At 37.3% G+C, this 288,358-nt stretch overlaps 1 protein-coding gene across 1 annotated transcript; it reads right to left on the minus strand.

The window, feature by feature from the left end:
- Nucleotides 1-20,016: 20,016 nt before the first annotated feature.
- On the minus strand, nt 20,017-206,393 carry Tmc1 (transmembrane channel like 1). The gene is made up of 20 exons (XM_071600427.1): nt 206,333-206,393; nt 154,199-154,246; nt 148,508-148,670; nt 142,890-143,018; nt 100,154-100,244; nt 98,450-98,531; nt 89,195-89,301; nt 86,703-86,801; nt 69,524-69,666; nt 62,191-62,335; nt 61,329-61,523; nt 58,375-58,554; nt 58,080-58,241; nt 52,183-52,311; nt 43,512-43,579; nt 38,544-38,783; nt 34,831-34,956; nt 31,312-31,390; nt 31,156-31,207; nt 20,017-20,424 (listed from the first exon to the last, which is right to left on the minus strand). Exons 1-20 carry the CDS (start codon nt 206,346-206,348, stop codon nt 20,402-20,404), a joined length of 2,277 nt encoding a protein of 758 aa, XP_071456528.1. The 5' UTR covers nt 206,349-206,393; the 3' UTR covers nt 20,017-20,401.
- Nucleotides 206,394-288,358: the final 81,965 nt, after the last annotated feature.

Raw genomic sequence — 288,358 nt, forward strand, 5'->3', positions numbered from 1 at the left:
ACAAGGTAACATTCCAGCAGGAACATCTGAGGAAAGGAGTCCCCTCAGGAGTGCTTAACTTTTATTTCATCCTCCAATCTGAAACTGAAACCCTTCATCAAATTTACATCTTAAGTTTAACCCTTTAATAAACTGGCCTCTGACTCCACCTGGTGGAGATACATAAACCTGTAGAAATACCTCAACCCAAATGAAGATTCAAGGGAACAGGCATCTTTCATGTTTCAAAAAAGAAAGACACCCGGGATCCAAATAGATGAATTTCTGGAATGTGTTTTACTCACTCAGAAGCACTGCCTAAGAAACAATTTGGGGAAAACATTTGCCTGCTGCCCTGCTACATTCTGCCATGGATTTTAAGAGTCCAAGGAACATGAATGTTCCTTTTTCCTAACCAACTGGTTTCCCGTTAGTTTCTACTGGAAGTAGAATGAGAAGTACTGGCAGGAATTTAGAAGGTAGTACTGGAGAGAAGGTACTTATTTCTTATTCCAGATTTCTATTGACATTTTCTAGCAGCAATGGGCAGCTAGCTTTCCAGTCTTCTTCCAGCATTTTCCGCACCCACAGCAAGGAGTCCCATCACCTGCCAAGCAGGACTTTAGTAATCCCAGCATTTCTTTTAGGTGGAATTTCATTTGTAGTTTCAGAACTGGTCCAGGTAGTCACCTTCTCCATGATTCTGGACTCTTGTGACCCCATCACCTCCATTTACTCCTTTAATTAGAGAGGCTGTTGATGTTCCCAGCAGGTATTTAACATAGAATTACCTAAGTGTCCCCAAACTCCTATATTAGATTCTTCATTTGAAAATTTTAGAATAATTTCTGACCCACTTCCGTCTCAATGCCTGAATATCCTAATTCAGATGAATTTCATAAAATAAAAGAAAATAATTTGGTCAATGAAAATGTTAAATATTCTTTTTAGAAAACCGTAATGAAAACAAAAACAACTGGAAGTGATCCATACACACATATATGTATATATAGGAACTGTAGAAATGACATCATAAATAATGGCAAAAGATTGACATCTTTTCCTACATGGGTGTGTAAGCCTTGTAAATCTACATGATTTAATGTAGTCCATTTAAAAACCCCAATGACTGTTCTTGCAGAAATAAAAAATCTATCCTAAAATGCATGTGAGATCTCAAGAGGACCTGAACAATTAAAACAATTTAAAAACAATTAAAACAAAAAAGTTGAAGTCTCACACTTCCTGATTTTAAAACTTATTAAAAGCTTCAATAATCAATAATGTATAATACTGACATAAAGACATACAGACCAGTGGACTAGAAATAGAAAACCCAAAAATAAACCTTCACATGTATAGTTGAATATTTTCAACAAGGGTGTCAAGATCATTCACAGTAGGAATTTTTTAATAAACTCACATGCGAAACAATGATATTGCATCCCTACCTCACACCATACACAAAAATTAATTCAAAATGAATGAAAGACATAAATGTCAGAGCTAGAACTACAAAACTCTTAGAGAATATATAGAGGGGAAATTGCAAGGTCAAATTTGGCAGTTTCCACTTGCTATTTTCAGACCATAATTGTCTATGGTAACTTGAATCTCAAAAAATAAAACCACAGATAGGGGAATTATTGTATATGTATATCATTAATGTCATTCAGCCTTGATAAGGAAGGACATTCTGTCACATCCTATAACATACTTGAACTTTGAAAATACTGTTCTCAGTGAAATAATCCAATCACACAAAAAATCAAATACTATTGGAAATACTTCTGTGAAGTACCTAGAAGAGTCAAATTCACATGGATTGAAAATATGCTAGGGGGTTCAGGGAGAGAGAATAATGAGTCATTTCAGCTTTCTAAATTGAGCAATGTTCTACATATGGTGGTGATAGTAGTATAATCATGTGAATGTACTTAGTGCCACTGAATTGTACACTTAAAAACGGTTATGATAATAATTTTTATGTTATATGTATCTTATCACAGTGAAATTTTTTATTTGAAAAGTCCAGTAAAATAGTCAATTTATTATTTTAACATTTTATGATAGTTTTAAAAGAAATTTCAATGTAAAATTTGTTACTAGCCCGAAATATGAAGACATAACAATATTTTCCAATGCATATGAATGAAAGCCAGTATTTTTATAATTCCACAAAAATTTGCACTACTCATTTAAAAATAAGAAAAAAAACAACAATTAAATATTTCAAATATAAGAAAAATATAGAGACAGAGAGAGTAAAATTGATCCCTATTCAGAATGAACAAATGTTAACCTTCTGGAAAATTTATTCAGATCTTCTGGTTAATTTTTAAAAGAAATAACATGTCAAATAAGTTGACATTTCACTCCTCTGTGTATTCCCTGTCATTTTTCCCAATAAGCAGCCATCATCTTTGGGTTGTTATGACTCCTTCCCATCTATATTTCTGTTGCTTTGCAGGCCCATATAAATCAATAAAATTGTAATATTGCATTTTAAACTTATACAAATGATTTGTTTATTACTATTTGTATCATTCATAAATTTGCATTTTCCCTTCACTGAAATTTATCTATGTTGACATTCATATTTTTTAGTACCACATCATTTGAAGTATAAGAATATTCCACAATTTATTTATCCATTCTCTATGATTGATTTTTAGAATGTCTCAGTGGTTTCTCTGCTACAATCAATTTTGTTTCAAACAGATTATATCTTTGAAGAAGTATGAAAGTGCTGCTTTAGGAAACATTCCTATAAGAGATTTTTTCTGGACCACGGAATATATCAATTTTCAATTTTGATTTATCATTAACTTTGTCTTCAATGTGATTATAAATATGTGCATTTCCATTAAGAATGCAAATGAGTTAACATTGTCCCACATCATTCCCAATACATGGTAGAGAAAGTAAGTATATTTAAAATCTCAAATTTTGGTGCCAGACTTCCTAGTTTTAAACCCAGTTTTGCCATTGAGTAGTAGATCAATAAACAGTTTTCCCAAATATAAAATGTGGATAATAATAAATCATTCTTGGGTGGTTGTTATAGTTTAGTGAGGAGCACTATATATTTTGCAATTATTTGCATTTCACTAAATAGAAGCACTTGGAAGTTGACATTCTTATTCTGATCAGAGGATGTCAATTGACTGGAGACTGATCTCTATACCCAAAACCCTCAGGTGGTGGACAGTGATTCTAGAACCTCTTCAAGTGTAAGATACATCTTGATTTGAAAGACAATAAAAATGACTTCAAACCAATGTAAAAGAAACTGATATCATTGTCATACTGGCCTAACTAGTTTATAGTCTGTCTTCAAGTGTAAAATGGGTATCTTGATCTTCTTTACCTGTATTTTTCCAAGTTACTAGTAATGTAAATTTTCATAAATTTATTAACCATTTAGGTTTTTTTTCTTCTCTTAAATGAATTATCACATACTCTGCCCATTTTTTATTACTTTTAGTTTTTCACTAATTTATAGAATTGCTTTATACAGTCTGTAAAGTAGAATTTTGTTGATTATATAGCCTGCATACATCTGCCACTGTATAGTTTTATCTTTTAATTTTGTTTTAAAATGTCTTTTAACAGTAGAAAATTTAAATACAATAAGTTTTATTAGTATTTATTTGTTCTTGCTTCTTTAGGAAATATTTGGTCATTCAACTAAAGATACTTGCTTATTTTTAAATTGTCTTTCTCTTGATTTTTTTAACTGGGGTATTTTGATCAGATTGTAGAAAATTCACATGTTCCATTAAATCTCATGCTATGAGAAAGGTGAGGTATAGCAACATACATAGTCAATTTGAAAGTATAAATGCTAATTCATGACCTTAAAAAAATTTATTTTTCAATCCTCGGACCAAAAATGATTCAATAGTTGCAGCAATTTGTTTCCCCACCAATATTACACATGTACATTGCATACATAGTTTTTGGATGGTAATATTATTATGGGCTGAAGGGGAGCAGGGTCTTTAGGAAGATGGCTCTTTTCAGGCCATTAGAAGGAAAGCAAAAGTTTATATGGATCTGGATTTTTTTTAACCCAAAATGTATTCCTTACAATTAATTTAATTAAAAAAAATGCTTCTCACAATTTCTAAACCTAAAACAAAGTTTTATTCTTTCCATGGGGCTTTTCTTCTTTTGTTGTAGAAGATGACATCTCTGATGATCCTATTAGTTACAATGAAACACTGTGAAAAATTCCAGTCATGCCAAACAACATCTCTTAACAACAGGAACAGTTAATTCTTATCGCTGTCCCTTGTAAAGTGTGCATAATTTCTAGACAGCATCAAGTTTCAAAAGGATAAAATTTCATAAAAATACGTGGACTGAAGGTCTCACAACACAACAGGGAGATTTAGGTGTTAAAAAGGACTCCTTATCCTAAGTGATTCACTCAGCTTTGAGTCACTTTGAACTGCTTGGGTCCTGGAACTCCACCAAGACCCAGATAATCAAGAACACAAACTCTGGGCCTTGCCAAATCTGAAGATATTCTTTTAGTTTGAGGTTTAGAAAGATCATTTCCACCTTTAAAAGGCAATAAAAATCAACACTGACAAAATTACTACGATCTTGATAAATGCATAAGAACAAAAATTAAAATCTAGATATGAAATGAAATAAATTAATGTAGTTAATGCTTTCATCACTACTTTGCAACCATTTTAATTTTACCATCATATTTATAATTGGTACAATATTGTGAGTATGTGGGGTTTTTTTATGTTCTTTAATTCATGTAAAGAATTGTAAGAGAATTTCATGTGTTATATTCAGATTTTAACTAAATATTTAGAAGAATAAAAAGCAAATTAGTTCATAATCATTTAAATACTTGAGACAGTTCAACTTCAATACATATGTTGTAATGTATTAGGCTTGTATGTGTTATTGAAAAATATTTAGAGGAATAGTGATTGTTCAGTGCTAAATGAATGCTAAAGAACAAAAAGGGTTTAAGCTTAAGAAATTAAGTTCAATAAAGTGAAAAATGAAGTATGCATTTTCCATCACGGAACTAAAGGATCTATCAACATATACGACTCTCTCTGTAACATGCCAGACACAGATAGAATTATGTATTATGTATTTTTCACTGGAGCTAAGAGAAGGAACTGTCAGAACATTTATGTCTCCATGCACCGAATCTACAGATAATTAACTGCCAAAGACAGGAACCTAGTGGGTCTATGACTTCAGCTATATTAAACTTTTTATTATAGCCATGGATTTTACATTTTATATTTTTACGTTTTACCTATTGTTATATTTTTGAAGCTGATGGGGCATTGCAAATCTGAAAATCCAGTGCAGTCTTGACTGAAATTTTCATGTATTGGATTTTTTAAATGTAAAGATATTTTTAAAGGCTTTCTCTTCTAATTAACCACACACTTATTTAGACTTTATTTTTCTTTGCATGCCAGGCTCTGACACATAGCAAATGTTCAGTAAATATTTTTAAAGGAATTCCTGAGGAGGTAACATTCTGTAAATAATGTTTAAAAATACTGAAAAAGGAGTACAGAAGAGATAAACAGGCAGAGACCACAAATTCATATATTTACGGATCATTTTTCATGATCATTCCTGCTAGTGAATCTTGTAAAGGCAATACGTAGCTGATTTGGTGAGAAACAATGTCTTAAACATTTCTTAGAATAGTCTCACACTCTTCATGGGTCGGGAAAATGCATCCAACTCTGAGTCCTTTCTAGAAACATGGAAAACTCCTCTGGAGTAGGTCAGACTCGATTTATTTCCTCATAAATTTCTGGGTAGTGTCTGCTTCCCAGTCCATTGAGCATCATCCTGATAACTTTATTATCAAAGCTTTTGAATTTGAATTGAGTAATGATATTGACTTGGTGAGAAAATTTAGCCCCCCCCCCCTTTTTAAGAAGTATATGATAATACATTTTTTTTAAATTTACCAATATATCAGGCATATCCCTAAGTTCATACTAGTGTAATGATTAGTCAGGATTTAAAATAAATTTTACTTCTCAACTTTCTGATCACATCCCTTTGAATTCTAGGTTCCATTTTTAAGCTGATGTGCCCTGTGGCTCAAGAGAGGAAGGATGCTTGTCATTAATCAATCATGTCATCATCTTTTGTGCTCCAAATTGCCTTTTGATCTCCTGTTCTACAAAACTGATACCCAACCTCTTCACATGAACCCAAGTGTAACCAGTCCTGCTACCCCTTACTATTGTTGTTTGAAACTCTAAATGCTCTTTCTCCTCAGCATCTATTTTTATGGCTCTTATTCACACATATTCTTGAATGAACCTTGAAATTCAACATTGCCACTGCTAGGGTTTAAATGTGTCCCCCCAAAAGTTCATGTGCAAGTGTTGAGAGGCGGGACATTTAAGAGGTCTTTCCATTCTCATTAATAAATTAATGTCATGGTCATGAACATGAGCTTGTTATCTCAAAGGCGAGATCCTTATAAGGAATGAGTTTAGCCCCTCTCACACCTTGCTGTCTGTTTGATGCTTTCCGCCATGTTATAATGAAGCAAGAAGGCCCTCATCAGATGCAATCCCTGGATCTTGGATTTCCCAGCCTCCACAACCATGAGCCAAATAAATTTCTGTTCTTTGCAAATTACCCAGCCTGTCATAGTCTTGGGAAAATATTATAAAAATATTTAGTCAAGGTATATGCATTTAATATTTTGCTGTAAATATTACACAATTGTGGTAGATTGTTTATGAAGATGACCACAAAGTTCTCCCATGTCCCTCTGCAGAATAACTTTACCATTTCTCACTTTAAGAAGTGGTGCCTATTCATCCCTTGTCCATACTTTGGTTTAATATTTCAACTTCTTTTGACACTTTCCTGGCTTGGTAGCTTGGTAGGTATCCATTAGTAGATGAATAGATAAAGAAAGTATAGTTATGTATACATGATAGAGTTTTATTCTTCCATAACGAAGAACAAAATTATGCTATTTGCAGAAAAATTGATGGAACTTGAGAGCACCTTGTGAAGCAAAATAAGCCAGATTCAGAAAATCAAATGTCATTTTTTTTCTTGTATATGGAAGCTAGAAATTAAAGGGTTGGGGGGAGCAATTCAAGGATGGGATTTCATGAAAATAGGAGGAAGTCCAGTAGATTAGAGGAAGGGGACCAGTGGGAGGGAAATGGGAATGAAAGGGAAAGTTCTGGAGAATGAAACTAAATGAACTGTGTTATGTGTGTATATGAATGTCAAAACAAATCCCACTAATGTATAGTTATAATGCACCAATAAAAAAATTTAAAGAAAAATCCAAAGCTTGGGCTTAAACATGTCATGAAGTTTTTCCTTTCATTTTCTTAGAACTCTGAGATCTCTATCCTGTGAAGAACTCCAGTCTTGGTTTCAGGAGGAGAAATCATGTGGAGTAGAATCAAGAATTCCCTGCACCCCAGCCGTCAAGCAGTTCCAACTGCCAGAGAGAGATGGATTCTATCCTGGACGTTCCTGTGCAGCTTCCAGATGAATACAGCTGCTGGAGGGAATCTAGACAAGGCCAGCAGAACCTCTCAGACAATCCACAGAGTCTTCTGAACTAATAAATCATTATAATGCTAAGACTACATTTTGGTGTGTTTACACAGCAATAACATAAAGTCAACAAAGGTGGCAAAAATAATAATTTGAAAGAAAAATTTCAGTTGATTTAAATTTTCTCAGCATACTTAAAGGGCAATGCAGACTTTAGAAAGAAATGAGAATATTTTTGCATCCCTTGCATTGGAGCTTCTGAGATCCTTCACAAAAGGAGTCAGAGAATGTGAAACATTGTCCCCTTCCTTCTTCTGTAAAAGGACTAGATTGTGAGCTGTCTCCCTACCAGCAGATTTATGAAGTTTGTTTCTGTACCACTGGAGTAACTTTGTTGACATTTAGTTTTATTTCCCTCAGTACTGAACCTAAATCCACTGAAATCTTTCTCCATTTTGTCTATCACTAAATGTTGACTTGTAGAGAAAATCAGAGTTTTCAATTGAATGTAAAAAAAAAAAATCTAACTTCTCCTATTTTGAGAAAAATAAGAGTTCATTGCAAGGAAATTAAAGTTCACAAAATTAATAAGAGGCTTTCATTTGTTTAATCCTCATTGTATAAGTATTGTCTTGGAAAATTAAAATGCTGGGTTTCAGGTAGTGAACAAATAGCTTGCAATGCTCATTTGTCAACTGTGTGAAACGAACTATTAATATCCTCAGGCCAAGAATGTCTGCTATCCCATGCCTTTTCTTGTTGAGAGCCACAGCCAGTCGGGATGGCGCCTGGCATTGCCATTAGGAGTGGTTGAGAGATGACACCAGTGAGCCATTAAGATGATGATAATTAAGTTAAGCTGTGTATAATTGCTGTGACTGGATGATACTGGATTGAAACAGGCTGTGTATTCAGTTGTATATAGACCCCTGCTGTCCAGCAATAGGGCGGCTCCTGCTGCCTCAGGCACTTGCTACTTTTGAGTTCTTTCGGAGTTCCAGTGGAGCCTGGTTGAGGGCGGAGAGAGTTCCCGGGGGAGTGCGTGTGGAGTGCCAGGGAGAGTTCAGGCAATAAAGTAGTTCCTGTTGAACCTACAAGTGCCTCCTGGTGGCTCGGTTATTTTGTGCCCAGCCAGACTGCGGCATTTTCTTATGAGAGAGTTAATTCATTCCTTCTTCCCCTACGATAAACCAAGGATGATAGAAACTTCTCTTGAGGGTGATAAAGGAAGGGCAGAGTGGGAGGGATTCTTCTCTCTCACTGATTTTTTTCCTTTAAAATGTTGATTATACAATAAACACAATGAGATATTACTTAGCATTAAAAGAGGATAAAATTATGGCATTTCAGGTAAATGGATAGAGTTGGTAAATATCATGCTAAGCAAAGTAAGCCAATCCCCAAAACCTAAAAGCTGAATATTCTCTCTGATAAGTGTATGCTGTTCCATAATGGGGGTGGGGGAAGATGGGAAAAATGGAAAAACTGGGAATGGGCAAAGGAGAAGGTGGAGAGGGGAGGGAGCATGGATATAGGAAAGATGGTGGAATGAGATGAACATCATTACCCTAGGTACATGTATGACTGCACATATGGTGTGATGCTACATAGTGTACAACCAGAGAAATGAAAAGTTGTGCTTCAATAGTGTATGATGAATCAAAAATGCATTCTGCTGTCATATATACCTAAGTAAAATAAATAAAATTTTAAAAAGCGTTGATTATACAAATTCTAACAATAACAAAGCAGTGAATGTCATAAAGAAATTAAGAGATGAAGATTCTGACAAGCACCTGTTAACTGGAAGAGTGTAGGTCATGAGGAAGTTGTGAGCTTAGCAAGTGTGAGCTTAGGAGATCTGAAGCAAAGAAAGTTGCCAACAGTTATATGGCCTGTCATTCCAATATCATAGAATAATGGAACCCAACATTTAGTCAGAAAGTGCTGATTCATATGTTAAAGCAATTATTGCTATAAGAATGTTTCATTTTCATGTATAAAAAATAAAAATAAAAACCAAACCACTGGTGATCAAATTACCTCCCAGACACAAGCTAAAGAAACCACTTACTACCATTTCTCTTCTAAAGCACCTCCTTTGTCTCCAACTCTGCATTTGTAAGAGTCTCTACTTCTATCTGTAGTACAGCAATGAAGTTTGAAAATGGAAATGATAAGCATATTTCAAGTCAGTAGAAAGGATATGATCTTTCCCTGTCACACCAAAATCTAGCAATAACAGAATATATATTTTAAGGGATTCAGCCACACTGAAACATAAAATGGAGAACTTAAATGAGAAATTCTAGAAACACAAAAGGTCAATATCCTGGATTTATGAGGAAACTCATATTATGAGAAAAGTATGAGAACGTTCCAGCAGTAAAAGTGGGAACAGTACCCCAGATCTCCTATACTGACATTTCAATGTGGAAATCCTTTCCTCATTATTTATTGGGAAATTCTCGTTTTTCAGAATGTCAAGAAAACCCCTCGAGAAATAAAGCAAAAAGAAAAGGGAAAGCTATTCAATTTGTCTATGAGGATTGAAAACTAAAAATTATCTTAGCAAAAGTTAATAGGAGGTTCACAGGTTGTTTTAGTCAGCTTTTTCACTGCTTCAACTTAAAGACCCAACCAGAAAAACTGTAGAGAAGGAAAAGTTTATTTAAGGGCTCATGGTTTCAAAGATCTTAGTCCATAGAAGGCCGGCTCTATTCCTCAGGTCTCAAGGTGAGGCAGAACATTGTAAGGGTAAAAGAAATTGAAGTTAAAGTGTAAAAGACCGGGCATTGTAAAGTTTCTAAGCTGCAAGGCCTGAGTTAAAATGTAAAGGACCAGGCATTGTAAACCTGCTTCTAAACTGCAAAGCCTGGGTTAAATTCCTGAGGCAGTTAAGACAATGCCCTACTGGCTATTTAGTTGATTTATAGCATTCAAGACCCTGTGCAGCTTGTCACGTAGGCATTGCAGGGCCTGGACCAATCAGTTTGAATGTAACCCCTTCCTTAGGAATGACCTATCACTCCAGCCTGACCTGTTCCAGCCAATGTATGTACTAATCAAGTCTAAGAATTATTGTTTGACTTTCCCGCGGTGTATGATGATTTGTTAAAGGAGACTGTGATGTATGTAAAATCCCCGCCCTCCCAAAAAAAGTGTACTTAAGCAGTGCTCAGCCCCTGCTCGGGGCTCTGGGCTGTTCTCCCTTCTTGAGTGGGCACGGAGCCCCAGCATGCTAGATCAATAAATCCCCTTCTGCCAATTGCATGAGTGGTCACTTGGTGGTCTCTTTCTCCGACGCTTCGCCGGACCCTTACAACATCATGGTGGAAGAGTATGGCGGAGGGAAGCAGCTCACGTGATGATCAGAAAGCAGAGAGAGAGAACAATCTCCACTTGCCAGATAAAATATGTATCTCAAAGCCACGACCCAATTCCCACCTCCTCCAGCCACACCTTCTTACTTCAGTTACTACTCAGTTAATTTTTATCCATGGATTAATTCACTGATTGGGTTAATCCTCTTACAACCCAATCATTTCTCCTCTGAACCTTCTTGCACTGTCTCACATGTGAGCTTCTGGGGACACCTCACCTCCAAACCATAACACAGGTATTTGTTAGATATAGGAAAAGCAGAGCAAGGTTACTAGTCTTATTTTCTCATTATAAATTTTCCTGCTTATCTTTACTATATATAAAGTTGTTTGTGTGTGTGTGTGTGTGTGTGTGTGTGTGTGTGTGCGTGCGCGCACACTCCAGGATTAGGATATATCATATATGTATAAGTCAAGGTTTGTCTTATGAGTGGTAGTCATCAACTAATCCTCAAGCTTTTTAAAAATTGGTGTTTTTATTAGGGCATTAGAGGTTTACATATTGTAGGGTTCATTTTGACATATTCATAAATGCATATAAAATAATCTGCTCCATTTCAATCCCTATTCCCAATTACTACCCCCTTCCCTCCCCAACACCCTCATCCTGATCCTTTTTCTCTACTCTGTTGGTCTTCCTTCTAATTTATTTTTAATACATGTATAATAGTTACACATGAAAGTGTAATTCATTGGGATATATTCAGACATGCACATAGCATAATTTGGTCATTTTCATTCCACACTTCCTATCCCTCCCCTGTACCCCTCCATCCCACTTTCTCTACTCTATTGTTCTACCTTCCATTTTCATGACAGTCCCCCTTTTAAAAAAAAATTCTTTATTTTTTTTCTGGCTTCCACATATGAAAGAAATACCTGCCATTTGACTATCTGAGTCTGGCTTATTTCACTTAGCATGATATTTTCCAGTTCCATTCATTTACAAGCAAATGACATAATTTCATTCTTCATTCTGGCTGAGTAAAATTCCGTTGTGTATGTATGCCACATTTCCTTGATCCACTCAATTATTGAATTCCTTAAAGATTCTTTATTCAAAACATAATTGACAGTAGAATACTAATAATTTCACTAGGCATTTTTTGAAAGCTTAGAAAACTGTCTTAAGAATTATGATATACTTTTATGTATAAGTCTCATGAGTATTAATTCAACAAGATTCATCCTTATCAAATGTCAGCTGTAATAATTCTTAACACACCGAGTTCCAGGGGCCAGATCCTGAACCAAATATCTCACATATTTTAACTCACCACTCATAAAATATTTGTGGCAGGGGGGACTATTGTCTTTCTCCAGGCTTTACAAGGAAGGTCATGCTTTACAGAGGAGGTCACAAAGGATAAAAGACAGTACACAGTAGATCTTCCATCTTGACCTTGGCCTCTGGATTCTATTTATTTCACCATTGCTTTGTGGCACCTGCTTTTGTGCTGTGTGGAAAGTTTCAGCACTGGACCCAGCTCATATAGTGACAAGACTTAGCCTCTGACCTTCAGGAGCTCAAATCCTAGCAGGGCAAATAGATACATAAGTACTGTGATAATAATAATAAGTTATAAATACTCAGTCAAGGCCATGAAACATGTATGCAAAATTTTAGGAAGGCATTGTAGTCTAGCAGATAAGAACACAGACTGGACCCAGCTGGTTCTCAGCTCCAGGCCAACTGTAGAGACTTGTCCATGTCAACCTCTCCCCCTCAAGGGCCTCACCAGTAAAACAAGGATGCTCCTCATGCAAGCTCAGGACTGGTGTGGGCTCTTAATGAGTGGATCTCTGCCAGGTGCTCATAACAATACCTGTGGCAGAGGAAGCCTAATTTAGTGTTATTATGATCACAGAAGAATAGATTATTAACCGTGGCAGAAAAGATTTGGAAAAGTTTATTAAAAAGGCTTTGGATTCACCTGAACCTGGAAACAAAAGTTATTATTTGAAGACAAAATTTTCAAAACAACCTATAGTCTGGGTGCACCCAACAAAGCACTTTCCAGAGACATCAGAAGCAACCAGAAAATAAAACAAGAAGCAAACAAGCAAACCACATCTCAGTACAAGACATGGCATGAAAAGCAATGTATTTGAAAAGTAAAGTCCACCAAAACTCCAAGTGCAGAAGAGGAAAAAACCTACAGAGGACATTGTCTAAGCTGGAGAGGGCTCTCTAGGTACATCAGCCCAATAGAGACAAATCTCTGGTTTCCCTTTGCCTAATGAAAACATATTTTTTGTCTTAGAACATCATAATTTGTTTAGGGCTTATTTATTTTCTGTTTTAAATTGGAAATGTGTATTCCAAACCTACATAATTCCAATAGCTCCAAATTTATTATCTTCTGGCTCTTATATGTCTGCCTGCAGTATAAATCTGTAAAAAGTAAATTAAATTAAGTGTATAAAATAAAAAGAAAATTAAAAATTAGACTGATATTAGGGTTTAAGGGGTATTTATTATTTTTTTTTTGCTACTTGTTTTTATAGTCAGTGCGATGATTCTTAACAAAACAGGCAATATCAGCAGAAAATGACTCAAGATAATAGTTTCTGTATTTGCATTAATTAGTGTTAACTTCATATAAGAGTATTAAAAAAAAAGTTTGAGCTCCACCTTGTGGTAGCATATTTTGAGAGCCACCCTCAACTCCATGGTTTTTTGTACAGGAAAAAAACAAATGTTTTAGGGAGCTAGGAAAGAAATTGCGTTTTTCAAAGGAAAGGATGAGAAAGCCTTGACAAATAGTTTCTGAATGTGCAGAAAAGAGCTATTTATTCAAAGAATTTTAATATCAGAAATATCAGTGTGTATACTGATGACTCTTGGACAGCAGCTTGCCAATAGACTATGTTTATATTAATTTGTACTAATTGTTAACATTAAAGCATTTTAATATGAGCCATAATAATCCAGGTTTCTAGCTTCTCTTTAAAAATCAGAAAACCTTGGAGCACTACATCTAAAATAATTTGCAGGAATCTGGGTATCTGTGGAAGATTTGTTCTAGGACTCCTGTGGATACCAGAAACTGTGGTCCCTTATATAAAATAAGGTAATTTGCATATGAACTATGCACATTCTCCCAGATAATTTAAATCTTCTCTTCTTATAATACCTAATATACTGTAAATGCTGTGTAAATAGTTGCTATACTATAGTGTTTAGTTAATAGTAAGAAAAAAGTCTGCATGTGGTCAGTATAGACACATTGTTAAAAAAAAAAATTATATTTGCAGTGGGTTGAATTTGTAGAAGGAGAATCTAAGGATGTGAAGGGCTGACTGCAGTTGGTGCTCCCTAAGATCCGACATGTGATCAACATTTCGTTATAGCCACACAACACAGCTTCACTTTTTCTGATACTCTCTTGACTATTGTTGGCATCTTAGTTTGTGATCTCAGTTAAAGCAATATGAAGCAAACTGGCTCTCATGTGATTAAAAAAGCCTAGCATGTGGAATAGAGAACTCTTCTGTTTTTTGTCATTTCTTGGCCTGGGTCATCATACTCATTCAATCATGCTGATTTTAATAAAATGTGATTTGTGGAATAGGTATGGATTATATTCTGAAACATTTTTAAAGTGATGTTTGTTTCTCTAAAATAAGCAAATTAGTGTTGATTTCCCAACTGTATGGTGAGTGGTAATTTAGATCCCTTTTTATGAGATCCCTTCCACTCCCCACAGGGTCTGAAGAAATCAAAGTCACTCACAGAAGTGCCTTCTTATCTCAACTCCCTAGTCTCAGTTAAGCTTCTCTGATAACCTTGTAAAGCAGCCCTCCCAGCAACTCTATCATACTGACATTATTTTACCTTTTGTAGTCATTGTCAGTACAGGTTTTAAAAAATTTACTCATGCATTTATTCAGTTTATATGTTTTTGTAATTATTTATTGTTTATATCCTCTCAATGCCAGATTCCAGAGGCCTGACGCTAATTACCCCACAATATTTTTTGAATGTATGGGTAGTGTTACCAACTTACCTGAAGACTGGTTGGCTGTCTAGATTCACACAGGTTATCTTCAGTGAGATCAGAAAGAGAGAATGAGGGAAATCATGGAAATCTAGCTGCTGTGAACAAGATCACTCACAGATGGCTTCCACAGCTCCACCTTGTATTCATCTTTCACCAATACAGCAGGTCACTCCTGAGCTCCAAGCCCATCAGGGCCAATAGAACACTGAGCTCCTAGCCCCCCAGGGCCAATGAGACACATAGATAAGAACCTATGTAGATGAAAATGAGCTGGCTAAGTGTAGACAACATCTACCTCCAAAAGATCTAAAGGTTTTCAAAGAGCATAGCCGTTCTATTAGCCAATTTTCTTTTTTAGTTGCAAATATTTTATTCCTGTTTTTGGTAGAAACAATATGGCACATGGAATAAAGCTGAGGAGAACTAACTTTTTGACTTAGTAAGTTTTTGAGTAGAAACTTCTCCTTTCCAGGATTTTAGCTGAAAATGAACTCTAGAACCCTGAACTCTAGAACCTTCTAAATTCTTGTTCAGGGTGTTTCCTCCTACTGCAACGGACATCATCTAATTTGTGCCTGCTTCCATTCCTTTCTATCTAAAAGAAGCACTGCTATATTCTGTCTTAATGGAAATCAGACGTTCAGAATTTTTCTTTACCTTTGAAGATTAGCCATCCAAAATAACTTTTAAGAATCTTCTGACAAATTGGTGAATATGTTTTCCTGTCTGAAGCAATTTATCATCTTTTAATTCTCTTCCAGTTTATCCTCATCACTCTCTTAAACTTAATGTGTTGACTGTTGCATGATGTCTTTGCTTACAAAGAAAGTTAATTCCGAAGATGGACTGTGGTCTCGCTTCTTCTGGACCTTTTTTTCCTCTGCAATATTCTCTCAGCAATGGCTTTGGTGGTGAGAAAGTAATTGATGAACTTGATCAATTATTCTCAGATGATTTATGGAGAGTGATGATTTTAGATTTTTACAGGGAACATGGATATTCTAATCTCCTTTTATGATGGTATTTTCCCCTTAAAACTTTTGGCAAAATTTCCAAAAGGTCAATCAGAACTCAGTGCTCAAATTACTCTGGACAAGCTGGACATATTTGAATGTCATGATCTACTTGACGTGACCAATTATTAATGTGCTATTTTCTGAATTATTTTAATTCCATTCAAATTTAGTTCATTGCTTTTGCTTCATATATAATGCAAAGTGAGTGATCCACAAGGAATTTGACTACTCTTACGAATGATAGATAAGATGCCATGGTGCACCCCAGGCTTTTTGTTTGAATCACAATAGTAACCTGAAAAACATGGTGTTTATGAACAGCACACACACAAAAAAAAAAGAAAGAAAGAAAGAAAAAGAAAAAGCAGAAACTCTCTGTTTTGTCTAAAGACATAATTTTGGAACTGCTATTTTTATTACCAATCAGAACATAAATGTAGCCTGGCACAGTGACCCATGCCTGTAATCCTAGCAGCTGAGACAGGAGGATCACAGTTCAAAGCCAGCCTCAGCAACAGCGAGGTGCTAAGCAACTCAGTGAAACCCTGTCTCTAAATAAAATACAAAATAGGGCTTGGGATGTGGCTCAGAGGTTGAGTGTCCCTGAGTTCAATCCCTAGTACCCAAATAAATAAATAAATAAAACTATGGCCAAATTTTTCATAAGTCAAATAACATAAGAAAAAAAATGTTAATTTCCCAAATGGCACTTTGGATTGGCTATTGAATGTGAATAGTACTTATCTGACAAAGTATGTGAGATCTGGCTTCCAAAAAAAATGATATCATTTTTCTTAAACTTTCTTAAAAATTGAACAAGTTTCCAAAAGGAGCTTATTATGCAGGTATAAAAATATATGGTATCATGAGAGAAATTGAATGAATTCTAAGGATACTTGCTACAAAATAGGAAATATATTTTAAAGTAATAGAAAGTAATATAATTATATCAGTAAGTTGCCAAAACTGCCTTAAAAATGTGAAGATACTGATTTAGAATTCTGTACCCATAATTCATCATTTTTCACAAAATATTCTTTAAAGGAAACAAGATTTAAAGTTAGTATTTAATCTTGAAATAATCAATGATCAATCTAACCATGCAACAGAAAAAATTTAACAACTTAAACTGTAGTAATATTAAGAAACACTTTATAGACATTTTAAAATGTCCTAAATCACTTTGATGTCATTGGGAAATATTAAATGAAAATGTAAGAAAAAATAGTCATATATTATGATGCAAACTATTTTCTTGAATCTGTATGTGATTATAATATTAACATTATATTAAATATTAAATGAAAATATATGCTAAAACTAGGTATATGTTATGATGTAAACTATTTAATTGAATCTGTATGTATTTATAAGTCTGAAAAACAAATACACCATAGTTTGGCTATTGTGAATTGTGCTGTTATAAACACATGTATGTACATAACACTATACTACTACTACTACTACGGTGACTTTAATTCTTTGGAATAAATACTAAGGAATGGTATAGGGGTGTCAAATGGTGGTTCCATGCCTCGTCTTTTCAGGAAACTCCATGCTAATTTCCATAGTGGCTGTTCTAATTTACAATCCCACCAACAGTATGAAAGTGTTCCTGCTGCAGTCTGGCTGGGCACAAATCACGAGCCACTGAAGCAGAAACAAACTTTATTTCTGAACTCCACCAGCACACTCCACACACGCTCCCCGGGAATGCTCCCGCGAACCACGCACGCGGTGTTCTCTCGGGACACACTACACCAACAGGAAATCCCTCCTCCCGAATTCCCTCTTACCGCACTTCCCCAACCAATGGGAACTCTCCGGGAGTCCCGAGAGAGCTCCAAAGTAGCAGACCTAGGCAGAGAGCAGGGGTCTAATCTCCAATTGAATGCACATCTTAACATAATCATTATCATCTCAATGGCTTGCTGGGGTCACCTTTCAACCAAAAATGCCATGCATCATTCCTACTTGGCTATGGCTCTCAGCAGTTCCTTTTTCTCCACATCCTCACCAGCATTTATTATTGTTTGTATTCTTGAATATGTAGACAATTGAGTTTTATTCATCCATTAAGAATGAGATTATGTCCTTTGCAGAAAAATTAATGGAATGTGAGAATATTATGTTGAGCAAAATAAGCCAAACTTAGGAATTCGATGGTGATATGTTTTCTCTCATATGTAGGAGATAGACAATAAGAGAAAAGAAAGGTGTGGGGGAGGGGCATATCCTGGAAATCCAAGGGAGATCAATAAAGTAGAGAAAAGGGACCACAGGGAGGAAAGGAGGGAGGGAAAGGGGAAATATTGGGAAATGATATTGACCAAATTCTACTGTTATATTGTGTGCATGCATAAATATATAATGATTCCCATCATTATGTATAATTATAATGGGTCAGTAAAAAATATGGGAAAGCTGGGGAAATGCTACATCGTGTACAGCTGGAGAGATGAAGTGTTGGGCTGCAAATGTGTACAATGAATCAAAATGCATTCTGCTGTCATATATACCTAATTAAAATAAATTAATTAATTAATAGAAAAATAAAATATGGAGAAAAAATACCCCAAAATATTAATTAATGTTATTCTGGGTGGTGGAATTGCAAAGTTGTCTTTTGCATTTTTATTCTATTAAAAATTTCCACATTTTTGTAATAAATATGTATCATCATTATAAATTTTTAAATAGCCGTGAGTATTTGTATGAGAACTTTCTAGTGGTGTCTATGAAGGAGGCATGTATTAATATAATATCTAAGTTCCCAGAAGAGGTCAAGTATTTCCTGGGTACATATTTTATTATTATTATTATTCATATCATAGAGTCATCAGACCAGTCCTGGAAAAGGTAGGTGGATAAAGCTAAGTAGCCAAGGTGATCCATTCTAAAAAAATCTTACTATGACTATTCTCTTTTTCTCTCTCTCTTTCTTGTTGTGTGTGTGTGTGTGTGTGTGTGTGTGTGTTTAAGATATGATTAAGTCTCAAAGTCTCTTCCAAAAATTCAAGTGCACATAGGCACTGAGAGCAAAAAACACCTGCCAGTCTCATTCTTAAGTCTCTAATTTTTTTAAAATCCTTGCTTATTTATTCTTTTTTTTATATATTTCTGACCTTGAGACTTGTAGGGATCCAGCAGGATAAGAAAACATAGTTCAGGTTAAAGTTTTGTTACTATAAACCTCTGGTTATCTCTTAACCATGTTCTTCTCAGAAGCTAAAGGAAATAATTCAAAGTATGTGTTAAGTATTGTTTTTTGCATATTTTTGTCAGAATGTTTTTTTATTTCTCTGAGAAAGAATAAAACGTGCAGTCTAAATTTTTGTCTTTTTCTCTGCCTTCTAAAATTTTCCATATGGCTTTGATCATAAAAAAGCAATACAGAAATAAGCCACGACAATCCAATCAATCTAGTGTAAGGTTGTTTCTGACCAGCCATAGACAGTTTTAGATATAACATTCAAAGTTTCAGATCCTTTTCAATGCAGTAATGTGAAAATATTTTGAAAAGCTCTCTGGAGATGGGGAAGGTTAAAATTTCTAAATTTTAAAACAGGAGGGTATTTAGTATTATAATAATTCAAATGATTATCTTCATGGGAAGATTTAAACTTGTCTATCATGTCTGAATGTTTATAACATTAACATTTGTTCTGAAAGTACACGGCCTTTAGGAGATAGATGCTATTAGAGACGGTTTGTCATCTCTCATGATCCTCATGAAGCAGATCAAGAGCAAGGGGTGGCACCCACATTCTAAATTTGGCAACACAGCAAATCAATTTTCTGATCTTATTACCACACATTGCAAAAATGATCCAAGTAGAAATCAACACTAGTTTTATTTACTCATCTGCATTATAACCTAATGAGATAATAAACTCAGTCTATTGATAAATAATTTATTTATTATATTATAGTAACATTTTTGTGCAGATAACAGAAGTTTTTGTTTCAGAATGCAACTGCTGTAAGTTAAATTGATTCAATTTAATTAACAAGCATTTACTCAGTGCCTACCTGTGCACAGCACTATACCAGGCATATAAAAGAGTTAAAAGATACAACCCCTGTTCATAGCTTACAATCTACATAGGAAAGATGATTCCTGCAGACAAGAAATAATAAATAACACACCAATTATATCCAGTAACACACATTACTGTATCACACCCATTTTTAAACTCAATTTGTTAGGAAAACTGTGAGGGAAACTGAGCTGGAGAAAAAGTGGCAGTGCAGGGGAAAAACAAAAGCATAATTTGGAAGACGGTGGAAATCCTTCTTGCTCAGGGAGGATTGACCATGCCTTAACCTATAAGCAAGACCTTGATAATCCATCAGAATAGAACAGGGAATCACCACTGCCCTGTGCTTGTTCTTTGGGCCTTCACACAGCACATTCTTCTTAAGCAGTAAGGTGTAGAGTAGTTCTGGGCCCCCAGGATAGCTCTGGAAATTACTGGCCACCAGCAGCTATAGCTGTTTTAAAGAGAGAGAATGAGATAAATGTAAAAGTTAAACAAAAATTTTGCTTTCAATGTCCTTAATGATTCTGAATGAGGTAACCTGAAATCTGTATCTGCAAAATGTGTTTCACTTTGCTATAATACTTAGCACTTTTATATTCAAAATAGTTCTATATTTCTTATTTTACAAAGCCTTCACAGGTTCTAAAGACAGGAGAATGAACATTTACTTTTTGGGGTAATATTTATTAATTACTGCTTACATAATGAATATTGAAATCTATTCCTTTCAAATTTTTCAGATAAAAGGGTTTCACATTATCCATGAACATTTAGAAGTATTCAGTGAACAGCTGTGCAGATTATTGGAAAATATCAGATAAATACATGCTATAGCATCTTACCATGATTTTAAACAATGAAGGTAATAATAAGCTTTAACTAAAATCAGATCTTATATGTCAGAATTTTCCACTCACCATTTTAAAAGCTAGGTTGATAATGTTAAATTATACAAAAGCCCTGTTCATGTTTCTCCTTGGTCATCTTCTGCAAAGACTTAGATAGTGCTAATCAATTTCCACCAAGGTAGACTCTATCCCAACAGGTAAGCACTATGGATCCTGCCTCTCCAAAACAAGATATTTAAGAATTTTCCCCCCAGGGTGAGAATATGTAAAAACCTACAAGGAAGGAGAGAACTGAAACAATTCAGAAATTTTAGAAACTAACAAGCAGATAAATGAATAATATGTGACTTATCAGTTCAAACATCCTGAAATCCTAAGCCAGCAGAGGGAACAGATGAAAAGCAACATCAATTTCAGTCAAATCTCCAAAGGACATAGGAATTCGCAGCTATGGTAATTCTGGAAGCGAAGAATCAATACAAAGAAAAGACTTTAGCTGTCTGAGAAGCTGTTGGGAGTCCCCGTCTACTGCTCCACTTGGCACAAATGGGTAACTAACTGCCCCCTCTTTATCCTGGCTGAAAACTGGGAGAAAGAATAAAACAGACTGGGCTAGAAGACTACAAAGAGTAACACAGTAGAGACAGGGGACTATGTAAACACTCTTCCATTCTCAGGTGCTATGATTTTGCTAGGCAAATCTTTACCCTCCAGGCAGAAGTTTGGAAGTGACTTTTCTGTCCCAGAGAGGAAAAACTTAAAGACACTGGCAGCAGTTCATCAAAGAGCCCAGATACAGCCCTGCAGTGAAGACCTGTCCTCAAACCCCACCCACAAGCTTAGAGAGTGCAAACCCTGCTTAGCATCCTGAGTGTCAAGGACCACAGACCATCTGAGAAAAAGCTCTAAAGGAGACCAAGAAAAGACAAATCAACTTAGAGAAAACAAAGACCATGAAAGGCAAAGAAACTTTACAATTTTTGATATTCTCATGAAGAGAAAACCAGGCAATGATGCCATTAAACAAGAAAAAGATGCTGCTTAAAACAATTACAGATCAAAAACAACTTGCAGAAATTAAAGTTATGATAACAAAAGTGAAGAAGCAATGAAATACTGAAAATTAAAGTTAAGGAAATATTCAGGAGTAAAGCAAAGAGATGAAGAGAGGATAAGAAAGAAAAGTAAGAGAATGGAAGAACTGGTCCAAGAGGCCCAATGTCCAAAAGATACAAATTCCAAAAAGAGAGAACACAGAAAATGAATGGGAAAAAAAAAATCAACAAACAACTCCAGAAAATTCTATGTAACTAAAGAGTCTGAGTTTCCAGAGTGAAAAGGCTTACTGAGAAGTACACAAGGAATAAAAATGTATCAATGTAAGATATACCATTATGACCTTCAAAACACTGGAGATGAAAAGAGCTTATGACTTTCCACATAGGTAAAGCAGACTATCAAAAATACAAGTCACTCAAGAAAGATTAAGATTCAAAATGGCTTTAGACATCCCAATAGTAATTCTGAGATCTAGAAGGCAATAGAAAGGTCTGAAGGAATATTATTCTAAAGGAAAAATATTTTTAATCTAATGATATGGGTATTTTCTGTACCCAAACTATCAATCAAATGGGAGGGTAAAAGACAGTTTCAGACATGCAAGGTCTCAGAAAAACTGCTTCTCACACTCCCTTACTTGCCCAACACATGTGAACAAACCAAAATAAGGGGAATTGGGGGGAAAACGGAAGCAAGGATGTTCAAAAAAGATAGAGGACTAGAGTTCCTTCCAGGTGGACAATAAAGGGAAATCTCAGGGTGATAGCTATACAGCAGATAGAAAAAGGAACCACTTGAGATTTGAGAAATTCAGAAGATTCTGGAAAAGATTTTTTCAAAGAAATGAAATGGACAAAAAACCTAATGTCTAATATGTCTGAATATATTTAGAACATAATTTCATAAATAAAAGATTTAGAGATTGAATCGCTGATAAATACATAGAAAAATAATAAAGTGTTTAAAAAGAGATAATTGTGAGTCCTGACAAAATTAATAAACATGCACAAATAGCCAGAGTTTACTACATAGCTCAGCCAAGGAACATGTACATGTTTGTATGAAAGTACATTGTCCCAACCAAAATAATAATATAACTAAATGGGCATAATATAGAGAGAGGTTGAGTGTGAAAGGAGCCAAATCCTTATCTCTAGCATAGTTAGTAGTTTTAATTGATAATAAAACTAAGAAATCAAAAAATCACAATGTGCAATTTGGAGACAAATACCTAAAGAACCAACCAAGAGTTGAAAGTGTTTGTCTTTGGGTACTGGGTGTGGGGAGCAGGGAAGAGGACACAACAGTCTAAGAGAGTGAGAAGAGATGCTATTTTTCATAATAAACTTTGTAGAACTATGTAGCTCTAAACTATGTGCACATACAGAACTTCTAAAAAAAATAAAATGTTTTATAAAAAGACTAGTCTAATAATTGTAAGTCACTCTAATCATTCAATTCAGTATCTAAGGATTGACCTTATTCTTCTGCTTGCTGGATAGAAAAATAATTTTTTTTCCAAAAAGATCAACATAAAATAAGACAATAAAATTATGTATTGAAAGTAGGTTGTTTGAGGCCACCTGGCATCCTCTTCCCTTTTCTTAAGCAGATGTATCCTCCCCAATGCATTCCATGTGCTTCAGTGAAAATGACCAAGCCCCATTCCAAGGGCAGGTCCTGATGGGCTTCAGCAACTCTCTGTGCATCTGAAAAATGACCAAGCCCCATTCCAAGGGCAGGTCCTGATGGGCTTCAGCAACTCTCTGTGCATCTGAGAATTCTTAGGTCCTTTCTATAAAATGGCCTAGTATTTGCGCAAAACCTATACATTTACCCAGTATTTGCATCTAACCAACATTTCTAGATTACTCACAGTGCCTAATTCAATGTAAAAGCTGTGGGAATAGTTGTAATACTGTATTGTTTAGGGAATGATGACAGGAAATAATGACCTGTCTTGTACATAATGTTGCATTCAGAGTTGGATACACACGACCCTTTTGGGGTCAAGCTTATAGGAGGAGATACTGGGAAATTTCTGGGAAAGAAGTTCCTTTTCTCTTCCAAGGGACCTACTTGGAAATCCCATTCTCAGTTCCTTTGAAAACTGCAGTCCAAGGACAGGGCCTTCAAAGTGACTGCATCCATTCCTGCTGTCATGGAGGTCAACTAATGTGAAAGAAGCCCAGTGTTGGGAGATTCACAGAGAAATGGGCTCAATCCTAATCACATTCCAAACGTGGGATTAAAAGTAGCCTGAAGAGTGGCCTGCGGAGGGGCAGAGCTGCCAACCACGCCTGCAAGGTAGGCGGGCCTGCGACCCACCGGCAGAACAGGTGCAGCGGCCTGCTGAGAGGCAGAGCTGCCCCCTCCCCCCCCACGCCTGCAAGGTAGGCAGAACTGTGACCACCGACGGAAAAGGCCCAGTGGCCCGAGGAGGGGCAGAGCTGCCAACCACGCCTGCAAGGTAGGCGGGCCTGCGACCCACCTGCAGAACAGGCCCAGCGGCCTGCTGAGGGGAAGAGCCGCCCCCTCCCCCACGCCTGCAAGGTAGGCGGACCTGCGACCCACCGGCAGAACAGGCCCAGCGGCCTGCAGAGGGGCAGTGCCGCTGCCCACGCCTGCAAAGTAGGCAGAAATGCGACCACCGACAGAACAAGCCTAGCGGCCCGCAGAGGGGCAGAGCCGCCGCCCGCGCCTGCAAGGTAGGCGGACCTGCTACTGACTGGAAGAAGAGGCCCAGCAGCCTGCCGGCATGATAGGCACATTGCCCCAATTGGAGGAGGGGCAGAGCCGCCGCCCGCGCCTGCGAGGGAGACTTTGCAACTATACAAGAGCAATATAAATATATAGGGGGAAAATTCAATAGCACAACAGTTTCACCAAGCAGAAAGAAACGCGAACAGTATGAAGAGACAAGGAAAGAAAGGACCGCAAGCAATGCAGGTCAGCTCAACGTTAGAAGAGGTAATATCTGCAGCAGATGGAATGTCAGATAAAGAATTCAGGATATACATGCTTCAGATGATCTGGAGTCTCAAGGAAGACATCAGACAGCAAAATCAGACAATGAAAGATCACTTCAACAATGAATTACATAAACAAATCCAAGAAGCAAAAGATCAACTATACAGGGAGATAGAGGTTATAAAAAACAAACAAACAGAAATCCTAGAAATGCAGGCAGCAATAAATCAACTTAAAAACTCAATTGAGAATACTACCAGCAGAGTAGAACACTTAGAAGATAGAACATCAGACAATGAAGATAAAGTATTTCAACTTGAAAAGAACATAGACAGCTCAGCAAGACTGTTAAGAAACCATGAGCAGAACATCCAAGAAATATGGGATAACATAAAGAGACCAAATTTAAGAGTCATTGGGATACAGGAAGGGATAGAGTTTCAAACCAAAGGAATGAGCAATCTATTCAATGAAATGATACGAGAAAACTTCCCAGACTTGAAGAATGAGACAGAATCCCAAATCCTAGAAGCCTACAGGACGCCGAATGTGCAAAATCATAAGAGAGTCACACCTAGACACATTATAATGAAGATGCCCAACATACAGAATAAGGAGAGAATTTTAAAAGCTACAAGAGAAAGGAAGCAGATTACATTTAGGGGTAAGCCAATCAGGATAACAGCTGATCTTTCAACACAGACTCTGAAAGCTAGAAGATCCTGGAATAACATATTTCAAACACTGAAAGAAAATGGGTTCCAACCAAGAATTGTGTATCCAGCGAAATTAAGCTTGAGGATGGAAGATGAAATTAAAACCTTCCACGATAAACAAAAGTTAAAAGAATTTGCAGCTAGAAAACCATCTCTTCAAAACATCCTCGGCAAAACATTACAGGAAGAGGAAATGGAAAATAATAATGAAAACCAACAGTGGGAGGTAGGACAGTAAAGGGGGGAAAAATAATCAAAGAGGAAAACAAACCATGTTTAGTAACATAAATAAACAAATATGGCTGGAAGAACAACCCATATCTCAATAATAACCCTAAATGTTAATGGCTTAAACTCACCAATTAAGAGACACAGGCTAGTAGAATGGATCACAAAACAAGACCCAACAATATGCTGCCTACAGGAGACACATTTGATAGGAAAAGACATACATAGGCTGAAGGTGAAAGGTTGGGAAAAATCATATCACACATATGGACTTCAGAAACAAGCAGGAGTGTCCATACTCATATCAAATAAAATAGATTTCAAGCCAAAGTTAATCAAAAGGGATAAAGAGGGACACTACATACTGCTCAAGGGAACCATACACCAACAAGACATAACAATCATAAATATATATGCCCCAAACAATGGTGCAGCTATGTTCATCAAACAAACTCTTCTCAAGTTCAAGAGTCTAATAGACCACCATACAATAATCATGGGAGACTTCAACACACCTCTCTCACCACTGGACAGATCTTCCAAACAAAAGTTGAATAAGGAAACTATAGAACTCAATAACACAATTAATAACCTAGACTTAATTGACATATATAGAATATACCACCCAACATCAAGCAGTTACACTTTTTTTCTCAGCAGCACATGGGTCCTTCTCAAAAATAGATTATATATTATGTCACAGGGCAACTCTTAGACAATATAAAGGAGTAGAGATAATACCATGCATCTTATCTGATCATAATGGAATGAAACTGAAAATCAACGATAAAAGAAGGAAGGAAAAATCATGCATCACTTGGAGAATGAACAATAGGTTAGTGAATGATCAATGGGTTATAGAAGACATCAAGGAGGAAATTAAAAATTCTTAGAGATAAATGAAAACACAGACACAACATATCGGAATCTATGGGACATATTGAAAGCAGTTCTAAGAGGAAAATTCATTGCTTGGAGTTCATTCCTTAAAAAAAGGAAAAACCAACAAATAAATGATCTCATACTTCATCTCAAAATCCTAGAAAAAGAAGAGCAAAACAACAGCAAAAGAAGTAGAAGGCAAGAAATAATTAAAATCAGAGCTGAAATTAATGAAATCGAAACAAAAGAAACAATTGAAAAAATTGACAAAACTAAAAGTTGGTTCTTTGAAAAAATAAATAAAATCGACAGACCCTTAGCCATGCTAACGAAGAGAAGAAGAGAGAGAACTCAAATTACTAGCATATGGGATGAAGAAGGCAATATCACAACAGACACTTCAGAAACACAGAAGATAATTAGAAATTATTTTGAATCCTTATACGCCAATAAATTAGAAGATAGTGAAGGCATCGATAAATTTCTTGTCATATGATCTGCCCAGATTGAGTCAGGAGGATATAGACAACCTAAACAGACCAATATCAATTGAGGAAATAGAAGAAACCATCAAAAGACTACCAACTAAGAAAAGTCCAGGACCGGATGGGTATACAGCAGAGTTTTACAAAACCTTTAAAGAAGAACTAATACCAATACTTTTCAAGCTACTTCAGGAAATAGAAAAAGAGGGAGAACTTCCAAATTCATTCTACGAGGCCAACATCACCCTGATTCCTAAACCAGACAAAGACACTTCAAAGAAAGAAAACTACAGACCGATATCTCTAATGAACCTAGATGCAAAAATCCTCAATAAAATTCTGGTGAATCGGATACAAAAACATATCAAAAAAATTGTGCACCATGATCAAGTAGGATTCATCCCTGGGATGCAAGGCTGGTTCAATATACGGAAATCAATAAATGTTATTCACCACATCAATAGACTTAAAAATAAGAACCATGTGATCATCTCAATAGATGTGGAAAAAACATTCGACAAAGTACAGCATCCCTTTATGTTCAAAACTCTAGAAAAACTAGGGATAACAGGAACATACCTCAATATTGTAAAAGCAATCTATGCTAAGCCTCAGTCTAGCATCATTCTGAATGGAGAAAAACTGAAGGCATTCCCTCTAAAATCTGGAACAAGACAGGAATGCCCTCTCTCACCACTTCTGTTCAACATAGTTCTCGAAATATTGGCCAGAGCAATTAGACAGACGAAAGAAATTAAAGGCACAAAAATAGGAAAAGAAGAACTTAAATTATCACTATTTGCAGTGACATGATTCTATACCTAGCAGACCCAAAAGGGTCTACAAAAAAACTATTAGAGCTAATAAATGAATTCAGCAAAGTGGCAGGCTATAAAATCAACATGCATAAATCAAAGGCATTCCTGTATATCAGCAACAAATCCTCTGAAATGGAAATGAGGACAACCACTCCATTCACAATATCCTCAAAAAAAATAAAATACTTGGGAATCAACCTAAGAAAAGAGGTGAAAGACTTATACAATGAAAACTACAGAACCCTAAAGAGAGAAATAGAAGAAGATCTTAGAAGATGGAAAAATATAAAAATATACCCTGTTCATGGATAGGCAGAACTAACATCATCAAAATGGCAATATTACCAAAAGTTCTCTATAGGTTTAATGCAATGCCAATCAAAATCCCAACGGCATTTCTTGTAGAAATAGAGAAAGCAATCATGAAATTCATATGGAAAAATAAAAGACCCAGAATAGCAAAAACAATGCTAAGCAGGAAATGTGAATCAGGTGGTATAGCGATACCAGACTTCAAACTATACTACAGAGCAATAGTAACAAAAACAGCATGGTACTGGTACCAAAACAGGCGGGTGGACCAATGGTACAGAACAGAGGACACAGAAACCAATCCACAAAACTACAACTATCTTATATTTGATAAAGGGGCTAAAAGCATGCAATGGAGGAAGGATAGTATCTTCAACAAATGGTGCTGGGAAAACTGGAAATCCATATGCAACAAAATGAAACTGAATCCCTTTCTCTCGCCATGCACAAAATTTAATTCAAAATGGATCAAGGAGCTTGATATCAAATCAGAGACACGCCGTCTGATAGAAGAAAAAGTTGGCTACAATCTACATACTGTGGGGTCGGGCTCCAAATTCCTCAATAGGACACCCATAGCACAAAAGTTAATAACTAGAATCAACAAATGGGACTTACTCAAACTAAAAAGTTTTTTCTCAGCAAAAGAAACAATAAGAGAGGTAAATAGGGAGCCTACATCCTGGGAACAAATCTTTACTCCTCACACTTCAGATAGAGCCCTAATATCTAGAATATACAAAGAACTCAAAAAATTAGACAATAAGATAACAAATAACCCAATCAACAAATGGGCCAAGGACCTGAACAGACACTTCTCAGAGGGGGACATACAATCAATCAACAAGTACATGAAAAAATGCTCACCATCTCTAGCTGTCAGAGAAATGCAAATCAAAACCACCCTAAGATACCATCTCACTCCAGTAAGATTGGCAGCCATTATGAAGTCAAACAACAAGTGCTGGCGAGGATGTGGGGAAAAGGGTACACTTGTACATTGCTCTGGGACTGCAAATTGGTGCAGCCAATTTGGAAAGCAGTATGGAGATTTCTTGGAAAGCTGGGAATGGAACCACCATTTGACCCAGCTATTCCCCTTCTAGGTCTATTCCCTAAAGACCTAAAAAGAGCATGCTACAGGGACACTGCTACATCGATGTTCATAGCAGCACAATTCACAATAGCAAGACTGTGGAACCAAGCTAGATGCCCTTCAATAGATAAATGGATAAAAAAATGTGGCATTTATACACAATGGAGTATTACTCTGCATTAAAAAATGACAAAATCATAGAATTTGCAGGGAAATGGATGGCATTAGAGCAGATTATGCTAAGTGAAGCTAGCCAATCCCTAAAAAACAAATGCCAAATGTCTTGATATAAGGAGAGTAACTAAGAACAGAGTAGGGATGAAGAGCATGAGAAGAAGATTAACATTAAACAGGGATGAGAGGTGGGAGGGAAAGGGAGAGAGAAGGGAAATTGCATGGAAATGGAAGGAGACCCTCAGGGTTATACAAAATTTCATACAAGAGGAAGTGAGGGGAAAATAATACAAGGGGGAGAAATGAATGACAGTAGAGGGGGTAGAGATAGAAGAGGGGAGGGGAGGGGAGGGGGGATAGTAGAGGATAGGAAAGGCAGCAGAATACAACAGACACTAGTATGGCAATATGTAAATCAATGGATGTGTAACTGATGTGATTCTGCAATTTGTATACGGGGTAAAAATGGGAGTTCATAACCCACTTGAATCAAAGTGTGAAATATGATATATCAAGAACTATGTAATGTTTTGAACAACCAACAATAAAAAATTTAAAAAACAAAATCAAAAAAAAAAAAAGTAGCCTGAAGCCATTCATTCCTCTCCCCTGCTCATTTGTGTGGACTAAAATGTCTCTTTTCTAAATGCAACTAATTGACTTGAGTTTCTTTGAATTATTTACATGGGGGAAAAGTTCTAATAATACAGAATTTTAAAATTAGAAATGAAGGAAAAGTTGAAAAAGACTTTCACTGCATTTATTAGGTGTCCCCCTTTCCATGAGAGACTCATGGTACATCACAAATATTTGCAAATAGGAATCTGCTTTATTCCAACATAGTCAACCCTCAGTATCTGCAGGGGATTCGTTCCAGACACCCCCCACATATACAAAAATGGAAGGATGCTCAAATCCTTTGTATGTAGTATTTGCATATAACCTACATACACCCTGCCTATACTTCAAATCATCTATAGGTTACTTAGCATATCTAATGCCAAGTAAATGCTATGGGAATAATTGTAATGCTGTATTGTTTAGGGAACTCACAAGGAAAAAGTCTGTATATGTTCAATACAGACATAATTTTTTCCCAAGTAGTTTCAACAGACAATTGGTTGAATCTGGAGATGTGGAAGCCTCTCTGTATTTTTAAAATTAAGGAAGGCTTTAAAAGAACATTTAAAGGACTATAAGAGCTATCTGGATATCAATGGTGGTTAGCTCAAAGTAGGATCTTTTGGAGATTTTCCCAAAGTGTCTTTCTATATATAAAAATAGTTAAAATGAACACGAGATATATTTACTCTTTATATATAACTAGAGGGTTGTTTTCATCATATGTCACTCGTAGGTCACTTTTTATTTTATCACTACTGGTAAATTTATATTCCTGAATTTTTCCCACTATTAAAAAACAAACCAAATCCTGGGATGTGATGCATGAGAACAGCTAGAGATGGAAGGTGAGGATGTGGAACAACTGGCTCAGGGCAATATGCCATTCACCATTGAATGCCTCATTTGGAGTAAAAACAAAATGTAAGACTGTCAGTTAAGACAAAATCGCCAGCAAGAACCCATCTCCAACCTGCACGTGCGGCTGCCATCTTCTTGTTTCGCATTTTGTTTTCCAAAGCTTGCTGCACAATACAAAAAAGGAAAGAAGAAAATTACATTTCCTGGTGTTTCTTACTCCTTGATATAAATGAAGACAATATTTTTAATGAAATAAATTGTATCTTACCAGTTTCATCTTCTTTTTTAGTTCCAGATTTGCTGCCTTCTGGCCCTTGGCAGTGGCATTGAGATAATAGATGGTCAAACTAAATTATGAGAAAACAATAAAATTGATGGCCTTTTTAGTTCCTCAAGATGCTTCTTCAATTTTTATTAACTAAATCATAGAATGTCAGCGCTGGAGTGAACATGAAGATATTTGCTACTAGAAATCTTTTATTTTGTGGATAAAAATTGAGGTCCAGAGAGGTAAAGATGTGCACTCAGATTTACACAGTGACTAGGCTGAAGCTGGAAATTTGGGCCCAAAAGCTCCTAATCCACCAGCCAGAACCCTATTCACTATTCCACACTGCCTAATATTAGCCTCTTCCTGGAAATGTATTAAAATCAGTTTACAATAAAATTAAAAACTGTTTAAATTGATAGTAATGATGTCTAAAAAAAATAGAAAATCTACTGAAGCTTAGGGAATATGTCAAATAAAAAGTAAAATGACATCCTGCCTTAAATTCCCTCCTTTGGCCTTTACAACTAAGAGAGAATATCACCCTCAGAGGCATAGTTAATTAACATGGATTTTTTTTTCCACAGAATGAATTATTTTCATTTCTTTCTCCCTCAAAAAGAAAACATTTTATAAAGGAGTGATTCTGGATTTCAAATGACATTTATATTTCTAGAAAGAGCAAATTTCAACCCAACAATTCTGCAAAAATAAATATGCTCATCTTCTCTTAAAACAAAATGAACAAACAACAAAGAAAAAAATGCAGTTAAAAAAAAAAGCTGATATTGCTCTTTGTTGCAAAGAACTGGATATTGAACACATTTCCTCTGCTCATGAACATGCCAGATAATATCCTTTATGAGCCATCTGGTGCTAGCAGCACAATTATTGATATAGTTTAGTTGGGGTTTGTTTATTTCTTATATGATTAACTGGAATTTGACTGAAATTACACACATGAAAGCATCTGAGACAATATCTGGCATGAAATAGGTGCTCAATAAATTGTGTGTGTGTGTGTGTGTGTGTGTGTGTGTGTGTGTGTGAGAGAGAGAGAGAGAGAGAGAGAGAGAGAGAGAGAGAGAGAGACTTAGAACTAAGTTACTGGATTTGAAGGGTGAACTTGAAAATTTCACATATCATTTCCAATTCAGAATTATATATTTATCCATCATTTTTTTCCTGCCTCTGAATGCACATTATGAGTATTCCTAACAAATCACTTCCTGTGCTCCAAGGGAATGACACTGCCCAGAGAAAAGCAACCTGAACTCTGCTCAGATACCCAAACACCATCCAAGTGGATTTAATATGGTCCACTGGGGAAATTTAAAAAGACTGTAACATTCTCTAATTAAAGGTAATAAAAAGCCAAGACAATTGCACAAGGCTTATAAAATAAAGAGACCTCAGGACCTGAAAAAATAAAATCAGTAATAAACTGAAATTTGGGTTTTAAATCAGAACCTCAGAGCTAAAATCAGTGTTTCTGAACATCTTTTTGACTCTCATACATGGGCAGTTTTCATCTGGGCTGTCTGTATCAAGGGTGGGTAAACTAAGGCCTCCAGGTCAAATCTGGCTCCCAGACTGTTTTCTATGGCAATGAACTAACTAACGAATGGTTTGTACATCTTAAGTATTTATACAAGTATTTCTATAAGGTCCTCAATTTTGCCTTGTTCAAAATAGCTGCTATTTGGCCCTTTAAAAGACACATATGCTGCATCTAAACCATGCCTAAAGTGTGCTTCCCTACCTTCTGACAGTTCCAGGGATCCCATGCTCTCCTTGGTGGAGTGAATGAGTGAAGTGGAGGGATTAAAAAGTAGGAGTGAGAAGACATGAGCTTTAAGTTCACTTACTAGTCACTTGATTTGGGGATCTTCCAAATATGGAAATATTTGGAAATATATCTGATAATATGATGAATGAAACCAAAGTCTTAAGTTATTGTGGAAATTCAATGAGTCATCTATGGTTAGTGTCTAGAACAGCAGCAGCATTAATTATCTTTCCATCTCTTAAGACAGTTTTATTAGATCTTCAGATATTGCATTCAAATGATGTTGCTCCTTTGCTTAAAAACAAATCTGTCTCTCAATAAATTAAGAACACTGCAACAAAATCTAACTTTTCTGGTGTGTGTGTTGTGTAAGATTTTATTTATATCAATAAAGGACCTTGACTATCAAAGGCCACAGGATACTTTTTAATGTGCTCTCAGAAGCCACTATATCATGAAAATGTAGAGAAAGAAAATCACTCCAAGGGCCATCTGGTGAAAGATACTGCATTCAGCAGGTCATTTTCTAACAAATCTGTGCCAGAGATTTACTATCACATTCTTAATACCACCTCATGATCAAGGTTCTGTAATATATAAGAGTAATCTGCTTTACTGTTTAATTATCCTTATGGGTTATTAGCTTTCCCTCATAAAAGGCATCATCATGTAATGTAAAGGCATGAGTATAGGATTTACTATAAAAGGGTCTAGTACCATGTTGATCTTTCTCATTTATTCCTGGGTCAGTTTAACTTACACACTGAAGGTGACCCCTGCCGTCACAACCTACCCAGGATGGTGATAACAGGTTCAGCATCCCAGCTTATTTATTTCACATCAGTGTGAGTGTTCTGCCTCAGATATCTCATTTCACCTTTATCTTAAAAAAGAAAAACCCCAAAAATCCAATCCAAGTGTCCTGGAGATGGGGAACGCTTGACCTCCTTGGCTGAAAGCACAGGCAGTTCCAGACTTTCTCTTTCTGGAGGGCAGGGTTTTGAAAGGAAGGGCGCTTTTTTTTTTTGGCTCTTCCATAGCAAGCCCATATTTTTACTTGGATTATATAAGTTTATCTCCTGTGGCCAAGAGTCAGCAGTCAATGAAAGCTACATGGAAATGAAAGTCTCCTACCAAGTTCCCTTTTGGAAATCACTTTTGACTTTAAAGGGGTAGAGGAAAAAGATGTTTCTAAGACCTTTCTCTGATTGTGCTATTATGGACACAGTTTTTAACAGCCCTCTAATAACAAGGACAGGGCGATTTTTAAGACCCCTTGAGCCATTAGCCCTAAAATACAGCCTGTAGGGCCCTCAAGGGGAATATCGACTTAGAGGCTGATCATTTCTGTATATTCACAACCATCTGCTTTATGGAACAAGAGGCGGGGGCTGTGTTGCAGGGGGAAGCTCAATGTGCTGATTAGATTTAGCATTTAGCATTTATGTTTCCCTTGCTTTAGCTGTTTACTGATAATTATTTTTGTTACTTGGGAACAAATCTTATAATCCTGGGGAGGCAAAGACAGATGCAGATGGCTGTGAATTACATCCAACAGGATCAGAATATGGCTCATGAATTTCGGCTTCCACCAACATGTTTTCAGAGCTGAATTTGGTTAGGTTAGCGCAAACCCTTGGGAAAGGGAAGAAGCTGAAAATGGCTGAAACTGAAAAGGAGTCGGGAAACAAATTACAAAGGCTCTTTCTCTGAGAAGGGGAAGCACATACCCCATCACTAGAACAACAGCAATGACCAGTCCAGGGTTGGAAAGCTGTCTCAAAATCTTTGCCATCCAGCTTGGGAAATCATTCTCCAGGGTCTCACCAATGACTTCGAACATCCTGTTTTTGCCACTAGGAGGAAAGAAAGAAAGACGTTTGTGTGAAACAATTGAAGAAATTATGGTTACAGCAAGAAAACTAGAAATATTTCTCAAATATCACCTAGATTTCAGGTTAGGAATCCGATGTTTAGCTCTAGCTCACAAATACTTCAACCTCATCTTGCCAACATGTTAAAAAAGTTACAAGAAATGTTATCCCAACACACACAGACACACACACACACACACACACACACACACACAGAGTCACAGCAGTTAGGAAATTAGCCACAACATGGAAAGAAAAAAATTTAACACTGACAGATTTTGATTGAAATATATTTTGTATGCAGCTCCTAAGTCTGCTCTTCTGCTTGCTGTTCTTGCTAAAGAAGACTCTCTTTGAGCTGAGTGCAGAGAGCACTTAATTTTTAATTAGCTTTGAAAATGAGCACAAGTAATAGTTTAGTGGAATAAAACCACAAATAATCCAATATCTCTTTCCATGCAGTAGCTTCCACCTCATTTACCACCAGACCGCCTTCATCAGAAATGCTAACAGGTAACCCCACTGAAAGTGGCTCCCTTTTCTTCTCAGGGTTTCCTTTGCTGGACAGCCCCTCAAGAATACCAGCTAAGACATATGTAGTTGACAGGAAAATCAGCTGCTATCAACTAGCACAATGAAATCAGGGAGTTTTAACAATATAGAATATTTAAAAGTGCAATAGAATATTAATAATGTCAGGTTAGTTTTTTCTATATATTCATATTGATCCTATAATAAAAACTTTCACTCCTCAAAAAGTATTTTTTTGTATTTCAACAAATTGTATGGATCCTCAGATTAAAGGCTGGTGTAACATTTCAATATGTTTTGTCTTCTTTTTGTTTTCTACTCTAAACATTTTCAACTACTCAATATACACAACCCCCAGTCCCAAATCAGATATTATTTTCTCTGAATTCAACAAATATTGTCATTCAACAAAGTGACTCCAAGTATTTTGTCAGGAGTCATTGGACTATTAAGCGGTTTTTTTTTTTTTTTTGCTTCACATATCATAGATAAGTCACATAAAGTCTAATTGCAAATGAGTGAGACATAATAGCAGTGTCACAGCATAATGTTACTGTTAAAGATCTACATAAACCTGTACATACACTAGTAGGACCTCAGTTATCTTAAGAATTTTTCATAAAAGGAAAACATGAATATAAAATGCCAGAATGTTGAGTCATTATTTCAGGTCTTTGGGTTATGGAACTTGTTTGTTTCAATGTTAAAATGTTTCTACAATTTCCAGGTTCTCTAGGATAAATATATGTCATTACTTTTACAGTAAGATTGAAATACATTTAAAAAGTTGCCAAAACATAAGTGAGGAGGCATGTGATAACCTAAAGGATGACAAATTGTTCAGAATTATTGACACAGCTGTGTGGGGGAAGTGTTGGAAAACAAGATGGAACAATTTGAGGAATTGTCTTGAACATCAAAGAAATCATTTCTAAGCTGGCCAACAACTTAAGGGAAATCTACTCAGTCTATTGAAACAATTTTCTACAAAAATCACCTTCTGTGGTTAGGTCTTACAAAATCAGAATATGCCAGAATATCTCATCAAATTGCTTTGAGGAATGGAAAGAGGAAGATAGCCCTGAAAACTCATCTGTACCGGACAGCAGCTGTTTATCAGGGTAACCACTACATTAGCCTGCCTCACAGTCATGTCTGCCACCTTGTTGCCCACCCAGGAGCTAGATGGGCTCAAGCAGCTTTCACTAAGCAGGGGAGGCAGACACTCCCAACTCAGAGTTCCTAAGGACAGCAAGCCTTGAGGAACACAACAAACCTGTCAAACTGGTAGAGCAAAGAAGCAAAGTAAACTTCTTTTTTTTTTCTCCAAAAGAAGGAAACCAACAGGCAAATAAGCTAAGCAATATAGACATACCCCTTTCCCAGTCCTCTTATGAAAATATTTAATTTTTCTTGACCTCAACATAGTGCTATTTACCAAGCAATTTACCTAAATGTGCTAATCAAGAAAGTCTTGGTCAAAGTCAGATACCCTGCTTCACTGTAAATTCCACACACCCACACTCCTCAACCCCCATCCCCCACACCCTGGCAAAAATCAGAGTAACTCAAGTGTTTGACATAAGGAAAGCTAGAGAGATCAAAGCTTACAGGCTAACATTTTGCAATTGCGCTCTGACTCAATGGTATTTTAAATCTGAATAGACCTGTGTAACCAGCAGTTTTGTTTACATCCTTGGTTTCCTTTATGAAACACTAAGGTCCTTTGTTATATGTTTTACTGAGAAAGATCAACTGCCAATTAAAAACACGTAGCCTTAAAATTTACCCTGATATTAAGTTGTGCAGGTAATTTGCGATTAACTGAAGACTCTGAATATCATTTCTTGAACTTTGTACTCTGAGATTTATTAAGATAAATGTCTCCTTTAAGACTGTAATTTCATATATAGTCTCCAGATGTCACTCTCTGCATTATTTATTTCAGCCCACTTGGAAACACACACACACACACACAGAGAGAGAGAGAGAGAGAGAGAGAGAGAGAGAGAGAGAGAGAGAGAATGGGGCTTGTGGACATCAGTTTCCTGAGTTTAACAGAACACCCACTAGTTTTGATATATTCTTTGGCTTAACATTTTCTTTCTTTTCCAGTAAAGCAATAACTCAGTGTATTATCAGAGTGAAAAATATCTCATTGTACAAAATCTGTGGATGATGAGCATTTTGACTTTAATAAAATAATGTGGGTCTGACAGCATGGAGGGAAATTAAAGTGGCCTTTACAGCATTGTGCTTGTCACTCGTGTTTTTATATTCTCATTTCCTTCCCTTCAAATGCATGCTGGTCAGTAACTCCACATGTAGAAATTCTTGGAGGGACCTGTGGTAGATTCATTTCTAAGAACACTTAAAGAATAAAATCCTATCCTCTAGATCCCAGGAACTTTGCTTTCCAATATATGTCAGAACAATAACTTGGCTCTAGAGGACTGTAGAAAGTATAGCTTTAACTTGGATCAAAGAATCTTCTTGACTCTTGACTGATGACTTACTAATCCTTTTTGCTTACATGTTGAATTCTGAATCATAAATTGTGTGACCCTCATTAACAGTCACTATTGTTGTTCACTGATTCCACCTCTTATATAACATGTGGGCAACCTCCATGCCCCATCCTGGTGTGGGTTGATCCACATGAGAGGAAGCAATGGTGGACTATGTCTGGATATGGTGGTCAAGCATCAGCAAATCTCACATTCAGACTAATCAAACCTTTTCTTAGCTATCCCCTAATATGGAAACAGCTCAGGTACATAGTTTATAATTTACCAGGCAGAGCCTACAGTAACAAAAATAATTTCCCCCTTTATGATTCCTGAATGAGAAAATAAATAGACTTGCCTAAGTCTTTCCAGGTCCCATAATGATGGTGAATATCTAAAGGATATCATTTCTACCAACACAAAATGCCATTGTTTGGGGGGAAAAAAACCTAATTTATAAAATGTGTGACCATTCCCCTTTCTACCCTTGGAAGAATACTATGTCCAAGTCAAATTTCAAAGACCAGAGACCTGAAGGGACCACAATCAAAAGATGGTGGGAGAGATACGATCATGTACAGGACCGGCATGGTGGACAGGAAGAGGATGAGCAAAAGCATGCCCAGGTAGAAATTATTTGATCTGGAAGCTTTGAAAACCCTGGCTTCAGGAACATTGCAGCACATCACGGCCCAGCACTGGAAGTACATAGATGTGTGGAGTCGAAGGATATTGATGCCCGGGAGGCTGGGAGCGAAGAAGGAGCCCATCCTAGAAAGAAAACAGAGCACTGCTTAATTTGGATTCTCCACTCCATAATAAAGTCACACAGCACCTGCTTCTTTTACATCATGCCTCTTTTTATAGGCAAACAATGTACTATCATATTCATCCACACAAAATCTTCTTATAATAAATCAGACTCATCTATTTCCATCTTCTACACACAGTTTGCCACTTCCCCCATCACTGAAGGTATTGTGTATACAATTCTTTCATGGAAATTATGCTATAAACTGCCTATATCTGTTATCATTGATGAATGTAAACTATAAGAGTAAAACATGTATTACAATTGTTTTATTTCTTCTAATTTTAAATAAACTTGATTTCCCCTAATATTCATATCATTAATATATATAAAATATAACTTTTTACAATTGTCCCCTAAAATAACTTATGATATTCAGATAAATTGTAGATTTGTAATTAGCCATGTTTACATGCACCGGTAGCTAACTTTTGCTTAGTGAAAGTGAAAAAAATTAAAATGATTATTTTTCCTTTTTCTGATACCATTTTCTCTTTCTAGCTGTTCTGGTGTTTTAGAGTTGATGAAAAGATGTATTTATATTAAATATTATACTATATTTTCTTGATGATTTATATCTTGATTTATGTGTTTTGGAGATGAAAATTCCACACATCCATTTAAATTTAATTTACCTGCTAACTTTCTTACTGTAGTTTGCTCTAGAAATCCATTGCTTTGTGCATCTGACTTTTAAAAAGTATGGTAAAATACCATTTTAAAAAAGAAACTAGTGAAAGTGAGGTTACTTTTACTTGACAGCTTAGTTGATTGTTTCAACAAAAATATTTCAATTTTCTTTGATGAGAAAATCTATTAACCCAATAAAGTAATATGAATAACAATTTATTAGACCAAAATTAAAAGAAGATACATGTGTACTTGTTTTATACATGTAAGTGGAGCCCTATTTTTTAAACTGTCCCAACTATAATAAAGTCTTCAGCATTTCTGGTTAGGTTTAACATTTTATACTCCCTGAATGCATGGAGTAGTTGTTTAACCAATGTAATATAAATCTGGTATATTATAGACATTTTTCAATTAAGTGAAAAAAAAATAGCTTCTGATATAATTGAACATATGTCAACCCAAAGTTAACTCATTCCTTGAAAAGTGGCTTCTTGCCACAATCTGGATTATCTTGTTGGTAAGATTCCAGATAACAAATCTCAATGATATTTGTCGTAGCAAATGAACCAAATATGTGGGAAGTTATTTTTTTCACAGATGGATAGAATTTAAAATAACCCAATGTACCTTTGTTGTAAAACATCAAGAGAGAAGTTAAAACAAAACAACAAAAGATCAAGTTAGTGATAGTCCTAGCGAATGGGTCAGAACTGCAAAGTTCTAGGCTATATCCATACATGCTGAGAACTGTGATACAATAAAGGATGGAGAATTGTGCTCACCTCATTCTGAAAGTCAGATTTGATCATGTGGCTTGTGCTGACCAACAAAATAAGAATAGAAATGAGATGCTCCCTGCCGAGTGAAAACTTTAACAGCCCTATATGGGATTTGTTCTCTTCTTTCCCTGCTACTGTGACTAGCAATGATCCAGATGGATCTTATTCCATCCATCCATGTCTCTAAGGTGAAGGAGAGGTGTAAGATCAGAGCTATGCCCCACCATACACTGCACAGGTCTTTTTAATAAGATGCTAACATTTGAGGATTGTGTTTCATTGCTGTAAGCCTAATTGAATCTAAAACAAAATTCTGCACATAATTCAAACCCCAGAGTTTCCTAAAACCACATCTTTGTATCTATGTGCAGTATTTGTCTATATGTATCTATACGTACACACATATACATGTGTATTTACAGACAAACAAATTACAAAATAAGTATTACATAGTCATCATGAGCAAATGACTCAAGAGTCATAACCTAGAAAAACAGGTCCCAGCACGATGATGTCTGAATCTTAATGCTCATCCCATCTTTGTTCATGACTCACTAATCAGCTCAGCTCACTAAGTCCCTTACCCAGACCTGATCCCGTCATCTGTCAGTTAAAAATCATTGTAATATCTTATCCTTATAAAATGCCTTTCTTCCAAGAAGATCAAAGCAAATGAAAGCTTCTTTTATTTAGCTCTCATTATTACTCCAGTGACATGTACATGTCAGGTAAATTATTCACATCTGATCAACTGAGAAAAGGAGGGGAGTGGGGGAGAGATGGGAGGGAGAGTACCCAATGGGACAGTGTTAAAGAAATGTCCAAAACTCATCATCTCTCTCATTGTTGTTCTCTGCTACCTGTCTACCTCCTGCCATGATAAAGATATTGTGTGCTTTCATCATTTAAACATCTTTTTGCAAACACTCACAATCTCTATTTTTAAAAAAGTTTACTGATCATCAGCCAAATTATAACAACATGGATTTTACCTATAACTCTTAACTTTCATAACATCTATTTAAGCAACCTTCACAATTCAGCAACCTCTATAGCAGTAATTGAATGTCACAAGCCAATGGAATTGAATACAAACTCCTCACACTTCTTTTATTTCTGTTAAAAATGGCTAAACTCAGATGTCACATCCTCATGGCTCATGAATTAATGGAAGTACAATGTGCGGAGACTCTTGCACAGAGTGAGCCTACCAATCTTACGCTGAGCCCTCCACATCTCCCTGCCACACCACATCCCCACTCTTCACTACCCTCCTGAGAGTAGAGAAGAGTATTTGTGCAAAGTACTGACCTGAAGATGAATGATAGAACAAAAGTTACTTTGCTTCTGGAACTCTGAAAGTGATTATTTTTGTATACTCACAAAACACAATCATTTTCTAAAGTCCTTATCAAGCTAATCATAAGCAAGCTTGACCAATGCCCCAGGAGTGAATATTCAGAAAGCAATAGTACAGTGATAATATAGAAATTTTGATAATGGGTCTGCCCATGAAAAAAACTGGAAAATTTTTTTACATTTTTCATAATTTCAATACAAACAATAGCAGACAAAATAGCTGCAAAATTGTAAGTAAAATAAATTAGGGCAGCAATTACAATAGCTTTTCTGGTGAGAAAATTGAATTTCTAGGCCTATTTGTTATCTAAACTCTGAAAAAACACAACAGGCATGTGGCATATGTTTGCACCAATGGCACCCACTAGGCCAAAGGGATTTATTACTTTGCATGAAAGCCACTGGTAGGATGCAGTGGTTTCTCATTACACCTATAGCTGAATTTGTCATTTTCTCCCATGACAGCAGATTCCTTTCCAGGAAGGAAAAGATCAGAACCCATCAGAGCTGCTCCTCTTACTGTGTCTGTCAATCATTATTCCATAGGTCCCCTTGACCTTCCTCCCTGCTTGGAGAATAAAGGATGACTTCCCCTGTTAAATGACTCTCTGGATATGTGAGCCATACTTGCAAAATTTGGAAAGTGAGGGGACAGGAATTGCATTTTTAAAACATATCTCACAACAGAGAAAGTAATCTCTTAATAGTATTTTTTCATATTGATTCACCTAGAGAGGCACAGGAATTTGACAGACACCATGGCAGGACTCTAGAGCCCATGAAGCCAGTCTTTATGTTACTGAAATGAGATGGTTTTAAGATTTGCAAAGGAGTTCAGTCTCCATCAGCACACGAAGATTTAACAATTTAGGACAGCCACTACGATTGAAGGATTTGAGTAATATATGAAGCTTGTACAAAAAAATGCAACTATCCTGGCACAAGTGATTAGACAATGGTGTGGTTGGGATAACAATATTGTAAATCACACATTCACAGGATAAAGTAGCTCAATTGCAACTGCTTTTGGGTTTTTAGTTAAGAGTGACAGATTTCCAAGACACCTGGTCCCTAGATGAATTGCATGCTGTGATTCAATTTTTAAACTCAAAAATGGTTTCTGCTATATCAACTTATCATAACCTGTCAGAGTTTATAGTGAAAATTCTTCCATTTTATAAAAGATATGACAATCCATTTCATATCAAAACAATTCCAGGGGTTGGGGTTGTAACTCATTTGGTAGAGTGTTTGCCTAGCATATGAGAGGCACTGGGTTTGATACTCAGCACCACATTAAAATAAGGGTATTTTGTGTCCAAAAAATATAATAATATTTAAAAAAAGAGAGAGATGATACTCAAAACAATTCCAATGTGTGACTAGCCCTATAAAGCAAGTTAAAAAATGAAGATCATATTTTTAACTTGACCTTAATAAAACATGTGTTTCTTCTCTATAAACTATTGGGCTCAATAAGATATTATCTTTTAAAAATATCTCTAAGATGTATTTTAAATATATTTAGCAGTGAAAAGAAAATTAAATCAGTTTCTCAAAAAGAACTTATGTTCATTTATTTCATATTTAACTGGTGATGATATGATCATTAATGTTTTTCATTATTAGATCCTGGTGTCAGAGGATATAAAAAAATAATCTTCAAATAAATCTATCAACCAGAATATAGACTCCGATCATCTGATGAAAGAACACTCTGCAAAATAAGAAAATGCCTAGAGAACAAGACTTAAAATATGGAAAAAAAATTAACTATCACAGTATCCACTTTTCAAGGGCAAACGGTAAATTAGAAGCCAAGGATCACAGTCTCTTCTGACTCCAAGCTCCAGTGCTTTCTGCAATCTGACCTTGAAGTTTTTCTATAAGTAATTAGCTGTCTAAAAACCGGCCTACCAGATCATGCCTTGGTTGAAGATCAGAGCCAGGACGTTGCCACTGATGTCAAATTCGGTGTAGGAAGGCTAGAGGAGACACAGGTGTTCATGGGATTAGCATTTCAAATGGTGAAAATCAAACAGCAAGGTTGTGCATAGGCACAACTAAGCTCTCAACTACCTTCCCTCAGTGACAACTACAGAACAATCAGTGGAATACGTAAAATAATAGCAAAGTAACCTTTTTAACACAGTGAGATTGATTTTAAAAGGCTCTCAGCCCTACAAAAGTATGGTCATATGTGCTCTTATACCCTGCTGGTAGAACTCAAAACTGTAGCAAATTTTTAGAAAAATGGTTTTATCACACACATTAAAAGCTTGAAAAATCTGATTTGCTTGGACCCTGTAAGTCTACTTCTGGGAATCTGTCTTATAAATGCTGATAATTTTAACAAGGAATGATGAAACCATTTAAGTGTCCAACATTGCCTGAGTGAACACCATATGTCTGTACTATGATATTTTGATGCAGTTAATTACAATCATTGTAAACAATATTTATACATGAATGAAAACTATGCTGGAATGTTAAACAAAAACATATACTATTATATGTTCATTACTTTTAATAAACTCTATATGAAACTGCAAATAGAGAAGAAACTGGAAAGTAATTAGTGAAATATTAGTAGTTTATAGGAGGATGATGGACTATGATTTTTATTTTCTTTTTTCAGTTTCATGTATCTAACAAATTCTTTAACAAAAATTTGAATTAATTTTACAATTTTTTAAAAAATGCAGAAAAAGAATAAGAAGTTCAAGAATTTACTGAACTCAGTGTATGGTCTTTATATCCTATATAATCCTATCTCTCATCGCAGGGCAGCAGCACCAGGAGGTTCACTGTGTCTAGGAATCACCACCAGGACCAAAGTGGGTACCTCCAGGAGAGTAGCATATCCAAGGACTTCCTGGTGACAGATGAGGCATCCCAGCAGGAAAGTGTCTATCAATGCAGTTAGTGCTAATTAAAAACAGCAATGAAACTATCTCCTATTTAATTTGAGATAGAGAATTAGGAGACTAATTGGTAGCAAGAGAGTAGGAGAGCAGTCAATATAAAGTGAGAGGGCCAAAAAGACCTTCAGAGAGGGGACTGTTACAGAATGAAAGGACTCTAGCAGTGCCCCAGATTCTAAATCTGCAGACGTGCATTAGTCCATACACATCCCTGTGATAACTCCCTCCCTAGCACACGCGCACACCCACATGTGCAAGAGCACACAACCTGAGAGAATATCTGTAATTTTTTCCCAAGAACTCAAGAACATACTGGCAAGAAGAGAAAATAGATCTCTGACTTGGGATCCCAACAAAATTACCCTCAAATTTCAAGTGCTCCTAAAGCCAAACCTCAATTTCATCTACTTCCCCCAAAGGCAGCAGCATTTTTCCTATTCAATTGAAAGGTATAAGTTATCTGCCTTGTAACAGATTTAGGAAATAAATAGCCAGTGTGTCATCATAAGAATGGTTAAGTCTCAGGAGGATTGAAAGTTCAAAGCTAGCCTCAGCAAAAGCCAGGCGCTAAGCAACTCAGTGAGACCCTGTCTCTAAATAAAATACAAAATGGTGATGTGGCTCAGTGGTCAAGTGGCCCTGAGTTCAATCCCTGGTCAAAAAAAAAAAAAAATGGTTAAGTCTCAAAATTAAATGATGATATGATAATAATAGAACAATAAATATTGAATAGGACAAAGATGACCTGGATAATTTCAACATAAATTCAATCAAGATACATGTGAAGTATTTAACCTAGTTAGCTTGTTTCCTAGAAGCATAATGTCTGCAGGATGCAAATGATTTGGTTGATGGTTTTTGTTCTAAAATTAACAATGAAAAGAAACGTTTCCCTTCAAAAATAAAAATGAACTGCTGCTTAACAGGAGAATCAGTCCTTTTGTGGGAGCACTCTGCTTTGGATCATCTATACTCTTCTAGGGTCCTGTGTGACCACACAATACATTTGAAAAATGCTTAATCAAGTGGCCAGTGCCATCTGTAGCCTCAGAGCATTTCTCTGTTTCATCTCAAAATTAAATCTTCAACTTTGTCCTCCTTAGAATGGTGTCATGATACAGCCTGCTTATCTACTGAACATGGGAAGACTCAACTTTTTGAGGGGTTGTTTTCTTTCCTCTCTCACAAACACATAAACCTCTTGAAGGTCATTTCAGATTAAATATTTCATAACAAGTTGACCAAAATGTATTTAGGACACCCTGGGTATCCCTGGCCTCATATTGTTTGTAGCAGAAACAGCTGGAGGAATAAAACCTTGATATCTAAATTGACCTGATGAAGAAAGGATTCAGGGTGGCTCTGTGCTCCAAGTGGTCTTGTGGAACAAGTCTATTACCCGAGTATTAGACTTTGCCCCAGTATTTCCTAGCCAAGTGAGCTGGGCCAGTCACTTTAGGCCTTAGTTTCCATAAAGATAAATTAATAAAATGAACTAGATGGGGATGTTGGCATGCTGTGGTCTATGAACCTAATCTGGACTGCCACCTGTTTTTATAAATAATTTTTATTGTAACACAGCTATATTCATCCATCCATACGTTGTCTGTGCCCACTTTCAATTGAAACAATAGAGTTGATTGGTTGCAACAGAAACCACATAGCTTTCAAAAGGTAAAACACTTCCTTTTTGATTCTTTGCAGAAAGAAAGTTTACCAACCTCGGAACTATGTAATTTCTAAGATCCCTTTCTCATCTAAAATCTGTTATTGATTAAAAATTACAGTTATTAAAAAATTCCTTCTCTGTGAACATATCAGAATTTTAATTTAACACTTTATGTATTAAACACAGAAAACCCAATTCCAAAAATTAAATATACATTAGAAGGCCAAAAAAACCCACATATATACATATAAATTCAATGTTTGAAACATGAAATTATATTTTAAAATATTAAAGCAATACTTCAATAAATATAAATTAATTTATTCAATGGCCTCTAAAATAGAAAAAAAAAAAAAAAAACCTTAAAGATAAATGATGCTGAGGGTGGTGGAACAAGTTTTCTTGAAACCTGAGATAATAAAATGAGAAAAGCATAATGAACTCCCTAATGGCTATTCATCCCTGCCACGATTGTTGGAAGCACAGAAGAACTCATTTAGATTTAGGAGAAGGTCCATCGTAGTCAAGGGATTAGGAATGATTTATTTTTATTTTAGACCTTTGTTTTTGGTGGGATAGTCAGCCATCTCCCCAGAGGGAAGAGATATATGGTGCTTATTGAACTAAAAATCCTGGGGAGTTCCATAGTCCCCCTGAAAGTTTAGTTATTTGGAGCAGATTGCCAACCTATGGATATTGTGAAATGTAATTCAAGATCTCAGAGTGGATTAATTCTGTCTTTGCAATGACCTGCTGACCTTTTTCACACAAATCTCAATTTCCAAAGACAGATCATTCTGCTTGGAGCAGCAGGCTGACCTAGGCTGTGGCTCCAGAGCAGCAGTTCTCAAATGTGGTCTCCAGACCAGAGTCAGCAGTATCACCTGAGAAGTTGAAAGAAAAATTAATTCTTGGGCCCTGCCTAGAGATGCCCAATCAGAAATGCTATATTTTCCTGGTTCATCAGGGACTCTGATGCATGCTTAAATTTGAGAACCGCTAATATAAGACAAATCCTAGCCTCAGCTACTAGGATGATTCTGACTTAGAGTTCTGCACTTCCACCGTAGTTGACAGTAGGATCCTGTTAACTGCATGCAGGTGGGTTCTATCCACGGATTCAAGTGGAACTTCAATAAAAGCCTATCTAGGGTTAAGCATGACAGTGAAAACATGGTGGAGATCTGGTTGATGGTTTTGAAGTTGATCAGACTTGGGTTTAAGGCCTAAACCTACCACTGGCCAGGCTATGTATGTTTGACAAATTATTTAACATTCTCTAAGCCTCAGTTTACTGTAAAGTAGGAATAATAGTACCTACCTTATAGCATTGTTGGTATGTTTCCATGGAATAATATATGTAATGTACTTATAATATTTCTGACACATGTAATACTATTTAATATGACTGGGAATTCACTTGGATGGTCTGTCAATCATATGTCTCTTCTGCATGAATAAACTTGAGCCTCTTCATCTGCTCTTGAGAAAAATCTCCTATATTTTCTATTTATATAAGTTGAGCAAGAATCACCTTAAGCATTCAACTGTGAAAAAGGTGGTAAGTTTATTCAACATGCTGTCATCCCATGCCCTGCATTCTATTCTGTTTCTTCTTGGGTATTCTCTATTTACTTTATTGATAAGTTCTGCAGTTTGTGTCTGTGACAATTTAAATTTTATTGAATTGTTAAGAAAAACATGAAGATTTTACAAGAGGCCTCATCCTGGACTGAATCAGAGCAGTTAAAATTCCTCCTGAGAACAAATCATTGAACTCCCCAAAAGTCAGCAGACTCTTTAGAAACACTGAGAACTACCATGTGCAGAGAAGCCTTGGGAATAGTAACTTGCAGTACATAAGCTAATAATCTACTTCATACAAATAATTTTCCCATCTCAGTTTATCTTCATAGATTTTCTCTGATAATACTTTGGTCATAAATTTTGACTGGAAAAATATATGGGATCATTTTCAACCCCACCTACTCAGATGGAACAGGATATAATCCAATATATTTAATAAAATGTTTTTGTTGAGAAATATACTTTATTGTCCTTACTTATTCTCTGTCTGCATAAACTTATGAACCTCACTTCAATTCAAATAATCAATTTTTTTATTTGTAAAATACAAGCATTATGGATTACTATGTCAAAATTCAGTCCAACTTTAGCATTCTATGGGTCTCTGAATCTAATGGTGAAGTCTGAGAGTTTAATTTTTACAGAGGTTGTTGCAATAAAAGACAGTAGGTTTTTAAAATGGCACTTTAGAAGCAAAAAATTCAACATAAGGAAATGTACAGGAAATACTTTATGTATACCTCCATGATTTACCTATGAAGATATTTATCTATATCAACATAATTAAATGCTATCATAACAATTATTATAACAACAAAACAGACACAGTTCAGCTGACAAATTTAAAAACTGATTAAATATAGTAAGTCCATATGTAGATTATCATACAAAAATTTTAAAAAGTATATTATGGGGGCCTGGGATTGTAGCTCAGTGGTAGAGTGCACACTTAGCATGAGCAAGGCCATGGGTGCCATCTGCAGCACCAAAAAAAGTGGGTAAGATGTTATAAAAGAGTAGTGAATCACATGAGAAAATGATTAATGTTGAGTGCCAAAAGGTAGGTAAACAAATTATCTGTTTCTCTGTATACACACATACATATTACATATACAAGTACATATGTGTGCACATTTTTTAAATCTATAATAATATACTTTAAAATATAGTACTTGTTTTTCTACACATAAATAATATTAATGTTACTTGATTGACATAAATCAAATAATATCATTAGTGTTGAGATTATCTTCTATTTTTATTTTTCTACTTAGTTTTATCACATTTTTCAAATTTTCTGCAATGAACTCACATTATTTTTGGAATTCAGGAAGACAAAGAAACAACAACAACAACAACTATATATATATATATATATATATATATATATATATATATATATATATATATATAGGTTGTGACTGAAATGGCTATATTTTTCTCTTTATTTCTGAAAGGATTCTTGAGTATCTCCTCTGCCCATCTCAGATTCTCCTTCCCTTCATGACAGGTACTTTATGAACCATACCGTCAACTAGTAGACCTAGGAGAACAGCAGAGAAACATTCTCATCAACCTCTTCTCCAAAACAGCCCTAGCTCACACATCTGCACTGCTCACACTTTCCAACTCTGGGGCCTTACACTTGTCTCTCTGCTAGGACTGCTTTTCCTCCATCTCTTGAAATTCTAAGCATACTTTGAGACGCCATTTGAATGCCTCCCCTATAATGTCTTTGTATTTCTACTGAAGCACACCTCCTCTTTCCCCCGTCTCCTTCCCCCTGCTGGCCCCTATCTCTTTCTGTCTCCCCACTGTCTCCAAAATCCCAGGGCGTAGTATTTACCTTTTTATGCCCTTTATTGATATTGAAAGCTTGCAATGTGAAAGAGCAATGGAGTATTAGGGACAAGAGAATGAATATCTACCCTCTGTGGACAGCAAACTCTCAACCCTGCCATTTCTCCCTATGGAGAATATGGATTGAATATTGCCAGGTCTTCCAAAATGTCAAAAAAAAAAAAAAAAGCAAGAAGTACAAAGTCTTTAAGTATTAGCATGTAAAAAGGCAAAAACAACAGGAACACTGAGCAGATCAAACAAAAACCAATATCTGCTATTTGAATCTAGCCTGCAGTCCCAAGTTCACAACATCTCTGTAGGCTACATCTCTACACCTCCATGTTCTCTCATCACCTAGCACAGAAGTTGCCCATAAGTTTGCTCCTGGTAGGCAGTAAACAGAGTGAGCTCTCCTCTTGTGGGGTCAATGACGATAGGATCCATGTCAAAGATACATCATCCAATGTATCTTTAATATTTTAAAACTTGTTTTGATTTTGAGCTTTTCTCCAAAGAGCCTTCCAAAGGTAACATGAGAGAAAATTCTTTCTCTGTGACCTAAAACAGAAACTTGTTTCCTGTACTTTGTACTAACCCAAGAGCACTGTCAGCGCTTAATAAATAATAAATTATAGTCATTTAATTACAGCTTTTATGCATCCAGGTCATGTTATATTGACTTCATATTTGCAGTCAAATTTTCTGCCACTTAAGAAGAAAACAGCAAGGGATAAAAGGCAAATAAAAGCCAGGCAATGGTCTAGGAAAAGAAATAGCAAATTTTATGTCTGCCTCAGAAGAGCTGAATCAGGAAAGGAAAATAGAAATGAACCAATGCCAGCTAAATACCTCATAGCAAGGGCTGGAAAAGCAACACACCAGCATCCTGGATCCATAGCATTACCTCACTATTGCTCACCGAAGAGCATTACCTAACTACTTTTAGACCATCTGAGGAGGTACTTCCACTTGCAATGGATGTGATAGCAATGACCTAATGAAAGGCAGTGTCTCAAAGTCAGATAGCCAGAGGATCTAGCCTGGAGTCTTTGAAAACAGCCTTCAATATAGGCTAGTCCAGAGATTGGAGGGTATGAAATAGAAGGCAGATCAGCTATAAAGAACTCATTCACTGGTGAGCACAGAAGCATCTCTGGCTCCAGAACCCTAATCCAGAATTGACTCCATGAGCACATCCCTGGGAGGAGGCACAGTCTGTCAACAGCTAGGGATGCCCTGGAGGTAGAAGTTCAACAGTCAACCAGTCAGTCACACAAGATGCCTACTGCAGGATTAGCATGGTTCAAATAACAGAGGTCAAGGGTTGTGTCTGATAGTTTTCTTTCAAAAAGAGGAAGACAGATAATAAGCACATTTTTAAAAAGGGAATGCCAAATAGTTGTACAATTTATGAATAAATGAAAGAGCACATTGTAATACAGATTGCCTAATGGGCCACGTTAGAGTGGATGGTCAAAGAAGAGCTCTGAGGAGGTGAACTATTAGCTGAGTCCTTGGTAATAAAAAGAAACCAACTGTGTGAAGCTATAAAGTAACAGTAAGCCTTGAGAGAGAAACAGCAAGAACAAATGCAAGGACCGTCTTGTGTTTGAGCACAAAAAAGGCAGCTGAGGCCTGTGGACTTTACAAAGCAAGAGCAAAAGTGGTAGCAAATGAGCTCAGAAAGAAAAGCAGCAGGTCATATAGGATACTGAAGGCCCTAGAGAGGGATTTGGAATTCATTCAAAGTGCTTACAAAACAACTGGAGGATTTTAAGCGCATGGGTACTACCAATTCCCCAGGTCATATTTCCCAGCATTAATGAAGACAGTTTCATTGGCAAGAGGGACAGTGGAAACCTGGTGCTGTGTTAGGCTACAGAACTACTATGCTATGCTGCTTCCCTTAAACTTGTGGGGGACTTAGTGTTGAGCATAGAGGGAAAGTTGGTAATTGAGTCAGCACTAGTGAGCTCAGATAAACCCATACCATTGTTTCAGGAATAGAAGCTGCCCCTGCAGGATTCCAGCTCCACCTACCAGCACCCTGTGCTGGATGAATCCAGTCTTCTTAAAACTGCCACAGTCCCCTGTTGGTGACTCTGTCAAACTATTACTAGATCATGAGCTTTATGAAGCAAACACCAAATGTACTGAGTTCTTTTAGCCCCCAGTTTACGGCACAGTAACTGGCACCTAATAATGATCCAGTAGTACAGTAGAATGTAAAAAAATAGATAGAATGTGAAGCTGATAGCCATCATGCCCTGCTTCAGGAAACACACCAGCTTTGTTCAAGGAGACAGGGATGACTATGGGCCTAGATTTCCTGAGTTCAACATTTTGACTGCCACGTCATGGTCCATTACGTTAGCTATCTTGTGCTGACTTCATTTCAATATTAGAAACCACGTTACTGAGTCTGATCTCTTCTGAGTTAGGACAGTGTTCACCAGCCTTTATTTATTGATATCTAAAAAGGTGATCTCACCTATCAAACTGTGAAGTGTATGAAAGAAAAAAGTGTAGAAAAGAAAAATCTGAAAAAAATTAGTATCTTACTTACATATCCATATTCCAAATCCCAGCACCAGCAGTAATTGCAAAACCTTACAAAACATGCCCTGAGAAAGTCACCGATGAGAATTGTGACATAAGTCGTCAGAACATCAGAAACGGTGAGTCGCACGAATTCCTGTTGGGACATTATTTGTATTAAAATACTCATTTCAATCTCAGATGATCTTCGTGTTGGCATCAAATTGTCATGTTTCTAGAACATTATTGGTTTGCAGACTGCAATTAATGGTAAAAGAAAAAATAACTTCTAGGTATATCTAGTAAATTAAAAGTGTTTCATCTTTATTTTGATAGTCTAAAAATAATTATTCCTCATCCCCAAATCAATATGTCAAAAGTCTTTTACTAAGATATTTTCATAAGTGTGACACAAGAATAAAAAAACAAAAACAAAAACAGGAGAATATAGACCACAGAGAGATTTAAGACATCTGGCCTTAAAATATTTCAAATGGGCAAAATTGTAGGGTGTGAATTTTATCTTAACAAAGTGCTTTAAAAAGTATCAAAATTCTCTCATAAGAAAAGGGTTTTCAAAATTTATAATACCATGGCTGGAGATGTAGCTCCATGGTAGAGCACTGGCTCTGTATGCACAAGATCCTGAGCTCCTTCCCTAACACTGAAAAAAAAAAAGTACCAAACCAGGTATGTGGTACAAACTCATGTGTTGATTAAAAACATCCTCTGCGTGTTATGGATGCATCTATAAAGGTATATAATATTATTAAAAAATCTGGGGCCAGGCACAGTGGCGCATGCCTGTAATCCCAATCGCAGGAGAATCACGAGTTCAAGTCCAGCCCCAGCAAAAAGCAAGGCACTAAACAACTCAGTGAGACCCTGTCTCTAAGTAAAATACAAAAATAGGGCTGGGGATGTGGCTCAGTGGTCGAGTGCCCCTGAGTTCAATTCCTGGTATCTTCCCCCAAAAAGAAAAATCTGGAAAATTCAAGACTGGTCACTTCAGTAGCATGGGTTTGAATTCATGTGCAAAGTATATGTGCTGTCAGTTAAGAGAGGAAGGTCACTATTTCCTCATACAAAATCACATGACAATAAGCAATAAATTTAATAATAGATACACAATTGTAAATATTCATCACCATAGTTTATTTCTGCTGTTCCCTTGCTGTTTCTTTCCAATAATTTGTGACCTAACACTGAAAACACTGAGTATCATATTTTTGTAAGGATTCTAATCTACTGTGAGAACTTTTTAATTTTTATTTCCAGCTACCTGGTAGTCTCCCTTCTAAAATAACCAGTGAGCTATCTCACAGAGCAAAGGAGCATTTAACCAGTAGCCATTAGGCGAATTTCCAGCCTCATTCTCCAGAGCTGTGCTTCCTAAGCTGCAGGCCGTCATGCATAGCTTCATAGCCCTGCATTGTCCGAGTACCATGTGAAATATTATTATCTACTAGCTTGTTTAGCTTTAGTAATACTTCATTTTTCAAAGATGACTACTACTGTTACAAATACAAGGTATATATTGACTACCATAAATAGAAGCTACTATAATATAAATGTAATAAAAACAAAAATTAGTGAAAACAATATAAATTTGAACATTTGTTAGCATTAATTCTCACCAAAAATAACACCTGTGATGGGGTATGTAAACAGAGTCTGTTTGAGAAAATGATCTTTAACAGGTAAGGATGATACAAGAAAAGAGAGAAAGTATTTCCCCATGGATGTGCTAAAAGCTATCCCTACTAGGCAAGTTTTTGTCATGTTGGGAACCCACCCATCTAGCTCTCCGTATTTTTCTTGTGTTGTTCTTCCCTTTGTCATCTCCACTCCTGTCTCACTGCCTTCTTTCGGACCCTCCATCTCCACACTTTTTCAGGCCACGGGGCCTTTGCATATGACCTTCACTCTAGTCATCACCTTTAAGATACCTCTTGGCTCAGTTTATGTCAATAGCTACACATTAGGGCAGCTCTCTCAAAAAGTTCTCAGATTTCATGCATTTTACCCCTGTAGTGCTTTCTTGTTATTATCTATTTGCAGTTTTTGTGTAATTATTTAAGTTATGGCCTTGAGCCTCTTTACTCCCAATAGCTTATAATTTTCATAAAGGCAGAGAACTGGTCCATATTTTGTTTTCCTTTATATCTCCAGTATCTAGCATAATGCCTGGTATTTAGTGCCTATTCAACAAACATAGGATGAATGAATAAATGAAGAGTGAGTTATAGAAAATTCCTAAAATTATTTTGGGAAATTTTTCCCTTTTCTCTGTGATTATTCTCTTTTCATTCCTCAGGCAACTTTGAGTTCAGATCCTAATAACTAGCATCAATGAAAACTAGGCTATGAGAGATGCTTTCAGTTTGCACTGCCAGGTCATGAAGACTTGTTCAGGTAAGAACATTTCAGAGTGGTCAAGAAGTCCTCCACATCCTCCTAAGCATCCTCATCCCAGGGGCTGAAATTCTACTCTTTCCCAGGAAATGATGCAACTTTTACAAAAAATGCCGGAGGAGGATTCATACCTTATATCATAAATTTTAAGTATCTAATTCACAAACCATAGGAGGAAAAAACTGCTCCAGAGAAAAGAATAATTCCAAAATTGGTGGTCCAGTCCACCTCAATGACACCATTCAATTCCATTTCCTAGCATGCTGATCCAATGGGACACCTGGCCTGGTATTGAGCACCACGCTTCCCACAGAACAACTTCACACCTGTGACATTGAGTTGTTCAGGCACCTTTGACCAATTAATCTAAGGGAATCATTAATAGGAAAAGCCAAAATAATAGGCAAGGATATCACAGAGGGCCACAAATCACAGAGGTTCCAAGCAGGGAACATCTGTCCTGATACTGATTGTTTCTGGAGAATGAGTCCACACTGTGAACAAGGACCCTGACTATGTAGGTTAAATTTGGCTTCCTGGCATTGACTTCCTGCGAGGTTTTGACAAATTACCTTTCTCAGTCACAGTCTCCTCACCTACAAAATGAGAATGATAATACGACATGTATCATAGGTTAATTTAAAAATTCAAGGAGGTAATACTTGTCACATTAGATGTATCCAATAAATGTTAGCCATTGTCATCATTACTTCCAGCTCTTGACTTCTTTCCTTCTCCAAAATGCAGACTTCAGTAAACGTTTTCCAACACATGTCCCCCCAAAAAGCTCCGCTGTCTCTCTATCGAGTGCCATTGGAGATGAGACTAAATGACAACTTGGGAATCACTGCAGACAAATTACCTGTATTTAGAACTAAGAGATCTTTGAATCCCACAGCATCCTTCAGGAGAAACAAAGCAGAGTGCGTTCATGAAGGAGAAAAGGAACTTGCGGAATCTCCTCACAGAACTATCGATGACCCTGTGGGGTACATCCTTGCCATTATGTACCCCCTTTTCCATGTTTTTCATTATTCAGTTGACTAAGCAATAGCAATGTCTCCAGATACGACAGTACAGATAGACATTGATCTCATAAAGGCCAAACACACCAGCCCTCAGTCGTTATGACCAGTGTGTTCCCTTCATTCCTGTGGATTCCACCTACCACATCAGCATTTCTGTTCAGAGCTGGCCCTGCTGGCTCTGCAGACTTTCCTTCATGTGCTTAATGCTCCTTTGGAGAATGGAGGGCAAAAGAGAAAGAGGAAATCCAACTATACAAATGGCAGTAAGGAAAGATGAAAAAGCAAGAAAAATCACTAGACACAAGACTTTTATAGGACAAGACAAGCACCATGGTCCAGGGGCCTCCAAGAAGAAGAACTGAATCGATGGCTTTGCCTTTATTTTAAGTCATTATGTGTGGGACTATTACAGAAATTTCTTCATCAGAAACATAAACATCTCCTAAAGCAATATCCATTTTCTTTCTCCAGAAGTGGCCATTCCAGATCTTATTCTTTATAGTTAATTTTATAAATCTTGTTCACTAGGTGCTTGCCTGGTTGGAGGGTAGGTTTCTTAGCTCTTGTGCCAGCCTGCATTCTAGGATGTATAGAAGGGAACATCTCAAAATCTGAGTTAGTGAAATCTGTACTTCTTAGTTTTTTCATTTCTTGAAACTTGTACTGAAGATTCAGAGGTCAGCTTAGATGTAATAAAACAGACTTGTGTTAGGCATCATGACCATATTTCATGACACAAAGCCTTGAAATATGAAAGCACATGTACCCATGAGCATTCATTTCCAATGACTGCTATAACAAATTGCCACAAACTTCGTGACTTGAAATGGTACAGATTTATTTTCACACAGTTCTAGAAGTCAGAAATCTAAAAGTGCAGATATGGGGAAGAATCTGCTTCCTTGTCCTTTCTAACTCCTAGAGACTGTCCCCATTCCTTGGCCCATGGTTCCTTTCTCTACCTGTAAAGCACATTACTCAACCTCTATTGCCATATCTCAATTTTCTGACTTTGACTTTTTTGTCTTTGAATTTTAAAGACTCTAATGATTTTTACTAGGTTCACTCATCATTCAGAATATTTCTTCCAACCCAATATCCTTAATGTAATCACATCTGTGAAGTCCATCTTGCCACATAAGGTAACAACACATTCACAGGTTGCAGGGACCTAGGATAGGGACAACTTTGGAGGTTATTTATTCTGTCTACCACTCACTGGATTACAAGTATCTCTCTTCTAAATGCTGCCAACTTTTGTTCAATGTTATTTTATTTATCATTTCATATATAATATGTTTTTTAAACATGTGTGAAATGTTCATGGCTGAACACCAAAAATCTAATAACATATAACTAAGAAGCCAGGAATTTATCTCATCCCTGAAACCTTCAAAAGTAAAGTAAAATAAAAATCTTTCCTCAAACCATAATGTGTACTCAATTTTTAATCATATTTCTAGAATTATACACATTGATTTTATTTTTTTTCCACAATTGAAATCATAGTTGATTAGCTTAAGTCCAATGAGCATCATATTGAGGCTGAAGATATCTATTTGTTTAAATTATTTTAGTTTAATAAGATAAATACTAATTTCCCAATTTTCCTTTTATCTTATAAAAAGTAAGTACACTATGAAAATTATTCAAATAATTTCACAAAAAAATACATTATTACTGACCTTGAACTATCATCTGAAGGACATACAGTAATATATTTAAGTTTTTCTCTTCTCAGTGATAAACTGAAGTCCCAAATTAGTTTATGAAATTCACATTAAGGATGTCAATTATAAGAAGATAAAATTATAGGTTTTTAAAATATAGATTAGATCTGTACAGAAATAAGAGCCTCTAAAGTAGATATTCTTAAATGAAAAGTTTGTAAAAGATTTTGTTTGGTCTGATTTGGTTTGGTTTTCCTTATTGCACAGAAATCATGTGAAACATAAGTTCTTTTCTCTGATAAATGACACTGACCTTGGACTGGGGTCATTTATGTAATCATCATGAAAACAAATAGTGTTTCCTTTAAGGCTTATGGAAAAGGTATTTAATAAAAATTGAAGTTACTAAAATTTATATATGATCCCCAAAGAACCTACTTTTGCTTTTTTTATTTATATGGCAAACAAGTAATACTAAATAGAACTTCATTTAAATACTGATTTGAGCCGGTATCTAAAACTTGGTGCTTTATTAGAATGTCAGTAAATAGTAAACTTCTTATATCATTTTAAACTCTCCTTCCTTTCTATGCAACTGTAAAAGGGGCAAACAAGAACTTATCTCAAGGGATAGATGTGAGGGCTACATGGGATAATATACATGAAGTTCAGAGCCAGCACATGAAAAAAGTTCAAGTGATCAGCAATTTTTATTAATAAGCAATGAAAAATAGACTAAACTTATGGAAGAAATATTGACTGTCCTCTTTTTTCAATTGACTGATTGCACGTACTTCTGTTCGTGGGATTACCTGTCCCACCATGGTTTCCCAGCACGGTCCTCGAGGTACATCTGCAGGATGAACAAAAAATGGTGGCCCGGTGGTATTTTCAGAGAGGGATGCGTTGTAGGCCTTGATCATGTTGGCTTCCCACAGGGTGATGTTGGCCTTCACAAGCTTCTCCTCTTCAATCTAGAGAGCAAAGAGATGGAAACAACAACAACAACAACAAAAGATAAGCACCATTTCCAAAGGCATGTCAGGCATTCCTGAGGCTGGGAAATCAAAATGCTGGTGTAAAGGACAATCTAAACACAAGGCTTACCTTGTTGTTAATCTCATCCATTAAGGCAAGAATAAATACATACAGGTTGCCTAAAAGGAGAGCAAAAATGCGTCCCAGGAGCCATTTCAGAGCGATGAGAGGATGGTAGTCTTCCAATTCAGCAAATAAGTCAAACAGTGTTGGACAGAACATCCCCAGGAGGGACATAACCATATTCATCTGCATGGAGACGTGAGGAATGGACCAGGTTAATGGTACTTAATAATCGTTGGTGCTTTCCTCCAGAATTCTGAGAGCTTTTCAGCTCAGTTCCTTGCATCTTTGATAAGACTAAAGAAGATTTCTTCATGCATATCTAGAATTTGATCTCAATAACAAACAAAAAAAATTCAACTTACATTCACAAGATGTACATGTGTGTCAGAGTGGGTGTACCAGTGGTGATGATCTTTCTCCTGGTATGAGGAGGTCTGCAATTTACATCACTCTATACCCAGAGAACACATACTGCTTCTCATGGTAACTGATGCTGCTATAGAGATGCACTTCACTATAAGATTTCCAAAGGAAATGGAAAATGATTTGCTTAAGGATGAGACCCAAACTGAGAATATTAACTTGGAAATCATCAACATTACTGAGCTAATTAGCAAGAATAGATGAATTCCCTGAGATTGGTTAGGGCTACATACTAAATCTTGGGAATGCAAACTTTTGGAACACACAGCATAATTTTATGGAAGCCAAGGCAAGAAAGTTCCAAGAATAAACGACTGACTTACAAAGCCATAACCAAGAGAAGATACAAGAGGGCATGGGAGAAGGAGGATGGGAAGTGAAAGAAAGAGGGAGAGAGACAGGGAGGAGGAGGAGATGGAGGAGGGGAAAGGCATAGAGTGAAAGAGACAGAAAGAGAAAAAAGAGAAATATAAAAAATAGAAAATGTGCCATTCAGAGTATCTCCCTCTTACTGTTTGACACTCTAATGATTACATTAATAGGCTAAATTAAGTCAAAGAAAAGAATTCCAAATATGTACTACTTTCATAATGAGGAAACGCTCATGCTTATCTTTCTGAAATACCTGGCTTATTGTCACCACAAAACATTTCCTCTTTTCCCCTGTGGACTCCATGCTTTAAATGATAATAACTACCAAACTATATTTAGAAAATAATTGCTAATATGTCTTTGTTGTTTTAAGAATGTCTCATAAGTATGATAAAGAAGACACAAAACTCAGCAAGACATAATATAAAATCAGCATGATATAATTTCAGTCTAACATAAACACTTAACAGATCCTGTGCAATCATAAAGTTAAATTTCAATTTTGTCTCAATAGATTTGTAAAGTTATTCATGAATCCCCATTATTCCTTTCATTGGCCTCCAGGACTCAGGGGTTCCCTAAAATGGATTGGATGTCAATGTCAAGCCCCATTTTTTTTTTGTTTGTTTTGTTTTTTGGTGCTGGGGATTGAACCCAGAGGTGCTTTACCACTGAGCTACATCCCAAGCCTTTTATTATTTTTAATTTTGAGATATGGTCTCACTAAGTTGCTTAGGACCTCATTTAGTTGCTGAGGATGGCCTCGAACTTATGATCCTCCTGCCTCAGCCTCCCAAGTCTCTAGGATTATAGGTGTGTGCCGCCATACCTGGCTCAAGCATCTTCTTACAAGAGTGATCATTTTAATGATAATCAACCACTCCTTCTTTAGCATAGTTTGTTTATATAGAATATATGATAAATATGAACCATAAACCAAAGCTGCATGATAATTTTGCTTATATTTACTGTTACAATTATAAGAGAATATTGAAAGCAAACTTACTAAATAAGCTTGGAAGTGTTCCTTTGTTTTAAGTTTAAAAAAAAAAAATTCTACCTAATGACTTCTATTTTCCATGAAATATTTTCCACAAATATTCCTTTTCTCTACTATTACCACTTCTAAAATACCTAGAATGCTTAAATTTGGATCCTTTTTTTTATTAGACTGTTTCATTTGCTATGCAAAATTTTTCTAGGAAATGAATCCCTTTTAAAGGTGTGTGTGTGTGTGTGTGTGTGTGTGTGTGTATATATATATATATATATATATATATTTTTTTTTTTTTTTTTTTTGGTCTGCAAAGTTCTGCAGAAGTTTCAGTGTGGGAAGTCTACACTTCTCTCAATCTAAATCTGCACATACTTTAAAAATACCCAAGTTCAAATTGATGTCACATTGTACACAAGGACATTTTATGGAGGAAACAGGCCCCAGCAACAATTCATGACCAGTGATTTCCCGATTTTAAATATTTACCTCTATCCTCCTTTCTCTACCACTGAGTGGACAGAGACTCTGAAGGCAAACTTGGCAAAAAGCCCAGGCTTTCTCATTTGAGTAGCAGCAGAAGAAAGGCTTCTAGAAGGAAGATGGACAATTGAGCTTCCTGAAAAACTGGGAAGCCCAAACTTGCCCAAAGACAGGGAGGAATTCTGAATGTTTTCAATGAGATAAATGTAGGAACAAGGGCTTTATCATAGCTATTTCAAAAAACTCAGGAAACTGGATCTTTCAGTGGCAGAAGGGGGATCTTTGAAAAAAGCAACATGGGATCATGCAAAGAGCGTTAAACTTGAAAGAAAGACTCCTGGGTGCTTAGCCTGACTCTTCTCCTAACTTTGTGACCATAAAGCCATCACCCAATCTCCTGAGATTTCTCATTCCATCTGTAAAATCTAAAATCTAGTGGTTGAACTATATGCTTTCTAATCTCTTCCTTTTATAATTTTTCACCACATCACAAAACGAAAAATAGCACAAATTTGGAAATATAACTGGGATAGTGTGGGAAATGTGCAATCAGGTTGACTCACTACAAAGGTAAGATGCAGGGACAGGTGAAGAGTGGCCTTATATAATGTTCCCCCACAGAAACAAAGCCCGCAAAATAGCAATTATCAGGTGGTAAGCACATAAAAGACATGCAGAGACGAACTTCATTTTTTTCCCACCACCCAAGGGTGTCAGGATCTTGCTGTGCAAATTCCTGGGATCTCTTCACAGCCCAAAAGATGAGGTATCCGCTTGCACCAAGTGTTAGGAACACGAAGAAGTTAGCAAGAAACCTCAGGAATCTGATCAAGTGGACATTTTCTTCTACTTGGGCTGCTCTTTCTTCTGTTATAGCTTCCTGTATCCAAGCAAAACAAACCAGGAAACAAACAAAAATCTTAGCTATGAAAAGCTTTATGAACCCAGGAATGTAAAAAATAAAAATGTAAACTAAATCTGGAATTCCACAAACCCAGGTCAAGTGATGGCAAATGAAAGGAAGAAGGAAAAACTCTTGCCAACAAACTCTAAAATACTAGGATAGCCTTCATGATTAAAGATTCTTCCAGTACAATTTTTAAAGTTATAAAATAATGCTTTAGAGTCATTTTGAAAATTAAGCTAACTCATGCCTGTAAATATTTAGTGAGCATTGTTCCATTATTTAGACTATCTGAATCTGATTATTGATCTTTTTCATCCAGGTAGCCATTCTTTTATCACTACATTTAAAGAAGAAAACTCCTCTGAGGTGGGAGGATCACTTGAGTCTCCTCCAGGGATAATAATGCTTGTCACGGGTCATAAAATACCTCCTGGTCATACTGCAAACCACATCCACATCCAGTGGGCAGAAACGATGAGTTTATCTTCTTTCTAACCATGGAGATACTTCATTAGCTAGACTGCCTGGAATGCCTCCAATGCTATGCTTATTTTTCCCCCCTACTTTTTTTTTTTTTTTATCTATTTCAATGCTACTTTTAGAAATAGATAAAAACATGCTTCAGGAGTTCTGTCTTTACCCTAAAGTTCATTGTGATGGAATTAAATTTGTTGTCGGCTGTTTCGGGGTTGCCAATCAGGTAGTCCCAGCTGCAGAACATCTTCCAGCTGAAGTTGAAAGTGTTGTCATCGCCACCTCCATCGTCACCAATATTTTTGGTCATCCTGTCAAAACAGGGAGTTTAACCCAGCAGCAGAATAGAAAAAGAAAGGGGGAGGGGAAGGAAGGGCGTGACAAAGCGGCATAGTCACAGTTAAGTCAGAGAGGCAATACCTAAAAGCGCATGTTTTTCAGCAGATTTGTTCTAACAAACCAGAAAATAGAAGCTTTATTTTTTAAATTTTGTTTGCTGAACTTTTTAAACTATTAATTTTATAGACCTTCAAGATTAAAAGTTTACTACACATTGATGATGTTAACAACTAAACAGGTACACAAAGACAAATATTTTGCATTTTTTTTAAATGACACATTAACATCGTGGAATTGTTTCTTAACATTTTGTGGGATAAGGATACTTTTAAGAATCTAATGAGAACCACTGAGTATGCCCCCACACACAGAAAAAAAATATACATATATGTGTAGACTTCCATGTTTTTCCACACCTAATTGGTTCCCAGGCCCTCTGAAGTCAGTGGATGAATTAACCCAGGTCAAGAAACTCTTAGGTAAATTTTAGTTCTCCCTAGAGTCTCCTCCCCAAAAGGGATTATATTCAGTGCATTAAAAACTCTATCCACTCTACAACTGCTGACCAAAAATTAAGATTTTTGTATGCTCTAATCTCAAATGGTACATATATTCTAATCAGTGATGTTTTAAAGTTTTGTTGCTGTCATTTTGTTTGGAGAATTTAAAATGCATTTACTATAAGTTTATTACAGTGGTTGAAGATCTATAGCCCACTCTTCCACACACTCCACTTCCTTTTTTTTCTTATCACTATAAAGAGCAAAATTAAAATTTTATGTGAACTACTAAAAAGCAGTCCCACAATGTTTGGGTTTCCTAAATTTAGTGATATGGAACCAAAAGGAGCATAATGACATAATGCTGACATTGTAGGTTGACGGGCATTTCTAAGGAAAACTAGATTGCCCCACCATTAGCCCCCCTTTCGGGAGGCTTATATATTTTATACAGGCTAACATGTTATGCAAAGTCAAAATATAATTATTCCTTTCACCAGTCCACCACTACACACTTTGCAAATTTTAATGACACATATTTTTCATAGTTATTCTCCTCAAAGTCTCAGTAGGAAGTCAAAGTCTTTACTGTCAGAATTATTCTCTTTCTTTTAGATGAGAAGGCTGAGCTTCAACACCTTGGTCAAATGATCCAGTAGTAAAACCAGAGAGATAGGCCAAGAGGTCTGGTTGGACTTTACTCCAATGTCCAACCCAGGACATCATGAGGAATGAAGAACCATATAAAATGCCTTTTTTTTTTGTAGTTCAAACGAGGTTGAAATGGGATAGTTCTTATGATGTAACCTAGAACCTAGGGGGAAAATTATTTACTTGATTAATATTGCACCATTTATATTCCACACTGTCATTAATCAATGGGCAGGTTCTCTAGGCAAAATTCCACTCAACAGTTAAAGGCTGAATAGTGCTTTATCACTGCAAAGGCTAATAGCTTAAGATGACCTTCAAGCAAGGGAACCCTAGTGGGGTGGGCAAATAGGGAGCATATGACATGAGGAAATGATGAGAAAAAGAACACTAAAAGGGATAAGGGGTGGGGGAGACACCAAAGACTAACTCTCCCCAGTAACCATTTTAATGAGATATGGTCCTGATAGCTATAAAATTCTCCATGCACGGTTCTTGTCTATAGAGTGAAAAATGTACATAATTATGAAAATTTCTTCATTTTCAAAGAGGCTGTAGTTTTGAACTTTTTTTTTATCCATGAAGAACAATCTCAATGCATCATTTTCTTTTCTAGAGGAGCTGGAGAAGGCAATTGCTTGTTTATCTGTTGCCTAAAGTTTCTAAACTGGATTTTTTTTGCCTTGGACCACAAGTCTACAGCTCCATTTATACACAAGGATCATTTGGTTATTTTATGGTACATGGGGAGGCTTTTAATCAAACACATGCCTCCATAAATCCTAAGCCAGCTAGGTCAACTATCATGTAGTCTCTGCTAAAATCAAATCAGGGAGGGTTGAGATGGAGGCAGGAAACAACTTTAGAAGTTCACAGGATGAGATCACTACACACATATACTCAAAAGAAAGTTATTCCAAGGTTGATATGAAAGAGCGTGTATTACATTCTTCAGAAAGAAGAAACCAAGGCAAATATTTGACTGTGAAAGATAATACAAAATTATAAATGGAAGTATATTGACCACACTATTGGTTACTGTTTTGTTTGCCATCTGTTTCCCCAATCAAGCACCATAAAAGCAAGAACTTTAAATCCCCACATGCTAAATAGCTCCCTTAGACTGCCCTTAGCAGATACTCCATAATTAGTTATTAAAGGAGTGAATAAAAATATTCGAATTGTCATTTTGGAAGACAACAGCACTGGAAAGCGCCTCATTAAATAAATGCATATAGCATAAGTACTTGTGCATGGTACTATACACACCATATATGCTTGTCAGGCTATTATAGTTCAGTTCTGTCTTGTCATCTTATCATCATGCTCAGTTTGGACCATATCATCTCATTTCAAAAACTGTTGCCATTCATTGGACACTATGGTCCCTAGCCCATGTTTATAGGAGGAGAATTTTTCATTTTGCATTTCATAATCATAGATGCAGTTCAAAAAGCAGTAATGAGATATGGAACCTGGTGACTGTGAGTCTTTCATACCTCCATGCCTTTCTGCTCTAAGCATTTTTGAAAGAAGGCCAGTGTCATTTGAGGAAGAGGAGACAATCATGAATTGTGGGATCTGCCAGGACATTGTGCCCTGTAAGCCAGCCCCATTTATCCGTCCAAAGCCTACTATGTTCTAAAATTTGTCATTTGAGATATCAGTCATTAGAATTTGCAAAAAAAATATTCTGAGAAATAAAATATTATGCTGGGGTCTATAAGGGCTCTGATGGCTTTTCTCTAAATAGACAAGAGAGGGAGATTCCTTCAATAAAGAGAGGCTTAATTGATGATGAGGATGGAGGGGAGGAAGAAAAAACATATTTGATATTAAGACTCCATATAAAGATGTCAAGAGTCATGCAAAAAGTTTGGGCAGGGTACCAGGCAGGTCACCACTATTGGAATAAGCATGTACAAAAGAAGTGAAAAGAAAGTGGGTGAAGCAATAGAAATCCAGGTGGAAGGGTGTAATGTTGGCCTTGATTCTAATGTGATCTTGGGAGATGTGGGTGTCATATAAGGAGAAGACCTGGTTTTGATAGGTTTAATTATTGTCTTGGTTTTTATAAAATATGGAGGCACATGAGTCATATCAAGGCCATATAACTCCAAAGAAGTTTAATAGTAGACAAGGAAAAAGCTTGTATAGACTTTTAAAATTGAAAAGGACCACCCAAGTCAAGTTAGAAACAGGTCCTTGTTGTCATCAACATAGAAGAATCCTCATCAAAAACCAGGAAAAATAAGACTGGAATTAAAGAGGGGTATTCAAAGCTCAGTTCTGTAAAGTACTGGCTATCTGAGCTCAGTCAAATCATCAACATATGCTGAACCTTACTTTCTCCTTAATATAGGAATAACTAACTAATATCTACTCAACTCACTATTCAAGTTTGATAGTAGGAATAATTTGATCTATATAAAAAGCAGCAAATAGAGAAAGTGGCAAGTTGTAGTGGGTAAAAGATATTTTTTGAATTAGAAAAATCTAGGTTCAAATAGGTCCTAAGGTTGAATGACCTTGGGTATGCCGTTTAGTAGTATCTCTGAGTTTTATTTCATTTTATTTCTGTGAAATGTTATAATAGCACCTTTGTAATATTTAAGGGTCAAAAGCAATATTGATACATTAAGCATTCTTATTTCACATATAAATTATAGTTATTGTTATAGATTCAGAAATATGGGTGAATATATTGCCATTTGCCAAATTTAAAAATTTCATACACACATGTTGGATCCAGTTTATATCTAGGGTTATTATTTATGTAAGATACTCTGCAGGAACAAATTTGAACATCATGTGGAGGTTATACATGACACGATTAAAGTATTTGAGGATATTGTGAGTCTATTCTATGCATATTAATATTTCCAGGCTGTTTTCAAACATAGGGAAAAATATATATCTAACCCTAGGAAACCCTGCAATAGGGAAAGTCCTAGAAAAACCTATTGGGATAAGATAGGCAGCAAAGTGTTTCTCATTAAGACATGCAGTTTCTGAATCATTCAGCTGTTTCTAGTAGTTTATGCTACTGTAAATACAACAAGAAAGTCCAGAAATTTTAGCTTACAGCATCACTTTTAATGGGAACAATTAGGTTTTTGCAACCAAACCACCTTTGCTCTGAGATATTAAACTTCAAACTGATGAGGACAATGTATGAAGGACAACGTATGAAGACTTCTAAACTTCTAATGTGGTTAGGAACATAAACAGAACTGAAAAGAAGGAGGAAGGAAAAGCAGGAGGTGGGAACGGAAGGGAGGGAGGGAGGAAAGAAGAGAGAGAAGGAAGAGGCTTAAAACTAAGGGGATCAACATTCCATTCTCTGGGACTGAGGAGATTAACAGAATCCAAGGCTTTCAGTGCTGAAACTGGAAGAGTGCCAGACCAACAAATTCAATCACCTTATCTTAAAATCTCAAACTATTTTCTTGGACTTCTTTCTCACTTTACCTTCCAATTTCCCTATTAGATAATTAAAAGTATAGGGCTGGGGTTGTGGCTCAGTGGTAGAGTGCTCGCCTAGCACATGTGAAGCCCTGGATTCGATCCTCAGCACCACATAAAAATAAATAAAAGTATTTTTAAAAAGATAATTAAAAGTAGATATATGCCCCATTTTGTAGATGAAGATGCTGAGATTAACAGCATGCAAGATGACAAAGCCCCAAGGTACCCAGCTGATTTTAGAACTCAGATTCCCTTCTATTCAATTTCAGTAATCTATCTCTTAAATCCACTTGTATTCCTTCCAAGAGTGTATTTGATTGGGGTACAATGTAGAGACAGAAAGATAGGATAAAAGGGCTCTATACAATCATTTATGTCTCATCCATTCTTTTTCTACCCAGTATTGTTCCTGGAGCTGGGATGGGAGTCACATTGATTTTTAATTATCTTGCTTCATAGTCCAATGACTGGCAGAGTCTCTTACCAATCAAGTAACAAAAAAACAAAAGATACATGCCAGAAGGGGGAGCTAAAGCCAGGCTGGTTTGGGAGCATAACATGCATAACATTGAAGGGGAAAATGTGGAGTTGGTACCTACCAGCTATCCTAACTGGGACCTTTAAATAAATTTGAAAAATTTTCACCTTCTCTAGAGTTACTTTATCCAACGTAGTCACCAACAGCAACTTGTGGTTACTGAGCACCCAAAATGTGACTAGTGCAATGCATAACAGATAGATTTCAGATTTAGTAACCAAAAACATAATTTATAATAATTTTATGTTGAAATGATGATATTTTTGATATATCAGGTTAAATAAATTATATTATTAAAAATTAAAATTAATTTTACCTTATTTTTTAATATGGCTACTAGAAGTTTTTAAATCATACATCTGACTTGCCTTGTACAATGCTGCTCTGGAGACTTTAAATTTATCTGCAAAAAATTGTTATATTAGACATAAAAATCTATTAATGTTCAAGTGTATGAATATATTGACTACCCGGTTTTGTGGGGGCTATCATGTGGCCTCCTATCATTCAGATTTTGGTTCTTCAGTAAACCTATGAATTATAATTCTAATAAAATGGTTAACATTTGTTGTACACTTTTCACATTCTGGCATGTCTAACTTATTTCATTCTCATGTATATTAAACCTCAATCAGAGATGGAAAACAAGAGAACAAAGTGACTGAGCAATTTGATGATGATCTTATAAACACATATATCGTAGAGCTTGGATTTGAACCTAGGCAGAGTGACCTGAGAGCCCAACTGGGCACACACCCACTAAAAGAAGCTAAGCAATGAAATGTGCAAAGACAGTCTTCCCCAGTGACCGTGGAGACCAAAGAACCGATATGTAAATGATACTCATGAGAACTCAATAATGGAAATGGTACCTCTGACTTTTTAGTCCAAAAAAGCAAGACCATCAGAGGAGCAGAAAATGTCTGAGATTTTTGAAATGTGCTAGTGATATATCAGTTGATCAGATATTTTATATTTGGGGTCTCTGATTATACTTGGACAAGTTGATAAATATCTTAGATATGGGCTTTTTTCAAGTCCTAAAAGAGCTTGAAAAAACTGAATATAATGTTTTTGTTTTGTTTTTTCAGAAGAACCTGTAAGCAAGGCAGGGAAAGGACACAAAGCCTGTCATAAGCTGCTCCATGTCATAAGCACTGCTTAAGATTACCACATACTTTATCCCCCTAGGATCCTCTAGCATTCACCATATTCCTAGGTGAATGAGGCAAAATGTCCATTCACCTTGCTTATAGTCAAATAATGAAGTTTGTTTGAGCTGTTTCAAATCTTCTCAAGCAAGTTCAGAAAATTAGCTAAAGATTGGATTTTTTCTCATAGCCACAAGTAACTGTGCAAAATTTATGCAGTACCCTTAAGTGGTATATTATAAATTTATTTCAGACAGGAGGAAAAAAAATGAACTGCTTTTATTGGTTCCCCAATGAGATTTTTTCCAATGCTCTAATAAATCCTTTTCTCAGACAAAACATGATTATACAGTTGATCATGATGGTCTCGTTGGGGGTTATTCATATCTTCTGTCTTACACAGCTAAAGCTTTTGGATGAGCGATTGTTCTGGCTTTTAAAAATGAACAGAGAACAACAGATTCTGGCTATTGAGCTGATTCTCTGCAAGTTGCAAGCCTTTTTGCATGAAAAAAAAAAATGGTTAGCAGCTCTTTTCCTGTTTTGGCAACATTGATTCCCACCTTGCAGTACAAAAAGGCCCAGTTTAAAAATGTACTTAAACACAAGATAGGTAGGTACTCATAAGTCTGACCCAGTGGGATGGGCAAAGGTTTATGTTTATGTTCATCCTTTTGTTTTGATGATACAATAATCTAACATCACTATTGGTATTAAAACTACATTTCATCTCTTACAGATCCTGCATCCTCTCGACATGAAATGGCAACAAATCATATCTCATTTTCATATTCATTCCCCATTTGATTCCAGAAATCATTATTCACTTCCGAAGAGACAAATGCAACTTACGCCCTGAGGACAACCAGAAAGCTGTATCCGATGCACATAATCCCCACCAGAAAATAGGAGAGCGGCAACCTGAAATTCATCCATCCAATCGTTCGTTTATTGTCGTAATAGCCATAAAAGAGGACGGAATATTGTGCCAAACCCTAAAATCCAACAACAAAGCCTCTTAGATTCTGTGAAGAGCAACTCAAAGGAAAAGATAGGCTTCTAAGAGGAATAACAAAATGACATTAATTTTCAAAGTTGAGTCATGATTCTGACATAAGCCCTGTTGTTTTGTTCCATGGAGTGAACATTTCAGCTGCCACAATAATTGACAGATTCTCGGTTTTCTTGAAATTTCATGACTTCTAAATAGACTAAATTGTTAACCAAATATAGGCTTGCTCAACTGTGGAGCCATTACTGTGAAATGCCCATTGACTTAAACATCAAAACAGACTTCATGGTATCATTAGATTTACAATTTCGAGAGCTTGCTTAATATGTGGTAGTAGGAGCGGGGTGTTCTGAAATATGCTTCCTCAAAATGCTCTGGCAGGTTTTCATTTCCAGTCACCTGAGCCATAATTAGACTGATTCTCCTTAATCACAGCAGCTATATCTCAGCTCCCACTTAGCAAATATGAGGAGCAGGTGAGACAGCATTGGAACCTTCTGCATTATCTTGGATTCATCAAAACTGTACGGCATTCCCTCATAGCAAGCATGCTCATTTGTCGTATGTTCTCTTTTCTAGAATGTATGTGTCGGGGTTGGAATCACCGCCTCCCAAAAATACCCAAAAAGCACCCAAATACCCTCTCTATATGCAGAACATTGGCATATTCTGATGCTGCTTCCTTTATATTTATCTTTCTCACATTTACTGTGCTTTTCCCATCATTGAAGCATTTTTCCACATTATCATATGTCCATTCCCTAGCTCCTCTCCAACTTCTTTCTGACAATCACTTAAAATCACTACACTTTGTGAAAAAAGAAGATAATTACTTACCAATTGGGGAAACTTCTTGAGATCAGGTGAGTTGCCTTTGAACCTTACAGAATTGAATTTGTTGCCTTTAACATTATTTATACCAACAGCATTCATATCAACCTAGTAGTGAGACTTTGAAACCCACTATGAAGAAAGCAGAAGTGGGAAAGAAGGGAAACATGGAGGAGGAAGAGGAGGAAATGCCTCCAATGATGATTTCTAGAGGAAGAATTAAGAATTTAGAAAGTTGCCATAAATAAAGTTTATATAGAGCTCAAGTCAGAGGGGGAATCTGGGGAAAAACGGAAAAGAAACAACTGGTGCTTTCTTTTTTTAAATTTTCTTTTTTTAATTTTTTTTGATTTGTTATACATGACAGTAGAATGCTCTTATATACTTTGATATATAATACATAGGTGGGATATAATTTCTCATTTTTCTGAGTATACATATTGTAGAATCACATTGGTCATACAGTCACATACATACATAAAGTAATAATGTCTGTTTCATTCTACTGCCTTTCTTATCCCCACATCCCATGCCTTCCCCTCCTTTCACTTCCCTCTACCTAATCTAATCGCTATTTTTTTTTGCATTACAATTCTTAAAACACATATATACCACAATTTTTATATCTCTGTTTATATATAAAGTATGTTGACACCCGATTCAAGTCTTCTTACATGTACTATGTATAATGATGTCCATCACATTCCACCATCCTTGCAAATACCCTGCCCCCTTCCTTTCCCTTCCACCCACCTTCCCTATCTAGAATTCATCTATTCCTCCCATGCTCTCCCTCCCAATCCTACTATGAGTCAACCTCCTTATATCAGAGAAAACATTCGGTATTTGTTTTTTTGGGATTGGCTGACTTCACTTAGCATTATCTTCTCCAACACCATCCATTTACCCGTAAATGCCATGATTTTGTTCTTTTTTAATGCTGAATAATATTCCATTATGTATTTATGCCACATTTTTTTTAATCCATTCATCCACTGAAGGGCATCTAGATTGGCTCCACAGTTTAGCTATTGTGAATTGTTCTACTATAAACATTGATGTGGCTGTGTCCCTGTAGTATGCTGTTTTTAAGTCCTTTGGGTATGGTCTGAGGAGAGGAATAGCTGGGTCAAATGGTGGTTCCATACCCAGTTTTCAAAGGAATCTCGATACTGCTTTTCAAATTGGCTGCACCAATTTGCAGTCCCACCAGCCATGTATGAGTGTACCTTTTTCCCCACATCCTCTCCAACACTTATTGTTGTTTGTCTTCATAATAGCTGCCATTCTGACTGAAGTGAGATGATATCTTAGAGTGGTTTTGATTTGCATTTCTCTGATTGCTAGAGATGATGAGCATTTTTACATATATTTATTGATTAATTGTATATCCTCTTCTGAAAAGTGTCTGTTCAGGTTCTTGGCCCATTTGTTGATTGGGTTATTTGTTTTTTCAGTGTTTAGCTTTTTGAGTTCTTTGTATACCCTAGAGATTAGTGCTCTATCTGATGTGTGAGGGGTAAAAATTTGCTCCCAGGATGTAGGCTCTCTACAACTGGTGCTTTCAAAATTTGTAGCAAACTTATTTTTTAGTAACCTAAGAGCTAGCAAGAAATAAAATCTTTAGAAAAATCTCATAGAATCTTGAGAAATTAACAAGAGCTGGGATGGAATTAAAGAGTTATAGGTAAATACTAAAGTGCTGTGCTTCCTTGCACCTGTATCTTCATTTTTCAGTTTAAGAAAAACTAAATCTGTGATGTTTAATTTTGTGTTGTCAACTTGAGTGGGCTATGGGGAGTCCACACAGTTTCTGGGTGTGTCTGTGAGGGTGTTTCTGGGTGAGAGTAGCATTTGAGTAGGTGAACTCAGTAAAGCCGATTGGGAAGGCCCAGAGGAACTGGGCATCATCTAGTCCATTGAGGAACTGAATGGAGCAAAAGGAAGAGGAAGAATTCGCCACTTTTTTTCCTGACTGCTTGGCTGGAACACCTCATCTCACTTCTTCCTGCCCTCAGACTGAGGTTCACATCATCAGTTCTCTGATTCTCAGGTCCTCAGACTTAGACTTAATTACTCCACTGGCTTCCCTGGGCCTCTGGCCTGCAAATACTTATGTGAGTCCATTCCTTGAAATAAATTAATTTTTATATATAAAATCTATTATTTATGTTAATTAATAAGTTATATATGTAACATAAATATTTATATGTAATACATCTAAACTAATTACATATAATGAATCTTCATATAGATTTAGGTCTCCCATTAGTTATATTTCTCTGGAGAATCCTGCTTAATGTTCAATTGAAAAGAATATTTGGGGCCAAACAAGTAGTACAAACCTCAAAATAAGAAACTAAGGAGAGGTACTAGGGAATGAAATTGACCAAATTATGTTGTGTGCATGTACAAATATATAACAATAAATCCCACTATTATATATAATTATAATGCATGAATAGAAAGTAAAAAATAAACCAAATATGTATCGATTGACCAAATGTCCAAAACTAGAAATCTTTATCCTGGGAGGAAATGATCTGGCAGGATTTCTCAGTCCCCCGTCCATATCATCTTTACGGTTCACATTCATTTAGTTAAGGTCTGTGCTGCCCCATGACGATGTTAAATCCAGCCTCCTTCTACCCTCCCAGAATCTTCATGCCGGTTTCTGTCCCAGGGCAACAGTAACACAATCCATTAAGTAAAGACACCAGTCTCTGGTTTAGTCCAAAGGTTATATCCTGAACTGTTTATTTTTTTCCTCATGGGACAACACAGATTATTTTCCATGTCCCTCTGTTTTGCCCAGCAAGTGATCCTTACTCTATTTCTCTGCCACAATCCAGACACTTAGGGATAATGGTTGCAGAAATAACATCAATCAATATGTTTTATTGATAATGCAGAACCTGTCAAACACTTACTTCTTCCCACAGAATCTTCTCTAAAGCCCTATGAAGTTCCTGCTACTAGGGGCAATGATCCCCCACTCCCTGGATGTTTCACTCCGTGTGGAGAGGATCCACAGGTGTAACACTCCAGCTGTTTTCCACTACCCTACGCCAGCTGAAGGACAGGCACTAATCTGAAGGAGAGCACAGGTGACAACAAGGGGAGCCCCCTTCTCCCTCCTGAGAGAGCACGCGCTGTGCTCTACCTCCTCAGGGGAGGCCTGTCCTAGTAGAAAGTTCTGGCTGTGAAGCCTGTCGGTCCAAAAGACATTGCACGTATTTTAATGTCTGCCTTCATGATACAGGGGGCATACTGACCTCCACCTGTCCTACAATTTGTTTTATCTCTGGTTAGGTCACAACATGATTGCAACAGGGAGAAGGTGTTATTTAGCATGATACAACACACACACAAAGATGCAATAGTTACTATCCCCAAATGTACCTGTTTTATACTTAAAGAAACAGAGCCTTAGAGAGGTTAAGTAACTCTTCCAAGTTCATATAGCTTGTAAATGACAGAATCTAAATTTGAACTGGGTCTAATTTGAATCCCATGTATTTAGCCTCTGTGCTATATAGCTCCTCATAGGCTTTCTTTATATCCTAAGACTTGTATCTCCCAGTGACATAACTTCCCAGGGAAAGAAGGACACATGATACCTTACCAACCCAGCATGGACCTTTATCTATACCCTGAATGGTCCCCAGTGGTGGTAGGGCTTCTTGGAAAGGACTCTGGACATCTTTTGAAAAGATTTCAGAGGGCTTCATCTTCACAGCTATAAATATTACAATTTAACATTTTTATAAGATTCATAATTACAACAGTGGGATTAAAAGAAACCCTAAAAATAGCCTGAAAGGGGAATGTGGATGTATAAGGAGCATCTGGTGTGCTGGGTAGGTTAGCACAATAGCTACTGGGCAGCTCATTCATCTGGTATCCGTACCATCTGACATATGTTCAATGGCTTGTGTTCCATAAATATTAGATCACAACCAAAAAGGAGTAAGATCCTGTTTATTCACAAAGCCTTCAGATTGCCTATCTGCACCATATGTAGCCAAGTTTGTAAAGAGGTATTATTAAAGAATATAATTTTTTAAAGCATTATCAAATCCATCTCAGTAGCATATGAAGGGCTGGTTTTAAACATGAATTGAGAGTCCTAGAAGGGGCATGCCCTCCCCTCCCACCCGAGGGCATACCACTCTCTACATGTCTTCCCCATCTTTAGAAACTATAGCAGCAGACATCTGTGAGTGACTAAAATAGCAATGGCTCCTAGCTAGCCAAGTTGCTCTTCATATTCCATGTCAATGTACCCTGTTTTCCCAGTAGAAGCACCCTCCCTTCCAAATCCATGACAGAAACCACAGCCAGAGCCAACTTTAAAATGAGCACAGAAATTCCTGTCCAGTTCTGGGGTTCTATGCTTATATACTGTCTGTCTATTGAGAATAATTTCTGTTCTAATGCTGCAGCTGCTCTAGTCCACAGTTACTGACACATTTCCACAAAAAGAGGGCATTTTGATTACGTAGTCACCAGGAATTAATTCATGTGTCTATTTATCTAAGGAACCTTTATCAAGAACTTACTATTGGCCAAATACTATACATAGATGGAGTGAGAGACTGAATTACAGCGGTTTCCAAAAGAGTTCTGCATGTTACCAATGTTTACAGCAACACAATTCACAATAGCCATGCTATGGAACCTGCCTAGGTGTCCCTCAGTAGAGGAATGGACAAAGAAAATGTGGTATATATACACGATAGAATTCTACTCAGCCAAAAAAAAAAAAAAAAGAACAAAATTGTGCTATTTGGTGGTAAATGGATAGAAGTGAAGGACATCATGCTAAGCGAAATAAGCCAGACTCAGATGGTCAAGGATCAAATATTTTCTTTCTATGCAGAAGATAGAGAGAAATAAGAAATGTTTTTAAAATGGAGTTTCATAATAATAGAAGGGAGAAGGGGAGGAACTTGCAGAATAAAACTGACCAAATTATGCTACGTACATGTATGAATAGAATATATCACAATGAATTCCACTTTTATGTATAACTCCAATGCACCAATTAAAAAAACAAATGAATAGAAGAAAGACCAATAGAGTAGAGAAAGGGGATCAGGGTGTGGGAGGACAGGAGAGAAAAGGGGTCATAATAGGAATTGAAATGAAGCAAATTATTTTATGTGCAGTTATGAATATGCCAAAATAAATCCTAACATTATCCAAAACTATACTGTACCAATAAAAACAAATTTTTAAAGAGTTCTGCATGCAGAATATCCACTTCAGAACTTTTTGTTCCCTGAAATTATAACTCCATCCTTTGGGGTTTCTTGTGATTACAAATAAATTGTCACTTAGATATTTATTTACTGAAAGACAGCACTGTATCCCTAGGATGATGAATGAGTTTCATCATCTTTAACAACTCTGTGATTCATACTGTTAGACCATTGTTTTTTTTTTTTTTTTTTTTAAATCCATGAAGTAAAAACTAGTGGTGAAGAAAGGTATGATTTTTTGAAGCGTGTTCACTGAAGGACTTGAGGGGAGGTGACACTACAGGAGTTGAGTCAGGTACATTTCTACTTTCCTCTGAATTATCATCAGTCATTTTTACCAGCATATTAAAGATTTCACATGTAGGTGAAAGATAAGGATGGTGTCATTTAGTATCTAACAGAAAGGCACCCAGGAGAGAAACAAAGACTGAAGAGGCCAATGATATCTGGCAGGACCTCAACTGATGGCACAAAAAGAACAGCCAGCCTGTCTTCTATGGGCTGCATGTTGAGATCAGGCCATGGCTACCTCCTCTCTCCTCAGCCAGGCCCATCAGGCTTCTGCAGATCCTTTGCTCACCTCTGAGTTTCCTTTTACTACAACCCAGATGCAGAGATATGAAGCACATGCTCTGTATTCTTAAGGAGGAGCAAGTGAGTTACAAAGAGGAAGTTGGGCTGAGCCTCCACAGATCTAGTTTTCAACAGAAGGTATAGAGCTTTGCCAAGGTCTCTGCCCTTCAAAGAGCTGTGACATAGTTTCTTTGGTGCCCATCTGTGTTCTCATGCTCTCATCCCTCTGTCTCCTGCCCAGGCAGGGGACACTGCTGCCATCCAATTTTCCCTCCTGACTGATGCATACATCAGGATTCTTATTCCACATCAGGACTCTTTTTCCCTGTTTTCTTATCTCTCCAACAAATGAACATTTTTATGAGCTAGTACCCTGAGCAGATGTGTGTTAAACACCTAGTGTGCTAGGCATTGTGCTAATAATTTACACATGTAATCTCATTTATTAAAGCCTCATAGGTAGGTATAAATAGTACCATTTTACACACAGTGAGGTGGTTGCTTGTCTAATATCTCACAGGCAGTATGTGACAAGATTCCAACCCAAGTCTGTCTGAATTCCAAGACTGAATTTCTTTCATTAACCTACACTGCATTTTTAGCTCTGCTGGCTTCTGTAAAGAGTAATTCCATTTTGCTTTTGTGTGCTGGCCCACAGCTGATAAGAATGCAAACATGCAGAAAAAAATCTAATCAGGAGGGATAATTTCATTATACTAGGAGATATTTTGTTCGGTAGGCTGTGGTGAGCACCAAAGTTTTGAGGCTAGATGAAAATACAGTTAGAAAATTCATGTGAACATGACACAGGCTTGATTGGCCTTCATGTGTGACAGCAGCAATACAGAGAAGGGATCAGTATCAGATAAATCAATAAGGCTTAGGACTTAGAGAGTGCCTGCCTGGATGTGGGCTCCCGGTGAAAATGGTTTGACAATGCAAATATCCATGTTTCTGGCTGGGGTGACTTTGGTGGGTTAGCTATGCAATTCCCTGAGATCAGAGAAAGAAGCAAGTTTGGGGAAACTTTTGACTGTGCTGAGTTCATTGCCTGTGGGACATTCAAGTGGAGTGAGATGTGTCATGGCATTGGGCACAGGATTTAGAATTTTCACTAGTGAAATGCCACGGCATCTCCACTAGATGAAATACCCCTCAGCCTCCCATGTCCTTCTACTCCCTCCACCCCAGGGTGATGGGGTGATTTCTCTGCTTGCTAAATGGGGAATGAATTAACGGGGCTGACCCAGTTAACAAACATAACTTCTCCCTCTAGAAAACAAGCTGTCCCCAAAGTAAATTGGTCAAATTTGTGGTTTCATATTAGCAAGACCATTTGGCTAAGGGTCCCAGATTAGTTCTCCAGTTTAGCCTGTTAGTAATTAATATGGAATTTTGATGTCCATCTGCCTTTCCTTTTAAACAAATTATACAGAATTCAGATGGGAAATGGTCTTGTTTACCAGGCCTTCTCAGGACTCCGGTAAATTAAACTTCAGTAAACCTATTCCTCCATTATGCCTCTATGTACCTAAAATGTCTGTTATCTTGAGATCTTTATGTTGTATGACAACTGTTTGTATGCATGACCAAGTAGACAATACCACCCCTGTGGGCAGGGAATGTGTTCGTTGTCAGATCCAGGGTCTGATACCTAATTTTTGCTTGTGGAATGCCTGATATTGCTTCTGGTGACCATTATCAACCAACCCTATTAGATTAAGCTATCAAACCATCCATTTCTATTCTCCTGCTTTCTATTCTTTATTTAATGAAAACAATAACATGACAATAATAATCTTACAATTGAAATTAACAAATCAAAACACAAAAAAAGTCTGAGAGACACTAAAGCTAGAAAAATGCTAATTTTTTTCCTACTCATTTGCCTAAAACTCAGTTGCTAACTGAAGCAATCTCAGAGCTATAAAACAGGATACTGTGTGCAATTTATTTCCACATGGAAAAAATGATCTAAAGCAAGGGGTGTCGATCAGTGGTAGAACACTCGCCTAGCAAGCACAAAGCCCTGGATTTAATCTCCAACAACAACCACAACACACACACACACACACACACACATAAACATACACACACAATATTCTTTTGTTTCACAAAATGGAGATGGAAAGCATCATATTAAGGGGTTCTGTTGGTTGATTGACTTCTGAACTTGAAAATCTGCTTTGGTTGTTTAAAATCATGAAGAGACGAGTTTTGTGAATTAACACAGGAAATGAAAGGTGTGTGCTCACTGGGATACAGCCTATACTGGGAACTAACTATTAGCTACTTAAAAATGAGTCTTTGAACAAATAAAATATGTAAAAGGTAGAGAAAACATTGAGGCTACTTGGGGAAAATTGAGTTCAGAAATTTTTAATTCTATATTAAGAGTACAAATTTTATTTCAGATATTTCTAAGTAAATATAATGAATTTCAAGCACAAATTACAAACAAAAGATGTCTACTGAAAGCATGATGCAACAACACAAAATAGAGTTTTTACTCAATTGCTTTCAAATATTTGTAAATCTAAGCAATCTATTTGTCAGAGCAACTGCATTGGATATATGCTTTGGTGCTATGCATTTGAATTACAGAATATAATTGAATAGGCTATGAGATGCTAATCTTACTAAATGACTCAGCCTTTATTAGGTTGTCAGCCAGTATTTAGTTATCAGTAAATCCCTGCCAGCTGAACTTAGCACTTGCAAAAATCTCAGCCTCTCATCTGTACATATTAATAGACTCCTCCTCGGTCTCTTTACATTCATCTTGCCCTTCTTCAATCTTGTCAATCTGTTGATCTTTTCAAAATCCAAGTCTGATAATGTCACTACCCATCCAGTGTCTGCTTAAATTATTTTCAGTTACTCTATGAAAAAAGATTTCATGGTCTAGCTTTTAGAGGCGTCCATAACTTTTGATGCCCTCTTATCTCTCCAATACTATCTATTCCTGCCTTTCCATCACATCTAGTATCACTGGCCTTCATTTGGTTCCTTCAATAAGGTAACCTTCTTTGCCACAGGGCCCTTGTACTTGCTGTCTACTGCCTAGAGTAGTTTTCTTTTCTTTCAGATTAGAACCTCATTCTGACTCTTCAGAACCCCATTCAAATATTATTTTCTCAGAGAATAAATTTTTCAGGTATTCTTCCCCTTCCATTAGGCCCTAAACCATGTCAAGCTCCTGTTATAGTTCTCTTGATGCTGCAAATTTTTCATTCATAGCACTTGGTACAGTTGGAATCCAGATTTCCTTTTGTGATTATTTGAGTATTCCACTAGAGTTTATGCTCCTGAGGGCAGAGACTTTGTTGGACTTTGTTCACCTGTGCTAAATGCCTCAAACCTAGCATGTGCTCAATAAATGTTCACCAAACTAATGAAAAGAAGATTTATTGCATCCAAAGAAAGAATGCTGTCTTCATATTTTAGTATAGCATCTGCACAAAAGGCATCCCAAATATCTTTTTTAAAAAAGCTTATCTTGATTTGTCCAGGTGCAGCTATTACTATTATAATCTGGGGCATGAAAATCAGAATTTATTCTGAAGCAAAGAAATAATTGATCAATCCTAAGAAATCAGCTCCCCAAGTTTAGGATCCCAAAAAAGCTAAAAGTAGACTGAAGGATCTATCTTTTCACAAGTTACCGCTGTGTCATAAAGAAGTTCTGGAGTATTAGGTTAAGAAGTATCTGAAGCAAGAGAAAGAATCTAAGACCCAGAAGAGAGTACAAGATATCTTCTCTTAATCAAACTTAAGGAAACTAATGAAGAAGAGAGAGTCAAACTGGTTGTTCAGGAAGTGAAGCAAATATGAGAGGCACGGATGGACAGCCCCTAGATACTGCCAATCCCAGCACCATTTGCCTGGGAAGTACCCTATTTCCACTCAAGGAAATCCTCAAAGGAATTTCACTGCATCAGTCAACTTTTTATTGCTGTGACCAAAATATCAGACAAGAACAAATTAGAGGAGAAAAAGTTTATCTGGGGCACAGAGATTCAGAGGTTCAGTCCCAGGTCTGTCAACTTCATTGCTCTGGAAATGAGGGCCAGGCAGAATATTATGGAGCAACTGTATGGTGGAAAAATCTGCTCAGTTCATGGCAGCCAGGAAACAGAGAGACCATGAGGAGCCAAGGACAAGATATATAATTCCAAGGGCACAGCCCAGTGACCTATTTCCTCTTCCACTATCCATTTGCCGGTAGGTACTACCCAGTAATTCATTCATATTATCAATCCATCAGTTGGAGTAATCCACTGATGAGGTTATGACTCTCAAAATGTGATCATTTGACTTCCTGCATTAATAAGGGAGCTTTGGGGGGACACCTCATATTCAAACCATAACACTCACTATACATAGAGATGAGAAGATCCTCAACAATTCCTATCTTACAAGCTCTGTTCCTAAGGGAATAGTCAGATCTTTCAGTGGACTTGGAAATTTACAAGACTGTATGTGTCTCCACAAAGCTTGGCAGTCTGGTTTGGTGTCATGTCCCCAAGGGATTAGGTATGATCTAGGAGTTTAGTCTTTGTGGATACAGCCCTGGTCTAGGTGCGAGCAATGACTGTGGAAAAGAGGTCATCATGGCTGGATTTTAAACTTGTTGAAACCAAGTAGCAGCAATGAGAGTAATATTAACAACTCTGATCCAAAATGGAGGAGTCAAGTCTCATTTTCAGGGCCAACAGATCCCTGTATCAGCCATAGAGGTGTGCTTCTAAGAGCTCTTTCCAGGACTGCCTCCAGCTGCCACTCCTTTGATCCACCAGAGTGCATTAAGGTGCATCACACTGGAGTCTTACACAATGCCTGCTGTCACCAGCCAATGATTGAGCATCATGGAAAGTTGATAGAGCTGAGTTATAGTTAACCAATATAAAACTCCTCCAATAGACATACTATAGATTCACCATTACTCTGGTCAAGCCATTTTCAGAGCACTATTGTAATCCGAGACTATTCTTAAAATCCTTCCTTCCCTCTCTTTTTCACTGATGTCAGACCTGCATTACCACCCAGGGCTTGCATCACCTACCCCTGCTTCCTCGCCCCTTTCTCCTTCAAGAACAGTTTCTCCTAAATATCTCCAACATGTAATATGGTTTCTTAGGAAATCTGAAATGAGTCACCCATTTAAAAGGACTACCTGAAAATAAAGATGCATTTAAACTACTGAAATCCTTTTACAATAAAACATGTTATTCTGGATGTAGATCACAGAACTCTCTCTCTCCTAAATGTGGCTAGTATAATGAGAGATGAAGGAACTTAACAGAGATGAGATATATTGCAGAATACACATACTTACTTTGGGAGATCATTATTTAAAAGAACTATTGATACTAGTTAAATAAGAAACTGAACTCCTGTTTATTAATATTCATACTATATCTGACCAAGGTCCTTTGAGGACAAACTTCAAGGATAGAATATGAAAGAATAAATAGGCTTAGGATGATATGTTAAAATAAAACAAACAATTGGACATGAAAGTCATCCAGATTTTAGTTATAATTTCAGTGCTTCCTTTAATTATCTTCACTGTCTTTGGTAAATTAACCAACCTCTTGAAGTCTAATTCCCTCAACTTTAAAAATTTTAATAATAATCCCTATCTTGAAGAGTTATTATGAAGATAAAATTTAATGTAGGTGCCTGCTTAAAACATAATAGGTCATCATTAACTACAATTTTGTACAATTAATATGCACCAATTAAAAAAAAATAGTGGGCATTAACTCTCCTCTCCTGTACCTTCCAGTGTCTCCTCTACTTCCCACATCTATGAATGACTGGTAAAAAAATGAAAGGCAAAGTCAACTCACCATTTATTCATTTATAACATGATCTCAAGCTGAAAAGCTGAATGCATTTGCCTCTATTAGCAACTCATATCTTTATTCATATGATCTCACTGTCTGCTCTCAGCTTAAGCTCCTTCCATATTCTACCTTGTTCCTCCTCTTTCTCCTAATAAGGATTATCATTTATCATTCTCTCTCCATTCTATACACCCAAGTATCTTGCCGACAGAGATTCTGTTCTTATTGACTGCTGTAGTTTAGACCTTGACTCTCCCCCAGAGTCCATGTTTTAAAGGATTAGTCCCCAGAGTAGTACTCGTGGAAGGTTGTGGGACCTTTGGTAGGTGGTATCTAATTGGGAGGTTGGTCCTTAGATTATAGGGGGCATGTCCTTGATGGGAATTGTAGAACTACAGTCTCTTCTTTCTCTTCAGCTTCCTAGCCATAAGGCAAGTAGTTTCTTCCACCACATGTTCCTGTCATTGCATCCAGTACCCCCACCAGAGGCCTAAAGCAACAAATCTGGCCAATCTTGGAATGGATCCTCCAAAACTGTGAGCCAAAATAAACCTTTTCTCTTTATAACTTTATTGTTTCAGGTGTTTCCTTAACGTGACAGAAAACTGACTAACACACTGACTTAAACTTATTCTAATTATGTTAATTTAAATTATACCATTTCAGACAATTTGATTCATAGCATTTATGTTAGATAATCTCTCATTTCTTCTGATTTTAATAAAATACATTTACCTCTTGGATCAGTAAGACTACTTACTAGGTACCTAGTAAAAGGATCCAAAATAAGGTGCATTGCAAATTGTAAATTATTACTTTGATAAGCTATAAGACTGGTGACCTTGCCTGTTCTAAATGGTTCTTGTCTACTATTAATTAAAAAGAATTTGGATGAGTTGTTTTACATTCTTGTAAGTGACAGAGAGATCTGGGATTCCATAGGGCTGGAACGATTCCAAGATTCCCAGATGAAGTTCAGTTCCTCACACCCTTCCTACCTCCACTCAAGTTTTTCTGACCCTTTCTATTCAGTAGGTTCTCCTCTACCACAAGAGGTCATGCTTGCATCTATTTTTTATAGTGTTCTGTAAACACAGACTTATTTTTTTTTCTCCTTCTCTTCACCTACATTTATATAGAATGCCTTGGCTAAGTTGGTACATTAACCTTAGAACAAACCAACTCATGGCTCAATTAGGTTATCTAGCACCACATTTATCTCTGTCTTGGGCTTAAAATATGACTTTTCTTCCGGGTGTCTCTGGGCTTTCTGAAAGTTATAATTGTGAATTTTCAGAAAACTTAAGCATTTTGGGGTGATGGCTTCCTCTAAGGTACCATGATGGATGATATATTGGGTTCATCTTATAGAGTGGGCACCTCTATGAGGTCATTGTTTGGAGGATCAAGTAAGGAAATCGGGCAAGAAGAAATATTGACCCTCTCATTCTATTTGAGAATCTGATTTTGAAATTCCAAATTTATTATAAAAGATGAAAAGGGGATTCAGCTACTTTAATTTCCCCACTTTGAAAGAGAGGAAGCATTACAGTCAGTGTTCCAGGAACAGTCAGTGAGAATACTCTTGAAAATTATAACAGGAAAATTACTGATGGAATATAATACATTGTTTCCGAGAGGTCTCCCTGGTTTTAGAATGCAGATCATAGGATAGAAAATCTCTAAGGGCATTTCCATCTCTAAAATTTTCTTATTTTATGAATCCATAATATAAAATTATGGCCATCTCAGGAGCATCTGGAAGCATATGTAGAGAGATTTTGTTCTAGGCTTCAGAGTCAGACAGAGTAGTAAGAATCCCAGGTCTATTATTTAACGCCTATGAAACTTAGGAGAAAATATCAGTCCCATCAAACCTCAGTCTCTTGATAAATTAGGGATGGGAAGGACTACTTTGCTAGACTGGAATGAGAACTAGATTATAACATAAACAGGATAATATTCCAGCTATGAAGCTACTCTTTCAGCTTCAGACCCAACTTTTTGTCTGATATAAGTGTTTGTTACTCCTGATCTCTTCATTTTTTCCAGGATAAATCAAATTTTTCTTCTGACAAAAAAAAAAAAAGAAAAGAAAAATAGAACATCCATAACATGGATCAAGTTCTTTCCCTGCCAAATTTAGACTAGAATCTTTGTAAAAACCAGAAAAGTCTCTTCAAATTACAAACTCATAAAATTCATGCATTATATAAAATTCCTTACAGCAGCAATAACACCTCTGTAAGAATAACCATATTCAATGAGTTATTTGATAATCATATCACTCCCTATTCCTGAATCCTTCCATGATTTCTCATTAGCATCAGAAGGCATTTATTTATTGTGTATTTAGTTAATATCATAGAAGAGAACTTTTATATCCTTTCCTTATCTACAAATCTAGCCTTGTCTGATACAATCAGCTCAGCTGTTTTCCAATAGCTGTTTGCCTTAAGGCGAGTTATGGCTCTTTTAAAAATGGAATATTTAATATGTGCTGTATGCCCTGTGCTATACACTTTTTCATGCATTATCTTACTTAATGCCCTTTGAGGTAAACACTAGTGTCTTCCCCACTTTACATATGTCAAACTCAGTTCCACATAAAAATACTCATCATAAAGGGGGTTGTGAAGTGAATGGTCTTACTGAGCAATCATGGTTCACCACTAAGTGAAATAAGACAAACAGAAAGACAGCACTTGTTCTCACCACTCAATTGAACTCATGGAAGCTGGAAACTGAGTGGTCCTTACCAGAGGCCGAGGAGGTGGCAGGAATAGGGAGATGATAATCAAATTGTACAAAAACTTCAGTTAGATAAAAGGAATAAGTTTAAGGGTTGTTTTTTAGATTTATTGCATATGTGGTGAATATTGCCAATAACCTAGTACTGTACATTTCAATATCAATAAGAGAATAAATCTCAAATGTTCTCATCCCAAAATTGTCAGATATTCCAAGTGATGGATAGGCTAATTAACTTGATTTAATCACTCCACAATGTATTAAGAAATCATAATATCACTTTGCATCCCATAAATAATACATCTATAAATCTGTCAATATCTAGTAAAAAAGAAAATGCAAATTAAAACAACAAGAGATACCATTAAAATTCCAACAGGATAGGCTATGATAAATAAGACTAACAATACCAACTGTCAAAGATACAGAGAAACTGCAATCCTCATATGCAGCTGTGGAAATAATCAATGGCACAGCCAATCTGGAAAACTGATAAAATTTTAAAATTTAAACATACACTTAGTAATTTCCCTCCTACTTATCTACCAAAAAACTGGGAGCAATGCAAATATCCATCAGTGGTGAATGGATAAACAGAGTGCAAGGTAGCCAGACAATGGGACACTCCTCTGTGATATAAAGGAACAAATAGCTTGCTCTGCTCCCTCAGAAGGTGGGAACCTTTCTTTGGGTTTGCACATTCTGGTACTAATGAACAAACAGATTTTCTTATTTCTTATCTCAAGGCTCTACAAATCCTCCCCTCCTCAGGTTTTCCAGTTGACACATAATCATTAAGGCTCCATTGAGTGAGGATTAGATCAGGGGCTAAAAGAGGATGTAGCAGACCTAATCCCCTCTTTAGGAAGCTCGCATTTTAGGGGGTTATGAGTAGAAATCAAAACATCTGTGAAATGTACATATTAACACTGTAAAAAAGTAGTCTCATTCTCCCCTCCTCCTTTATTCTGTAGTCTACATAAAAATTTTATTCTCATTGGCTATCCTACAAATATTCCCTGAACTATGAATTGCCCAATATCTGCCCTGCAACTTTTCCACCCATATGTTTTCAAACAGATCTAATTTGGTCATAATTTTCTTACCAAAAAAAGAAAGAAAGAAAGTAAGTAAGTCAGTCAGTCAGTCTGGAATTGCATCATTGTCATAGACTTGAATCATAGTCCAAAACCATTTCCAATGGTCAGGAATAAGTCTCTATGATAGTAATTGGGCTTTGTTCATATTTGTACTTAGTATAACAATACTCATCTTAATATCATTTAAAATTATAATTTGGTATTTCTTATTACTTCGTGATTAGCCTTAACTCTTGACTAATATTGAATAGAAGGCTTGTCTAGGAAGTGAAGAGGTTAATATTAAATGAAAAAACTAATTCCCTAAGAATCCAACAAGATTTTCCAATAGGCACATTTGCAAATTCTTCCTTTGTTCTTTTCCAAAGCCAGAGCTAAGAATATTTGCTTCAAGTCTTTGAACTCTGAGCTCACCTTCATTCAGTAGCCTGTATTCCCATTTAATCATATTACCATATTTATCAAACTTATTCACATTTTACAAATACTTTCCCCACATTTTTTCTTTTTTATACAGGAGGTATGGATGTTTCTTTTAAAACATCCTGTCAGTCCTGGTTAAAGAGGCCTTGGAGTTTCAAAAAAATAAATAAATAACATAAGGAAAAATCTGTTTCCCTTCCACCATGGTTGTGTGGAGACACTTACATTGAAGTCGTACAACACACCAAAGTTGGCTGCAGATGCCTCTTCAGCTCTTGGGACTGTTTTCCTAGGTAAACTTCCATATGGCAAACCCCAGAGGTACTACATGGAGAAGCAAAAAAAAAAAAAAAAGCAATTAACAATTGGAAACAGAATCTGAGCCACACATGTGATCACAAATGGTTTTGTTTAAAATCACTCCAAAAACTTTTTCATGGGGACTCTGTGGTTCTCCATGTGGGGTCCCATTTTCTGGGAATGAACTAAATCCAGAGTTAAGAACAAAGGAAGCTCTAAGGAGCCTATAGTGCGAGTTCAGTAGACCAGCAGCAGGGTGGGCAACCACAGCCCCAGGCAGCTTTCTGAGGATCCCCTCCACCACTTCCAAAGTGGTCTAATTTAGAGGAGGTTTGAAAAGTAGTTAAGAAGCCTTTGGGGACACGTAGCATTCAACAAAACTACCCACATCTCCAAATAAGAATGCCCCTTAGGGGTGAGGGTGGAGGAAGGATCTCTCCCTCATGAAGCCTCAAAATAATCAGTTATGTAATTTGAGGGTACCCACCAGGAGGAACACTTGCACCTTGCTTATAGTATCTGTACCATGTCTGATTCAGGGTAGCTGCCTTGAATCTGTGCTACTAAACAAGGAGACAAGCCTGTTAGTGGAGAATAGTCCTGGGGAGCAATCAATCAGGGACAGGGCAAGAAAAGGGTCCTGATGAGAACTGGAAAAAGCACCCTCAGGCCTGCCAAACAGGAATTCCATCTTATGATAAAGGGAATCTTCCCTCCCCTTGAGCTGGGGGCAGAGAAGGGATGTGGTTTGAAGTCTCTGAGTGCAGAACTTGATGGGTAAGGGTAGGAAATTGGACCCTCCTCATTCTCTCTGAACAAACAGCATATCTTTCCCTAAAGCCCTTGGTCTCTTGGGCATCCTGGTTTGAACGGAATAGAAGGTACTTTCTACCTCTACCATTTCCCCCCAAAGTTGAGAGGCACAGAGAACACAGGCAATTAAGGTATCAGGTTTGACCAGGGACACAGAAGTTTGGGACAAAAGGGAACAATTCTCAAGAGAGATGCTGAATGAGGCTGTTGGGTAAAGGCAGCCAAAAAATATAGTCATGTTGCCCAGAGATGCTTAGCCCTGGTCTCTAGTGGTTCTGTAAAATTAACATGCAGCAAGCTCATTCTCTTCCATTCTTAGGCAGAAGTTGCTGATCGCTGCCCAGAATACAGGATGCTTCTCAGCATCTATCACAAACCTATGAAAAAGCATGCAATATTCCCCGGCTCTCAAGGTACATGCCATTGAACACATATTTATCCATCTGTCACAGAGTGGGTGTTGGGTAATTTCATAGAGTTCATATGATCTAGTGACAAATTTTTATTTCCTCTACATGGAAGCAGCATGGTATTGGGAAAAGAGCAACTGCGGTTGATCAGATTCCATTTATACCTGCCTCTGAAACTAAGTAGTGCTATTGTAGGTAGTAATGGAATGGAGGAATTTCAGGTTCCTTAGAGAAGAGCAAAATCAAAGCTAGGATTATTTTGAAATAGATGAAATACACACATTCTATTGCATTGCCTGATTTTCACTTGGGAAACAAACTAAACAGGACTTTTAATTTACATCCACTGTCTTCTATGAGACAGACAGCATTACAAGCTCCAGAATTATCACAGGGATTATAAGACTAGTTCATTAAAATGCAGTCTGGGGACAAAGAAAAAACAGAATCATGGGTCCCAGTTCTAGGACAGATTGATAAATATATATAAATTAATAATTCTGGAACATTAACTAAGTCATCTAACCATTATTTAACTTGGTTCCACGTGTTCTAAGAGAGGGATGAAAAACTCTTCTATAGTTTACCTCCTAAATTTGTTGTGAGCCTCAGTATGTAAAGGAAATGAAAGTGCTTTGCACTATTACAAGCTACATAAAGATGTACTCATCATTGTCGCGAGCCATCCCTAGGCTATGTGTGGACTGTCAAGTATATCGCAACCTAATTGAATAGGAAAATCCCGTGTCTGGTAACTTCCAGTGGACATTTCCTCTGTTTGACTGCCAAGAGACATTGTGAGCCCTATTTAAGCTCTGCCAGGTCCCACACAGCACTGGAGAAGGGGTGATCCACTGTACCTGCACAGCCCCTCTGAGATGGGTGTGACCTGCCAAGATGCCAATCAGCCTGCTGACTACAAGACATCATAAAGCAAGACTCCACCCTTGAAACCTTACCCCTGCCTTTGGTGTAGACTGGATCTATCAGGGGCATCCTTTTCAAGGTTAACCTTGTTACAAATCCTATGGGTATAAGTGAATATCTCAAGAAAGAGAAGGGGAAAAAGAAAAATAAATGAACATAGCAGTTGGTCATTCTATTCACAAAAAGAGAGATAAAAGCTTTTCTAGGAGAACTATCACATAAGAGTCTTTCATTAGTATGTTTTGTAAACTGGAAGTCATATCTCACCTCTGGCAACATGATCAGGCTGAACGTCAGTATAAAAAGAACCATATTTACTCCATACATCCATCTCAAGAAAAGGAAGTAGGAGGCCACTGATGAGCCAAACTGACCTATTTTCAAAGAAAATAAAAATGTTGAATGGGGAGTCAAAACAAAACAAAGCAAATGCTCTTTCTTGTTCAAAATAAATCTGCAAACTGAAACATATTGGCCCTTTCACATTTATAAGCTGTGACATTCTTCTTTCTTCATGATAATCATGATGGACATGCTTCCTGTGGTGTAGACTGGAGGAGGTGTGAACGATGTAATGGTGTAGACTGTGCGTACACCTTCAGGGTCCAGCAGAGGGAAAGCTACCTTTTGCTTAGCAATTGTGATTGGTACCTGCAGGGCTGATTTTACTCCTTCAGTTAATACAGGTAAGTAAGAAAATATATATAAAAATTGGTGAGGACATTTCCTAGCCTGTCATTTGTTATAATTATAGCCTCTATAATCCTTATCGCTTACTCCTCTTCTTTTCAGGCAAACAATGCCCTTCTCAGAAAAAGTTCCCCACATCCCTTATGAGTGGTCATCATGTAGACTATTCTGCATGATTGCCCCTCACTACTGGCAGCAGTAAGCTGAAATTTACTCCATACATCTTTACTAAGTATTTCCTTTCAGGACTTATTGGAAATGTGAAGCACACGGTCATAAACCAAGTGCTGCTTTGAGAACTTCATTTTAGTAAGGTATGGAAGGAGCAAATAGTTTATATATGTGTGTATACACACATAGATGAAGATTATCTGTGTATATAAATATATATAATACTTATAGTCAGCTAAGACCTGCAGAGAGTCCTGCAAGTATTGAGAAGGGATGCTTCAGGTTGTTTTGTGAAGAAAAAGAACAGAGTCAAGAACTGAGGAAGAGACCACAACACAGAGAGCTAGACAAGAACAAAAACAAGAGAGGCAAGAGCTTGGGACAATTAAGGAACAAAACTAAGGCCTGTGTGGCTGGAGTACAATGAATGAAGGAAAACCATGACAGATGGAATTGAAGGGAGGCCAAACCACATTGTGTAGGACCTGCTAAGGCAATATAAAAAGTGAGGATCTCATTTAAAATGTGATGAGAAGTCACTGACAGGTGTTAAGTAGTAGGGCAAGAGGAGTGGGCATAGGCATGATATTTAAAAAAAAAAAAAAAAAAAAAAAACACAGTTGGGGAATAAACTGAAGAACAACAGGCAAGAATATTTTGTCAACTCACACCCACCCAAAACTGAAAAGTAAAGCAGTCTGTCCAATTCTTACTGGGGAAATAAAACAAATAAATAAAATCATCCTCTTAAAGCTGAGAATGAAAGAAGAAACAAGAATAGGAATTTTAAGTCTCAGGTTGAGATGGGATAGGTTTACAAAAGCCAAAATTGTCTTGAGGATCACTTTTAAGGGTTTCTCAAGTTGCTAGCTTTTCCAATCTTTCCAATTACCATTTCCAGACCCAAGAAAAAACCATGAACAGCCTCAGCCACCCCCTCACGCCCCCTTGTCCTGTTTCATTCAGTAAATCCCCTGCAATGACCCACATTTATCTTGATCCCTCTGGTTTTGAAAAATGTCTAGTGGGGCATCATTATCACAGGAGAAGGAAGGTTCGTGTGGTCTAACATTTTAGTCAACTTTTTTGCTGGTGTGACCAAAAGACCTCACAAGAACAATTTTAGAGGAGGAAAAGTTTATTTGGTGCTCATGGTTTCAGAAGTCTCAGTCCACAGATAGCAGCTCCTTTGCTCTGTGCCCAAGGTGAGGCAGAACATCATGAATGATCAGTACATGGCCACCAGGGAGCAGAGAGAGCGCTGCTTACCAGGAACAAAATATATACCCCAAAGGTCCATTCCCAGTGATCTACCTCCTCCAGCCACTCCCTACCTACCTATAGCTATCACCCAATTAATCCATTCAAGTGAATCAATGAATTGATTAGGCTAAGGTTCTCATAATTCAAGCATTTTACCTCTAAACTTTCTTGCATTGTCTCACACATGAACTTTTGAGGAACATCACATAACTGAACTATAACAACTCACATGAATTATACTTCCACATCTGGAACTTAGTTTGTAGGTGCCATTTTACTTTTTCCCATAGTATAGTAGCAGATTTTTTTAGAAACTTACAAAGAGTTTAATCTCTAAATGGACATTTTAGAAGAAACGTATGATTTTGAAGTATGGGTATTTGTTTTTTCTTTAAGCTAAAAAGAGATGTTTCATTCTTTTCACATTATAGAGGGGTATAATATTTGATAAGATTTCTAAGAGTATATAGTTTTGATACACCTCTGCCTCCAGATGCTGCAACCATGTGCACTGGTCCCTCTGCAAAAGTTCTGAAGCAAACCTGACCTTCCTAGGATATCTGATTGTACCTTTGGCTCCTGGTGAATTCATATCATTTCATGGCTGTTAGTTATGTTCTCTGGTAACCACTACCCTAGGACTACTCAGCCAGGCTTACTCCTTATGCCTTTTTGAAAGCTGAGGACTTCCAATCTGTCAATCATTACAGTTAAATTACTAATTTACTGGAGGAGAATCTCCATCTTGTAGCTAGGGCATTTTTCTCTGGAAATATGTAAGATCCTTTGGTACAGAGTTGCAATTACAGGATGTGGATCTTTCATTATTTATTTTATTCCTTCATTATTCCCTTTCCTCCCTCCCTTTATTCCTTCCTCCTCTTCCCTCCATCCTTTCTCTTTTTTTTTCCTTCCTTTTTTTCCTTCCTTCCCTCCATCCTCTTCCTTTTTTTCTGTTCCCTCCTTCCTTTCTTCCTTTGCTCTCTAATTATCACTCTCTCAGAACTCATTACACAATCCCTGGCAAGTGAGTTTCTTTGAGCACATATTTTAAACATACTTAATGCTAAATACAGAAGTAAATGAAGATGTTTCAGGAAATATCCCCTCCTCCAACACACATATTCATTATGGGAAAAAAATACATTTCAGAGTCCAAAGCCTCCAACCATCAGTTTTAGGGATAGAAAATGGCTTCATAACTATTTTGTTTAAAGGTAGATTCTTTACAGAATCCTAAGTGTGAAGAAAATGAATTTCAATAAAACAGATTTCATTAAAACTAGAATGATTTTATGAACAATGCAGACACAAGTCAAAGAGACAATCCAGAAGACAATGCTTCTTCTACATTCAACCAACAAGTGGCCGAGGGATAAGAACAACAACAAGACAAAGATGAGGGAAAATAAATCATGGTTGATGTCAAATTTCATAGGACCTCTTCCCACCTCAACACAAAGGGAAAAAAAAATCTTCCCAATTAATTCACATTTATTCTAGCACTTCTATCCTACCAGAGGTTATTAATAAAAACTGATGTTCCCTAAAAAGAAAAACTTTATATAATGTGGCTGACAGAGCATGAATAAAAAGAATAACCATTTGCACATGCTCAATTCTGAGATAAAAACTGATTTATTCTCGCAAAGAAAAAAAAATGGGTATATAATAGTTTTATCTTGATGGCCAAATAAGTGCACTAAAATCCTTGCCAGCAACCCTTCATTTAATGCCATTGGAACCTGATGAGGTTAAGTATTTTTAATCCTACTATATTGGTCACAAAACAAAAACTTAAACACAGCAGTTAATTGAACCAAGATTTGATTAATAATAATTTACATTTAACAAATCTTTGTTTCAGAAACCTATTTTATCTCATGTATTCACTTATTTAATCATCATCAAGTCCCTATGAAGTGAAAACTATTGTACTCTCATTTTGTACAGACTTGGGCCACTTGGTTGCATAGGTAGTCAACAATGGAGCCAGGGTTCTGAGCTAGATGGTCTTCATCTACAAGTATTTGACTCCACATCTACAAGGGTTTGATCTCTCTTATCACAATATTTTGGCCCCTATAAGTATAACTCTAGTTAAATTATTTTTTAAAATATGATGTTTATAATAAATGTAGAATGTACATTTCTGACAGAAGAGCTACAGCTAATATCCATCAATTAACTAAGGCTATTCTAATTCACAAAAGAAAATGAATTTCTTTGAATGGTGTTCATAAAGGACCAATTTTTTTTCTTTAGCCCAACTGATAAATGCTGCTTTTATAGTAAATTATTAATGTATTAAAAGAGTCTTTGATATGTATTAAAGTGAGAAATAAGTTTATGCATATTCTTGCTCATGAATTTCTTGTTTCCTTGGTAAAAGCTTCACCTCTCCCTCTGGTTATTTATTATTTAGGCAAAGTAATTTGTAGTCTGTCATCATATATAATTTCCTCTTGAACAGATGGGTAATAAGACAAGCAGATAAATATGAGCGTATCTAAATGGGAAAAGACCAATTAATGAGTTAAACATAAATAATATTATGAGTAAAACATAAATATCATTTTCTTAGGCTCGGATATGAAGCACATTTTTTCAAATGAGTCTGGGGTAGAGAACTAAATTTGACAAATTTGATTTGTATTTTCTAGAGTCCTTGGGCCAGTAGAGAAAAACAAAGTTTAAATTCTGTTCTCTGGTTTGTCTATCGGAAGCTATTTCTAGTCTAAGAAATAAATCTGTCATACCGTATTTCTGATGCTGTGATCTACTATTCAAAAAAGGTAGATTTTTATTCTGAGAAAAATTTATAATCTCCAATTTGAAAACATTCAGTTATGATTTTAGTAGTCATGTCAACATCAGGGTGGGTATGGATTATATTTTCATGCAGGTTTGTCAGTAAAATAAGCAAGCAATGTGGTTAATAATGTGGATGGTGGAGGGTAAGCCGGGATTTTAGGCATTGACTCATTTTCAAGGCTGGCTGGTAGCACCCATGGCATTCCTGTGTGATGCAGAACTTCACAGCATCCTCTGTGGCAGGAATTATCAAATCAATGTTTAAGTGAAAAAGAAAAAGTTTAGAGTCAACAAGTGAGTACCTTGTCCATGATTATAAAGAAATCCAGGTCTTACTGCAATCAAGATGGTAACAGCATGAGTTCCAGTCTAATTTGAATTCCTCTCTTGGAATTCAACTACCAGATATGGGTCAGGGGAACTCAGTGAAGGTTGGTCATGTGGGTCTCCATTAAAGTCACATTTAAAAATATTATTTAGAGAGTGAGGGCAGGTGGATTAGAAAGATTGATGGAAGTAGAAGGCAACTTCAAACATGCCACTTCTGAAATCCTTAATCATCTTCACTGTTTATTCACATTTTATGATCTGTCATACATATATTAACATGTATTAACACATTTGATGTGAGATCAGTGAAGGTAGAGTATTTGCTAATCTTTGTCAGTAGCCATAGTATCTAGGAACACCTCAGACATGGTAGGCTTTTCGATAGCATGTGATAAATTATTCAATAATGTCAAACTTATTCTGAAAACTAAAAGAGATTGTTATGATTTTGATGTGGTGTCTCCCAAAAGCTCATGTCTGAAACAATGCAAGAGGGTTTGAAGGAGAAATGATTGGGTTATAGCCTTGGCCTAATCAGTGAATTAATTTCTGATGGGATTAACTGAAGTGGCTGGGTGTAGCTGCAGGAGGTGGGAATTGGGGCATAGCTTTGGGTATATATTTGTATCTAGAGAGTGGAATCATCTTTCTCTGCCTCATGGTCACCTTGATGTAAGCTGCTTTCCTCCGCCACCCTCTCTGTGATGTTCAGTCTTACTTTGAACCCTGAGGAATAGAGTCAGAATTCCATGGACTAAAACCTCTGAAACTGTGAGCCCTCAAATAAAGTTTTCCTCCTCTATAATTGTGCTAGTCGGGTCCTTTAGTCACAGCAATGAAAAAGATGACTAAAACAGAGATATTATATAATACTGACACTTAAAAGGAATTAATAATATTTCTGAAGCTTTTCTATGATTAAAGGTCATTTATTTTTAAAGAAAAACACTTATATTAGTTTACAATTAAATACATGTTTTATAATTAAGGTAGATATTCAATCAACTTTATTCTCAAACTCAAAGAATCTGAGAAGATAATTAAACAGACTTCTATTAGTAAAATTTGTGTTCCGTTTGTATTTTTTCATTAATTTATCACTCAGAAGTATAAAGATATTTTAATGCCTAACTATACATCTAAAACTGATTGTAAACTCAACATCATGGAATACTGGGCTGAAATAGACCTTGTATAATAACTAATCAAACCCCAGATTTTACCTGAAACCCTGAATATAGAAATTGAGGGCCAGAGATGAAAAAGATTGTCCAAAGTATAGCACCAATGGATCAAAAAGTCCTCAACCCCATTTCTTCTAATTTTCCATTCAGTTGAGCTTCAAAGTCCAATCACAGATACACACTTTCCCTAGCTTTGGTAAATACTTTATAAGAGATACTTGGGGGCTCTAGTAACATAATCTTCATTAGATTTTATACTTTCTGACTGATGCAATAGTTCAAAAGCATATGGTCTGCTTATGACTATCACTAATATCTTAGTACATTAGCATCTTACATCATGAAATATATAACGAAATAATTCATTCAAAAGTAAAATCATGAGAAGATGCAAATTAATTCCCCAAATAGGGTAACTATCAAGGAAATCTGTAACTACTTGTCCTGTTATTGACCTGGTAAAATCCTCTCTAGTAACTGGTACAAAACATATTTAAAAAAGAAAAAAAAAGCTTATAAAATTTCCCTCAAAGGAAAAAAAACTGCATAATCTTGAACCTTGACAGACTGTGCCTTCTACCTCTCCTCTGCTACTCACTAATTCCAAGACAGTTATTTAACTGCAGCTATATAATAGGAAAGTTAGTGTGCACACTGATGGCCTAAGGAAGATTAGAAAGAATAATGTTTTAGAATGTCTGACTCATACTGATACTTGGTGGTTCTGGTGATGGTTGACAGAATAGAAAAAAAGGGTTGACTCTTCACATTGGAGGAAAAACATCATGAACAGCAACAAAGTCAACCTAAGCAAATAATAAATTACACATAAAAAGAAAAAAAGTACACATTTTCTTAATTGCTTGTCCGGCTTGACTTTTGCACGTTCCATGGAGGAAAATGGAAGAGAGACGATAATTGAAGGAATTATTGAGTATTTCTCAATGTCTTTTCTACTGACACTCAAGATAGATAATGATCATATGTAACACATTCCTGTGTGCATCTTTGGTCAATAAAATAATCCCATCTGTTTCTATCCCATACCAGATTGGCTCCTGGAACAAATGAGCAGAACTCATTATCAGAATGGGCTGGAATCTGGTTTAGTGTGCTTTAAAACTAAATAATTTTCAAAGTTTGATTTTTTACTATATGTACAAATTATAAATTCCTCAGGATATATCTCATAACTGATTGAAATTCAAACCTATCATTTCATAAATCAGTAGACTAAGGCCTAGAAGGACTAAATACCTAGATCAAAGTTGAACAGCTAATCTGTGGCAAAGCAAGGACCAAATCTGGAGTTCTTGCCACATATATTGATCAGAATATTAACGCTCCAAATGGCCTTCTGTTCCTCAGTGCATCTCTAGGTAACATATTTCAGCTGTAGCATTGAAACCTAAGGATTCCATGACATCTCTCTTCTGATGTGTCTAAAATTTCTTTGTCTACAACCTAGAATGGGAGGCACTTGGGTAATGTGTCTACACTTTTATTCAAAACATTATTATTAAGTGCCAAGTGGAATCCGGGAATGAACAAAACAAAATACCTGCTTTCATGTCTACTGGAGAAAATGGGCATAAAATAAAATGAAATGAAATTATTTTTAGAGGTTAAATTTGGTGTGCTACAAAATATATCTAAAATGCTAGATTTCATAGCCTTTTAGATAGGGACAGTGTTAAGGAGGAAAATAAAGAAAAAAAAGAGGTGGGCCAAAGAATTTGTGAGAGGGGTGCAGTTAGTAAGCTGATGTGTTTTACTCATTATATTTAATAATGAAAATCAGAGAATTGAGAGACAGCCACTTCTAAAATATGTCCAATCATGTGAGAAACAGTCATCAGCTGTGTTATCTCCCTATGGAGCCTCCATTCTAATTAGGTAACACCACATTTAACCAGGAGGAAAATCTGCCTAGAATCTGAAAAAGTATGAAGGAAGATCAGATCCTAGTCAAAATCTTTAGGAACCGGATTACGGCAAGATCGTGTGCAAATTTGTTTCAAATTCATCCATTTTTCTTCACATATATTATTACTTTTAAATGATTTATTATTTGTTGACAACATTGTTTTTTATTTTCCTTATTCTATGCCAAGAAGAGCATTGTACTAAGGAGGTTTTTGACTGGGTACATTCACCTGCCTTCATTGTACATTATGAACATTGTACAAAATGAAAATGTACTATGAATATCCACAGAGCAAATTTCTGAATGGCTATTTTTTATTCTTCTTCACAAGCTTGAAAGTGAGGTTTTTAAGTCTTCTTTACTCTTTTTAAACTTTGCTTATTTTGACCGTTGTCTAACATTCATGAGGATATGTATTTTCCTGTTCACTGCCAAAATAAGACCACTGCCTTGCCTATGATAGGACTCAATGTAGCTATGTACAATACTGATCTCCCTGTCTGAGAAAATGAGTTCACAATGGGGAGGATTTGTCTAATACAGGAATGAAAGTGGGGTCTCTAGTGTTGTCTTTGGTAAGTCAAAGCAAATTGGTATAGGTTAGATCTGGAATATCCCCCAAAGACCTATGTGTTAAAAAATAAAATCAATTAAAAAAAAAAAAAAAAGACTTGGTCCCAAGCCCACAGTGCTGTTAGGAGGTGATGGGATGTTTAGGATGTTGGGCTTAGTAGAAGAAACTAAGGCCATTGGAGGCAGGTCTTAGAAGGGGATGTCAGACCCATCCCCTTCCTGTTTCTCTCTTTGATTCCCAGTTGTCATGAGGTGAACAGCCTCCTCAGCCATGCACTCCCATCATGATGTACTATGTTGCCACAGCCACAAAGTAATAGGGACAAGTGACCCTTGACTGAAAAGTTAGAAAATTTGGGCCAAAATAAACCTTTTCTCCTTTCAAGTTGGTTATCTCAGGTGTTTTTCACATTAACGGAAAGCAGACTAACACAAATCTTCACAGTAATCAAAGGAGTAAGTTATATTTTCGTGTATTTTTCATCTTTCTAAGAGTCTAGAAACTGAGAAAGGTATCAGACTTTTATCTAGGGCAATTTTTTCATCTAATGAGATGTGATGAACACTTACTTTCAATCGCCTTGATTTTATTTTCCCATGGGATACAAGCAGCTTTGAAATTCTCAAAATCACGAAGGAATTTTGCCCATTTCTGAAAAGGGAGTCAAGTACAGTAGTAAAGCCCAGCTCCTTCAATCGTCAAAATGTATATTCCCAGCCCAAATCTTCACAAGACAATGAGTTTGGAAAGCTCTCACATAATACTACTTTTTTGTAAAAATGGATAACAGTAGGTTTCCCCTTTGCTTCCCTGTTTCCCACTATCCCCAGGTCAGTTTAATTTAAAAAAAAAAAAAAATTAAAAACAATATTTGTTGATCTCCAATTTTAGAGAGAGTATACTGACCATTCATAAGATCTGTTTAATTCTACCAACAATAAGAGAGAAGGGACTGAGTTAACCCATAATAAAGTGATTGGCACATGGTGTGTATTTAATTAATATTTATTGCATGAAGGAATTAATGAGATACTAATAAGACACAGTTTCTGCCTTGAAAGGCACTTCCTCTTCTAGAGTAAACTGTATATAAATAGAGATTTCAATACAGGATGGTAAGTTCTATGACATGGGACGTTTCATTCTGATAGAAGCAGAACAGTCAGCTAAATGGAAAGAAATGGTGTCACAGGAAAGGAAGGAAGAAACAAATCAGCTTACTAAAAATCTTCCTTCTATTTTACTCCACAGCATTATCCATGGTCAAGGGACCACTGGGAAGAAACAGAATGGGCAGATCATTTTGTATATGTGTACTTATGCTGGGATAATGTGAACACTAAGCAAGCAAAACAAGCCTAAATAACAGCAGTGTAAGTCTAAAGTTTGAAAGGTTACTCACAACTAGAAACAGCCCAAATGCCCATCTACAATAGAATGAATCAATAAACAAATTGCAGCATCTTCATAAAATAGAACACATCGATAAAAATGAACTAAACTCCCACAGTAACATGAGCCCTGCTCATTATCCTAATCATGCAACAAATTGAAAACAAAAGCAGAAACACTGTAATGACACTTATATAAAAACTATAAAGCAAAATAAATTAATATATTATTTGTGTGTATATATATATAAATATATGAAAATCAAGATATATGAATTTTATTCACAAATGAAATTCATTTAGTTTACAGTTGGTATAACATTTATAAAAGACAGTATGATAATACTTATGAACCTACTTTACTGTGAGTATTGACTATAACTTTACAGAGGAATTCAATTCAGTGCCTGCTGCATAGTAATACAAATAAACATTTATCTTTCCCTTTCTCCAAAATCAATATTTTATCAGTATATAATTTTTTCTTATTTTTTATCCAACGTACATGTTTGATGTTCTTGATACAGAAAAGCTATATGGTCCTGCAATTTGCAGACATTTTTAAAAAAGAAATCTTGATCAGACCTCTTAACTTCCAGAAAATTAAAATGGAAAGTATTTTATACTTGGAGGTGATAAAATATTATAAGTCTTTTGTTATAAATCAGTGTTTCTCAACTTATTTTCTATTTTCACTCCTCTAAGGATACTATTTTAATCCCTTCCACAAATTTTAATACCACAATACACTTGCATGTGCTGTATATATCTATGCATTATACATATAAACTGTAAGATAGTTTTTCACCTTCTTAGAACAGAAGCAACGTTCTCCCCCTTGGGGTCAATATAGCACAAAGCAGACTGAATGAATATTCTTACCTTACTCATCATCATCTTAAAGGCAAACCACTGCTTTCCTTTTCCCTTCCCAAGAGCTCCTTCATTTTCACTCACAAATTTTTTTGCTTCCCTGAGAAAATAAAACAAAACAAGAGGTAGGTAGAAGTGGGTTAAGATTAACAGCATACAGATGGAGGGGACATTGAATTTTCTTGGTCTGCAAGCATATTTAAGACAAATGAATCTAAGCTATATCTTATAACCTAGAGACTCAAAGCAGGCTTAAATTTTTAAATTCTAATAAGAAAGAATAAGATATTTTAGTCTCACTTATTAATCATTTGGAGTCATTGAAAAGCAAGGAATTTATGCTATTAATAAAATCAGAGTACCCTAGCTCTTCTCAATTTTTACCCCATATAAAATTGAAGCTGAAGTTTATATCAGATTCTGGCAGTCTGAATGTTTATTTTAAAGTACTTTCTTTCCTTCTCTCTTAACAATTCTTTGGGGGGGAAAAAAAAGCAAGAGAGAAAGAGAGAGAGAACAAATGGAGAGCTTAGTACTAACTGACATAGAACACACTTACTGACCTGGTATTTAATCCCTTGAAAGCAATTAGTGCTTAAAACAGAAAAATCATACTATAAAGAAAATGGGGTTGAGGGAAAGAAAAGAAACACTTTTGGCCTCACAGTCAGAAGGGCTTTAAATTTAAGTTTTAACATTATTCCTAAGTATTTATATACTCATAGTAATCACATTAGTGCTTATGTATGTGTTTAAAAAAACAAAAATTCATCAAAATGGATAATATGAACATGTTAAATATATTATAATTTTTTAACTTTATTTGGTCATGGTTGCTGGATGAATGTGTGTGTCCCCTGCCAAAAAAAAAAAAAAAAATTGTATGTTGAAGTCTAATGCTCAATGATGGTATATGGAGGTGGAGGCTTTAGGTTGTACAGTCATGTGTTGCTAAACAACAGGGACCAATTCTGAAGGGATACATGCCGAGAAATGCATTGTTAAGCTATTTTGTCATTGTGCAAATATCATGGCATACACTCACAAATTGAGATGATAACGATGTCATTACTCCATATAATATTATGGGACCACCAGTATAGGTCATCTGTCATCAAGTGAAATGCCATCATGAAGTAAATGATTGCAGTTAGGTAACAAGGTTGGGCCCTCATGAATGAGATTGGTGCCCTTATAAGTAGAGGCCAGAGAGATTGCTAGCCCTCTTCCCACCACATGAGGATACAAGACATCAGCTATCTGCAATGTGGAAGAGAGCCCTACCAGACCCCAACCACACTGGCACCCTGACCTTGGGTTTCTAAACTCCATAAGTGTGAGAAATAAATGTTTATTTTTTAAGCCACACAGTCTATGTAATTTGTTCTATCTGATAAAGATAATCATTGTGGTTGCTGTTTGGTTGATTATGAAAATAACTTTACAAAAAGAGACAGCATGGGCTTTTCTTCTCTTCTCAGGAGCCAGACAACACATGACCCATGTGTTCCAGAGGCACCTCTGTCATGATAAGAAAGAAATTTCAAACCTGGTTGTGTGTGGTTCCACAGGTGAAACACTATCATCAGTTGGATGGTCCTGAAATCTGTGCTTTTACAGACAAAACCCTACAACAAATGGCTATAATTAAGTTTCTTCTTAATACACAAAATAAACCTTAAAAGATAAAGGATAAGTGCAGAAGTTTTGTGTAAGATACTTCTAAGTATCCATGATAAACTCGTGACTTTATAATATGCTGTGATCAGAAACCGACTCGCACCCGCTGATTTATCCAATACCAGGCAGGACTGTCTCATTACTAACCTATGGATGTGAGCCCACCCATATTCTGGCATATAAACACAAACACAATGATAAAGAATATCCCCAGCCATCAACCAGAACCCTCAAAGCAGTTCCTTGATAGCAAGGACAATGTCTCACCCTTTTCTGTCTCTCATGACAGTGACCACTGCTTTGACCATAAACGGTGCTTGATAAAAATGTTAACATTCTCAAAAGAAAACAGACTGTGTAAAGTCACCAGAAGAATATAATTTTATTTTCCACATTGAATAATGCTTGAGGGCAAAGTCTGTTTAAATTGCACCCTTCATCATTATTCTTTTCTTAAATTCAGGTACCAGCCTTCTGGAAATGGAGAACAGTTACTAGACAGGCCTTGTCAAACACCCTGATATTTGACATGACCTCTGGGGCTGGGAAGATTAGTTGAAAATAATTTCTAAAACATTCTACACATTAAAAATATTCAATAAAGCCATGTCCAAAATTATAAACTGACTTCTTATAGCCAAGTTTTCAGAATCATACAATGAAGAAAACATATCATGTTTAAACATTTGTTTAGTCAGATTTTTTCATTGCTGTGATCAAAAGACCTGAAAAGAACAATTTTCAATAAGGAAAAGTTTATTTTAAGTTCAAGATTTCAGACATCTTAGTCTACAGACAGCAGGCTCCCATTGCTCTGGGCCCAAAATGAGGCAGGACATCAAGGTGAAAAGGTGGTGGGAGGAGCTCAAGTTATGGTAAACAGGAAGCAGAGAGAGCTCTGTTCACCAAGGACAAATATATGTAAATATATAAATAAATATATATGAAAACACATATATGTATTTTAAATATATACATGTATATATTTATATGTAAATATATACATGCATATAAATATATGTTTATATTTAAATATATAAATATATAAAAACATATATATGTATTTTAAATACATACATGCCCCCAGTGACCTACCTCCCCCAGCCACAGTGTAGCTGTTTACAGTTACCTTCCAATCAAGTGGATTAATGAAATGATATCACTCCAGCTAATCTTATCATTTCACCTCTCAACATTCTTGCATTGTCGCGCACATTAGCTTTTGAAAGACACCACAATCTAAATTAAACAAGCATTAAGCATGTATTACAGAGAAAATAAGACCAGAGGAAGTATGGCATCTAGAAGATACTTTATAAAACGTTGAATTGAAGTGTCTAAAAAGCAAATCAGGTGGCTGGTATTCCAAGCAGCCTCTGCGATCTGTCTCTGTGGACTTGCCCACGTTTTGGGGGCCAGATACACCCATATTCATGAGAGTGCTGCTTTTCAAAAGAAAGCATACTTTCCCAGGACTCAAATAGACCTGAGCAGGTCTGGCACAGGTTTGCTCAGTTACTACATGGGTTTTAACAGCTCAGGATTTTCCAACAAAGAATCAAAAGATCAGACAATTGCTTCCCTGCTATCCAGGGTGCTGACAAGAACAAGGTGAGCTATAGATATGAAAATATTAAAAGAATCATTGCGCAGTCAATTTTTCCGCAACACTTATTTTGAAATCTCAAATTTGTTCTAACATGATGGATATATTACAGAATGAACATAACATGAACTTGAGGCTTCCTTGTGTGTGATTTGATTCATGAGAAACACTAGATGACTGCAGAAAACTGCATCCCACTAAGTCAACCAACATAGGAATGTGAACATCTCATCTCCAGGCCCTGCCTCACTCCCCAAGTAAGCTAGAAAGCAACACTCATTCCCAGCTGGAATTACAATGACCCTCCCTTTACACTTGACAATAACTCACAAGTTGCAACCCTTGTGAAAGCCACTTCCACTAGCAAACTTCTGGTCTTTTCAAAGTAAGCTGCCATATTTATTTTAGTATTTATGTATCCCTTAACTCATGTAAATATTGCTTTTTTTTTCCAGTTCTGGGATTGAACCATTGAGCAACTGTTGAGAGCCACAGCCAAAGGAGCCCCAGCAAACTTCCAGCTGCCAGCAAACTTCCAGCTGCCAGCTGATGCTTGGCTCACAGTGGCCCCAGCAAACTTCTGGCTGCCAACTGATTGGCTCCTCTGTGGTGATGCTCATTGGGCTGTTTCCCCGCCCTTTCACACCATGGAGCTGCTCATTGGGGGACTTTTTTGGCTCCGCCCACGCAACCCAGCCAATCGGCCTCAAGAGCAGGAGGAGTGGGGGAGGTTGAGAGGCTTGTGGCAAGCTGGTGGTGGCAGTTGGTTGGGCTCTGAGGGAATTCCTGAAGAGCTGTGTGGTGTGGTGTGTGTTCTAAAAATAAAGTTCATTTCTTTTGACAAGTGGCTCCTGAATTGTGCCCAGCCAGACTGTAGCATTTGGTGGCCTGCAAGGGGAACAACTGAGGGTAAGTGATAAGGTAAACTGCTCGCCCCTGAGGGCAGGGCGAGAGGATGGGTAGCCATTTTAAGATTCTTCTTTTGTTTTGCTTCACTTTTGTTTTAAGTTGCCTGTCCCTGGAGATGTGTAAGATGGAAAAAAAACCGCTCACATCTGAGGAACAAATAGGGAGAAAGGACGGATGGACATTTCAGGAGGATAGAAAGGCTATAATGATTTTCTGTTGTTCCAATTTTGTTTCACTCTGTTTCAGTTTTGTTTGGCATTATCTTGTTGGGTTGTATTATAGTTATAGTAGAAATATTCAAGTAAAAGAGAAGGTCTCTCGAGCAAGTCAGACAGAGGAAGAAAATTTAGAACAGAAAAAGCCATCAGGGGAAAAGTTATAACAGGAGACTGTTACTAACACTTTTCTATCACCAGAGGGCGTGAGTGTCCAACCAACAGCACCACCTCTACAGGAGACTGCTACTAACACCTTTCTATCACCAGAGGGCATAAGTGTCCAACCAACAGTGCCACCTCTACAGGAGACTGCTACTAACACCTATCTATCACCAGAGGGCATAAGTGTCCAACCAACAACGCCACCTCCATATGCTGGGAGGCCCCCAACCCCCACAGTTGATAGATGGGATCCTGAGACAGGATCTCAAATATTAACAAGCCTTGTATTTGAGCAGGCAAGAGGGCAGTGAATTCACCATGCTTTAAATTACAAAACACTGAATCAGTTTAAGAGGCTGTAACAACCTATGGTCCTCAAGCACCCTTCACTGTAAGCATGGTCGAATCCATTACCAACTTGAACATGACGCCAGCAGATTGGGCTAATATGTGTAAAGCTGTGCTAAATGGAGGACAATACCTGTTATGGAAGGTTGCCAATGAGGAATTTTGCAAGGAGACGGCTAGGCGAAATGCAGCAGCTGGTTATCCTCAGAGAAATCTAGATGTGTTGTTAGGAAAGGGACCTTATGAGGATCAGCAGCAACAAATTGCATATGATCCTGGCGTATACTCACAAATCGCTATAGATGCGGTTAGGGCATGGAAGACTTTACAAGGACATGGAGTTTACAAGGTCAATTATCTAAGGTAATACAAGGAGCTAATGAACCTTACGCTGAATTTGTAGATAGGCTTATTCAAACAGCTACCAGAGTTTTTGTGAATACAGAACAAGCAATGCCATTAATAAAACAAATGGCTTATGAGCAAGCGAATTGTTGGTGCAGAGAAGTCATTAGACCACGGAAACATGAAGATTTAAACACATATATTAAATTATGTAGAGACATTAATGAACAAGGGCAAGTTGTGGCAGCTGCAGTACAACAGATTTTAGCTGCCAGGCCAAAAACATGCTATAATTGTGAACAAACAGGACATTTTAAAAGGAATTGCCCCATAGGAGGAGGGTTTAACAAAACTAGGTATCAAAGGAGTAGAATACCGGGTATTTGCCCACGATGCCGTAGAGGGAGACATTGGGCTAATGAATGCCGTTCTCAAAACATCATAGAGGGTACTCCATTATCAAAATACGAACAAGGACCAGGTGTCTATCCACGATATCGTGGAGAAAGGCATCGGGCTCCATTGCCAAAAAATGGACAGGGGGGCCCAATGCTCTGGGGCCCATGACCACAAATATACGGAGCAAAGGAAGAACACAGCAACCCCATCAGGGTAGTGCCCAGGACACATTGTCCATTAAATCCCTCACTCGACAAACCAGAGGAAGTGCAGGATTGGACATCTGTGCCTCCGCCAGAACAGTACTAACTCCAGAGATGGGAGTTCAAATCATTGCCACAGGGGTAAAAGGACCTCTTCCCAAAGGAACAGTAGGCTTATTATTGGGACGCAGTTCTTCTACTCTAAAAGGACTTATGATAAGTCCTGGGGTAATTGATCCGATTATGAAGGTGAAATAAAAATTGTAGCCAGTTCTCCAAAGGGTATATCAGTAATTTCACCAGGAGATAGAATAGCACAGTTACTAATAATACCCAGCCTACATGACAAATTTTCCAGTTGTACTGTAGAAAGAGGTTCCAGGGGATTAGGCTCCACAGGTGTAGATTGGGCTATGCTTTCTTTAAATTTAGATTCTCGCCCCATGCTAAAACTAAATATTCAAGGACATGAATTTAATGGACTACTGGATACAGGTGCAGACCTTAGCATCATCTCTCATCAAGAATGGCCAAAACATTGGCCATTACAACAAGCCACTCAAATGCTTCGAGGCCTAGGAGTGGTGACTAATCCCCATAGAAGTGCAATGGTATTAGATTGGAAGGATCCTGAAGGATGTGAAGGAACTATAAATCCATATGTATTGGATCATCTTCCCGTAAATTTATGGGGACGAGATGTCCTAGATCAATTAGGACTAACATTAACAAATAACATCAATCCAAATGCACCCACTATTATGGCTAGACAAGGTTTTAGGAAAGGAAAAAGATTAGAAGAACAAAAACAAGTATAGCAGCACCAATACAAATAGATAAAGGAACGGACAGACATGCGTTGGATTTTCAGAAGGGGTCACTGAGACAATCAAAATTACTTGGAAATCAGAAAGACCAGTATGGGTTCCTCAGTGGCCCCTGACTAAAGAAAAGATACAAGCAGCCCATGACCTGGTCAAACAACAATTAGCGGAGGGACATATACAACCTTCCGTATCTCCTTACAATACTCCCATTTTTGTCATCAAAAATAAATCTGGTAAATGGAGATTATTGCAAGATTTAAGAGCCATTAATAATGAGATGGTTATTATGGGACCTGCTTAATCAGGGATTCCTCAATTGTCTGCTTTGCCAAAAACCTGTATGTTTTAGTTATAAATATTAAAGATTGTTTTTTTTCAATTCCAATTCATCCTGAGGATAGTCCACGTTTTGCATTTACTATCCCTGCACTGAATCATGAAGGTCCTGATCAGAGATATGAATGGAAAGTACTCCCTCAAGGGATGGCTAACAGCCCAACTATGTGTCAAATTTATGTTAACAAAGTAATCCAGGCACTTAGAAATCAAAATCCTGAAATACAAATATTTCACTATATGGATGATGTATTATTAGCACACAAAGTTAAAAACACACTGCTAGAATGTTATGCCACACTTACAAACTTATTAAAAAATTATAATCCAGAGATAGCAATAGATAAAGTACAATTAAATTTTCCAATTAATTATTTAGGAGTTCTATTATCCTCAACCATGGTCTGTCCACCAAAAATTCAGATATGAATAGATCAACTCAAATCACTTAACGACTTTCAAAAGTTATTAGGAGACATAAATTGGATAAGGCCTTATCTAGGTATACCAACAGGAGAGTTAGGACCTTTATTTGATATCCTAAAAGGTCCATCAGATCCAAATTCACCCCAAATGTTAACGCCTGAAGCAAGAAAGGCATTAAAAATCATTGAAACATATATGGAAAATATGCATTTGGATAGAATTGATATAAGTTTGCCTTTATTATTTATTGTACTACCAACAAAAAATATTCCTACAGGAGTATTTTGACAAGAAGGTCCATTATTATGGATACATTTATCTTATTCTCCTAACACTATTTTTACTAGGTATCCTGAGGCTGTAGGACAATTAATACGCAAAAGGAATAAAAGCAGCAAAGGGAGTGTTTGGAATTTCTCCCAATAAAATTATTACTCCGTATACTATGGATCAAATTAATGAGTTAGCTAATGAGTTAAATACTTGGGCAATAATCATGTGCAAATCTAATGTTTCATTTGATAACCACTTACCATCTAATCCTTTATTGTCTTTTTGGTCATTGCATCCTGTAATTTTTCCAAGACAAGAAAAACACCTATCATGAATGCTCCAAATATATTCACTGATGGGTCAAATAATGGTACAGTAGCAATAGTTACACCTGATCAAACTTTTACATTTTTAGTACCCAAACAATCAGCTCAAAAGGTAGAGCTTAATGCAGTATTACAAGCTTTTGTGATGTTTAAAGATTCTATATTTAATTTATTTTCTGATAGTCAGTATATAGTTAATGCTATAGTATCCCTGGAAGATGCTGGTAGGATTTCCCCTTCCTCGACTGTTTTCTCTTTGCTTTCCACTATACAAAGTCTAATCTTGAACAGAAAAGATCCATTCTTTATAGGACATATCAGGGCACATACAGGATTGCCTGGAGCCCTTAGTTTGGGCAATGATTTAGCAGATAAAACTAAACATGACATACATATTTTCTCTACACTAGAAGAAGCTACAAATTTTCATAAAAAGTTCCATGTCAATGCTAATACTTTACAAAAGCATTTTAAAATAACTAAGGCACAAGCTAGACAAATAATAAAACAATGTCAAAATTGTGTGACCTTTTTACCACAAGTTAATCTTGGAGTCAATCCTAGAGGACTGATACCTAACCATATTTGGCAGATGGACGTCACACATTTGCCAGAATTTGGAAAATTAAAATATTTGCATGTTACAGTTCATACTTCTTCTGGATTTTTGATGGGCTCCCTTCATGCCGGAGAAAAAACTAAAGATATTATAGCTCATTGCTTACAAAATTTTGCCACTGTGGGCGTTCCAAAACAGTTAAAAACAGATAATGCCCCTGGTTATACTTCTACCTCTTTTAAACAATTTTGCTCATCATTTGGCATTACTCATATAACAGGAATCCCATACGATCCACAGGCACAAGGCATAGTTGAAAGAGCTCATCAAACTATTAAAATGTACTTATTAAAGCAAAAAGAGGGAATTGGGAAGGGGTATATATTCCCCAAAGATAAACTTAAAATAACCCTTTTTACTCTAAACTTTTTAAATTTGGATTCATCAGGGCTTAGTGCTGCAGAAAGGCATATGTGTCCAAAAAATGTACATAAGCCCAAGGTACTTTGGAAGGATATTCTAACAGGACAAAGGAAAGGTCCTGACCCAGTGATTGTCTGGAGTCGGAGGTCTGTTTGTGTGTTTCTATAGGGAAAACAGCAGCTGATTTGGATTCCAGAGAGATTAACTAAAGCGATTTCTACAGACCAAAAAGAAGATGATTTGGCTCAAATCCATAACAGCTGATATCCAGAACTCCAGTTTGGCTATCCTTACATCTGCGACAGAACCAGGATGCTTTTTTCAATATCTATTTTATTATTGCCCTTTCCCACATCATAAAGTTCTATTTTGTTTTTTGAGCTCATACAGACCTAGGTTAATGTTTTGCTGATCAGTTCTATTTTTTGACTATAGAGTTTTTAAACATTGCAATGGAGATTTCACCTGTAAAAAGTTATAAGGCCTTTACTATTATGTTATGTGTTGTATGTATTATATTATGTGTGCACACTTGTGTTTTATGTTGTATGTTTGTATGTACATGTGTCCATATATCATATATGATGAGTGCTCATGAAAAAATGGATCCAAATATATATTTTTTTATTCTTGTGATTTAAATGGTTTAATTTAAATTGGGTAAACAGCGGTTGAGGATTGTTTTAATATGTGAACAAAAAAGGAGGTTAACAGATCTGTTTGTTTACTTTCACATTTCCTTTTCATTATATTTAATAATTCTGTTCAAGAAAATGTAAATTGTTAAGAAAATTGTTTTCTTTTAGTGCCTTCTGGAATGTTACATAATTTTTTCTTTAGCCATTATTGCCAGAATTCCTGTCTTCATCCCAGTGCCGGTGAAGACAAAGATAAAACCAATCTACAGCTTCTGCAATAGCTATCACTGAACTGCTTACAAAACTTGCCTGGACTATGTATCACTTGTATGCATTGTTAACTCACTTGTATGCATTGTGAACTATCTGTTGGTGTGGCGACTTGTGGTAGTGTTGGGGTATTTTTGCTGATAGTGTCATTGGTGGTACAATTTTTCCAAAAGGAGCCATCAATTGGCTTGGTGTATCTTCCTCCCTTCTGCTTGTGATGGTCGTTCAGCTAAAATTTGGGGGCCAACAGAGGTGAGGCAAAGAACCTCACCCCCCCGCTGGTACAAAGACCTATCCACAGGTGGCTATATGCTGGACCAGTAGTCAATGACGGGTAAGATCCAATTGCAATGGTACCAACCTAAGACAGGAGGCTGACGCCTTGAGGTCAGCTTATCCGATGATGGGTAAGGACCATATGTAGTACTGGACAACCTAAGGCAGGCAGGGTCCCTAAGCCACATGCTTGTTGTTTAAACAGAGAGGGGGAGATGTTGAGAGCCACAGCCAAAGGGGCCCCAGCAAACTTCCAGCTGCCAGCAAACTTCCAGCTGCCAGCTGATGATTGGCTCACAGCGACCCTAGCAAACTTCTAGCTGCCAACTGATTGGCTCCTCTGCGGTGATGCTCGTTGGGCTGTTTCCCCGCCCTTTCACACCACGGAGCTGCTCATTGGGGGACTTTTTTTGGCTCCGCCCATGTGACCCAGTCAATCGGCCTCAAGAGCAGGAGGAGTGGGGGAGGTTGAGAGGCTTGTGGGAAGCCGGTGGTGGCAGTTGGGCTCTGAGGGAATTCCTGAAGAGCTGTGTGGTGCGGTGTGTATTCTAAAAATAAAGTTCGTTTCTTTTGACAAGTGGTTCCTGAATTGTGCCCAGCCAGACTGAGGCAAGCAAACCTTTTAATTTTTTTTTTGTTTTGAGATAGTATCACCTTAAGTTCCGAAGGCAGACCTTAAATTTTTGATCTTCCTGCTTCATTCTCCCCAATAACTAGGATTACACCATGCCTGGACTTGCCACTATTTTTAATAAATCCCTATCCTTTTTCCTTAATATATCACTAATGATGTTTCTGAGTATTGTGCCCCATTTCCACTTTTTGTAGAAACCTTGTGGGTTTTATTGCCAAATTTGCAGAACTAACTGTAATTCAATTATTTGGTATAAAGAATTTTGAAATTTATAAAACAAAGTACATATAGGAGTTATTATATCAATCTCTATTATAATGAATGTATATGGGGAGAACAAAAACTCTAGCTAGTAGTAATGACAAAAGTTGTTTTTCAAATGTAATAAAGTTCCCACTTTATGGGCATATCCTCTGCTCTAGATACTTAGCATTTTATACAAAAGACATTCAATTTGGCCTATTAGAGTTCTATCACATTCTGTGCGAATGGCTAGTTAGAAAGCATGACACTTTCCTAAGCAGTTAGAGTTTAAAAACAGCTATTTTACTCCATATAATTATTTTAATTTTGTGAGCTGATAAACATTAAACCAGCAAAACTTAAAAGAGAAAAAAGTCAGGAAATTGAAATCACTAAAAATTCAATTCCAAATTCTTTTAGTAACATTAGGCCCTATTTACATGGCATTAATAAGCTTTTGTCAATTATTTATAGATATAATTTTCCTTTAAACAACATAAAAAGTTTTTATTTTTGTTTGTTTCTTCAATTGCTAGAAGTTTTCTCTGACACTAGATATAGTTTCAAATTTTTCTTTCAATTGCTATCCCATCTTATTATCAGATGTCCTGACTCTGGTTTTCAGATGAAAGTCCAGACTTCACTCTACATCACATCTCAAGTATGATTTTCAATGTCCTTGAGGTAACCACTAAGTCATGCAGGTCGTTAGAACAGAGTTTTCTGTATTTTAACATGTATTTAAGGGACACCATTGGTATTAAGACTTTGGAGTCTCACCTGTGGAGAGGGTGTTCTGCCCAGGACTTCCCAGCTACAGGGCTTCCCCCACTCTGGTGATATATTTTCTTCTCTTTCTCTCTCAGCTATCACTTTTGCTTTTGTTCTTGCTTTTCTATTATTATTAAAATAAATGCTAGCCTGCATAAAGGGAGTGTCTTAATCAGATCTGACTGGCCAACTTCAGCAGCGGCACACATACATAACACTTTAATGTGACACTTTCTTCTTTACCTTGATGCCCCACCCCCTCTTCATTCTCCAAGAGATCCCCTCCACAAGTTTCAAACCAAAAGAGTATCAAATAGCAATCTTAGGTACTCCTTGCTCCTCACTATCCAGCCTTGGGCAAAATGATTGACTTGTTAGAAATCTTGGGATACCTTTAAAATAAAGCCAGGACCAGAAGGTGGGCTGAGAATAATTGTTTAGCAAGAAGAGCTTCTTAACCTCCCAAATCTGATGCTCATGGGATATCAGGAAGCACCCTGACAGTTTGCAAACCCAGAAGAAGGGACACAGGGCTGGACAAGTCAGCGACTCAGTGAGAGAACATGCCTTGACATTATTTTCAGGGCTGACCTTTGCAATGAGCTGGCATAGCTTCAGAATAGAGCAAACTAGTCTCATCCAATCCTGTCCTCCCTAATAATAGATTTCTTAACCAGAATACAACATTTTTCATTGCACAATTGGAAACAAAGCACAAAAACAAAACACATAATATGGAGACAAATACAGACAATATATAATTACACTAATGTGCCCGTGACCACATGCAAGGAAAAAAAAGTCTTAGAAAATAAAAAAGAAAAAAAAAATGTCTTTGTGTTTTTCCTATTGTGAATCCATTTTCCCCCGAGTCTATATTCATCTGGATAACTTAAAGGGACTTCACTACATGGCTAAAATGAAATAGGCTTTTGCCGATAGACTTCGAATATCCATTGGCCCTAAAACATCCAAATGTCTGACTGAAAAATGCATGTCATCCCCTTGAATTGCATTCAACAAAAGCTGCCTGCCAAGACTGTAATCCAGTCTCCAGGTCTCAGAGCTCAAACAAGCCCTGGTACAATATGCACAGCTCTCTGAGCTGTAACCCCAGACCCAGGCATAAATAATTGAGTGAGGTCTATTTAATGACAATAATACCTGGCCTCATAATTCATTTATCAACCCCTTGTGTTGGTAATTAGAATAATAAGGTTTCATGGGCTTTCAAGAATGCTTCACAGTTAGTTAAAGGAGTACACTTTGGCCTAACTTACAAAATAGATAATTTACCCATAACACATGATACAACCCTGATTACACAGAAGAGTTAGGACATGCTATGCTGCTTTTGACACAGTCTCATCCTGGGAAACATGCTCCCCTTTTGAGTTAGGTTAAGCTGACTTTTCTTCCTCTTGTTTTCAGTTTGATAGTACGATGGAGCAAACCAATTTATTGCTCAAGTAATTGAAAGATATTTCAAAACTGGTGTCTAGTAAAACTGTAATCAAATTTGTACTTATGAACACTTCTCAGTAAAGAGATCAGAAGAATGAAAGGGCTTTTTTTCTAGTAAACACTGCCATTTAAAAAATTAACCAACAGTCCAAAGAACGTTGACTTTCCTTGAAATATTTCTGAGTTTCTGAGTAATTAAAAGAGAGTCAAAAAGCCAAGAAGCTTTTTAATGTACAGATTACATTAAGATTGAAGGTAAGAACCACAGGCCTCTTAGATAAATATAACTCCATAATAAGACTAGAATAAGTATTTAAAATCATCCCAGTACTGGAAGCAATAATTCAAAACAAGTGGTATTTTAAAGGGGATACTGGTAGCAGAAGTCCTAATGATTTAGATGCTTAGTTATTTCATCTATAAAATGAAGATGGTAACATAGCTACTTTAAAGAAATAAAATATGCACTGGGTTTACGGCAAATCACAAGAGCACTATAAATAGTAATTATTATTAGCAGCAATTGAACTAATAAGGCTAACTTTGTTCTAATTTACTAATATTTAATACAACATATGGAACAGAAGTGAATTTCAACACTTCTAATTGAATGATATAACATCAGTGAGAAGACTGGATGGTAATCAAATTGTGGTTCCTGACTGCTTCCACCCTGGAATTACTTTGGGATCTTTTAATAGTTCAAAAATCTGTCTTTCCACCCCTAGATTACTTAAATCACAATATCAAGGAGAGCAGCAGCAAAATATTTTCTTAAATTCTACCAGATGATTCTGAAATATAAGTCAGGGGGAAAATGTGGAACTAAGCCAAATTTCGTTTGCTATGACTACTAAGTTTAAGAGCAGTTATTGAAGGGTTGGGCTAAAAACGCACTTTCCAAATGCAGTTGTTTTGATATCCCCTTGGATTGGCAGTACTCTATATATTCTGATGTCTAATAATTTCTCTAAAGGATAACTTCCTGACTGATCATCAGAAAACAAGAAATTAAGTAGTAGCAAAAAAAAAAAAAATGTGCATGTGCATTTCTATAACTTTCTAGTTTGTATCTCTGATTTATTTTCATTTATTTTCTTATAGATGCTACCATTTCACATCTGTCTCTGTCTCCCCCACTACACATACAATTTCATAGCATAATTTCCCCTCCCATATAATCTCTTACCCTTTGTTTCTTTCAGTCCAAAAATAGGTTTATAACTTTTCCTTGAGTAATGGTCACATAGTATAATTCTGTTCTGTACACCATCCAAAAGGTAAACAGAACAGTAATGAATCCACCAATGACATATGGATGTGCATTTGTCTTCTCCTACTCTGCGAATAGGAAGCCTAAATTCCCAGTGCACGTGCATTGCCAGTGTGTTTGCCAAGATTTGGACAGTTTGTTGAGAGCACTGCAATACTAAGGTATTGTCACTCAACCCAATAAAGAGCGTAGGCCCAAAGGGAGCAGGCAGGCAGGCAGGCTAAGATGATTAGTCAGTCATATGATATGGTAAGACTTTTCTTGCAACAGCTAAACTGTTCAGTTTGTCTGCCAGCAATACATTAACATGAAACACTTCTTTCTGATTATGGATAAATTTAAAAAGTATTCTACGGGGCTGGGGTTGTAGCTTAGCAGTGGAGCACTTGTCTTGCACGTGCAAGGCCCTGGGTTCGATCCTCAGAACCAAATAAAAATAAATAAAATAAAGTTATTGTGTCCAACTACAATTACAAAAAATAAATACTTAAAAAATTATTCTGCTAGCTTAAAACTGAAAGTAATTGTGTTTGCTGAATAAAGTGGAAAACAACTTATAGAAAGTTTTTAGTGAGTAAAATTCTTTTTTTTAAATTTCACATAGCAGTCACACCCCACTTTTCGCAAAAAAAAAAGCCATAAAATCTGTGATGATTATGCAGTGAAATACATTGCATTTTAGACTACTACTAAGATCTCTAAAATATTGTCGTCAACAAACATTAGAGTGACCTGTGTACAAAGGGTTCTTAAGGCAATTTTTTTCTTAAGCTCTGATGACACTCATGTTAAAGTCATGTGTTGGTATTGGTGAATAACTAAAGCAAAGCTTGGGCAGATCAAATTTGTATTAAATTCAAAGTTATTACCTACAGAAATAATTCAGACCTGGGATGACTTCTTTGCTTCCTGGGGCCCTAAAACAATGCTAATTTTCACAACTGGCTTAAATGTCAACTAAAAACTCAAACACATATTAGTCATTCCCCATAGGTCAGTCAAGCATCTCAGGGCAATTTTAGATGAATCAAGGGATAAAAAAACAGCTAGGCTTTAGCAATTCAATATATATTTTTAAAAGCATACTAGATCCTCTTTCTACCTGCTGATTAAGTTTTTTTTTCCTAATTCTATTCTCTGCCTGGTTGATTTAAAATTCAATTTATACTTTAAAAACTTTTTTGTATTGTAGTAGTAGAAGAGAGAAGACCATACAGATTTCCCCTGGAGCCAAAAGCTTGTGCTGAGTTTTAAATACCAGTCGCAGCTCAAACTGGCTTTCCTCCACAGAATTTCCTCAGAAATTTTAAGGCTGTACTATTATCAGCAGAGATGACTGAAGGACAGCAGAATATAACACCCCAAAATATGTCACCTAAGTATTACATGATATATTATGCAAAAACATGTCCAAAATGTGCCCAAAATATGGCATACCAGTTATTTTGAGCTGAAGGTAATTAGAAGAAGATATAAGAGAAAAGTTCTCTGCATTCCTATTTGCCTTAAAGCAAAACATACATTTGTAAAGACATTCCTCCTCCTCTCTCTAGCAGGAAAGACACTCTTATTACCCCAGGAAGGGCACTAGAGCAACCTACTCAACAAACTTTACTAACTAGTTCCTGTCTTCCATCATTTCCCCAAGATATTCACCTCTCCACAATTTGACACCCTAGAAAGTCCTTCCGCTTTGTCTTGTCACTGCTCTGAAAAGGTTCTGTTCTTTTGTGAGGATGCTATGCGAGACCAAGTTCTAACCACTCCCTTGAGTTACTCATCTCCGCGTGGTCCTGTGTGTGAGCGTGATACCCTTGGCAATAAACAGTTTTGTTCTCATTATTCTTTGTTAGTCTAACTTACAGGGCCCAAGCCAATGAACCTAAGACAAGGGGAAACGAGGGTTTTTTCCACCCCTACACTTTATACAATCAGATTACTGAAATGAATTCTTTCTCATTACGAGAAGTTATATAATGGTAACTTTATAAATGTCTCATTGAATGTTCTAAGTTCTATGGCAACAATTTTATGATTTTTTTTTGGTCTGTGTTTTAATGAGTCAATTGAGCGTGTGATTAACAACACTACTATCTGAAGATAGGGGTGTATGTGGGCTGTAGAGGACGGGCCATATGCAAAGGCATCCAGGAATTCTCTAGTTTAATAGTACTGCTTTGGTGTTTGAGTAGAAATGAAATTTGAAAAGAATGTGACCTCAAAGCCACTAATGAGTCTTCAAATCAGAAGCCCTAGACTAAGAAGACAAGCTCAATCTAAGGCCTTACTTTATCATCAATGATTTGCAAAATGATAGTGTTTCTTCTCCCATTATAGTGAGAAAATTATTCTTAGAAGTAGGTAGACATGGTACTGAACAAGTAGATTGTTGTCTATAAGGAAGACTGTTAGGGTATGGACATAAGGTGTCTACCCAAAAGCTCCTATGTTAATGCAGGAATGTTCAAAGCTGAAATGATTAGATTATGAGAGCTGTAAACTGATCAGGCCATTCCAGTTGAATTTTCTAACTAGGTGGTAAATGCAGGTGGGGGGGGGGGGCATGACTGGAGGAGGTGGGTCCCTGGGGGCATGCCCTGGAAGGGTTCATCTGACCTACCCTGAGGCCCCTTCCCCTCTCTCTCTTCCTGCTTTCCAGTTGTCATGAGATGCTGGGTAGCTTTCTTCTACATTGCCCTGCTGCCACAATATTCTGCTTTACTCAGGCCCAAGGAATGGACTCAGCCAACCATGGACTGAAACCATGAGCCAAAATAAACTTTTCCTCATGTAACTTGTTCTTGTTGGGTATTTTGGTCACAGCAACAAAAAGCTGACTAACACAGACCCACCTAAAATTCTAGCTCATATGTAAATTTATTTTATTTCTATCATTCTTTTATTCTCCCTTTTACTTAACAACTTTTTCCAAATCTTTACTATTTTATGTTCTTAGCAATATATTAAATATCTGAAGGAAATAAAAGAGACAGCTACATGTTCCTTTCTGCAGCCTAAGCTGTACTTAGAATAAGATATAGGATCATAAAATAGTTACATAAGAGCACAAGACAGGCTTGAAGTGAAAAGAGAGAAGGGAAATGGAAACTTGAGGGTTGTTGAAGACATTGCAGATGATGTTGGTTAGATAGGAATGAAACTAGACTTTATGGGGCTTGTAGGATTGGGGTAGGCAGAGAAAGGCATGCCAGGCATTGGTTTGCAGGAATTTCTCTAACAGAGGACATATTTCCACCATGAGTCATACACACTGTCTGTATCTTAGATATACTAGCATGCAACTTTTTGCAAGACCATGTACATGGCTTGGTAGGCAGAATGTGCAATTTTTCTTGGCTCATATGCATTTTAATCAAACATATCCTAATGAATTCTGACCACTGAAGCAGAATTCCCAGGGTGTTGCCTCTTGAGTGAGAAGAACTATTCTGCTTTTAAAGTTTGGTAAAATGCTCCTCACAATACTTGTGTGTTCATACCTATACCTTTTAAGCATTTCTAAGTATTATGAATTTTTTTTTCAAAAATGTACAGTAATATTTAGGAGTGCTAATTCTGAATTGTTGCAACGGAAAGCCTTCATTTTCTTTTGGTTCTGTGTGTTTTTTCTTTTGATGCATGAGTGGGCAAGAAATTTAAAATAATTTCAAACCATGGTGGTTCAGTCAGCCCTGCAAATAGTCAGGACAACCTGGTAAATGTGATTGTTTGCCACATGACAAACTTAGATCTGGAGGACTGTCCTAAGCACTTGGGAAACAAAACTTAGGTGAGGTTGCCCACAGAACACACTACGTTCCAATGTGAACTAGTCATTCTGCTGAATTGACTTGGAACCTTAATATTTCTCAGTGTCCTTCCAAAGCCTGCCTTCTGGCCAATCCTGACCCCTCTGATCAAGTACTGGTCAAGAAATACAATAACAGCATATGCATTAAATATAAAAGTTAATTCATCCAAGAGTCATGTATCTTTATATAGCTATCTGAATGCCCCATTTAGAGACATTATATTGAAAGTATACAAATATTTCTCTTTTTTACTCTTATCAATATATTTTATGATATCCTAATATAATGTTCTCCAAACATTTATTTTTAGTATTACATTTTAATAAAGCCTAGCTGTTTTTATCCTATAGCAATAATCTTATTTAAGTTCCCCCAAATTGAGCGAGAAGAACTATTCTGCTTTTAAAGTTTGGTAAATGCTCCTCACAATACTTGTGTGTTCATATGTATACCTTTTAAACATTTCTAAGTATTATGAATTTTTTTCAAAATGTACAGTAATATCCCTTGCTATTCTGTTATCATGTATTCTCCAAAATGCCTTGGCACTAGATAAAACAAAGGTTTATCTTTATAATAAGCTCCTTACCTAAGATTTGGAGAACATTTTCTCAACACAGCAATGACACGTTTCTCTTAATTCTTATTCTGTGCTTATCACGTGCATATTAGTGTATTATTGTGTCAAGTATATTTAAAATCATTCCTAGATCATTTTAAGTGATAATTAATGCATTTCCCCTTTAATCATCTTTCAAAAACAACATATTTATAGGTAGTTTGGTAAATATTATGAAAATTATCTATTACTGATATATATCTAAAACATTAGAGTACAAGTTTGATAAATTGCTATTTCTCAAAAATTATTGGGTGGTAGGATTCTGGTGAGATAAGAAAAATGATTTGGTGAGTCTTACCATCTGTAATATAATAATGGATCACTGCAGGAAATAGTGTATGACAAAGTGCAATTACGATGATGATAGTGGACTGGGGGTTGAACTTGTTGGCACAAATGTGTTTAGAATACAAGGGCCTTGGGTTAAATCCCCCTTACCAAAAAATAATAAAATTACTACTACTAATAATGAGATAGTATCCACATCTCTCTGAAAGAAAATTTAGAACTTTCTTATGTTTAGTATTTATTATTATAATACTGTACATTTTAAAAATTCCCTGTTTTTTGATTTTTGGATAAGTGAATGTTTATGGCAGTTAGTAAATAAACTTCATTGCTGAGAATATTGGAAAACATCATTAAATATTAGCATGTTTTAGACCCACTTTTCTAATTCATTAATATCCTTCCACACCCATTTAGCAGAACTTCAGGCTGACTTAACTAGGCCATGTACTCGAGATTTTGATGCTGGTGTAAGAGCAATAAAACCTTCACAGCTTTCTAGAGCAAACAGGAACAGTTATTTTGTGGGCCATCTGCAAAGTCTGCCAAACAAAGCTGAACACAAGAACATCTTCAGATAAATGTGGTAAAATGGCATAGCAGAAACTAGAAGGATTAAATCATGAAACATAAAGGAGGAGAATCCTCAATCAATATATATTTCATAGATGACTTCCTTAACTACTGAAAAAGTTTCCAAAATGTGCAACTTCCAAGGAAAAAGCAATAATTTTTGCATTTATTCCTTTTAGTATTGTTTAAGGAGGAATTTTAAATTATTTAAAATCATTAATAATAATAACTACAATAGGCAGGAGCTCAGGCCCAGCCCCAGATCTGCCCACATTAACCTGCATGGGACCAGGCCCACAGTAGGCCCGGGTCCATCCCTCCACCAGCAGACACCCACTGGAGCTCAGGTTCTGGCACAGAACCACCTCTTTCAACCTGCGTGGGACCCAGGCCCAGGGTAGGTCCAAGTTCATGTACCACCCCCACCCCCCACCCCCGAACCTAGGAGCCTAAGCCTAACCCACTTTCACCTTGGGACACTGCACACATCACCATAACCTTCCCCAGGCAGTAGCCCCTATCTTTTGACAACAGACAGGGCTTAGAAGCAACTGCATCTCAGAGTGGGCATCCTAAATACAGTATAAGGCTCACACTTTTAGACCCATCTCTGTAAAACATTTCATCCATCTTGGGTATCTCCATTATTATCTTGAGTTACCTCAGCTATTGCTGTCACCATCTTTAGTTGCAATAGCATACATTGAGGTACACCAGCAAGGTCTGGAAGCCCAATATCAAGGTGAGGTACAGACAATCTGCATGGGTACTACAAGAATATAGGGTAGAAACTGTAATATCTCAGATCCATACTGCAGGAAAGGAAGACACACAGACAACATGAAAAAACAAGGGAGGAATTGCCCCAAACAAATCAGGACACTACATTAACAGAATCCATGCACAGTGAAGTCGATGAAATGTTAGAGAAAGAGTTCAGAAAGTTCATAATTAAAATAATCTGTGAATTAAAGAATGACCTAATGAGCAAATACAGGCAAAAAAGATCATTCCAACAAAGAAATAAGAGAGCAAATACAGGTAGCAAATGATTACTTCAAGAAAGCAATAGAGACTCTGAAAAATAAGCCAGTTAAAAATCCTTGAAATGAAGTAAACAATAAACCAAATAAAAAACTTAATAGAAAGCATCATCACCAATAGACTAGATAACTTGGAAGAAAGAATGTCAGATAATGAAGACAAAGTATACGATCTGGAAAATAAAGTTGACCACATAGTGAAGATAGTAAGAAACCATGAACAGAACATCCAAGAATTATGGGACAGCATCAAAAGACCAAATCTAAGAGTTATTGGGATAGAGGAAGGCACAGAGTTTCAAACCAAAGAAATGCACAATCTCTTCAATGAGATAATATCAGAAAATTTCCCAAACATGTAGAATGAATTGGAAAACCAATGCAAGAGGCTTACAGGACACCAAATGTACAAAATTAAAACAGATCTACACCAAGCCACATTTTAATGAAAATGCCTAGCATACAGAATAAGGATAGAGTCTTAAAAGCCTCAAGAGGGATGAATCAGATCATATATAAGGGGAGACCAATTTATATCTCAGCAAATTTTTCAACTCAGACCATTAAAGCCAGGAGATTATGGAAAAACATACCAAGCTTTGAAAGAAAATGGATGCCAACCAAGAATCCTATATCCACCAAAACTAAGTTTTAGATTTGATGATGAAATAAGAACCTTCCATGATAAACAAAAGTGAAAAGAATTTACAACTAGAAAGCCTGCACTACAGAACATACTCAGCAAAATATTTCAAGAAGAGGAAATGAAAAACAATGATGAAAATCAGCAGAGGGAGGGATTATGCTAAAGGAAAAACTAATCAGAGAAGAACCCAAGTCAAGTCAACTACCAAAAATAAACAAAAATGGCTGGGAATACAAATCATGTCCCAATAATAACCCTGAATGTTAATTGCCTAAACTCACCAATCAAAAGACATAGACTAGCATATTGGATTAAAAAAATAGACCCAACAATATGCTGCCTCCAAGAGACTCATCTCATAGGAAAAGACATCCACAGACTAAAGGTGAAAGGTTGGGAAAAAACATGTCACTCACATGGATTGTGGAAGCAAGCAGGGTTTTCCATCCTCATATGAAATAAAGTAGACTTCAAGTTAAAGTTAATCAAAAGGGATAAAGAAGGACACTACATACTGCTCAAGGGAATGATACACCAACAAGACTTAACAATTATAAATATATATGTGACAAACAATGGAGCATTTACATTCACCAAACAAACTCTTCTCAAATTCCAGGGTCAAATAGACAACAACATAATACTTTTGAGTGACTTTAACACACCTCTTTCACCACTGGATAGATATTCCAAACAAAAGCTGAACAAAGAAACTATAGAACTCAATAATATAATCAATAACTTAGATTTAACTGACATATACAATATTTCATCCTTCAACAAGCGAATAGATTTTCTTCTCAGCAGCAAATAGATCCTTCTCTAAAAGAGACTGTATATTATACCACAAAGCAACTCTTAGCAAATACAAAAAAGTAGAGATACTACCCTTTCTTCTATTAGATTATAATGGAATGAAAGTAGAAATCAATCTTAAAATAAGAAATAAAAGCTACTCCAACACCTGGAGACTAAATAATATGCTACTGAATGAACAACGGGTTGCAGAAGACATCAAGGATGAGATTAAAAACTTTTTAGAGATGAATGAGAACAAGTACAACATATTGAAATCTCTGGGACACTTTCTAAGAGGAAAGTTCATTGCATGGAGTTTATTCCTTAGAAGAAGAAAAAGTCAACAAATAAATGACTTAACATACATCTCAAAGCCCTAGAAAAGGAAGAACAAATCTACACCAAAAGCAGAAGACAGGAAATAATTAAAATCAGATCTAAAATCAATGAAATTGAAACCAAAAAAATATTAAAAATAATTGACAGGGGCTAGGGATGTGGCTCAAGCAGTAGCGCGCTCGCCTGGCATGCGTGTGGCCTGGGTTTGATCCTCAGCACCACATACAAATAAAGATGTTGTGTCCACCGAAAACTAAAAAATAAACATTAAAATTTCTCTCTCTCTCTCTCTCTCTCTCTCTCTCTCTCTTAAAAAATAATTGACAAAACAAAAAGTTGGCTCTTTGAAAAAATAAATAAAATTGACAGACCCTTAGCCATGCTAATGAAGAGAAAGAAAGAGAAAACTCAAATTACTAACCTACATGATAAAAAAGGAAATATCACAACAGACACTACAGAAATACAGAAGATAATTAGAAATTATTTTGAAAACTTGTACTCCAATAAAATAGAAAATATTGAAGGCATCAACAAATTTCTAAACTATAATTTTCCCAGACTGAATCAGAATGATGTATACAATTTAAACAGATCAATTTCAAGCAACTAAATAGAAGATGCCATCAGAAGCGCACCAAACAAGAAAAGCCCAGGACCAGATGGATACACAGTCAAGTTCTACAAGATCTTTAAAGAAGAACTAATACCAACACTCTCCAATTTATTTCAGGAAATAGAAAAAGAGGGAGCACTTCCAAACTCATTCTGCAAATCTAATATCACCCTAAAAAACCAGGCAAAACCAGGCAAAGACACATGAAAAAACAAAAACAAACAAACAAACAAAAAAAAAAAAAAACAACTTCAGACCAATATCTCTAATGAACATAGATGTAAAAATTCTCAATAAAATTCTGGCAAATCGAATACAAAAATGTATCAAAAAGACAGTACACCAGGATCAAGTGGGGTTCATTGCAGGGATGCAAGGTTGATTCAAGATACGGAAATCAATAAATGTCAATAAATGTAAATCATCACATCAATAGGCTTAAAGATAAAAATTATATGATCATTTCAATAGATGCAGAAAAAGCATTTGACAAAATACAGCACCCATTCATTTTCAAAACACTAGAAAAACTAGGGATAACAGGAACATATCACAACATCATAAAGGCTATCTATGTTAAGCCCCAGGCCAACATCATTCTAAATGGAGAAAAATTCAAAGCATTCCCTCTAAAAACTGGAAAAAGCAGGGATGCCCTCTTTTAACACTTCTATTTAACATAGTTCTTAAAACACTGGCTAGAGCAATTAGACAGATGAAAGAAATTAAAGGGATACTGATAGGTAAAGAAGGACTCAAATTAGAACTGTGTGCTGACAATATGATTCTATACCTAGAAGACCCAAAAAAAAAATTCCACCAGAAAACTTCTAGAACTGGTACATGAGTTCAGCAAAATAGCAGGATACAAAATCAACACCCATTAATCAAAGGCATTTCTGTATTTCAGTGACAAATCCTCTAAAATGGAAATGAGAAAAACTACCTCATTTACAATAGCATCAAAAATAAAATAAAATACTTGAGAATCAACTTAACAAAAAGGTGAAAGACCTCTACAACAAAAACTACAGAACACTAAAGAAAGAAATTAAAGAAGACATTAGAAGATGTAAATATCTACCTTGTTCTTGGATAAGCAGAATTAATATTGTCAAAATGGCCATACTGCCAAAAGCACTATATAGATTTAATGCAATTCCAATCAAAATCCCAATGACATTCCTCATAGAAATAGAAAAATCAGTCTGAAATTCATCTGGAAAAAAAAAGAGACCCAGAATAGCTAAAGCAATCCTTAGCAAGAAGAGTAAAGCAGGTGACATCACTATACCAGAACTTAAATTATACTACAGAGCAATAATAACAAAAACAGCATGGTGTTGGCACCAAAATAGACTTGTAGACCAATAATACAGACTAGAGGACACAGAGACTAACCCACATAATTTCAGTTGTCTTATATTTGACAAAGGTGCCAAAATGTAACGGGGAAAAAAGATAGCCTCTTCAACAAATGGTGCTGGGAAAACTGGAAATCCATAGGCAACAAAATGAAATTAAACCCCTATCTCTCACCATGCACAAAACTCGATTCAAAATAGGTCAAGGACCTAGGAATTAAACCAGAGACACTGTCCATTAGAATAAAAAGTAGGCCCAAATCTCCATCATGTCGGAGTAGGCCCCAACTTCCTTAATAAGACTCCTATAGCACAAGAATTGATATTAAGAATCAATAAGTGAGATGTATTTAAACTAAAAATCTTCTTCTCAGCAAAAGAAACAATCAATGATGTCAATAAAAAGCCTACTAATTGGGAACAAATTATTATCATATTTTTATTCACATCACTGATTGTTTCTTTTGCTGAGAAGAAGATTTTTAGTTTAAATACATCTCACTTATTGATTCTTAATATTAGAGCACTAATCTCTAGAATATATAAAGATCTCAGAAATCTTAACACCAAAAAAACAAATAACCCAATCAATAAATGGTTCAAGGAACTGAACAGACACTTCTCAGAAGAAGATATACAATCAATCAATAAATATACGAAAAAATATTCAACATCTCTAACAATTAGAGAAATGCAAATCAAAACTCTTCTAAAATTTCATCTCACTCCAGTCAGAATGGCAGCTATTAAGAATACAAACAACAATAAGTGTTAGCGAGGATTTGGGGAAACAAGGTACACTCATACATTGCTGGTGAGACTGCAAATTGGTGCAGCCAATATGGAAAGCAGTATGGAGATTCCTTGGAAAACTGGGAATCAAACCACCATTTGACCCAGCTATCCCACTCCTCACCTATACCCAAAGTACTTAAAAACAGCATACTACAGGGACACAGCCACATCAATGTTTATAGCAACACAATTAACAAGAGATAAACTGTGGAACTAACCTATATGCCCTTCAGTAGATGAATGGATAAAGAAAATGTGGTGTATATACACAATGGAATATTATTCAGCATTAAAAGAGAATAAAATCATGGCATTTACAGGTAAATGGATGGAGCTGGAGAATATAATGCTAAGTGAAATTAGCCAATCTCCAAAAAAACAAATGCCAAATGATTTCTCTGATTTAAGGAAGCTGATTCATAATATGCTGTGTTTGGGGGGTGGAGATGGGAGGATTAAATGAACTCTAGATAGGGCAAAGGAGGAAAGGGGAGGGAGAGGAAGGGAGGGAGCAAGGGGTAGGAAAGACGGTGGAATGTGATGGTTCTCATTACTCTAAGTACATGTATGAAGTCACGAAGGCTGTGACTCTACTTTGTGTACAATGAGAGATATAAAAAATTGTGCTCTATGTGTGTAATATAAATTTTAATGCATTCTGTTGTCATATAACAAATTAAAATTTAAAAAAAATTAAATTCCCCAAACTTGCTTTACAATAGGGAAAAATACTAATATTGTTATTGTCCCTTGAACCTCATTCTATTATGCATATAATGCCTACTTGCAGCATCCTCATGTGGCTGAGTGACAGATATCTCACATCCATGTTCTTATAAGGCTACCTTCATGACTTCATCTAAACGTACAGGGAATAAATTTAAATAATATCCCACTTGGAATTAGGGCTGCAACATATCAAAATTCAGGGGCAGGGACAAATACATTCTCTATATTACTCTTTTTTGAGGAAAGTTTAATAACTCCAAAGTGTTTTATTCATTTGTAAAATGTTCATTATAATCTTAAATTTGAAAATAAACCTACTAAGTGTTTCTCTTTCAGTGTTTATAAAATGGATATTTAGATGTTTCACAAAAGAACTGGGAACTGTTTCTCACATACAAGTCTTCCTGTAGTTGATAGTATGTACTGAATATTCAAGAAAGACTTTTTCAAATATTCATAAATAATGATTCTGCTGTTTCATCTGTTCATGGTTAAGATAATTTTAAAAGCTAAAATAAATATGTAAGCTAAATAAAACAAGGCAGATCAAAAAGAATTAACCACAATAATTTGCTAAATACTCACAGCAATATAGCATGTATGAAAGGCTAACTCTTGTAACAGACAATTTCCTGGGACATTGTTCTTGCTTAATAGAAGTATGTAATATGAAGACTGGTTATTAACTGAAAAGACTCATTCCAATGCAATGAGAATAATGAGTCAGATTATTGTGACAGATGAGCTCTAACATGAGTGTTGAGCGATTGTTGACCTCAACCAAGAATTGATTTATCTTGAATAAAATGTTCTCCTATTTAAGGTGAATTAAAAAAAAAAAAAAGTAGAGGAAGAGGAGGAGACAAAAAAAAAATAAGACAAACTCTATGGATGCTAAAAATTTGGGAGAAATTTTTAGAATATAAAATGAAAAAAATATTTTGCCAGGTATTTAGATTAAAAAAAATAGAATAAGAAGTCACTAATACACTTTCAACCTTTATATGGAATCCTGAAGTTACAGAATAATATTTGTCTTTCTTATAGGCAGCTGTAATTCGAGCATTTTATTGTTGATTACAGACTAAATAACGATCAATTCTTACGTTAGTCCCTACTCTCATTTGTTCCTGATTAGTTTCCTTTAGCATAAACTTGGTTAATCAAAGGACACATATCCCAAAGGGATACTGGAGCTGATTCATACTGGCTCTCAAAACCCACTGATCATTAAACTTTCAGGAATTTCTTAAACTACTATTAAACTGCTGGTAGTTTGAAATTGTTCATAATGGAAGGATTTACACCATAGAAATTGGCAAATACTATAAATCAGGGCATTTGAACTAGGACATTCCTTGTCCTGTATTCACTTAGTCATCCAGGCCCTTTAAACATTCCCTTCATGTTCATGGTTCTCATGCCCTGCAAGTTAGTGTCCAGCAACAACAACAACAAAAATCTCCATCAACATTATCATCCCCACACAGGAAACATTAATGCTTACGATACATGGGATGCTATGTTAGGTTTTGAGAAAATTAAGAACAATAAGATACCTTTCACGTTCTGAGAAGCTCAAAATCTCTTCTGAAAGGAAGATTTGTAATTCAAAATATGTAATAAAATGCAGAAAACAAGAGAATCAAATGAATAATAAGAGTCTTTTTGAGTCTTATTTCTATAGGAATTAGCAGAGAAAGGAGCTCTAAGGGCAGTTGAAGGCTCTAAAGCCTGCAAGAAGCACAAGATGTCAAAAAAGTGAAGAGGAGACTGGAAAGAAGACCTAAAATATACCTAGCATTCCTAGAGAATATTAGGACTATTTTATTGGGAAATGTGGTTAAAATGAGTAGTGTGGCACAATAGAAAAAGTAGGAAGTTTTGGATATGTAGTTACCTGGATTTTAATCCTCACGTAAACAGTTTGGGCTGTGTGCAGCCACTTTATCTCTGTCAATCTCAGTTTTCTTGTCTTTAAAAGGGGATTATTTTCTATTTTACATGTTCTTATAAGGAATAAAGGAGTTAATGTGTGAACATCTATTAGTATAAGATCCGATACACAGTAGACACAACACACACACACAGAGATGATTTTATCTCTAAGACCTCATGGTCACCATCATCAATAACTGAGAAGTCAATTTAGAAAGGAAGTTGGAATTCAAGTTTAGGTAAAACTCATAGGCAAGGTCAATTTCATGGGACTGTGACTTATGCTGTTGGGACCATGCACTTAGAAGAGCCCTGTACTCAAACTAAGTCTCTGCCATGGCTATCTTGAAATTGTTAATAATTGAAGTTTTAAATTATTTTTGAAAAGGAGATCCCACATTTACATTTTTCACTAGGTTCTGCAAATTATGCAGCTGTTCCTAAAACAGGATGTGTTAAACATAACTAATAAATAAATAGGTAGCATATGATATACAGATATAATTGATATAATTTGTACAGGTTGGTAACCTGTAACACATACCAAAGAAAGACAAAACACAAAATATGACTAGTAAGAATATTATCATTAGAAAAGGATGGAAGGACAAAGTCATGATCCTGCCTCTTTGGGAATGAATACCTGTCTCCACTAACCTCACCACTCAGTGGACTCATTCCATCTGATTCTATTCTTCTCACATGTGCTCTGTCCAAGAAATACAGATACAACCCATAGCACTATAACAGGTCAACTGACAAGCTATCATTATGGTCAGGTGTACTTTTCCCACGTCATTCCAATACAGCAAGTGCCTATCCTTTGCCCAGGTCATATTCATTCTGTCTGCCCCTCTGGAACCTCAGTCCTTTTAGCAGCATTAACAGCAGGATTGCAGTGACCGGACAAAATGACATTGCCAAACTCAGGATAGAGCATTGAGATTCTGTTGCTTATGGCCCGACTCTAAAGCCACTCTATCTGCATCCTGCTAATTGATCCCTTTCTTTCCTCTCATTTCTCACTGTGTTTTAAATGATCTTCATAAACCATGTGATTCTCGAGCATTTGTAATTTGTTCTTGAAGCTTTTTAGATCTCTGACTTCTGGGAGAGCTTGTCTGTTGATGTACCAGCAAATTGCATCACAGCAATTTTCCACCAGCCAAGTTCAAATCAAAGCTCCATCACTTGTTAGTTATCTGGCAATAAAGAGTTACTTATCCTCTCAGAGATTCAGTTTCCTTATATGTAAAGTCAGAATAATAATATCTTTCTTGAATTAGAATCGAGAGTAATAAGTGGAATTGTGAAAGTAAAATAATAAGTAACATGCATTCAATGATTACTATGTGCCATGCACTATTTTAAGTGCTTTATGTCTATTGACTGATTTAATCCTTTCAGTAACTCTATGGAGTAGTGCTATTTTTATCCTTACATAGAGTGAGGTCATTGAAGTTGAAGAAGCTAAGAAACATGCCCACAGCATACTGCTTAACACTGTGTATGAACTTATTAAGTAGTTGAAAAATTGAATGTTAATGTTACATTTTGATGAACAAAATTCAGATTCATTAACTGTCTACAGATTCTCCCTTCTTTTGGTGAATAAATAAATAAATAAATCCCTGTATCCTAGATAACGTGTTGTGCAAGAACTGAAGACCTACATTTAAGTTGAGCTATTATTTAAAAAAGAACTCAAGACCATTGAAGTATGTGTTAGTGTGTACTCATATTTAAAAGTCCTCTTGAGTGGAATCTTTTATTCCTTCACTATGTCAAATGAAAGAAAGGCCTTCGTGAACTAGCATATAAACCATGATTATTGCTCATGAAAATCTCAAGTTCCAAGAAAGCTAGTGAGGAAGGGGGTAAGGATGGGAGCTGAGAAAATAGTTTCCCCAAAGTTCTCCCAGATGACTCCAGCAGAGGAAATCAACAGTGGTTTGTTCTCACTTTTCTAGAAATATATTAGTTCCCCCTACCAAAAAATAAAACAAAATTAGATTTAAAACAAAAAAAGTACTACCAGATGAACAGAGACAGAATAAGGAGGAATGTTACCTTAATGGCTCACTGACAGTTTCAAGCACCTGTTAAGTGTAAGTGAAGTCCTAAGGGTAAGTTTCTTGGCTTTACTGGGCGTCTCATTAATAAATCACCAGGCATAGTCAGCCAACGGACAACTCCCAGAAACACTGACTCAGGGTGCTACAAGAAATTAAAACAGTCTATATATGTATAAGAGCCAATTTCATGAAAAAGCATAGTTGGAGTACTATACCTTAATCTATGGACCCGTGAAATGTCAGAACTGACTTCTTCCTAAAATCAACATTTCAAAATATCCAACTCAGTGTTGTTTTTTAGTTGCCATGGAAGTACTCCTTTTTTAAATAAATGTTTTATATGGAAGTATTATGGTTTAGATGTGAGGTGTTCCCCCAAAGCTCACATGTGAGAAAATGCAAGAAGCTTCAAGGAAGAGATGACTGGGTTATGAGATCCTTAACCCAATCAGTGTATTAATCACCTGATGGGATTTATTGAGTGGTAACTGAAGGCAGGAGAGGTGGGGGGGGGCCTTTGGGGTATATATTTGTATATGGTAAGTGGAGATCTGCTTTCTGATTATCGTATGAGCTGCTTCCCCTTACCACACTCTTCCACCATGATGTTCTGCATCTCTTTAAGCCCTGAAGAATGGAGCCTACTGTCTATGGACTGAGACCTCTGAACTTCCTCCTCTACAATTGTTCTTTCAGTCATAGCAGCAAAAAAGCTGACTGAAACAGAGTATCTTATATAGAATGTAGACAAGTCTGTTCTGGTGGAAATTGCCATGTGGCCAAGTGGTCCTCCCTCATAACTCTGCCCACCTGGCACTGAACTGATCCTACCAAACCACCTGACTACTGAGGATAACAGGTTGAAAATTATAGGCCATGGAGAAGGAAGATGGCGGCGAGGGGAGTGCATTGCCCCTGTGTGCTGCTTCACTGTGTGGGAGTATGACAAGTCAGGACGGCTAAAGGATATCTTGTTAGGAATTTCCAGCAATAGTGGGGTGCTCCGGAACCTGGAGGAAGGATTTCCATCGCACAAGGATCGGCTACGGGGACTCAAACGCGAGAGGTTTGTTGCACGGAGGGTAACACTGCTTATTCAGCAAATCGCCCTGCGGCTAGAGTCTGCAGCGCGCGCTGGGATAGCGACGCAGGGTTACAGCGCTGCAGTTTCTGCCAGCCGCGCAAGCACCGTACTCAGGGCTAAATTCTGGGTTCGAGACGGGGGAAGGAAGCGGTCCATCTCGGTTCTCCACACCGGTCAGGACACAGAGGAGGCCAGCAGCCACCATGTTGGTAAACTGACGTCACCATCCCTGTTTTCGACTGACCGCAGCTCATTCAGCCATAGAACAGGTAATTTCAGGCTGCAATTCGCCTGCGGCTTGCAGACAGATTGCTAGGTTTCAGCGCCTGGGTGCTTCTTAGAACCTGATCTTATCGGAGCGAACACCAAGCGCGGGGCGGCCGAGTTCCGGCTCCCGGAACCGTCCCAGAACCGCCCTGGCCCAGGGCTGCGGAGCCTGCGGAGGCTGCTTCTTGGACCCTGCTCCTATCAGAGCATACACCAAGCACTAAGCAGCCGAATTCCAGCTCCCGGAACTGAGCCCGCGGGGACTGCTTCTTGGAGCTTACACTTATAGGAGCTTACACCGAGCACGGAGCGGCCGAGTTCCGGCTCCCAGAACTTCCCTGGCCTGGGACTAGGAGCCCGCGGAAACTGCTTCTCAGTCTGGGTCCTGCTGAGGGCCGGTCAGGACTCACCCAGTGCTTTGGTTGCCCGGCAAGGGGAACGAAATGCTGCCATTCGCATAGGATACCAACATGGCAGAGATCTGATGTCAGCAGAAAGCGGCGGAGGAGAGAACTTCATCAATACCAGCGGTGACATAAGCAGTTGGTCTCCTGGTAGGGGGGTTGAGGCACAGTCACCCGAGTCTCCTCAATTTGTCGTCGAGCCAGAGGGGAGGAGCCGGGCCGCCGCCAGCGCCCGGAGCAGGCCCAGTGGCTCACCAGCGTGGTGACCACGTGACCCCAATTGGAGAGGGGGCGGAGCGGAGCCGCCACCCGCACCCGCAAGGTGGGCAGACCCGCGACCCAGTGGTACATGGGCGCGGTAGGAGGGGCAGGGCAGAGCCGCCGTTCGCGCTTGCAAGGTAAACAGACCTGTGACAGCCTGGCGGGTCAGGCCCAGTGGCCTGCCAGTGTGGTACACACGTCACCCCAACTGGAGTAGGGGCAGAGCAGATCCTTCTCCCACGCCCGGATCAGGCCCTGCCGGTGTGGTGGTCACGTGACCCCAATTGGAGTGGGGGCGGAGCGGAACCGCCACCCATGCCCGCAGGGTGAGCAGACCAGTGATCAACCTGCAGATCAGGCCCATGGGTCCGCAGGCGTGGTAGGAGGGGCAGGGCAGATCCGCCGCCCGCGCCTCCAAGGTAGGCAGACCTACAACAGACCGGCGGATCAGGCCCAGGAGCCTGCCGGCGTGGTACAAACACCACCCTAATTGGAGTAGTGGCAGAGCAGAGTCGCCGCCCGTGTCAGGAACAGGCCCAGCGTCCTGCAGGCGGGGTAGTCACGACACCCCAATTGGAGTAGGGGCAGAGCAGAGCCTCCACCCGTGCCTGAAAGGTGGGCAGATCTGCGACCGACCAGCGGGACAGGCCCAGTGGCCTGCCGGTACGACAGACACATCACCCCATTTGGAGTAGGGGCAAAGTAGAGCCGCCGCCCGTGCCTGCAGGGTAGGCAAACCTGCAACCAACCGGCGGATCAGGCCCGGTGGCCTGCTGGCGTGGTACACTCGTCACCCCAATTGGAGTAGGGGCAGAACAGAGCCGCCGCCAGCTCCCAGAAGAGGCCCAGTGACCTGCCGACGTGGTAGCCACGACACCCCAATTGGAAAAAGGAGAGAGCAGAGCCGCCGCCCGCACCTGCAGGAAAGATACGCAAGCAGTATGAAAAGACAAGGAAAGAAAGGACCACAAGCAATGCAGGTCAACGCAACTTTAGAAGAGGTAACACCTGCAGCAGATGGAATGTCAGATAAAGGATTCAGGATATACATGCTTCAGATGATCTGGAGTATCAAGGAAGACATTAAACAGCAAAATCAGACAATGAAAGATCACTTCGACAACGAATTACGCAAACAAATCCAGGAAGCAAAGGATCAACTATACAGGGAGATAGAGGTTATAAAAAACAAACAAACAGAAATCCTAGAAATGCAGGAAGCAATAAACCAACTTAAAAACTCAATGGAGAATACTACCAGCAGAGTAGAACACTTAGAAGATAGAACATCAGACAATGAAGACAAAGTATTTCAACTTGAAAAGAACATAGACAGCTCAGCAAGACTGTTAAGAAACCATGAGCAGAACATCCAAGAAATATGGGATAACATTAAGAGACCAAACTTAAGAGTCATTGGGATACAGGAAGGTACAGAGCTCCAAACCAAAGGAATGAGCAGTCTATTCAATGAAATAATGCAAGAAAACTTCCCAGACTTGAAGAATGAGACAGAATCCCAAATCCTAGAAGCCTACAGGACGCCGAATGTGCAAAAGCATAAGAGATCCACACCTAGACACATTATAATGAAGATGCCCAACATACAGAATAAGGAGAGAATTTTAAAAGCTACAAGAGAAAGGAAGCAGATTACATTTAGGGGTAAGCCAATCAGGATAACAGCTGATCTTTCAACACAGACTCTGAAAGCTAGAAGATCCTGGAATAACATATTTCAAACACTGAAAGAAAATGGGTTCCAACCAAGAATTGTGTATCCAGCGAAATTAAGCTTCAGGATGGAAGAAGAAATTAAAACCTTCCACGATAAACAAAAGTTTAAAGAATTTGCAGCTAGAAAACCATCTCTTCAAAACATCCTCGCCAAAGCATTACAGGAAGAGGAAATGGAAAATAACAATGAAAACCAACAGTGGGAGGTAGGACAGTAAAGGGGGGGGGAATAATCAAAGAGGAAAACAAACCATGTTTAGTAACAGAAATAAACAAATATGGCTGGAAGAACAACCCATATCTCAATAATAACCCTAAATGTTAATGGCTTAAACTCACCAATTAAGAGACACAGGCTAGTAGAATGGATCACAAAACAAGACCCAACAATATGCTGCCTACAGGAGACGCATTTGATAGGAAAAGACATACATAGGCTGAAGGTGAAAGGTTAGGAAAAATCATATCACTCATATGGACTTCGGAAACAAGCAGGAGTGTCCATACTCATATCAAATAAAATAGATTTCAAGCCAAAGTTAATCAAAAGGGATAAAGAGGGACACTACATATTGCTTAAGGGAACCATACACCAACAAGACATAACAATCATAAATATTTATGCCCCAAACAATGGTGCAGCTATGTTCGTCAAACAAACTCTTCTCAAGTTCAAGAGTCTAATAGACCACCATACCATAATCAAGGGAGACTTCAACACACCTCTCTCGCCACTGGACAGATCTTCCAAACAAAAGTTGAATAAGGAAACTATAGAACTCAATAACACTATTAATAACCTAGACCTAATTGACATATATAGAGTATACCACCCAACATCAAGCAGTTACACTTTTTTTCTCAGCAGCACATGGATCCTTCTCAAAAATAGATCATATATTATGTCACAGGGCAACTCTTAGACAATATAAAGGAGTAGAGATAATACCATGCATCTTATCTGATCATAATGGAATGAAACTAAAAATCAACGATAAAAGAAGGAAGGAAAAAGCATACATCACTTGGAGAATGAACAATAGGTTACTGAATGATCAATGGGTTATAGAAGACATCAAGAAGGAAATTAAAAAATTCTTAGAGATAAATGAAAACACAGACACAACATATCGGAATCTATGGGACACATTGAAAGCAGTTCTAAGAGGAAAATTCATTGCTTGGAGTTCATTCCTTAAAAAAAGAAAAAAACAACAAATAAATGATCTCATACTTCATCTCAAAATCCTTGAAAAAGAAGAGCAAAACAACAGCAAAAGAAGTAGAAGGCAAGAAATCATTAAAATCAGAGCTGAAATTAATGAAATCGAAACAAAAGAAACAATTGAAAAAATTGACAAAACTAAAAGTTGTTTCTTTGAAAAAATAAACAAAATCGACAGACCCTTAGCGATGCTAGCGAAGAGAAGAAGAGAGAGAACTCAAATTACTAGCATACAGGATGAAAAAGGCAATATCACAACAGACACTTCAGAAATACAGAAGATAATCAAAAACTATTTTGAATCCTTATACTCCAATAAATTAGAAGATAGTGAAGGCATAGATAAATTTCTTAAGTCATATGATCTGCCCAGATTGAGTCAGGAGGATATAGAAAACCTAAACAGACCAATATCAATTGAGGAAATAGAAGAAACCATAAAAAGACTACCAACTAAGAAAAGCCCAGGTCCGGATGGGTATAGAGCAGAGTTTTACAAAACCTTTAAAAAAGAACTAATACCAATACTTTTCAAGCTACTTCAGGAAATAGAAAAGGAGGGATAACTTCCAAATTCATTCTATGAGGCCAACATCACCCTGATACCTAAACCAGACAAAGACACTTCAAAGAAAGAAAACTACAGACCAATATCTCTAATGAACCTAGATGCAAAAATCCTCAATAAAATTCTGGTGAATCGGATACAAAAACATATCAAAAAAATTGTACACCATGATCAAGTAGGATTCATCCCTGGGATGCAAGGCTGGTTCAATATACGGAAATCAATAAATGTTATTCGCCACATCAATAGACTTAAAAATAAGAACCATATGATCATCTCGATAGATGCGGAAAAAGCATTCGACAAAGTACAGCATCCCTTTATGTTCAAAACTCTAGAAAAACTGGGGATAACAGGAACATACCTCAATATTGTAAAAGCAATCTATGCTAAGCCTCAGGCTAGCATCATTCTGAATGGAGAAAAACTGAAGGCATTCCCTCTAAAATCTGGAACAAGACAGGGATGCCCTCTCTCTCCACTTCTGTTCAACATAGTTCTCGAAACACTGGCCAGAGCAATTAGACAGACGAAAGAAATTAAAGGCATAAAAATAGGAAAAGAAGAACTTAAATTATCACTATTTGCAGATGATATGATTCTATACCTAGCAGACCCAAAAGGCTCTACAAAGAAACTATTAGAGCTAATAAATGAATTCAGCAAAGTGGCAGGATATAAAATCAACATGCATAAATCAAAGGCATTCCTGTATATCAGCGACAAATCCTCTGAAATGGAAATGAGGAAAACCACTCCATTCAAAATATCTTCAAAAAAAAATAAAATACTTGGAATCAACCTAACAAAAGAGGTGAAAGACTTATACAATGAAAACTACAGAACCCTAAAGAGAGAAATAGAAGAAGATCTTAGAAGATGGAAAAATATACCCTGTTCATGGATAGGCAGAACTAACATCATCAAAATGGCGATATTACCAAAAGTTCTCTATAGGTTTAATGCAATGCCAATCAAAATCCCAACGGCATTTCTTGTAGAAATAGAGAAAGCAATCATGAAATTCATATGGAAAAATAAAAGACCCAGAATAGCAAAAACAATGCTAAGCAGGAAGTGTGAATCAGGCGGTATAGCGATACCAGACTTCAAACTATACTACAGAGCAATAGTAACAAAAACAGCATGGTACTGGTACCAAAACAGGCGGGTGGACCAATGGTACAGAATAGAGGACACAGAAACCAATCCACAAAACTACAACTATCTTATATTTGATAAAGGGGCTAAAAGCATGCAATGGAGGAAGGATAGCATCTTCAACAAATGGTGCTGGGAAAACTGGAAATCCATATGCAACAAAATGAAACTGAATCCCTTTCTCTCGCCATGCACAAAAGTGAATTCAAAATGGATCAAGGAGCTTGATATCAAATCAGAGACGCGCCGTCTGATAGAAGAAAAAGTTGGCTACGATCTACATACTGTGGGGTCGGGCTCCAAATTCCTCAATAGGACACGCATAGCACAAAAGTTAATAACTAGAATCAACAAATGGGACTTACTCAAACTAAAAAGTTTTTTCTCAGCAAAAGAAACAATAAGAGAGGTAAATAGGGAGCCTACACCCTGGGAACAAATCTTTACTCCTCACACTTCAGATAGAGCCCTAATATCCAGAGTATACAAAGAACTCAAAAAATTAGACAATAAGAGAACAAACAACCCAATCAACAAATGGGCCAAGGACCTGAACAGACACTTCTCAGAGGAGGACATACAGTCAATCAACAAGTACATGAAAAAATGCTCAACATCTCTAGCTGTCAGAGAAATGCAAATCAAAACCACCCTAAGATACCATCTCACTCCAGTAAGATTGGCAGCCATTAGGAAGTCAAACAACAACAAGTGCTGGCGAGGATGTGGGGCAAAAGGTACACTTGTACATTGCTGGTGGGACTGCAGATTGGTGCAGCCAATTTGGAAAGCAGTATGGAGATTTCTTGGAAAGCTGGGAATGGAGCCACCATTTGACCCAGCTATTCCCCTTCTTGGTCTATTCCCTAAAGACCTAAAAACAGCATGCTACAGGTACACTGCTACATCGATGTTCATAGCAGCACAGTTCACAATAGCAAGACTGTGGAACCAACCTAGATGCCCTTCAATAGACGAATGGATAAAAAAAATGTGGCATTTATACACAATGGAGTATTACTCTGCATTAAAAAATGACAAAATCATAGAATTTACAGGGAAATGGATGGCATTAGAGCAGATTATGCTAAGTGAAGCTAGCCAATCCCTAAAAAACAAATGCCAAATGTCTTCTTTGATATAAGGAGAGTAACTAAGAACATAGTAGGGACGAAGAGCAGGAGAAGAAGATTAACATTTAACAGGGATGAGAGGTGGGAGGGAAAGGGAGAGAGAAGGGAAATTGCATGGTAATGGAAGGAGACCCTCAGGGTTATACAGTGGAGGGGGTAGAGAGAGAGGAGTGGAGGGGAGGGGAGAGGTGGGGAGGGGGGAGGGTGGAGGATGGGAAAGGCAGCGGAGCACAACAGACACTAGTATGGCAATTTGTAAATCAATGGATGTGTAACTGATGTGATTCTGCAATCTGTGTATGGGGTGAAGGTGGGAGTTCATAACCCACTTGAATCAAAGTGTGGAATATGATATGTCAAGAAATTTGTAATGTTTTGAACAACCCACAATAAAAAATTTAAAAAAAAAAGAAAATTATAGGCCATAATATAAACTCTTCACTTTATAAACAAACAAACTGGGGTTCAAAAGGTGAAGTCGGAAGTAGCTCTGAAATCACAATCAATTTTCTTCATTTTCAGGACTAAACCTATTCTACTGTAACAAAATCAGGTGGTTGTTTATTTAGGTTTAGTCATAAGGGCTTTTAATTTACTACACATAATGTTCTGATATAGTTAAAGGTTTTAGGTTTCAGGAGAGTAATAAGTAGACCAGTTATTTTCCACCCAAGTGTTTTATGTCAGCTTTGGTGGCTGCCACCAAGTTAGAGCTGCCACATTTCACAGGTAGGAAAGATCTAGTTATCCTCAAGCCTATGAACAACAACAAAAAAAGCAGAATATACTTAATATTTTCATTGATAGATATGTTTAAGTGAAATAACTAATTTAAAAATTGAAATTGACATTCAGGTAAGTGGAAGCAGAACTACTATTTCCCTTTTTCCCACCCCTGTCAGCACACATCTGATCTGTTTAGTAAATTGCCCAAAGAACAGCAGAATGTTTTCTGTTCTCAGCATGGAAGACAGTGGTTCTAAGTCCTCACCTTTTGCAGTGACTTTTAGAATAAAAAATAAAAATACATATTTGGGGCCAGCACAGCTGCCCCCCTCCACCCAGAGATTCTCATTTACAAGGTTTAAGGCTGCATGTATGTGTGGAACAGTGTAACTACTTACATTAACCATTTTATTACCTTGATCCCTGAGGACATTCCTGTTTATAGTGGTGTCTGTTCTTGAAAAATGTGGAAGCAATTCCTGAATCTCCCATAGCATCCTCAGAATCACAGCTGAAGCTTCCCTGTAGCTTTATTCTATATACCTCCTTGAAACTCTGACCCTATTTAAAATCTATTTTAGAAGTTTCACAAGCGTTTCAGAGTCCAGAAGATAAGTCTTGGAACTAAGATACAGATCCAAACCTGTGATAAAAACCTCTGTTCCAATAATATTGAGCCTGGTGTCTTAGATGTCATGGAATCAGCAGAATCAAACTGGAAGCTAATTCTGAGAATCATAATAATTCTTAGAAAAACTCTCAGGGTAGATTTCTCTGAAAGAAACAAAGGGTGAAGGGAAAGCTAGCTGACCCCCCTCACCACCCCGTGCCTTAGCAACACTGGGAAAGAGGACCAACCCCTCACCTCGCCCCATCTTCCCCCCAAATGCTATGAAATGACTGGAATCCATAAGGGATTCCAATGCTCAAAACAGCATTCAAAAACACACAAAGGAAGACAAGTCCAGTACTTCACACCAACAGCTTGATCACCAATGAGGCTGACACCAAGAGAATCAGGCTGGCTGTGAATATTAGCAACCCTTTGCAGAGGTGGGAAGCCACAAATTAAAAACCACTCCTGGCCATGAGGAAGCATCAGAAGACAGTGAGCCTTGCTGACAGGTGAGCAGCCTCAGTGGTTTTTTCTCTGGGCTTAAATGTGCACTTCCATTCTGCAAACCGATGACTTTGGCTTTGTTGTTGTGACTCACTATCTTGGTAGCATGCCTAGCTTGCTCCCCAGATACCCTCGTGGAAGGCAACAAATTCAAATGCCTACAAGGTCCAATCAACAGAATAAACAAGTGATGTGGACGCCTTGGGAACTCTGCAAACTGAAGAGTGAGTGAATATCTTATTCATAGGGGGTAGTCCTTGCTTAGTCCCAGCTGTTGTAGTAATGTAGTAATGTGGGAACCAATCTTCCACTTGTCGATGAGAAACTGAACTTGTGAGTTTTTCAAATGTAAAATCTCCCACAATTAAAAGTTAGACTAAAAAAGTATGTGGGCCAAATAAAAAATACCTACGTCATTGATTCAGCTGTTGACTTCCATTTTCAACCTCTATTCTAGTGCTAGAGTCTTGTGTTATTCTTCTTTCATGTCAATTTCTATTTATCCATATTTTTAAAAACTCTTTAATTTCTGGACTCCAGCCCAGGACACCAGAACATAGAATCTGCCATAAGATTACCCTGAGGGTATGTTTTGGAAGATCTAAGAGGTCTGGCCCTGGATTCTGCTAAATTATCAAGATGCTCTTTCTTTCCTTTTGTTGGGACCTCAAAATCTGATAATTAATGCAGACTACAACCAACATGTCTCCATGCCCCCAGGTCTGCCTGTGGCTAAGCCTGCTCCTACCTAGCCCTGTGAGATTCCAAACCCTCTCTATCTCTCCTGCCATACTGCAAGTAACAAGGCATCATTAAGTCTATTCTTAGAAGAAATAATAATTATAATTGGGTTTCCCAGCCAGGTGCTGTGTTCTGGAACCATTCTAAATGTTTCATGTGAATTACCCCACTTTATATTTCCTACAACCTTGCAAATGCAATTTCATAAGAAACCTGAGGTCAGAGGAACTACACATCTCATCCAATTTGGCACATCCATTGAGTGGATGTTCTGAGATTAAACTCAACTTTGAAGCCTGTATCTACTCTACTGTCCTACATGGGAGATAAATACAGGAGAGTTGGGGATAGGTATTTCTACAAGGGGAGACACTCTTTGATGTTCTTCCTCAATTTTATGCTTTGAAACCTTAAAATATTATAATTTTACAACTTTATCACTTTGTATACATAGTTACCTGTGACTTTTGCATCATTACTATTTCAGAATATATTTGGGATTTTAGGGGGCATTAATATCTCCAAATATATTTTACGGGGAGTATAGGGCTGCCAAATTTCCATTTTGCCAAGTAAGGATGCTTCTAAACCTATAAATTAGCATCATTATTACTTCATTAAATGAAAATTATTTTAATGTACAAACATACACACATGCATGTGCACACACACACACACACACATACATGACTAGTATATCATGAAACAAAGACTGCTATTAACCACTGCCTTCAATCATGATGGATGTGTATGTGTGCACATGGAGTTCCCAGACAATTGTGCGATGTTGCAAAAGTTTTCCTGGGAGACTATTATTTGGAACTTAAAAAACCTTATTCCACAAAATAAAAGAAAGCTATAATATTATGACTACAAATATTATTATGATTAGATACCAGGACATAGATAGCAGAGGTTAGATCTAGCATATCTTCAAGTTTGTTTCTGTTTTATTTATTTATTTATTTATTTATTTATTTATTTATTTATTTTTTAATTTTTTGCTGTTTTGTATATGAGATAACTGAGACTATGGGAAGTTAAATGATTTCCTTAAATAACACACAAGTTTAAGCAGAGTCAAGGACAGATGTGAATTTTACTGATACCTACTTCAGTTCTTTTATACATCACCAGAGACAATAATAGTATACTATCATTTTAACAGCATTATTAGTGAAATAGACTGGGGAGAGGGTAGTTTTGAAAATTAACCAAAAATGGTTTGTGGAAAAATGATAGAGATGGAAACATAGCTGTCAACATAAACACATTCTCTTCTGCACATCGCATCTCCACCAACTATCCAGGCCAGGGAATATAGTATGATTCTCAAGGGAGAATCTGCTCCCATCCCCCAGAAAGGTAGACTCCTTTGATTTTTGCATGTGAGAAGTTTACGAATCTGTGTGCTCTGAGTATGTTTGCAACCATATCAGCAGTCAATTAAGACTGAAATTGGGTCACTGATGTGTTACCAGGGAATAGCTATTAGCATAACCCTTAATTGGAATCCTATTTACTGTTCTGTTGGCTTAGCATCCTCCCTCTCCTTTCATCAGAGCTGTAACATGAAAAGATCATTTGAGTCCAGGAACCTGCAGAGAAACAAGAGCACACAACTGCACACACTTGTAAAATTCAAATATATTATCTCTTTCAGGGGATGGTAATCAATGTATTAAACTAAGAAAACTTCAAATTAAGGAATAAATGTGGCCACAGACATTAAAAGACTCTAAACAATGAATTTGCTTATAATTGCTCTAAATTTATAATTATTAGCCCAGTCTCTCTTATGATATGGGACATATGTGTGTATGTATGCATGTATATACATATGTACACAAACACATATATATATATAATGTGTGCATATATATTACATATGTATATATGACTATAAGCAATATATAAGTGTCATACATTATATATATATATATATATATATATATATATATATATATATATATATATATATAACAGTATCTATAACATATAGGTAATAAAGAGGGATTTAGGAAAACAATAACAGGGAAAGTGTTTATACATATGAAAAGTAGCAACATACTTGAGAACTTCAATTTTCTTCTCCATCTTCCAAGGTTTGCATTTAACGGTCGCAATTATTTGTCTCTTTTCATCTAACTCTGCCTTCAGTCTTTCCAATTCCTCTGCATCAATTTCCTCTTCTTCTTCCCTATAAAGGAAAGAAAAAAAACATAAGATAGGCTTTGCTTGACTTTTACACTTACAAAGACTAATATCAGATGCTTAGCCTCCCCCACCCCCGCTTTTTTTTAACTCATCTGGAGACAGTGCTAAGACCCATAAGCATTACAACCCACATCTGAACACTGTTGCAGGTGACTGGGATTCTCATGACTTTAAACAATAGTGTTGACATGCTGATGTCCTGAGAATAAACTCTTCTTTTATATCTACAGCTTTGGGTTGTCAGAACTAGAAAAATCTATGGAAAGGATAGATCTATAAGGTTCCTGATCTATAAGGATATTTCCCGCTCCTCTCTGTTCCCTATATACCTTTCCTCCCCAATTTTACATCCGGATTTTAAAACTTTATTTTTCAACAAAAATTTAAAAATTAGAGGTGGAGATGTATTTGAAATGCCTTCAATTTTTTTAAGTTAACCCTGTCTCAAGAAAATGAGGGAAAAATTGCAATAGGGAAGAATAAAAATCTGTCAAAGGCAACCTAATCTGTTAATTAAACTCAAAACCTCAATTGATAAAATTCAACTTTTAAAATATATTTGGTGGAAGCAAATCCTTTGAAGACACTTTCAAAGAAATTTAGTTTCTCACCAAGCAAATGAAATGTTTCTTTTCTGTGTTCTTAGTATTACAAAAACCTCATAGGGTCCAGAAATTGAAGAAAAGAAAATCTAAACATGAGTGACATGATTTCCAATGGAGGAATATAACACTATATTGTAGAAATAAATTTTTTTGGTCATAGATTGTTTCAGTTATGAAGCTACTGTCTCAATGCCAACATAACCTTTTATATTTACTATTGTGATAATGGGGTTGGGACTGTAAATAACATTTTTGCTTTAGCACCTGGCTCAATTTTATACTTAGACAGGAGATACTAAGAAGTGACTCCGTCTTTTCCAGCTGCTTCCTGTGGCTTCCAGGGCTACTTCCTGTCTGTTCCTTGGGTAACACTTCCTCCTCCACTCCAGGAACTGAAGGGGCTTTCCACAGCTGCAGGTAAGTCTAGTATGCCAGTTGTGCCAACTATAGCAGAATCCATTTCACCACCTTTCCCACAGGGACCAGTCCTCTGAGCTTAGGCCCCTCTGCAGAGGTCTTCATCTCCTGGGGGTTAGCACCCTAGGTCCCTCACTATACTTCCAAATTTTCATTTCAGTTTTTCCATTGTTCTTTCATCCCTTGACTGGCTGTTGCTTCCTGTAGTTGCTACCACCATACTCTAGTTCTCTTTTTGCCTTTTCAGTAGGCTAATTAAAAATTATTTTATTTATAACTCCTAACTCTTAAGCTCTCTGTTCAATTAGTTGTTGACATATCTCTCCTCGCTAGACCCAGACTGATAAAAAATTATAGATTATTCAGTGTTACTCAGAGGCACGCTTAGTTGTTCACAAAACTCATGATCAGACAGTGGGAATATGATAAATCTATTTTTAAATTATTAATCATAACACAAGAGGACATAACCATAGTTTTACCGCCCACCCTAGAAAATGACTATGCAATCCTTTCTTTCTTTGCTACCAATCCATAGTTTTTAAATTATTCAATTTTTGTTTATAAAAACAAAAATTTGTATTAACCCTCTAAAATAATACCTCCTATTCATAATTTGTATTTTAAACAATTTAAATAACCAAGCCATAAAATATTTAATATTTTTTTACTACACCTACATTCATAGTTCTTTGTATCTTCCTTGTTTGCCAATTAGAATCATATGTAGGCTGGTTTATCTTAGGAGGGAAAAATATGTTTTAATAAGAATAATTGAAATCATCACCCTATAGATGTATTTACATCAAAATTAAACAGATAAGTGTTTTACTAAAAACAAATAAAACTAGAAAAAAGTAAAATTTCAAGAAACTATCAATAATAGAGTATATTAGAAAAGAAAAAGAGCTTTAACCTTAATAATTTTATTATTTGATATTTTAAGCTCTTAGCTTTCTTACCTTTCCAAAAAAGTTCATGATATTTTCATGTAAACACTTAAAACTTTACATTGCCAAGCTTCCAGTAAGAATCATATATAAAACAGCATCTTATTTAATTCAACATCATCAAAGAATAAGACAATAAGCTATTTAATATGTAGATTTACCACGGTGCCAAATCATATTTCTACATATGCCACTTTTCAGAACCATTTAATAGAAACCTTCTAACATTAATGTTTTATATGCTTAGCCTATCCAAATTCTTATAAATTCTTATTCCTTTAAAAATCATAGGAAGTATCTTTAGTAGCCTCTCTTCTGATTATCCTTGTGAGAATGGTTTTTACTTCTCTAAGACTCCACACCGCTTGTTTTATACTTCTTTGGCATATAAAATTATTTCAAAATAATATGTGTTGAAGTGGCCTCTTTTTGTTGCATTATGAATTTATGGAGCTAGATAAATATTTATTGAATAAATGTATGTGTTTAAAACTTTCTTGGATGATTTTGAGTTATCATCCTGAATCAAAGTGCACTAAAATATAACAATGCCCTGAAAGATTAATATGTGTGGAAAGACATTTATTCCTGTACTAAATGATCCCAGACAGGTATATTTTTAAAAAGTCTTTGTTGTTAAGTGTTGATTGATGTCAGGAGGAGCATGCTGTGCTTCAGGGTACCATGGCTGAAAGATAAGTTACCTTCGAATATGCAAGTAATTAAAATATTACTCTCACCAACATTATAGAGAAACTTCTTCTCTAGGAACCACTCAAAGAAAGGGCTAATCATATGAAGAAGATCTAGCCTACATGTTTCATCTTCTAAAATATAGGGCTAATCTATGCAAGAAAGGCTCTCTATCTTAAGTTTGATTAAACAACCTTTGTTAGGAAAAAGAAGACATAATATGCTAAATTTCTCTCTACTATAAATATATTACTTATTCTCTTAAAACTGGGTCAGGAAAAGTATGTAATATTATTAGAAATACTCCAAAATGTCTAACAAGGCAGTATTTTTTAACTGTCTCTAAAGATAGTTAGTTTCACAACCTTAGTTTTAGTTGGTTTAAAATGTTTTGTCAGTGCAAGAGAAATTCTCTAAGGCATTACTTGAACATTTAAATAAAAAAGACCCTGAATTAATTAACCTAAATAAATGTGCCCTGATTTGCCTACTAATTTTCTTCAAAATATATTTGCTAATAAATTTTATTTAAAAAAAAGATTCTTACCTTTAAAATAAACAATAGAAAATAGACCCTAAAATATTGATCAGAACTATCAGTAATCATAAATAACTGATGATACTATTTGGAATAAATACAGATTGTGGCAATAATAATATAATTTGCAAAATCTATGGAAACAAAGCTCGGCTATGTGGAGGAATGGGAAGATAGGGAGGCAAGGGAGGCACATATGAGTCATTGTGGGCTTTTTAAAATCAAGATAGATAGAGTGGGACTAGCTAAAGAGACATTGGCATAGCAACAAGATTCAGCTGACTCATGTGGCTCTATTTCCTAGAGGTAGAGCATTTGACATGAGGTTCCTAAGCACATTAGAAAAGCTAAGAAATTCCCACCCAGCTTACCTTTTTAGAAGGAATTTTTCATGGGTATAAATAAAAAGGAAAAGCAAATTCTGAAACATAGCTGGAATCATGCATATATTTGTTAATGATGCTTTTTTCAGTGAACTATCACTGTCTGAAAGCATAGACTTTGCTAATATGACATATTTCTGTGTAATAATAGTATTAACAATCGTAATATGAGGAACTTAAAATTGCATTACAATTTATTTTTGCAAGGAGAAAAGCTTCTTGAAAAGAAAATACAAATAAAAGTATCAGATTCAAGTTTAAAGCAAGTGATGTATTAGTACTCAGAGAAGACGTGGTGGAGTTCGGGGAGAAGTAAGGGAAAAAAAGAAGATAGGAGAAGGGACATGTAAAAATTTAAACTACAACAAAGTAGAATTGGGTGGGGTTGCTTTTGTTCTAAAAGCAAAAATGGTCTATTAATGCTAAGCTTCTCTACCACAATTTTTAGACGGTTACATTTCACAGCCATTATTTATGAGGAGTAATATAGTAGAGTTATAATATAAGACACTGGAGTGTCTTGGGAGGATATCTGAGAAAGTTTTTCATCATTTTAAGTCCAAAGCATATCTGAATTCTACTGCCTATTATGATTCACACAGCCCTATTGCCTTTGTGTAGCAACTAGGTTGGCAGGACCCTTTAATCCTTTCCAAGGGATCTGATTTTCTATCATGGAAGTGTTTTATGGGCATACTTTCCCTTCCTACCTGCCAACTGAAAATTTCTAGAAAGACAAGGGTACTAGTCAGCTTTTAATTGCTGTGACAAATAAATAAAAAAAAAAAACAACTTAGAGGAGGAAAGGTTTATTTTGACTCATGATTTCAGAGATTTCAGTTCACCACTCCATTATTTTGGACTGAGGTGCATCAGAACATCATGGTGGAAGGGTGTGGCAAAGGAAAGCTGCTCGGTTCATGGCAGCTATGAAGCACAGAGAGAATGGAGCCAGGTATAAGAATATCCTTCCACAGCATGCCCCCAAGGAACTACATCCTTCAACCATGCCCTACCTGCCTATAGTTCCTTCCAGTCATCCATTTAGTTATCAATGACTTCATCCACTGGTCCAATCACTTCATCCTTCATGATCCAATCACTCCCCCCAAAGCTCCCCCTCTGAATATTGCTACATTGAGGACCATGAGATTTGGGGAACATTCAAAATCCAAACCATAACACCAAGAAAAGTAAATAATTATCTTGAATTTTTTTATAAATAGCTTTAAATATATTACTCTTTACAAAATCAGCATTCACTAAAATGTTGGAATTAAAGATGTTGGGCTATATTAAACAATGAAATGATAACATCAATCCTCTATAACAGAGGCCAACACAATTTCTTTCTGTCAATATCCAAGTTGTTAATATGTTATGCTTTGACTAATACATATAATTCTGTCCCATATTCTTTTCTGCTTTTTTATTATTATTAATTATGCCTTTAAAACTATAAAAAAAACATTCTTAGCTTTTGGACTACATTTAGCTATAGTATGCAACCCCTTCTCTATAAGGTAAAGTTATTTGACTCACTCCTTAGGAGTTTTCTACTTAACTTAGATAACAATGTATACAATTAATGGGATAATTTTCAAATATCTTCTTCATTATAAATTCTAATGACCTATGACAACTTGAATCTTTCATAAAGTAATTTCTCATAGTCCATTTTTAGTATATCTTCATTTTCAAATTTATTTCAATTATTAAAATCTGTTTGATTAAGTGAAATAAAATGGCAGGATCAGTTTAAGCCTATCTTTCTAAAATTAGTTTTAATTACCAGCTTTAAGACCACCTAAAAGGAGTGGTCTTCCTCCAGTGTCAGGTGCTTTTTAATCACTAATGCTTTCAGTTATATATCAGGACTAACTTACGCTCCTCTTTTCAACCTCCTCCTTCTTTCTTTTTCTCTTGCCTTCCTTGTTTCTTCATCCTCTGGTTCAGGTATTGGGTCATCCTCATTGATAACATCTCTGGTCCGTTTCCTCTTTGGTCTCAAACTCTCTCTTCTAGGTAGCTTTTCTTCTTCTTCTTCACCTGAACACACAAATTGATGATTCAATGAGCAATATCAGAAAGTTCTCTTTTTCACAACAAAGTTTATTCTTACTTTTTTATAACTAGTGTCATACATCTGAGACCACAACCCCACAATTAATTGTCTAAATAAATTGTTTAAATAAATTTATCTAAATTTTCATTTCTTTTGTAGGTCTTTTACTCAAATATGTGAATATGGGTCTCAAAATATTATTATTTCTTAGAGTTCCAGTTTTTATTTATTTGGATAACTAGATGACTTTGAGTTTAGTATCATACCACGACTTTTAAAGCCATGTAAATATGAGAGGTTACAAAGCCAACACAAGTGGTTGAGTTATAACTACCATGTGCATATTACTGCCACTGTCTTAGAATAAAGAATAGGACTCACAAGAGAGTGCTACAACTAGAATAATTTTAGAGAAATTCAGTCAGCCCTAGAGATAACTTCCAATTCAGATTATCCATGTCCTTCTACTGGTTTTTTATTTGCTTTGTTTATTTCCAAGATGGGGAGTGGGGGTGGGATCTTACTATGTTGCTCAGATTCCTAGGCTCAAATTCCTAGGCTCAAGTGATCCTCCTGCCTCAAGCTCCCAAATAAATAGATAGGACTACATATGCACACCAACACACCCAGCTTTTCTTCATTTTTGACTCTAAATATTTCTTTCCTCTTTTTTCAAAACACTTCTTGTCCCTTTAAAAATAAATGTGGTAGTATACATATTAACTTAATTCACTGTTAAATTCCATCAAACATTTGAAGAAAAATTAAAGTTAGTTCTTCTGAAATACTTCATTACAGTGAAAAGGAGGGAGCATTTCCAAACAAATAATGTAAGGCTTGCATTACCCTAATGCCAAAGACAAAGATACTGCAATTAAAGAAAACTTCTTGTCTAATATTCCTGGCAAATAAAGATGCAAAAATTATGAACAAAATTCAATAATTTAGTAAAATGGTAATACAGCACAACCAAGTGGGTTTTATCTCTGGGATATGAGAATTGTTGAACATACAAAAATCAAATAATAGATACTCTACATTAACAAAATAAAGGATAAAAATATAGGTCATAGCAATAGATGGAGAAAAAGTATTTAACAAAATTGAATACTTCTATGCAAAAACTTTCAACAAACTAGGAACAGAAGGAATTTACCTCACTATAATGAAGTCTAAGGCCAACAAAATATTCATTTTTGTTTGTTTGCTTGTTTGTTTTTCTAAGATCAGGAGCAAGGCAAAGATGCCCACTCTCAACATAGTACTAAAAGACCTAAACAGAACAATTAGCCTAAAAAAACAGAAGAAAGAAAAAAAATAGTATTCAAATTGGAAAAGAAAAATAAAACATCTGAAATAAAAATTTGCAGAGGACATAAATTTTGTATGTAGAACATCCTGAAGACTCCACAAAAATCTATTATAATAAATAAATAAGCTTGTTAAAAATTTTACAAAACAAAAGTAACACAAAAATTGTTGCCTTTCTATACACTAACTATGAACAAACTGAAAAGAAAATTAATGGAGGAATTACATTTACAATACACGGAAAAGAATAAAATATTTAGGAACAGCTTATGCAATGAGGTTCAACTTATACTTACAATATAAATACTTATTTACTGGAAATTATAAAGTGTGATGAGTCAAGTTAAAGATGGCACAAATAAATGGAAAGATATACCATGTTCATGAATTGAAAAATTTAGTATCATCAAAATATTCATACTATTTAAAGATTCAACACAATCCCAGTCAAAATCTGTCATCATTTTTACAGGAATAGACTGAAATTCCGAAAGTTTATATGAAACTAAAAATGATCCCAAATAGCCAAAACAATTTTGATTAAGAATGACAAAGATGGGAGCATCATACCACCACCTTATTTCAAAGTAAATTACAAATATATATTAATAAAATATACATATAGATCAGTAGAACAGAGCAGACAGTCCCAAAATAAATCTATGTATATTTGAGAAGGTTGTGAGGAATACACAAAGGGGAAATAATAATTTCTTCAACATATAGCATTGGATGCATTGAACATCTCTATATAAAAAAACTGAATATCTATATACAAAAAAACTAAATTAGATGCTTATTTTATATTATACACAAATATCAATTAAAATATATTAAAGATTTAAATGTAAGACATGGAATTGTAGAATTCCAAAAAGAATCATGGGAGAATATAATATTGATTTTTGTAAGGATTTATTGGACATGGCAACAAAAACAAAAATAGATAAATAGGACTTAATCTAATTAAAAGCTTCTGTACATCAAAGGCAACAATCAAAAGAGTGAAAAGGCAACCTCTAGAATGGGAGTAAATATTTGCAAACCATATATCTAATAAGGGATTAATATTTAAAATATGCAAGGACTTCTGTAATGAAATAGTAAAATGAAAATAGGAGTAATAGTCCATTTTTTTAAAATAGCCAAAAGTCTTGAATAGAAGTTTCTCTAAAGAAGAAATACAAATGACCAACTGGTATTAAGAGATGTTCAATATCACTAACTACTAAGAAAGGCAAATCAAAACCACAATGAGATGCTAGCTTACATGTTTTAGGATCCATCAATTATTTATCCAAAAGAATTTAAATCAGGATCTTTTAATTTATTCTAATTAGTTATACAGGACAGTAGAATATATTTTGATACATCATATATAATGGAGCATAATTTCTCATTCTTCTGGTTATACATGATGTAGAATCCCAGGGGGTCTTATAGTTATATATGTACATAGGGATATAATGTCTGATTCATTCTACATCCTTCCTACCCTCATACCCTCTCCCCTCCCTTTACTCCCCTCTACCTAATCTTAAGTAATTCTGTTCTTCCATAGCACATCCTCACTGTTGTGAATTAACATATGCATATCAGAGGAAACATTAAGCCTTTTGTTTGTGGGGATTGGCTTGAAATTAGGATCTTCAAGAGACACTGTCATTCCCATGTTGATTGTAACACTACTCAACAATAGCGAAGATATAGAACCAACCTAAATGATGATCAACAGATAAGTGAAATAAGAAAATGTAGTATATGCATACAATGGAATATTCAGGCTTTAAAATGCAGGAAATTTTACTATATGTAATAATGTGGATGAACTTTGAGGATATTATACCACGTGAAATAAGTCAGTCACAGAACAAACAATGCATGATTACACTGACATGAGGCATCTAAGTTGCTTAAACTCAAAAGCAGAGAAGGGAATGGTGGTTGCCTAGGCACCAAGGAAAAGGGAAGTTATTGTTCAATAGAAATAAATTTGCAATTATCAAAAAAAAAAAAGTTCTTAAGAATCTGCTATAAGTCACAGTGCCTATACAAGTTAGTCATCTGTATCCTTGTGTTACACATCCACAGATTCAACCGATCTCAGATTGAAAATATTCAGAAAAATAACTGCTTTAACTGAATGTGTACAAACTATTTCCTGTTGCTATTCATAAATGACAGAGTATAACAACTAAATGCTCAATTAACAACTTGAGCATCTCAGGATTTTAGCATCCACTGGGATCCTGGAACTAATCCCCAGCAGGTACTGAGCACTATAGTTAGCAATACTGTTTTGTACACTTTTTTGTTAAGAAGATAGATCTCATATTGTGTGCTGTTATAACAATTAAAATTTAAAAAATACTGAAAGCATATTAACCAATTTGACCTTGTATCATTTATAGAAAGTCTACCTAACAACACCAAAACATACATTCAGGGCACACTGAACATCCACCAGAAAAAAATCATATTCTGGCCCATGAATAAGTGTTAGTACATTTAAGGTTGGCACCATATAAGGCATTATTTCAACCACAGTGAGCTAAATTTTAAAGTAGCTGTTAAGAACTTTTTAAAGGGTAACGATAGATAGGTGAGGGAAATGGAATTCGGAAATAAATTGGCTTGAAATCATTAAAAAAAAAAAAAAAAAAAAAAACCTGAACTATTAAACTTGCAATATTTTACCCATGGATGAAACATACATCTGAAGTCAGAATTTGACAAGGATCTGACTCCTATATAAGGAGGCACCTATATTAGGAGGCGTGTGTCAGATCCAGAGAATGGAAGAATTGGAATGTTATTTCCTTCAGAGCCCTTCTTCCACCCTTATTCAGATAACCTTCCCCTGCTCCAACCTGTTACTAAGGTAACCTGTCTCCGGGATGTCCCTCCCTACAGAGAGTTGTTAATTGTGCCCCTATCTGCCCAGATCACTCCAACTTATCATCTGCAGCCCATCTGCTGCTCACCTTTTGTCCATCCCACAGAGCATCTCCTGGGCCTAGTCAAGTACACAGGAAGGAGAGAGATAAAGGGAAGCAGGAAAACAAAGGAAGCCTAGGACCTATAAAAAAGGCAGAACGCCTGCTTCTTGGGATACCAGGATACCAGCTATGGCCCCTTCTCCCTCCCGGGAGAAGTCTATGTTACCCCTTTTTAAATAAACCTTGCTTTAAATGCTTGCCTTGGCGTGCTTCTCTAATGTTATACTTCAACATGTGAGGGAGCAGAACTTGTCACTGGTAACCGTGGGTATCACATCGTTCAATGAATTATTATTTAGAAACAGAAAGTAGTCTTTAATACCTTATCTGGATTACATGTTTTAAATTCTAAAAAGTGAATGTTTTATGTTTACCTACTAAATGCAGACTGGTGTGCAATGCTACCCTTTGGAATGGACTTGGTTCTCTACTAAGGTCATGCTACCAGGATCTATGTGAAATTCTGGGCTCTTTTCATTTAGGAGGCACCTATATAATCAAAACAATTGGCATTGTGAGCATTCACTGGCTGCCTGGCTATGTTCTGGATATTGAACTGATAGTTCCAGTGTCCCCTAATTGAAATCTTTTTTAGAGGCTGCTTTGTTTCTTTCTTTCTTTTTTTTCCCCCCCAAATCAAAGTTTTTGCTCATATAATGGTCAATGGTCTTTCTCATGTTCCTGTCCATGAATGGTCTGGTACCTGAAAAGGGGTCACAATTCATGCTCTTGAGATGAGCCAACACAAAGTAAAACAGAGCAATTTGGAGACAATACCCATGAATTTGGTACCAAAAAAATAAATAAAACATATTCTTTCATTTTAATTGAACCACCTGGTCAGCTCATTCAAAATAGCCAATCTGTTCTATTGGATAGATTCAGTCTTAGAAAAAACCATTTTATAGACAAAGGCATTTCCAGGGAAAAAAGGTGAGTAATAAAAAACCAAAATGTTATGAACTACCATCTAATTGATCATGGTCAAATTATAAACTGGGTAGATGTGGATGTGTACCAATTGAATAAAACCTAGAGTGAGGATCATTCTTCTGGACTTAATCCCTCTTGTGAGACCATCAAAAACCACTCACACACAGGAGTCCTTATATGTGATGATCCAAGCCCACAGGTGACAGCATCACCCCCTGAATTTATTGCTGTCCACAGGACGCATACCAAATGGCCTTATCCCTTCTTACTTGAGCTTTCCTTGGTGTCATCTTCTTTTTCCTCAACTTGGATTTTCACTGTTGAAGAAAGAACAAAAGTATAGCAGTTACTTAAACAGCTGTATGATTATTTGTAAATGGTTCTTAACTTTTATTATTTTCATTGTTAATGTTTTTGTGCAGTTAATAAAAACATTTTAGTTCACTTGTCAAAATGAACATTACCTTATACAGCCCTACATAAAGATTCTATTTCATTGCCTTCAGAGATTTGCAAAACATACCAGCCATGAGCCTATTGGCTCAATACAAAATAACTTCAATGAAAATAAATTCTAAATGAAAATTCTATATTACAATAGGTACATTGGGGTTTACTGAGTCATTTCATTTTATAAGAAATTGAATTGCTAGCAAAGCTATAGGCACATGCCCAAACAAATTAGGTTATTATAACCAAATTAACTACTTAAAAATAGAAAATAATTCATTCCAACCAGTTTCACCAAGCATCAAAAAATCTGTAGAAAAAAAAATGCTTAAAGTCTGATCTTTCCTACTTCAAATATTCCTACAGGTATTACATTGATCCCGCTTAAATTTGCCAGTACATGATTCACCTTGTTAATATGAAAATTGGTGATTTTCTAGTTCAATATAATATAACACTTCTGTTTATTACCCACCCCAAACTTGTACAGTCTGTTTTTTCTGTTTTGCTTCATTTTTACAAAGGAACATATAGGTTTTATAAAAACTTAATGTTTTCACTAATGTATGCATTGGTCACAGTTCTAGTAAGTCACCCAGAGACAGAGCTCTATGACTTGCCTTGGTTAAAAAATGAAAAGTACACCATTCCTTAAAAAACAGAGTCTAAATTGGACACAGTAGTTCACATCTATAATCCCAGCTACTTGGGAGGCTGATGCAGACAGATTAGTTAAGGCTAGCCTGGGCAACTTACTGAGAGCATATCTCAAAATTAAAAATGTTTTTAAGGGTTCTGTGGTAGAGCACCTATGGAGCTATTCCCCAGCCTCAACCCCACCCCACCCCCCACACTTATTATAATGTATTAATTTTACTAATTTTTATATAATGTGAAATGATATAAATCCAAAAAAGCAAAGATGACAATGTTACCATGAGCAGATGAAACAACCCCTGGTTTTATTTCTGCTTTAGCACTGTCAAAGGTTATTATTCAGAAGCTGATAGGCATATGGAAAAGGCAATGCATGCCAAGAGTGTAAATTCCACTCACAAAGCAGATTATTATAAAAGCTTTCAAACAGTATTTTCATAAAAATTTTTAGGATATGCAAAAATGTTATCACTCAACATCAGCCTCAGGATGTGAAAATAAATGTTCTTTTGTTCACAGTGGACATATGCCTTCTGTTGCTAGCGGTAACTGGATCTACCCAGGACAAAGAGTTTTGTCACTACTGAGAATTTGCAGTAATGAAGGCAGACACTTTTAAGAAGATATTCTCCATTCTACAATAGGTCATGCTTTCTTATTTGCAATTAATGCCACCACCAAGCTTCAAAGAATTCCTGAGGAAGGCATTTTAATATCAGATTAGCCTTGGAGCAGAATCTTATCAGTATGTACAATAGAGAAAGAGCTGAGGACAAATAGCAAATGCTAACCCCCAGACTACTCTGCAACACAACTAACCAAAGCATTTAAAAAAACAAATGCACAGTTTATTATGCTGATTTGTAATGATTGATTCATTGAAACATAATTAAATAAATTAGGAAACACTACTAAATGAACAAAAATATAAGGGCATTTTTCAATAGGTTCATATGTTAAATAAAAGAAGCAGAATCAAATGTCCCTAGCCATGGAGATGAGAAAGAACTGTTTTCTCTAATTTCCAAGTGACAGAGAAAGCCAGGCTGGAGTCATGGATCATCTTCTCTGATACAAACAAAATAAAACTTTAAAATTCATAAAAAAGACATCCCTGTGGTGTCATGTAGAAATAACTAAGAAAGAACTGTGATTTCTAAGTGGTACAAGAAGTGTATTGCGGAACAGCCCATGCCCTCTGCTTGAATTGACATTCCAAAGTGATACTGCTCTGGGCGTGATCATCATCGCCATATTCTCACTACTGCCTTCCTTGCCTGATAGCACTCTTTTGTCTGGCCAAGAAAAAGTCATTTTTATGCTCATTGGAATAATAACTGTTTTGTTCTTTATTCAAACCTTCAGCTAAGGCATCATCAGCATCAAGCAATGAATAGCAGCACTGTGACTGGGAGATTTAAGACTCCATTAAAATCCTCAGAACAAGCTTGATTGGAATGGAATAGTATTTTGCCTGAAAAGTAAGTATCAACACTGGTCTGTATTTCCTTCAACTCAAAGCAATGCTGAAGAAACAAGCTAAAAACTTTTTCCAAGGCAAAAGCCTGTGTAAAAGACAAACTCAGCTGCAGATTGTCTTTCCTTTCTTGGACAATTTTTAAGATGGCCTATTGCCATCCCTTCTTTTAGCAATCCCTATTAGCTTATTTCTAATCATATGACCCCCTCATGCTTTGGCTGCTTCCCAAAGCCTATTGATCTTATGGTTTAAAAATAATCCTCTCTCCTGGGATGATGGGAGGTCAGCGAAACCAGAGGAGAGGGAGATCTGTCAAGATGTTGGAGGCAGCAAAGCAAAACTGCACTGAAGGATAATAGGCAGTGGGAGCAAGTGAACCGTTTCACCCAGCTCTCCTACACCCCAGTTTATAACCCAAAGGACTCAATGTTCAATATTTTTAAAACATCCCAGGTTAACAAAAATCAGGCCACTTTCAATTATTTGTACTACCAATACTCCAACTGAGAATTTGAAGGTTAGTAACTAGAAAATATGAATAAAATAAAGGTACTTTTTATCTTAAGATGGTGTGTTACAAAGTAAAATGTCCTCATTCTATAAATAAATTAACAAAATAAAAGTATAAAGAAGTTATAAGACACTTAACACAACAAAACCATAAAATCTCTCCTGTCAGGGCAGGGGAGAGAGAGAGAGAGAGAGAGAGAGAGAGAGAGAGAGAGAGAGGAGAAGGAAAACAGGTCAGTAAAACTATATAAAATATGTGACAATTTTTAAAAAATTTTTCTTTAAAATATGGGATCCTTAAGAATAGACACTATGAAAATTTTATGCTCTCAAAATTCTAAGTCTGTGGATGCCAAGTAACCATCAAATTTCTAATTTTTTTTTATTATAACGTTAATTCTAATAGTGATCCAGATTATGATATGGGGAAAATTGTGTGTGTGTGTGTGTGTGTGTGTGTGTGTGTGTGTGTATGCCAAGAATAGCATTTAGATTCTTTGCTTTTTAAAAAGCTAAACAAAAAAGTAAACCAATCCAAATTTCAAAAGGAATGGATGAAGTTATCCCTAAAGAAGAATGGTCCAACAGTGAACCACTTGAATGCGAGATGGTAACCAAACAATAGTGAGGTATGATATCCCCTTAGGGAATGGCCAAAATTTCTGTTTCCTTCAGTTATCCTAACACTGTTGGTGGATGTGAGGACCAGGACAGAAGACATTGGCTACAAAATGGAATAATAATAATGGGCTGTTATTCTTCCTCCTTCAGGTTAATATTTATGCAAGACCATGAATCTGGCTCACATTAACAAAGCAGCTTCCTTTATTTTTGCTACTTTTAAGTAAGGACCAGAAAATGCCCATGACCTTCATATATAATAATTCTAAGTCTTTCAAATGATGGAATTAAGCAGGATATTTTGGAAGACTTTGAATGAAGAACCATTTAATTATCAATCAAATATTTGAATAAACCTGTAAATTAGTTAAGACACTTAAAAAATTCTCAGGAGTGGGAAACATGGAATGAGATTACACTTAAATATAATCAAAGTGGCTGGGAAAAATACGTAATACAACACAGCTAGGCTGATATTCCCTTTATGTGTGCCAGTAACTTTCTAATCTTTCTTAAGACCAGTTTTAAGAAGACCATGGAGTTCATGTATTCAAGAACACCCTAATGGAAACTTGTTTAATAAATGCCAAGAAAACCAGCCTTATTTTCAAATATTAATATGTCTTAGAGATATGAAATATTTATTTTAAGTTCCTGTGATCTGAAAATTACAAAGAGAATAAAAATTTAGGTTTTTTGTTAAGACTCAACCACCCAATAGAGAGAGGCAGGCAAAAAATATAACTATTATAGTTGTAGTCATTCTTCTGTGATTTTCCTTCTAGATTTCCCTTCATTTTTGATACTCTGAGGCCCCGAAGAAGTCAAGAATAAAAAACAGTTTATGGATGCTTTATTAAAAACACAATGTGAATTATTGTAGTTGCCAAATGGAACAGAATGAAATCTACAGAGAAACACATTTTACAATGAGGTTGCAGACAGAAGATGGCTAACTCTTAGAACACAGAGAAGAAAAAAGAAATTCACTTAAAACAAAGATACCCTTTCTATCTTTTTAGAATGAAAACACACACACACACACACACACACACACACAAGGGGAAATAAGGGATGCACACAGAATTTTCTTGCACTTTTTCTTTTTGCTTATATTGTACAATAAATTATAATTAAACCCAGGCTGAGCAAAGTGAGTAGCTGGTATGCTTCCAAATTCTCCCACCCATAAGCTAGAAGAGCAAATATGAAATGCTGAAGCACAGTTCTTCAAGTGGCGAATTATAGGCTGGAGTATTTGTGAGAAACTGCAATTATATATTTCACGACACCATCTGTCTACAAAAAGAACAAAAAACGTTCTTATTCTATGTGGTTTGGACAGTTGGCTTTAAAAAAAACTATATATATTCAATAAATAAATAGTTATTTACAAAGGCATTTAGGGTTCTCTGAAGTTACAAAGAAGTAAATGGTGAGTCTTTCTTTCTTTGCATTTATATTATTTGGGGGAGGAAACATTTTTTATTTAAGCATGCTATCATAATACATACTCAGAGTGTGTGCTCTCACATTTCAATTTCCACCAAAATGGCCAACCACTGTAAATAAGTGTGGTGGAACCAAAATATAATCCCTCTTGCTGTGTTTTTGTGGCTAAAACCTATTCTAGTAATAGCACACCAAAATAACAACCAGATGAAAATACAAATGTGTATTATAAACCCTTAGTATCCATGCTTTTTTTCTTGGCTTACTCAGAACAAAAAGAAATCTTTCTGTTCTCCATAGCATCCCTGCAATAGTCTAAGTGATGAAGAAGAATGGTTGTCAGGGTCCATGGATAAACAAACAAAATGAAAACACAAAAAAACACTACAGAATTGTGAGGCAGTGAAAGCAACCATTGTTCAGGGGCATAAAGCATCATGGAGAGGCTGGCTAAACTCTGAGGCATTTTTACCCTTCCTCTGCAGAGCTGCTTTGGGTCCCATCAGAGATGGTAATTAATGCTCATTAGCATACATTAGCAAATGTTAATCAGTGTCTTCTAGAGAACAAAAGACAGTGGGGGCAGGGAAAAGTCACAATTAAAGGCTTAGTGGTGAGGGAGGTGTTGCCCCATGGAGATGCAGATGGAAGACACAGGACTGGGATATGTAGTTTCCTGGAATTTGGAAGTTCTGTCTTTCTGACAAATGGTAACAGCTCTGAGAAAGATAAAATAATATAGTTCATTTTTTTCCCTAAAAATAGAAATAAACAGGAAAAGAAAAATCAAGTCCTAAACTGAAATGAATAATTTTTTTTTTCCTGTCCTTTAGTTGTTTGGGGAATCATACTTGGTAGGATTTGCTACCCAACTAGGAGAATTACTGAACACAGTCATCACTTAATAAAAAGGAATCTAAATGCTAGGTGTCCTCATAAATTTATAAGAATTATGACCATCCATCCATCCCAATTTTTTTTCCCACAGACTTAACTTATAATGTTCAGTAAGACTAAATCAGTAAGTAATTTCTAAATGGTCTGTAATGTAATTAAAATAGTTGACATAGAATGTAGTATACATATTAATTTATATCCCAGGGGAAGCTAGTGGCATCTGAGTATTCTACTTAGCATTCCATAATGTTAGAAAGGAGACTGAACCTCTGAAAAACTAGTCAGAAACATTTCAGCCATCTCTATCCCAGCTTAACATCAAATGATTTGATAATTGAAATAATGCCTATTAGAAATAAATTTTATGAATTCAATGTGACCAAAACAGGTAGTTTGGGTAAAAATATTTTTTCTGCCCTATGTCCTTAGCAGAACATATACTAACTTTGACATCCTTTTGGAATAGTAGGTACTCTGGACCTAGGAGTCCCAAACATTAATTGCTTGATTTTGCACATAATGAAGGAATTTGTTTTATAATAAAACTGTTATGATGGAGATATATTATTCCCACTTTCCAGATGGGGAATCAAAAAGCTAGAGAGTGTAAGTGGGTAGATAGCCTTAGTTCACACAGACAGTAAATGACAGATTTTACTTTTGCCTCAAAGTCACCCAAAACCCAGTACCAAGGCCCACTGATTTTATATCTGATAGGGAATATATAGATGTGAGCATTAGGAACATAAGATTGAGGGAATAATTCTACAAACTGGGCTCACTGTGCTGATCCCCAGGTTTTCTTTTTTAAAGAGATTTACCTGCAGCCCTGCCTGGCTTAAGTCAACAGGCTATACATTCCTCAGCAAACAACCTGTTACTGCAAGAGAAATGCAGGCCCCAAATGCCAATAAAAAGAACACAAGCTGCTCTGAAGGGGACTGAGTGGACTTTTGTGACCCTTACACAGACTGTATCCCAGAACTCAGGGAGATAAAGATAATTCCCCCTAACCATAAAATCTGTAGAAACAGGCTCCAATTAGATCCAGTCAGCATGGACCAAAATGACCTAGAGTTGTCATGTGCTATACAAACTTGAAAGTTTGATGTCATTCTGCTGTCAAAAGCCAGGAGTGTTCCCGTATGGAACACTCTGGAAACTCTCTGGAAATGTTAGGGAACAGACAGATGAGGATAGTGAAAACATAAGGTTTAGAGAATAATCCTATCAAGTGGGCCCACTGTGCTGACTGCTACATGCTTTCTTATCCAAGAAGCAACTTACCTATAGCCCTGCCTGGCTTCAGTGAACAAAATATGTCACATTCCTCAGCAAACTACCTGTTTGCTACAGGAGAAAAGCAGGCCCAAAACAATGTTGATAAAAGGGAAGACATTTGTAACCAGATTGTGAAACTCTGCAAGATAAGGATAATTCCTCCTAACCATACAATCTGTAAAAATATACGTTTAAGAATCCATTCAGAACCAGTCAGCATGGGCCAAGATAATCTAGAGTTGCCACAGCACTGAAGACTTGAAAGTCTGATGTCACCCTGATGTCAGTCAAAATTCAAAAGGTAGACCTGGACAGCATCTCTGGGAACTTCTCTGAGATCCCAAATAAAATTGGAATTCAGAAGAGGCACATTGTCCCTCTCCTCTCTGAGAGGGTCCACTCTCGCCCTTGAGAGTGTCCCTTTCCCCTTTCCTATCCCTCCAGTAAACTTATTCCTATTACTCTGAGTGATATGTTTGAAATCTGACTTGGGTGCAAGAAATAGGGTTTGAAGAGGGGGTTTTCATATTGCCTCAGTTTCTCAAATTGCCACAGCTCTGTAACACTGGAATCCCAAATAAAACTGGAAGGCAGGAGGGGTGTGCCTTCCCCCTCTTCTCTGATACTTCCCCCTGTCTCCCTTGAAAGTGTCCCCTTTTCCCTTTCCTGTCCTGTTTTAATAACTCATGACTGTTTCTCTGAGTACTATGTCTGAAATATTTCTGGCATGATTGCACATTGACTATATGCAGTGGGATGCATCCTGGAGAATGGTTTTCCTGGGGCAAGAAGGGATAAGTCAGTGTTCCAAGAAAGAAGAGATGATAACTTGCTTGCAATGTTCACAGTGGCTACTATGAAAAACAGATCAAGAATATTGTTATAAACTGGGTGTTAATTTTATATCCTGCTACTTTGCTGAATTCATTTATGAGTTCTAGAAGCTTTCTGCCAATTCACAATAGCTAAGCTATGGAACCAACCTAGATGCCCTTCAACAGATGAATGGGATTAAGAAAAATGTGGTATTTATATACAATGGAATATTACTCAGCATAAAGAAGAATGAAATTATAGCATATGGCAGTAAATATGTGGAACTGGAGACTATCATGATCAGTGAAATAATCCAATCCCCCCCCAAAATAAAAAGATCTAATATTCTTTCTGATGTGTGGATGATGATGCACAACAAAGGTGGAGGAGGGAAGAATAGAAGTTTATTTGAGCAGACAAAGGGAATGAAAGTAAGGAAGGGAGAATTGGAATAGGAAAAATAGTAGAATGAATCAGACAGAGCTTTCCTATGTAGATATATGAATACATGACCAATGAATTTCCTTATCATGTACAACTGCAAGAATGGTATCCTAATTAGAAGCAGTTATACTCCATATATGTATAATATGTCAAAATACACCCTACTGTTATGTATATCTAAAAAGAACAAATCAAAAACAAAAGTTTAGTAATATAAAAACCAAAAAGGGGGAGAGATTAGAGAAAGATGGTGGAATGGAGGGGTCGCTTCACTGGTAGAACAGTGGCTTGAACCAAGAAAAAAAGGTAGGTGAAAAGTGTTGGGAAAAGGTATAACGGCAGCCACACCCCAAAAACCCCAACATGGCGTCTGAGGAGCTTCTCTTCCTGCCTCTCCCTTTCCTGCTGGCGCCAATATTCAAATCCCGCTGGTGGGAGACCTTAGCCCCAATAAGAACTAACTTCTTGGGCTCCAGAACTGACATCTGAAAGAATTTACCAATAAACGGGTGATCCGTCATTTACCTAAGCCCTGCCACCTCTCCTTAGATCTATATAAGCCCACAGCCTTTTGTAATAAAGTGGAACCTCTTGGTGATTTGCGTCGTGTGGTGTCTTTCATTCATAGCGCAGTGTCTTTCAGTGGTGCCAAAACCCAGGAGACAGTGTGCTCAACAAACCGAGCCCCATCTCTGCCACTGCCATCACCACCAACACATTTTGCCCTCTTCTATCTTTTTGGGCGCTGGCTCCCTGCACTCACCACTGATCAGCACACTCCTGATGCCCAGTAGGGAGGAGGGAACCCACCCCACTAAGACCTTCACTGGCCGCAGTGGATCCTCTGGCGATCCGCTTCCCTTTGGGGCGTGAGGCTTCTGGGTTTACGTGAGAGGCTCCCTAGTTTCTTCCTCCCCCGCTAGAGCTGCGTCCTGCTGGAGCTATGTTCAGCTCAGAGCTGAACTTCCAGCCTGGAGCCACATTCTGCCGGAGCTGGAGCCCCATTCCTTTCATTCCTGACTCTTTTGCTGCATTCAGCTCAGAGCTGAACTTCCGAAAAACTTTCCTGACGTCAGGTTGCCCGCGGTCCCAGCCCTGTTGGCCTTACAGATCGCACTTCACTGGTGATGACCGGGTAGTGCCCTCTGTATTTCCTCGAGACAGTTGGTCATTTTGGGGATGCCCATTTGACCCCCGTTCGCCCTGAGCTTCTGGGAAGCTATTCCGGCCTGGGTTTTCCCTTTGTCTCTCTCTTATTCTTATTCTCTCTCTCTCTCCCTGTGACTATGGGTACCTCTTCGTCTGTACCTGAAGCCTCACCTCTCAAATGTCTAATAAAAAATCTGGCCACACTCTCCCTCACACCAGACATTAAGCCCAAACTTCTGATCAAATTCTGTACCTAAGATTGGCCTACATATCCACTGGATAATGGAAATCATTGGCCTCCAGAAGGCTCGTTAGAACCAAATCTCCTCCGGTACCTTTTTAACTATTGCCAGCGCCTGAAAGGGTAGAAGGAGGTTCCCAGGTCTTCCAGTCCTGCCCTCTGCTCTCTACTCCCAACCTTCCCTCTGTGCCCTTCCCTCCACTCTTTATGTCTGCTCTCCCTCCCAGCAGTACCGCGTTGCATCCCCTTCCTCTCCCTGCTGCAGCTGCCGCCCGTGGCCCTGTCTGCGAACTTCCCCTCCTCTTCCTCCACGGAGACATCCCCCTCCCCTCCCTCTTCTTCCTGTCCACCACCGCTGCCGCCGCCAGTAGCCCTGTCTGCCACTTCCAGTCTGCCTGGCCACCAAACACGTGCACTGCTGCTCCTCCTTCCCGGTGCGGCAGGCGAAACGGGCCGGTAGTGCACCCTCAGGGGCCTGGAGAGGCCTCAGGATCCCACCTCAGCCGGCAGGCGAGCCACCATCCTTCACCTTCATTGTGCCATGGCAGCTTTCCTGCCAGCCCCCGACTCGCACGAGCCTCCCTTTTGCCGCCTGGTTCTAACAGGCAGGCAGGATGGGTCCCACCTGGCTGCAATGGGTGGGATCTCCGGATCCCTCCGAGCCTTCCCCCCCCAACTCTGCTCACCTCTTCTACTGATAAGCCCTTTCCCTCCCCCTACTCATGCCTCTCTTCTCCTGTCAGTGCCCACACCTGGTCCCACTGATCCCTCTTATCAGATAACTCACAGTTCCTTTGTCCTCTCAGGGAAGTAGCTGGTGCTGAAGGGATAGTCTGAGTGCACATCCCATTTTCGCTTCAAGATCCTTCCCAGATTGAAAAACGTCTTGGGTCCTTCTCTGCCGACTCTTCTGATTGTATTAAGGAATTCCGATATCTCTCCCAGACCTATGATCTTACCTGGCACGACGTCTATGTTGTTCTGTCCTCTACTCTGACCCCAGATGAGCGAGCCCGCATTCAGGAGGCTGCTCAAGATCATGCTGACCAAATTCTTTTAACAGATATGACCCTCCCCACAGGTGAAGCAGCTGTTCCCCTAACTGAACCTAACTGGGACTATCAAGATGGCCAACAAAGTCGACGTCACTGTGTTCGCATGGTCCAATATCTTATAGCAGGCATGCAAGCAATTTCTAATAAGGTAGTTAACTTTGATAAACTGAAGGACATTACCCAGAATCCTGATGAAAATCCAACCTTATTTCTCAACCGCTTTACAGAGGCCCTAACGAAACACACTAAGCTAGATCTTGGTCTCCCATCAGGGCTACAGTGTTAGCAACCCATTTCATTACTCAATTGGCCTATGATATCAGAAAAAAAAAAAAAAAAAAACCTCAAATGAGCTAAGGAGGACCCTCAGACCCCTATTTGAGATCTGGTAAAAATGGCTTTAAGAGCAGGTTCCATTGCAGAAAACAAAGGTAACACCCCAAACCCAGGCCTTAGCAGCAGCCCTGAGGCCTACATCTCCAGCAAAAGTTTCAGAGGGGAACCAGCATTCCTCTCCACCAGAGGCTTGCCTCAAATATGGATGTGAAGGTCCCTGGGCTCGCCAATGCCCAAACCCACGGCCTCCTTCCAGGCCATGCCCCACCTGTAAGCAGACAAGACATTGGAAGATTGACTGCCCCATGGCTGGCCCTTCCTCGGCGCCTCTATGCAGGGGTATGACCAGTCAGGCAGTCCCTTCTCCTGAAGTTTTGGGGTTCGCAGAAGACTGAAGAAGCCCAGATTCAAAGACCCCCTCAGCCCTCTCCGAGCCCAGGGTAGTGCTCCAGGCAGCGGGTAAGTCCATTCCTTGTGGACACGGGGGCTACCTATTCTGTCTTGCCTGCCCATTCTAGGCCTCTGTTTCCTTCCCAGGTCTCAGTTATGGGGATTGATGACAAATCCTTTTCCCCAAACAGAACTGTAAAGCTGGCCTGTGCCCTGGAGGGACACCCATTCACCCACCCTTCTGGTCATTCCATCCTGCCCAGTTCCTCTCCTAGGCAGAGATGTTCTCCAATTATTAGGAGCCACCCTCCAATTACACCCCAAGAATACTACCACCCATCTCCTTCGGCCCTTAACTCTTACCCTCTCTAATGACCTGACAGTACCTACTGTGCCATTGCCCCTTGATCTAGTTGATCCCTAGGTCTGAGACATCTCCATCCTGACTGCTTTGCCTTCACATGGGAAGACCTTACATTCTTTAGGTTTCAACAGCTGACATGGACAGGCCTACCCCAAGGCTTCAGGGACAGTCCCTTCCTCTTTGGTCAGGCCTTGACACAGAATTTAACTGTTTGTAATTTGGGGATAGCACTCTCTTACAGTTGGATAGAAGCCTTCCCTACTTCCAGGAAAACTGCTAACACTGTCGCCTCCATCCTCATTGAGCAGATCATTCCTAGGTTTGAACTTCCTGCCTCCATCCAGTCAGACAATGGTCCAGCCTTCACTTCTCAGGTTGTTTAACTCATTTCCAAAGGCCTTAACAGCACTTGGAGGTTCCACATCCCCCACTGACCCCAATCCTCAGGTAAGGTTGAGAGTGCTAATGGCATTCTCAAGGATCATCTCACAAAACTTGCTATTGAACTCAGACTGTCCTGGCCCAATCTTTTGCCATTAGCCCTCACCCAAATTCAGGCAACCCCTAGAGCCCGCTCAGGCCTTAGGCCCTTTGAGCTGTTCTATGGATGCCTTTCTTAATCAACTAAAACTTTCCTGTCACTCCTTCCCCCCTTGTGTCCCACCTGCCCTATCTCATGCTTCTATTCAAACTCCTAAGAGAACACGCAGACCAGTGTCTTCCTGCACCATCTGTTACTTCTGTTCCAGCACAACCAGGAATTAAATCGGACCCTCTTCAACCGGGTGATACAGTCTTACTTCAAGAGCTACATTCTCAGTCATTGAAACCTCGCCAGACAGGACCCCATACAGTCATATTTCCACCTTGCTGAGACCCACCAAACTCAAAGTTTCTCACCAACCCTCTCCTGTTACTAATCATTAATCTCTCTCAAGCTTCTATCCCAACCCACAGATGGCGCTTCTACATCCAAGCAACATGGCAACAGGATGGCACCACCCGCTCTCAGTTTATGGGCCAAGGTGATTGGCATTTCACTGGCTGTAATCGGGCCCTTAATGTTACTGGATTCAACTGGGCCACCTCATCCCACTTATGTTCAGCAATGCTATGCTTCATAGCAGATCAAACCGAGGAATCCTGTTGAAACCATATCACCAGGAGGCCTCCCCACCTGCTGACAACAAGACAACCCCAGAGGAACTTCAAGAGTCACCTCCTAGACCTCCCCTTTACTCCTGGTCTCCACATCCCAACTATCCTCTAAAGCACCTGTCCCGCACAACCACCCATACTCCACCATGATTCCCACTCTTCTAATTGGTATTTTCACTGTCATCACCCTTCTCCGGGGCCATCATCGTCCTCCTCTTAAACTAATGTAGTCAAGCTCACCGACCTGGCTACCTCTTTGAAAAATCCGCCAAACCAAAACCCATTTGCCACCTTCCTTTTAGCCAACTTCCAATCATGGCTGTTGCCTCTTTTAGGGCCCATATGTCTCCTTTTTCTGATGTGTCTGTTCCTGCCCTGCCTGCTTCACTTCCTACAGGGCCAATAACGGATTATCTCTAACCAAACTTTCAATCAGCTTCTACTTAGGCACTATCAGCCTCTGATGACCGATGAACCCCTGACATCGTCAAGAGAACAGCTCACTCAGTGCTGAAGCTCACTACCAGGCACAATGGAATGCAACGGATATCGGACAGCGGGAGACAACGGGCCCAGAGAACCTCTTAATCTGCCATCCTGGATTCTTGAGCCTTTATGTCCTTTTAAGCCCCCTCATGGCATTTGGCCTCTTCTCTATCAGTCCCCCAACATGGAACTTCTGCCCAAAACTGACCTTTGCTTTAATCTTTATCTTCATCCTGTTTTTGTTTGCTCTGATCTTCTTCAGGTGCTGGTGATGCTATGTCAAGGCAATGCTTCCAATATTTCCTGGAGTCTCTGTTATAGGACCAATGGCTGATACTAACAATCTCCTCCATCCAGGAATGGTTCGATGCCATCGATGACTTGTGGCTTCAGGGAACTTTCATAGACTTCACCCCTACTGAAGTAGCTGTCTATAGCCACTGGGCTTTATTTCTGGTTGCCATAATATCCCCTGACCTGCCCCCCTGAACATTCCTCCACTTCCCCTTCTAGGCCCTATGCTGCCCCCACACAGCAGGAAGCAGCCGGATCTGACCAACGACGCCCCAGTCCCTAAGAAAACAAAAAGGGAGGAATGTTGGGAAAAGGTATAATGGCAGCCACACCCCCAAAAACCCCAACATGGCGTCTGAGGAGCTTCTCTTCCTGCCTCTTCCTTTCCCGCCGGCACCAATTCTCCCGTCGGTGCCAATATTCAAATCCCACTGGCGGAAAACTTTAGCCCCAATAAGAACTAACTTCTTGGGCTCCAGAACTGACATCTGGAAGAACTTACCAATAAACGGGTGACCCGTCATTTACCTAAGCCCTGCCACCTCTCCTTAGATCTATATAAGCCCACAGCCTTTTGTAATAAAGTGGAACCTCTCCAGTGATTTGCATCATGTGGTGTCTTTCATTCGTAGTGCGGTGTCTTTCAAAAAGCAACAAGGTGAGTGAATGATCAAGAATTAGGGGGAGACTTTACTGGAACTTAATAATGGACACTCAAAACACATTGGGAACTCAAGAGATCTTGTAAAATAAAATAAGAGAGAAAGATCCCAGCTGCACAGCTGCAATACTGGCTAGAGGCACAAATCAGAACAGTCCCTATGTGAATACAGTAAAGCAATAAAGGAATTAAAGGAACTGCTATTATCAGGAAGACTGAAGCACGTTGTGGTACAGAGAGCCTGGAGATAAGAGACACAGTTCAAAAAAACAAAACCGTAAACTATACTGCACAGCATCTGTGTGTGGGAGGGAAGCCAGCATCTCAGTGGCATGCATGGTATGCATGGAGGACAGTGGAAGGAAACATTCTTCAGTGGCAGCACAGGGGCCAGCAGCTGGGAAAACTGATTACTGGCAGACCCGAATCTGGCCCCAAAAATGAGCCAGGCAAACATAGGTTACATGACAGAGAGGGTGCCTAAGTGACCAGGAGAAAATCAAGTGTAGAGACATGTTTACACAGGGGAATGCTGGTCATGGAAACCCACCTACCTTTCCCTTTCAATCTAGCTGCTTGCAGGATGGGTTGGAAAAATAGTACCTGACCAGGAATGTGAAAGGTTGGAAGTGGGAGAGATTATGTTTGGAGACTGAATCAGACACCAGGAATTATGGGATCCACAGATGAAGTAGTGGGCTACAAACAGGCTCCTACTCCACACATGTGGAACCCAAAGGAGATTCCTCGGGTACAGTCTTCCAATGTGGACTGGCAATTGCTGGACCTTGGAAGTATGCTGACTTAAAATCTCCAAACCAATAAGCACTGAGCAAAGAGACCAAAACATACCTAAACCTACATTCCACCTTCAGGAATTCCAACTCCAGGACTAATCCTTTCACTCTAGCAACCCCAACCATCCTGAGGGTGGTGCTAGCGTAAAACCTCCAGACAACATCATCTAACTGCTGAGAAGGGAAGCTGAGAAACTTTTAAACTCCAATGGAAAAAAAAATGTTAATTTTTTATTGAGATCCTTTTTTTTTTTTCTTCTCTCACATTTCTACCATTATTGTAACCAAGTATTTTTTATTCAGCAGTTTATTGAGGACTGGGATGTCTGAATAGTATATTAGAGTTTTGTTGTGTATTCTTTTATTTTTACTTTTTTCTTTTTTTAAATTTTTACTTTATGTATAATTTTACTCTCACTTGCCTATTTCTCTAGATTCGATCTCTTTTCTCCTACTAATAGCCAACCTCTCTTAATTCTTTTTTCACTCTTCCTGTAACTTTTTACTTCCATCTTCTCTCTTCCTTACTCATAAACATCACATCCTACACTACTTCTGCTCTCTCTTTGTCCACCAATTAAAATTATAAGCCCTTTTGCAAACTTACTATTTATATTATACATAATAATTGAACACATCACTTCTGATTAATGCAACAAAACTGTGGATGTTGTAATAGGAGCTATTTGGTTTAAGGCTGTATATTGTTAGCATTGGGTGCTGTTATTATTTGTCTCCCTTTTGAAGGTGAAGTACTGAAAACCTTCAGGGAAACTATAAGTCTATAGGTAGAAACTGTGCTGTCTCAGATCCCCACTGCTAGATGGGCAGACACACAGACAACATGAAAAAACAAGCACCGCAAACAAACCAAGATGCTCCAATAATAGAATCCACAGACAACACAGTAGAAGATATGTCAGACAAGTTTAGATTGTGCATAGTTAAGTGCATCCACAATGTACCAAAGATGTAAGGAATGAAATTAGAGATAAATTTCAGGAAGTGAAAGATCACTACAATAAAGAGATAGAGATTATGAAAAAAAATCAAGCAGAAATCCTTGAAATGAAGGAATCAATAAACCAAATTAAAAATTCAATGGGAAGTGACAACAACATACTGGAACACTTGAAAGACAAAACCTCAGGCAATGAAGACCAAAATATATAATCTTGAAAATAACATTGAACATCTAGAGAAGATGGTAAAAAGCCATAAACAAAATTTCCAAGAATTATGGGATAACATGAGAAGACCAAATTTAAAATTTATCAGATAGAGCCACTCCCTCCCCCCGCGCCTGCAAGTTAGGCGGACCTGTGACCCACAAGCAGGACAGGCCCAGCATCCCGCGGAGGGGCAGAGCTGCCCCACGCGCCTGCAAGGTAGGCGGACATGCGACCACCAACAGAACAGGCCAGACCTACAACTGACAGACAGAACAGGCCCAGCAGCCTGTGGAAGGGTAGAGCGGCCCCCCCCCCCGCGCCTGCAAGGTAGGCGGACCTGGGACCCACCGGCAGAATAGGCCCAGCAGCCTGTAGAGGGGAGGTGCCACTGCCCGCGCCTGCAAAGTAGGCAGAATTGCGACCACGGACAGAACAAGCCCAGCGGGCCGCAGAGGGGCAGAGCCGCCGCCCGCGCCTGCAAGGTAGGTGGACCTGCTACCGACTGGCAGAACAGGCCCAGCGGCCTGCCGGCATGGTAGGCACATTGCCCCAATTGGAGGAGGGGCAGAGCCGCCGCCCGCGCCTGCAAGGCAGACTTTGCAACTATACAAGAGCAATATAAATATATAGGGGGAAAATTCAATAGCACAACAGTTTCACCAAGCAGAAAGAAACGCGAACAGTATGAAGAGACAAGGAAAGAAAGGACCACAAGCAATGCAGGTCAATTCAACATTAGAAGAGGTAATATCTGCAACAGATGGAATGTCAGATAAAGAATTCAGGATATACATGCTTCAGATGATCTGGAGTCTCAAGGAAGACATCAGACAGCAAAATCAGACAATGAAAGATCACTTCAACAATGAATTACATAAACAAGTCCAAGAAGCAAAAGATCAACTATACAGGGAGATAGAGGTTATAAAAAACAAACAGAAATCCTAGAAATGCAGGAAGCAATAAACCAACTTAAAAACTCAATGGAGAATACTACCAGCAGAGTAGAACACTTAGAAGATAGAACATCAGACAATGAAGACAAAGTATTTCAACTGGAAAAGAACATAGACAGCTCAGCAAGACTGTTAAGAAACCATGAGCAGAACATCCAAGAAATATGGGATAACATAAAGAGACCAAACTTAAGAGTCATTGGGATACAGGAAGGGATAGAGGTTCAAACCAAAGGAATGAGCAATCTATTCAATGAAATAATACGAGAAAACTTCCCAGACTTGAAGAATGAGACAGAATCCCAAATCCTAGAAGCCTACAGGACGCCGAATGTGCAAAATCATAAGAGATCCACACCTAGACACATTATAATGAAGATGCCCAACATACAGAATAAGGAGAGAATTTTAAAAGCTACAAGAGAAAGGAAGCAGATTACATTTAGGGGTAAGCCAATCAGGATAACAGCTGATCTTTCAACACAGACTCTGAAAGCTAGAAGATCCTGGAATAACATATTTCAAACACTGAAAGAAAATGGGTTCCAACCAAGAATTGTGTATCCAGCGAAATTAAGCTTCAGGATGGAAGATGAAATTAAAACCTTCCACGATAAACAAAAGTTAAAAGAATTTGCAGCTAGAAAACCATCTCTTCAAAACATCCTTGGCAAAACATTACAGGAAGAGGAAATGGAAAATAACAATGAAAACCAACAGTGGGAGGTAGGACAGTAAAGGGGGGGGGGAAATAATCAAAGAGGAAAACAAACCATGTTTAGTAACAGAAATAAACAAATATGGCTGGAAGAACAACCCATATCTCAATAACAACCCTAAATGTTAATGGCTTAAACTCACCAATTAAGAGACACAGGCTAGTAGAATGGATCACAAAACAAGACCCAACAATATGCTGCCTACAGGAGACGCATTTGATAGGAAAAGACATACATAGGCTGAAGGTGAAAGGTTGGGAAAAATCATATCACTCATATGGACTTCGGAAACAAGCAGGAGTGTCCATACTCATATCAAATAAAATAGATTTCAAGCCCAAGTTAATCAAAAGGGATAAAGAGGGACACTACATACTGCTCAAGGGAACCATACATCAACAAGACATAACAATCATAAATATATATGCCCCAAACAATGGTGCAGCTATGTTCGTCAAACAAACTCTTCTCAAGTTCAAGAGTCTAATGGACCACCATACAATAATCATGGTAGACTTCAACACACCTCTCTCACCACTGGACAGATCTTCCAAACAAAAGTTGAATAAGGAAACTATAGAACTCAATAACACAATTAATAACCTAGATTTAATTGACATATATAGAATATACTACCCAACATCAAGCAATTACACTTTTTTCTCAGCAGCACATGGATCCTTCTCAAAAATAGATCATATATTATGTCACAGGACAACTCTTAGACAATATAAAGGAGTAGAGATAATACCATGCATCTTATCTGATCATAATGGAATGAAACTGAAAATCAACGATAAAAGAAGGAAGAAAAAATCATGCATCACTTGGAGAATGAACAATAGGTTACTGAATGATCAATGGGTTATAGAAGACATCAAGGAGGAAATTAAAAAATTCTTAGAGATATATGAAAACACAGACACAACATATCGGAATCTATGGGACACATTGAAAGCAGTTCTAAGAGGAAAATTCATTGCTTGGAGTTCATTCCTTTAAAAAAAAAAAAAAAAAACAAATAAATGATCTCATACTTCATCTCAAAATCCTAGAAAAAGAAGAGCAAAACAACAGCAAAAGAAGTAGAAGGCAAGAAATAATTAAAATCAGAGCTGAAATTAATGAAATCGAAACAAAAGAAACAATTGAAAAAATTGACAAAACTAAAAGTTAGTTCTTTGAAAAAATAAATAAATTCGACAGACCCTTAGCCATGCTAACGAAGAGAAAAAGAGAGAGAACTCAAATTACTAGCATACAGGATGAAAAAGGCAATATCACAACAGACACTTCAGAAATACAGAAGATAATTAGAAATTATTTTGAATCCTTATACGCCAATAAATTAGAAGATAGTGAAGGCATCGATAAATTTCTTAAGTCATATGATCTGCCCAGATTGAGTCAGGAGGATATAGACAATCTAAACAGACCAATATCAATTGAGGAAATAGAAGAAACCATCAAAAGACTACCAACTAAGAAAAGCCCAGGTCCGGATGGGTATACAGCAGAGTTTTACAAAACCTTTAAAGAGGAACTAATACCAATACTTTCAAGCTACTTCAGGAAATAGAAAAAGAGGGAGAACTTCCAAATTCATTCTACGAGGCCAACATCACCCTGATTCCTAAACCAGACAAAGACACTTCAAAGAAAGAAAACTTCAGACCAATATCTCTAATGAACCTAGATGCAAAAATCCTCAATAAAATTCTGGCGAATCGGATACAAAAACATATCAAAAAAATTGTGCACCATGATCAAGTAGGATTCATCCCTGGGATGCAAGGCTGGTTCAATATACGGTTATCAATAAATGTTATTCACCAAACCAACAGACTTAAAAATAAGAACCATATGATCATCGCAATAGATGCGGAAAAAGCATTCGACAATGTACAGCATCCGTTTATGTTCAAAACTCTAGAAAAACTAGGGATAACAGGAACATACCTCAATATTGTAAAAGCTATCTATGCTAAGCCTCAGGCTAGCATCATTCTGAATGGAGAAAAACTGAAGGCATTCCCTCTAAAATCTGGAACAAGACAGGGATGCCCTCTCTCACCACTTCTGTTCAACATAGTTCTCGAAACACTGGCCAGAGCAATTAGACAGACGAAAGAAATTAAAGGCACAAAAATAGGAAAAGAAGAACTTAAATTATCAATATTTGCAGGGGACATGATTCTATACCTAGCAGACCCAAAAGGGTCTACAAAGAAACTATTAGAGCTAATAAATGAATTCAGCAAAGTGGCAGGATATAAAATCAACATGCATAAATCAAAGGCATTCCTGTATATCAGTGACAAATCCTCTGAAATGGAAATGAGGACAACCACTCCATTCACAATATCTTCAAAAAAAATAAAATACTTGGGAATCAACCTAACAAAAGAGGTGAAAGACTTATACAATGAAAACTACAGAACCCTAAAGAGAGAAATAGAAAAAGATCTTAGAAGATAGAAAAATATACCCTGTTCATGGATAGGCAGAACTAACATCATCAAAATGGCAATATTACCAAAAGTTCTCTATAGGTTCAATGCAATCCCAATCAAAATCCCAATGGCATTTCTTGTAGAAAAGAGAGAAAGCAATCATTAAATTCATATGGAAAAATAAAAGACCCAGAATAGCCAAAACAATGCTAAGCAGGAAGTGTGAATCAGGCAGTATAGAGATACCAGACTTCAAACTATACTACGAGCAATAGTAACAAAAACAGCATGTTACTGGTACCAAAACAGTCAGGTGGACCAATGGTACAGAATAGAGGACACGGAAACCAATCCACAAAACTACAACTATCTTATATTTGATAAAGGGGCTAAAAGCATGCAATGGAGGAAGGATAGCATCTTCAACAAATGGTGCTGGGAAAACTGGAAATCCATATGCAACAAAATGAAACTGAATCCCTTTCTCTTGCCATGCACAAAAGTTAATTCAAAATGGATCAAGGAGCTTGATATCAAATCAGAGACACGCCGTCTGAGAGAAGAAAAAGTTGGCTACTATCTACATACTGTGGGGTCGGGCTCCAAATTCCTCAATAGGACACCCATAGCACAAAAGTTAATAACTAGAATCAACAAATGCGACTTACTCAAACTAAATAGTTTTTTCTCAGCAAAAGAAACAATAAGATAGGTAAATAAGGAGCCTACATCCTGGGAACAAATCTTTACTCCTCACACTTCAGATAGAGCCCTAATATCTAGAGTATACAAAGAACTCAAAAAATTAGACAATAAGATAACAAATAACCCATTCAACAAATGGGCCAAGGACCTGAACAGACACTTCTCAGAGGAGGACATACAATCAATCAACAAGTATATGAAAAAATGCTCACCATCTCTAGCAGTCAGAGAAATGCAAATCAAAACCACCCTAAGATACCATCTCACTCCAGTAAGATTGGCAGCCATTATGAAGTCAAACAACAACAAGTGCTGGCGAGGATGTGGGGAAAAGGGTACACTTGTACATTGCTGGTGGGACTGCAAATTGGTGCAGCCAATTTGGAAAGCAGTATGGAGATTTCTTGGAAAGCTGGGAATGGAACCACCATTTGACCCAGCTATTCCCCTTCTTGGTCTATTCCCTAAAGATCTAAAAAGAGCATGCTACAGGGACACTGCTACATCGATGTTCATAGCAGCACAATTCACAATAGCAAGACTGTGGAACCAACCTAGATGCCCTTCAATAGACGAATTGATAAAAAAAAAATGTGGCATTTATACACAATGGAGTATTACTCTGCATTAAAAAATGACAAAATCATAGATTTTGCAGGGAAATGGATGGCATTAGAGCAGATTATGCTAAGTGAAGCTAGCCAATCCCTAAAAAAACAAATGCCAAATGTCTTCTTTGATATCAGGAGTGTAACTAAGAACAGAGTAGGGACGAAGAGCATGAGAAGAAGATTAACATTAAACTGGGATGAGAGGTGGGAGGGAAATGGAGAGAGAAGGGAAATTGCATGGAAATGGAAGGAGACCCTCAGGGTTATACAAAATTTCATACAAGAGGAAGTGAGGAGAGAGGGGAAAATAATACAAGGAGGAGAAATGAATGACAGTAGAGGGGGTAGAGAGAGAGAAGAGGGGAGGGGAGGGGAGGGGGGATAGTAGAGGATAGGAAAGGCAGCAGAATACAACAGACACTAGTATGTCAATATGTAAATCAATGGATGTGTAACTGAAGTGATTCTGCAGTTTGTATACGGGGTAAAAATGGGAGTTCATAACCCACTTGAATCAAAGTGTGAAATATGATATATCAAGAACTATGTAATGTTTTGAACAACCAACAATAAAAAAATTTAAAAAAATAAATAAAATAAAATTAAATAAAATTTATCAGAATATATGAAGACATAAAATATAAGCCAAAGAAATTCAGAATCTTTTCAATAAAATAATATCAGAAATTTTCCCAGACCTAAAGAATGAAATGGAAAATCAAATACAAGAGGCTTACTGGACCTCAAATGTACAAAATTACAACAGACCAACACCAAGACACATTATAATGAAAATACCTAACATACAGAATAAGAAAAGAATTTTAAAGGCTATGAGAGAAAAATATCAGTTCATACACAGGGGGGAACCAATATGGATCTCAACTGATTTCTCAACCCAGATCCTCAAAGGTAGGAGGTCTAGAATAATATATACCAAGCACTTAAAGAAAATAGATGCCAACCAAAAATTCTGTATCCAGCAATATTAAGTTTGAATTTTAAGATGAAATAAAAACCTTCCATGATAAACAAAAATTAGAACAATTCACGAGAAAGCCTGCACTACAGAACATTTTGAACAAAAGATTTCATGAAGATGAAATTAAAAAAAAAAAAAAGTACAAACCGGTAAAGAGAGGAACTACACTAAAGGAATCGTAAAACAAAGGAGAAACCAATTCAAATTAAAAACTAGAAATAAACCAAAATGATTGGGAATACAAATCATATCTCAATAATAACCTTGATTGTTAATGGCCTAAAATAATCAATCAGAATACACAAATCAGCAGATTGGATTTTTTTTTTTAAAAAGGCCCCAAAGTATGCTGTCTCCAAGAGACTCACTTCATAGGCAAAGACATCCACATACTAAAGGTGAAAGTATGGAAAAAAACACATCATTCACATGGATCACATAAATAAGCAGGGGTTTATCATATCAGATAAAGTAGACTTCAAGCCAAAGTTAATCAGAAGGGACAAAGAAGGACATTTCATACTGCTTAAGAGAATTATACATCAACAAGACATAATAATCATAAATATTGATGCCCCAAATAATGGATCACCTATGTACATCAAACAGAACCTTCTCAATTTCCAGAATCCAATAGACCACAACAACATAATACTGGCAGACATTAACATACCTCTCTCACTACTGAATAGATCCTCCAAACAAAAACTAAACAAAGAAACTATAAATAATACAATCAATAATTTAGAGTTAACAGACACACATAAAATATTTCATCTATCAATGACAAATATTTTCTTCTCAGCAGCATGTGATCTTTCTCTAAAATAGACCATACCTTGCAGGGCATGATGGAGCATGCCCATAATCCCAGTGGCTTTGGAGGTTAAATCAGGAGGACTGTGAGTTCAAAGCCACCCTCAGCATCTTAGGGAGGCCCTAAAGCAACTCAGTGAGACCCTGTCTCTAAATGAAGTATAAAAAAGGGCTGGCAATGAGGCTCAGTGTTGAGTGCCTTGGATTCACTCTCCAGTACCAAAATAAAATAAGGTTAAATAAAATAGACCATATCTTATGCCACAAAGCAACTCTTAGCAAATAAAAAAAAGAAGAAGGAGGAGAGGAGGAGGAGAGATACCATCCTACATTCTATCAGATCATAATGGAATGAAATTAGAAATCAATGATAAAATATAAAATAGAAGCTATTCTAACACCTAGAGACTAAATAGTACACTATTGAATGACAAATGGATAGAATGAAAAATCATGGATGAAATAAAAAAAAATACTTAGAAATAAAGGAGAATAGTGATTGCACATATCAAATTCTTTGGGTTACTATGAAGGCAATGCTAAGAGGAAAGTTAATTGAATTGAGTTTATTCATTAAAAAATAAAAAGTCAATGAATAAATGTACCAACATTACATCTCAAAGTCTTAGAAAAATAAAAATAAATCAACACCAAAAGCAATAGAAGACAGGAAATAATTAAAATCAGAGCTTAAATCAATGAAATTGAAACAAAAGAAATAATCCAAAAAATTAACAAAAAAAGTTGGTTCTTTGAAAAAAAATAAATAAATTGATAAACCCTTAACCACACTAATGAAGAGAAAGACAGAGAAAACTCAAATTACTAAAATTCATGGTGAAAAATAAAATATTTGGACATTACTAAAATACAGAAGATAATCAGAAACTAATTTGAAAATTTATACTCCAATAGAATAGAAAATCTTAGACATTAGCAAATTTCTAGAGACATATGACCTACCCAAACTGTATCAAGAGGACATACCAAATTTATACAAATCAATTTCAAGCAATGAAATTAAAGATGCCATGCCATCAAAAGCCTAACAACTAAGAAAAGCCCATGACCAGACATATTTCAGCTCAGTTCTACAAGACCTCCAAAGAAGAATTAATACCAATAATACTCAAATTATACTATGAAATAGAAAAGGAGGGTACCCTTCCAAACTCATTCTATGAGGCTAGTATCACCCTGATATATAAGCCAGACAAAGACATATCAAGGAAAGAAAATTTTAGACCAATATCCCTAATGAATATAATTGCAAAAATTCTCAATGAAATTCTGACAAATCACATACAAAAACATATTAAAAGGATTGTGCATCACAATCAAGTGGGACTCATCCCAGGGACACAAGGTTGGTTCAACAAATGGAAATCAATGAATGTAATTCATCACATCAATAGACTTAAAGACAAGAATCATATGATCATCTGAATAGATGCAGAAGAAGCATTATATTTAACAAAAAAGCATTTATATTTAACAAACTACAGCCCCACTTTATGTTCCAAACACTACAAAAACTAAAGATAGCAGGAACATACCTCAATGTTGTAAAAGCTATCTATGCTAAACTCAAGGTCAACATCATTATAAATGGAGAAAAAAAATGAAAGCATTCCCTCTGAGAACTGTAAAAAAACAATGTTGCCCTCTTTCACCATTTTATTGAACATTGTCCTTGAAACTAGCCAGAACAATTCAACAGACAAAATTCAAGGGATACATATAGGAAAAGAAAAACTTAAACTATCCCTATTCGCTGATGACATGATTCTATATTTAGAAGGACCAAAAATTTCCACCAGAAATCTTCTAGAACTAATAAATGAATTTATCAAAGTAGCAGAATATAAAATTAACACCCAGGATTCAATTCATTCCTATACATCAGTGATAAACCTACTGAAAGTGAAATTAGAAAAACTATCCCATTCATAATAGCCTCAAAAAATATTGACAATCAATTTAACCAAAGAAATGAAAACTACAGACCATTAAAGAAATTGAAGAAGACCTTAGAAGATGGAAAGATCTTTCATGTTCTTGGATAGGCAGAATTAAAATTTTCAAAATGGTCATATTACAAAAAAAATTGCACAGATTTAATGTAATTCCTATTAAAATCCCATTGACATTCTTCATAGAAATAGAAAAAGCAATCATGAAATTCATTTGGAAAAATGTGAGGCCTAGCCTAGAATAGCCAAAGCAATGCTCAGCAAGAAAACTGAAGCAGGAGGCATCAAAATCCCAGATCTTAAATTATACTACAGAGCTATAATAACAAAAATGGCATGGTTTTGGCACCAAACCAGACATGTAGACCAATAGTACAGAATAGAATACATAGAGACAAACCTACATAAATACAGTTATCTCATACAAGACAAAGGCGCCATAAACATACACTGGAGAAAAGATAGCCTCTTCAACAAATGGTTCTAGGAAAACTGGAAATCCATATGTAGCAAAATGAAATTGAAATTCCTATCTCTAACCCTGCCCAAAACTCAACTCAAAGTGGATCAAGAACCTAGGCACCAGAACAGAAACTCTATGCCTAATAGAAGAAAACGTAGGTCCAAATCTCCACCATGTTGGCTTAGGAAATGACTTCCTTTAACAAGAATCCTGAAGAGCAAGAAGTAAAAGTAAGAATTAACAAATGGCATGGAATCACACTAAAAAGCTTCTTCTCAGCAAAGCAAATAATCAAAAATATAAAGAGAGAGCCTATAGAATGGCATAAAATCTTTACCATATGTACCTCTCATTGAGCATTAATCTCCAGGATATATAAAGAACCCAAAAAACTTAACATCAACAAAACAAATAAGCCAATCAATAAATGGGCTAAGGAACTGAACAGCAAAACAATAAATATGATCAGTCAACAAATATATGAAAAAATGTTCAACATCACACTAGCAATTAGAGAAATGCGAATTAAAACTACACTGAGATTTCACTCTAGTCAGAATGGCAATTATCTCAAGAACACAACAACAATAAATTTTGGCGAGGATGTGGGGGAAAAGGTCACTCATACACTGCTGGTGGGACTGAAAATTGGTGCAACCACTCTGGAAAGCAGTATGGAGATTTCTTAGAAAACTTGGAATGAAACCACCATTTGACCCAGCTATCCCACTCCTGAGTCTATACCCAAAGGACTTAAAATCAACATACTACAGTGACACAGCCACATCAATGTTTATAGCAGCTCTTTTCACCATAGCTAAACTATGGAAGCAACCTAGATGCTTTTCAATTGATGAATGGATAAAGAAAATATCTATACACATGGAATATTGCTCAGCCTTAAAGAAGAATGAAATTATGGCATTTTCAGGTAAATGGATGGAACTAGAGAATATCATGCTAAGTGAAATAAGCCTATCCCCCAAAATCAAAGGTTGAATGTTTTCTCTGATATGTGGATACTAATTAACAATTGGGGGATGGCTGGAGAAAGAATAGAGGTACTTTGGATTAGACAGAAGGTAGTAAATGGAGAGGAGGGGTATGGGGTTAGAAAGGATAGTAGAATGAATCAGACATTATTACCTATGTGCATATACAACACAACTGTTGTAATTCTACATTATGTACAACCCAAAGAATGTGAAGTTATGAAACATTTATATACGATGTGTCATAGTGCATTCTACTGCCATTACAACAGATTTTTAAATTACAACAGATTTTTAAAAAGAAAAGAATTTTGGTATTCTCAAAGGAGGTATATAAGGGTTTTTCAAGAATCATTTAAATCACCATTAATTGTAAACTGGGATAAGAATCATTAACATTTTTTTTCTTAATGATTATTGCTATTGATAGAATGTTAATATCCTCCCAAATTCACACACTGAAACCTGACTTCCAATATAATGATATCAGAGGTTTGGAAGGTAATTAAGTTATGGAGTGATTAAGTTATGAGCCTTGATGAATGGACTAGTACCCTTATAAAAGAGACTCCAGAGATTTTCCTTACCACTTCCACCATGTAAAGACACAGCAAAAAGATGGCCCTTTACAAATTAAAGAGTAGACTCTCACCAGACACCAAATCTGCCAGTGACTGGATCTTAGCAGTCCATAGAAATATAAGAAATAAATTTATTGTTTATAAACTACTCATACTATGGTATCTTGTTACAGTAACCTGAGCAGATAAAGATAATTTATATTATATTTTGTATAAATAACAAATGTCTTGTGTTAAGTAAAGTCAGAAGGAGAACAGGGAATATAAGATGGTACATGACCACAGATCACACACATGCAGGTAAAGGGGCAAGAAGTGACCATAGGTCTACAGAAATCTAGAGTCAGAAAACAGGTTCAGAAAGAAAATTTTAGGGAAGCAAAGAAAATAGTTATATTTTCTAACTTCTAATGTGCGTAATTACATCTTAAACTCAAGGGGGGAAAAATGAACCCATTAAAAAGACTTCTGTAAATACAAGGAAAAAATGGGGCCATTCATTGGCATATGCTCACCTCTGAATAGCAGGGGCAAAATGAGAGACTTTTGGGTCAAATATGTTGTGAGCTTGAAAATTAAAGAACATTGAACAAATATAATGGATTTTATAAGAAAGATTAAGTAAGAAATTAGTTATAAACAGATTTTTCTTTAGTTGGATGAAGTTGAGAATGTCACACACAAATGTACTAATACATTGATTTTCCCAACAGAGACATATGTAACTAGCACAGACACTATGGGTACTATCATGAGAATAAGGAAAGGAGTTTCTGTGAATGATACTATTCCTGTGATCATTTTGGCTATGGCTGTTAAATATTTTACTTGAAGAGTACAATCAGGGATTTATTTATTTGTTTGTTTGTTTATGGTACTGGGGATTGAACCTAGAGGTGCTTAACTAGTGAACCACATCCCAGATCCTTTTATTTTATTTTATTTTATTTTATTTTTTATTTTGAAACAGAGTCTCAGTAAGTTGCTTAGGCAACTAAATTGCTGAGGTTGGCCTTGAATTTGTGATTCTCCTGCCTCAGCTGCTGAGATTATAGGAGTGCACCACCACACCTGGCACAATCAGGGATTTCTAATTACCTTACTTTTTGAAGCATATGGCAAAACATTACAGGAAGAGGAAATGGAAAATAACAATGAAAGCATATGAAAGTTAAAAGTAATTGAACTGTGTATCCCACAAGAGTCAACCAATTCCTAGGTGAAATTGATAACTCAATAAAAAACATAATATAGTCAATAAGAATGGATGGATATATATATATGAGTATACATATATAAACATATATATATATATATATATATATATATATGTGTGTGTGTGTGTGTGTGTGTGTGTGTGTGTGTGTGATGAATAGTTTTTAACTACTCTCATTTAATTTCATGTTCATAATTAGTTAATTATTCTAGCATTACTTTACTAGTAATAAATATGAGGTTTGTAAAAATTAGTAACCTGCTAAAGCTTACAAAGCAAGAAAGTGGCCAGACTATGGTTGAAACTCATAAGCATGAGTATTGATTCCCAAGACTCATGTTCTTAATATAATTCATGTTTCTTGTAAGGTATAGCATTGTCTTCAATACAGAAATAGTTAAACTCAGATATATATTAAGATTTTTTCTGTGCTTGAAAAGACTGTATAGAGTTCAGTACATTCTACTTCAACTCCTTCAACATGTCAAAGAAATTGGATATACACAGTTCTAGTAATTTGCCAAAGATCATATAACCAATAAATACATAAATAAGATTTCATGCTGGTCTTCTATTTCCATATCCAGTGTTGTTTTCACACCACGCTGCCTCAGTACATTCACTTCTGCAAAAGACGGAACCCTGATTAATTCTGAGAATCTTTGCCTTCAAGATTACTTTGATAGAGTCAGGCAAATCCACTAAAAACAAAATATAAAAAAGAATGTGGCAAATTCCACCAGAGAAATATAGGCAAAAGGCCTACAAGAAAGAGAATGATGGGGGTGGGGAGGGGAAAGTTTCACTAGGAATTTCAGGATATTTCTTTTGGTTACTTTTCAAATATTTTGGAAAACAAAACATATAATATAAATAAACATACATCTCGCTATCTATATCCTTTGTATTAATCCTAATTTCTTCAAAGTCATGGCCATGAAGAACAGAGTCTATTTCCACTACTGAGGAATATGAATAAAAAAGGGTACTTTTCCATCGGGTCTTTAAGATGATTCATGTTGGCAGTTGGCTCTAATAGAAAGAGTCTGTGTTTGAATCAGACAGCTTTGTTTGAGTTTGGGCCTTGCCACAATTTTGTATCATCTTATATTTTGGTAACTTCCTTAGTGAAAGAAAGGAATAACAAGCATCATACAGGGCTGCTGTGAGAACTAAATATAACCACAAATGCATGTAATATGCATAGTAAAGTAGCTGGCATGGAACAAAGTTCGTACTAGTCTACATGTGCTAATCGAATGCCTTAATACATACATGCAAATATTCGGCATTTTTGATCTATAATTCTAGGCAAGGAAGACATATCTACTCTGAGTTGTACCTTAATACCCTGGACTCAACAAGTAGGAAAAATTCATAATATTTAGTCTGAGATGATACTAAATTGGCATTTCACCAAAAGATAAAGAACAGAAATAAAATATTGCTCCAAATTGTCTCCTGGTACTTTTAGCTCCTCTGACACTCATGCCCATGTCTGATGCCAACAAATGTTAAAAGTAGAGGCAGTCACATTCAAATGTTTGCCATCTGAGCCAATGATGAGCTTCACCATTGACATTTTGTTGTTGTTGTTGCTGTTAGCAATTGGAGGAGCAATTGTAGCACAGGCTTAGGCTAAATAGTTAACAAGGGACTAGCAGCCACTGAGTCTTTCAGTGCTACAGAAATTGTAAACTCAGTTCCATATAAAGGAGTAGGTAGGAGTCAGTGCAGTCTGGACTGAGAGATTTGCATGGTCTCCCTCACCCAACCTCAGAATTCCTTTTGTTGGCAGTATTCTAAGACCCAGAGGACAGATCGTCATGACTGTGTAGCAACGGAAAAAGAGGAGGTACTTGACATCCTAAAAGTTGGGACTTGTCCTTGCTGGTATATTCTGTATGTTTATTATTAGTGATTTTTTTGTTTTGTTTTTAGTTGATGGTAATCAATTTTATCCTGATTAAAGGCCAGAAGGTTGAGACTATAAATTGTGACTGTCCCATCCTACAGGGAAGGACAATGGCATAAGATCTAAATCTAGTCTTCTAAGAGCCTGGTAGAAAAGAGGAGAGAAAGCTGATGTTGATGAAGAGAGAACCCTCTAAAGAGCAAATAATGCAAGTTCTCATTAATTTTTAATTTCTATTATTGTTTACCTGGGATGGTGTGTGTCATCCTCAAAGGAAAAGGCTGAGTAAAACACTGTGTTCCTGAGTGCCTCTTTCTGTTCCCAAAATCTAGCCAAGTTAAGGGAATAATGAAAGCCCGCGGGGCCAGAATATCCAAATACATATTATCTTGAAGGACACTAGTTTTCTCTTATGTATGTTGGGAATTAGGACAAGTTCCTGTTATCTGTAGAAAGCTGCTTCCTTGAACATCTGACAGGATGGTTCTCCTTGGGATGATGACCACACAAGGACCAAAGCAAATTCATGCTTATAAAACTCCTCTCTCGGCAGTAGCCAGTGCAGATCAGAGGACCATGGAGAGTGACATGCTCATCCAGGTGGCCACCCCAGGAAAAACCATGTGAGGGATAGGTGGAATTGCTTTCCTGTGAGGCACCAGAGGCACTTCAAGAAGAAGAGATTCACCTCTTCAACCCATCACCACTGGACTTTCCAGCATAGCACCAGAGGCACTATGTGAGACAGAGGTGCGTCTGTCCAGCTTTTCCATAAGCATTTTCAAAAACCCTTCAATCTCATATCCCATATCCAGGTGTCTTTCTTGGCTTCTCAGCAACCTGTCTCACTGTCCTAGGACAACTGGGCTGAGAACAATATAGAGAGAAACACTTTGGTTATTTGGACAAGTCATATCACAATTCTAGCAAGTAAGACCATAGTACACTGTTATGGTTTAGATGTGAGGTGTTCCCCAAAAGCTCACCTGTGAGACAATGCAAGAAAGTTTGGAGGAGAAGTGATTGGATTGTGAGAGTCTTAACCCAATCCATGATTTAATCCCCTGATAAGGATTAATGGAATGGTAACTGAAGTGGTAGGGTGTGGCTGGAGGAGGTGGGGGGGGGACATGCCTTTGAGGTATATGTTTGGTATCTGGCCAATTAGGTCTCTCTCTGGGATTCCTTATCATCATGAGAGCTGCTTTCTTGTGCCAAGATGTTCTGCCTCAACTAGAGCCCTAAGGAAAGGAGCCAGCCTCCTCTGGACTGAGATCTCTGAAACCGTGAACACTTAAATAAACTTTCCCTATTCTACAATTGTTCTGGTTGGGTCCTTTAGTCACAGCAGTGAAAAAGCTTACTAAAATATACAATAAGTCCAGTTTCCTAATTCAATACATAATATTTCTCAGATGATTGATGATAGGACTAGAATTGTCATGGTAGCCTCAGAAACTACTCAGATTCCTAAGTGCATTCAGGTGTTCACAAGAAACTAATTCATGGCTCATAGAACTTCACCTCTGGCTTTTCAAACTCATCTTACCACTCAAACATCAAAATATCATCCTGTCTCCTGAGTCATGGAATCTCACTGTGAATGTATTTGTGTATAGTTGTGTGCATGTAGGGGAGAAGACAGAGACACAGGAGAGAGACTTTTTGAAAGAGTAAAAAATTTCAGAATCCTGGCTATCTTTTCACAACTTCTTTATTATTCTCAAGTATCTCTTAACAGTAAGTTAGTTCCAAAGAACAAATTGTGTCAATTGTCTGTGCTTGGTAAAGCTGTTTGCTTGCCCTGAAGCAAAATCATCAATAGCTTGATGGATATGAGATGAGCTTATTTTTTATTCATCAGCTCAACCTGGCAGCACTGAGAGTATATTTTAATGGGTTTCATGGACAAAGGCCCTGAGTTTTCCTCTTCATTCTGTGATGCTGGATCCTGCAAATGTCTCCAAACCTCTTTCTTGTCTCCTAAATCCTGGTGGATTCCCAGTAGGGAGAAGCCAGGCAATGCTTCTCAAAATCTAATGTACATAACTCTCCTTGGAAAGCTTATGAAAACACAGACTCCTGGGCCTCCCAGGAAAGTCTAGCCTCAGTAGGTCTAGGGAGGACCCAATAGTTGACTTTTCTAAAAACTTACCAGGCGATGCTTATGCTGCTACTGGTTCTCTGGGAACCACTGATTTGGCACATCCTGATGGACAGGGGAAAGTTAATAAGCACCTGCCACCTTCTTTTAGGGTACATAATTCTCATGACCTAGAAATTATATTTCTTTGTCTATCATTATGTCAATCTTACATCATCTTGATTACTGTACTTTTGTAATTAACCTTGAGGGCAAGTATATGCCTTCTAACTTGGTTCTTTTTTTTTCAAAGACTGTTTGCCTCTTGTAAGTCCTTTGCATTTTCATATGAATGTTAGGATCCATTTGTCAACTTATGCAGACATTTTAAAAAGCTACCTAGGACTTTAATCAGAATCATACTGAATATACAGATCAGCTTGGGAAGAACTGATATCTTAATAATATTGTATCTTCCAATTCACAAATTGTATTAATGCTGGTCACAGAGAAAGTTGGGAAATACTTCCTCCTCAATTTACTAGAAATGTTTATGCACAATTAGAATTACTTCTTCCTTAAGTGCTTGGTAGAATTCTCTAAGGCATCAATCAGACCTTGAAATATTTTTATGGGAGAGTTTTTAACCATAAATTCAATTTTAAAAATAGATACTAGGCTATTAGGGTTGTCAATTTCTTATTGAGTGAGCTTTGTTATGTCTTACCAGTAATTTGTTCTGTTTATCTAAGTTGCTAAATTTATTGGCAAGAGTTTTTCACAATATTACCTTGTTGTGCTGGGTGTGGTGGCACACACTTGTAATCCCAGTGGCTCAGGAGGCTGAGGCAGGAGAATCCCGATTTCCAAACCAGCCTAAGCAAAATCCAGGTGCTAAGCAACTCAGTGAGACCCTGTCTCTAAATGAAATACAAAATAGGGTTGGGATGTGGCTGAGTGGTTGAGTGGCCCTGAGTTCAATTCCCAGTAAAAAAAAAAAAAAAAAAAAAAAAAACAAGAATCATCTTATTGTTTTCTTATCTGTAGAGTTTTTGATCTCACCTCTTTCATTCTTGTTTTCTGTGATTAGGTGAATAAATATTTCATTAAAATTAAATTAACAATTAAAGTTTTTACCTCTTGATAAATTCCAAAATCTGGCCAGTGGTTTTATTTTATTGATCTTAACAAGTTTTTGCAACCTTAATTTTCTCTTTGTGTTCCTGTTTTCTGTGTCATTTACTTCACCTCTGGTCTCTGTTACTTTCTTCTGCTTATTTTAGATTTCATTTGCTCTTCTTTTTTTAGTTTCTAAGGGAGAAACTGGGATCACAGACTTTTCTGATAGGTATAGAATACTACAGGTTTTCTTTCTTTCTTTCTTTCTTTTTTTTTTTTTTTTTTTTTTTTTTGATACTAGAGATGGAACTCAGGGGCATTTGACCACTGGGCCACATCCCCAGCCCTTTTCATATTTTATTTAGAGACAGGGTCTTACTGAGTAGCTTAGCGCTTCGCCATTGCTGAGGTTGGCTTTGAACTCTCGATCCTCCAGCTTGGTCTCGTAGAAGCTAGGATTACAAGCATGCACCACTACGCCGGCTTAGGTTTTCTTTTAAATACTGCTTTCACTGTATCTTTAAAAATGTAAAGTGTTTTTGTGTTTGTTTGTGTTTTAATCCAGTTCAAAACACATTCAGATGTCTCTCTTGAATTCTTATTTGACATGCGGGTCATTTACAAGTATGATATTTACTTTATAAATATTTGGGGATTTTTCCAGTTATTTTCATATTGATTTCCAATTTAATTTCTTCAGTCAAAAAATATATATTTAATATTTTTTAGCTGTAGATGGACACAATATCTTTATTTTATTTATTTTTCTTATGTGGTGCTGAGATTCAAACCCAGTGCCTCATGCATACAAGGCAAGCGCTCTAGACTGAGCTACAACCCCAACCCCAAAATATATTTTTTATTATTTGAATCTTTTAAAATTTATTTTTGGCTTAGGATAGTTTTTCTTTTTAAAGTTTCTGTATGCACTTGAAGAAAATGGGTATCCTGCTTTTCTTAAGTGAAGTGTTATATAAATGTCAATAAGCTCAAAGTTGTCAAAAGTTTTGTGGAGTTATTCAGTATACTTACTGATTCTTTTTCTTTGATTGTTCTATCAGTTATTGAGAAAAGGGCATTGAAATCAAACTATAATAGTTTGGTTATTTATTATTTATCTGTTTACTTATTTTTGTTTCAAACATTTACTTAGGATACCTTAGTCCTATACTTAATCGAATTTTTAAATCTTTTTGCAGGCCATTCCTGCTCCTAGAGACAGCAAAGGCTCTCTTAGCAGTAGCTGCTGACAGCATCTAGTGCCTTCATTTACATAAAGATATAGACCAGAAGAAATTTAGTGGGAAATAAAAAGCTAAGCAGATTTTTTAAAAAATGAAACATATTAATTATAGCCCTGTCAGATTGACCCACAAATCTGGGAGCTAAGGTGGCTTCATGGTGCCAGACATCATGTTCAGGCCTCCTGACCAGAGGCTGAGTCACCAGTTGCCAGACTTGTCAAGGTTTATTTCAGGTACAGGTGCTTCCCCACCATCCCACCCAGGCCATCTGAATGCCGTGCTAAAGCACCCTGGATGTGACATTCTGAGTGTGAAATATCTTCGCACCACTTTCTACAGCAGCCTACCTAATAAGTATTGTATCTTAAAATAGACTTTCTTCCTTGAATTCTGCCTTTTAATCCACATAACTTAATGATGAAATAGCACCAGAGGTCAACCTCCTTTTCTAAAACCCCCACAAGCAGGAGTAGGAACTTAAACAAGAAATGCCTCTACTTATGACCCTTTGAACAAGTCTCAGGAGGTAGCTTACAAAATTCAGGTTCACGCCACTCATTATTCATACCGTTCATCATCCATTCAACAAATGTTTACCAAATCTAACTGTTTTTTTTGGCAAACAGGAATATGTAGTTTAAAAGGTTAACTCTATCCCTGCTTTCCCAGATTTTCCAGTGTAATTAGCAGTCCAGTAATTCATCCTGTCATTTCTGGAGGAGTCTTGATGGTTAAGGTATACTGTTGCAGAATTTTTTACTGTTCTTTCCTTAAAAATGGCAACACATTTCTCCTTACACAGCTTATAAAGTGAGCACCTTTGATTTCATATCATTTTAAACAAAACCAAAACTTTTGAGGGTATTAAACATCAAAGAATCAAAGATGAAATCTGGCACACACTCAAAGGCTTCCTAAAGAAACAAAATGGCTTTCGGGGCAGAGCAAGTAGCCAAATCCATGGTCCTGGTACCCCTGAACGAAAACAAGAGGAATCAAAACAGAGCTTGCAATCAGGAAAAGCAACATGGAAAATGGAAGCCAAAAAGGAAGCAATGCCAATGCTTACTAAATATTCCAGGAAAGAGATTCAAGTTCTGGAGAGCACAAGCATTCCAGTGTGGATTTTATTTTGTTAGGGATTTTTAAAATTTCTTTTCCTGACAAAACCCAAATGTTCCATCAAATCTGGCTGAAACACCCAAGGCTATTTACCTATGTTGCCTCTGATGGGCTGCTGGAAGGGTACTCTCCAAGCCACATTTGCATCATGAACAGGAGTCCCCTGTATGTAGATTTTCTCTAGAGCAATAGTCCACTGGCCAGCAGATACAAACCATCAGTGAGATTAGCAACTAGAAAATTGAACACAGCAAGCTTCCCTCAACTTTGGGCTTTGTCAGGACGACAATCTAACAGAATAATGATTTAATTTCATGAATGTGTAAAATAATTTATATGAAGAATCTCACAGAGTGGAAAAAACATAATCTGATCAAGTGTTTCAGTATTTGAGGGGAAAAATGGTCAATATTCACATAAGGAATGTAAATAACATCTCTACAACAAAGCACTTGGAAAAGAATGATATGTAAATGAAGAGTACTTAAGACCCCAGAAAGTAGGAAGAGGAAGAAGTCATGCTGTACTGAGGAAATTCAGGAAAGCATTAAGAGAAGGTGGTAACCAACTGAGGCTTGAAAGATGGGCCTTGCAGTTAAGACCGAGGAGGGCTAAGGTATTATTTCAATCAAATCAAATTTATAGCATGGAAAATGTATTAGACTAATAGGGAATGGAGAGTAGATCAAGCAAATTAGATGATTAAACTTAAAGTAAGACCAAGTTCAAATGGCAGCATGATGACACACCAGTGATGTTTATACTTCTCAAACTGGTGTGTCATCATGTCTGCCACAGGCACTTAGTCTTACTTTAAGACTAAGATGGATGCTTGGCAACATGAAACCATCTCACCTTAATGATGATGGAAGAGACACAAAGGAATAATACTCTTAGAATTAGTCAAGGTCTAAGAAAAATATAAGGCATGGCTGAAAACTCAAAAACACATCTTTAAGTAATGATTTACCCTCCAGTGTAAAGATAATGTGTTGACATTTTTCCATCCAGACACTTGGATGAAATAAGCTAAAATGAAAAGCAGAGTACAGAGAACTCAAGGGCACTGGATCCTGGATCACAATGGTATTATTACCACAATACAGGGAAGACACAGGAGGACACACTTCTTAGCTACTTGATAATTTTGACTAAGACTTTCAAACATCTCCAACAGGGTCCAAAGATGTTTTTGCAAAAAGAATCTCATTTGTTCATATTTCCACCAAAGTATTAAAAAAGTAGAAATCTATTTTGCTAAGAATTCAGTGGGAGGTTAATATTATCATTATGTTGATGAACCCAACCTAATTCTATCCGAAGATTGGGAGTCATCTTGTCACAAAGTTATGAAAAGTTCATTTCTTTCTTTACTAAGATATCTATTTGGCCTGCCCATACTGTGAGGGCTAATCTTGTTTGGAATTCCTGCCGTGCTCTAAACTCACCCATGACTAGCTCTCTTTGACCAGATATCAACCCTCCCTAAGACCTTAGCAGCCCCTCATAAATTCTGATGTTGGAATCTCAATTTACTCCCTACCTTGAAATGTTAAGCCATGTAGATCATTAACTTGCTGTCTGCCTTTGTATTATGCTTGCTAGAATCCTGTTAGCTAGCTGTAAGTTCCCAAGACACCCCCCTTTGTAACTTTTTGTGCTATAAAAACTTTTTCCTAGAGAGCTGGGGTGTTGTCCTCAGGCCCTGCATTTGGGGTGAGGCAGGTACTAGCCAACTCTCTCTTGTGTACACAATATAAGCTTGCTTTAATTTGACTTAAAATTGGAGTTGGTGGTCTTTTCTTTGCATTGTGGTTCAACAATGTGTCTGCTGAATCAGAAAAATTCAGAAAATCTCTGAAAAACTGTCTATATGGGGAGTTGGAACAGATCTAGAAAAAGAAGAAAACTTTTTCTCTGAGTCTAAAATAAAGATCATTTTTTTCAAAAGTTGACAGAATTGGGGGTAGAAATGGTTTTGTACCGTATTGCATCTTAAAAAGCAGATGTTTAAAACTGGATAACTGACATAAATATAATTCAGTAAGCTCAAGGAAAAGGAAAGATATCTGAGGTAGAAAATTGTGTTTCACAAAATCACTGTATGTAAAGCCTGGACTTGCACATGATATTGATCATGAAATTTAAAAAAAAAAAAGCACTATTGCTGAGAAGACTTTTTAATACTTTATTACTCAGGAAGTGCTGTGGCTTTGCATAATGAGGGTACATATTCAGTTCAGACTTTAAGCAGAAGAAAACAGTAATATCAAGGAAGTATGAAGGATTCTCAATCTATGGTGCATGGATCACCCTTCCTTTCAAGGAAAAACGACAGACATGAGGAATGAGAAAGATCATTACTTTTCAGGAGTAGAAAATGACTCAGCACTATGCAGTTATTCTCAAGGTCAGAAAGCAATGACTATATTCTCTCAGCCACCAGCAATTAAGGATCAGGAAGCACAAATAGAAATCCTCACTTACGTCAGAACTTAAGCAGAATAGACTGCAGATACCAATGTATGAACCACCCATAAAAAGTATCTTAACTATCTTGCTTAAAGCTTCTAATTATTTTCTTGAAGAGAAAAAAAAGGGCATTTTATCAAAACCTACTATGTAAACTACTAACTATAAATATAGTTCACCTTATTAAGTGGAGGTCATTTGTTTAAAGGGTGAATGAACCCGCCTTTAATCACTTTTTTAACCCTAGATAACACCTCATATACATTCTGTAGCTTTCTGATAATTTTCAGTTATCAGAACCACTTTATTTTGATAATTCAGATTCATTTGGAGGGAGTAGGATATCAGTTCAGTCTGCATTAAAACGGCAATCTCAGAGCCGGCCCTTCCTCCTCAAGAACTGAGGCTTGGAGACCTAAGTGGGGAAGGTGATGTAAGACTCCCCCTGACCGTTTCTTCTGACTCCTCTTTCCACTCAACATGTAGCTTCTGTTTCCTACATGACCTCCACTAGCAGAATGAGATTACTAAGAGCAGAAGGGCAAAAAGTTAAGCATCCTCACTCCCCCTGGGTGGCCTCCTTGAGCTTGTTGTGACTATTGCCTGGGAAAACTTGTGAGTTCTTCAAAACCATTCCATTTAGCCTTGAAGGAACCTCCACACTATGGTCACTTGACTTAGTTAATGCATCCTCTTGAGGGACTTTTCACACTCCCGGGGTGCCACCTCAAAGTTCGCCCCGCAGGCTGCCTCCATAGCTGCACAAACCTTGCCCTCGCAAGCAACTTTTTTCAGAGAACAATCAGCAAAGTTACTCAATCCTGCTTCTTTCCACTGCATGTTCTTGGCTCAGGAAGAATATGTGAATCCTTGCCTAAAATATGATAGAAGTCTAAGCTGTTTTCAATAATTCTATTTCATGAAAATGTATTCCTATTTACAGGTAATGCATTAATACCAGATTTAGCAGAAAATCATCTAGGAAAGAAAATGAAAAGTTAATTTTTTAAAAAAAAGGAAGGAAGGAAGAAGAGCTAAGGACAAAACCTAAGAATTATTTTCTGTATATCAGGTCTTACACAGTAAAAATAGGCATTATCTCTATTCTACAGGCAAAATAGACTAAAAGCAGTGAAATATTTAGTGATTCTGAACAATTATCATTTTATTTTTCTAGTTTCCTGTGTTTTGCCCCATTTTCTGTGAATGGAACCCTGATATATTTATCCACCTAGCTGAGAAAATAAAAGTTTGAGGCACATTTAGCCTCATCCTTACCCATCACATCTCCTATATGGAGCCAGAAAGAATGAAGCAGATTAACAGAAGGTAGATGCAAAGAAAATTCCCTGGGTTTGCTACAGTGTTTTCTGGTTCTGCCTGATCCTGAGGCTAAACTTCATTCTTGCCTTTGAGTTTCATGAGTCATTTTCTGCTATCTGTAGCTTAAGCTAGTTTAGCTGGAATATATTGTTTTCAACTGAACTGCCCTTTACTAATACAATGGCTCAAGGTATAAAGCTTAAAAGAAGTGAAAAAAGGATTCAAACCTGGTACTGAATGATCTCAACATTTGTTCTACTACCTACATTGCAAGAAAACCAGGCACAGATCTGAGATGCATGTACAGAACTCCAGTAGTCAGGATTGGGAAGTCATCACCCAGCATAATCAAAACTGATATGATTTCTGAATGTTTCTGCTAGAGCAAAGGGTTGATAGAGATAACCTGAAGAATGTTCATTAGAGTCAGAGAAAAAGATTAAAAGATTTGGAAATGAGAAAAAGTGCATCCCCAGCCCTATCTTATTTATAGCCAGGCTCATGGTATCATGCAGGGTCTCTGTGAGTTGCTTAACCCCTCACTTTTTGCTGAGGTTGGCTTTGAACTTGCCATCCTCCTGACTCTGCCTCCCAAGTCGCTGGGATTACAGTCGTGCGCCACCGCACCCTGCAATCTTGTATTTTTCAAACTTTTTATGTGTATTTGTCTGATCTATCAAATAGATTAAGAGCTTTTTGAACTCAAGAAGAATCTATTGTACGTTTTGTTATATTTAACAACCAATAGATATATTGGTCATTGTTTTAAGTGAGTTAAAATTAAAGGTATACAGCTTGTTCAAACACAAGGAGATAAGAGAATACTTATAGGTATGACCCTTATGTATACCATACCACAACCAGAAGAGGAGGAAGAATTCTTACATGCTAAAATGAAATATTTAGGTTAATATTAAGGATAAATTTCCAAATTGAAACAACTGTTAAACCGAAGAATGCATTAACAGGAGAAAAATAAACTTAAGAGATTAAACTTCTTCAAAGGGACATATTTTACTACCTATATCAGTTTGGGTTTAGATCATGTTAATGTTGTCTCAATTAATAAACAGGTATAGACTTTAGGACCCTAAGTCTAAGACCTACAAGGACATTAGACAAGAGTGGAATTTCATCCTTCTTTTCCCATGAGAACAGATGATATGGGTATACCTAATATTTTGGATATTGACAAATTGAACTCGGATACCCTTGACAAAAAATCAGTATTGTAATAATTATTTTAAACTAGAAAAATATGATTTAAAAATATAAAAGCATGTTTACCTCTTTATATCACCCAAAAGTCATAACTAGAGGGAATCCTCAAATAATTAAGTAAAAGCATATTATAAAAACAGTACCAGAATTTTGCTTCCAGCCCCAATGGTGTAACTAGGAATGGTTACCTTCTTATATTAAGCAACTAGAAACCCAATGAAACATCTCTCTTAGATACTACTCAATAAGCAGCCCCAAACAATGATCTCTCAAAATACAAATGGGACTGAGATCAGCCCAGACAGATTGAGGAGAGTTTCTGGGCTACAGCACACACAGGAGAATCTCAACAGAGGCTCATGGTATCATTGAGTTGAGGCGACAGTTCTAATTTCAGGTAGTCCAACACAATTAGAATTTGCAGGGTAAAATATCAGAAAGAAGCTGCACACAGAAAGATCTGGAGGTGATTAAATCCTTTCAAACTTTGCCTGAGCACGGCTCTTGGCATATATGTGTAGTAACCACCAAGACCAAGGAAAGGATCAAGACCAAGAAAAGACCCATCAGAAAGGACTGGGGAAAATCACTTGTAGGGCTCATAAGATGTGGGAATAGCCAGGCACAGTGGCACATATCCTATAATCCCAGTGGCTTGGAGGCTGAGGCAGAAAGATCCCAAGCTCAAAACCAGCCTAACCAATTTAGTGAGGCCCTAAGCAACTTAGTGAAACCCTATCTCAAAATAAAATAAAATAAAAGGCTGGAGAAGTGGTCCAGTGTTTAAGTGCCCCTGGGTTCAACCTCTGATACCAAAAAGGAAAAACAAATGGGGAAATAGTTTAGAATATCCACGAGTCAGAACACAGAGACTTCCTAGTTCATAGACATCGTTTAGAGTCCTCAGAGGGTTATTGCCCAGACCAAAATAGCCCTGCTGTGAACGCACCCTAATTAGGCTTCAAAGCAAATCTCAAAAGTATCCCACTCATTCTAAGAAAAATATAAAACACAAAAATGCTGAGAGCCACGGCTGAGTCTGTATGGCCCCTGGCATTTTGCCAACAGTATTGATTGACAGGCGCCTCTGCCTGTCCGCCTCTGCCGCAACTTTTGAGTTCTCGCACTATTTTGGAGTTCTCCTGGGGATTTCCAGGGATTCCCCGAGAGTTCCCATTGGTTGGGGAAGTGCAGGAGGAGGGATTTCCGGGAGAGATAGTTCCGGCTGGGGGTTCCTGGACAAGCCTCGTGGCGCATTCGGGAGGATTCCCCGGGAGCTGTGTGAAGTGTTTTCCTGCAGTTTAAAAATAAAGTTTGTTCCTGCTTCAGTGGCTCGTGATTTGTGCCCAGCCAGACTGCGGCATTTGGTGGCCCGTGCGGGGAACGTCTGAAGCTTCGGGGTAAGTGAAATTGCTTGCCCCTAAGGGAAGGCGAGAGAATGGGTGACCATTTTAAAAAACAATGTGTTCTTGTTTTGATTTGTTTTGTGTTTGTTTCAAGCTGCCTATCCCTAGAATTTTATCAGGCAGATTGGGAAAAATGGTTGGCTCAAGGTTTGAAGTTGTTCGCCCCTGAGGAAGAGATAGAAATAGACCACAAATGCACATATCAAGAAAATAGGAAAATTGATACAACGATTTTTTGTTCCGTTTTTGTTTCATTCTGTTTCGGTTTTGTTTTGTGTTATTTATTGGGTTGCGTTATCTTTATAACAGATTAGAAATTAGTAAAAAAAAAAATGAAAGAGTGTTAAGTAAATTGTTAGAGGTTCAGACCATGGAGAAAGACATTTTAGATCAAGCAAAAGAGAAGGTCTCTCAAGCTAGTCAGACAGAGGAAGAAAATTTAAAGGAAGAAAGCTTAGAGGAGAAACAGCTATTAGGGAAAAAGCTACAACAGGAGGCTGCTACTAACACCGTTCTATCACCAGAGGGCGTAATTCAACCAACAGCACCCCCTATGGAGATAGCTGAGTGGCCCTCAAACCCCGTAGTTGATAGATGGGATCCTGAGACAGGACCTCAAAGATTAGCATGCCCTGTACTTGAGCAGGCAGGAGGGCAGCGAATTCACCGTGCTTTAGATTTCAAAACAGTGAAGCAGTTAAAGGAGGCTGTAACAACCTATGGTCCTCAAGCACCGTTCACTGTAAGCATGGTCGAATCCATTACCAACTTGGACATGACGCCAGCAGATTGGGCTAGTATGTGTAAATCTGTGCTAAATGGAGGACAATATTTGTTATGGAAGGTTGCCAATGAAGAATTTTGCAGGGAGACGGCTAGGCGAAATGCAGCAGCTGGTTATCCTCAGAGAAATCTAGATATGTTGTTAGGAAAGGGACCTTATGAGGATCAGCAGCAACAAATTGCATATGATCCAGTTGTACTGTAGAAAGAGGTTCCAGGGGATTAGGCTCCACAGGTGTAGATTGGGCTATGCTGTCTTTAAATTTAGATTCTCGCCCCATGCTAAAACTAAATATTCAAGGACATGTATTTAATGGTCTACTGGATACAGGTGCAGACCTTAGCATCATATCTCGTCAAGAATGGCCACAACATTGGCCGCTACAACAAGCCACTCAAACGCTTCGAGGCCTAGGAGTGGCAACTAATCCCCATAGAAGTGCAAAGGTATTAGATTGGAAGGATCCTGAAGGATGCGAAGGAACTATACAGCCATATGTATTGGATCATCTTCCTATAAATTTATGGGGACGAGATGTCCTAGATCAATTAGGTTTGACATTAACAAATAACATCAATCCAAATGCGCCCACTATTAGGGCTAGACAAGGTTTCAGGAAAGAAAAAAGATTAGGAGAACAAGGTATAGCAGCACCCATTCAAATAGATCAGGGAATAAATAGACATGGACTGGGTTTTCAGAAGGGGTCACTGAGGCAATAAAAATTACTTGGAAATCAGATAGACCAGTATGGGTTCCTCAGTGGCCCCTGACTAAAGAAAAGATACAAGCAGCCCATGACCTGGTCAAGCAACAATTAGCGGAGGGACATATACAACCTTCCGTATCTCCTTACAATACTCCCATTTTTGTCATTAAAAAGAAATCTGGTAAATGGAGATTATTGCAAGATTTAAGAGCCATTAATAATGAGATGGTTATTATGGGACCTGCTCAATCGGGGATTCCTCAATTGTCTGCTTTGCCAAAAACCTGGTACGTTTTAGCTATAGATATTAAAGATTGTTTTTTTTCAATTCCAATTCATCCTGAGGATAGTCCACATTTTGCATTTACTATCCCTGCACTGAATCATAAAGGTCCTGATCAGAGATATGAATGGAAAGTACTCCCTCAAGGGATGGCTAACAGCCCAACTATGTGTCAAATTTATGTTAACAAAGCAATCCAGCCACTTAGAAATCAAAATCCTGAAATACAAATATTTCACTATATGGATGATGTATTGTTAGCACACAAAGATAAAAACACATTGCTAGAATGTTATGCCACACTTACAAATTTATTAAAAAATTATAATCTAGAGATAGCAATAGATAAAGTACAATTAAATTTTCCAATTAATTATTTAGGAGTTCTCTTATCCTCAACCATGGTCCGTCCACCAAAAATTCAAATACGAGTAGATCAACTCAAATCACTTAACGACTTTCAAAAGTTATTAGGAGACATAAATTGGATAAGGCCTTATCTAGGCATACCAACAGGAGAGTTGGGACCTTTATTTGATATCCTAAAAGGTCCATCAGATCCAAATTCACCCCGCATGTTAACGCCTGAAGCAAGAAAGGCATTAAAAATTATTGAAACATATATGGAAAATATGCATTTGGATAGAATTGATATAACTTTGCCTTTATTATTTATTGTAATACCAACAAAAAATATTCCTACAGGAGTATTTTGGCAAGAAGGTCCATTATTGTGGATACATTTATCTTATTCTCCTAACACTATTCTTACTAGGTATCCTGAGGCTGTAGGACAATTAATACTCAAAGGAATAAAAGCAGCAAAGGGAGTGTTTGGAATTTCTCCCAATAAAATTATTACTCCATATACTATGGATCAAATTGATGAGTTAGCTAATGAGTTAAATACTTGGGCAATAATCATGTGTAAATCTAATGTTTCATTTGATAATCACTTACCATCTAATTCTTTGTTGTCTTTTTGGTCTTTGCATCCTGTAGTTTTTCCAAAAATGACAAGAAAAACCCCTATCATGAATGCTCCAAATGTATTCACTGATGGGTCAAATAATGGTACAGCAGCAGTAGTTACCCCTGATCAAACTTTTACATTTTTAGTACCCAAACAATCAGCTCAAAAGGTAGAGCTTAATGCAGTTTTACAAGCTTTTGTGATGTTTAAAGATTCTGTATTTAATTTATTCTCTGATAGTCAGTATGTAGTTAATGCTATAGTATCCCTTGAAGATGCTGGCAGGATTTCCCCTTCCTCTACTGTTTTCTCTTTGTTTTCTGCTATACAAAGTCTAATCTGGGACAGAAAAGATCCATTCTTTATAGGACATATCAGAGCACATACAGGATTGCCTGGAGCCCTTAGTTTGGGCAACGATTTAGCAGATAAAACTACACATGACATACATATTTTCTCTACACTAGAAGAAGCTACACATTTTCATAAAAGGTTCCATGTCAATGCTAATACTTTACAAAAGCGTTTTAAAATAACTAAGGAACAAGCTAGACAAATAATAAAACAATGTCAAAATTGTGTGACCTTTTTACCACAAGTTAATCTTGGAGTCAATCCTAGAGGACTGATACCTAACCATATTTGGCAGATGGACGTCACACACTTGCCACAATTTGGAAAATTAAAATATTTGCATGTTACAGTTGATACTTCTTCCGGATTTTTGATGGGCTCCCTTCATTCCGGAGAAAAAACTAAAGATGTTATAGCTCATTGCTTACAAAATTTTGCCACTGTGGGCGTTCCAAAACAGTTAAAAACAGATAATGGTCCTGGTTATACTTCTACCTCTTTTAAACAATTTTGCTCATCATTTGGCATTACTCATATAACAGGAATTCCATACAATCCACAAGGACAAGGCATAGTTGAAAGAGCTCATCAAACTATTAAAATGTACTTACTAAAGCAAAAAGAGGGAATTGGAAAGGGGTATATGTCACCCAAAGATAAACTTAAAATAACCCTTTTTACTCTAAACTTTTTAAATTTGGATTCCTCAGGGCTTAGTGGTGCGGAAAGGCATATGTGTCCAAAAAATGTACATAAGCCTAAGGTACTTTGGAAGGATATTCTAACAGGACAATGGAAAGGTCCTGACCCAGTGATTGTCTGGAGTCGGGGTTCTGTTTGTGTTTTTCCACAGGGAGAACAGCAGCCGATTTGGATTCCAGAGAGATTAACTAAAACAATTTCTACAGGCCAAAAGGAAGATGATTTGACTCAAATCCATAACAGCTGATATCCAGAACTCCAGTTTGGCTATTCTTACATCTGCGACAGTGATTAACCAGGATGCTTTTTTCAATATTTATTTTATTATTTGCCTTTTCCCACATCATAAAGTTCTATTTTATTTTTGAGCTCATACAGACCTAGGTTAATGTTTTTCTGATCAGTTTTATTTTTTGACTGTGGAGTTTTTAAGCATTGCAATGGAGATTTCACCTAGGTAAAGCTTCAAGGCCTTTACTATTGTCTTAAGTGTTGTATGTTATGTGTGCACACTTCTGTTTTGTGTTGTATGTCTGTATGTGCGTATGTCCATATATCATATATGAGGAGCGCTCATGAATAAATGGATCCGAATTTTTTTTTATTCACGTGATTTTAATGGTTTAATTTAGATTGGGTAAACAGCTGTTGAAAATTGTTTTAATATGTGAACAAATAGGAGGTTAACAGATCTGTTTGTTTACTTTCACCTTTCCTTCTCATTATATTTAATAATTCTGTTCAGGATAATGTAAATTGTTCAAAAAATTGTTTTCTTAGTGCCTGTTGGAATGTTACATAATTTTTTTCTTAGCATCATTGCCAGAACTCCTATCTTCATCCCAGTGCCGGTGAAGACAAAGATAAAACCAAACTACAGCTTCTTCGATAGTTATCACAACAAACTGTAAAAACTGATGCATCAATGAATAATAACTCCACAAGTAATGCTCAATTAAGGAGTCGATTTACTTTGGGAGGAAATGGACATATTGACAGATTCCTCTGCTTTGAATTGCTTGCAGACCTTGCCTGGACTATGTATCACTTGTATGCATTGTGAACTATCTGTTGGTACAGCGAATTGTGGTAGTGCTGGAGTATTTTTGTTGATGGTGTCACTGGTGGTACAATTTTTCAAAGGAGCCCTCAATTGGCTTAGTGTCATGGCATTTTGCATCCTCCTCCCTTCTGCTAGTGATGGTCTAAAATTTGGGGGCCAATGGCTTATGCTGGACCGGTAGTCAGTGACGGGTATGATCCAATTGCAGTGGTATCAACCTAAGACAGGAGGCTGACGCCTAAAGGTCAGTTTTCCGATGACGGGTAAGAACCATATGTTGAATTGGACAACCTACCAGGCACGGTCCTTAAGCCACATTAACCTCACTCCCCCACTGGCACCAAGGCCAAATTTGGGGGCCAACAGAGGTGAGGCAAAGAACCTCACCCCCCCACTGGTGCATAGACCTATCCACAAGTATGGCTGTATGCTGGACCGGTAGTCAGTGACAGGTATGATCCAATTGCAGTGGTACCAACCTAAGACAGGAGGCTGACGCCTAGAGGTCAGTTCATCCGATGACGGGTAAGGACCATATGTTGAATTGGACTGCCTAACAGGCACGGTCCCTAAGCCACATTGCTTGTTGTTTAATTAAACAAAAAGGGGGAGATGCTGAGAGCCACGGCTGAGTCTGTATGGCCCCTGGCATTTTGCCAACAGTATTGATTGACAGGAGCCTCTGCCTGTCCGCCTCTGCCGCAACTTTTGAGTTCTCGCACTATTTTGGAGTTCTCCTGGGGATTTCCGGGGATTCCCCGAGAGTTCCCATTGGTTGGGGAAGTGCAGGAGGAGGGATTTCCGGGAGAGATAGTTCCGGCTGGGGGTTCCTGGACAAGCCTCGTGGCGCGTTCGGGAGGATTCCCCGGGAGCTGTGTGAAGTGTTTTCCTGCAGTTTAAAAATAAAGTTTGTTCCTGCTTCAGTGGCTCGTGATTTGTGCCCAGCCAGACTGCGGCACAAAAACATTTTAAGAAATACAGAAAATCTCAGAACAAAGTTCAACATTTCAACATTGAATAAAAATTATCAGGTAAGCAAAGAAATAGAAAAAAATAAAATAAAAAAACAATGCCTTCCAACCAGGAGAGCAATCAAGTCAATCGATGAAAGCATCCAGATGACACAGGTGATAGAATCAGCAGATGACCAATGGTACAGAATAGAAGACACAGAGACAAGCCCACATAAATACAGTTATCTCATACTAGACAAAGGAGCCGTAAACATACATTGGAGAAAAGATAGCCTCTTCAACAAATAGTGCTGTGAAAACTGGAAAACTATAAGCAGCAAAATGAAATTAAAACTTTATCTCTCACCCTGCCCAAAACTCAACTCAAAGTGGATCAAGGACTTAGGCATTAGACTAGAGAAGAAAAATAGGCTCAAATCTCCACCAGGTTGGCTTAGGAACTGACTTCCTTACCAAGACCCTCAAAAGGCAAGAAGTAAAATCAAGAATCAATAAATGGGATGGGATCAAACTAAAAAGCTTCTTCACAGCAAAGGAAATAATCAAGAATATGAAAGAGAGAGCCTACAGAAAGGGAGAGAAATCTTTGCCACCTGCACACCTCAGATATAGCATTAATCTCCAGGATATATAAAGAACCAAAAAACCTGTAACACCAAAAAAGAAAATCCAAATAACCCAATCAATAAATCGGCAAAGGAACTGAACAGATACTTCACAGAAGAAATATGATTGGTCAACAAATATATGAAAAAATGTTCAACATCTCTATAGCAATTAGAGAAATGCAAATTTCATCTCATTCCAGTCAGAATGGCAATGATCAAGAATAAAAGTAATAAATGTTGGCGAGGATGTGGGGCAAAAGGTATACTGATATCATGCTGATGGGACTGCAAATTGGTGCAACTACTATGGAAAGCAGTATTGACATTCCTCAGAAAACTTGGAATGGAACTACCGTTTGACCCATTTATCCCACTCCTTAGCATATAATCAGAGGACTTAAAATCAACATATTATACCGATGTAGTCATATAAATGTTTATAGAAGGGCAATTTACAATGGCTAAACTCTGGAACCAACCTAGGCACCTTTCAGCAGATGAATGGATAAAGAAAATGTGATACAATATACAATGGAATATTACTCAGCCATAAAAAAGAATGGCTTTATAATTTTTGCTGGTAAATGGAACTTGAGACTATCGTGCCAAGTGAAATAGGCCAATCTCAAAAAACCAAAGGCCAAATATTCTCTCTGATATGCAGATGGTAACACACAATAAGGGAGGGAGAAGGGAAAAGTAGAAGTTTAGTGGATTAGACAAAGGGGAATAAAGAGAAGATAGGGGAAATGGGAATAGGAAAGACAATAGGATGAATTGAACATTATTTTCCTATGTTCATATATGGATACACCACCAGTGAAATTCCACATCATGTATAACCACAAGAATAGGATTCTAAGTTATACTCCATGTATGTACAATATGTCAGATGTATTCTACTGTCATGCAATCTAAACAGAACAAATTTAAAAACTACATTCATTTACAGATCGATTTTTATCCATTTTTGTTCATTTTATCTTATTTCTAACTGAAAATAATAATTATAAATACTAGATATTAAGAGGTACAATGTGATGTTTTTGATTTATATTTACATTATACCTCTTTTATTAAGTCAAACAGAAACAGCTGGAAGATACTAAATACCCTTCTTTTGATGGTGAGATTTTGTGGTTTTTGTTTCATCGTTGAATATATTTTTCTAAAATTCATGTATTTTTGCAACTATAAATATTACATTCATAATCAAAATAAAGCTACTAAGTGTTGATACCTATAACTGAAAAAGCAATGTGATTAATGATAAATAGTAGACAGCATTAATAATCATTAATAATAATCAATTCTATCCAGTGCAGTGGCACACACCTGTAATCCCAGTGGCTCAAGAGGCTGAGGCAGAAAGATCGCAAATTCAAAGTCAGCCTCAGCAACTTAGAGAGACCCTAAGCAACTTAGCCCTGTCTCAAAACATAAAGGAGGCTGGGGATGGAGCTCAGGAGTTGGTGTGTGCCCCTGGGTTCAATTGCTGGTATAAAATAATGGTGATGATAATAATAATAATAATCAGTTCTAACATTACTTGTTTAATGAGATGATTGGCCTTTAAGACAGCCCTTCACAGCTTTATTTTATGTTTCAGTAAGAATTGTAGGAGCTCTAAAAAAGAAAAAAGAGGAGGAGGAAAAAGAAGAGGATGAAGAGAAAAAAAAAAAAAAAACTCACTGCAAATACCAAGACCTAGCCTGAGAAGCTTGGGGGCTTGAGGACCCCTAATTGGGGAACACATAAAACATGTTACCCAAGATGTAAATCATGTCCTTATTAATGGAAAACCAATTCCAAACTGCTGAAATCTAATATGCAACTCTGGACTATTTCAGTAGTTTCTTGGGGCAAGTGAATAGACCCTCTTGAGAAGTTTGTATTTTCTATTTTTGTTTTCTAAAAGCAAAGCCCCTCTTCAATACAAATGCTCCCAGGATCCCCTGATGTTGGAGGTTAACAAAATAGCTGAGCATACTAAACAGGATACTTCTTAGATGCCCAAGATACTGCCCTGAGGCTAGATGGCTTTAATAGATTATCTCTAAATGAGGTCTCCGTCTCCACTTTCCAGTCTAAGATTAAATGAGTCAGCTAAAAGAATGACTAATGGCAAGACTACCTGGATTACATGAGATATTCTGAAAGCAAATATGTATGTCCAGGTTTTTCCCATTTGAAAATTCTACCAGTTTATCTTTGAGGACTGAAACATTGCTAAAAATGGATCCAAAAGTAAGCCACATAAACATCACAGAATGACTGCTGACCATGCCACACATCATCCACATGGCCCTGAAAATGCACTCTGTGGTGAGTCACAGCAACCAAAACCATATGGTATGACAGTTCTCATCTCTCCCCACTAATATCCTCAGAGGTGTGATTTCAGGTATCTTTTCTGGGCTTTCCCTGTCTTAATCTGTTTCCTCCCTTCCTCAACTTTAGTTAACTCAGAACCTTTTCTGAGTTAATGCATAAGCTGAATGCACAAACTGAAACAGAACAAGTCCCCTTCAAGAGGCTGTCCCATGAACCATTCTGATGATAGGTCACAGTTCTGAACAGAAGCTGAAGTTCAAGTTGCTGGGCTATAATCTCAGTGGATTTTGCTTTCCCCACTGTCTTCTTGCACAAAAGGGAACTTTGAGCTATTATCAGTTGGTAAAATCATACATCCATAAAGAAAAGAAATTGAAGAATACTAAATCCTTCCCAATTTCTCAAGAAACAAAGGAATCTATCTACAAAAAAAAAAAAAAAAAGTCTCACAAAAATCAGGGAAAAAACTTTACAAACAAACTTATACCTCTTAGGAAGGAATACTATTCCACAAACAGGTAACTATTTTGACATACCTTTTTTGGGTGGCATCCTGGAGGTGTTCAGTCAGGACGTCTGGGTGGGTGGCCTACCGGCTGGCTCAGCTAAACATAACAGGGTTAAAGAACAAAGGTTTCAGGTTTGATCCACACACTTCTGCCTGCCACTGAAAGTCTCCCCTGGTGCCATTTCACAGTCTGAAACGTAAGAAGGTACTAATTTCCTCACCATTAAATTTTCATGAATGTTTAGTTTACCATTTAAGGATGGAGTACTCAGGTCAAAAGGGTCGCATTTGGGGCTAAGGGTTGAAACAAAACTACATAGATCACCTCAGTCTCATTCAGCCCAAATCTGGCTCCATCCCACTCTGCATGTTCTTGCCTCTCCTTTTTAAAGCCCTCCATTCTTGGGGGCAGTGTAAGTTCACCATAAGGTGAGAAATACCAACCACTAAGTATACTTGGGTAAATTAAATGAGTAAGTAAGAAAACCACTCCTACACCTAGAGTTCACTTTAAGCAGCAAAGTATAGAAGCATACAACTTAGCAATCAATCTCCAATGTGGGGAAACCTGAAGACATGGCACCCCTTTTCTCAACTTCTGTGAAAAATAAAACCTGCTATAAGAGGAAATGTCTATTTTTCTGGGTAAATACATTTTTTTTCTCTTTCCAAACTTCTCATAGGAAAAGTTTATCTTGGTTTTAGAATGATTAAAAAAATTATTTACATCATCGAAAAGAAAGAAAAGAACCAAAAAAAAAAAAAAAAAAAAACCACTGAAATGTGATGTTGCAAACCAGGCTGCCTTTTTTGAGAGAGGACGCTGGCATTCTCTGGTTACTTCATGAGAGCAGGCATGGCTGTCCTGACCTTGGCAAGAGGAAGCAGTGTTTTGAAATGGATCCTAGTGGCACATTTACATCAGCAGCTTTTGGCTTCACAAATCGACTTGTGCACATATATGATCCTTATGGAATATTCAGAGCAGTGTGTAGATTTTTAACCAAAGCAGTATAGCAAACTCCAAATCATAGGTTAAAACAAGCTTAAAACAAAACTGATGTTCACCAAGGTTTTCCCTTTTCTAGGCACTAGATCTTAGCTGGAATAGCAAGGTAGAAGACTGCTGATACAAGTACTTAAGTTTAAAGATACCCAGAGTAGTTTTATAATTTGAGAATTAATAACAAATGAAATTTCAATTTTTTTTCACATGATGGAATCTGTAATCTAGAGTGAAAATTATGTACAACTTGACGTATTAACTTAAGCATAAATATGAAATAACTCTAAATACTATTCTGGCAAAACCCATAACAAACATATGAACAAATTTTAAAAGAAAGAGGTTCTGCAAGGCTTGTAGCCACAAAATTACAAAAATAATACTAAAAATTAAAGACAGAAAGCATTAACAGAAAAAAAAATTCTGAAGATAAAATAGACTACTTTAAAATAAGAAAATTCTATTCATTAAAAGATGGTCCAAGGAAAAGTAGAAGGAGCTATTTTCAAAAAAAAAAAAAAAAGTAGAAGGAGCTATTTTCAACTCACTGAGCACCTTACAGGATTAGTATTGAGGGTCCAATATTTATAGAAGGATAGTAGTGAGGCTGGATGGGAGATGGAGCCAGGGGGAGCCAGATAATTTTTATGCCAGTTTTCCCTGCACTTGTTCATTTCCCTCATTTTACAAGGGCATGAACCAATAGCACGTTGCTCAAGAGTTAAACAGTTTCTGAGCCCTTACTGCATCTCAGTGGCTCATAGTCATTTCATTTGAGACTCAGTATATCTCCCTCTTTATCCTAAACCCCTATCTAAATCTCATCTAAGGAATGAGAAACCAAGATGGCTACAGGCATGGATATCAATTTCCCCCTATTTAAACTGGTTAAATTGATAAGTGTGACAATTCCAAATATTGGAGAATGAGGATGAATAAAATCTCTTATATATGCTGATGGAAGTATAAATTAACTAGAAAATTCTACCAAACCATGACTTAGCAAATTTGCTACCAAGACTGCATACAAGAAACTCCTGCACATGTTCCAAAGAGGCAAATACTATTCGTATTAGCAGCACTGTTCCTAATAAGAAAGCAATGACAAAAACACTAAAGCATCCTCACCAACATATACATTATAGAATAGTCACAAATATATATATATATATATATATATATATATATATATATATATATATATATATATATAATGAAATATAATAATTTTGAAATAATCACAGTGCATAATGTTATATAACAGTAAAAGTGAATAAATTGATATACAGCCACATTTTCTTTATATTTTTAAATTATCTTGGTTCTTCAGTACCAATAAATATCTTTACATAAAGCCTCTTTATAGGTACATTAAATATTAAATGGCATGGTATTAAATGCTGTGATAAGCTAATTTTCAAGGTTCACGAATAAATAAAATTACTTTGACTAGAAATCACAATGTTGAAAAAGTAGAAAATAATTGGAGGACTTATACTATCAAGTCTCAAGACATTACTAGAAAGCTATTAGTAACCAGGTCAGTGAAACCAGAGTTTTGAGATGAAACTGGATTCCCCTCTTCTGTGGTTTATGGGGTTTGTGTAGGTTGCAGGCATCACAAATTTCTTTCTGGGTTCTTTTCTCACAGATTTAAAGAATAAATCCACAGACAATCAAAGGAAGAGTGAATGAAGTAGAATTTATTTATGTGAGAAGACAGAGAGCTCTCCAATATGGAGGTAGCAGGAAAACCCATTTTGTTGTGCTAGGTTAGGGGCTTATATGGTTTGGGGGTATGAACATTGATCAAAATCTATGTTAAACAGGCTTTGAAAAAGTATCAAGGATATTGGTTGTATCCTTTAGCCTGAGCTTTAATCCCTCCTATATTTCCTATTCGGGTTCACTCTCACCTTCTATTTTTTTCCACTTCTCTGGGACAAAGCAGTTGGCTAGAGTGTTTCCATAGCTGAGTCTCAGTCTTTTACATTTGAAAAAAGCCTTGATGGAGCCCATAGATAGTTCTACCCATTAGTTAGTCTCTTGGTGAGGTCAATGCCTTTGAATGAGACCTTATTTAGGTCTGAGTACTGGGATCTGGGATCTGGTTTGTTAAGAGTGTTAGAAATATCGGGGTGTTAAAAGGTAAAATCAGACACACACTTGCAGAAGTAGTTTTTGCAAGGCAAAATTTACTTGGGCAGAAGGGCGATGTCTGTGCTACTGAATAAACTGGGTCAAGCCAGAACACCTAGCAGCCCCTAACACAGCACTGCCCCTTACTCTGATAGGAGTTTTGAGTTTTGAGTTACAAGCTATGTGATTGGGTAGTTTTTAAATTGACAAAGGGAAGGGCTATTGTTAAAATGACTATGATCAGATACACTTGGGCCATTCTCAGGTGACTTGATCCAGGACTGTAGATAGATAGGCTTTCTTATATCTCAATTTTACGAGTAAGGCTAAATGCTATATTCTGAACATGAATATGAACATGAATATAAATCACTGGACTGTTTCTCACAAAAGGGTCCCAAAAGGCTCCCCCTTCTGGATAACTTGGATTTCTCTTATTTCAGGCTTGCATTTTTCCTGCAGATAACAGGTAGTTTGATGAGGACTGTGAAATATCCTCTCCACTTAAGCCAGGCAGGGCTGCATGTAAATTGCTTCTTGGAAAGAAAGCATGTGGAAGTCAGCACAATGAGCCGATTTTATACCATTATTCCTATAACCTCATTCTGTTCCTACCATTCACATCTGTCTGCCCCCTATTAACAGTATAGTACTTATTGGCGTTAAGATGAATGGATTATGGGAACAGAAGACATATATATGTATGTCTATATTGTGTGTGTGTGTATGATAAAATGAATTTCAAAATTAAAAATAACTACTCCCCAAAAGCCCCTGTTAAAATAATGAAAAGACAATCATGGACTGTGAGAAAAATTTGCAAATCATATGTCTGATAAAGAACCTATATTCAGAATATATGCAACTCTCAAGAAGAAAACAACTCATTAAAAATATGCAAGGGATTTAAACAAATCATTGACCAATGAAGAAAATGATGGCAAATAGAGAAAAGAAAATTAAAATCTCAGTGACATACTGCAAAACATGTATTAAAATAGCCAAATTTTTAAATATTGGCTATACCAAGTGTTGAAGAGGATGAGGAAGAACTAGAACTCTCATATACAGCTGGTAGAAATGCAAAATGGTATACATTATGAAAAACAGTTTTGTAATTTCTTAAAAAGTTAAACATCTACCTACATTATGAGCCATTTCACTCTAAAAATGCAGTTTACTGTACATCAATTTTATCTCAATAAAATTATTATAAGTCAAAATAATGAAATGAACCAAAATGACAGTGCTATGAAATAAATAACAAAATTAATCTATTTTTGTATACTTGATTACTAAAGGAAAGAGAGGAAAAGTAAGAAGGAAAGAGAAAAGGAAGAAGGGAAGGAAAGAAGGAAGGAGAAAGGAGAGACAAGGAAAAAACTGCCTGTGGAAATTAGAAACAAACCTAGTACACACATTAATGTAAATGTAATGTTGATAAGTTCCCATTGTTTCATGTTAATTGAAGGAAGCCTGTCTCCACAGGCTCTATGCAGTGTGATTCCATTTATATGACATGGAATGTTGGTGACTGCCAGAGCTAGAGCAATTGCCACAGAGACACCAGGAAATTGGGAGGAAATAATGAAATTAAACAACATCTTGCCTGTGGTGGTCGTTTCACATATGTGTTTTTTAAAACTCATAGAAATTACACCTGAAGAGTAAATTCATTACATGTGAATAATACCTTAATAAATTTGATCAGAAACAAAAATTTAGAAGGCTAACACTTCTGGGGTCAACCTTGGACTGCAGCTATTTTTCTCAACCAACATTGAATCTTTTTATATCTTCAATTAATTGACAATAGAGAAAGAAAATTCTATACAATTTTTTTATTTCTAAATTTGTTAAAAAAGATTTGACAGCATACTGTCTATATTCATATGTTCATATGTGGGGGAAATCCTCTATGGCTAACTAGGCAGCTGTTGTCCTCTGCAGGCATACAGTCAGTCATTACCTGATGGTTTTACTGTCTGTGGTATCATACCTGCCCAGTTCCTTGAGATGTCTGAGTTAAGCCCTTGCCTTAAACCTCTGTCAACACTTTACTAGCATCATCCATTCCCAGCCATGAGTAAATTCATCTATGCAAATGAACACACAAAATAATGGTCCATAATTGTTTGAAAAGAAATTGAAAGAAACCATTAGATGAGAGATTCAAGCAGAGCCAACTGCACAGGTATAAGCTCTATGAAATCATGAGTGTCTTAGTGATAGAAGGACTCCATGCTTGATTGAATGCTCCACTGTTATCATATTAAAAGACTCAATAATCTTTTAACAAAGCACCCTACATTTTCAACTTGCAGTGAATTCCACAAATTATGTAGCCAGTAGTAAATCTGGGAGTTTTGAAGCCACCACTAAGCTCTCTCTAATGTAGGATAGTAAAGAGGATTGATTTTCATATATCTATTTGACATTGCCATAAAGATTTAGGTGACAGAATAAAGCACAATTTCAAGTTATAATACTTAATTAGAAATTGGAATATATTGACAAATCATAGCAGCAACAGATAGACCCAATTGGAAGGTGGCAATCAGATTTCATAACTGTATTGAATTGATGGATTATATAGACCCTGGAGGGAAAAAGAAGAAGAAGGAAGAGGAGGAGGAAAAGGAGGAGGAGGAGGAGGAGCCAGAGGAGGGAGAGGAAGGAGGAGAAGAAGAAAGAAGGAAGGAGGAGGGAGGAAGAAGGAGGATGAGGGGTAGAGAGGAGAAGGAGTAGGGAGGAGGAGGAGGAGGAGGAGAAGGAGATGAAAGATGAAAGGAGGAAAAAGGAGGGAGGAGGAGGAGGAGGAGGAGGAGGAGGAGGAGGAGGAGAAAAATAAGAAGAAAAAGAAAGAAATAGTGCCTATAACCTCAAAGTAAATCACAAGAAATCGGTATGGAAAAGACTGCCACTCAAGTGTCACCGGCTTAGGCCAAATCTACAAACAACTGTGACCATTATAGTTCTAATCCACACTGTCTACCACAGGAAAAGAAAGGTAAGTATCTGTAGTTTCAGTTCCTTAAGTGTTGTCTGAGTCTCATCTATAACAGGAAAGGGGAGAGAGGCATTGGAATAATTTTACCAGTTTTAAGTACACATTCCCATACTTGGAGAGCTACTCAGCCTGTCAAGGGACCTGCATAGTGTTCAGCTGGAATCCATAGATGATCACCACACTGTAGACTTATTGCTGTAACTTGTGTAAGGTTTAACTGCTGAGAAAAAAGACCGCACCGCATATAACAAAAAGCTTTATTGGAGCCCAATTGCCGGCCGAAATCACAACAGCGGAGTGCCGCTCCTGTAGAAATTTGCAAGGGTTTTGTAAAGCAGGGACAGTCTCTAGTTGGAACAGCCGCTGCTGCTTCTTCAAAGGGTGGGGTTAACATTTTTGGTCCGGCTGTAAGGGTCAGGTGATTTCGGGGGAAGGGCAAATTTCTATTGAGTTCAAGGCCAGTTCTTGCTGCAAGCTAGGCTTTGGTTGGGGTGGGGGGGGGCATTTCCCTAACACCTTGCAGTGATAAATTGGTGATCATATGATTTATCCTCCAAATCGAGATACTTTGGAGTGCTAAATATTAAGTTGAAGAGCATTAAGACAATAGACATTAACCAGGATTTTTCCAAACTAGCTATGACAGATGGTCACCCTAACTATAATTCTATTAATCTTTAATAAAATCGAAATAGTTGCCAAGAAAATGATAGTCTCAAAGACGTGACCATCCATTTAACAAGCACTTTTTGTGTCAGGCATGTGTTAAACACTTTTTAAAAATCAATTTAGATTGACAATATTAGAAATGTATTATATTACTACTATACATTGGTAGCATAATGCTTTTGAAAATTAGGTTATGCAATTGGCTCTTTGATCAATTTTAAATTATTTTGATGTAAATTGGAATTGATTATGGTTGTTGGAGTGGATGGTTAGTATCTAACGAATTAAGAGACAGGGAGAATGAAAAAAAAAAACTATGACCATTTTAAAATGTAGGAAATGGTAAATTAAATGACATTTGAAGACAACTCAGGTATGGCATGTAATTTTAAAACACATGCATCCTTTCTGCTTAATGAAGAGAGGATAACTCTGGTATTGGATTCCCTTTAATTTATTCCTTTATGTATTAGGTAAGAATGCTTATTATAATATCAAATGTCAAAGTAATTAAACAAATTTCAAACATATATTTCACAAGTGTGACTGCCAACATGTGTAAAGACCAGTGATGAAATTTATAAGTTGCTTCAGGGCTTTATATATATATCAAAAAAAAAAAAAAAAAACTTCTGCATAAAAAAAATCCAAAGAAAAATGCTTAATATTTTATATGTATTATGACTTTAAAAGGGAAACATAGTTATGCATTGCTATCTGAACCTAATAACAACACTATACAGTTTCTTTTTCCTTTTCCAAAAGATCTAAGAAATAATTAGATTTTTTTAAAGTCTATGAACATTCTGCAGTTTTTAAAAGTTGTTATAAAAATTCAAGGGATTAAAAGAGCTAAATGCCTATGTTTGTTAATGGTGCAGAGAAGGTTTAAAATTATAATGTCAACTTTCTTAAACCTAAGGTTACTGTCCTCCAAAACATCTTTTCCATACATTATGGAAATACATATCACACAAATTTATATATATCTCAGAATGAATTACATTAAAAATCACTGTGGAACCAACCTAGATGCCCTTCAATAGATGAATGGATAAAAAAAAATGTGGCATTTATAAACAGTGGAGTATTGCTCAGCACTAAAAAATGACAAAATCATGGCATTTGCAGGGAAATGGATGGCATTAAAGCAGATTATGCTAAGTGAAGCTAGCCAATCCCTAAAAAACAAATGCCAAATGTCTTCTTTGATATAAGGAGAGCAACTAAGAACAGAGCAGGGAGGAAGAGCATGAGAAAAAGATTAACATTAAACAAGGATGAGAGGTGGGAGGGAAAGGGAGAGAGAAGGGAAATTGCATGGAAATGAAAGGAGACCCTCAGGGTTATACAAAATTACATATAAGAGGATGTGAGGGGAAAGGGGAAAAAAAACAAGGGAGAGAAATGAATTACAGTAGATGGGGTAGAGAGAGAAGATGGGAGGGGAGGGGAGGGGGGGATAGTAGAGGATAGGAAAGGCAGCAGAATACAACATTCACTAGTATGGCAAAATGTAAAAACGTGGATGTGTAACCGATGTGATTCTGCAATCTGTATACGGGGTAAAAATGGGAGTTCATAACCCATTTGAATCTAATGTATGAAATATGATATGTCAAGAGCTTTGTAATGTTTTGAACAACCAATAATAAAAAAAAAGAAAAAAATCACCAAGTTAATTCCCAGTAATAAAATTCTGAACATGTGTATAAAATTATACTTTCCAGTTTATAAAACTAAATGCCAAGCTGGGCGTGGTGGCACACACCTGTAATCCCAGCAGCTTGGGAGGCTGAGGCAGAAGGATCACGATTTCAAAGCAACTCAGTGAGACCCTGTCTCTAAATAAAATATAAAAGAGGGCTGGGGATGTGGCTCAGTGGTCAAGTGTCCCTGAGTTCAATCCCTGGTACCTAAAAAATAAAAATAAATGCCAATTTTTGGTTAAAAATTTAACAGTAAAGGAAAATATGAAAATTTCATGCATGGTGAAGAAAAATTCTTCCTTATTACCTTTATTTCTCTATGTTCTTCAATCATTTAACAATTTTCAGCAGCAAATGGGTATCAATCTTCCAATCACAATTTAAATGATTATACATTAAAGTAAAAATTAAATGCTGCTCATTTTTTGGAGTGAGAAGGAAGAGTTATGGCAGCATGCTTTCTATAGATAAACCCTTGACCATTCTCAGAAAATTTGGGTTTAGCACCAAATCTGACATGTAGTAGCTCTGTGACCTACTAAATGTCACCAGCCATCTCTGTAAGATGTGACTGAAGAAGACTTTCTATCAATTCATCCTCTCTGCTCATTTGCTTCTTTGTGCTCATTCATTGAGCTAATATTATAAAGAAGCCAAATATGTCAGGCCCTGAACAACATGACCTGTATTTTTATCAGTTCTTTTTTTTTTTTCCAGGCCCTGTGTTCAGAAGAGGTTGGAGAAGGGCTACAGTGCAAGTAGGGCAGCGAACAGGAAGCGACTGCAGTCCAGTGAGTGTCAAGGTAACCCGGAGCTACAACAACAGCAGGGACATTAAGAGAGTTCCCAACACATTTAGAATTAGAACTGTCAAGATTAGCAGATAATTTTTTTTTGGGGGGGGGGCAGTTGTAGGAGAGAGCAAAGAAAAGGAGGTTTGAAAAATGACTCCCAGACCTCTAGGCTTACATTGCTCATGGAATGAAAGCAGACATTATAGAGTGTGGGGCATAATTGATGATTAATATATTAGCAAATAATTAAGACCTTTAAAATAGGAAATAAAACAGAGTGACAATTGTGCACTGTGGTGTACATTTGTAATCCCAGAAACTCAGGAGGCTGAGGCTGGAGGATCACAAGTTTGAGGCCAACCTTATCCATTTAGTGAGACCCTGTCTCAAAATAAAAGATAAGGGGGGGGGGGGGTTTCAAGATGGTAGATTAGATGAAGGCTGCATTCCTAATTGCTCCATGGTTTGGGATGCAAACAGTAGAGTACTGCTTCTCAGCAAGGGGGGAGAAAGAGGGATTTCACTAAAATTCAATATTGGACATTCAGAGAATTTTAGAGATTCAGAAATTCAGGTGTATTGAACAAAGAAGAAAGAGGACATTGGAGCCAAGCCAGTTGCAGCAGCAGCGACAGCAGTGACAGCAGCCTTGGCTTACCACAGAGGGGAGGGATAACACACAGAGAGAAACAGCGAGAAGATTTGGTACAGAAAAACCTGTAGATCAGAAAAGCATCTTGAACTTACCTGATCCAGAAGCTGCACCACAAAGGGTCGAAGAGCATGAGAAGAAGATTAACATTAAACAGGGATGAGAGGTGGGAGGGAAAGGGAGAGAGAAGGGAAAATGCATGGAAATGGAAGGAGACCCTCAGAGTTATACAAAAGTACATACAAGAGGAAGTGAGGGGAAGGGGAAAAATAATACAAGGGGGACAAACGAATGTCAGTAAAGGGGGCAGAGAGAGAAGAGGGGAGGGGAGGGGAGGGGAGGGGAGGGGAGGGGGGATAGTAGAGGATAGGAAAGACAGCAGAATACAACAGACACTAGTATGGCAATATGTAAATCAATGGATGTGTAACTGATGTGATTCTGCAATCTGTATATGGGGTAAAAATGGGAGCTCATAACCCACTTGAATCAAATTGTGAAATATGATATATCAAGAACTATGTAATGTTTTGAACAGCCAACAATAAAAAAAAAAAAAAAAAAAAAAAAAAAAGAAAAATGCTCTGTGTCTTTCAGCTGGCTGCTGGGGAGCTAAAGCTGGAGCCATATTGAGGAGGCCTGCTGCTGCTTGCTAACTCCGCAGAATGTGAGTGAAACAGGCACAGAGAAGAGGGTACCCTGAGGATTCAAGATAGGAAAATAAAATGAAAGGGAACTTGCTTTTCCGTAGAGTCTGGCAGCCCACGTGACCAGTTGAAGAGGGTCGAGAATCTGAACCAGTGGGTGTGAGTACACTCAGGGTTTAAGCTTAGGAAGGCTGTGTGTAGGGGTAGCACAGTGTGTGGAGGATTGGCTTTCTGTTTCACGGGAAGAATTATTGGGAGGCTCCTGAGATCCAGACCCCAAGCAGAAATTGGCAACTGCATTCTGTGTTCTCTCTGTTCATTTATAAAACATCTCTTCTACCTTTCTATCACACTTTATTATCTCTTAATGAACTATGTCTTTACCATCTTTTAGAACTTATTGGTTTGTACAATTCCTGTTCCCACCATTTATTTTGTTGCAATTATTACGGCCGTGGATGACATTGTGGAATACCACAACTATGACGAGGGATCTCAACTTAGATCACTCTAGAGCACTTAGGCAAGTGAAGAGTGTGCCTTACAAAGGCTCACACATAAGAGCAGAAAAGAAATACCTCCAACAGATGCATAAAACTCAACACAAGAATACAAGAAATATGGAAAAAAAAAAAAAACAAAGTAACATGATACTTCCTAAAGTTCATAATTCACCAGCATCTGACCCCAAAGATATTGAAGTGAATGAAATACCAGATAAAGAATTCAAAAGAAAGACTATAAAAATGGTCAATGAATTTCAAAAGAACACAGAAAAACAACTGAATGAATTAAGGATGTCTGTATGTAATATGAATGAGAAATTCAATAAGGAGATAGAAATATTGAAAAAGTAACAAACAGAAATCTTGAAAATAAAACACACACACAAAAATAAATAAATAGATAGATAGATAGATAAAAAATGTTCAGTAGAAAGTATCTCTAATAGTAGACCATGGTGAAAACAGAATCTCAAAGCTGGAAGAAAAAGTGCCCAACCTTAAACATTCAGAAAGTATTAAAGAAAAGAAAAAAAGCAATCATGAATCAGAATAATCAAGAACTCTGAAAAAACTCTAAGAAAATTCTGAAAAACAAAATTTAAGAATCATAAGAAATGAGGAGGATTGTGAGAGGCAGACTAATGGAATGAATAACCTCTTTAGAAAAATAATAATGGAAAATTTTCCAAGCCTTGAGAATTAGATGGTCTTTCAGATACAGGGGGCATTTAGATCCCCAAATGGAAAAAAAAAGAACCTCTCCACAACATGTTATAATTAAACCGAAAAAGGAGAAGATTTTAAAAGGTTCAAGTAAAAAAAAAAATCAGGTAACATTTAAAGGTAGGTAAGTCAGTGAGAATTACTTCTGATTTCTCAGTACAAACTCTTAAAGCCAGAGAGCTTGCAATGATGTGTTCCAGGTCATGAAAGAAAATAACTCAATCAAGATTGCTATAACCTGCAAAGCTATTCTTCAAAATCAAAGGGGAAATAAAAACCTTTCAAGGTAAGCAGAAATTAAAAGAATTAATGACTGCTAAGCCAGCACTACAGAACGTGCTTAAAGAAATACTCCACACAGAAGAAATAAAAAACAAACCCCAGTGCTCACAAGTGAACAAAGCTCATTTGAAGATTAGCTAAGCAAATGAGAAACTAGCTGAAATTAAATATTAGAAGTAAATCAAAATGGCATGAGTTAATAAACATCTCTATAACACTGAATGTAGATGATCTCAACTCTCCAATTAAAATACATAAACTGCCCAAATTGATTAAAAAATAATATCCAATTATATGTTGTTAGCAAGAGACTCATAGGCAAAGACAGCCATAGGCTGAAAGTGAAAAGAACAAAATGATATATTATGCAAATGGAGTACCAAAAATGCAAGAGCAGCAACTCTTAGCTGAAAAAGCAGACTTCAAACCAAAGTTAGTTAGAAGAGACAAAAAAGGTCACCTCATCCTGGTAAAGGGAACAATCTAACAAGAAGATGTAACAATAATATATATTTATGCCCCAATGTGGATACAACATGGACTAATTACATAAAAGAGACATTACTCAAATTGAAGACTCACATAGCCCTCAGTACAAGAAGATTGGGTGATTTCAACATACCTCTTTCATCATTAGATAGGTCATCTAGACACAAACTCAGTAAAGATTCTTTGCACCTGAAAAATATTCTAAATCAAATAGACTATACAGATATCTATAGAAAATTTCATCCAACAACAGCTAAATAAATTTTCTTCTCAATGGATCATGGAATCTTTTCTAAAATGGAATATACTTTAGGCCACATACCAATTCTTAGCAGGTACCAGAAAAAAAAATGATCTGATTGTTTTCATCTTATTATAGCATGATAAAATAACATTAGAAATCAGCACCAAAAACCCTACAGAAAATATATAAATACATGGAGATTGAACAATACACTTTAAAAAATTTATTCTAATTTGTTATATATGACAGCAGAATGCATTTCAATTCATATTACACATATATAGCACAATTTTTCATATCTCTGATTGTAAACAATGTAGAGTCACACCATTCGTGTTTTCAGACATGTACTTAGGGTAATGATGCCATCTCATTCCACTGTCTTTCTTACTCTCATACTCTCTCCATTCCTCTCCTTCCCCGGTGCCCTATCTAAAGTTCCTCCATTCCTCCCATGCTGCACACCCATCCCTATTATGAATCAGCAACCATACATCAGAGAAAACATTCAGCATTTGGTTTTGGGAGATTGGCTTGCTACACTTAGTATTTTGTTCTCCAATTCCATCCATTTACCAGCAGATGCCATAGTCTATTGAAGGGCATCTAGGTTGGTTCCACAGTTTAGCTATTGTGAATTGTGCTACTAAAACATTGATGTGTCTGTGTCCCTGTAGTATGCTGTTTTTAAGTCCTTTGGGTATAGACCAAGGAGTGGGATAGCTGGGTCAAATGATGGTTCCTGAACAATGCACTTTTTTAACAATACACTTTTATTTTTTTTTTAAATTGCATTTTTTAAAAATACATGACAGTGGAATGCATCACAATTCTTTTTTTTTTTTTAGAGAGAGAGAGAATTTTTAATACTTATTTTTTAGTTTTCGGTGGACACAACATCTTTATTTTTTTTTTATGTGGTGTCGAGGATCGAACCCGCGCATGCCAGGCGAGCACATTACCGCTTGAGCCACATCCTCAGCCCCCACAATTTTTATTACACATATAGAACACAATTTTTCATATCTCTGGTGGTATATAAAGTATGTTCACACCAATTCATGTCTTCATACATGTACTTTGGATAATGATTTCCATCACATTCCACCATCATTGCTAACCCCCTGCCCCCTCCCTTCCCCTCACACGTCTCTGCCCTATCTAGAGTTCCTCTATTCCTCCCATGCTCCCTCTCCCTACCCCACTATGAGTCAGTCATCTTATATCAGAGAAAACATTCGCCATTTGTTTTTTGGAATTGACTAACTTCACTTAGCATTATCTTCTCCAACTGCATCCATTTACCTGCAAATGCCATAATTTTATTCTCTTTTATTGCTAAGTAATATTCCATTGTGTGAATATGTCACTTTTTTTAATCCATTCATCTACTGAATGTGTTAGCTTTTTCACTGCTGTAACTCAAAGGCATGACTAGAACAAATTTAGAGGAAGAAAAGTTTATTTGGGGCCCGTGGTATCAAAGGTCTTAGTTCATGATAGACTGACTTCATTGCTCTGGGCCCAAGGTGAGGTAGAACATCATGGGGGGGAAATACAAAGGAGCAGAGCAGCTCAGAACATTGCCACCAAGAGGAAGAGACAGAACTCTGCTCACCAGGGACAAAAAGTAAACCCTAAAGTCACACCCACAGTGACATGCCTCCTTCAGTCACACCCTATCTACCTATAGTTACCACCCTATTAATCCATATCTGAAGATAAAGCCAATGATTAGGTCATACTTCTCATGACCTAATAATTTTGCTTCTAACCATTCTTTCACTGTCTCACACATGAGCTTTTGGGGGACACCACATTTCCAAACCATAACAATGGGTAATAGAAGAAATCAGGGAAGAAATTTAAAAATTCTTAGAACCAAATGAGAATATCAATAAAACATACCAGAACTTCTGGGCACTACAAAGGCAATTCTAAGAGGAAAGATTATAGCTAACACTTAGTCATTTCAATAGATGCAAAGAAAGCCTTCAACAAAATTTAACACCCACTTATGACAAAAAAAAAAAAAAAAAACACTGAAGAAACTAAGCTATGAGTGTCTACAAAAGAAAATCAGAAAAATTCCAAATAAACCACCTAATCATGTATCTCAATCTCCTTGAAAAAAAGAACAAACCATTTAGAAAATTGGTAAAAGTAAGAAAATAATTAAGATCAGAGCCAAAATCAATGAAGTTGAGAATTTAAAACAAAAAACAGTACAAAGGATCAATGAAATGAAAATTGATAAACAGTTAGCCAAACTAACCAAAAGAAAAGGAGAGAAGACCAAGTTAATAAAATTAGAGATGAAATCCAGCGGGTCATCAGGGACTTTTTTCAAAACTTATATTCCAATAAATTGGCAAACATAGAAGAAATGGATACTTCCAGACACATATGTCCTTCTAAAATTAAATCAAGAGGACATAGAAAGCCTAAACAGACCAATGACTAGCAATTAGATAGAAGCAGTAATACAAAGCCTTCCAAGAAAGAAAAGCCCAGAACCAGATGGATTCTCAGCTTAATTCTACCAGACCTTAAAAAAGAACTAACACCAATGCTCCTCAAATTATTTCACAAAATAGAAATGGATGGGACACTTCCAAATTCATCTTATCACACTTATACTAAAACCAGATAAGGACACATCAGAGAAAGAAAACTACAAACCAATATCCTTGATAAACTTAGATGTTAAAATCTTTAATAATATCTTAGCAAATTGTATTCAACAACATATTAAGAAGATTCTACAGGACGATCAAGTTGGTTTTATCCCAGATATGCAAGCGTAGTTTAACATACCTAAATAAAAAAATGTAATTCATCACAAAAATAGAATTAAGGGCAAAAACACTAAGTCATCTCAATAGATGCAAAGAAAGCCTTCAACAAAATTTAACACCCACTTATGATAAAAAAAAAAAACACTGAAGAAACTAAGGATGGAAGGAACCTAGCTCAACATCATAAAGGCTTATACAATAAGCCCAAAGTCAACCTCATAATAAATGGAGAAAAACTAAAAGCAATGCCTTTAAGATCTAGAATGAGAGTATCTGTTCTCTCTACTCCCATTTAATATAGTGCTAGAAATTCTAGCCAGAGGATTTAATAAAGAGAAGGAAATAAAAAGTATACAAATAGGAAAGGAAGAAGTCAAATTCACACTGTTTATAGATGATCCTATAATTAGAGGATACAAAAAACTCTACCTGAAGACTGTTAGAGCTAATAAACAAATTCAGTCAAGTATCTGTTTACAAAATCAACATGCAAAAATCAATAGCTTTCCTATATACCAACAATGAACCTTCTCAGAAGATATCTGGAAAAGAATTCCATTAATGATAGCTTCAAAAAATAAAATAATATAAAATAAAATAGCAAAGGATACCAAGAAGACAAAAGATCTCTACAATGAAAACTAGAACATTGAAGAAAGAAATTGGAGAAGACTTCAGATGATGGAAAGACCTCCCATGTTCATGAACAGGAAGAATTAATATTATTAACATGACCATAATACCAAAAGCAATATTCAGATTCAATGCAACTCTCAACAAAAAATTAATGACATTCTTCACAGAACTAGAGAAAACAGTACAACAATTCATTAAAAAGAATAAAAGACCCAGAATAGTCAAAGCAATTCTTAAGTCAAAAAAGCTATGCTGGAGACATCACAATACCTGACTTAAAAACATACTACAGAGCTACAGAAACAAAAACTTCATTGTGTTGGCATAAAAACAGACACATAGACCAATGATGCAGAATAGAAGACACAGAGATAAATCCACACATCTGCAGTCATCTGATCCTTGACAGGTACCAAAAATATACATTGAAGAAGACGGCCTTTTTAAAAATATTGCCAAGAGAATTGGTTATCCATATGTAGAAGAATGTGACTAAACCTTAATAGATCATTTGCAGATTATACTTATTCTGTAATTCGTAGATTTTTGATCACATATTACCACGATTTTTTACCGTCCCAGAAAGTCAAGATTTGGCAGGGTGGGAGGGGAAAAGATCTAATTCCAAATCAACAAAGCTATCCCAGGAGAAATCTTGGTAATGCTTGGAATTTTAAAGAATTATCTACCTATTGCTCAGTTATAGATTTGAGAATAGGAGATTACCAGACATCAGAGAATATTAAATAAAATTGGGCATTATAATGCATCTACAGAGATATTTGGTAGTTTAAATTTTCATTAGAAAAATTTAAAAAGTTAAAAAATACCAATTTTATATATATAATTTTAAAATATCATTAAGGAATTGCCTAAAAATAGATAGAAAAAATTATCTGCAATTATATCATCCAAACACATCATTAGCATTCTTTGTATTTCTTTCCAGTTTCATTTTTTAGTATATATAGTTTATATATATAGTTTTGATTTGTAATTTTAATGTAAAGCTTTCTATTTATAGTGTTACAGGAAGGGGAGTGTATGTGTTTGTGTGTTTCAAAATGTGTCAGTATCCTATTTTTTAGCTAGAATTGTATTAAATGAATCTTAAGTGTTATTTGTAAATATAGTTGTTAATGATACATTAGATTTTATCAAAGTGGTGTACCATGCTACTTAGGATGATTCTAATGACTCACTATTTTTTTAAAAAACTGCAATAAATATGTATAATAATTTTCTTATTATAGAATTCCAAAACTAGTCCTATAAAATCAAAGGGCATAACATTTACAATATCTTAATATGTATTGTGTATAGATTTATAAGTGTGGAACCAACGTCAAGACCAATCAGCAAAATACCAAAATGCTTATTTTATTTTGTTCTAACCAATTTTAGATATCTTTATTAGTTTTTTTTCTTTGGCGAGGGTAATTTATTCTTTATTCTGAGTACCAGTAAGACCTATTTTTACCACGTAGTTGTGTGTTAATTGCAATTCTTCTTTGGGAAAGTACTATGACTATTATAATGTGTCTTTGAAAGATATACAAAAACAGATGGAAAGTCTCTACTTTAGCAAGGAAATTTTGAAAGCATATGATCACTCCCAAAAGTAAAACTCCTGACTTCACCATTGTCAAAGATTTTTATTCTTATTTCTCATCTCTGCCACATATAACCACTATTTTCTAGCGAAACCAAACAATTTGTGATTTCTCATATAAGCTCTAAGCTCTCAACCCGTTGACTCCAAAAATGCTGCTTCTTGTCTGGAATGTTCTTTACCTTACCTCTCTCTCTCTCTCTCTCTCTCTCTCTCTCTCTCTCTCTCTCTCTCTCTCTCTCATGCACACACATACACACACACATACACCACACACACACATTCATGCTTACATGAACATGGAACCTGTGGCCTTTCTCAGGCTCCAGTAGCACCCTTTTTCCGCTCATAGGAATTCTGCATCATAATTAATACTCTTACTAGACTTTCCCAATAGCCTGCTGGTCTCTTGAACATAGAAACGCCTCATCTTTGTTTCTAGATTTCATGTCATTTATCACTGTGATCAGAAGAAAGTAGAAACTCAATAAATAGTTCTTTGAGTATGGATAATCTTGAGTGATAAACACAGTTGCTTTTCTTGCAGTAGAAGTGAGCAGCATTCTCTGTGATGCCCTAACTTGGAGGAGTAGCTTGTTGGAGCAGAAAGGCTAGAAGTTTCAGAGTTAGCCAGGCCCAGATTGAAGACTTCCAGGTCTGCCACCAAGAGGATTTGTGGCCTTGGAATACTACCTTAATATCTTGAGACTCCAATGGAATAAATGGGGATGATAAAGGATACCTTATAGGATTATGCTGCATATAAATGTGAAAGTAAACATATAAAGAATCTCACATAGTAGTGCTTCAATAAATAGTAGACACTTTTCTAGCTCTTCATAATTAATAAGACTATTTCCATTATAACAAATATTAACACATTCAAAGAATTGGATTCTTCCATATTATTCTTTGTATCCTAAAGGCTGAGAGATAGGGCAAATTTTACCATACATATTCTTGCTACCTAAGCAAGTATAGTCTTTTTAGATAAATCTGAGCAAAGAATTGGTCTAATCACAGTTTGGAAAAGAAGCTTTATATGTTCCAAAGGCAAAAAAAAATAACACTCTTTGTAAAATAACATGTTCTAATCATCTGCTACTTAGTTTTTAGTTGTTTGCCCCATTAATATTGCTGAAAGTATTGTACAAATAAAAATAGTAATTTCAGATCCCCAATGACAGAAGAAAAGAATTTTTGGAACACACACTACTTTCCATTTCTAAACACATATTCACTCGGGCCACAATAAAGAAGCATGTGATATCAGCCTGGCTGGAAACCAAGTTCAAACTGGTGGCACATTCAGCACAAGGTGTGCCCACACACATGCACTCACATACAAGCACATGCACGAACTTGTGCACATGGTCAACAGAAACCCTCTGAGATTTTTCTTCTGTTTATCATACCTCTAGGATTCATACATGCCTACCAGAAAGCTAAAAGGCATTTTGCATCCATCTGCCAACCAGATGAAAGACTCACAAAGACTACATGAATGAGGATGACATGAGTATTTCTGCAGAATGTATTTGCCAAGATCTCTCTATCCTTACTCCAAGTCCCATCACAAGTTGTTTTTATGTCTCACATGCAGTTTTTCTCTTCAGATGACAGCTCAGATAACCTCTCCCATGATTATATGGTCCCAAGACTCATTCCGTGCAATCCTACATAATTGAACATAGCATGTGAAAGTTCCTCGTATATTGCTAGGATCTGAAATGTACTCAGTAAGTTTAACTATTTCATCACAACCTTTGCAAACATTTCTGATGGTAGTCCACAACCACAATTCCTTCCCCAGAAGATGAGAGTTGTTGTGCCAAGCAGATGCTGAGAAGTCACTTTAGAGGTTTCTGGCATCCTAGAGTATGAAGAAATGCCAAAAGAGAGTTTCAAAAAATAATAGCACCTTCTCAACTTTTATATCTAGTAACAGCATGTTAGTTGTCGTTATATGGTGTTGAGAATTGAACCCAGGACCTCAAACATGCTATACAAGTGCTGTACCACTAAGTACACTCCAGTCCCTAAAAGAGTGTTTGTAAATACAATGTGCTCTGAAGTGATATTTACAAGATTTCTAATTTCTAGGATTTGTTAAAAAAAAAAAAAAGATGCTACAGAGAATATAGCCCAGGAATGCAACAGGAGTTCAAAATGCATGCTACATATTGTCTACCAAAGCTACTTATCAAATTCTTATCTGTGTGTACAGCCTCACTCAGAAGTGATATTTGAAACACAAATTTCAAAATCTTTAAAGCGTAAACACTTCATGTAAACACCTTCCTCTCACCCACTCCCATCTTTGCCATGGGGCTGCCTCTATGTATCTGTGGCAAGGAAACCACAAGCAAATATTGAAGGAAATGGAGTAAGAGTTGCCCTAAAAAGAGGTGAGAAAGAAAGACTTAAAGGAGGCAAGTTAGGTCACTGTAGTGTGATGCACTTGTGAGTTGAACAGCGGGGAATTTCTCTCCATAATCCCTGGCAACTCATTAATATTGCTAAGGAGGCCATGAACCCACAGTTGGATAAGCAGAGTCCCACAGTAGCCTCCCAGGAGAGTGAACTGGGACAGGAGCCCTGACAATCAAGCCAAAAAAGCAAAGGGAATGACCAAAATAATGTTCCCCAGCCTTCTCAGGCAGAAGGAAGTCATTCCTCCTGCAAAGTTTATAACTTTAAAACCAAGACTGTTTTTTTGAAGTAATTGCAAGGCACCAATGAACCACGGAACACTGGGACTATTTTAAATGATGAACTACTTTAATTGCAAGAGAAATAAACAATAAGAGATTTAAAGTGAGTATAATAACAGACCAAAAAACCTAGTAATACATTTATGACTGGAAAGTACAGGTTAAAGTAAAACATTAAACATACACCAGAAGAAGATCTACCCATGCTATTCTGGAACTGCAGGATTTATGACATGATGGGATTGTTTTATAGGTTATCACTTTGTAAAAAATAATTTATGCATGCACCAGAGTATGGAGAAGGCACTGTGAGATAGTAAAACAACATGAAACTTGACGTCCTCCTTCTCACTTTCTTCCCTCCTTATCCCTCTGCAATCTGGCTTCTACCCCCTATTTTTGGTCAACAACGAAAATCACTGTTGCTAAATCCAAAGGACACTTTTTCATCTGACCTTAATTGATCTCTCTCCATAGCATTTAAGCCTGTGGACAGCACTCTCCTTTCTGAAATTCTCTTGTTTTTGGCTTCCTGGACATCGTCTCTTGGATGTTATCCAATCTCTTTATCCACTCCTAAGTCTTCCTGCAAATGAATTTTTCTTCCTGGTCATTTCAGCATTGCTACTGTAAGAGCTACTCTAGGTCCTTTGGTTCTTCTTTCCCTGTGTACATTATCTCTCTGCTGATGTCATGCTCTCAAAGACTTCAAGTGCTTTCTCCTTTTCAAAGAACTTCCTGATCTATAACTCCAGGCCAGACCTTTCTCATGTGTTCTAGAATGACTGCCAGACATCTATATCAAGTATCTATTGCTATAAACAAAGCACATTCAGAAATGTAACTCAAATCAATGATAATCATTTATTTTACTTATGAATCTGGAAGTTAGCTAGGCTTAGCTAGACAATTCTCACTCAAGAGACTCTCATGCAGTAGTACTCAGATAGTGATTGGGGTGAGATTTTCTCAAAGTTGTCTTCATTCAAATATCTGTCAAGGGGGCTGGGAAGACTTGAAATTCTGGGGACTTGAACTCTAAGTCATCTATCTATACATATGTGCTCACTCCATTTGGTGGTTCAGAGTAGCCAGATTTTTACCTAACAGCTGAAAGCTCTCAGAAAAAAAAAAATCCCTCTTGTGTTCAGAACTGACCCAGTACTCACAGCTAAGCCATGTTATTCTGCTGGACATAAACCACCTCATAGAATATCAGACAAAGCCACTCCAAGGCTATGATAAAATGAAACAAAATAAGTTCACTTCATGATTTTATGTAAGCATAGACAAAAATAAGGTCAATTTGTCACCCACAAAATAGCCAATCATAGAATTGCCCCTACTTTCTGACAGCATTCAAATCTAGACCATACCTCTTCTTCCTTAAAACTTTTCCTAAATCATCCATCCCAAATCCAAATACTACTTATTTCTAATACCTTCTTACTGAGAAACCCTATGACCTCCCATAGTGTATATTCCCTCTTTCTACAATGAGAATAAATTCAATTTGTTTAGCTACAGGTATAGTCTTTGTGGGCTATGGTTGAGGGGCACTGATGGATCCCAAGTGTCCTCAGGGAAACCCAACATAATATGGTCTTTTCTATACTGCCCTGGACATCACATAGTGGCACTTCTGAGGCATCTTTTACTCAAGGTTGTGATAAAGTCCCATCCAGGAAAGACCCTACCTCTTGATGAAAGGAGTTCCAAAGAATCTTCAGATTTAAGACCACCACATCTAAAATCAAATGCCCCAAAGATGTACATAAATCAATCATTTCCAAAACTGAACTGGTGACCAATCCCTCTGCTTTATGTCTCTCCAATATTTGCTCAACTCTACCTATCTCCAAGACTAGGCCCCTTTCTCAATGGAAAATCCACGTCATCCACAGTACTTTGTACTCATCACTCACCAAATTGTTTTTTAGATGCACGTGAACCACACATACATGCTGTTATCAGAATGCACCAGAGGTGAGTGAGGGGTTGGGCACTTGTGTTACTCATGCCTCCTCAAGGGGTCCATAGAAGCTACCCCAGTAGCTACCTAAAAACAATCAATGATAGAGAAAACAGCTCAGGTCCAATTCATTATTGGGTTGGTGTGATCTTTTGGATCTGGCCAGAGATAGACAGATTCCCCTTGAAGTGACCCCAAAGGATAGAGGTGAAGGAAGATCCTTCTAGTAGGCAAAACTATGAGCAACAACCTTAGTTGTCTACTTAATATGGAAGAAAACACCAATCCTTAAATATATGTGAGCTTCTAATCAATAGTGAATGGCTTGACCATTTGGGAAGGCAATTAGAAGAAAAATATTTGAAATCAGAGAGAATAAAGTCTAGGAAAGAAGTATATGGTGAAACCTTTGGGAAAGAATACAAGACAGATTCCACATTAATGCCTGCCAGGGATCATCCACAGCAGAGGTGACACTCCTCAACCATCCACAAGAGATGCTCTCTCTTAGCCACCCCTGTCTTCAGCCACCCAGGTGTTTGTGCAACAAGCCCATAAATACTGTCCATAGTGCTTCAATAGAGACTATGCATGGCCCAACAATATGGGCTCCTCCTCACAAAAGATGCCCCAACTGCTGTCACTGCTGAATTCTCAACCTGTCAGCAGTAGAGTCTGAAGCCACGCCCTTAATACAGCACCATGGCTCAGGGAGATGAGCCAAGCTATCTGGTGGGATACTAATTCCATCAGAGTTGTATATCATGGAGGAGATAGCACTATGTCCTTACCAAAATCAATACATAGTCTGGATATGTATCTCCTCTGCTTCCTACAATGTCTCTACAAGTACTATCATCCAAGGCTTACAGGCTACCTAATTCGTAAATATGGTGTTCCCTACAACATTGAATAAAATTATGGCGCCATTTTACAACAAGTGTACCACAGTGCTCATTATTATGAGAGTCACTGGTCTTATTAGTTACTCTAAGTCCCAGAAATGCCTAGAATAACAGAATGGACTGTTAAAGGCTTAGTTAAGGTACCAACTTGGAAACAAATCCTAGTGGGCTGGTAACTATCCTTCAAGATGTGGTATATACACAAAACTAATAGCTGATATATGTTTCTCTGCCCAATAACTAAAAGGCTTGGTTCTAGGAATTAAAGGGTAGTTATATGATTGACTCTATTCATTAGAACCCCTAGTGACTCACCACAAAAATTTGTGCTATCTGTCCCTACAAGTTCAGGTTTACTAGATTAAGGGTCTTTTTGTTGTTGTTGTTGTTGTTTGGGGGGATTTTTTGAGGGGGTACTGGGGATTGAACCCATGGGTACTTTACCACTGAGCTACATCCCCAGTCCTTTTTATTTATTTATTTATTTTTAATTTTGAGACAAGATCTCAATAAGTTACTGAGGGTCTCATTAAGTTGCCCAGGCTGACCTCAAACTTGTCATTCTCCTGTCTCAGCCTACCAAATTACTGGGGTTACAGGTGTGCACCATTGCACCCAGCTGGATTAAATATCTTATTTCTCAAAGTAGGGTGATATTTTTACCAAGGATTTTATTAATATCCCCACTTCCCCAGAAACTGAAATTACCAACTGATTACTCTGTGTTCTCATAACAGTGGGCTAATAAACAAAGAAATTGCTGTTTGGCAGATGCCATAGACCACTATTTCTTTAACAAGCTAGGGTTACTCCATAATAGGAGCAAGGAAGAACATGCCCCAAATCAAAAGGATACCCTGAGGCACCTCCTGGATCTTCCGGGTCCACAGATATTAGCAAATAAGCAATTATAGCAACTATGGGTCACCAAAGGAGAAGGCAAATAAAATCCTTTCAAACAAGGGCCTGGGTCACCTCATCAAGCAAGAAATAGATAATCAACACAATATTATAGCAATATAAAGGTGCATCTTTATTTACCTAACTAGTCTTTTACTGCGAGTCTTTAACCTCTATATTATTTAAGGTTCAGGTGGGAGGGAAAAAAAGACAGTTATTTGAACAGAGAAAATGTAATAACAAGATAAATAAGTAAATAGATAAATAAATAATTTGTTAACTACGAAAAATGGTTAAAGAGGACTCTAAAGGGTCTAGGCATCATAAGTTAAAGAGGAAAAATAAGTCCTAGAAGAAACCCACCTCTCCCTGGCTAAGGTTAAAACTTCCTCAAAGAGGCAGCAGCTACCACAAGGCAGACTGTGGTAGCAAAGGACCTTCACTGAGAGTACAGGCTGGCAGTGTTCTGTAACAGCAGCTCATCAAGCTCATCAGGGCTGGCGGGTGCAGGTGGGTAGAAGCTGGTTTGCAGGAGTGACCTTCCTTGACTGGGTGGTATGGAGGAGGCACCGCTGGTCTATAGAAGTGGTCCACCATTGTGGAGGGAACAGCAAGCTGAAGCAGCTGCTGAGTGACTGCTGGTAAGGAAAGAGAACCTGGGGCTGCAGCTGGAGCCTGTACTACACTGCAGGGTCACTCCAGTGCTTTTCTCTTGATGAAGCTGGATATTCTGCTGCTGGCAAAGAAAAATAGTGACAGAGTCCAGCTCCAATAACACCAAGCAGGATAAGGAAGGGTGACTTTGGCATCCAGAGACAAATAAAATATTAACTATCAGCTTGCAAATTTTTATTGTTGTAACTCTGCTTATTATCAATGTTCACATAATTATTTGGGAATATGATATGATTATTTTCCCTAAGATAGATTCCCAAAGATAAAATTATCAAGTCAAAGACTCAAACATTCAAGAACTTTTGGATATATAACAAAATGTTTTCCCCATAAACACTGTGCTAATTTATGCACATATGAAGCATAAGCACATGGCGGACAGATCTAGGGGATTGATGTGCCAGAAAAATCTTTCCACACGAGTGATCTTAACTGACCACCCTGCTCAGACAACTCTAGTCCTCTACTCATTTCCTGTGTAAGCTCCTATAAAGTGATTTTAGTGAGTTTGCTTTCTTATTTATTAAAATGGCTATGAAAGTAGAGATAAAATAAGTAATAAGTTCTAATAGTTGGAAAAAATTTTAATGTGGCATGAGAATATACACAAACAACATCCAGTTTTTTAAAAAAAATACAACTCAGGAAGCCAACTAGCACATGGACTCTTTTGGATTGAGACTTGGGAAATACTCAAGATTCCTCCTCACAAATGTAGGGGTTCTCAGGCACCAATTTCCATGGTGGTTGTTAGGATCAGTAACAGCATGTATAAAGCACACCGGAGGACTCAATAAATATTAGCTTTATTTCCCAAGAGCACTGCCTTTAAATTGCTAAGAATTCAGTAGGATGTGTTTTTCATTTTGCCAGGGTTGTTTTCATTACAGATGTAAATATGCTCCTCATTTCCAAGCTAAAGCTATGTTACAATAAAGTGTTATGCCCTGCAATGACTATTAGTTACAGATTTGATGGTATTTCTTCCCAGCTTCTTAACAAATACCATTTGTCTTCTTTAACTGCTTTGACTGCAATAAAATCTGAATGCGACGAACAGAAGTAGAAGAGAATCAGATATTACATGATCTTTGTATTTGTCTTTGTTTCTAATACACTTAATTTGTATTGCCATTTTAGCACTTATCCTGTCTATATTATAATAAACAATTTATATTGCTTCTCCAGCCAAAGAAGACTCCATACAGCAAGAGCCCATTTGGAGTAAACTATGTAAGCATTGTGCTTTGCATATAAAAGCACCTTAAAAACCAGGGAACTTCTATGATACAAATGCTTTCATGGACCAGGCAAGTATCATGAACCAATGAAGCAGGAATAACATAAAATAATAGGGATCCATGAGGGACATACAAAATTGGAGAGCATATATCCCATCCAAAGACAAAATAAGAATAGAAACCAATATCAAATAAAAACTGAGCTCAGGAAAAATATCCAGACCACACTTAACTAGCAGGCAATTTATTCCTTCTGTGTAAATAGCAAGTAAATTGAATTAGAAACTAAAATATTGCTAAGAAAGTACAAAAAATGGACTAGCCAAAGAAAATTCAGACTCAAATTCTGAGCCAGAAGTCCCATTGATTCTAGTCAATCTCTACCATCCCTTCCTTTCTATTTGCCTTTGGCCTCTGTGATGCCAGCACCTCTTCATTTTTTCTTCATATCCTTTTCCCCAAGGGGCTTCATTTGAGGACATTTTAATTGTGATAAAATTCATAAAATATGAAATTACTGTTGTCGCCATTTTAAAGTGTCCAGTTCAGTCGTGCTTAGCACTCCCGCAATGCTGTGCAACTATCAATGCCACCAGGTTCCAGAACATTTTCATCAGCCCAAAATGAAGCACTCACTCCAGCCCCCACCCCACTCCATCCCACCCCACCCCACTTGATCCCTGGCAACCACTACCTGGCTTTTTGTGAGATCTTTATTTTTGCTTTCCCTTGCAAACTCAATTCAGGCAATAACCAAAGAACAGAGCAGACCATAAAGTATGAAAGCAGAGCAAAGGGGGCAGATTAAGCTCTCCGGTGGTACCCTCTGGGCTTTTGTTTCTTTACTTGTGTAGTACTGGGGACTGAATCCAGGGGCGCTCCACCATTGAGCTACATTCCCAGACCTTTTTAGTTTTTATTTTGAGACAGGGACTGCTAAATTGCCCTGGCTGGCCTTGAACTAGCACTCCTCCTACCTCAGGCTCCCAAGGAGGTGAGATCACAGGCATGTGTCATCACTGCTGGCTCATATTCTGAATTTAGAATCAGAGTTAAAGGAGAAAAGAACTAGTTACAACTCCCTTGCTCTGTCTTAAAAAAAAAAAAATCATGCCATCCTCAAATCAAACGATGTGACAGTTCTCTGTTTCCTCAGTTTTTAACTGCATTGGCTTTATTCTATCTCGTTTTTCTTTTTTGTTGTTGTTCACTCTTTTTAAGACAAATGTATTCTAAACTGCATCTTTTTAAAAACACAATAAATTATTTTAGGATCTAAGTCTAATGAGATAATTTACTTATTTAGGTGTCTTTCCTCTTCTTTCCTGGGTGTTTCTCTTCTTAGCACTCTAATTATGGCTGATTATATTCTTTCACCCTGAAAATATTCTAGCTTTATGTTTCTTTCAGTTGAAGATGAGTTTAATTGGCCCAGCGCAAACACTCAGACGGCCTCCTTGGGCAGAACATTTTTCACATTGACAACAACAGGAATAATTGACTTCAATCTTCTTGACAACCAAGTGAGGCACTTTGAAGGATTCCTTCAAGACCAGTTTCTCTAAAATGATGAACTGTCCTTATTTCATAAGTCTTTTCATAGCTATTCACACCAACATAGACAAGAGACCTCTGGAGGTATGATAAAATCACAGTAAATCTGCACCGGTCAGATCTTGAGATCCTTGGAGGTCAATCATTAGCCACTTATTAATCCATCAGAATAATCCACCTGTACCAAATTTGGTCATTTTCTCCAGCTTTAAGAAATAAGAGCCAGGCATAGTGGTGCATGCCTGTAATCCCAGCAGCTCAGGAGACAGAGGCAGGAGTATCACAAGTTCAAAGCCAGCGTCAGAAACTTAGCAAGGCCCTAAGTAACTTAACAAGACCCTGTCTCAAAATAAAATATAAAAAAGGGCTGGGGATGTGGCTCAGTGGTTAAGCACCCCTGGGTTCAATTCTTGGTATAAATAAGTAAATAAATAGATAAAACACAGTTTTGTGCCCACTGATGAAATATCCAAGGTACCTTCTGAAAGGAAAGCCAGGAACCGGGAGATGGGCGAGAAAGAAATGAAAGACAGAGACCAGGCAGAGATACACATGAACATTTATTTGTCACAGCTGACAAATAAAGGCACATGTCTCCACAGATGGAGAGAGGCAAAAACAGGCTTGGGGTTAGGGACTTTTATGGGGCAGGCTCAGGGATTAGAACTGGGCAGGTCCTAATGGGGGCAGTTAAGGGTAGAATTGGTATGAAAGAGTGGAGAGCCTTTCTCAGAATTGCTTTTGGGCTGGAAAGTGAAATTTTTCTTAAAATGGTGGCTGTCACTTAAGATGGATGTCCAGATGCTAAGCAAGGACCCTACACCTTCAAAATACACATATCTAATTTTTAAAATATAACCACATGCTCTACTTTTGACATTTTTTTAAAATTTGGTAAAGATTGCTTTAGGAAAGTTACCTCACTTTTTTTGGTGACTTTAAAATAAGAAAAGTTGAACTAGATCAGTAGTTTCTACCTGGGGTATTGAATCATTGCACATAGGCACAAATGTCTATAATTTTTAAAAAATAATATCTCCCTCTGTATTTTGTGTGCTACCAGGTTTTAGATATTGGAATTGTTTTTTCACTTATAAATATTTGTTAACTGTATTTTTTGTATTAAAAATATTAAATTATACATGTTAATTATAGAAAATTGGAAAATAAAAAGATAAAATCAGCTGTAATCCTGCCACATATATAGTAACTATTTATATTTTGCTATATTTATCCTGTATGCCTAATTACACAGTATATACCAATTAGCAAATTGGTTATACTGTAAACATAATATTTTATGAGATTTAAATGACATTCCTGCATACAGTACATATTGCTATTTTTCAATATTTTTATTGTGTGTTAATCAGCTTTTCATAACCGTGACAATACAACTGAGAAAAATCAACTTACAAGGAGGAAAAGTTTATTCTGGCTCACAGTTTCAGAGGTTTCAGTCCATGGCTTCTTGGTTCTGTTTGCTTTGGGCCTGTAGTGACATAATATGTCATGGTGGGAGTGCATGGTGAAGAGGCCTGGTCACCTCATACAGCAGAGAAGCAAAGAATAAGAAAGTAAGCAGCTAGGGTCTCAATATCCCCTTCAAGGTCATGCTGCAATGACCTAGTATCCTTCCATTATGCCCTACTTTCTAAAGGTTCCACCATCTCCAAAAGTGCTATGGGTAGGGGAGGAAGCCTTCAACACATTGGTCTTTAGAGGACATTTCAGACGCAAATGTATATAGCATGTTGTTTCTAATATTTCATTATTTTCTATGGACAATGATGCAATTAAATCCATATAATTATTAATTAAGAATTATTCTTATTATGATTAAATTATTCCATCTCTGGATGATGCGAGCCTCTTTGTGGTGGTTCTTGATCCTTTTGATAATACTATAGTCTTTTGTAGCTTCCCTCTTTCCCAGTATGATAAATGTTCCAGGCACATTTTGGATACATTTTGCCCTTTATCTGAAAACAGCCAGTTCTCCAAGGAGCCCTCATTCACTTTTGTAGAAAATGTTTAGAGAGCACTATCTCTAAAATAGCCCAAACAGGGGTTGCTTATTGTTAATGCTACTGACTTAGTAATCGTTGCTAGCTCTTTTCAGGAAACTGAACTACAAAATATTTTATACCATAGGGCTGGGGATGTGGCTCAAGCAGTAGCGCGCTTGCCTGGCATGCACAGGGCGCTGAGTTCGATCCTCAGCACCACATAAAAATAAAACAAAGATGTTGTGTCCATCAAAAACTAAAAAATAAATATTAAAAAATTCTCTCTCTCTCTTTTAAAAAAAACATAGATCATTTTGCATTTTTACTAATATTTCCAATTTCAATTCAGGAAAATACAGTGTTAACTAAGTTCTGTAATTTAACATTTTTATCACTTTCTTCTTGGTCTGTAATGACATTGACAAAGCCATGTTTATACATTACCCTAATATCTATCTACACATTCATATGTTAAGAGGAAAGAATAAGCATAAGCATGTATGCATATATGAGTGCATATATGTATATAATATTCTATGATATTTGTTATACACAAAATAGTTTTAGAATATCAATATTATTGTTAACAACATAACTATTGAAAACTACCTAGGATTGTTATATTTCTTTTTATCTTTTTATCACTAGGGATATGCAGTTAGGTCACTATGTTTTTGATGTCTCTATTATTATGCTACCAAACCAGCTCATAATTAGGTTGATTTGTTTAGTGTGACTTTCTTTTTAGAAATTTCTTGTGTTGTTTTGTTTGTTTGTTTGAGATGGGGTCCTGCTCCATTTCCCAAGCTAGTCTCAAACTCGTAAGCTTAGCAGATCCTTCTGCCTCAGCTCCCTTAGCAGGTGGAACTATAGGCCAGCACCATCAAGCGCAGCTTTTGTTTTGTTTTAAATAATAGAAAATACCGACTTAGTTGGAAAATCAAATGTACTAAAAAGTGTACCCACAGAAGTCTTGCTCCTATTCCTGTCTATTTCCTGTTCTCTCTGCCCCCCTGGAGATAACGTGTTTTAAAAATATATAATACTGTATCCTTCTTATGTTCTTTCTACTACTACTATCACCACTATTACTACTACAACAACAACAACAACTTCTTCTTCTTCTTCTTCTTCTTCTTCTTCTTCTTCTTCTTCTTCTTCTTCCTCTCTCTCTCTCTCTCTCTCTCTCTCTCTCTCTCTCTCTCTCTCTTTGGATAACTTGTAACTCTGTCCAGGTTTTCTCTTCTTGGTCTTGCACTTAACAATATCTCCTGGAGACTTCTGCTATTGGTATTTAGGTGTATAGAAATATATCTCATGCCTTCTCTTATCTGCCCTATGAGAATTTAACATCATGGGTTCAAACTATCTTGATTGGTAGACATCTGGGTTATTTCCAATCTTTTGCTCTTAAAAATCCTGCTGTAGTGACTAGGCTTGCATACAGTTATTTTTATGTTTTCAGGAGTTATTGCTTTTAGAATATATGTACATTCCTGCATAATGAATAGAGTACAAATTATTTTGAAACACTGCTGAATTCACACTGGTTTTCCACTGTTTGGTATCATCTTAGTTAATGTATTTAAAACTTGCAGATGTCAGTGGAACATGGTGGCACACACCTGTGATCCCAGAGGCTCAGGAGGCTGAGGCCAGAGGATCTGAAGTTCAAAGTCAGCTTTAGCAAAAGTGAGCTCTAAGCAACTCAGTGAGACCTTGTCTCTAAATAAAATACAAAATAGGGCTAAGAATGTGTGTGGCTAGTGTTCCTGAGTTCAATCCCCAGTACCCGCCCCCCACCTTGCAGGGAAAAAAACAAAAACAAAAAATCTTGCAAATGCCATCATGTGAGGGTCTGAGAAAATATCTAAAAACAGAAAAGGAATCCAGGAGAGATGGCACATGCCTGTAATACCAGCACCCCTGGGTTCAGCCTTTGGTACCAAAAAAAAAAAAAAAAATCTAAAAAGAGATTTCATACTAGAATATATAAGCATTTTAACATCCCCAAGAAAATGCATGAATAATTCTTAAAGCAAAGAAATTGCATCTCTCTGTAATTTTTACATAATTGTGCTTAAATGTTAATATAAGATTAGATAAACACCATATGATTAAAAACCCTTATATAATAACAAGACTAAACAGTTTTATAAAATCAAAACAAACAGATCTATGAAGATGATAACATTCAAGTCAACAGTGCTATTTTGATTTGATGGATCATGTGGCTTCTGTTAAAGCTAGCAAGCTCCTTCCTTGTGGGGTTGGGGAATAAGGGACCAGCAGTAAGGAAGGGGTGCAGATTCTTTGGAATTGAGTTCACCATCCTCTTGTGTCCTCGTAATGATTGATTATCCCACTACTCTCCACTCAAGGTACTGTGCAGCTGCAACACTCCATTATTTGTTCTTTAGTTTAGGCAAATGTAAACTTTGGTTGCCTTCTTTGTGTTCCTTCAACAATTAAAGATATACTGCTCAGTAGTAACACAACCTTGGTTGCATATTAACATTTAGATATGCAGTTCGATCTGATTATCCCAAATATTATACTTATGTGTGTATACAGATATACAGATATAGATTTACCCAATGTTTGATATCTAGAAAACAAGAGAGCTGAGATTCAAACTGATGTCTTTAGATTTTACTACACAACCCAGACTAAAGCAGACTGTTGTTTTTTTTTTCTTTTTTCTTTTTTTTTAATAACTTGAAGATACGAAGGCAGAACTAGGTGTGATCCATCAGGAGATCCCTGAAATCTGAATTCAGATCATGGTAGCCCAGCTTTACCATGAACTAGATTTGTGAATCTGGACATGTTCCTGAACCTCTCTGGGTTTCAGATTCCTCATCTGTAATGCATGGAGACTACATTATGATCGTTGCAAGGCTGCCTTACAGTTCCAAATATCTTCAAAAACTTTTTCATACTGGCAAAACATTGTATATATGACAGAGGAATGACTCAAGTAATATTCTTCCTTTTTGCTATATATTTTCTTATTTTATCACTAAGCATCAAACAATGAGGCCAAAGCAAAGAATGAGAAATTATCTTCTGAATGTATCTAGTCCAGATAATTTAATGCTAAAAGAATGATCATTTAATGAAGGCTGAAGTAAAAGAACAATAAACAAAGAAAGAAAAACCCCTATACACTCTCTTGAGTCATCACATTGGAGAAGAAAAAGGCATTACAGAAATTGGTCAGTAAAGTCCCTCATTTTCTAAATACAAGTTATGAGATTTCCCTATGATCACACAGCTGGGTTGTATCATAGACTGGATTTATTACCTGAGTTGTTAATACCTAATAGTACCCTTGGAGTCATCTTCTCATAATCACCACCCAAAATACAGAGAAGTAAAGCAATATGACAGAGAAGTTAAGAAGACTCTGAAATCAAATAGGTGACATTCCAAAATCATCACTTACCTCGTGATTTTGAGCCAATTACACAAACACTTTATGTCTCTGTTTGCTACATTTATTAAATGGAGGTGATGATAATTACACACACTTCTAATTCAGCAGAATAATTAAAAGAGTGATCCATGTAAATTGTTTAGCATACAGTTTGGCATACAAGAAATAGTAAATATTAGCTAGAATTAAGATTAGATTGTATATTTAATACAATGGTTAAATTTGGCTTAATGTTTGGTCTAATATTTAAGCCAAATTCATTTAATGTTTTAATTATGTCTTTTGCACTACTCAGAATTAGAATTCTCCTTTTTCTTTTTTTAAATATCTTTCCATATTTTTAATTGGTGCACTATAGTTATACATAATAATGAGATTTTTTGTCATATATTCATACATACTCACAATATAATTTGGTGAATATCACTCCCCAACACTTCCCCTCTCTCTTTTCTCCTACCATCACCTGGTCCCTTTCCTCTATTCCAATGATCTCCCTTTGATTTTCATGAGATCCACCCCTGTTATGGTTTGGATGTGAAGTGTCCCCCAATAGCTCATTTATGAGACATACAAGAAGGTTCATAGGAGAAATGATTGGGTTGTGAGAGTCTTAACCCAACAATGATTTAATCCCCTGATAGGGATTAACTGAGTGGTAACCAAAGTGGTAGGGTGTGGCTGAAGGAGGTGGGTATTGGGGTTTGGTTTTGGGTATATGTTTGTATCTGGCAAGTGGAATCTCACTCCAATTCCTGAATCACCATGATGTGACCTGCTTCCCTCCACCACCCTTTCCCACCATGATGTTTAGCCTTACCTCAAGCCCTGAGGAATGGAGCCAGCCTTCTGTGGACTAAGACCTCTGAAACCATGAGCCCTCAAATAAACTTTTCCTCCTCTATAATTGTGCTGGTCAGATCCTTTTAGTCACAGCAATGAAAAAGCTGACTAAAATAATCCCCAACTTTTCTTTTCTTGCTTCCACATATGAGAGAAAAACATATGAACCTTGACCTTCTGAGTTTGGCTTATTTTGCTTACATTATAATGGTCTCTATTTCCATCCATTTTTCTAGAAATGGCATAATTTCATTTTTTATGGCTGAATAAAACTCCATCATAAATATTTTTTTTCTTTACCCATTCATCCTCTGATAGACACTAGGCTGGTTCTGTAGTTTGGTTATTGTGAATTGTGCTGTTATATACATGGGTATGTATGCATCACTATAGTATGATGACTTTAATTCTTTAGAATAAATATCAAGGAATGGTATAGCTGGTTCTTATGGTGGTTCCATGCCTAGTCTTTTGAGGAACCACCATACTGACTTCCATAGTGGTTATATTAATTTACAATCCCACAACAGTATAAAAGTGTTCCTTTTCCTCCATAACTCTACAGCATTTATTATTGCTTGTATTCTTGATGAATGCCATTCTAACTGGTGTAAGATGAAATCTCAGTGTAGTTTTCATTTGCATTTCCCTAAGTGTTAATAAGTTAAACATTTTTTTCACATATTTGTTGGCCTTTGGCATTTCTTCAAAGAAGTGTCTGTTTAATTCATTTGTCCATTTATTAATAGGGTTATTTGACTTTTTGGTGTAATATTGTTTTGAGTTCTTTATATATTCTAGATATTAATCCTCTGTCAGAAGAGTAGATTGCAAAGATTTTCTCCCATTCTGTGGTTTCTTTCTTCACATTCTTAATTGTTTCTTTTGCTGTGCGGAAGCTTCTTAATTTGATGCTTCCCCATTTATTAACTCCTGGCTTCATTTCCTGAGTTTTAAGTGTCTTATTGAGAAAGGAATTAGGTCAACCCCTTCTGTTTTCTTCTAAGAGTTTCTGGCCTAATTCTTAGGTATTTGAATCATATTGAATTGATCATTAAGATTTTAATTATTCTAAAATAATCTTTCAAGGATTGTCAGTCTAGATGTTGACTATGATAAAAGGAGTCCACTCTCAAAAATGAATTCTGAGAAGTTTCCTGAGTATGATGTTGTTTTCCATTGCAGTAACCTAATGCCAAGTTATTTCCTTGAAGACCCTGCAAAAATAAATTACAAATTTCATGTAAGGAACATTTCATCCACTTTTATCAAGATTTTCATCCCCCATTAATCGGTTGATGATTTGATTTTTGCCAATATATGGACATCACTTTAATATCACCATATTTAGCCGGCAGCAATTAAATCCATTTATCACACAGTGTATGGATCTCAAAATGCCTTTATAACTGTTTATCTCATCTTTATGGACCTTTAAACTTAATAGCTTTGGTTGCAATAAAGAAGTGATTTCTAAAAGTTAAGCATCTCTTCAAGGCCACTGCCAGGCTGTTCAGTTGATCAAAATTATGATGTCATCCAGACTCAGACCACTGTTTGTCCTTGCTCTCCAAATTTCCACTAATTAGCAATGTGGGAGAGTAGGGAGGTGGGAGTTTTATGATCCCCTGTCATTAATCAAGGACATTCGTCAAAGGAAATATCAGTTCAGTTCAGGGAATATTAATATTTCAGTTTTGCTCTGGTTCAATAGTTTTAAGAAAATATATAAGTTCATTTAAAATTTCCAGTGCAATAACCAACCTCAGAGTAATCATTCCTCTTCTTTCTCCTCTGAAATGAGAACCCCAGAAGAATGTAATCTATAAAACTAGCTCAGGGGCACATTCCCAATCTACCTTTTCCAATCACTCATTTTCCCAGTTGTCAATCTTCTTTCAATCAACAAAATATCACCATTCTCTTTCAGTTCCTGAAACTTTCATTAATCCCATCTATCACCACTAGCCCACTCCTCCCCCCATCAACACTCTTCAGTTTTGTTTCTTTCAAATTTATTCATCTCCTGCTCCCACAGCACCCACCTCCCACACACACACACACATACACACACAACTGTATTTATTTAATTAGGCCAAATCTGGTTCTTTCACCAAGCATTCTAACTAGCAAGCCAAGAAAATCTAAGAAGACACCTTAGATAGCATACTAGTCAGACACAACTTTATTAAAACAGGCATGAACACTTTTGTTCCCCACCCAAAAGATACTTAGGAGGTGAAAAGAGTAAGGTGAATTAATGCGATCAGTGTTTTGAGGGATGAAAAAATTACTGAAGAAAATATCACATTTCCTACAAAACACAACTTACCCTACTTTTCTAAGAAGAATCACAAAGTTGTTTTAAAATTAAAACTAGGGGGGAAAAACCCAGATCCTAACAATTATTAATAGTTGTAAACTTAATTCTGTGATTCTTTTCACCAATCTACAGAGATACCATGATAAGCAAACTGAAAACCTACGTGGGATCTGTGAGATTAGCCTTTCTTACCCTCAGCACTATGGACATCTGGGCAGATAATTCATTGTCATAGAGACTGTCCTGGGCACTGTAGGATGTTTAGTAGCATTCTTAGCTTCTACCCAGGAGATGTCAGTAGCACCTTCCTTCAGTGGTGACAATCCAAAATGTCTCCAGATATTACAAAATGTCCTCCAGGGTGCAAAGTTATTCCAGGCTGAGAACCACTCTCATAGATGAAGGGTACATGCAACGGCTTGCCCTAGATCAGGAGTCAGTAAGCAATGGCTCTGGACCAAAAGAAAAACCCACTGACTATTTCTGTAAATAAAGTTTTATTGGAACACAACCACACTCATTCTTTTGTTTATTGTCTATGCTGCTCCTTACTAAGAAAGCAGGATTAAGTAAGGGTAAGGGCAATTTTATTACCCACCAAATCAAAAATATTTACCCTCTCTCTCTTTACAAAATCTTTGCCAACCTGTGTCCTAATCTACTGGTTTTAAACATTTTCTTAGTGATGACAACTTTTTATAATGAAATCTTACATAAAACTTGTGTCAGACAAGGTCTAGACAGAACATTCCACTTGGGTAATTTGAGGAAGTAAAGCATACGCTGAATAATTTATATAAGTAATTTCAAAGGCATGGCAAGGTGTAGAGAAATTAGCAAGGGCTAAGGAGGCTGGGCATTATTACCCTCTCTTGGCCTGAAAGGGGGAAGACCAAATGACCCAGGAAGAAAACAGGAATAATACCTTTCTTCACATGCTAGTTCTCCCTGTGACCAAACCCAAACAGAAGCAGGAGGGCAAAAAAGTCATGTAGGTTAGCTTCACAGGTCACAGAGTGGCATGGAGAAGGAGACAGAGTTGAACTGGGGGAAAACAGAAGGTATCCCACATATAGCCTTAACATCAAACACCAAAAGCTAAGTTTCTGTGATGTTTAGTGGAGAAGGTATTGAGATCAGCACAGGTTAGCCTTTTCCCTGACCCACTAACCCAAGGCTCCAGGGAACACAGTTTGAAAATACTGTCCTAAATTATTTTCTTTTTTTTTTTTTTTAATTTTTATTGTGGGTTGTTCAAAACATTACAAATTTCTTGACATATCATATTCCACACTTTGATTCAAGTGGGTTATGAACTCCCACCTTCACCCCATACCCAGATTGCAGAATCACATCAGATACACATCCATTGATTTACAAATTGCCATACTAGTGTCTGTTGTGCTCCGCTGCCTTTCCCGTCCTCCACCCTCCCCCCTCCACACCTCTCCCCTCCCCTCCCCTCCTCTCTCTCTACCTCCTCCACTGTATAACCCTGAGGGTCTCCTTCCATTACCATGCAATTTCCCTTCTCTCTCCCACCTCTCATCCCTGTTAAATTATTTTCTGATTCTTAAACTTTGTTTCCTTTCTAAAACAAAGTTCCATGGTCAGATATTTCCGTGCTATCTTTCTAACAAACTCCAATCCTTAAATCCATTCCATCAAGCCTTCAATCCCCAAGTCATCAGACATGCCCCCATCCCTTCCTGCCTTCTACTTTGTCTGCTTGTGTCCTCAATCTTCCAAGCATTGAGAGAAAAAATTAAAAAGCCCTGATACTGACTCCTCCCAATGTCATACATCAGATAATAAGGACCTAATTTCTTCTCAGCTTCCCCAAACTCCTCAGCTCTTAGATGAAACTTCCTTGAATATTCTATCAGCAAATCTGATAACCTTTTCCCAAAACCTCAACAACCTTCACTTTTCTGAACTTTGGAGGCTGGGGCAGGAGGATTGCAAGTTTGAGGCCAGTTTAAACAATTTAGCAAGGCTCTGTCTCAAAATAAAAAAATAAAAATGGCTGGGGACGTAGCTCAGTGGTAAAGATTCTTCACCATTTGGTAGCAAAAACATTTCCTTCATTCCTTTCCTTGGGTTAGTTCTCCTAGCTTCCATAATCCCATATATTTGATTTTCTCTTTATATCCTTTACTAACACTCCTAATTGAAAGAAAGAAAATTCTCCAAAGGATCTAATAATAAATGACTACCACCAATAATACAATTAAAATCATAGCTTGTAGAATGCCAATAACCTTCCCTTAAGAAATTTCATAGAATTAAAAAAAAATTATGAGTAAGTAGTTTCCATGCAACTGGTAAATAATATGACATGGTTGTCTTCCAAGGCCTTCTTACATAATCCATTTCTCTTAATGTTACAATTTCCCTAGCCTTGAAACCCCAACATGACTCAGAAGTTTTAGACTAGGAGGATCTTCAAGGTCATCTAGTTCAATGCCACCACTGTATGGATGAGAACATTGATTTCCTTATCTCCTTTCCTTCAGATAAAGATTCTAAGAAAATAGCCCGAGGCTGCTTTTACTAACCTTTCTCTTGTGGCCTTAGAAACATTATTATTGTTTTTTTTTTTTGTTGTTGTTTTTTTTTTGGTAGGTGGGGGATGCTGGGAATCAAACTTAGGGGTTGTGAATACTAAGCACTGGCTTAACACAGAGCTCCGTGCTCAGTTCCCATTATCATAGTTGTAGCTGTCTCCTTCGAGGTGCTGTTAGGCCTTTATGTACAGGCTTTAATCTTTGTGGTGTTTACTTTTACGTGTCCACTTGACCGTGTAACAGGGTGCCCAGACTTGCTCAAACATTATTCCGGGTGTGTCTGCCAGGATATTTCTGGATGCAATTAACATTTGATTCAATAGTCTAGGTAAACAGATTGCCTTCCTTATGTGGGCAGACTTCATGTAATCTGTTGAAAAACTGAACAGAAGAGAAAAGGCTGAGTAAGAGAAATCTTCTGCCTGATTACCTTTGAGCTGAACCTTTCGTTTCTTACACCTTCAGATTTGAATCAAAACCTCAGCTCTTCCTACATCTGGAACCACACCATCAGCCTTCTGGGTCTTCAACTTTCTGGCTGAAGATCTGGAGACTCGTCATACTCCATAATCACCTAAGCTAATTCCTCATATAGATTATATGATAAATGTCTATGTCCTATTGGTAGTTTCTTTGGAGAATCTTGACAATTAGAATCTTCTCTCAAACTCTGCTCCAATATTTTCAAAACCAAGTTTAAACTCCAGGCACTACCAACCAGGATATATGTAGTGCCTGGAACTTCAACTCAAATGTGAAATGGAGCCGGGGTGTGGTGGTGCACACCTGTAATCCCAGCAGCTCTGGAGGCTGAGACAGGAGGATCTCAAGTTCAAAGCCAGACTGGACAACAACAAGGCGCTAAGCAACTCAGTGAGATCCTGTCTCTAAACAAAATACCAAAATAGGGTTGGGAATGTGGCTCAGTGACCGATTGGCCCTGAATTCAGTCCCTGGTACCTCCCCAAAAATGTGAAATGGAAGTTTATTTTTATTTTATTCACCCTTTGACTTATTCATTCAATAAGCATTTGTGGAATGTGCACTATGTGCTAGGTATACAAAACTAGCTCCAGGACTCCAAGAGTTCATTGAGCAGTAGGATCAACAGGCATGTAACAAAAATAAAAGTCTCAATTTAATACAAGTATACATGGCAAGGCCTAGACCAGAAGAAATAAAGAGTGGTTTGGGGTTGGGGCTGCTATTAGGAAAGATTTCCTGAGGAGGAGGCAGGAAGAGGACAGGTTCTTCTTTCCACCATGTAACGGGAAGAATGACTTGATGGAAGAAATAATATTTCAGGCAAAGAACAAAGTACAATGGAAGTACATGAAACAGCTGTGGGGGCGGGGAGTAGTCAGGTGTTTAAGAGTTAACCATGATTTTCAGATCTTATGAGAATATATATATATATATATATATATATATATATATATCCCAAATGTTTTCTCTGTAAGCCTTCAAAGGAATTCCTAGCTTGCCATTTCAGTTGTGATACTTTTAATGGAGGGAGGGGGGGGAGGGAGGGAGGGAGGGAGGGAAGGAAGGAAGGAAATACTAACAGGTGAGAAAGATTAGGGCTAATGGGTACTTGGTTTTTGGTGTTGGTGGTAGTTTTGTTTTTCTTTGAAGATAAAACTGTTGGAGATAGTAACAGCATGAGTGACAACTATTTAAAGAATGGTTTAACTGAGGGACTTTATATTCTCTTGTGCTGGGGAAAATGTTGTATTTAGTTATTTTCAATTTGCATTAAACCACAGTACAATTCAAGGACTGAGCCATATGGATCACCTCTCATTAAACATTACAGTCATCATTTTTCCTAATAGCAACATCATTCTTTTCATCTATATAGACAGGAAACATTAAAGCGTAGAATAGAATTTGACTGAAATTCAATTGCTTCCTTTTTCTGGCTGTGGTACTAGACTGACTAATTCTAAGCAGCAATTCCAGTCCCGGACATGACGATGGGTTGAGGAACATAACTGAACTCAGACCCATGAGGTACAAAAGATATTGTCCAGAAGTAAAGTTGTTTACATATTTTTTCTCTTTAAAGGAACATTACTCTTTTTCTCTGTGCTTTATATGGAAATGCAGGTGATATTATTTGAATTCCCTCTCAATTTACTTTTCACAATTACATCAGATTTATCTTCCTAAGGCATCATTTGTGGCTTAAAAATTTCTTTAGTGACTACCCAGTGAATTCCAAACCATGCAGTCTGATGTTAAAATTATTTCATTAGCTGCCATCAACCCAACCTTCCCATACTTGCTTCCTCTGACTGTCCTCTACTATACATCATCCTCTATCTAGCTCCTTTGTGGGGAGGAAAAGAGGACTTATGCTGTTTTCTATGCTTTGGAATAACAATTTTGGCACAATAACACTTGTTATCACCTTAAGCCTTAGCTCAAATGCCACCACCTTTCATGACAAGTAAGACACCATCATGCTTCTTTTAAATTCAGATGGTCATCAGTTTATAATGCTCCCAAGTAATACCACCTTTTATAGTAAATTCTATTATAAATCCATATGAACACTCTGCATGGGACATACTAAAATGCTTATTAAGTACCCACAATGCATTGGGCACTGTACCAGCTTCTGTGTGATAAATAGGAGATAATATTTTATTAGCATACCTTTTGTGCTAGGCCCTATTCTAAACATTTTATATGTATTAACTTATTTAATCTCCACAGCAACCAAATGAAGCAGATGTTATGTGTTTCTCACATTTTACATATGAGAATAGCAGGACATGGAGATTGAATAAATCACTCAACTTGTCACAACTTGTAAATGTCAAAACAAAATTTGAAACCCAGAGACTAGAGTGATCTTGTATACTAACTCCTGGTGTTTTTTATTTAGAGCAAGAGACCCTGGGGCATGAATATTTGCAATATTTGTGAATTTGTTTGAAAAATAAATTCAAATTTCTCTTCAGTAAATATAAATCACTCCCATAAAATGTAATCCTTACTCAATTATTATAGCAGTTAAAAACATTTCAATGTCATATTTGACTAGTTGGTAAATATACTTTTCGTTATATAATCAGGGAAATTTTTATAGTGTGAACCTTTAATTTCAATTGTTGTGGTTAGTTTTGATCATAGTGGACAGCCTCAAAGATGAACACCCATGAACCCATCTCCTGGGACCTGGAATTCCTACCTTTGTACGGTTGTCTTCCACATTTTACCAGATTGGTCTATGTGACCGGTAGAATATGGTAAAAGTAATAGTATGCAACTTCTTTTTCATATTGGGGATTGAACTCAGGGGTGCTTAGCCACTTAGCCACATCCCCAGCCCTTTTTATTTGTGTTTATTTAGAGACAAGATCTCGCAGAGTTGCTTAGGGCCTTGCTAAGTTGCTAAGACTGGTTTTGAACTTGGGATCCTCCTGCCTCAGCCTCCCAAGCTGCTGGGATTACAGGTGTGCACCACCACAACCCTCAAAAATAGAATGCAACTTCTAAAATTAGATTATAAAATATCTGTGTATTCTGCACTGGGTTTCTTTCTCTCTCCCCGCCCTCTCTCTCTCAGATCATTTGCTCTAGAGGAAGTGAGTTACTGTGCATTTTGGAAGCCTGTGGAGTAGTCCACATGATCAGAACTGAAGCCTCAAGCTATCAGTCACAAGGACTGAGGCCTACCAACAGTCACATGTGTGAGCTGAGAAGCTCCTCCTTCCCAGCCAGTCCAGATTGCAGCCCAACTGACATCATGAGAGACTGTTATAAACTAAACCTTACCCTCCAAGTTCACATGTTGAAGTCCTAATCCCTACTCCCTCAGAAGGTGACTGTGTCTAAAGAGGTGATTAAGGTTAAATGGGGTCATATGGGTGGGCCCTAATTCATGTGATTATATTTTGAGATAAGGCCTTCAGAGAGGTGATTAAGGTAAAATGAGGCCTTCAGGGTTGACCCAAATCTAACCTGAAGAGGAAATATGGACTCAGAGAGAGACAACTGGAGTGTACATGCACAGAGGGATGGCCATGTGAAGAGGCAGCCAGAGTGGCCATCTGCAAGCCACAGAAAGAGGACTCAGAGGAATGTTGATCATGAACTTCCGGCCTCCAGGTCTGTGAGAAAGCATATTTCTATTGGTTACGCCACCAGTGTAAGGTATTCTTATGACAGCCTTAGCAAATTAATACAAAGACCATGACCCAGAAACTCCCAGTTAATATGCTCCTGGGTTCCCAACCACAGAAACTCTGAGAAGATAAATGATTGTTGTTTCAAGCTGCTAAATTTGGGGGTAATTTGTTATGCAGCAATAGATAAGTAATGTTCCATTCAGTTGCTTAGATTCCTTGTCATATGGTGACAAGTGATTTGTCTTTCTAAATCTGTGCTAAGATTAAATGCCATATTGTTTTTGGCATATGCTAGAGATAAATTTTTGTTGTCTCAATTGCCCAGAGTATTTATTCATGAAGTTTATTTTTTTCCATTTACATCATTTCATTTTAATTGGAAGAAAATAGCATATAAACACACATACCATACAGACCTTTAAAATAATCTAGACTTTAACAAAATTTCACTTTAATATTTTCTATACCATTGATGTTAAAAAAGTCTTTCAGATATTGAACAAAACATGTGTCACTTTTTATTTCTATTTTTCTCATAAAATGGAAGATATCTGAGATGCAGAGGGATTACATTAGTCCTGACTTACATTATTAATACATTATGAATAACTAAGAGTAAGAGACTATTTTTTAGTTCTGATGAATATTAAACTGACATTTTGTCATTCACTGATTCATTATTATCTATACATTCAATAAGTGCTTATTTGATGCCTACTACGTGTCAGGCTCTGTTATAAATATCAAAAATAAAACAGTAAAAAATGAATAAAAATACCTGCTTATGAGTTGGTGGAAAGAAACAGAAATCACATGAAAAACAAGTAAACTTTATAACATGCTGAATGATGTTAAGAACAGAGAACTGCAACCCAGAGTCTCAAAACATCTGGCCAAGACCAACTTCCCTTGGGTGGTAAAAATGTGAACATATTAAACTGGCAAAGAATAGTGTGTCTTATAAACAATTCCTTATAAATAATAATTACTAAATCTTGTAAAGTTTCAAGGAGGTCGGGATATATTTTACTTTCACTTGGACATTTTTAAGTTAATTGTGGAGTTCAATTTTGCATCTACGTTCAGGATGATAGTGATTTTATCAGCAGAAAAGTTGATATTTCAAATGTCTTCCACTCTGACAAATTAGCATTGAAGATAAAAGCATTTTAGTTATCCAAGTTTTTTCTTTGAGAAAGAGATTATAACTATAGGAGATTTAATCTCTGAGTGATGATAGCCATTTCTCCTGCTATTTTCTGAGAAGATAATATTATTGACATTATCATATCATTATTGACATTATCATAGTTAGAGGAGATATTTTATACTTAGCGTCTGAATACAGGAATCTTTTTGACTAATATAACTATGAAGATGCTGTGTGTGTGTGTGTGTGTGTGTGTGTGTCCCTGCAAGCATCTGTGTGACAGTGGGAAACAGTTTGCTGAACATTACATTTATTACACTTACGTGATTATGGGTATGGAGAGGAGAGGAGAGCCAGGAAAATAAGCAATAAAAAAGTCTTGGAGTGTGGTCAGCCATGAAGTTGTAACTTAGGCCTCAGTGACTCCAGCATTGAGTTAATAAGCTAATAAAGTATGTGTCCATTTTAGACACTCAGAGACCAAAGCACTTGAAACAAAGTGATTTACACGACCCATTTCCCCTGAGTCAGGATCATACTCTTGTTTCCCAAGATGCCTTAAATATTTATCAGAGCCATCTGTACTGCTAAAAAAATAATCTTCACAAAGCTCTCAAGATCACCTCTGTACACAGTATTGGAAATGGCATTGAATAAAATGAAAAAAAAAAGATCTGCAGTGGATGGTAATCTATCCTTCCTCCCACCACCTCCCCAAACTCAAAGCCATAAACTAAACAGTAGATGCTCTTTATTTTTGTTGTGAGTCAGCAGGTTTGGCAATTTCTCTATAGTCAGAAATATTCGCAGGGAAAGAAGTAACTTTCTACCTAAAAATATGATTGTTTTCACAAAGAACAACATTCATCTCAGAATAAGGCACCATTAGTCACAAAATTCACTGACAAAATGTTCTCAGGGTTCCAACGTCTCTAAACAAGTGGCACACTTCAGAGATAGAAATTCACCCAAGATCACAGAATTTCACTGGCATGTAGAAGTATGGCTTCTCTCCTGGCCCACCACTTATGGGCTAACACAACCTGGAGTGTGCTGCCTTACACTTTCTCAAGTCTGCAGTTCTTCATTTGTGATAATATGTTACTAAAATCACCTGTATTCTTGGTTGCCATGAGGATTAAATGAGTTAACAGGAGTGAGGTATTCAGAACATAGTTGAAACATAGAAAGCACCCCAAAAAAGCTAGTTATCATTATTTCAGAGCTGTGGTTCTCAATGTGTGGTCCCTGGACCAGTAATCTCAGCAACACCTGGGAACAAGACAGAAATGCAAATTTTCAGATTCACCCAACCCCAGGCCCAGACCAAAGGAATAAGAATCTCCAGGAGGGGCACCCAGAATTCTGTTTTAACAGCCTTCAGGTGATTTGCTATACATTGAAGTCTGAAAAACATGCTTATAGAATATGGGATAAAACAGAAAATAAATGCTAATACCATCTAATTTGTTATTAAGAACTTCTGGTTTGTGGCTAATTAAATGTATGAGGTCCTCCCTAACTGTCCTCTACACTGTTAGTTCTGATGGGGCTCTTTGGTTCCCCTGCCCCATTACCCCCTGTCCAATTTGGTGAACTTCCACTCCTCCCTCCAGCCCCCGCACACACCCTGTGTGTCAGCATCAGAATATCGGAGAGAACATTCAGCCTTTTGTTTTGGGGGGCTTATTTCACTTAGCATTATAGTCTTCCGTTCCATGCATTGACTGGTAAATGTCATAATTTCATTCTTCTTTAAGGCTGAATAATATCCCACTGTATAATATAACACAGTATCTTTATCCATTAATCTGTTTAAGGGCACCTAGGTTGGTTGCAGAGCTTAGCTATTTTGAATTGAGCTATTACGAGAATTGATGAGGATGCATCACTATAATATACTGATTTTAAGTGCTTTAGGTATATGCTGAGGTCTGAGATAACTAGGTCAAATGGTGGTTCCTTTCCAAGTTTTCTGAGGAATCTCCATACAGCTTTTTAGAGTGGTTGCACCAATTTGCAGTTCCACCAGCAATGCATGAGTGTGCCTTCACGCCCCCTGCCCCTATCCTGGCCAACAGTTGTTACTTGTATTTTTGATAATTGTCATTCTCACTGGAATGAGATGAAACCTCAGTGTAGTTTTAATTTGCATTTCTCTAATTGCTAGTGATGTTGAACATTTTTTAATATATTTTCTGACCATTTGTATTTCTTCTTCTGTGAAGTATCTGTTCAGTTCCTTTGCCCATTTATGGATTAGGGATTTGGGGGAGGTTTTTTTTTTTTTTTTTTTTTTTTTTTTTTTTTTTTGGTGTTAAGTTTTTTGAGTTCTTTATCTATCCTGCAGATTAATGCTTTATCTGAGGGGCAGGTGGTAAAGATTTTCTCCCATTCTGTAGGCTCTCTTTTTATGTTTTTCATTGTTTCCTTTGCTGTGAAAAAGCTTTTTAGTTTGATTTCATCCCATGTGTTGATTCTTGATTTTACTTCTTGTGCTTTAGACGTCTTGTTGAGGAATTCAGTTCCTAAGCCAACATGATAGAGATTTGGACCTACTCTTTCTTCTATTAAGTGCAGGGTCTCTGGTCTAATGCCTAAGTCCTTGATCCACTTGGAGTTGAGTTTTGTGCAGGGTGAGAAATAGGGATCTAATTTCATTTATTACATATGGATTTCCAGTTTTCCCAGCACAATTTGTTGAAAAGGCTATCTTTGCTTCAATTTATGTTTATGGCAACTGTGTATAGTATGTGACAACTATATTTATGTGGGTTTGTCTCTGTGTCTTCAGTTCTGTACCATTGGTCTTCATGTCTGTTTTGGTGCTAATAACATGCTGGTTTTGTTACATTATCTCTGTAATATAATTTAAAGTCTGGTATTGTGATGCCTCCTGCTTCACTTTTCTTGCTGAGCATTGCTTTGGCTATTCTAGGCCTCTTATTTTTCCAAATGATTTTTGTGACTGCTTTTTCTATTTCTATGATGAATGTCATCAGAACCTTAGTAGGAATTGCATTGCATCTGTATAGTGTTTTGGGTAGTATGGCCATTTTGACAGTGTTAATTCTGCCTATCCAAGAAAGTAGGTGATCTTTCCATCTTTAAGGTCTTCTTTAATTTCTTTCTTTAGTGTTCTATAGTTTTCATTGTAGAAGTCTTTCACCACTTTCGTTAGATTGATTCTCAAATATCTTATTCTTTTTGAGGCTGTTGTGAACGGGAGAATTTTCCTACTTTCTTTTTTACTTGATTCATCACAGATGTATAGGAATGCAATTGATTTATATATGTTAATTTTATATACTGCAGCTTTGCTGAATTCATTTATGAGTTCAAGAAGTTTTCTGGTGGAATTTTTTTGGGACTTCTAAATATATATTATCATGTCATCAGCAAACAGGTAGAGTTTGAATCCTTCTTTTCATATATGTATCCCCTTAATTTTTTTCTTCTAATTGATCTGGCTAGAGTTTCCAGGACTATGTTGAATAGAAGTGATGAAAGAGGGCACCCCTGTTTTGTTTCAGTTTTTAGAGGGAATTATTTCAATTTTTCTCCATTTAGAATGACGTTAGCCTTGGGTTTAGCATATACAGCTTTTAAATGTTGAGGTATGTTCCTACTATTCCTAGTTTTTCTAATGTTTTGAACAAGAATGGAAGTGGTATTTTGTCAAATACTTTTTCTGCATCTTTTGAGATAATCCTGTGATTCTTGTCTTTAAGTCTATTAATGTGATGAATTACATATATTGATTTATATTTGTTGAACCTCGCATCTTTGGTGTGATCCACTTGATCGTGGTGCATGATCTTTTTAATATGTTTTTGTATGTGATTTGCCAGCATTTTATTAAGAATTTTTGCATCTATATTCATGAGGGATATCAATCTAAAATTTTCTTTCCTTGATGTGTCTTTGTTTGGTTTTGGTATCAGGGTGATGCTAGCTTCACAGGATGAATTTGAAAAGGTTCCCTCCTTTTCTATTCCGTGGAATAATTTAAGAAGATTGGTGTTAATTATTCTTCGAAGGTCTGATAGAACTCACCTGAGAATATATCTGGTCCTGGGCTTTTCTTTCTTGGTAGGCTTTTGATGACCTCTTCTATTTCATTGCTTGAAATTGATCTGTTTAAATTGTGTATGTCCTCCTAATTTAGTTTGGGTAGGTCGTATGTCTCTAGAAATATTGTGATATTTCCTTTTTCATCATAAATTTTAGTAATTTGAGTTACTCTCTCTTTCTCTTTGTTAGTGTGGCTGACAGTTTATAGTTTTTATTTCAAAGAACCAACTTTTTGTTTTTGTTTATTTTTTGGATTATTTCTTTTGTTTTGATTTCATTGATTTCAGCTCTGATTATAATTATTTCCTGTCTTCTGATTGGGGTGTTGATTTGTTATTCTATTTCTAGGGTTTTAAGATGTAATGTTAGGTTATTTATTTGTTATTCATTTATTTTTTTAGTGAATGAGCTCAATGCAATAAACTTTTTTCTTAGTGCTGCCTTCAGAGTGTCCCAAAGATTTTGTTATGATGCACTGGTATTTTCATTTACCACTAAGTATTTTTTATTTCATCCCTGATTCTTCTGCTATTCATTCATTATTCAATAACATATTATTTAGCTCCAGGTGTTAGAGTAACTTCTATTTTTTATTTTGTCATTGATTTATAATTTCATTGCATTATGATCTGATAGGATGCAAGGTATTATCTCTATTTTTTTGTATTTGCTAAAAGTGGCATAAGATATGGTCTATTTTAGAGAAGGATTTGCATGGTGCTGAAAAGAAAGTGTATTCAGTCTTTGATGGATGAAATATTCTATATATACCTATTTCTAAATTATTGACTGTATTTTTTAGTTCTATAGATTCTCTATTTAGTGTTTGTTTGGTGGATCTGTCAGTGATGAGAAATGTTGAAGCTACCCAGTATTATTGTGTTGTGGTCTATTTACTTCTTATAATTGAGAAGGATTTGTTTGATGTACATAGATACTCCATTGTTTGGGGCATAAATATTTAAGATTGTTATGTCTTGCTGAAGTATAATTCCCTTAAGAAATACAAAATGGACTTCTTTGTCCCTTCTGATTAACTTTGGTTTGAAGTCCACTTTATCTGATATGAGGATAGAAACCCCTGATTGTTTATGCAATCCTTATGAGTGATATGTTTTTTCTTGTCCTTTCATTTTTCAGTCTATGGATATCTTTGCCTATGAGGTGGGTCTCTAGAACTTAGCATATTGTTGGGTCTTGTTTTTTAATCTAATCTGCCAGTCTAATCTTTTTATTGATGAGTTAGGCCATTTACATTCAATGTTATTATTGAGATATGACCTCTCTTCCCTTTATTTCTGGTTTTTAATTTGAATTAGTCTCTCAAATGACTGACTGTCTTTTAGTGTAATTCCTCCCTTTGCTGGGTTTCACTTTTATTTTTTATTTCTTCTTCATGAAATATCTTACTGAGTATGTTTTGTAGTGCAGGATTTCTAGTTGTGAATTCTTTTAACTTCTGTTTATCATGGAAGGTTTCTATTTCATCATCAATTCTGAAGCTGAATTTTATTGGGTATATTATTCTAGGCTGGCATCCATTTCTTTCAGAGCTTGGTATATATTATTTCAAGACCTCCTACTTTGAGGGTCTAGGTTGGGAGATCAGCTTAGATCTAGATTGGTTTCTCTCTAAATGTTACCTGTCCTTTTTATTCCCTCTGGCAGCCTTTGAACTTCTAGCCTTATTCTATATGTTAGACATTTTCATAATAATGTGTCTTATTGTGGATCTGTTTTAATTTTGTACATTTGGGGTTCTGTAAGCCTATTTTTTGAATTTCCATTTTATTTTTTATTTCATTGAAAAGATTGTGTATTCCTTTCATTATATCTCTGAGCCTTCATTAATCTCACTAAATCTTAAATTTGGTCTTTTCAAGTTATCCTATATTTCTTGCATATTCTGTTCATGGTCTCTTAAAATCTTTTCTCTATGGTCAACATTGTTTTCAGATTATACATTTTATCTTCATTGCCTGAAACTCTGTCTTCCAAGTAATCTAATCTGTTGGTGATGCTTTCAATTTAATTTTTAATTTGGTTTATTAATTCCTTCATTTCAAGGATGTCAGCTTGTTGGTGGTGGTTTTTTGTTGTTGTTGTTGTTTCCCAGAATCTCTGTCTCTTTATTGAAGTGATCTTTTATTTCCTGTATTTTCTCTCTGATTTCACTAGGTATGCTTTCCTTTACTTCACAGAGCAGTTTAATTATTTAGATTCTAAACTCCTTCTCTGACATTTTATCCACTGTGGTGTCATGGATTCTGTTATCAGAGTATCTTGGTTTATTTGGGGTGATTTGTTTCCTTGATTTTTCATGTTGTTTGTGTGTTCACCCATCTAAGAGTATGGACCTGAGGCAGTAGAGTTTCTACCCTGTGGACTTTTAGTGTCCCTGAAGGTTTCCTGTACCTCACTGTTTAGGGGGAGACAAATAATAACAACCAATGAAACAATATACAACATTAAACCAAATAGTTCCTACTATGATGTCTACTCTGTTAATTATCACAATAAACAGAAATGATATGATCAATTATTGCCTACAATAAAAACAGCAAGTTTGTAAAAGGGTTTACAATTGTAAATGGTGGATAGGGAGAGAACAAAATTGATATAGGTTGTGATGATTATGAGGGAGAAGAAGAGAAAGTAGAAGTAAAAAATTAAAGAAAGAGTGAAAGAACAACAGAGATTGGCTGTTAGTGGAAAAAAAGAGAATCAAGGGAAACAGGTAGGAGAAAAAAAAAAAAAAATATATATATATATATATATATATATATATATATATATATATATATAGTAAGTTATTTTTATAAAAATAAAAATAAAGGAATACCAAACAAAATTAAAATATACTAATCAAACATCCTAGTCCCCAAAAACCTCATCCATGAAAAATAACTTGCTTCAAAACTGCTAGAAATGAGGAAAAAATATGAATATGTATAAATGTCTGTGTATCATTAAGGTCACTATTAAACAGAGAAAAGAAGTTTTTTAAAAAGTTGTAAAAAAAAATCTTGATGAAAAGTTAAAGAATTCTTTCCCTTTGGGTTCAAAAGATTCTCAGCTTTTCTTCTCAGCTTTCAGGTGGGGTCATCTGAAGTGTGATGCTCCACCCTCTGGATTGCTGGTGTGAGAGAGGTAATCCTGTAGGTGGAGTTCCTAGAGGCAGGGTTTAGGTTTAGGTAAGCTCCAGGCTCTTTACTAAATGCCAATTAGTTTGGAAATTTTAAATTAGTGCATCTCCAGGGTCCAGTAATTGTTGATTCATGCTGGAAGATTGTACCCCGGGATTTCCCCTGGGTTCTACTCATGTGGTGGGGAACCAATTCTTAATTCCCTACATCACCTGTAGACCCCATGTTTTCTGGTCTCAGGTTTAGTCTCTAAACAATCTCTCCCACCCCTATGCTTCTGAATTCCTGGCCAGAGTCTCCCAGCCAGTTCTGCAAGCAGCCAAATTGAACTGGAGAGGGATAGAACTGTTGTCCACGACCAGTTGTCCCCTGTAAAAACCTTTCTCCACGTCTGATTTCCTCCTGGTCACTTGAACATACTCTACGTCGTGCAGTCTTTTACTAGACTTACATTTTGGGCCAAACTCGAGTTTGCTGGGAATTGGCTCCCCACCTGCCAGCCCCCCACACCACAGCTACAGCTTGGTTCCTTCCTTTGTCCTCCACACGCTGCCTGGAGAGATGGAGGCTTCCTTCCCACACAAGGATATTGTGCAGTGAGTCTTTCAGGTCCATCAGGCAATGTCCTTGGTCTCTAAACTCTCCATACCCAGACATGCCACAGGCCTCCCAAAAATGCAGGTTCCTTTAATTTCTTTATCCATCCACTTTGCTCGTGAGGAACCTCTCTGGCTGGTGCTTCCAGCCCACTTGTGTTTTCTTCTATTATATCCAACCTCCTGAGGTTGGATATTTAACTGCTTTAAATGTCCAGTTTTAAATTCCAGTAAGTCCCCCCACACTTTTGTTGTTGTTGTTGTTCACCCACCTGTGGAGAAGCTGCCTGTCTGCTTTCTTTGTTTCCTGATGTGGGCCTCTTGGCTGGATCTAGAAACTGAATTAATATAAGAACTAGCTAACAAGAGAAAAGCGTGCCTGTAAAGAGGATCTGTACAGGAAAGTAAAGTTTGAAGAAATGGCCTAAGTATGATGTTTTCATAATTTCAACACAAAGAACAATAAATTTGTGAGGAAATGACAGAACACATGGGTATCTGGCCTAGAATAGTAAATTCTAGAGATGTTACTAAGAAATGTATGGAGGTTGGTAGAAGCCACTGGAAGATATGAGCTACTTCAGAGTTTGTTCTTTCATGTTCACTGCAGCCTCATTACCAGTCTCTGGTGATCAAGGCTGTTTTCCAGGCTTGGTATGGGAAGAACATTCCTCCCAAAGGATCTTTACGGCTTGCTGCATGTAGGGATAGTCAGACCAAATGGCTCTTTCTGAAGTTACAGTTTCTCAAGAGATTTCAGCAGGGGAAAAAAAAATGTACCAATTTGGCACATTTTGTGATGGCATGTCCTCAACTTCTTTAGAATGCTTTACTTTAATTAAACTACATAACTTATAAAAGAATTTCAGCAGTAACATGAGAGCATTAGCATTTTCTAGAATAACCCTTACCAACCCTGTTTTTTTTTTTACTTTGATGGATAGAGTACCTAACACTATACAACCATGTTCTAAGGGATCTATTATTAAATTGTGTTAATAGGTTTTTGAAAAGACAAAATGAGAAGGGGGCAGGAAACTACAGAGGAAGGTGAGTCTACAGTACTGGTGATAGTCCTGAGGTTGTGCATTTGAACACACATTATTTGTCCATCCTAATTGTTTTCATAAACAATATCGCACAATTGTGAGCCTAGAGGATAAGCACATGCTGAATTTTGGACATAGCTTGGCACACATGTGTAACACAGGATTTCTAAGTATGCATTTTGTCCCTTGAATATAGTCAATTAGGTGTGTACATATTAGAGATAAAACTGCCATTTAGAACAAAGTGAGACAAAATATATATTTTTTTGTCATTTCATCCTGTACAACACTGCCATGTGATTTTTCTAAAGCACATACTTAATCATGTCACCACTCAGCTTAAAAGACTTAAAAGGTTTCCTTAAACCTGGTACATGAGACTTTGCAGTCTGGCACCTGCTGCCCTACTACCTGGGCCACCACATCCCATAATGCACCTCCTCGTGAAGACTTCCTTGACCACATTTGTCATTAGGGAGTTGGTCCTCCCCTCCTTTCACCTCTGGAGGACTGTGCTCATACCTCTTGCAGTTATTCTTACATTGTTTTATAATGCTATTCAAATGTCAGTGTCTTGACAAGACTTTTGCTTAACTTTTACTGACAGCAAGAAGTACATTTTTATTTTTATGCCCCCAGCAGTTGGCATAAAGTCTAGCATAAGAGAGGCACTTGGTAAATAAATAAAGACTTTCCATGGGTTTGAAATGTGAAATCTATGCATGAACCAGAAAGATCAGGCCAGGAAAATACAACAATTGCCTTGAGTCACTCTCCACTCACAGAAGAACCAGAAGCTTTGAATTTTAAGAATAAATCTCTGCTACTTCCAAGGTTCTGGAGTCATCCTTATTACAGGAGACATGCTGCATCTTTGAGAGAGAACATGCTAAGAGCCACAGCCAGATAATATGATGCATGGCATTTTTGGTTGAAAGGTGACGCCAGCAAGCCATTGAGATGATATGATTATGTTAAGATTTGCATTCATATGGATATTGGACTCCTGCTGTCCACCTGGGCCTGCTACGGGACTCCTGGAGAGTTCCCATTGGTTGGGGAAGTGCGTTAGGAGGGAATTCCGGAGGAGGAACTTCCTCTTGGGATCCGGGAGAACTGTGGCGTGGGTGGATAGAAAATCTTCCCGGGCGCGGAGGGAACATTGGCGGCAGTTTCAAAAAATAAAGTTTGTTCCTACTTGAGTGGCTCGTGATTTTGTGCCCAGCCAGACTGCGGCAAGAACAGACTATCTGTTGTTCTGTCTGCTCTCACAGTCACTAAAACTCTCATTTTATTTAAGACATTCTGACCCTGAGTGTTGGTATTGGACTGAAACTCCCAACTTTAAACTCAGCTTTAAGTCTAAACTTACAGCTTCAAGACTTAAGACAAAGGTACAAGACACACTGTGTAGCAGCAATTTAGAAGCAGCTGACCCATGTTTGTTGACCTACTGAGTAATCCTCCTGACCTCAGACCTTGAGATTCACAATAACCAATTGTTCATCTCCAGCCCACCACCCTCCCTCTGATTCCCTCACAGCCTGGCTACCATTCCATGACCTCTCCCTGGCATTTTAGAACACTTTTCTTTCTTGCTTGGGTCTGCTGTGTGCCCCTGGTATTTCATTCTTGCTAAGTCCTTTAACCATAAATATTTGACCCAGGGTAGCTGGAACCAGCAGCCAAATATCTAAGCCTAATTCCCTCCTGGAATGCTCAATGCTTTACAGTTACAACACCTTGGCTCAGTCACATACTATTTGAGATTGTCCTATTTGGTTGCTTAGTATCATCTCTGTCTACCATCACATCTTGGAGGCCAAAAGATATATTTTCAGTTTTGATGTGAATTGGAGCAATGGGTGGGTACCATGGAATGATCACTGTCCCCAATAAGTACCTTTGAGGTCTGACTTGAAAACTCTATCAACAATTCCCTGTTTCTAATTTTGAGATGTCTGAGGCTCCTCCTTCCCTGTAAGCTTTTGTAATGCCCCTTTGTAATGACAAAATGAAAACGTCATCTTTGCAGGATTTCTGTAAGAATCAATTCCTGTAACATAAATAAGGCATTTGGCATATATCACGTACCTTATAAATAATCAATAAATGATGTCAGTAAATGGTGTTTATTACTATTGTATTTGGATTTTTGAAGCTATATTAGTTTCATAGTTTCAACTGGCTTAAAATAGCATGAAATTTTTTTTCATAGTCCTAGATATTGGAAGTCCAAGGTCAAAGTGTTGGGAGGGCAAGGCCCTTTCTAACAGCTCTTGAAAGTCCTTCCTTGTCACTTCTATTTTCTGGTGGTTGCTGGCAATCCTTGGCATTCCTTGGCTTACAGATGCATCGTTCAGTCATCTGGATGATCTTCTTTCCTTTATGTCTCCACATCTTCTTTCTTTGTGCGTGTGTGTCTGTCCAAGTCTCTATGTTTCATCATTTTTCATCAAATTGGATCACAGCCTACTGACTTCATTTTAACTTCATTGTCTCTGTTGTACTCCCAAATAAAGTCACACTCTTAGGAACTAGGAGCAAGGACTTCAACACAGTGCAGTCCATAACAGCGGCATAGCAACTCATTGTGGTTAAAATATAGAATGGTGTTTTGTTTTCCTGACAGCCCACATGATTTTGTTTTATTGGTCTTCCTTTTCTTGCTGAGGAGCAGGGTCTCCTAATATTGTGGTCTAGGGTTAAAATTACCATCTCCTTTGGTTATTAAAATAGTGCAACGAGTTACCTCCTCTGGCTCTTACTGTCCCCAACCTCCATTGCTTGGAATGGGAAAAGGCAGTACTGTGTTGGTAACCCCAGCTCATGAAGAAAGAAGAAATCAAAAGGCCCAAACTTGTAGCATGTGCTGATTCCCACTGTGTACCAACTGCTATTTTTAAGTCATCCCAGTATGGCTGATTCAAGGTATCAAGGAACAACTAGTAAGATTCCTGAAAGCTTCATCTTATGAATGTTTTCAGCATGTCACTGAAGGCAAGATTTACTTGCTTAGATCCTTCTCCCTCTTTCTTCTCCAACTTTCCAACCTGGGTCTACCTCCAGAACTTCAGATAATGGGAAAGGATAAGGGTGACACTGACTAATTTGAGAAACCATTAGCTGCTGATAGCAACTGTGACATCTCCTTTCTGGTGGCTATTGCTGCGCATCCTCCATCTGTATGACAGGGACATTTGTCTCTAATGTGCAGCAGGTGTCCTGGTGCCGGATTTGCGTTTGTTGGTTCAGTGAAGAATCCTGAGGAGGCCTTCCTCTGCAGTCTCTGATGTGAAAATCCAACTTCATCTTGGCCTTCTTCTACCCTCTCCCCAGCTTTTTCCTTAGAAAATTCAACCTACAGCATTTTTAAAGTGAGTTCTGCTCACCTAATGGCCAGCCCTTGCAGAGATACCTGCAAGAAGGCTTTTGTTCCATTCATCTTTTTCAGCCTCTACCTAATAAAGGGAAGCCCAAATATCTTTGCCAATAAAGTGATGGGAAAGGCAGCTATCTTCTTGGTATTTCCATTTCTATTGCAGCTATTACTTTCCTACCACTTTCTCCTTGCACAATTAATGTGAAAGATTCTGCTGCTCCAATAGTAACTTTAAAACAAAAGATCATTATTAGTCGTTGACTAAGTGGTGATAAGGGAACAGATGGTCCTGGCATCCACAAATGTAAAGAAAAGAGAGAAAAAGTCCAAAGTGCTTGTTACCCATGAGAAGAAGAGTAGGATGGAATAGTTCCTACAATATGAATTCTGCTTTCTCCTTAAAGACCTCATCTTACTCTATCCTGACCTCCCTTTAATATGGCTCATGCATAGATTGTGAAACTAGGGACTGAGCACATGTCCAGCATCTGTGAGGCCCTTAGTTTTATCACCAGCCCAGGTGGGGAAAATTGTGAAACTAATTTGGCCTTCCTAGCAGTAAGCAGACAAGGAATCTTGTGGCCTAAAACCAAGCCTTTGACCTTGGAAAACTCAGTAATTTTATTATCAGGACTCGTATCCGCTGTATATGCTACACTTTTCAGCAAACTCTGCAGACAGAAAGATATTAGTAGTAGGAGATAATGTCATGAAACAGAACAATCAGCTCCTCACAATGTTCTGTTACATTTTTCTTCTACAAGTAGAGAAAAAAAATAAAGTTATTTTTAACCAAAACTAACCATAATTGAATCTGCCTTCCAAGGTGGAGGAACAGGGAAGCACATGATTCACTGGGAAAATAAATCACTGTAGAATCGTCTTTCACTCACAGAGACTGGTGGGCAGGAGGCAGGAGACCCAGAGTAGATGGTTCATCAGCACAAGAGCACGTTAATATGCCTTTGGGTATGTGAGAAGATCCCCAGAGAAAAGATTGAAGATGGGTCTATTTCCATTTCTGAGGGGGCCAAACAGAAAAAAAATGAAGAAGAAGGAACAAAAAGCAATCATAAAGCCACACTGCGGTGGCTGAGGATGTTTTTTATGTGTCTCATTTTGTTTCGTTTCCATTTTCCATGGAAGATGCTTGCTCTGCCAGGGCATAAACCCCTCTCTGTATTCTCAAAAGTACAGTAAAGACTGTCTGCATATAAATGCCCCATGAGGGTATGTTTTCCTATAATTCAGAGAAAGGAGTTTGGTGCACCAATGGGTAGAGAAGAATCTTGCTTGGGAGACAGAGGATGAGGATATGGAGTGAGTTTTCTCATCAGCAGGAGTAGGGGCCATCCCTATTTAAGCCGACTTTAATCCCCGGCGAGGTATAGGAATCTCAGAGAAGACAGAACAGAGGGTTGGCACCCGTATCTGTGTCTTACTATCAAGACTATTAACATTATTATTCACTCTTAGGAAACCAAACATGCTCAACACAGCTCCCAATGACTTCAAAATTTTGAGGTCTTCTTAATCTGGGGGAGGTAGCACTAACAACCTGTCCATAAGTCCCTAAGAAGTGCTCACTTTTATGCATACTGAGGACCTTGTAATGACAAGCCTGAAAAATACTGCCATGCCCTGGGCTGATTTACAGAGAGCCACAATCTCCTCGTGCCACAAATGGCTACTACCTACTTCAACCTTAATCCAATGGAGGGCGAACGGCAGGTGCCTGGAGGTGGCCCTTCCTTTTCCAGAAACAGAAATCTGTCACAGAGCACTGTGACTCCACAGTTCAGTAGAGCGGAGCCAACCTGCACCACGGTGAGGAATGCAGTCCCCGTGTCCTGCTGACCTGCGTGGCAAGAGCACTTTTCCTACCCTGTATGAACAAGCTCAGTGACTAGAGACTTGGACCATTACCCATGGAAAATGACTTTTCCAAAAAGGCAGCATTAGAAAGTCTTTGATAATAAACCTTTCTTATTAGGAATTCCACACCTTGTCTAAGAATTCTCCCTCGTGAAGGGCTCGCAATGATTGTCCCAGATCTTTGACATTGGCAGCAAAGCCCTGAGCGGACTGTGTTTCAATCTGTGTAATTCAAATCTGCAAATATTTCCCAGCCTGTTGGTGGCCAATGTGCCTTCCACAAAACCACGAAATGAAGCAGGAACCTGAGATTTTCATGGTATATATTTAGAAGCTACTTGTCAGTCAAGTGTCTCACAACACTTCTTTACAGAGACCCTGGTGATTTCTTTTTGTTTTATTATTTTCCCCTATTTTTTCCTTGGTTATTTATGTATTTTCTTCAAAGCAGAATGAAAATCATTCACATTTGCATACCACAAAGGCAGTCTATTGATACACAATTCTTAGCTACTTTAAGATGTCCAAAGTAAGTACATTAAATACCTATTAACCTCAGTTTCCAGAAAAGACAGTGTGTTCGATTGCTTAGCAGGTGTGCTTCAGTGTAGAGAAGCTATATGCCTTTGACTACTTTCTTCCTGAATTAAAAAAATAAAAAAATAAGTAGTCTCAATTGTTAAGGACATGTCCTGTGAAGTCTTTAATTCTTCTCACCAAACATTTTCCACTCCTCTTTTCTGGGCACATGATAGTGTAGGCAGGAAGGAGTGATCCCTTTCTGCCCACAGTCAGAGCTGGCACCCCTATACCAAAACACAGATTACCAAGAGAAGAGCATCATAAATTTAGCAAATTTATTTAATCATAGTTTTAAGGGAAATGAGAGCAGAGCCAGAATGAACTATCCAGTTTTATGCTTAGGTTCAGTGAAACACGGACAACATGTTGAAAGGATGATAAGACAGCAATGATATGACCTCCTGGTGACAGATCGAGGCGGGTGACCCAGCCAGGCCTGTCTGTTCAGATTCTGATCGGCCTCTCTGTGCAGCATTCTTTCCTCCCAGCTCTGGGCAGGACCCCTTCTGAAGTCGGGGTCTTATGATCTACTATCAGATGAGGTAAGTCAGAGAATTTCTTCCTGGCGGATCACATAGAGAAAGGAGGGGGAAGATCGGAGTAATATTTTTAAGTTTTATGGCTGGGTTGGGGGATAAGAGGTCCAGTTTCTATGGCCTGCCTTAGGGAAGAAGAATTCTAGTTTCTGTGGCTTGCCTGAGGCAGATGGGGAGGAAAAAAGGAGACAGAGACAGGAAAAGGTCAGGGAGAGACTTTGCCTCTGAGGCCCTCAATTTAGGGTCCTGTTTTCTGAGCCCCGACAATGGGATTGCTCGTGGCTTTGTGCTAGGTGAGGCGATGAGACCATCTCTGACCACAGAGTCCTGAAAAAATAAGATGCATCCTTGGAGCCTGGAGAATGGAATTGCCCAAGAAAAGCCCTCCAGGGCCATTTTTCCCTCTGCCCTAGTGACTAACACCTTTTCTCTTTGTGTGAACTCCGTCACACTGGGTCCTGCAAACACACACATTCTGAAAGAGAGGGAGAAGGAATTGGGGACCATTTCCCTCTCTCTCCACCCCATGCTATAGCATGTCACCAAGTCATTTCAAAATTTCTCCAACCTCAGAGAGAAAACAGTCATAAATTCAGAAGTCAGAATTCAGGAGACTGAGGCAGGAGGATCTCGAGTTCAAAGTCAGCCTCAGCCAAAGCAAGTCTCTAAGCAACCCAGTGAGACCCTGCCTCTAAATAAAATAGAAAATAGGGCTGGGGGTGTGGCTCAGTGGTCCAGGCCCCCTGAGTTCAATCCCTGGTACTCCCCTTCCCCCCAAAAGAAAGTACCAGAATGTGAAACAGACACAATAGCACATAAAATCAGATAAATTGTAGAACATGGTCATAGTTTTAACTTTTCTATTGCAAAGTTAAAAAGTCACATTTCTCACAACACACCAACTTAGCATATTGACTGTTCCTTGCCAAAGGCACCTGAATAACAGCAGACATGAGAAGAACTATCTGACCTGCCCTTTTCTCCCTGTAAAAAGCCATACAATTCCTTTAAGAAAGTGTCTTCCCATTGCCAGGGCGAGAAAAATCTCACTATCACCAGAGTAAGAACTAACCCATGGATGTATCTGTACAATAAACTTATTAAACTAACCCTTATCTTCCACTGGTTTTATACTGGCCTCATAAATCTTTTGTGAAATTCCCAAAATTTACTGTGCCTAGCATAAATCTATTTGTCTTGCCATGTCTTCACAGAATTTTTGTTTATCTTGTCTAAAAGGTAAAAAACAAAACAAAACAAATTTTTTTTTTTTTCTGCTTTGGCCATTTCTGCTGATCTTGACTCTCTAGTAGAGGTCCCTATGGACATGTTAAAATTAACAAAACTTTGGTTTTTCTCCTCTTACCCTGTTAAGTCAATCGAATTCTTAGGCCCAGCTGAAAATTCCAAAAAGCTGGAAAAGAACTTATCCAACCCCCCCCCCCAACAAAAGAAACAAGAAACAAAGAAAAATGGTGAGTGAGCATGTTCTCACGCTCCTGCCCCAACATAATGTGCAGCTGCTGCCCTTGACACTGCCATCTCAGCAGTGCCCAGCAGGGGCAGGAGGAGGGTCTGCAACAGGGAGCAACAGAAGAGAAAATGAGGTTTCATCTGCCACCAAAGGGGAGTGACAAGATTCCCGGCTGTGAGGCAATATCCTCACTGGCCAGTCAGCTCCAAAATGCAAATCCGTCTCTGACAAACCCAGACGCATACCTGTTCCTGTTTTTCTCTGCTGCTGGCTTTGGGTGGAGATCTTTAACTTCCTTATTTCCACGAGTCCTTTCAATAAACTCCTCTTAATTACAGTGATTAAATGCTGTGCTCTTTTTCAAACACTGCACACTACTTTTTCAACAAATACGCATTTTTCCAACTAAATCTCTCAAAAGGAGAGACTATTTTTCTTCTAGATAACTTTATTTGTATTTGTAAATTTTTTTTTTTTTTAAAAAAAGAAAGATGACTTTTTTTCTCCTAGAGCAACGTTGTTTCTACAACCTTGAACCTAGTTTGAGAATAGCTGTTATATCACTTAGTTCCACCAGATGGCAGTGTTGCTGGTTCACACACCCAGTATCCTGTGAAATATGCTCTGTTTACTGAATAAACATCAAGAACTACTTACAAAGGTAACTGCTTCTCCCTTTTCCTGAGAAATCAACATTGTTTCAACAACTACCTTTTCCCTTGATTACCCATTGGACACTCAATTGCCTCTGGGCATGTGTCACGTGTGTTCTCTAATCGCTCCAGTACCTAAAAGGGGAGATGGCCATTTAGCCAATAATCACGTACACACATCATCTCAATTCTGATATGTGCTTCAGAAGCAAACAAAGGTGACTGCTTGCTAAGGCTGGGTCGTGTGTAGCAAATGTATTTGCCTACCAAATATGACAGTTTTTCTCTAGATCAGTCATTTTCCAAGAGTGGTCTCCAAACTAGCCACATTAGCACCTCTAGGGAATTTACAAATGCAAATTCTATGTTGCAACAAAGAATGACTGAATTGAGTGCTCAGAAATCTGCATTTATTTTAACAACCTACCAAGGAATTTCAAAATCTACTACAGTTTAAGAACCACAGCCTTAGCCCCATATTCCATCATTTCTTATCTGAAATACTGCAATAGACTGATAATTATTCTTCTCAACCACTAAGCTTCCTCCCAGGGTGAACCTCAACCATGCCATACTTTATAACCTACTGGGATCCACCCTGAATGAATTAAATCTGGATCTCTGGGGGGTGGAGTCCAGGCTTTTTTTTTTTTTTCTTTGTGGTTCTAGGAATTAAGCCCAGGGCGTTTCACATGCCCCACAACCACTGTACCATTGAGCTATAACCCTAGACCCAGGTTTTCGTATCATCAGAAAACTTCCCTTAGAAGGCAGAGGCTGACAACCGTGGCCATTTTTAAAATGCAAATCTGATCTTGCAATTCCCCTCTTTTTAACTAGCCTTGATAACGCTCACAGTTCTTAACACCTACAGCAAAGTCAGTGAGCAGGTCCCTGTGCTTAAAGCCAGGTACCTCTCAGGTCTCCCTCACAGGGACCACCCTCCAGTCCTTCAGAGGCCTCAAGCTTCCTGCCATAGAGTTTGCTCAGCTGCTTATTTTCTTGGCCTAAATTAATCAGTCCATGTTCCCTTTGACCTAGTAATCCTCCTTCATTCTGTAGATTTCAGTTGCATCTTCCCTCTCCAGGAAAGCCTTGCCCAGCCTCTCTTGTCTTGGAAAGGACAGATTGGGGGTGGAATCCCATAACTGTATTTGTCCAAGAAGCCCTGATTTGGGCCTGGGGTTCCTGCACAATTAACAACACCTTTTTCACTCTCACAATTGTCCTACTATGGACAAATAATAAGGTCCTCTCACCTATTTTATGTTCTCACACATATTCACACATGTCTTCCTGGGCCTCATGACAGTGGCAATTGTACAATTTTTATATGTGCGTGACTATGTGATTCATGTCCATAGTCCTCACCATACTATAAACTGCAAGAGGTCTGACACACGGGAGTGTGTCAATAAATACTTGTTGAACAACCTTTAGAGGTGTGCACTAATTAGTGCTCCCATTTTATAGAATGGAAAACTGAGTCTAGAGAGTTTTAAGGATCTCACCAAGATCACACAGCCAATAAATGTTGTAATGGGAAAGTGAGATAGGTCTGGCATTTTCCAAGATCATGACCACTATGCTGTACTTGAGAAGTCCCTTCAGTGACTGAGATTCCACTGTAGCCCTGGATGGAGAAGCTCTGTCCTGATTAAACCTGAACTCAGCTTGAAAGCTACACAGTTATTTCCTTTCCCTTGAAATGGCAATCTGCTCCAAGGAAATGAAGCTTATGGCTCTCGGAGTATAAAGGGCAAGTGTGTGGGAGAAGCCAGAGATCAAACGGTCAAGTACCCTTGTTATAGAATTTTTCATGAGCTGAATTCAAATGCTATCATTTGAATCCAGGCTTCTCTCCCTTGGATTTAAAAGAGGGAGAACAAAGGGTGAGGGGAAAGGCAGCTGTCAGAGAATCAGGAGGCAGATGGAATGATTCGAGCCTGGGGACTAGGGGGAGAGGCAGCCCAGGCTGGGACAGAGGTCATAAGAGGAAATCCAGTGCAGCAGAAGCTTAGCCCAGTTCTCAGCTACAAGAAGGATTCCCTGTGAATTCTCTAGTGCAGACGTGCAACTTGTGGGCACCAACCACTCTTCCTCTGTAAAATTGAGAGTTATAACTCCTTAAGGTCGTTTTACCTTTGATCTCCAGTCTCCCTGTCTGCAAAATGAGGAAGTTCTGCTTAGATCACCTTTAAAGAGGCTCTTACCTCTAAAATCTATCACTTCTACAACCCATCAAAAGCTGTTAGGATTGGCTCAGGAGAGACAGGAACACACATGGATATTAGTAGTCATTCCCTTCTCAAACTCAGAAAAATGGTGGTCCACATATTCTATTCCTCAACCCTTACTGCATCTGATTCTTGATAAAGTGCTTCAGGTCTAATCCATCAGGCTTTGAAATCTCAATTAAATCATAAAGTTCAAAGCAAAAGGAATGTAAAGTAGAATGAATGCCACTAACATGCTAAGCCTCAAACCGAGGTACCCTAGGCTATGGTAACCAAAAACAAAAAGTATTTAAAAGAAAAAAACTGGATGGTGGCATTTTTGGTTTCTTAATAATTTTATTTGTTTACATTAGAATTAAGTATGTATGATTTTTAAGACACTTAATTCAGAATAAAGCCAGATTGCCGTTCACATTTATGAAACACGATGTATCCGATATACATTTTTTAACTGGATCGAAACATTTCCTGAGATTTATATCGGCACTAGGAATGAGCAGCAGCTATGAGAAAGAACCAGCTAGAACGCTGAGATAAATTCAGCTCTGCTGTTCCTGTACCCTGGCTCGTGGGTTTATTTTGCCTGGGATGCTTATTCCCTAAGCTCACCCTAAAGAAATCTTGCCTTTCTTCAACCCCATCACCTACCCGGGGAGCAGTTTTAAAACGTGGCCCCCAGGTTCTTTGACTTTCCTGTTCTCAGAATGGGGGATCCATGTTCCTTCCCCTTAGAGTTGGCTTCTAGTACTCCTCGATGAGGAAAATGTGATGGAAGTGAGGCTGTGCCAGTTTCTAGACTTGGACCTTCAGGAACTGGAAGCATTTACCTTCTGCCTGGGAACCCAGCCACCATGCTGTGAGGAAGCCAAGCTGCCACATGCAGAGGCCACAAGTAGGTAGTCAAGCTGACAGGCACAGCTGAGGTCTCAGTCGACAGCCAGCACCGGCTGCCAGGACGTGAGTGGGCAAGTCAGCGTGATCAGACCCCTGACTCCGACTCGCTCCAGCTTTTTGGCTGCCCCAGATGATGCCACATGACATACAGATGAGCTACTCCCACCCAGCGCTAGCCAAATTGCAGCTTTATGAGCAAATTCAATAGCTGCTATTATCTTCAGCCCCTAAGTCTGAAGCAGGTTTTTATACATCACTAAATAACAAATCTGACTAAACAACAGGAATAGAAGCCTTCTTTAAATTCTCTTGGTCCCCACAATCACCACTACTATCAGTACGTACAGTCATGAGAGCAGTTTCTGATCATTTGCCCTCTCTCCTCCTTCTTGGTACAAGACAAAAATGTACATCACACTCATCCCCTTTAAATTTAGGCATGGTCACATGATGCCCTGTGGCCAATGAAATGCAGTTAGGAACAATATATATCAAAGGTTTAAAACCAAGTGTGTGGTCCACCAAGTTCCCTTCCCACTGTCAAAGGGATAAAGGAAGCCCTCAAGGAAAGGTGTCTTTCATCAGTCAGATTCCCTGATGGGACTAGGATGAGAAGGGCTATGTTGCCAACCCAGGCTGGACAAGTGCTATAGTTTGGATCTTAAAGGTCCCCAAAAGGTGCATGTGTAAAAGGCCTGGATTTAGCACTGGTGAGGTAATGGAACCTTTAAGAGTTGGGTCCTGGGAGGAAGTGAGGTCATTGAGGGTATACCTTGGAGGGGATGCCAGGGCCCCAGACCCTTCCTTTTCCTCTCCTTTTCACATCCTGGCCATGAGGGTGGCCACTGCACCTCATGTTCCTGCCATTATGTGCTGCCCATACCCTTGTGAGAGACCCCAAAACAATGGAGCCAACTAACCATGGATTGAAACCTCCAAAACTGTGAAATTGATCAATATATGAAAAAATGTTCAACAACATCTCTAGCAAATAGAGAAATGCAAATCAAAACTACTCTAAGATTTCATCTCACTCCTGTCAGAATGACAATTATCAAGAATACCGGCAACAATAAATGTTGGTGAGAATGTGGGGGGAAAGGTACACTCATACACTGCTGGTGGGACTGTAAATTGATGCAACCACTATGGAAAGCAGTATGGAGATTCCTCAGAAAATTGCTAATGGAATCACCATTTGACCCAGCTATCCCACTCCTTGATTTATACCCAAAGGACTTAAAATCAGCATATTATAGTGACACAGCCATATCAATGTTTATAGCAGCTCAATTCACAATAGCCAGACTATGGAACCAATTTAAGTGTCCCTCCATAGATGAATGGATAAAGAAAATGTGGTGTATATAATCAATGGAATATTATACAGCTTTAAAGAACAATGAAATTATGGCATTTGCCAGTAAATGGATGGAGCTGGAGAATATCATGCTAAGCAAAATAAACCAATCCTAAAAAAACAAAGGCCAAATGTTTTCTCTAATATGAGGATGCTAATTCACAATAAGGTGGCGGAGAGAATAAGGGAAGAATAGCGTTACCTTAGATTAGGTAGAGGGAAGTGATGGGAGGGGAGGGGAAGTGGGGATAGGAAAGATAGCAGAATGAAACAGACATTATTACTGTATTTATATATGTGACTGTATGGCCAGTATTATTTTGCAACATGTACACTCAGAAAAATGAAATTATGTCCCATCTATGTTTGATATGGCAAAGTGCATAAATGCATTCTACTGTCATGTATAACTAATTAAATAGAAAATTAAAAATTTTTAAATAGAAATTTAAAAAATTCTCTTTATAAGATGATCATCTCAGGTATTTGTTACAGTAACAGAAAGCTGAATATCACAAGTAATTTTCTATTGAGGTAAGCCCTTGGAGTTTAAAATTATTTATTACCACAGCACCTGAGCAGACTTCTCAATGGCAGCACTGCTGACATTTTGGGCCAGGTGACTCTTCATTGTAGGGGGTTGTCCTATGGACTGCAGGATGTTCAGCAGCATTCTGGCCTCTACCCACTAGGTTCCTCACCACCAGAAGGTGTCAAATGTCCTTTGATGCTGGTTGGGTAGGGGTAGCCTATAAAAACCAATGAAACATTGACCACTACTTTAATTGAGGCAACCACCTCCACAGAGAATGAGTTGCTACTCATCACTCTTTGAAAGCCCTTAACAGATGCTCCTTTATAACGCTCCTAGTACTCACCACGTTGAATTACAGTTCTTACTTGGATTTATCATCCTGAAGGAGACTGTGAGGGCAAGTGAAAAAGTAGGTCAGGTGCAATGATCTACCACGAACTTGAATATTCTGTTAGTGAGACACAAAGTGAGGTGGCTGGAACTCAGACTCTCCTGGTAAGGTGACCAGATGACCAGTTCAAGGTTGTTGCAAATGTTTGTACAGTGCACAGACTGCACAACAGCACCTATTGTAATTTGAATATGTTCTCTAAAGATTTTGTGTTAAAAATTCAATCCCCAATGCAACAGTGTTGGGAAGTGGGGCCTATCTAAAGTCATGAGGGTTCTGCCTTCATGAATGGATTAATGATAGTATTATGGGAGTGTGTTCTTTATCATGAGAGTATGCTTGTTATAAAAATGAGTTTGTACCCCTCTTCTTTGCTTTCTTGAAAATGTGTTTACTTGACTTACAACTTTTACCATTGGATGATTCAGCAAGAAGACATTGACCCAATGCTAGTGCATTGTTATTGAACTTCCTAACCTCCAGAATTGTGAGAAATAAATTCATTTTCCTTGTAAATTACCTGGTCTCAGGTATTCTATTACAGTAGTAAAAATCAAAGATGGTGCCCAAGAAGATAAGTGGCAACTGAGACCCATTTCACTCTGCTCATTAAGTAACTGTCAGACACCGGGGCTGAGTCTTTTGCATGCATCTTTTTATCTAAATGAGAACCATTTAAAAAAGTGTGCAGCAAGGCCAGTAGCCACTTGCCCAGATTGTAGAAAAATCAGGGATCCAGGACTAGAAAATCAAGGGTGTCCTGCTTGATGTTGACATTGGGATTCACTTTGTGCTAAATCTTGGGAAAAGATGGAAAGCTACTTCAATGGGCTCTAATGAACCTAATTTGTGAGCCTGTGGGACTCTCTAATTTATGTCAATTAAGCACCAGTTAGAACCATTTATTAAAGTTTCCATATAAAATACCAGATAACCTGCATATATCAGTGCATGTCAAGATGAGCCCTGTGTAAGCTGTTTCCAGAAGCGCATGATATTATTATGGGAGTGTGTTCTTTATCATGAGAGTATGCTTGTTATAAACTGCAGCTGCTGTTTATAAAATCCCTTGGTTCTGCTTATACGGTTCTTTTTTCTATTGTAAAATAGCTATCATAGCCAAACAGTTCAGGTCAGTGATGTGGTCAGTGGAGTCCAGCATCTACATGAGCAAGGTGCAGGTACATGTGGACTCCACCTGCCCCCGTCCTTGAGCACCCTCCTCCCCATACCCACACAACATACATCATGGCACCTGACGGCTTAATGGTATCCAACTGTTCCTTATCGAACCACCAACAGGTCTTACCCTGACAGCAGAACTGTATAGTTCACTAACTTCTCCACTGATGCCTTTCTCTGGGAGATGTCACTATGGGCCACGTTCACTTTCCCCTTCTTTCACCTGGGTCAGTTTCAATCCAGAGACTCTTCCTCTTGCAGACTTCTGGATACTTTTTGTCTCCATGTCCTCTGTCTTCCGAGGACCAACCAGTTCCTCTCCATCCATGTTTTCTCTTTCCCTTTTTTCTCATATTCTCTTCTCATATTTCTCCCTCTCTTCTTCCTGATGGCCAATTCAGAAATAGGCCCAAAGATGACTGATAGGAATAAGAAAACCCAACGATATCCCTGCACAAAGAAAAAGGAAAGCTGCCAAGTTGATATTGAAATGCATGTGAGAAGGACTGGTCCCCAGAGACGACCCAGAGACCTCTTCAAAAATGTTCGCTCAAAAGTAGGCCCAACATGCCAGATTAGGCCCTGACTTCCTTCACAAGACTCCTAAAGTGCAAGAAATAAAATCAAGAATTAATCAATGGGATGGACTCCAACTAAAAAGCTTCTTCTCAGCAAAAGAAACAATCAACAAGGTGAAGAGAGAACATACAGAATGGGAGCAAATTGTTGCCACACACATGTCAGATGGATCACTAATCTCCAGGATATATAAAGAACTCAAAAAACTTAACATAAAAAAAAAATACCCAATCAATAAATGGGCTCAGGAGCTGAGCAGATACTTCTCAGAAAAAGATAGACAATCGATCAACAAATATATGATAAAAGGTTCAACATGTCGAGTAATTAGAGAAGTGCAAGTCAAAACTACTCTAAGATTTCATCTCACACCAGTCAGTATGGCAATTATCAAGAATATAAGCAATAATAAGTATTGGTGAGGATGTGGGGAAAGGGCACACTCATACATTGCTGGTGGGACTGCAAATTGGTGCAACCAATCTGGAAAGCAGTATGGAGATTCCTTAGAAAACTTAGAATGGAACCACCATTTGACCCAGCTATCCCACTCCTCAGTCTATATCCAAAGGACTTAAAAACAACATACTACAGAGACACAGCCACATCAATGTTTATAGCAGCTCTTTTCACCATAGCTAAACTGTGGAAGCAACCTAGATGCCCTTCAATAGATGAATGGATAAAGAATCTGTGGTATGTATATACAATGGAATATTCTTCAGCATTAAAACAGAATAAAATATGGCATTTGAAGGTAAATGGATGGAGTTGGAGAATATCATGCTGAGCAAAGTCAACCAACCCCCAAAATCCAAAGGCCGAATGTTCTCTCAGCATCAGGGGATGCTGATCCAAAACAGGGTGAGAGGGGGGCAGGGGAAAAAATGGAGGACCTTTGATTGGGCAAAGGGAAGGGAGGGTTGGGGAGAGTTCATGGGGGCAGGAAAGATGGTGGAATGAGATAACATCATTAACCCAGATACGTGTATGACTGCACATATGGAGCCACGCTACATTGTGTACAACCAGAGAAATGAAAAGTTGTGCTGCAATTGTGTACAGCGAATCAAAATGCATTCTGTTGTCATATATACCTAAATAAAATAAATTAATTAATAATAATTTTTTTAAAAGAGTATACTTGCACCAGGATGCAGAAGTTCAAGGAGACAAAAGGTGACAAATGGGGCTGTTCATGCCTGGGTTTACCATACTGCATTTATTGCCTCCTGTAACCATAGTGTGGATTGTATTAAAAGATTAAATATGCAAGTGAACTATGAACTTTGGCCAGGAAATCAACTAGCCCAGGAAATCAGCCTCTGTAAATTAAACTTGTAGATAGACTGCTAACTCAAGTGACAGTCCAGGAGGACAATGAACCCTGTAACAGTCAACTCCAAATGACCAGGACTTGATGATTAACTGAGAATTTCCTTAATTTTTTGTCCCTAATCTACTTAAACTTTTCCAACAGCCAACAGCCACCTGTTAGGCATAGTTTAAACCTTCTCTTCTCTCCACTCCTATGCCTAACTTTGAGTCTCTTGACAAACTGCAAATGATGGTGACTGACTCCCTCAATATAGCAAGCTCTCAATAAATAGCCTTTGCTTGTTAAAAATATTAATTAATTAATTAATTAATTAATAAAAATGTTCACTCATTTTATTCACATCTAAACAAACCCATTCTCCCCAAGGAGCAATATTAATGATAATGTATTGCTTACCCAGCACATTGCCCACTGCCATCTCTCACAGCAACTCAACAAGTTTTCCTCAGGCAGCCTCCTTGGCTGAATGACCCTCCCTCCCTTGTTGGCCTTTGAAAAAACTCTTTACCATTTTTCTTTTTGGGTGATGGGGCATTGAACCCTCGGTCACTTAACCACTGAGCCACATCCCCAGCTCTTTTTATTTTTTATTCTGAGACAGGGCCTTTCTAAATTGTTGGAGCTGGCTTTGAATTTGTAATCCTCCTGCCTCATCCTCCCACCTCATCCTCTCAAGCTGCTGGGATTACAGGCATGCCCCACCATGCCTGGCAAACCTCTTTATCTTTCAAGGTCCTGCAGAATGAACTGTTCTTTAACCTGTACTTCTGTATCAACTTGCTTTTATTGCTTCTTTTTTTTTAATCTTTTTTAAGAGAGAGTGAGGGAGGGGGAGAGAGAGAGAGACAGAATTTTTGTATTTATTTTTTATTTTTCGGTTTTTGGCGGACACAACATCTTCATTTGTATGTGGTGCTGAGGATCGAACCCGGGCCGCACGCATGCCAGGCGAGTGCGCTACCGCTTGAGCCACATCCCCAGCCCCATCTTTTATTGCTTCTTAACACCTATCTCATTTTGTCTTGCATTATTTGTATTTCTCTCTCTCACTAAAGCCTGGGGGGGGGGGACACTTAAGGAGACTGAACCTTATTAACATTTGCAAACACCTGCCAGGAAATCTCTGCCTGGTACACGGTAAATGCATAAGAAATGCATCTGGAAATGAGATACACTGGGAACCTAAAGACCACTCACAAGTTATCGCCTGCAAAAATGTATTGCTTTTCTGACAATTGATTTATTGCCTTACTCATATATTAATATATGCCATAATCATTTCAGGAAGTCTATGAATACTTTTACAATGTTTTTTATAATCACATATTTTTAAACTAAGTCATGATTGAAGATCAATATGAAGGAGAAAGGAAGTGTCCAGATATTTGGCCCATGAGATTTTACATAGCCATAAACTGCGCTACATATTTAGTTCCGAGCTTCCTGGCAGCCAAAATGCAAAGGAAAGTATGTTCAATTACATGGTTCTCACTGTCCAGAAGGAGAAAACATGCCATTGCCCAAGGGAAGCAGTATTTTCCTGGCACTTAGTTCTGAAACAAATGCTCTTGTATAAGATTCCTCAAAGGGGGTGTTGAGTGGGCAAACAATTGTCTGGGTTGTAATTTTGGTGCATAATGTTCTTAGGACTGCTCATGAGTGGTCATGTGAAAAGAGGCAAAGTAAAGGAAGTCAAATTAGTGCAGTTATTTTATATATTCTTAAATAGCAAAGATTAGAACTTGTCTAATAAATACAACTCATGCAAAACCTAATGCTTTCTTTTGGAAGAAAGCATAAAATTTTATTGCTATCATCCTGGTTTGTAATGACAGCAAAAGCATTTATAATTTATGTTTTGTGGAAACTGAGAAATTTAACCCACCCACCCACCACACACACACACATATATACACACCCATACTCACGGTTTATCAACACACTAAAATAAATACAATGGAATGGGTTTAACAAATGGCATATTGTAAAAAGGTATTGAATAGCTTATACTTAATATTCAATCCAGAAATAAAATTATTTCCCCTACAAATCAAATTTACAAATCTTTGTATATTTATTATTAAATATAAGATGCCACCAGTTCCTCTAAAGTTATTCAATATGAAAATTGGTAGCACTGTTGAGCTAATTCTGTTTTCTGCCATGTTTATTAGTGTGTGTGTGTGTGTGTGTGTGTGTGTGTGTGTGTTGGGTGGGTGAGTGTAATTTCCTATTCAAACTTTCCAACAAAGCATGATATAAATGCTTTTGTTGTCATTACGACCAAGCCAAGGTGACAAAAATATAATTGTATGTTTTCTTCTGGGCTGCTATGTCAGGTTTTGACATTTGATATTTTTAAAAAATCAAAGGCTTTATTAGATTGTTTCCCCCATACACTTTGGGTTAGAAGGTACAGAACATAATAATTCTAGACAGCAAATTAGCAAACCATCGAGAAGCCAGGGGTGTCCAAGAAAAGGAGAAAGAGGGGGAGGGGGTAGCAGCCATACAGCAACCTTCCAGGGGAGCTAAGTGGGTCTCACTTGGAGAAATAGATCTGCCTTTGGATATTAACTAAATCCCCAGTTAATATTCAGGCTGCCTATTCAAAGCAAGATCAACTGTGCTGTAAATTTCATTTTAAACATTCAGGGAAAAAAAAAGTAAATCAGTGTATAGCCAGGACATTAAAGCATAGCACAATTTTCTAAATGTGTTTTTCTTGCAGTTTGCCAACATTTACAAATTTTTGAATATTTATTATTACATATAAGATGCCACCAGTTCCTCTAAAGTTACTCAACATGAAAATTGATAGCACTGTTTAGCTAATTCTGTTTTCTGCCAAACATCTCAAAAATATTTCCTACAATGCAAGGAAAAAATTCAGACTTATTTTCAGTGTTGTGGAGCATGAAAATGTAAAATGTGGAGTGTTCACCCCTAGAATAGTTTACAAATAAAAATAACCAGACTTTTGAGTCACTCCTCATTATTGGGCTTATTTATAGAGTTCTGTGTTGTTACTCAGGAAAGACAGTGGAGATGAGAAAGCAATAAATTACTAAGCCAAACGTATCAAGAATATATTTGAAATTTGAGCAGAATCTAAAAGCGAGAGGCACTGATGCTTCTTGCAAGGTCACTGTGAGATGAAACTGTAATTCTCTTTTTAGTAACAAAGCTGACCTAAGAGTACTCACGGCCAGAGCTCTAATCCAGTGAGGGCCCATTTGGAAAGGAGAGTGAAAGATTCAATGCATCTCAATTTACCGACTGCAGTTCCAGATAGGATACAATCCTGTCAGCAAGCCGCCGAACAGAATAATGTGACCATTCCACAGGACAGGAATAGCCTGATATTTATTCATGAAATATCCTTGTGAAAGGTGGTATTGAAGAAACAATCTGGGAAGCTGAATGTAACTGAAGGAAAATAAATAAAGACCCCTAAACTATGCTTTCCTTGTCACCTTCTATGTCCCCTTATTCTATTTAGCCTGAAGCAACAGCCATCTGAGATAACTTAATGTGTTCTGAACTCGAAAATGCTCATCTTTCATCAGTCATTATGCATTATTTATGAGGCTAAAGATATTGGAAGAGATTCATTTTTCCAATGTATTCCAAATAGCATAAAAATTCTTTTGAAGTTAGGATCAAACTGTTTTTACAGATTCATCAAACTCTTTCTGAGAAACCTAGACTTCCTGCATGGATAGGGGAGGCAGAGCAGAGTCAGCAAAAATTATTTGCCAGCCTGAAACCTCTGCCTGCGGACAGAGCATCCAGGGAGCGCCTCTGGTTTGACCTGGACATGCTCCAACCCTGAACAAGGTTCGCCTTTTGAGAAGATGCCATACTCTCAGGAGATCCCTAGTCCAGAGTCTCCCCAGCCTTGCTTCCCTTTGAAGAAGCATGGTTTAATGCTGAACGAAACTTTCCAAGGCCACTAGATGTTCATTCACATCACTTTGTCTGGGAATCTGAGCTTCAAGCAGATCGGCCAGCATGCATAAATTAATGAAGCAGTTGTGGCCAAATTTAACACTGCATGTGCAGTGTGTGTGTGTGCACGTGTGTGTGCGTGTGCGTGTGTGTGTGTGTGTATGGGGTGCCTACACACACAGCCACTATCAGGTTTAAAGGGTATGGAAGCCATTATTGTCAATGCCTTAAAACATGCATGAAAAGAAATTAAGAGACTGAAGCAAGATAGGGCAAAACCTGAAGCCACCCTGGATCCCAACTCTCAGTCGGAGAGCGTGAGTGCAGAGAGGAAGCGAGAAGGCTGTGTGGAATAACACTGCTGGTTGAGAAAGATATGAGTGGGGCGACCCAGCGAGATGATATTGGGGTTTCTGGGAAAGAAAGAAGTAATTCTTCTGAGTAAAGAAATAAGAAAAAAGAGACAATAAAACTGCTGGTTGAGAAAGATATGAGTGGGGGCGACCCAGCAAGATGATATTGGGGTTTCTGGGAAAGAAACAGCGAAAGTAAATGCAAAAATACATAAAAAAAAAAAAACTTCTGAGTAAAGAGACAATACAATAGGGAAATAAATACATGGCACTCTCTATATTGGCATTTCTTAAACTTTGAGGTTCAGCACTTGGAGGACTAGATGAAGATATTTCTGGACCCCTCCCCCAAAGTAACTGATTCAGCAGGACTGGTGGCACCCAAATACCTGCCCTCCTACCAAGATCACATCACACAGATGCTGCTGGTCCGCAGACCCCGACCACACTCTTCTCAGAGGCCAACCTGTCCCAACAGGGCTGAGTTGGAATTCCTGCTGTGCTATTTCTTAGTTTTGTACCTTGGACAAAATAGCCCATGCTCCCTCAATCTTGTTTTCCACATCCTTAAATTAAAGATGATCATTTTCATAAGTCTGGTTATGAATATTAAATGAAATAACACATTTAAAGTCCCTGGGTCATAGCAGCAACTTGACAAACACTGGCATATTCATTCCCTTTGAGGACAGAAGGAGGGGAAAGGGATCTAGGACCCAGGAGGAGCTCCAGGAGAGAGACAGGGGCTATGGGGCCAACACTAGAGCTGTGGTTCCCAGGGCTGGTGGCAGCAGGGCCCTCCAGGAGCCATTCAGAAGTGGAGATTCCTTCCTTGAGTAAAAGGTTCTGAATGGATCTAAGGCCAGGTAGAACTGAGCCCAGTGATGGGTCCAGATGTGAACCTGAGATTTCTAAGCAGAGTCCTGGACAGCAGAAACCAAAGAGGGAAAGCAGGAAACTGGGAAAACACAAGTTTTTAACTCAGGGCAATAATGACATTAGGAGGAACTAAAAGTAACAGCTTGTGGACAAGAAAAGTGAGGATTCAAAGGCTCAATTTGAGCAAGTACTGAGGTAACCAAACTTTCATGATTTTCACCTTAAAAAAAAAAGCAGGTGAACAGAATATCAATACTGATGTGGGCTAGCTGTGTAGCTCAGTGGTAGAGTGCTTGCCTGGCATGCATGAGGCCCAAAGTTCCATCTTCCAACACAAAAAAAGTAAATGCAAAAAATACATTTAAAAAACTAAATAAATGTACATGTGAATAGAGTCCCTCACTCTGTTCAGCTCTGTAATCAAATGGTCAGTGCTGATTTACAAAGTAGGCAGGATAGTATAAAGAAATGAGAGGGAATTGAGACGATTCTGGAAGCCCTGAACCCTCCAAAAAAATATAGTCCCCAATTTATGCCACTCTATCTAATCCAACTGCATTAGTGGAAACTGGGAAATCATTGACTGACCTGCATCAACAGGAATTATGACTGGGGCTGTTTCTATTCTGAAATGCCCCATTCATTCTATTCTTTCCCTAGGTCCTCTGGCACCAATGAAGTGTGCTTCTCAGAGAAAGGCTGAGGGTGACACAGTTTCAGTAATAAATATGAAAAATGTTATTATGATTCTTGACTATGCCCAGAGAGCATTAGCATATGTAATACTTTCAGAAAGCCATCCCACTGGAAATCTTATTTTAATATGCTTTTGCAGCATCTTTCTTGTCACCCATTCCTCAACACACCATAGGAAACACAGATGCATAGCAAAGTCCCCATGGCCACCCTCTTGCCTGCCCCGTTGCCAAGATCTGGAACTGAAAGCCACACGAGCTAAAAGCAGAGTTGTTCAGGCTCCAAAACACTTCCTGTCTGAAAGAAACGCCTCTCCACTTTCAAATCACTAGCTGCAAAGCAGGAAAAAGAGCATCTCTTGTTTTGTCAGTTGACTGTCATCATCAGTTCGGTTAATAAGCAGATAGTATCTCAATAACATGGACACACCTGCTTGGGATTCTCCATGTCTCCATAAAGAGGTCAGGAAACACACACACACACACACACAGACACACACATGCATGCACACACATACCCATGCACACACAGGACAGAGTGAAGACAAGCATCAGTGTTAAAGAGAAAATGATGACCCGCAAGTTAAGTAAGTCTAAGTCCTGGAGAAGAAATATAAAATTGCAAGAGGTAAAGATGGAAACACAGCATGCTGGTTGTGTGAAGGGCCATAACTCAGCTGGCTTGCTTTTCCTTTCAAGCTAATATTCCCCTCCCCTGAAACTCCAGCTTGTAAATATATTTATAGCTGCTCAGACACAATATGCTGGACACTAAAAAAATAAAAAATAAAAAAAATACACTGAGTCATTGTTCCTGGTGAACCAGTTTTGCAAGAGTTAACCTAATCCCTTATACAAAGCTGCAAGTAGTTGGCCAAAAGCGGTAGGCAGGAAGTCACGTTCTTGGCCTGAAGGTTAGCTGATCTCAATCAGGCCACCACAGAAACTCACATATTATTTATTTGCAGGGAGAACTGGTTTTGATCTGACTAAAAGTGGAGACACGATGGGGTTCCCCCTTTCCAGTTCCTGTGCCCATCCAGCAAGGGTCCTGAGGGGTTTGGCTTCTTATTCCTTTGCCCCACCCATCCCTGCAGGCACCATGGTCCAGTCCACTGCCGTGGGACTTTCCACGGTGGTGTTGCCAGCTCTTTCTCCCTACACCCAGAGTGATTAGAGAATTTTAAAGCAATTAATCTAACCATGACTCCCAAGGCTGTTAGCAGCCCAGGGGCAGGAACAAAGGTGGCTTTAGAAGTTTCAGTAGGAAGGACCAGGGGCAGAGATTTTATTGGAAAGGAGCTACTGGAGGCGGTAGCCAGAGGACTTGACTTAAAACAAATGGTTGCACAGTAAGCACATTATTTATCCTGAGATTCTATGCTATAGAGCAATAAAAATAGTGAACTTTTCTGAGAATAATTTCAATAACATTGAGAAAAATCCCAGTTGCCCAAAATAATAATGTCAAGCCTGATGAGTAGCTCATGTTTGGGAGTAGCCACTCGGGGCACAAGGAGTGGCCTGCCAAGGACCATCAAGCCCTTCCTTGGTGCTGGGCAGGAAATACAACTGAATCATCCTGACGTTCCGGCTTTCAGCACAGAAACTGGCCTGAGTAGGAGTCTTTACATGTTTGTTGAATCAAATGGGCAGTAAGCACTTGAAGGAGAGGAGGAGGGAGGGAGAGAGGTAAGGTCTGACAGGAAAGAGGAGAGAAGAGAAAGAAGAGGGTAAGAGAGGCGAAAGAGAAAGGGGAGGGAACGGAGCAGAGGAGAGGGTGGGGAAAGAAGAGAGAAAAAGGAGGGACTAGAAAAGAGAGAAAGAACCCAGACACATTTGGTACACAAGCTGAGATCATCAGAGCTATTTATGGGCTCCTTGGAGTTCAAGTATATTTTTACCCTCTTGGCCAACAACTATAGCTGTTGAGTGTTGCCATGATCACAGTTCTTGCTCTATGAATGCTGTCTTTTTTTTTTCCCCCATCAGAGCTGCTTTCTAGAAGTGATTGCTTGCTTTGACATTTTAGCAGAGATTCTTCCACAGATGCCATCCTGCTCAAGTGGCCCTTCTTTTGGGCACAAAAGAAGCCTGCCTTCCTTACTTCCGCACATGTTACCACCAAAAACATTTTCCTGAGTACCTTCCCCCAGCAAGTTCTTCCTGTATTTCTGAACGCTAGTTGAGGTGATGGCAAGAGAAGTGTAAAGCCGGGTTTAATTAGCACAGCCTTCATTCCTGATTCAGAGACACCAAGCAGAAACTAATGCTTCACAGCTCGGTCATTTTCACTCCAGAGAAGAAAGACATCACAAAGCTCTGGACTGTGAAGTAATGAGATGAGCCACCCTGAAGGCTGCTGTGACCCATGCCCTTCTGGTAGGAGGTGCCTTTGTTTCATTTAGTATTGCCTTCTGGGCAAGAATGGGCCAATAAAAGGCAAGCCATCTGTGCATGTACTTCTTTCTGTTGCTACCTTCTGGGAAGCTCAGAATGCTGTCATTGTTCCCAATTCTCTCACTGCAGAGATTTGAAAATTTAAGGACATAGTATTTAATTTTTAAACTTCATGTATTCATGTGAAATGAAAATACAAATGAGATCATACATGTAAACCCATTGTGCAAGTGAATATGATTTATCTCCTTAGGAGTAAGAAGGTGAAGATGAATGGAGGGGCTGAGGGGGACAGCTTGGCAAACAGGACACAAGCCTCAAGGGAGCTGGCACTTGGCTCTCACCACAGCCAACTTCAGCCAACGCAATCACTCACAAGTTCATGGAACACTGTATTAGGTGTGGGGACTGAATGGTCAGGTGTGGCCCTGACTCCTAGGAGCCTATACTAGGTAGCCTAAGCAAGCAGCTATAGTAAGTGAATAATTCCAACAAGGAAGGTGAACCCAGGCAAACTGGCAACATAAGTGGAGCCTTTAGAAGGCTGTAGTCAAGCAATACTTCTCAGAGAAGTTGACTTCTAAACAGTCACCTTTGGAGGTCTGGGGTGTGGCTCAGGGGTAGAACACTTGCCTAGCAGGCACAAAAGCCTAGGGCCAATCCCTAGCATGTACCCCCCCACAACACACACACATACACACACATAAAGAGAAAGAGAAAAAGATTGATTAACCTGTGGTATGCACCTTATTTCCCATGATCTTACTGTAGAGCAAGGATGGGTGCCAGAAAGTGACAAGGAGATAATGTTTATTCACCTATTCACTTTAAATCTACTGGACACCCTATAGCAGTCAAGCACCCTAGGGTTCGCAGGTGACCTTTCACATTGTCCTAGTGAATGGGGTAAGGCTTACAGATGATTTTTCAAAAAACTTATCCCATGTTATTAGGAGAAAGTGTAATGCCAATGCCTTTTCTAAAAGGAAACAATCTTTAAAACCACATCACTAACTTTATTCAGGCTTGTTCGGGACTGGTGGCAAAGGAAAATTTTCTACTCCAGAGCCAGCCTGAAGGAGCCGGGCCTCTGCAATGGAAGCAGCCTCTACAGCAATGTTCAGATGTTTGCTTTGCATCTCTGAACCCACATCAGTTCCTAAGCTAAGCGCTCGAGCAGGATGGTAACCCACACTGACGTGTCCAGAAGCATGGGTACACCAGTAGAAGAATATCACTTACCACGCTCCCCCTTTGTGTTCCTCAGCGATCTGCACTGGAGGACACCTTGTTCACAGCTCTCTCTGTTGTCTCCTGTTAGTCCCAATCCTACCAGTTCAAAAACACTTTGTTTCTAAGGCATACCCAGATGGAGTACAGGGCTTGACCATGGTCTAATAACCAAAACTGAAAAACAAAAAATGAAGACAGAAAAAAAGAAGTCCTGAAAATAAATACATTGACACAAATACCTCTAAAATAATCCAGAAACAAATCCTAATTAAAAGGAGATAAAATGACTCAGATTTCTTTTCTGAGAGTTATTTAGGATGATTATTAACCACACAAGCCAGAACAAGAGCAGCTGCTTTTGGCTAAGCTACCTTGTGCAGGGAACTACTGCCTACCTCCTTAATGATGTAAAGAGAGGTGTTCTGTTCCAAAGCCCACACGCAGGACTTAGCAATATCATCCCTTTTGTCATTTATGCTAGGTCAATGCAGTGGGCAGAAATGCTGGCACAGCATGTCAATGTCATCATGTACCAATGAAACAAACCAGTAGTGGGTGGTAGATTTTCAAGGTGTGTGTTGATTCTACCTCCTCTCATCCTAAAACTCCAGTTATAGAAGAACACACTGACCATATGCCTACATCACCACTCTTTATTTTTAATTAAACTTCATTTTCCCTAAATGTATATTAAAACTGATATCAACGTCAACATTCTGGAATGAGCATGGAAAGATGAGCATTCTGGGGATGAGCATGGAATGAAGGTAAAGTGAAATATCTGAGCTGGATGGTCTATGACCAGACACACAGAAAAGTCCAAGAACATGAACAGAAAATGTGTAAGACAGAAAACCCAAATGCCTGATAAATACGTGAAAAGGAAAATGTCCAACCTTACTAATTATCAAGGGAAATGCCTATTTGCGCAGCAATGAAGTATCACTTCAATACCCTCAAGACTGACAAAAACGTATCTAAAAACAAGTGTTGTCAAGGATGAAAGGAATCAGAAAAGTGTACAAATTGCTGGTGGGAATGTAAACGGTTACCACCTTTGGAAAGCCATATGTCAATGTCTAGTGTGGCTGAGTATGGGCACCTGGCATTGTCCCACGTCCATGAAAATCTTTTACTGGAGTCTTATTTGAGGAGAGAGATTCAATTCTCTTTGCAACTCTGTGAATAATAACACAAGTGTGACAGAGGGACAAACTGTATATAATCAAGTAGATTTAAAAAGCAAACTTAACCTATGTGCAGAAACATGAGAAATCTTAAAAATATAATATGGCTTTTAAAAGAAATTAAGTTGGAAAAGATACATAGAAAGTACCATGAACATAACTATTTAATAGAAATAATAATAGTAGAATAATAAAGAAAACATGACTGTATTGTTTTTGAATAGATATGATTGTAGAAAATATTTTTAAAACCAAACATGGAAGAGGCTGATTCACACAGACTTTAGGATGGTGCAAACCTCTGGGATATAGAAAGAGAGAAAGAGGGGGCAGTGGAGGTGATAATAAGATAGTAATTCAATGGCTTGGCATATTTGAAAAATTTATTTACAGGAAAAGTAGAATTGAAAAGTGTCAATTTCTCTTAAATCTAAATGATGAATTTATGTGTAATAATGTTATTTTCTCTATTTTTGATATATTTGAAGTACTTAAAATAAAAAGTGAAAGATATGAATTAAAAATTAGAAATATAATAAGATTCCATAAAATATAGTGAGTCATTACATAAAATATTATACACTAAGAGGGGTGGGAGGGAAAAGGAGGGAGAAGGGGAATTGCATGGATGGTGGAAGGAGACCCTCATCATTGTACAAAATACAAGTATTGGTGTCAACATATCTTGTATACAGAGATATGGTAAATTGTGGTATAAAGGTGAATTAAGAATTGTAATGCAAAATAATAATAATAATAATAAAGTGGTTAGAGGCACCAACCTACAAGCAGTTGAAAACCTATAATTTTTGACTCCCTAAACTTAACTACTAGCACCCTGAAGTTGACCAGAAACCACATCAATAACCTAGGCAGTTGAATTATAAATATTTTGTATATCCTATATATTGTAGGAGGTGAAAAATATGCAAGTACTGTGAAAGATCACTTTTTACAGAGATAAGCAATTTATTGGAGTGATGAGCTGCTCCTGCAGAGATGATTAAAGTCACCTGGTGTTTTAAGCAGCTATTCACAAGACTTGAGCTCACCATAACAGCAACAGAGAATGGCTATGGAATTATTACATAGTATAGCATGCACTGTAGTTAGTACGAAACAGTT

Source organism: Marmota flaviventris, chromosome 13, assembly GCF_047511675.1.
Source record: "Marmota flaviventris isolate mMarFla1 chromosome 13, mMarFla1.hap1, whole genome shotgun sequence".
NCBI lineage: Eukaryota > Metazoa > Chordata > Mammalia > Rodentia > Sciuridae > Marmota > Marmota flaviventris.

Bases quoted from the DNA above. Each gene is read 5' to 3' on its own strand.
- Tmc1 (XM_071600427.1), bottom strand. The intron at 38,784-43,511 runs GTAGGCCGGTTT...TTTTCTTTCTAG, and splicing joins TTCAACCAAGGCATGATCTG to GATGGGCTCCTTCTTCGCTC. The intron at 34,957-38,543 runs GTCTCTGGTCTT...CTTTCCTCCTAG, and splicing joins TTTGATTGTGGTCCCTTCAG to TGGCAAAAACAGGATGTTCG.